The sequence below is a fragment of the Cladophialophora immunda genome (genome assembly GCF_000835495.1).
Source record: "Cladophialophora immunda strain CBS 83496 unplaced genomic scaffold supercont1.7, whole genome shotgun sequence".
NCBI lineage: Eukaryota > Fungi > Ascomycota > Eurotiomycetes > Chaetothyriales > Herpotrichiellaceae > Cladophialophora > Cladophialophora immunda.
Window position 1 is genome coordinate 3892805 of NW_015622547.1, and position 218023 is coordinate 4110827.

At 51.1% G+C, this 218023-nt stretch overlaps 62 protein-coding genes across 69 annotated transcripts; 32 read left to right on the plus strand and 30 right to left on the minus strand.

Moving 5' to 3' along the window:
• Positions 1 to 233: 233 nt before the first annotated feature.
• Positions 234 to 2319, minus strand: PV07_12029 (uncharacterized protein). Its single transcript, XM_016399515.1, has 3 exons — positions 1890 to 2319; positions 1611 to 1687; positions 234 to 1530 (listed from the first exon to the last, which is right to left on the minus strand). The coding sequence occupies exons 2-3, from the start codon at positions 1659 to 1661 to the stop codon at positions 1039 to 1041; spliced, it is 543 nt and encodes a 180-aa protein (XP_016244077.1). The 5' UTR covers positions 1662 to 1687; positions 1890 to 2319; the 3' UTR covers positions 234 to 1038.
• A 2574-nt stretch (positions 2320 to 4893) lies between these two features.
• PV07_12030 (uncharacterized protein) lies at positions 4894 to 8612 on the minus strand (the record flags this gene model as incomplete). The annotated part of the gene is made up of 1 exon (XM_016399516.1): positions 4894 to 8612. One exon carries the CDS (start codon positions 8610 to 8612, stop codon positions 5094 to 5096), a length of 3519 nt encoding a protein of 1172 aa, XP_016244078.1. The 3' UTR covers positions 4894 to 5093.
• A 918-nt stretch (positions 8613 to 9530) lies between these two features.
• PV07_12031 (uncharacterized protein) lies at positions 9531 to 10985 on the plus strand. Its single transcript, XM_016399517.1, has one exon. It carries the CDS (start codon positions 9721 to 9723, stop codon positions 10747 to 10749), a length of 1029 nt encoding a protein of 342 aa, XP_016244079.1. The 5' UTR covers positions 9531 to 9720; the 3' UTR covers positions 10750 to 10985.
• PV07_12032 (uncharacterized protein) lies at positions 10533 to 11661 on the minus strand. The gene is made up of 3 exons (XM_016399518.1): positions 11567 to 11661; positions 11457 to 11512; positions 10533 to 11390 (listed from the first exon to the last, which is right to left on the minus strand). The coding sequence occupies exons 1-3, from the start codon at positions 11571 to 11573 to the stop codon at positions 11046 to 11048; spliced, it is 408 nt and encodes a 135-aa protein (XP_016244080.1). The 5' UTR covers positions 11574 to 11661; the 3' UTR covers positions 10533 to 11045.
• Positions 11662 to 12124: 463 nt separating this feature from the next.
• On the plus strand, positions 12125 to 19058 carry PV07_12033 (uncharacterized protein). Its single transcript, XM_016399519.1, has 2 exons — positions 12125 to 12435; positions 12488 to 19058. The coding sequence occupies exons 1-2, from the start codon at positions 12326 to 12328 to the stop codon at positions 18867 to 18869; spliced, it is 6492 nt and encodes a 2163-aa protein (XP_016244081.1). The 5' UTR covers positions 12125 to 12325; the 3' UTR covers positions 18870 to 19058.
• Positions 19059 to 19222: 164 nt separating this feature from the next.
• On the plus strand, positions 19223 to 21948 carry PV07_12034 (uncharacterized protein). The gene is made up of 3 exons (XM_016399520.1): positions 19223 to 19949; positions 20002 to 21511; positions 21587 to 21948. Exons 1-2 carry the CDS (start codon positions 19464 to 19466, stop codon positions 20671 to 20673), a joined length of 1158 nt encoding a protein of 385 aa, XP_016244082.1. The 5' UTR covers positions 19223 to 19463; the 3' UTR covers positions 20674 to 21511; positions 21587 to 21948.
• A 722-nt stretch (positions 21949 to 22670) lies between these two features.
• Positions 22671 to 24693, plus strand: PV07_12035 (uncharacterized protein). The gene is made up of 4 exons (XM_016399521.1): positions 22671 to 22882; positions 22945 to 23005; positions 23063 to 23556; positions 23627 to 24693. Exons 1-4 carry the CDS (start codon positions 22775 to 22777, stop codon positions 24155 to 24157), a joined length of 1194 nt encoding a protein of 397 aa, XP_016244083.1. The 5' UTR covers positions 22671 to 22774; the 3' UTR covers positions 24158 to 24693.
• Positions 24694 to 24811: 118 nt separating this feature from the next.
• PV07_12036 (uncharacterized protein) lies at positions 24812 to 27332 on the minus strand. Its single transcript, XM_016399522.1, has one exon. It carries the CDS (start codon positions 27199 to 27201, stop codon positions 24931 to 24933), a length of 2271 nt encoding a protein of 756 aa, XP_016244084.1. The 5' UTR covers positions 27202 to 27332; the 3' UTR covers positions 24812 to 24930.
• Positions 27333 to 27550: 218 nt separating this feature from the next.
• PV07_12037 (uncharacterized protein) lies at positions 27551 to 28872 on the plus strand (the record flags this gene model as incomplete). Its single annotated transcript, XM_016399523.1, has 1 exon — positions 27551 to 28872. Exon 1 carries the CDS (start codon positions 27676 to 27678, stop codon positions 28870 to 28872), a length of 1197 nt encoding a protein of 398 aa, XP_016244085.1. The 5' UTR covers positions 27551 to 27675.
• On the minus strand, positions 28799 to 30135 carry PV07_12038. Of its 2 annotated transcripts, none has more exons than XM_016399525.1 (2): positions 29765 to 30135; positions 28799 to 29662 (listed from the first exon to the last, which is right to left on the minus strand). In XM_016399525.1, the coding sequence occupies exon 2, from the start codon at positions 29436 to 29438 to the stop codon at positions 28929 to 28931; it is 510 nt and encodes a 169-aa protein (XP_016244087.1). In that variant the 5' UTR covers positions 29439 to 29662; positions 29765 to 30135; the 3' UTR covers positions 28799 to 28928. The 2 variants fall into 2 exon arrangements, with proteins under 2 accessions (XP_016244087.1, XP_016244086.1); XM_016399524.1 differs by having other exon boundaries at positions 28799 to 29673.
• A 126-nt stretch (positions 30136 to 30261) lies between these two features.
• On the plus strand, positions 30262 to 33737 carry PV07_12039. 2 transcript variants are annotated; one of them, XM_016399527.1, is made up of 4 exons: positions 30262 to 30334; positions 30387 to 31249; positions 31301 to 31364; positions 31431 to 33737. In XM_016399527.1, exon 4 carries the CDS (start codon positions 31660 to 31662, stop codon positions 32752 to 32754), a length of 1095 nt encoding a protein of 364 aa, XP_016244089.1. In that variant the 5' UTR covers positions 30262 to 30334; positions 30387 to 31249; positions 31301 to 31364; positions 31431 to 31659; the 3' UTR covers positions 32755 to 33737. The 2 variants fall into 2 exon arrangements, with proteins under 2 accessions (XP_016244089.1, XP_016244088.1); XM_016399526.1 differs by having other exon boundaries at positions 31301 to 33737.
• Positions 33715 to 37599, plus strand: PV07_12040 (uncharacterized protein). The gene has a single exon (XM_016399528.1). It carries the CDS (start codon positions 33853 to 33855, stop codon positions 37294 to 37296), a length of 3444 nt encoding a protein of 1147 aa, XP_016244090.1. The 5' UTR covers positions 33715 to 33852; the 3' UTR covers positions 37297 to 37599.
• A 121-nt stretch (positions 37600 to 37720) lies between these two features.
• Positions 37721 to 39219, plus strand: PV07_12041 (uncharacterized protein; the record flags this gene model as incomplete). Its single annotated transcript, XM_016399529.1, has 2 exons — positions 37721 to 37951; positions 38008 to 39219. The coding sequence occupies 2 exons, from the start codon at positions 37721 to 37723 to the stop codon at positions 39217 to 39219; spliced, it is 1443 nt and encodes a 480-aa protein (XP_016244091.1).
• A 612-nt stretch (positions 39220 to 39831) lies between these two features.
• Positions 39832 to 41265, plus strand: PV07_12042 (uncharacterized protein; the record flags this gene model as incomplete). The annotated part of the gene is made up of 1 exon (XM_016399530.1): positions 39832 to 41265. One exon carries the CDS (start codon positions 39832 to 39834, stop codon positions 41263 to 41265), a length of 1434 nt encoding a protein of 477 aa, XP_016244092.1.
• Positions 41266 to 41763: 498 nt separating this feature from the next.
• On the minus strand, positions 41764 to 44559 carry PV07_12043 (uncharacterized protein). Its single transcript, XM_016399531.1, has one exon. The coding sequence runs from the start codon at positions 44161 to 44163 to the stop codon at positions 42337 to 42339; it is 1827 nt and encodes a 608-aa protein (XP_016244093.1). The 5' UTR covers positions 44164 to 44559; the 3' UTR covers positions 41764 to 42336.
• A 212-nt stretch (positions 44560 to 44771) lies between these two features.
• On the minus strand, positions 44772 to 48402 carry PV07_12044 (uncharacterized protein). The gene is made up of 2 exons (XM_016399532.1): positions 45522 to 48402; positions 44772 to 45469 (listed from the first exon to the last, which is right to left on the minus strand). The coding sequence occupies exons 1-2, from the start codon at positions 47781 to 47783 to the stop codon at positions 45098 to 45100; spliced, it is 2634 nt and encodes an 877-aa protein (XP_016244094.1). The 5' UTR covers positions 47784 to 48402; the 3' UTR covers positions 44772 to 45097.
• PV07_12045 lies at positions 48347 to 50780 on the plus strand. 2 transcript variants are annotated; one of them, XM_016399534.1, is made up of 2 exons: positions 48347 to 48938; positions 49003 to 50780. In XM_016399534.1, exon 2 carries the CDS (start codon positions 49397 to 49399, stop codon positions 50573 to 50575), a length of 1179 nt encoding a protein of 392 aa, XP_016244096.1. In that variant the 5' UTR covers positions 48347 to 48938; positions 49003 to 49396; the 3' UTR covers positions 50576 to 50780. The 2 variants fall into 2 exon arrangements, with proteins under 2 accessions (XP_016244096.1, XP_016244095.1); XM_016399533.1 differs by having other exon boundaries at positions 48347 to 50780.
• Positions 50781 to 51831: 1051 nt separating this feature from the next.
• Positions 51832 to 56174, minus strand: PV07_12046. Of its 2 annotated transcripts, XM_016399535.1 has the most exons (3): positions 55500 to 56174; positions 55317 to 55444; positions 51832 to 55262 (listed from the first exon to the last, which is right to left on the minus strand). In XM_016399535.1, the coding sequence occupies exons 1-3, from the start codon at positions 55659 to 55661 to the stop codon at positions 53972 to 53974; spliced, it is 1581 nt and encodes a 526-aa protein (XP_016244097.1). In that variant the 5' UTR covers positions 55662 to 56174; the 3' UTR covers positions 51832 to 53971. The 2 variants fall into 2 exon arrangements, with proteins under 2 accessions (XP_016244097.1, XP_016244098.1); XM_016399536.1 differs by having other exon boundaries at positions 51832 to 55444.
• Positions 56175 to 61102: 4928 nt separating this feature from the next.
• On the plus strand, positions 61103 to 64831 carry PV07_12047. Of its 2 annotated transcripts, XM_016399538.1 has the most exons (6): positions 61103 to 61167; positions 61234 to 61631; positions 61738 to 61772; positions 61833 to 61965; positions 62025 to 62531; positions 62588 to 64831. In XM_016399538.1, the coding sequence occupies exons 2-6, from the start codon at positions 61557 to 61559 to the stop codon at positions 64250 to 64252; spliced, it is 2415 nt and encodes an 804-aa protein (XP_016244100.1). In that variant the 5' UTR covers positions 61103 to 61167; positions 61234 to 61556; the 3' UTR covers positions 64253 to 64831. The 2 variants fall into 2 exon arrangements, with proteins under 2 accessions (XP_016244100.1, XP_016244099.1); XM_016399537.1 differs by having other exon boundaries at positions 61103 to 61631.
• A 7810-nt stretch (positions 64832 to 72641) lies between these two features.
• Positions 72642 to 73035, minus strand: PV07_12048 (uncharacterized protein; the record flags this gene model as incomplete). Its single annotated transcript, XM_016399539.1, has 2 exons — positions 72642 to 72954; positions 73007 to 73035. The coding sequence occupies 2 exons, from the start codon at positions 73033 to 73035 to the stop codon at positions 72642 to 72644; spliced, it is 342 nt and encodes a 113-aa protein (XP_016244101.1).
• An 850-nt stretch (positions 73036 to 73885) lies between these two features.
• On the minus strand, positions 73886 to 76051 carry PV07_12049 (uncharacterized protein). The gene is made up of 2 exons (XM_016399540.1): positions 75005 to 76051; positions 73886 to 74952 (listed from the first exon to the last, which is right to left on the minus strand). Exons 1-2 carry the CDS (start codon positions 75289 to 75291, stop codon positions 74388 to 74390), a joined length of 852 nt encoding a protein of 283 aa, XP_016244102.1. The 5' UTR covers positions 75292 to 76051; the 3' UTR covers positions 73886 to 74387.
• PV07_12050 (uncharacterized protein) lies at positions 76039 to 77912 on the minus strand. The gene is made up of 3 exons (XM_016399541.1): positions 77173 to 77912; positions 76821 to 76918; positions 76039 to 76742 (listed from the first exon to the last, which is right to left on the minus strand). The coding sequence occupies exons 1-3, from the start codon at positions 77256 to 77258 to the stop codon at positions 76489 to 76491; spliced, it is 438 nt and encodes a 145-aa protein (XP_016244103.1). The 5' UTR covers positions 77259 to 77912; the 3' UTR covers positions 76039 to 76488.
• Positions 77913 to 78708: 796 nt separating this feature from the next.
• PV07_12051 (uncharacterized protein) lies at positions 78709 to 79646 on the minus strand (the record flags this gene model as incomplete). Its single annotated transcript, XM_016399542.1, has 2 exons — positions 79336 to 79646; positions 78709 to 79274 (listed from the first exon to the last, which is right to left on the minus strand). Exons 1-2 carry the CDS (start codon positions 79595 to 79597, stop codon positions 78709 to 78711), a joined length of 828 nt encoding a protein of 275 aa, XP_016244104.1. The 5' UTR covers positions 79598 to 79646.
• Positions 79647 to 80919: 1273 nt separating this feature from the next.
• Positions 80920 to 81501, plus strand: PV07_12052 (uncharacterized protein; the record flags this gene model as incomplete). The annotated part of the gene is made up of 1 exon (XM_016399543.1): positions 80920 to 81501. The coding sequence occupies one exon, from the start codon at positions 80920 to 80922 to the stop codon at positions 81499 to 81501; it is 582 nt and encodes a 193-aa protein (XP_016244105.1).
• An 822-nt stretch (positions 81502 to 82323) lies between these two features.
• On the plus strand, positions 82324 to 83088 carry PV07_12053 (uncharacterized protein; the record flags this gene model as incomplete). Its single annotated transcript, XM_016399544.1, has 2 exons — positions 82324 to 82455; positions 82537 to 83088. The coding sequence occupies 2 exons, from the start codon at positions 82324 to 82326 to the stop codon at positions 83086 to 83088; spliced, it is 684 nt and encodes a 227-aa protein (XP_016244106.1).
• Positions 83089 to 83729: 641 nt separating this feature from the next.
• On the minus strand, positions 83730 to 84821 carry PV07_12054 (uncharacterized protein). Its single transcript, XM_016399545.1, has one exon. The coding sequence runs from the start codon at positions 84611 to 84613 to the stop codon at positions 83744 to 83746; it is 870 nt and encodes a 289-aa protein (XP_016244107.1). The 5' UTR covers positions 84614 to 84821; the 3' UTR covers positions 83730 to 83743.
• Positions 84822 to 85124: 303 nt separating this feature from the next.
• PV07_12055 (uncharacterized protein) lies at positions 85125 to 86608 on the plus strand. The gene is made up of 2 exons (XM_016399546.1): positions 85125 to 85646; positions 85712 to 86608. Exons 1-2 carry the CDS (start codon positions 85361 to 85363, stop codon positions 86332 to 86334), a joined length of 909 nt encoding a protein of 302 aa, XP_016244108.1. The 5' UTR covers positions 85125 to 85360; the 3' UTR covers positions 86335 to 86608.
• Positions 86609 to 87246: 638 nt separating this feature from the next.
• Positions 87247 to 88377, plus strand: PV07_12056 (uncharacterized protein; the record flags this gene model as incomplete). The annotated part of the gene is made up of 2 exons (XM_016399547.1): positions 87247 to 87391; positions 87443 to 88377. The coding sequence occupies 2 exons, from the start codon at positions 87247 to 87249 to the stop codon at positions 88375 to 88377; spliced, it is 1080 nt and encodes a 359-aa protein (XP_016244109.1).
• A 159-nt stretch (positions 88378 to 88536) lies between these two features.
• PV07_12057 (uncharacterized protein) lies at positions 88537 to 89562 on the plus strand (the record flags this gene model as incomplete). Its single annotated transcript, XM_016399548.1, has 3 exons — positions 88537 to 88701; positions 88756 to 88970; positions 89019 to 89562. Exons 1-3 carry the CDS (start codon positions 88690 to 88692, stop codon positions 89560 to 89562), a joined length of 771 nt encoding a protein of 256 aa, XP_016244110.1. The 5' UTR covers positions 88537 to 88689.
• A 320-nt stretch (positions 89563 to 89882) lies between these two features.
• Positions 89883 to 91317, plus strand: PV07_12058 (signal peptidase complex catalytic subunit sec11). The gene is made up of 2 exons (XM_016399549.1): positions 89883 to 90357; positions 90416 to 91317. The coding sequence occupies exons 1-2, from the start codon at positions 90032 to 90034 to the stop codon at positions 90654 to 90656; spliced, it is 567 nt and encodes a 188-aa protein (XP_016244111.1). The 5' UTR covers positions 89883 to 90031; the 3' UTR covers positions 90657 to 91317.
• Positions 91318 to 91438: 121 nt separating this feature from the next.
• Positions 91439 to 94856, plus strand: PV07_12059 (uncharacterized protein). Its single transcript, XM_016399550.1, has 2 exons — positions 91439 to 93121; positions 93170 to 94856. The coding sequence occupies exons 1-2, from the start codon at positions 92053 to 92055 to the stop codon at positions 94645 to 94647; spliced, it is 2547 nt and encodes an 848-aa protein (XP_016244112.1). The 5' UTR covers positions 91439 to 92052; the 3' UTR covers positions 94648 to 94856.
• A 515-nt stretch (positions 94857 to 95371) lies between these two features.
• On the plus strand, positions 95372 to 97526 carry PV07_12060 (uncharacterized protein; the record flags this gene model as incomplete). Its single annotated transcript, XM_016399551.1, has 2 exons — positions 95372 to 95761; positions 95787 to 97526. 2 exons carry the CDS (start codon positions 95372 to 95374, stop codon positions 97524 to 97526), a joined length of 2130 nt encoding a protein of 709 aa, XP_016244113.1.
• Positions 97527 to 98335: 809 nt separating this feature from the next.
• Positions 98336 to 99688, plus strand: PV07_12061 (uncharacterized protein; the record flags this gene model as incomplete). Its single annotated transcript, XM_016399552.1, has 4 exons — positions 98336 to 98379; positions 98573 to 99200; positions 99277 to 99516; positions 99578 to 99688. 4 exons carry the CDS (start codon positions 98336 to 98338, stop codon positions 99686 to 99688), a joined length of 1023 nt encoding a protein of 340 aa, XP_016244114.1.
• Positions 98765 to 102004, minus strand: PV07_12062. 2 transcript variants are annotated; one of them, XM_016399553.1, is made up of 4 exons: positions 101837 to 102004; positions 101692 to 101765; positions 100390 to 101629; positions 98765 to 100325 (listed from the first exon to the last, which is right to left on the minus strand). In XM_016399553.1, exons 1-4 carry the CDS (start codon positions 101914 to 101916, stop codon positions 99758 to 99760), a joined length of 1962 nt encoding a protein of 653 aa, XP_016244115.1. In that variant the 5' UTR covers positions 101917 to 102004; the 3' UTR covers positions 98765 to 99757. The 2 variants fall into 2 exon arrangements, with proteins under 2 accessions (XP_016244115.1, XP_016244116.1); XM_016399554.1 differs by lacking the exon at positions 101692 to 101765.
• Positions 102005 to 102228: 224 nt separating this feature from the next.
• PV07_12063 (uncharacterized protein) lies at positions 102229 to 103540 on the minus strand. Its single transcript, XM_016399555.1, has 2 exons — positions 103374 to 103540; positions 102229 to 103307 (listed from the first exon to the last, which is right to left on the minus strand). Exons 1-2 carry the CDS (start codon positions 103421 to 103423, stop codon positions 102368 to 102370), a joined length of 990 nt encoding a protein of 329 aa, XP_016244117.1. The 5' UTR covers positions 103424 to 103540; the 3' UTR covers positions 102229 to 102367.
• A 1584-nt stretch (positions 103541 to 105124) lies between these two features.
• On the minus strand, positions 105125 to 106102 carry PV07_12064 (uncharacterized protein; the record flags this gene model as incomplete). Its single annotated transcript, XM_016399556.1, has 1 exon — positions 105125 to 106102. The coding sequence occupies one exon, from the start codon at positions 106100 to 106102 to the stop codon at positions 105176 to 105178; it is 927 nt and encodes a 308-aa protein (XP_016244118.1). The 3' UTR covers positions 105125 to 105175.
• A 3730-nt stretch (positions 106103 to 109832) lies between these two features.
• Positions 109833 to 111791, minus strand: PV07_12065 (uncharacterized protein). Its single transcript, XM_016399557.1, has 2 exons — positions 110573 to 111791; positions 109833 to 110477 (listed from the first exon to the last, which is right to left on the minus strand). Exons 1-2 carry the CDS (start codon positions 111278 to 111280, stop codon positions 110175 to 110177), a joined length of 1011 nt encoding a protein of 336 aa, XP_016244119.1. The 5' UTR covers positions 111281 to 111791; the 3' UTR covers positions 109833 to 110174.
• A 472-nt stretch (positions 111792 to 112263) lies between these two features.
• Positions 112264 to 113483, minus strand: PV07_12066 (uncharacterized protein; the record flags this gene model as incomplete). The annotated part of the gene is made up of 1 exon (XM_016399558.1): positions 112264 to 113483. The coding sequence occupies exon 1, from the start codon at positions 113413 to 113415 to the stop codon at positions 112264 to 112266; it is 1152 nt and encodes a 383-aa protein (XP_016244120.1). The 5' UTR covers positions 113416 to 113483.
• A 302-nt stretch (positions 113484 to 113785) lies between these two features.
• PV07_12067 (uncharacterized protein) lies at positions 113786 to 115058 on the plus strand. Its single transcript, XM_016399559.1, has one exon. The coding sequence runs from the start codon at positions 114008 to 114010 to the stop codon at positions 114992 to 114994; it is 987 nt and encodes a 328-aa protein (XP_016244121.1). The 5' UTR covers positions 113786 to 114007; the 3' UTR covers positions 114995 to 115058.
• Positions 115059 to 115235: 177 nt separating this feature from the next.
• On the minus strand, positions 115236 to 116802 carry PV07_12068 (uncharacterized protein). Its single transcript, XM_016399560.1, has one exon. It carries the CDS (start codon positions 116377 to 116379, stop codon positions 115624 to 115626), a length of 756 nt encoding a protein of 251 aa, XP_016244122.1. The 5' UTR covers positions 116380 to 116802; the 3' UTR covers positions 115236 to 115623.
• Positions 116803 to 116984: 182 nt separating this feature from the next.
• On the minus strand, positions 116985 to 120025 carry PV07_12069 (uncharacterized protein). Its single transcript, XM_016399561.1, has 3 exons — positions 119604 to 120025; positions 119278 to 119550; positions 116985 to 119010 (listed from the first exon to the last, which is right to left on the minus strand). Exons 1-3 carry the CDS (start codon positions 119964 to 119966, stop codon positions 117310 to 117312), a joined length of 2337 nt encoding a protein of 778 aa, XP_016244123.1. The 5' UTR covers positions 119967 to 120025; the 3' UTR covers positions 116985 to 117309.
• A 933-nt stretch (positions 120026 to 120958) lies between these two features.
• PV07_12070 (uncharacterized protein) lies at positions 120959 to 122449 on the plus strand. Its single transcript, XM_016399562.1, has 2 exons — positions 120959 to 121175; positions 121293 to 122449. The coding sequence occupies exon 2, from the start codon at positions 121333 to 121335 to the stop codon at positions 122275 to 122277; it is 945 nt and encodes a 314-aa protein (XP_016244124.1). The 5' UTR covers positions 120959 to 121175; positions 121293 to 121332; the 3' UTR covers positions 122278 to 122449.
• Positions 122400 to 123320, minus strand: PV07_12071 (uncharacterized protein). Its single transcript, XM_016399563.1, has one exon. It carries the CDS (start codon positions 123008 to 123010, stop codon positions 122597 to 122599), a length of 414 nt encoding a protein of 137 aa, XP_016244125.1. The 5' UTR covers positions 123011 to 123320; the 3' UTR covers positions 122400 to 122596.
• A 340-nt stretch (positions 123321 to 123660) lies between these two features.
• Positions 123661 to 126896, plus strand: PV07_12072 (uncharacterized protein). The gene is made up of 2 exons (XM_016399564.1): positions 123661 to 124135; positions 124194 to 126896. Exons 1-2 carry the CDS (start codon positions 123958 to 123960, stop codon positions 124790 to 124792), a joined length of 777 nt encoding a protein of 258 aa, XP_016244126.1. The 5' UTR covers positions 123661 to 123957; the 3' UTR covers positions 124793 to 126896.
• PV07_12073 (uncharacterized protein) lies at positions 124919 to 126595 on the minus strand (the record flags this gene model as incomplete). Its single annotated transcript, XM_016399565.1, has 1 exon — positions 124919 to 126595. The coding sequence occupies one exon, from the start codon at positions 126593 to 126595 to the stop codon at positions 124919 to 124921; it is 1677 nt and encodes a 558-aa protein (XP_016244127.1).
• Positions 126897 to 129694: 2798 nt separating the features above from the next.
• PV07_12074 (uncharacterized protein) lies at positions 129695 to 131699 on the plus strand (the record flags this gene model as incomplete). The annotated part of the gene is made up of 5 exons (XM_016399566.1): positions 129695 to 130008; positions 130080 to 130579; positions 130669 to 130918; positions 130974 to 131517; positions 131568 to 131699. 5 exons carry the CDS (start codon positions 129695 to 129697, stop codon positions 131697 to 131699), a joined length of 1740 nt encoding a protein of 579 aa, XP_016244128.1.
• A 3512-nt stretch (positions 131700 to 135211) lies between these two features.
• PV07_12075 (uncharacterized protein) lies at positions 135212 to 137001 on the minus strand (the record flags this gene model as incomplete). Its single annotated transcript, XM_016399567.1, has 3 exons — positions 135212 to 135516; positions 135603 to 136292; positions 136347 to 137001. 3 exons carry the CDS (start codon positions 136999 to 137001, stop codon positions 135212 to 135214), a joined length of 1650 nt encoding a protein of 549 aa, XP_016244129.1.
• A 1204-nt stretch (positions 137002 to 138205) lies between these two features.
• Positions 138206 to 139972, plus strand: PV07_12076 (uncharacterized protein; the record flags this gene model as incomplete). Its single annotated transcript, XM_016399568.1, has 4 exons — positions 138206 to 138463; positions 138532 to 138634; positions 138694 to 138854; positions 138920 to 139972. The coding sequence occupies 4 exons, from the start codon at positions 138206 to 138208 to the stop codon at positions 139970 to 139972; spliced, it is 1575 nt and encodes a 524-aa protein (XP_016244130.1).
• A 571-nt stretch (positions 139973 to 140543) lies between these two features.
• PV07_12077 (uncharacterized protein) lies at positions 140544 to 143389 on the minus strand (the record flags this gene model as incomplete). The annotated part of the gene is made up of 5 exons (XM_016399569.1): positions 140544 to 141420; positions 141480 to 141815; positions 141893 to 142048; positions 142071 to 142395; positions 142483 to 143389. The coding sequence occupies 5 exons, from the start codon at positions 143387 to 143389 to the stop codon at positions 140544 to 140546; spliced, it is 2601 nt and encodes an 866-aa protein (XP_016244131.1).
• A 2281-nt stretch (positions 143390 to 145670) lies between these two features.
• PV07_12078 (uncharacterized protein) lies at positions 145671 to 147510 on the plus strand (the record flags this gene model as incomplete). Its single annotated transcript, XM_016399570.1, has 5 exons — positions 145671 to 145830; positions 145881 to 145973; positions 146031 to 146419; positions 146477 to 147316; positions 147373 to 147510. The coding sequence occupies 5 exons, from the start codon at positions 145671 to 145673 to the stop codon at positions 147508 to 147510; spliced, it is 1620 nt and encodes a 539-aa protein (XP_016244132.1).
• A 6105-nt stretch (positions 147511 to 153615) lies between these two features.
• On the minus strand, positions 153616 to 154626 carry PV07_12079 (uncharacterized protein; the record flags this gene model as incomplete). Its single annotated transcript, XM_016399571.1, has 5 exons — positions 153616 to 153897; positions 153959 to 154110; positions 154164 to 154257; positions 154307 to 154404; positions 154467 to 154626. The coding sequence occupies 5 exons, from the start codon at positions 154624 to 154626 to the stop codon at positions 153616 to 153618; spliced, it is 786 nt and encodes a 261-aa protein (XP_016244133.1).
• Positions 154627 to 156415: 1789 nt separating this feature from the next.
• PV07_12080 lies at positions 156416 to 158453 on the minus strand. 2 transcript variants are annotated; one of them, XM_016399573.1, is made up of 3 exons: positions 157280 to 158453; positions 157115 to 157168; positions 156416 to 157040 (listed from the first exon to the last, which is right to left on the minus strand). In XM_016399573.1, exon 1 carries the CDS (start codon positions 157773 to 157775, stop codon positions 157305 to 157307), a length of 471 nt encoding a protein of 156 aa, XP_016244135.1. In that variant the 5' UTR covers positions 157776 to 158453; the 3' UTR covers positions 156416 to 157040; positions 157115 to 157168; positions 157280 to 157304. The 2 variants fall into 2 exon arrangements, with proteins under 2 accessions (XP_016244135.1, XP_016244134.1); XM_016399572.1 differs by having other exon boundaries at positions 157115 to 158453.
• A 430-nt stretch (positions 158454 to 158883) lies between these two features.
• PV07_12081 (uncharacterized protein) lies at positions 158884 to 160687 on the plus strand. Its single transcript, XM_016399574.1, has one exon. The coding sequence runs from the start codon at positions 159251 to 159253 to the stop codon at positions 160064 to 160066; it is 816 nt and encodes a 271-aa protein (XP_016244136.1). The 5' UTR covers positions 158884 to 159250; the 3' UTR covers positions 160067 to 160687.
• A 524-nt stretch (positions 160688 to 161211) lies between these two features.
• PV07_12082 (uncharacterized protein) lies at positions 161212 to 163770 on the plus strand. The gene is made up of 3 exons (XM_016399575.1): positions 161212 to 161996; positions 162082 to 162770; positions 163006 to 163770. The coding sequence occupies exons 1-3, from the start codon at positions 161465 to 161467 to the stop codon at positions 163552 to 163554; spliced, it is 1770 nt and encodes a 589-aa protein (XP_016244137.1). The 5' UTR covers positions 161212 to 161464; the 3' UTR covers positions 163555 to 163770.
• Positions 163554 to 166199, minus strand: PV07_12083 (uncharacterized protein). The gene has a single exon (XM_016399576.1). It carries the CDS (start codon positions 165885 to 165887, stop codon positions 163983 to 163985), a length of 1905 nt encoding a protein of 634 aa, XP_016244138.1. The 5' UTR covers positions 165888 to 166199; the 3' UTR covers positions 163554 to 163982.
• Positions 166200 to 166861: 662 nt separating this feature from the next.
• Positions 166862 to 168827, plus strand: PV07_12084 (uncharacterized protein). The gene is made up of 3 exons (XM_016399577.1): positions 166862 to 167641; positions 167718 to 167763; positions 167844 to 168827. The coding sequence occupies exons 1-3, from the start codon at positions 167208 to 167210 to the stop codon at positions 168375 to 168377; spliced, it is 1014 nt and encodes a 337-aa protein (XP_016244139.1). The 5' UTR covers positions 166862 to 167207; the 3' UTR covers positions 168378 to 168827.
• Positions 168828 to 171822: 2995 nt separating this feature from the next.
• On the minus strand, positions 171823 to 173579 carry PV07_12085 (uncharacterized protein; the record flags this gene model as incomplete). Its single annotated transcript, XM_016399578.1, has 6 exons — positions 171823 to 172361; positions 172414 to 172737; positions 172803 to 172937; positions 172994 to 173308; positions 173360 to 173501; positions 173556 to 173579. 6 exons carry the CDS (start codon positions 173577 to 173579, stop codon positions 171823 to 171825), a joined length of 1479 nt encoding a protein of 492 aa, XP_016244140.1.
• A 63-nt stretch (positions 173580 to 173642) lies between these two features.
• On the minus strand, positions 173643 to 174035 carry PV07_12086 (uncharacterized protein; the record flags this gene model as incomplete). Its single annotated transcript, XM_016399579.1, has 2 exons — positions 173643 to 173746; positions 173795 to 174035. 2 exons carry the CDS (start codon positions 174033 to 174035, stop codon positions 173643 to 173645), a joined length of 345 nt encoding a protein of 114 aa, XP_016244141.1.
• Positions 174036 to 183535: 9500 nt separating this feature from the next.
• PV07_12087 (uncharacterized protein) lies at positions 183536 to 183877 on the plus strand (the record flags this gene model as incomplete). The annotated part of the gene is made up of 1 exon (XM_016399580.1): positions 183536 to 183877. The coding sequence occupies one exon, from the start codon at positions 183536 to 183538 to the stop codon at positions 183875 to 183877; it is 342 nt and encodes a 113-aa protein (XP_016244142.1).
• Positions 183878 to 189306: 5429 nt separating this feature from the next.
• PV07_12088 (uncharacterized protein) lies at positions 189307 to 190216 on the minus strand (the record flags this gene model as incomplete). Its single annotated transcript, XM_016399581.1, has 4 exons — positions 189307 to 189317; positions 189371 to 189492; positions 189550 to 189647; positions 189755 to 190216. 4 exons carry the CDS (start codon positions 190214 to 190216, stop codon positions 189307 to 189309), a joined length of 693 nt encoding a protein of 230 aa, XP_016244143.1.
• Positions 190217 to 192189: 1973 nt separating this feature from the next.
• PV07_12089 (uncharacterized protein) lies at positions 192190 to 194469 on the plus strand (the record flags this gene model as incomplete). The annotated part of the gene is made up of 4 exons (XM_016399582.1): positions 192190 to 193135; positions 193192 to 193487; positions 193541 to 193671; positions 193737 to 194469. The coding sequence occupies 4 exons, from the start codon at positions 192190 to 192192 to the stop codon at positions 194467 to 194469; spliced, it is 2106 nt and encodes a 701-aa protein (XP_016244144.1).
• Positions 194470 to 195167: 698 nt separating this feature from the next.
• On the plus strand, positions 195168 to 196680 carry PV07_12090 (uncharacterized protein; the record flags this gene model as incomplete). Its single annotated transcript, XM_016399583.1, has 2 exons — positions 195168 to 195548; positions 196501 to 196680. 2 exons carry the CDS (start codon positions 195168 to 195170, stop codon positions 196678 to 196680), a joined length of 561 nt encoding a protein of 186 aa, XP_016244145.1.
• Between the last annotated feature and the right edge of the window lie 21343 nt (positions 196681 to 218023).

The window sequence follows — 218023 nt, forward strand, 5'->3', positions numbered from 1 at the left end:
CATACTCGTAGAGGGACACTGGTGTAACGAGGTACCAATATTCAGATACACAGGCGTGGGTGTCATTCAAGCAGTCGCGAGACCATCCGTGGCCATCTGTGCAGGAAAGCTCTGGCAGCTGATCCTGATCCTCTCGCGCGGCACAAATTTACCCAGTAGTATTAGTTCCACTTCTCCGTCAAGGACAGCGGGATCCAAACAAGAGACCCGATTTCCCTCAGCGCCGAGCCAGTAGCGGAGAGGATATCCGGGGGAGCAAAGTCTCGTGGACCTGCGTTGTGCCCACGGGAAACCGAGTACGATGGTCGTCCTTTTAGCAGTCAGCAGGACGGAGTCTGGCAGAGACGGCCCAAAACGGGACATGGGTGTCATCGGTGTATATGTTTGTCGCTGTCTGCCTCTTCTACCATGCCCATTTGAAACACTTTCGCCCTCTCGATCGAAATTGTTGAGTTGCCTCAGAAATCCAAGGAGGGGCTGCTAGCTCTCTCGAGGCTCCACCACCGACATCATCGCATGTGAAAATTTCTGATAACGATAAGAAGGGAAAACAGGCACTTTCACATGCTTCTGCCGAAAACCCAGTTTCACAACAGCCGCACTCAACAAAAGATTGCGTTGCTGATCGCCACCCAGGAGAGTATGACATTGGAGTGATTTCATATCATTTCAACAGAAACTACCCGATTCTATGCATTTTCAGACGCGCAGACAACAAACTTCTATCAAGGAGAAATTCAGACGGGACGAAGGAGATCCACAGCAGCGGATGCTGGCGAGAAAGAAAATGGGCCTTGATTATCGCTTGCTCATGTGAGTTCATTCGGGTTGCTGGATTGTGGTGGCGTAGCTGGGAAAGATCCTCAGGGGACTTGGACTCGGCCAAGAGGGGCGATCGAATCTCGTGTAGTTGGCCGGTAGCGATCAGGGTATCAAATGCTTGTGCTGGTATCATTTGTACATGACTTGAGAGGTCGTGCTCTCAACAATCGGGGCGCGGAAACAGAGTGGACGGCGGGCAGTCGAGAAGCCATCCACTTATTTGCTGGTCTTTTCGTTGACGACTTCCTTGGCCTGGTCCTTCTTGGCCTGCAGGAATGAGCTGATCCATTTGAGGACATCGGAGCTCAGAATCAGGGACGTGGTGATGACTGCCTTGCCGCCCGCCACGTAGCCTTCTCCTCCGCACTTCTTGTACTCATCTTGGTATGTACCCAAGGCCCAGTCCTTGGTAGTGTTTGCCGTCTCGAGCGGCCAGTGGATGTAGCTCATAACCTTGTCCTGAATGTCCTTGGTCTCGGCCTTGACAATGGGCACCTGCTCATCAAATTTGGTGAGAAACTTGTCACCGAGCTCATCGGCCTTCGCGACGTAGGGTTTGGCGTAGGAGGCCGGGGTCTGGAAGTAGGGCAGGGTCGGCTTGACAAATTTCGTGTAGCCGGCGTTGGTCAGCTCGATCGATTTGACACCGTAGGGGTTCTCTTGGATGGTCTTGATCGAGTCTGAGACGAGAGGGTAGGATTGGATATGCTGGACAGAACAGGCGATTAGCTGTGTCCAAAACCCGGTCGCTCCGCCAGAACGCAGAGAGCGTCCACGAGCTCACTTACTGAGAGGAAGGCAGAATGCGGCATGTCGCCGTTGACGGTAGCTTCACCCATGGTATGCTGATGGATTTTGAGAGGGGCTGCAATTGATCAGTTATGCCCGTAGTGACACAAACGACAACGAAGGGTTTTGCAAGTGAAGGCAGCCAAGTAAGCAGCAGAAGACAAGGGGAAGGAGAGGCAGTCCAGGTACTCGGGTTTTCCCTTTTGTTGAGGAAGGCGGGCGTAGATCTGCGGTGCTCGGGGAATTTGCTGCAGGAACCCAAAGGCCAGCATACTTACCTAGAGTGTGGAACCAAGTGTAGGTTGATGCAGGTCAATGCAGCTCTGATAGTGACAGCTTTACAAAGGAGTCAGAAGTCAGAAGGACGGGAACTGAAAAGGTAGGGAGGTATGTAGGAGTGAGCGGGAATAATATGGTGCTGGTGCGTGTCTTTAGTAGGCGACTATATGACTATTGCCCTTTGCCCTGCTCCGCTCCCATATGGGTAGGCAATCTTGTTGAGCTGCTGCTGGCGCTTTGCTGGGGGCGGAGCTCCATTAGACCATTAGGCAATTAGACGGATGAAGAGCAACCCGATACAGAGGTGGCCAGGGAGATGATTTCATGGCCTCGATGCCCTCGGTTCAAGGTCGCGCATTGGTTGAGAGGCCCGACAAAGTGGACAGAAGCCTGGCGATGCTGGTTGCAACCCACGCCGCCCGCCGCCAAGAGTGACATGTGAAAGTTGCAGCTCTCGCGCCACTGCCACTGCGTCCCGACTTACCACGGCTCTACTCCTCGTAAGTTTCCATCCTCCCGCTGCTGGTGCTGGTGCTGGTGCCGCCGCAGCCTGCTATCCACTCATCGACTCCCCCGGACACCGGGGGCTGGATACTGACAAGCAAGATGAATCCTAGGGAATAGCAGTTGCGTGGAATGACACACGGCAACATCCCACACAACCCAACCACCGTGCCACCTTCGCTTCTCTCTCGCCTTTTTTCTGCTCCTCTTTCGTCTGTGCCAGGTTTGCTAACCTCCTCCCCGGCAGGCCATTGCTCGTGGAACCTCGTGGTCCTCGCCCCTCCGGCCAATCGCGATAATATTCAACTCCACCACATCCTTTGCGTTCTGCTTGTCTTCACACCACCTCCTTCGAGAATCCGAATCCGGTGCCTGGAACTGCCTCATGGTCTGCGGCAGTGACATCTCTCTCCTGACGCCTGAGACGCCATGTCGACCTTCTGACTTGTGCGACACATGCGCGGCTAGCTGGGACGTGAATGCTTGTTTCGTCGTTATCAGACAAAGCAGAAGGAGGTGGGATGATAATGCGCACCCTCGACAAGTAGCATTCTGCAGGCTACATCCTTGCTGCCGCTGATGCAACAAGGAGCAGCAGGCCTGTTGACCCCTCCGCACAGGCTTTGTCTGACCCATTGCATCAACCATCCTTTTTCCTGGGGTAAGCACCGTATTGAGGAGCAACCCTTGGAAGACGGGGGCATTGGAAAAGTTACACCCGACGTGACTTCCCGTTCTCGAGCCATAATCGATAGCACGTCGAGGGAGACAGCCCAAGCAAACGAAAATGACGCTTCCCATTGTCTGTCAGGGCATCGTCCACGGTGATGGAATCATGCCTGAGAGATTGCGACGTGCATGATTTCACATTTTGGATGTTTTCCTCGCATGTGAAAATGCGCGGGCGGTGGATTCGGCGGGCTCTAATAACGGCCTTGCATATGTGCCTAGCAATACCAAGCACGTTCATGTATGTGCGTATTCCCTCTGTACTTCGCCCAATCCTCGCGTCCACCCCAGACTCGCTCTAGATCGACCTGCATTTTGGAAACCCAACGGTGGAAGTGCCCTCCGTTGGCCAGTCGTCCGTCACCTCACCCCCAACCTCACGCCATTGTAGCATCTCAGGAAACACCAGTTTCCCATCCCATCCCGTCCCATGGGGCTCTATTCTTTCCCATTGCATACGCATAAAGTTTTGGACCTGGTCCTTCATGGCTAATGAGCTGCTGCGAGGACTGATCTGCCCGGCATCTTGCTTTCCCACGGGGAATGTTGGACCGCTGCTTTGCTCGACCCGAGACGAGACCAGCACTGGTCTCCACGACTACCTAGGTAGGTAGACACTCGGATGAGATGAGACGGAGTAGACACAGTGTTCCCATTTGTCATCCAAGGCAGCAGCAAATATCATTGTATCTGTGCGCAACAACCTCTAAAGAAGACCGTGTACTAGCTAGCTGTGCTACACCCGGCACTGTGAACTGTGGACACTTCCGTCCCATTGTCGGATGCATTGTAGATCCTGGATATACGTACTCCGTACAGATACCTACATCGCTACCCACCGACCAACCTATCTACCTACCAGCACTGAGGTCCCTAGTTTGTAGGTACATACTAGTATCAAATAGCGCGAGGGAGGAAGTCTACAAGCACCGGAACCAAAAGTGCCCCGAACGCGCTTCGCTACGCCCTTCACCCGCCCTCCTCGTCTTGTCATGCCTTTGTCATATCATGTCTGACCTGGCATTGTGCATCATCCATCATCTAAGATCCGTCCCCAAACCCCCCCATCACATCATGTCCACACCCACGTCCACGTCTCCCCTGGATGGTCTGCCCAGGCGGGTCGATCGCGAAATCAAAATCGAAAACAAAAAGGCTGCATCCTGTTGTTTAGATCACCCAGGGTAAAATGCCCCAAAGAAGACGCTGGACAGACGGAGAGAAAAACAGCACAGACATGTGGCTCCCCTTTCATGCGTCAAGGGAAACCCCCGTCGGATCGAGGGTGCGGATCGAGGAACGCTAGCATGTGCGTGTTGTTAACTAGTCATTGAGACACACAAGGAGAGAAAATGCCACATGTCAGAGCCTTCGACTGGCCCAGCCACCAGCCACCAGCCACTAGCCTATCCTCTCCTGTCCCTCTTGACATCCTACCTCCTTGGTGACTTCTTCAACCATGTGCCACTCTGACTGTGTACTGATACACGGCGACAGACTAATAGAGTGGGAGTCATCTACTACTCAACAATTCTTCCTGTCATGCGAAAGCTCATTATCTGGGTCAGTCTGATGTTCCACACGGAATGGCGTCTATCTCAATGTCTGATTTACAAGCTTTGCCGTGCCTGTTCCAATTCAATGGTTCCCGTCACCTGCCTCTTTCGATGCCAAAGCCGTGGTCCCTCATTGATCGTCCATTATCCCTGCGCACTCCTTCACGCAATGCAATGCTGTGTTACCATGCCCCAACGTGCAGACTCATACATCCATTGACGAGTCTCTAGCCAAGCGAGACATGCTTGGGACCGTCACATCTTTTGCCCTCTTCGCGAGAATGGCCGAGTCCATTCCTCTGTTCTTATCATTCACCTCATCCACCAGTCGCTTCTCAATGTGAAATTCATCCTCGTCGCGGGCGATATGCCATACCCTTTCCCTCGCAAAACCGCGTGATGACGTCCCAGGCCTCACTCCGGGATCGAGTCAAACCCCGCAGGAACTTTCCAGCCGTGGTTATGGCACGCACGGATGTATGCTGCCTTCGCTTCTCCAATCCCATAAGTAGAGCCGGGGTGACCGGCAAGCCTCGCAGGCCGCTCTGTATCAGAGATTACGAGCCGGACCTGAAGGAGGAGGTTCTCAACTGTAAGGCTGGCCGACCACCCGTTGTTCGTCAATACCTCCATGCACATTGCACCTCCTTCCGTGACGTTCCCGCCTCCACCTTGGTTGAACGGCAGAAAGCGAGGCTTGACCACTCGAATGAATGGGGGGCTGAAAGGGTACTGGCTCGTAAATCGCATCTCCACGACAATTGATGTCACTCCGGCATTTTTCATGTCTTTCGCCAGAGGGAGATGGTTCGGAAAGCTGTGCAGTTCCACAATCCATTGGTACATATTGTTGATCAAGCTGCGGTCGATATACCACCCCAGGGTGGCTGGCGGAGTCTTTTCCTGGGTTTTCAGCGCATCCTTCAGTAGCCGCATGAGTGCCTTGGTGGCGATCTGGTTAGCGTCCTGCGGTGCTTCCATAAACTTGATGTTCGTGACGTCCAATTTGCCAGGTACGAAGTCGGTAGCTGTCACCACTTCTGCGGGCCGCTTCTTGCGATTGACGCACAGATTTTTAGTCTTGGTATCGGATCCAAAAGGCTCAAGATCTTCACATGCCTGGTCACTCTCTTGCAGCGTCGCCAAATCATCCGCATCCGACACAACACTGTCTGCATCGTCCTCTTGCTGCTCGGCCGTCGCCAAGTCTGTTTTCGAAATCGTCTTTGTACGCTTCCCGCGAGGTGTCTCTACTGTGTCGATGGTCCTGCCTGGTCTTCTAGCCTTGGATATGGCGGCTATTGGGATCGTGATTGGCTCGTTCGTTTCGTTGTAAGCCAGTCGACTAGGGTCCTGCCGGTATGTTTGGCCTGCTACATTGTTACGAGTGGATTTATCCTCGGTCTTGACGAATAGGTATCGCGTCTGCACCCAGTCAACCTCGGGGACCACATAGTGTGGCACGATGGAGCTGAATTTGGCGGGGTCGTTGACGACTTCCTGCAAGGAAAGCACCTTTGCAATTTTGAGCTCAGAACCCTGCCAGTTGCCAGCACTAGGAACAAGCTCCTGGGTATACCCCAGGCTTGTAGACGCGTGAGGGCTCATATAGATGCCATGCCCGTATGCTCTGCCATTGATTACTTCATCGTATCGGAGGCCCTGTCGAATGATTGAATGCCAGTTGCCCATTCGACTTCCGTGCCATGCAAAAAGGGTAGCATACTGGGTTCCAGTGGCTCGCACCCGTTGCTTGACGCTGTCATTGAAACGCTTCTCTTTGTCTGGAGCTCCTTGAGCGAAGCGGAATTGGGTCCAAGTCTCCATTCCTCCAACACGGTCTTCTGGCTTTGTGCGAATTGAGGAGTCGTCCTTGCCGCCAATGTCGTCGACCTGCATGATGCAAGACCTATTGGATGTGACAATCCAATGGAGAAGATTCACAGTCGACTCGGAGATCTGATCAGACCATGCTTTCAAGCTAGGCTCTTGACTTTTGCCTTGACTCTCCAAGTAGCGACGCATCTTGATCACAGACGGAAGGGCATCCAGCAACGTCATGATCGCACCTTCTTGGTGTTCTTGATGGAGGCCATCAAAGCTCTTGTCGTACAAATAGCATTCCGCTGTGTTGGAGGCGTCGTCTTGATCAGACTTTTCGGTGAGACTGCTGGGGTTAGGCAAACGACCTGGAAACGGTACAGAGATAGTTGGATCGAGCCAAATTCGAGGCAGTTCCACACTCTTGACGCGGCAATGAGCTGCGGCGTCCTTCAGACTACAGAGCAGAACAATCCAATCGCCAGGTTTGACTTTCTTTATCGATGTGTTCTTTTCATCCTCTTCGACCACCAAGGACCTCGAGCCCATATTCCACGTGCATAAAAAGGACTTCTTGGGCATCAATGGTACGGCCGGTGTACCCGGTGTGGCTGCTTGCACCAATGTATACATTGGAGCAGTGGAACGCAGAATGGTGGGGCGCGGTATGACGGGTACTACCAAGTTCATCCCAATAGGAAACTCTTTGAGTCTGCCACTGGCGGCAGCCGCATAGCAAAAGCTGACCAGAAGGTCGACAACGTATGGCTGGGCCATGATTTCCCACTCCAGGCGAGGGCCGAAACCAAGCGAAATATATTGGTACAGGCAGAGAGGCTTCAAGCAGACGTACGGTTTCAAAGCCTCAAATCCTTCGTCGACTCGGCAATGGCACACAAGGCAGAATTCTGTGCATCGGACAAAATGCCTAAGGGTAAATTGCATAAGGATTAGTGGCAAAGAAGCCGTCGCGAGTCGGTTCTGGCGCATGTGGTCTGCGACAACTACCTGGGGAAGGTGGCTTGCACGGCCGTCATCACCGCAGTGATATGGTGTCATGTCGCCAACAGTCGAAAAGGAAGAAGCTGCTTGCATGTCGATGATTAATTTCTCCGCACCAAGCCAGCTGAGCCGGTACAGTTCCCGAGCTGAGATGATCTTGAAGACCCGTTCTTCGAGTAACTGGTTGATTGCGTTGCCGATGAATAGTGCTTCGAACGCATGATGGGTCGTTGATACAGTGTCAGCATCCTCCGCTGAGGGCCTATTGTCTGGCTTAGTGTATTGATAGAGAGCGAGGACTTCGCGTAGTGAAGGTTTGTAGTGGCCACAAAGGCCCACGCGCATCTCCATGGAGTCTGAGAGATCCTGTTCCATAACAACTCTGGCTGCGTCCACATAGCCTCGCGTGTATCTGATCAGCAACACGAAGTAATGCTTCCGCGGCACATTCCACGCCTGCAGAGCTTCGTCTGAGAGACCGAGTTTGGAAACTCGGATTGAAACGCATAGAATACCGGCAAATGCGATGTTTCCAAAGATTCCCACGCGGAAGCCTGAATGCTTGAGGGCTCTAAGATCTGCACGTATCTTTTCCATCTTCTCTTGGGAATCAGTTGACAAGTCCGCGAAGTCGGCGGTGGTGTTGGGGCTGCGCCCTGCATTGCCGGACTCAGAGGCAACTAGTCCAAAATATTCATTGTCAGAATCGCCTTCAAAAACAAAATCGAATTCGTCATCTTCCATCGAATGGTCGGCCACAATGGTTTCTTGGACACTGTCCTTTGTCATGGCCGTGGTCAATGACTCCGCAACTTCCGTCAACAAGTCGACGAAAGACTTGCCATGGGCATTTTCGTTGACTTTGTCCAATGTTTCTGCAACAATGGGGTTGATTAAGGTGTCCTTAGTGCACAGAACAAATGAGTTGCCATCTGGATATTCTCCTAGATCATTGGCAAGGGCTTCGATGTTGAATTGGTCAACGTTGTTGTTGGGATAAACGTAGGTGAAAGCAACGACACCATCTTTCGGGTTGCGGATGCTGTGGATGTTCTCAATTTTCAAGCGTTTGGCGTCGGCCAGGTGGCTCAGAAAGAGCTTCCGGCCCATTGTGGGCAGAGGAGGGGGGATTGGCAGCGGGAGAGTGCTGCGTTCGCCTAAACCTGAAGTCTGAGAAGGGAAGCGGCTTGGAGAGTCTTGGAGGGGTTAGACCTGAGGCTTCTGCAGCTGATAGATCTCATAAAGAGGGAAACAAGAGCTGCCTCAGCGTTTGGAAGGCCTCATCCCGGTGAGAGAGGCTCTTAGCTTGCGCAGAGGAAGGAGAAAAGGAGAGGGAAGCGTTTGGAGAGGATAGCAGAGGATTGAAGTACGAGTGAGAACGCAAAGATGAAGTACGAGTGAGTGAGAACGCAAAGAGTTGATGAATGCTGGGGGATGTGGCAGGCATGGAAGCAGTGAGGCAGCTGCGCCGTGCAGTTATTGTGGTCGCATGCACACAGCAAGCCAAAGTCAATTAAGGCAGAGCGTGGTGAACGCCAACCGCATTTTCTGGTGTGCAGCGCAAGCACAGAGAACCGCGTCAAGGTGAAAGAGCGCGCAAACATTGGGCCTTGCGTCAGTCTTAGTCTTCCACCGCTGCTCATGCTGCAGGTCCTGGTTCTCTCGGACTTGTTCAAGCTGGCAAGCATGGCAGCCATGTTCAACCGCTGTCCAGCCTGTTGGTAACCTGGGCCTGTGAATGGGCTTCTGTTCCCTTTGTTATCAGTCTCACCATCCAATGTGTCATCTGCATTTCTTCAAGACGACGAACAACGAATCTCACACCTACAAAGCTGCAACAACGCGTGAATGCTAAAGAGAAAGTTGGAAAGGCTGGTTCGGAACAAAAGTCTCGAGAGAAATGAATCGGCCACGCCAAGGGGCCGGACAACGGTATATAGTTGTTCCGAACCGACAGCAAGGGAGAGCGAAAAAGGGCATTGGCGAGGTTGGCTTCGTTTGCCAAGGAATATCCTTTGTCCACCTCCCGCAACATCCACTGTCCCCGGTCAGAGAAGATATTGTGCACAGCATGTCGTGACCATGGACGCTTGTGGAGGAATATTGAACGATCGGCCCAGAAGTCTATGGTGAACGAGGCACAGACGCATACTCGACTCGATACACATGTAGGCTCGACCTTGTTGAGGCTGGCCACGAGCGGAACTCCGAGATCGAGATGCCTTCCCGCATTGACACAGAAGAGCACAGCGGACAGAGTGACGATGGCAGTGGATCGTTGTTCGCGAAACTCCATCAACCTCGATTTGACCCTGTCGACTTTTTGAACGATTCTCTGCCCGGCCTGAATCTGTCATCTCAAACCCAGATCGCAAAACCCACACGGTCGACCCAAATTCAGAGTGCCTCTACCGAGTCACTTGCACTACTTACGTCGCTCAATACAATCAGCATCCGCGCCTCCTCAGAATTGACGTCTCTAACAGACGAAATCATCCGCAGTGGGAATCGGCTTGCCTATGAGGTAGAGGTGCTTCGCGGTGATGTGAATGGATTGCACGAACTGTTGACTGACCCGCTACGGGACGACATTGCCCATTTTGTCAAGAACGAGATTGCTAGCAATGAGCCGCCGATTTTGAATCCGGAGGCTGATGGTGACGACGCCTTGCAGAACGCGGGATCGGAATCTGAGCCTGACTTTATGACTCGACTTCGATTGCTAGGCAAGGTAAAAGCACGTCTCGAGTCTGTCATTACCATTTTCGGGGAAGCAATGAAATGGCCCATACCTCCTTCTGAGCTGTCCATGGCTTCATCTCTCATCTCAGTCTCTTCACCCGAGCTGGGAATACAAAGCACAGTTGAAGATGACAAGGCGCACGAGGCATTGAAAAGTATTCGGGCAGAGATCGACGATCTACTAGGGCCAGAGTCCGCCGGATATGCTGGTCTTGAGAACGCTTCTCAAAGAGTCGAAGAATACAGGCAGCTCGAAATTCTGTGGAAGGGCACGGGCGAGGAAAAGGCCAGAGTCAAATTCGTTGATTCATTGGTTAAAATGGTGGAAGACAGGAGGAAGACACTGGATGCACGAGAGAGGGCTCGAAATTCTAAGGGGGGGAGTTCGGCACGATCAAGCTCCGCCGTGGGCAGGAATCCGAAAAGCTCAAATGAAGGAAGTGGCGGTGCGGCTGGGCTGTTTCGGAATCTGCAGCGCTTGAAAGACGATCTTTATCTTGAATGAGCTCGGAAACCCTCAATCGCACCAATACCGACACATCTTCCGCAATGATATTGAATTGATTTCATTTGGGCCGTACTCTCGTCATCCACTGCAACTTCGCCGGCGCAGGTGTCAAGTCCTCCCCAACAAACATTCACTGCATTTGGCCGACCTCGAGACCGCCTGAAATAGGGTTTAGTTCATTGATGTTGCAATGATTCTCGCCTCCCGCAGACCGCATGTCTAAAGTCCCCATGCCATGCCGCTGCGTTTGACGGCAAAATACTGTCTCAGAGACATAATGCACAGCCTGACACTCAGAATCTCAAAGGAGTGAAGAACCATCTGTTCTTGCCGCTCAGGTATCTCTCCTCCAAGGCCTTTTTGACGTTCTTCTTTGCGTCTTCTCTTTGCGAAACCTCCTTGAATGTATCGTTCGAAATGACACTCTTTAGGCCTTCGAGTTCGAGTGTGTATCGTGTGGGCATGATGTGGTTGTAGTTGATCATTTTGATGAATGGCTTAACCTTTGATCGTTTCTCCATTCGCTTTTTGCCCATGCGGCGGGTGACTTTCGAAGGGTAACGCTCAATGCCTGCGACCAAGGCGTAGGAGAATGGGTGCTGCTTCGTGCCGGAGTCCACTGGCTGGATGATGACAACCTGTAAAGAGACTGTCAGGCCTCTTAATCTTTTTTCATGCGTTGAATCCGTTTCCTCTTGCCATACCTTCTTTCCGGCATACCGGCCTCGAGTGATGATGGCCACGCGGCCGACCTTGAGAACTATCTCATGTGTTAATATTGTCGCAAAGTACAGCGGTGAGTGGTTCTACTCACACTTCATCTTGAGGTCAGACTTTCGCGCTTGAAGACGTTGTTGAATGATTGGGAGAAGTTGAGGCTGCAAAATGCTGAAGTCACTTTGGCCGGTGCTGAATTGCGGGAATTGCTCGAAAATTGGTCTTGGCAGAGTAGGGTTTTCGAAGTCACGTGCTGTGGATTATGTCCAGCCATACGGCCAAGCCGAGGCGTAAATACGGGTCTGACAAAACGAAATCCCCCAGAGCTTGCACCAAGCAACGTGATAAGCAATACTAGACAGCATCGATTCCTTTCAAAGAATGATCTGTCGGAATAGTATTGTAAGATTGTAGTGAATCATGCAATTTTTACCGCAGCAATCTTCAAGTTGAAGCCTCGCTTTATCTAATACCTCGATGACCTCAACTTACTCATTCACAGAAAATCGTTTTGGTCAGACGATATAACGCTTCTCTCCAGTGCTCGCTTTCCCCTCGTACCTCCAGGGGCAGGTTGGCCGATTCGTCAATTAGCTTTGTTTACATCCCGATTTGTCTGGCCAATCACAGGAGCAGTGCTACCCGACGTCAACTTGTGCCAGCAGACCAGCGCCAAAGTTTCTTACTTTCACCGTTATACTAGCATTGTTGAGTTTTATGTGCTATTGTTCCTTGTTTGCTCCCTGAAGTCGTGCTGGCTCATGCTGGAGTAAGCAAAGTGCGTTATGAGTACTTGGGACTTTCAGTTTGATTGACAACATTCCTTGCAATAAATCTCCGCAGCGAGGCATTGACCATGTCGACCTACTCTGCCAGTTCGCGGGATGCTTCGCGGGACCGTGCTGAGTCTCGAATCGTCAAACATCAACATTCATTTTCAGAGTCCGGCAGGAGCTCAGTGCCGATGTGAGTCCTTGTTCTTGCGGGATCGCCTCAGTCAATACTGATTGCTGCACAGGTGGGATAGCTCAGATCCCGACAGAGCGCCTCCACCACTTCCGCTGAACCCTGGAGTTCCAGGAAGTCCTCTGACTAGATCTAACACATCGAAACGGATTGACGAAGCTGCCGCCCTGATTGCTGCCAGAGCACGAGAAAATGCACCCAGTGGCTATACCAGCAACCCTCCTCCGACGTCACCAGACAGGAATGTCATACGAGCGCAAAATAGGCGTATGCAGAACCTGCAGAGCCCCGGCATCAGCAGGCTGAGTGATTCACTGGAAAGACGATCACCGGACAAAGGCCTTCGCACGGCAAAGTTCGTGGATTTCGAGGACTTTCCCAGCAGCAAAACATCAGAGCGCAGTCCAACGAGACCAAGGTCAGAGACTCCAACACCAACTGAAAGGAACTCGGCAAGGTCAAAAGATACAGAGAATACACCGCCTCCATCGACCATGTTAGCCTTGCAGACAATTAGAAATCGGCAGGATGCCACGCCTCTTGGTGACATAACGAATGGGGCATCGCCTTCGGTCCCTACATCCTATTCCTTTGACGCCCTGTCGAATCAGATTCTGAGCCTGACATCAATTATCACAAGCGTTCAAAAAGAGATGTCGAGCCTGAATAAAAGAAGCAAAGATAACTACGGCGACCTCATGAGCCTCAAGGAGGCCACAACGGCGAGAGACGAAGACATCCGCAAAAGCCTCAGAGAGCTCATATCGGGTCTAGAAAGCAAGTTTACAAATCTTGACTCTCGGCTACTTGCTGCTCCTCCAGACGCCAGCAGATCAACTCCCAATCTAGGTTTGTACTTTGACGATAAGGCACATAATGGCTCTCCACGTCCCAAGAGTCTCGGGCTGCCACGCATTGGCAGTCCCTCTAGTTTCTCTGCCGCGCTCGACCGAGACTTGACCGCGTCGCCTTCCATCACATGTGTTGACGGTGCTGCAAGCATTGCTCTCCTCGAGAAAGTGCTCAGGGAGATGGCCACCCGCGAAGGACAAGACAAAATCATGAGCACTCTCGAAGCAGTAAAATCACAAGCTCTTGTTCGATCGCATCCAGATGCCCCTGTTTCAACTGCATTCGACCCTGCGATGATGTCGAAGTTGGAGGATATCCTCGTCTTCATGAAGGACATGAAGGAGGAATCTGGATCACGCGCGCTGGTGCGCTCAAGCGGCCATGATGGTAGCAAGGGCCCCTCAAACCTTGACCTTTATCTTGAAGGGGAATCAAAGGCGGCCAAAGCAAGATCGGGTGTGGAAGGGCGGATTCCGCTATCGGGCTCCGACTTGGCTATCGACGACATTGTTACAATGTTGAAGAGTGTCAAGCAATCATTGGCCCAAGGAGGCGGCCTCACAAATGAAGTCAAAGTCTTGGTTCGGGAACTACGGGGCGAAGTCTTGGGAATGGGACGTGAGATTGCAAAGAAATTGGAGCAAACGACATCGCCAACCAAAAATGCTGGTGCGGAAACACAAGCAGCCATGAGGGACGAGGTCGCCCTTATCGTGCAGCAAGGCCTTGCTGAGCTCAAAGAACACATCCACCACATTGTTCAAGAAGGTACAAGACTATCAGCAGAGCAAAATCGCCCAGCAGTCGATACGCAGGAAGTCGTGCGGGCAGTCCGTGATGTCCTCGCAGAACTACCTCAGCCTCGTGAACAGCCAATTCGAGATCCGGTTGCCGAACGAGAAGAATTACTCCTTGCTGTTAGAGAAGCCTGGGAGGACTGCAAACCAGAAATCGCCCTTGAACATTTCGGGCTGGAACGAGATGAGATCTTGGAGACGTTAAAGGAGGGTCTCAAGTCCTATCAACCACAACAACCTACTGCAAAAGATGCCGGGGCCAGTTATGAAGACGTGCTCGAGGCTGTCAGGAAAGGGCTTGCAGATTTCGACCTTCCACCCATCCCAGCGCCAGCTGGAATCACTCGGGACGATGTCCTTGCAGCTGTCTGTGAGGGCATCAAAGGTATCGAATGGCCAGACATGTCTGCGCCTCGGGGGATAGACATGGAGCTGACCAAAGATGACGTCTTCGAGGCTGTGCGAGAAGGACTAGAGCAACACGACACCGTCACAAGAGATCAAATAAGTGATGCGATCAAAGATGGCCTTTCTCAACACGATCGCGTCGCCAAAGAGGTCGAATTTAACCGCGAGGACCTATTTGACGCCATCAAATCCTGTCTGGAAGGCGAACAGAATCCCTTAGGAGGAATGGGAGAACGGGTCATCGAAGCTATGCATGAGTTCCTCGGCAGCATGAAGAATGAGTTCCAGCAATATTCAGCGGCCAGTGGCAAGGACACGGAACAGGTACTGGATGCTCTCAAGGATGGACTTGAAGACCTAAGAGCCGACATAGAAAGCTATGTTGACCGCGCTGCCGATGTCACTGGCAAAGATGAGATCATCGACACGGTCAAGGCTGGATTTGCTGCAATGCAAGCGGATCTCGACAAAGGGTTTGCAGCACGCGGAAATGGGGCGCCGAACACACCTGAACTGTTGGACGCAATGGAGAAGGAATTCGAACATCTTCGTGAGACCATCAGCAAAAACATGGCTAGGAACAATGCTCTCTCGGAGAAGGACGAGATCCTCGATGCTATTCGTGACATAGCTGACGACCGGCAATCGACCCTCAGCAGCAACAGTGAAGACATTGTGCGCCTGGTCAAGGAGGAATTGGAGCATATGCGCACGACTCTGGCCGGGACCCTCGTCAAAAATGGCTCTTCACTAGATCGTGAGGAAGTTCTCGACGCCGTCCGAGAAGGACTTGCCTCGTCTCGTCCGAAGATCGACGGGAACGAAAGTATTCTGTCCAATACTAGTGAGCTGCTTGACGCTTTTCAGGATGGAGTTGATGGTATTCGAGCCGACATCCAGAAATTGACCGATCGCCCGGTTGACCTCAGCGCAAGCTACGAAATCCTCGATGCGCTCAAAACGGGGATTGAGGATGTCCGAGCAGATATTTCGAGACTTCAAGAGAAACACACTGACGAATCCGACACCGCCACCGCCCGCGGACAGGAGATGGTGATACACGACCAGAGCCGCATCTCTACCGAAATCGAAGGTTTGAAGGTGATGATCACACAGCTGAGAATCAAAGTCGAAGCGCTAGACGGAATGGCTGGACCACCGCCTATGACGGATGCTCGAATACACAAAGACGACATGAATGAGCTCCAAGATGCCATCCAACAAGTCCAGGAGTCTATCGACCGATCCCATTCTACTGAGACTCGAATCCACAAAGATGATCTGGAGGGTTTGTATGCCGCCATCGACCATGTTACCAATGCTGTTAATCATGTTCGAGATGCACCTCAGCCAGAACTGATCATGCCAGAGAATGCTGCATCGAAAGAGGACACCGAAGCCATCGAAACACTCCTGAGAAACATCAAGGCTAGAATCGATGAGACCCTATCGCCGGAATCTGAGCCCCTGGCCAAATCGAGTCAGATCGATGCCTTGGAGTATGCCCTCAAGGAAATGAAGGTAGTGGTCGACGAAGCCAGCGAACGGGCTGCCGAACCAACCAACAGAGAAGATTTCACATTGATCGAGTTGATGTTGAAAGACGTTCAGAGCAGCATAGAAGAGGTCAGGTCCAAGGTAGAGGAACCCAAGACCGAACACGGTGGTCTCGAGAAGTCCGATCTGGAAGTAGTTGAATCACTGTGCCTGGACATCAAGACCCAGATTGAGAGTATCAAACCGCCCGATCTTGGCTCTCTCCCGTGCAAAGGCGATATCGCCGACGTGAAAAATGACCTCAAAGCATTTCGGGAGCAATTAGAGGCCGACAACGGTCTCACTGCGCAAGCATTTGAAGCCAGAAAGATTGAGCACGGAGGCTTGGCCACGAAAATCGACGACGTCAAAAATATCATCGGCGACCTCCGGGACGAACTCATCGGCAAGGTGGAAGGGAGCGCAGAGGGAATTGTGGAACTGAACAAAGTACTTGGAATGCACCATGACGATATGAGCAAATACGCCACTGCAGCAAGTATCGAGGAAATGTCCAGCATGATCAAAGACGAACTCGAACGGCATATGGACCATCACTCTACCATTAAAGCACAGATGGAAGAGCGAGATGCCACGCTGTTCACCAAGCACGAGGAGACGGGTGCGGAACTCAAATCTGTGCTTGAGGATAAATTCAGTGCGCTGATGACCAAGTACGATGACGCTCAGCTCGCCAGCGACGCCAAACTGAGTTCGCTAGAAGACCGAGACAGCGCACATCTGGAAGCCACCAACAGTACGAAAGCGGTTGTGGACGATCTCAAATCACTCATGGACACATTGGGGACAACAGTCGCAGAAACTTGTGAGCGCGTCTCGGAAGACTCGAAAATCGTTTTTGGTTCGATCGAAGAGACCAATTCGAAGGTGGACAACCTCCACACGGCCAATGCCTTCGAACATGGGGTGACTCGGGAAGAAATTGCGAAGACATTGGCCGCAGCAACAAGGCTTGAGGGCAGTCTGTCAGACCACCAACCGGCGGTACTATCTGCAATTCAGGAAGTCCTTGGAGTGGTGACCCAGCACTACGAGCATTCGCAACAGCAAACAGAGAGCTTTGCACGAGCAACGGAAGAGATCAAATCCGGCGTAGACTCCATTCCAGCAGCTATACCACCCTTATTGCCAGCACTGCCCGCTACAGAAATGATCAGGGACATACCTGCCCAAAAAGAATACGACGACAGTGAGCTGCACGATAAGTTGGACACTCTTCTCTCCCATGCCAACTCCACGAAGGACGTCAGCGAGTTACATGACAAGCTAGACACCTTGCTCTCCCAATCGACCTCGTCGACGGCAATTAGTGAGGTCCAGGACAAGCTGGACACCCTGCTATCCCATGCCGACTCGGCGAAGAACACCACTGAGTTGCATGACAAGCTAGATACACTTGTTTCGCATGCGAGCGTGGCGAAGGAGATGTTTGCAGCGCTGGAGGACCATCAGAAGGAGACGCGAGACTCCCTTGGTAACCTTCGGAAGCTTGACGAGATTCACGAACAAGTCATGTCTACCGCGGCCGAGATTGCAGGTATGGTGACCACCCAGGCGAGACTGATGGGGGAGCACCATGACTCCAAAGTTGCCGAGGCGACGGAGGCAGCGATCGCCCTGGAGAAGCGAACGGCTCAAAAGGAGAAGGTTGAGGCTGATATTGTTTCCCTGAACGAAGAGAAGAATTCTCTCTTGGAGTCGATGGCAACGTTGAGGCGAGAGCAAGAGCAGCTCATTGGACAGACAAAGAAATTGACTCGGGACGTGGCCAAGCTGGAGACGGCGCTGCAAATCCGACAAGACGAAATGCGCGAGATGAATGCCAGAGCAGAGATCCTTGAGCGTCGCATCCTTGAAGGACTTGTGAACCAAGCTCGAGCGGTCAAGACATCCTCCAGGACTATCAACAGATCTAGAATCAGCCCGGCCGAACGCGATGCGTCAATGAGTCTCAAGCGTGTCCCAAGCACCACTAGCACAGCAACAGCCAGAACTTCCATCAAAGGCGGGAAGTCGGCCATCGGCAGCGCCGTTGGTACAGCCTTGAAAAAGAGGACGCCACTCACTTCAAATTCCAAGGCGGCATCGACTCCAAGAACATCTACCGTTGATCGGCGCATTCTTAGCACCAGCCATGTCACTGGTAACCGTGGTCGAAACACGCCTGATATGGCTTTGATGCTCGCTCCTGTGCCTAAATCAACAGGGCTTGTCAGTCTCAAACGCAGCCAGTCTGTGAAGAGTAACCCTAGCAGTTACCTCAACGGTCGCAAAGCCAGCTGGAATGGTGCCCCAACGGAGTTGACGGACAAAGAGAACTTTGGCGATGACCACGATGAGAGTGATGATGACGACCACAGCGAAACAAGCACCGAGAGGAGGACCAGCTATGGTACGAGCGTCATGTACACCGACAGCATGACGTATGGCACAGGAAGCACGTTGAGTGGAGACAGTAGGCGGTCGGCAAGCTGTGGTAGCAGCATTGTCGGGACGGTCAATGGGCAGACGGACAGCATCGCCGAGGAGGATGAGGAACAAGAGACGGACGAGAATACCCACACGGCCATGGTCCTCCACAATGGCCAAGCTGCTGACGACCATCAAAACAATGCAATCCAACAGGGCTCGATGGCACTGACCACCATGGACGGATCACACAGTCCCATTCTCGAAGCAGAAACGATGTCTGATCTGCAGCCCCCACCAACCATTACCGAGGAAGGGATGAAGTACCACGGCAGTGACAGCGGACTAGGTACTGAGCCGTTGACAGCAGGCTCGGAAGGCCGTAATGACTACTTTCAGATGACGGCGTAGGATATGAGAAGTGAGAGAGAAAGGAAATGAGAGGCTGGCGTTCTGGAGTTTTTGCTGTCGAAGTGTTTCTTGGCTAGATAGTCCGATGCAGGATAGTGAGCGTTCAGCGAGTAGTGCAACACAGTGCCCGAGACGGGATGATGACGGATTAAGTATCGAGATACTCAATATGGACATTGATTGACCTGGTGTGCTCATGCATGGTTGCTGACATGTACATGGCTTGGTCTGATAGGCGCAGCCTCGTCGCCCGGGCTGGTAGCCAATCAGATATACAGCCTTGGCCCTCGGCGTGCCAACGTGATCACTTTCCCTCCTCAAGGCACCAAACACACCAACGGCGCCTTTTCCCCCAACAATTTCCGCCTGTTTGTGCGTCATTCCTTCCTCATTCGCTGCGTCCGGCACCAGCGAGCCAGATGCGCAATGCCACTTGTTTGATTCCAACCTGGACAAATTGCTGGCTTCCCTCCCTATTCTTCACTTTCATTGAGCTCCCAAGCAACCTACATCATTTCTCCTAGACTCGCCCGACAGGGAATCTTCTTGCGATTGCATAGTCTCCATCGCCCACACCATCCATCTCTCTGAACGATGCTAGATCCTCTACCGCCTCCTCCATCGTGGCTCGTTGACCTGGCGAAACCCTTCAGCGAGGCTCTCCATCTCCCTTCTCTGCCGTATCATATCCACGAAGTCCTGGGCGCCTTTATCCTCTACCAGACGACCCAGTCCATTGTCTCGCCCGTTCTCTCGAACTTCCTCTTCCCCAACATCTATCCGAAGCTCACGCGACGCACTCGCGTTAACTGGGATGTGCACGTGGTGTCTCTGCTCCAGTCGTGCGTGATCAATACTGCGGCGTTATGGGTGATGTTCAAGGATCAAGAGCGGAAGGATATGCAAGGGAGTGCAATTGAGCGGATATATGGGTACACAGGCGCATCTGGGCTCATTCAAGGTCTGGCGACGGGATACTTCGTCTGGGATCTTGTCGTGAGTGCGCGTTACCTCAAGATTTTTGGGCCGGGAATCCTGGCCCATGCTATCACCGCGCTATCGGTGTTTGCCCTAGGATTTGTAAGATGGCTCGAGCGAAAGTAATGATTTCCCGGCTGACCAAGACGTGCAGAGACCATTTTGCAATTATTATGGCCCAGTGTTTATTCTCTACGAGCTGTCGACCCCGTTCCTCAACATCCATTGGTTCTGTGACAAGCTCAACATGACCGGGTCTCAGCTGCAATGGTACAACGGCATGATCCTTCTCTCGGTGTTCTTTGGCTGCCGTTTGATCTGGGGCACCTACCAATCGTTGCGAGTATATCAAGATGTTTGGCACACGATGCACCTGAACATCCAATCGGGTCCAGTTCTTCGAGAGATTCATACTTCTGCACACTCTTCGATATTTGTGCCCCGAGATGGCCAACTCTGTTTGGGTGACAAGAGCTGCATTATAGCTCAATCCGAAGTCATGCAGTTTACAGGGTCGCAGACCGAATCTGTCCCGGTCTGGCTGGCGGGAGTGTATCTGACCTGCAATCTGGTACTGAATTCACTGAACTTTTATTGGTTCGGCAAGATGATTGAGGCTGTGCACAAGCGGTTTGAGGGCAAAACACACGAGGAATTTCCTCGCGAACGCGAACGAAAGCAAAGTATGGTGGAGGCCGCCGCAACGGAGCTCGATTACGAGACTCTCTCTGGACCTAAGACTCCAGATGAGGAGAAGGATGAGCCGACCGTTCTGGGGAAGAGCACTGCGCTTTCAGATGGGTCGGCGGATGCCAGGAAGCGATAGAGGTAGCCGGCACATGTCACAATCGCGAGGCAGGATTCGACTCACATTACGAGGACGAGAGTTCTCTCGGGCCGCAAGGCTCCAAAGAAGTTCCCAAAGATGGGTTGTTTTCATTTGTGGAGGACCGCCTTTCGCCTTATTCTTACATGGTTGGGCTCTTAGCTGTCAATGAGAGGAGTGTTATTGTTAGCCCTTCACCTTCGACGAGACCACGGGATCAAAGACCTACTGTTAGATGATTCACTATGGACACACTTGGAGACATTTGAGTGACTCAGCGACAAGGAATAGGTGCTCGTCTTCACTGTCTGCAGTGCATACCACAGTCGACCTCTTCCTAGAACTGTTCCTATCTCGACCATAACGTCCCTGTGCTGAGGATTTTCCCTACACTACACCAAGATACAAACAATCAGAAGCGTCAGCCAAAATGCGTCCTTTCACGTTTGCAACCACTACTCTACTTATGCTCAGCACCTTCACCGCGTCCCATGTTATCTCCGGCGATTCTACAGAGGGGACTGACGTCGCGATCTCAAGCACTGTCCCATTCGATTCGGTTATGAATGACAAGACCAGGTCAATGTTGGGTGACGCTGCTTTGTTTATCACGACCGACACTAAACCTACCACTACAGCCAACCAGAAATCCCCGGCAGAGTCAGTCCTCAGTGTCAGTTCATCGCTTGCCAACGAGACCACAGTCGCAAATATTACTGGTCCAAACGATCTCATTACGGAGCTTTCAGCAGCAGACTCCTGCACATGTGCCATCCTGCCGGGTTATGACAAGATATGCACTCAATCCTGCGAATGTTGTGCAGGCTGGGGAATAGAAGTATGTCCTACTTTGGCGTTTTCATGGTGTGCCAGATGTGACGAGAGACGACGTTGCTAACGTGAAGTTGACCAGACTTGCTGCTGCTTTCCCCAATACAACCCTTATCCGCCGACCGTCGGAGCCGCGAGCGGTTATTGTTCCTCCGCATGTTGTGGGAAGTAGTCTAGGAAGGAGGATTGAAGATGAGCATTGCGAACTCGGGGTGGAGGTGAAGAGCTGTTTTCAGGGCGTGAATGGTCGCCAACTGGCTTCACGGTGGTGACAAATGAGCGTGACACGGTGCTGCCTTTACTTAAGGCCCTGCGCACCTCGAGTTGTGATGGACCATTCCTCGTCTCTCTACCCTCTATCATAGGAAGTTTCTCTCGCTGCCGCTGCTGCGAGGTCAACAACAGAGCTTACCAAAATGAGGTCTCTTGCCTTGACCGTTTCCCTTTGCCTTCTCATTCTCAGTCCGGCCACTGCCCTAGCCATATCTTCCGACTTCCACGACACGAGTAACGACTCCAGTGGATCGAATGCGCTTGACCACCTTGAATTCGAAGCGAATTCGACAAATCAGAAGATTGCCCAGGCCTCCAAATGTAGCATACTTCCAGGGTACGATAAGGAGTGTTCAAGCGACGGGGATTGCTGTGCAAGCTGGGGCGTGAAGGTAACGACATACATGTCCTCTATCCCCGGACTTGTTATTCTGACTGATGTGCCTCTTGATAGGCATGCTGCTGTAGCGGCAAACTGGCAGGGGTTTTTGACCAAGGCACATCATGCACGGCGGAGTGTTGTCCATAGTAGCACACAGACTGGACGTCGCGGAAGTCAATGACAATGGAGAGCTGCGGGTTCCCATAGGCGAGCTGCATGGCCGAGAAGGCAGAGTATCGACGGGGCAGAGAAGCAGAATCCCTAGGTCTTGATGGCGGAGGTTGACAATGTCTCATCTGGGGTATTTTGGACACGAAGGGCCTTTGGAGTAGAGGCAGGACATTGTTCTCTCCTTAGTATTAATAGTGGTGGTCAAGTCCTTGCAGAGACGAAACTTCGATCTAATCTCATCTGTCGGTGGCGCTGGTTGCCCAATCAACAGATACACAAAAACATGGCGGGTCCCAGTTCAATCCCGCCGCGGCAGCGATCGACCAAGTCACTGCGACCCCCTCGAAGCGCCCGCAGAGTGGTAAACCCGCGTCCATTTCATCTTTGCTCCTGTAACCCCATTCCTCCTCGTCTGTATGCTAGTTCTGTGATCGAGGGTCCACGATGGCCTTTCTCTTTGGAGGAAGAGGGCGACAAAAGCAACCCGCCGAAATTGCCCGGTCGTTGAAAGACCTGCTGGTCAAACTCCACGAGCCCAATCCGAGTCCGAAGGTGTGCAGACCTGTCCTTGACATTGTGGGTGGAAGACAGCGTGTTGACTCCTTGTTCTACAGGTGGAAGAAGATGTCGCGAAACACATGTCGCAGATGAAATTGATTGTTCAAGGCACCCCCGGTTCGAGCCCTCGTCCCAAGCCCTGCGACAACCCTCCGTCTAACCACCAGAGTCTAGAAGTCGAATGCAGCCCCGAACAGGTCCACCAGCTCGTGCACTGCATCATCCAGGAAGACATACTCTTTGAACTGGCAAAGTCTATCCGTCTACTCCCCTTTGAAGCCCGGAAAGATGCCCAGATCATCTTCTCCCATATCCTCCGCTACAAAGCGTCCTCCAACAACTCCTCGTCACAGTCCGGTTCGTCGGAGCCTTCAGCCATCTCCTACCTTGTCCTGCAGCGGCCCGAGATCATTGTCGAACTATGTCGCGGATACGACTACCCTCAGTCCGCCATGCCATGTGGGACAATCCTGCGACAGGCGCTGGCCTACGACACGATTGCGGCGGTGATATTATACGACGAATCTCAACCGGGCGAAAAGGCCGTGCATCTGAAAGATCTGGACGTCAGCCGCAAACAAACCGGCAAGGGCGTGTTCTGGAAGTTTTTCGAATGGATCAATAAAAGCAGCTTTGAGGTGTCTGCCGACGCCTTTACAACGTTTAGGGTATGTCAGATATCAATACGGCTTCTCCGTCGCCCGGTGTTGTTGCATATGTCTTAACCATGGGGTCTAGGAAATCCTCACCAAACACAAACAGCTCGTCTCACAGTACCTGGCGACAAATTATACCCTCTTCTTCACGCAATCCTACAACCCCATCCTCCTCCTGTCCCCTTCGTATGTCACAAAACGCCAATCCATCAAGCTGTTGGGAGAACTGCTTCTCGACCGCAGCAATTACATCATCATGACCCAATACGTCTCCAGCGCCGACCACCTGAAACTGACCATGACCCTGCTCAAGGACGACAGGAAGATGGTCCAGTACGAGGCCTTCCACGTGTTCAAGGTCTTTGTGGCGAACCCCAACAAGAGCGACGAGGTGAAGAGGATCCTGGTCAAGAACCGAGGGCGGCTATTGCGGTTCCTCCCCACCTTTCTGGAGGGGCGGACAGACGATGACCAGTTCTTAGACGAGAAGAGCTTTTTGCTCAGGCAGGTGGAGATGCTGCCGGACGAGGAGTCTCTGGAGAGGGAGAGGCGGGGCAGCAGCCAGAGCGGTGCGGCGGGCGAAGGAAGTGGACAGGTCAGTGTCGGGGCATGAAATGACGAACGAGCCACACCCCCTTCGTTTGAGGACGAAATTTGGGAGACAAGGGACCTCTCCGGCCCTGATTGATATACAGACAGACTGGCGTCGGAGTCGGGGTTCACCAAAAAACATTGCCCGGGTTTTTGGTTTGGTCGTCCACAACTCGTGGCTGCTGCGATGTCGGATAGCATTGGCGTGTTAGTGTTTGCCGCAAGGAGTCCCGGTCGCGATGGGTTCAAGTAAAAGGGAAATGGTCTTCGTTTCTGCGTCCGTCCGTCCGTACATGCGTCAGAATAACTACGACGGCGAGGTCGAGGCTGTCTCATCTCTCCACCTTTCTAGAGCGGAAGGAAAGGAGCCCATGAGGATGATGGGAGAATGACGGGTGTGGAACTGAAGGAATGAGCGAATGAATGAATACATGCATTGAACGAACGCCGATCCATGGAAGACTGTCCCTCGTAATAGTCGAAGCACACATCATTTTGGTCTGCTAGACTTCAGAGCCATTGGCATACTGCAGTTCAGTCCTGCTCAACAAACGATAAACCATGACCGAAAGCCTCACCACGTGGACGGGAGGGTTTGGACTTGATTCCATGCCTAGCGATATGTATGCACCGGGGGGAATCGACCGAGGAAACAAAATCCAGAAAGAAGGCGACATTTTTGGTGACATGCATATCTCATATCCAATTTCCACGTATGTATGGTATTTATCGTTCGTCAAGCAAGATGGAAGAAAAGGAAGCTCCCAGGACGCCGCATAAGACAATACTTCGAAATCAAAACACATCCTCGTCCACCTTGCCACCAATGTGTTCATCCTCCTCCCCCCCATGTTTGTCCTCCAGCCCAAGCTCGCCCATCTCATCACCCAACAACTCCAGCTCGACCTCTTCGCCCACCCAGCCCTCGAACTCCTCTAGGCCCTTTTGCACGTGGACCTTGAATCGGATGACGTCCTCTAGAAGCTTCTCGATTCCACCGTGCAATTCCTCTCGCACCCTGGCGCTTTCCTCGCGCATGCCTTCGTACGCCAGCTGGACCTCCATCTCGCGCTGCTCGAGCTCCAGTGACCCCTTTTCCAACCCTTCTCTCATTCGGCTGAGTTCCTTCTCCAGTTTTTCGATCGCCGAGGTCTGCTGCGTATGCGCCGTTTGGCCATTCTCTTTCAACGTCGAATATTGGCGCGAGGCCTCCTGCACCCGATAGTTCAGATTATCTATCTCTGTGTTCTTCTCGTGCAGAGCCTCCGATATGTTGTCGAGGAAGTCGCGCGCGTTAAGGTCTGATTCCGCCGCGGCTTTCCGGCGCTCGTTGATCTCTTTCCGGAGCGAGATGAATGCGTTGCGCACCATGCCGCGGAGGTCCAGATTGATAAGATGCACGGGCGAGTACCCGACGTTTTGGTCGGCGAGAAGGCGGTCAGATTCGATGGGCGAGGCACGACTTCGCCGTGACTGGGATGTCGAAGAGGAGAAATTCGGCTCCGACAAGTTGAGCGAGAGCTCGTAATCTACACCCTTCGCATTGACCGCCGATGAAGGAATCAGGGACATCTGGTAGCCCAAGGAATTGTACCGTTTGACAATTGCCTCGAGTTCTTCCAGTTTACGGCCCGTTTCGACTTCCTTCTCGAGGACCCTCTTATTGATTTCGTCCAAGGCAACCAGGGCGTCTTCATGGCTCTTCGCCAGTCTTTCCCGCTCCGTGTTCATTCGATCAATGTCTTGGATATTCAATCCCTGTCGATCGACCGAGTGCTGCAAATTCTGTCGTTCTTGCTCCACGACCTCCAGGTCTGCCTCGACCTTTTGCATTTCGGCGTCGAGGATTTTGATCCTTGAATCGTACTTTTCAATCTTTGCCTGGACATTGGCGTTGTATTCCTCGAACTTTTTCTTGTCGTCTTCCAAGATCTTAAAGTGCTTGTCCAGTTTGGCAATGTCGGGCGCGTTACGCTCGAATTCATCGATTTGTGCTTGTAGCGCTTCGTGCTCCGCCTCGTATAGTTTTAGCTCCTCAGCATGTTTGGCATTGATTCGCTCAAACTCATCTGTCATTGCCTGAATATGTGGTTGAAGGGCAGCTTCTTCACTTTCTTCATCATCCTCTGGGCCCATCTGCAGCCAGTCTTGGTAAGCCCCGAACAAGAATCTGAACACAATACGATCGCTGGCGATATCAACACCAGCTTCGGTACACGCATCGTCGTAAGCACCGCGCGTAAAATTGTCCAGCATCTGGGCGAGTTGCATCATCCAGTGCAGCAAACCCAAAAAGCGAGGCCAGTTTTGCCCGCCCACCGCGACCAGGTGTGACTTCGTAATGTCTCTTTCATAAGGATATCTCAGCTGTTTCATGATGGGAGGAACCTCAGTATCGATGCTCTTCTGGAATTTGTAACCTGGATCAATGCGACGATACAGCCATTGAAACATGAATGTAAAGTCCTTTTGTGTCGGTGATTTGACCGAGTTCTGAGTCAATGAATGTTTCATCTCCAGCTCAAAGTTGTTCTGCGTCAGATAGTCGAGTAACTCCTGGCTTAGTCGTGCCCTATACGACGAATCTCTCAATGGCCTTGGGTCTTTGGGTGCACCCGCCGGTACGGGTGGTTGTGAGAACAGCGACTGGTGTGCCGTGGTTCCATGACCGGAAGGACGAGAAAAGATACTACTTCTTCTCTGCAAACCCTGTGATGCCGGTGTCTGGGACCCAAATAGTTGGTTGGGCGCTAGACTCTGTCTCCCTGTGTGTGTGCTCCCAAATATATTGTTCGACACCGATCGCCGAGCCGTTGATATGCCCATATCTGCCAAATTGCCGCCAGACGAGGAACGATGAAATATGGGTTGCGCAGGGCGCTGAATGCTCTGGTTTATCGAGGTGGATCGCACATGAGACGCGGTGTACGGCGCATTTCGCAGTTCGGTGTTCGAAGAGGTGCGCTTGATCGCAGACGCGGGTTGAGGAATTCCTGAGAAGTTCGTGATATTACCCAAGGTCTCCCTAGGTCGACGTACGCTGAACAAGCCCGTGGGTTGCGACATGGTGATTGAATGTCCGGGGTCGTGGATGTTCGAGTGCGCAAGGGATGACACAGCATCTAAGTAGTTGTGTGTTCGGTATCTTGATTTGGCAACGTTTTTCAATGTGGTCGCAGAATGGCGAGGGATGGTCGATCGCAGGGAGTGTTCACGGCCCTCAAAGTTGACGCGCTTGACGAACATGCCCACAAAGCGGGCGTCGGGTACAACAGACTAGGCTAGCCCTCAACACGCCAACTCTAATGTCGGTCACCACAGCGACTGATGACTAAGACGTCGTCACGTGGCCGAGTGCCTCGGTTGAGTTGAGATTAGAGCAGGAATTGAAGATGGCTGGACGGCATCATTGCCTCCCATCTCTCGAGGCTCTTCCGTCAGCTGCGATTCTCTCATCCATGTCACTGTCTTCTGCACGTTGGTATCTCTGCAAGGGCTGGCTTTGAATGACCTAGTTCGAGGGATAACAGCTCGCCGATAATGGCGCCCCGCGAAGACCTCGTTGCATCCGCGGTCACCTTCCTTCAAGATCCATCCGTCGCGTCGGCTCCCCTCGAGAAGCGGATCGAGTTCCTCAAATCCAAAAATCTCACACAAGAGGAGATCTCTGTGTCACTTGCTCGTGCTGGCGGTGATGCAGCTGCCAGCCCAACTCCATCGCCCCAAAATGCGGCGTACTATCCTCCTCCAAATGTCCACAATGCCCGAGGCCCTCCGGGTCCCAGATATCCCTACCCTTACAACCCATATGGAGACTGGCAACCTCCTCCGCCGGAGCCACCCAAACGAGACTGGAGAGACTGGTTCATCATGGCTACCGTTGTCGGTGGTGCGGGATACGGCATGTACGTCCTTGCTCAGAGATACATCAAACCGTTAATTTCGCCGCCCACGCCTCCGCAACTGGAGCAGGATAAAGCCGCCATTGACGAGCAATTCAACAAGGCCTTTGCGCTGCTTGACACATTATCTTCCGATACCGCTACATTGAAACAAGCCGAAGAAGCTCGAACCCAAAGACTAGATAGCGCCATTACAGACATTGAAGAGATTGTCGCGGAGCTCAAAGCGGCGAATCAGAAGCGAGAAGACGATGCGCGACGCATGGAAGCAGAAATCAAGACAATGAAAGATAGCCTGCCTCGCTCTATTGATAATGTGCGAGATGCGAGCGAGAGACAGTTGAAAGAATTGGGCAACGAGTTGAGCAGTTTGAAAGTCTTGATGGGAAATCGCATGGGCAGCGGTTCCGGAGTCTTTGCAATCCCACGCACGCAGCCGGCAACCATGCCAGCGCCAACTTCCGCCTCCACGTCCAACACTGCGGCAGCGACTCCTACGGCCGAGAATACCACTGCTGCTAGCAGTGTGAACACCCCAAGGCCTACACCGCCGTCCACGAACTCGACCCCGCAACTTCCTACTTCCAACCCAACCCCGGCTGCAACATCTTTGGGTAGACCAGCAACTGGCAGTAAAGCTTCCATTCCAGCCTGGCAGATGGCAGCGGCGCTCAAGGCGGCAAATAATACTAGTCCAGCGGCTGCTAGCCACGGGTCTAATGTCCCGGTAGCTAATGGTGCTTCTTCAGGATCATCTTCTCAGCAGCAGCAGCAGCAGCAGCAGCAGCAGCAGCCTGATGGCGCAGAGGCGGTCGCTGCTCTCAACGCAAGTTAGATACCCATACTGCAGCAAAATCCAAAAAAAGTGTTGTCTTTGTTTGTTCCACACGATCATGAGGCCTCTCCTCCACCGAAGCGCTGCCGTGCAATTTCCTTAAAAATACTCATGGTTTTCTCCTCCTTTTCTTTCACGGCTTGTAATTTGATTTCTCGCTCAGCCCGCCTGGCCCGCAATATCTCCTCTCTTCGAAGCTCCCTCTCGTTTTTCTTTCTTTCCTGCTCCTTTTGCAGCTTCTTAAGGTCTGCGAAACCGTCTTCCTCTCCCATGAGATCCGAGTCCATGACTTCCACTTCGCCGGATGCTTCCTTCGAAGCCGCAAAGGTGCGGTTCGCTTCAGCACGCTCCCGCTTTTTCTCTAGTTGGCGCTCGCGACTCCCCGGTTCGGCGCGGGGCACGAGTTCGTCCAGACGCTCTTTTTGAATTTTGCGATCTAGGTGACGCTCGTGACGGAGCTGTTCCGTATGCTCTCGCCGGGCGGCGTGGGCCTCTTCAATTGCCTGATCGTCCCGCGCACGGAGGTCGTCGAGGGAAGGGATGGAGGCGCCTTGACCTCGAGACATGAGGAAGTCGTCATGCTCGGCTCGGGACGTGAGGGACGAGGGAAGGGTAGGACCGAAGTCTGCCTCTTCTTCGGTTTCGCCGTCGCCCTGAGGAGACGGTCGAGCATCGGACGTCCTCGTCTGGTCCGGTCTTGTACTCGTCCTCCGCTGGGGAGAGGGTGAGACTAGGTCCTGGGCTCTTGCCTTCTCCAAAGTCTGCGGATCATACCAGCCCAGCGCGAGTTCTCCACGATTCCTGCCATGTCAGCCTGCGTATTTACCAGGGGCTGCGTCTCCACAGACAGCCTCCCCCGAGCCAACGTGGCAATTCTAGGGTGCGTTCTTACCATTTTCCGAGGAAACTCTTCCATCGCCCCTTCACCTCCGTATCGTCCAGCTCCTCGAGGTTCAGTTGTTTCTGAATGTCTAGATATAGAGCGAATAGGGGACGGTAGCCTGGGAGGTCATGCCGTGAAAGCTCTCGCGCTCCGTAGGGTAGTGGTTTGGCTGGCACAGAAGACTTCTTGGTGTGCTGGCGAGACGCTTCACCAGACCGGGAACGGTAAGAATGGTGGGAAGGTCTATGGCCATGATGATGAGGAGAGCGAGAGCGAGAGTGAGCACGGCGGCGGTGGTGTTCTGGCATTCTGCCTACCTTATGCTTGTAAGAGATAGTTCGAATCGAAACCGAATCCCTAGGGCAATGACATCGTCGCTCTTCGGTCTTTTTGGTTGCTCCGAAGTCGCGCCGCAGTTGATGGCGAGATAGACTGCTTTTGCCAAGCCTGAGCGATATCCGAATCAATTTTTGTCGGCTTCGTTCCGTTCTAGGTTGCCTTTCTCCATAGACTTCTTTGCATTTGCATCATAGACTTTGATGTCTGGTTGATAGACTTGCCCTCAACATGCATATTCTTGTGGGCTACGTCAAAATCTCCCGTGGGAAGACATTGCTGACTCCTCGACCAGGTCGTAAATGACGACGGCCCTCCGTCGAATCAATCATCACCATACGTTCATTCCCTGGTGACCGCTCTTCAAGATGCCGGGCATTTGGTATCAGTGGTCTTGCCCCATGTCCAGAGATCGTGGATAGGAAAAGCACACATGGTTGGTCACACTTTGACCCCGACTTACTATCGTCCCGGCTCCGTCTTGAAGGACGACGGGACCACGTTGGACCGACCATTTAATGATGGCGGAGAGGAGTGGATTTTGATAGACGGGACACCGGCAAGCTGCGTCCAGATTGGCCTTCATCATGTGTTCAAGGACAGAGGCCCAATCGACCTTGTAGTCAGCGGTCCCAACTATGGTCGCAACACCACTGCCGTTTTTGCTCTGTCCAGCGGAACCATTGGTGGCGCGATGGAAGGCGCAATGAGCGGTGTTAAAAGTATTGCATTGTCTTATGCTTTTGATTCAAGAGAGCACGATCTCGAGATCATTTCTGCGGCTTCAAGGCTCAGCACTCGGCTGATGGAAAAGTTAACCAAAGAGTGGCCGGACGACGTACACCTGTACAGCATCAATGTTCCTCTCCGCAAAGGGGTCGAGAACAATAAAATTCTCTATGCTGAAATGATCCAAAACCGATGGATCAGCGGCAGCTCCTTTACCGAATTGGCCGAGGAGGAAGACAACGAAAACCCCAACCTGGAGGAGCAAATCATTCGTGAGACGGGTGAAGCTAACGGAAACAACAACAACAACCGCGTGGTAAGGAGAGCTCATCGCAGATTCAAGTGGTCCCCGAACTTTGCAGACGTCCGGAAGGCAGTTGTCGATGCTGGTAAGGGCGACGGTTGGGAGGTGCTGCAGGGAAACATCACGTACGTCTCCCAAAGTCGGTAGTGTCTGAGGCCGCGCATTGACAACGACAGGGTCACTCCATTAATCGCGAATTTCTGGCACTTACCTCAATACACCGGCGAAATCAAGCTGTGAGTAAGTTCAACTTCGACGAGGTTAGTGGCAGAACCCGGGGACAAATACTGATCAGGGCCTGCGCAGAGATGATACTCGTCCAAGCTCAATAGCCTGCAATATAGACTCGAATTTTCCGCCTGTGTTCGCGCTCATTGACTATCCAGATCTATATGTGCAGCCTCTCATTCTGGCTGCCATTGAGCAGTTAGCTCCCTTGCCTGTCAGGCGCATTTCTAGCCTGCGTGACTTGCCAAATTCTTCAGACCGGGTCTTGCAATTCACCGCGTACGAGAAGATTGACTTCGAGCACGCCATGCAGCATTCGCGAACCTCTCTTGTATGCTCCTATGTCATCCGAAAGGCTCTTATTCGCAAGCACTATCTTTCCAATGCAGTGTCTACCTGGCTAGTCAAACACCCGAGTAGCATCCTGGCAAAACATTTCAAGTCATGTGTGCATTTCGAAGTCGACTATGCAGAGTTCCTGGATGAGGCGCTGGTGGACGCATGGGACTTGAACGAGAGCTTGGCAGAGAATGAGAAGCAAGAGTTGAGCGAACAAAAGCACTGGTGGATATTGAAGCCCGGCATGAGCGATGGTGGTAACGGCATCAGACTATTCTCCACCAGCGGCGAACTTCAAGCCATCTTCGAGGAGTGGGAAGAAGACACGCCCGATGTCGATGCCGAAAGTTCGAGCGAAGAGGACGAGTCTCATGATGCTTCAGGGAGCAAACAAGGCGATCCTCTTGAGGATAACGCAATGACATCTCAACTGAGACATTTCATCGCTCAACCCTACATCGACCCTCCTTTACTGCTCGAATCCTATGGTGGTCGAAAGTTCCACATCCGGGCCTACGTGTTGGCGGTTGGAGCGCTGAAAGTGTATGTGTACAAGGAGATGCTGGCTCTTTTCGCGGCCAAACGCTACCAGCCACCGGCTTCTGCCACAGATTCTGAGATGCTTGACCTAGCACAACACCTGACAAATACCTGCTTTCAAGATGAGGCGACCAAAAGTACTTCTGTCTTTCGGTTCTGGGATCTGGAATCAACTGGGGTGCCCACAGACTGGAAAGATGCCGTATTCCAACAAATCTGCGACATAACTGGTGAAGTGTTCGAGGCCGCAGCTCGTGAACAGATGATCCACTTCCAAGCAGTGCCGAACGCTTTTGAAATCTTTGGCGTGGACTTCCTGATCGACCGGGATTGCAGGGTATGGCTGCTAGAACTAAATGCCTACCCCGACTTCAAGCAGACAGGACAGGATCTCCAGGAAGCCGTGGTTGGTGGGCTTTTCCAAGCGGTCAGCAGGACCGCAATTGCACCATTCTTTGGTCTCACTGAATCTGGAACGACACAGATGCCACTGGTAAGATCGATCAATCTAGGCCGGTGCTGAGAGGGCTCTGCTGCGGCAAGATCAAGCGACCTGCATCCAGTCTATCGATTGTTTGGAGTGCCTGTGATCGGCGACCCTTCCGGCCTTTCTTGGATGATGCTGTGCGACCTTGATGATCCAGCCACAAACTGCCAATAAGATGCATGGTGCTTTGGACGCAGCGGGACATGCAGTCTTCCTGCAACAGACCCTTTCGACCAATGTTGATACCTCGTTCTTTGTCTATGGGCACCTGATCATTGAGTGACTGCCAATCAATGCTGGTGACGCGCTCCCGGGACCCTATCACTATTCTTCGCCATTGGTCTCAGCAGTGGATGCGGATTGAACAAAGCCCATCCCGTCTGCCTCCAGCCGAAGGATGCAAACGGGGCGAAACAGCAAGACAAGCTAGGAGCCTTGTGAGATGGCTCTAGGGAGGAACACGGATCTCAGACCTCCTTGCTGAGGTTACGCAGCGCGCTGTCAGTGCGGACCTGACACCATCCCGCTACCATTCGACGGTAGCCTTGACGAATGACTCTGTTCTGCATCAGCTTTGCCCATCCAGGTTGTAGAAACCTATCTTAGTACTCTCTTGCCTTCCAGACGGGGCAAACTGGTGCTCACGAAGTTGTGTCACCATGTCGCGCGAGGTTCCGAAGCAGGGAGCGAGCCAGAATGCGTTGACCTCCACCAAACCCCATTCGCAATTCACTGCACATGCGATCTCTTCAAGCCTCTTGCGCATGCAGATGTAGATGGTGAAGTCTCAATATGGCTTCAGCCTTCATTTCCAGGCCGGTCGCTCTTGCTGCATGGAAGAAGCAGCGCCTCGAGTCTTGCCCAAGCGCCCAATTCGTGCTCACAGCCACTTCACCACCACCTCTGTTCGCCCATGGTCTGTTTCTGTGCTAAACCTGCACTCCTCTTACTTTCCTGGCACTCTGTTCTGTGGTATCGGACAAAGGTGTATGTATTCTCCATCAGGCCCTGCCTGCCCGCCTTGGTGTCCAGGCAGACACCGCTGCCTTCACTAGCGCTTCACCTACACCTCTGGCCGTTCGAATTTTCTTCCTTCTCTTCCTCTACTACACGACCGCAAGCGAAATAGCAAACATGGTACCTTACGCGCTATCTCCAACTGGAGACCCTCTCGTTTTGAGGGTGTTTCAGGTCCTTACCGTCATCGCGCCCTCTACCTTCTTCGCCGTTGCCACGATCGCCGACTCGGTCTCCGGAACTCAAGAATCGAAATGTGGGAACCTACGCAAGTTTCAGTTGGGCTTAGCTTGTATCGCTACCTCGCTGTCTTCCGCGGAAGCAGTGATCTATCTGAAGAGATCTGACCCGTATCAAATATCAGACCCGGACGCAGTCTACGCGCTCTTCCTTACTTTAGTCTGGATTGTCCTCTTGCTAAGTCTTATTGGGAACTCTACCATCACATCATATCCTCATCTTGGAACTTGGGCAATTCTGCTTGTCTGCCAAGGGACGGTCTTTGCACTCTCGCTCCCTGGAACGTCCTCCGAGGACAAGCAGCTACTCGCACGCTCCCTTCTTCGAGGGTTTCAACTAGCAGTCGAGGTTGGGCTTCTTGGAAACAGTCTCCTTGCTCAATTCATACTACGGAAGGAAAACAAAGGACATGAAGATGAATCCCAACCGCTTCTGGGCAATGAGTCGTCTCCGAACAGCTCAGACTTACAAGGGGCAGCCCAAGAACCAAACGAGGAAGAAACAGACAGACTGCGCATTCGAAACAGACCATTCTGGCTGTATCTTGCCTCTTTCAAGCTCTTTGTACCATACATGTACCCGAGGTCTTCAAAATTGCAGCTTTACTTTGGGGGGATGTGCATCACCAATGCTTTGACAAGGGTTGTCACAATTGCCCTGCCTCTCAGTCTAGGCATTGTCATCAATGGTCTCGGGGAAGTGATACCTTGGAAAGCACTTGCCCTCTACGTGCTGCTCAGATTCTTGTTGTCACACGCGGGCTTCCCGCTCGTTGAAACCTGGCTATCTTGGAGGGTGACCACCGACTTGGTAGTCGCCTTGCAGCGCCATTGTTACGGTCACATCATGAATCTGTCAGCCGACTTCCACGATTCCAAGAGATCCTCGATCATCTGGCAGACGATGCATCAAGGACAAGATGTGATTGACTTGTTGCATGACGTTATGTTTCAATTCTTGCCGACAATAATCGATTTGGCTTCAGCAGCCGTGGTCCTCACATGTCTCTTCGGACTTTACATGACCTTCATCATTGCATCAATGGTTGTCATATTCTACTGGCTGACCTTCAAGGCGCTCGTCCAGAAGAGAGCGATGCGTCGGTCTTGGCTCGATGCATATCACGAGCAGTATTACCAGATGAGCGAATCCACCCTGAACTGGTCGACAGTATGCCAGTTCGGACGCATCCCCTACGAGATTCAGAAGTATCGAGAGAAAGGCGACATTACTCGGAACAGAATGCTCCTTTGGTGGTTCTATGAGTTCTGGACTAGGGGTCTGCGCCACCTGGTACCGTGCATCTGCTTTGTTGCCGCATGCAGTGTGGCCGCCCTGCAGATCGTACACCGCCAGCATAAAATTGGTGATTTCGTGGTCTTGATCACATATTGGGCACAACTTACTGGACCACTAGCCACCCTGGCAGGCGAGTTGTCAAGAGTGGCTGAAAAGCTCGTCAACGCCGAGAAGCTGGTGGTGATACTGGAAAAGCAGCCACGCATCCAGGACTTGCCGGATGCTCGACCCTTCGTGTTCCTTGAGGGGGCTGTCCAATTCGAGAATGTTTCTTTTTCTTATGACGGCAAACGACAAGTGACCAAAGGGACTACCTTCCGGGCCTCCCCCGGGAAGACTGTGGCTTTAGTTGGACAGACCGGGGGCGGCAAGAGTACCATTTTGAAACTCCTTTTCCGGTTCTACGACGTTGACCAAGGCCGCATTCTGATTGATGGCCAAGACATCAGACACATCAAGATGGAAACCTTCCGAAGACACATTGCCATGGTTCCTCAGAATCCTGTGGTATTCAACATGTCGGTGCTGGAAAACGTCAGATACCCTGATATTGACTGTACGGACGAAGAGGCTATTGAAGCGTGTAAGGCAGCAGAACTACACGACAAGATTATGTCGTTTACACATGGTTATGAAGAAAAGGTGGGCGAGCGTGGCACCAAGCTCTCGGGTGGCGAGCTCCAGCGCCTTGCAATTGCACGAGCGATCCTCAAAAAGGCGGACATTCTGCTATTGGATGAAGCCACTAGCAGCGTCGACAGCATCACGGAGAAGAAGATTCACCGCAGTATCCGCCAACTATGTGCAGGCAAGACCGCGTTTGTGATTGCACACCGTCTCTCTACAGTCCTGCATGCCGATCATATTCTCGTCATTGAAGACGGCCACATTGCCGAGTCTGGCACACATGATGCTTTGATCAAGCAGAACGGTGCTTACAACGAACTCTGGCGTAGCCAACTTCGCCTGCAAGCTGAGGAGAGCGAATCGAGGTCCCGGTCTCGCTCCCCACAAAAAACAGATGCACTGGTCCTGATCAACGATATGGGTGCCGGTCAGCAAGAGACCCAAACGCTGGTCAAGAGTATAAGCAGAGGAAGCAAGAGCGAGGGGGCAGAGAGACAAGATGCTGAGCCCACCCGCGAACCATTGAGCATCCAAGAACATCAGCATCGAAGTCATCAAGCATCGCATAATGCTGTAGAGTCGCGAGACAAGACGAACGCCAAATCGCTTGCCCGTGCGCTGGGTAGGAGACTGTCCCGCTCAAAGTCGCCGGGGAAAAGTGGATCGTCAGAGTCCAGTCTGAACCCTGATGCTCAAACGTTCAGACCTCGACGACTCCACGATGGTAACCACAGCACAAGTTTCTCACCTGGCCAGCCCCGGACTGCGACGGAAAATCATCTGGGAAACTCCATCGGCGGGTTCTCCGCCCACAGCAGACTTGAGACGAGTCTTTCCAACCAGGAGAATAATGTCAAGTGGTCTGCAGTGAAAAGTATTCGGGATTCACCGGATGTTGTTCAGGAACGGTGGTCACCATTGCTTTTTCCGCTGAAGCGAAAGTGGGCGGGTCAAGGTCGCGAGGCTTTGGAAAGCAGCGGAGAACACTCCGTCGATAACACAGAAGAGTTACTTAAGATGAGCGACGGTTTCCATGCCGTGAGCCACGACTTCAAGATTGACCGACCAGGACTGGAGGACACCGGAGCACTACCAGGAAGCGCTCGCCGGCGGTTGACTGCAAGCGAGCCCTTTCCGCAGAGCATCGATGCCGAGGAAGACTCGGACGACTCATCAGCAGACGCGCATGTTCTGCAGTCGGCGAAATTTTCGAGGCTGCCACAACCTCCATACCGAAGAAGTGTCTCAGCTGTGGAAAGAAATGCAGGACAGGCCAGGGAAGAGGAAGTGACCGAGGGCAACGAGGCCGCAGTATCGGTTGACACGACAGCGACGAGCCCGGCTATTCTGACTCCAACATCGCATCTGAAGGTTCCTGCCAACTCTCCTGCATAGGAAGACCTTTGGCGGTCCTACGTTCTATTGCCATGGAGGCTTCGACACTGCATTTTTAAGACTCTTGACAGCATCGAGAGCGCTTCATGGCGGACAAGAAGAGGAGGTATTCGATAGCCAATCTTGCAGAGAGAAACATGAAGTACTTCGGGGTCTTTACGACGAACATTGTGGGCCTTATGGCGATGGATAGTTCTATTCAATTACACGTATCAAGACCGTCAACCAGGCAGCAATAAGGCAGTTTCGATACATAGACGTGATTTGACGCCCTGTGGCATCTGGCGGCGTCTTGCATGCGCCGGGAATTGGTCCCGCCCAGCAAATCAACTTCACCTCCGCACTTTTGCTTGCTCTGACCAGCTTTCCTCACAATGTCCGTCTAATTCTTTCACTTCATAGTCATAAACCACCCTCGACGGCGATGTCCCCCTCTCTCAGCCGCCAGGTTGACAGCGATGCAGAGATCTTAGAGCTCGTCGTACCTGACAGCACTCGGAACCATGTTTTCGAGGACTCATCAGTCCATCAACTGGAGGACGATCCACCGCAAGATGCTGTCTCGGCCGAGGACGTGCCTCCAAACGGCGGCTACGGCTGGGTATGCACAGCTTGTGTCTTCTTGATCAACGCCCATACATGGGGACTCAACAGTGTAAGTGCGCCTCGAGGAGAACTGACCCAGGAAGAAGCTCATGGCATGCATGACAGGCATGGGGTATTTTCCTCGCCCACTACCTCAGCGACCCTGCATTTCAACACGCGTCACACCTCGAGTACGCCCTGATTGGCGGTCTCTCGATCTCCCAATCTCTGCTGAGTGCTCCTGTCGTGAACATCTCCACTAGACAAGTGGGCATGAGGGCCACCCTTCTCATCGGTACCGTCTTGCTCTTCGTGGCCCTTTTCGGCGCCTCGTATGCGACCGAGATCTGGCATCTCTTCTTGACGCAGGGGGTTTGTTTTGGCTGGGCCATGGGCTTTCTCTACATCCCGGCGACTGCGGTTCTTCCCCAATGGTTCTCCACCCGCCGGAGCCTGGCCATGGGAATTGCGTCTGCTGGGGCGGGCTTAGGAGGACTGGCATACAACCTTGCGGCGGGTGCCATCGTCCAGAGCTTGGGTATGGACTGGGCTTACCGGATATTGGCATTCTGCGGACTTGCCGTCAACGGAGTGTGTTCGCTGCTGCTCAAAGACCGTAACAAGGCTGTCCAACCTTTGCAGAAAGCTTTCAACTACCGCGAGTACGGCCACATTGAGGTTATTCTGGTGGTTATTTGGGGAGTGCTCACTGAGTTGGGGTACATTGTGTTACTCTACTCTTTACCCAACTATGCGACTTCCATCGGTCTCACGGCAGGACAAGGGTCTGTGGTTGGCGCAGTTCTCAATCTTGGTCTTGGAGTTGGCAGACCTGTAATTGGATACTACTCGGATGCCTTTGGCCGCCTCAACATGGCGACAATCATGACCGCCGTATGCGGAGTTCTCTGCCTCGTTCTTTGGGTGCCGGCCAAATCCTACGGCGTCCTCATAGCCTTTGCCCTCACGGCTGGAAGCGTCTGCGGCATCTTCTGGAACACTGTCACGCCAGTGACTGCCGAGGTGGTAGGGCTCAAACGACTGCCTTCTTCCTTTGGCATCATCTGTCTCTCCTTGGTTGTGCCTACAACTTTCGCGGAGCCGATTGCCCTGGAAATGGTCAGTGCGTCTGGATACCTTAGCTCGCAGATTTTCGTGGGTTGCATGTTCCTCCTCGCTGCGGCAAGTACGTGGGTGCTCCGATCGTGGAAGATCAACCAGGTGGAATTGAAAGCCGCAAGAGAACAGCGAACCAGTGATCCAGGTGCCGGACGAAATTGGACGAACCATGGCCATTGGCTTACGCCGCAAAAACTGCTCTGGCTAGGCAGGGTATGAGCACAGGGAGGACCTCACGAGAGCGGTTGAGCAACAAAAAGATCAAACTTCAGTGTCTCGGACCTACTTGCCCTCCGGACAAGCCTTCAGGTGATTTTCCTTTGTTGAAGACCTGTTGACTCATCGCCTACTGTCTTCTTCAGCCTTTCCCTCATTTCGACCACACCTCAGCCTTGTCTTGAGCACCCGGGATGCATGTCTTGGGCAGACAATGCTTCCGACGACAGCCTCAGAGATGGCTCAAATAATTGTTACAGAAGGCACCGGAAGTCTCAAGGTGTGACAGGAGAAAGTTCCTGAAATGCTACGCTCAGGTCTCTTGATCCGAGACTCGACTTCGCTCAACAATGACCTGATGACGCCTAGGCAGCATGTGTGAGGTCCCCAACAAAAGCACGTTTTCGCAGAGTGAGACGATGACAATGAACAGGACTGCTGCTGAGAATCTTTGTAGCATGTCTGGACGGCTCAGCCAACCCTGTGTATCGATCTTCTCGCGTATATAAGCCCTCTCTTCAGCAGCATTCACATAGCAAAAGACACAACTTCATTCCACACAACAGCACAAGCACACATCAATCTGACAACTGCAACTGCAAAAAAGCAATCACCATGCTACAACTTCCCAGACCAGCCTCTTTCCGAGGTCTCATCTTACTTGTTGCGGCGTACGACCTCCTACTCACGAGCGCAACGACCTATGTCCTTCCGTGGATGGCCGCAGTCATTACCCTGCCTGACAGCTTATGGCTGTGGGTTTGGGGCTCCCGTGAGGCTTTCAACGACCGCTGCTTGCTCTGCCTCAGTCTCAACTCTGCTCTATGGCTCTGTGACGCCCTGGAAAGCGGCAACTTGGTCTCCTGGGCCATGTCACATGCTCAACCCCCTTCCCTCACCATCCCAGCATCGTGGAGTACCATGGCTCTACTCTTCCTGCAAGTCGAATATTTTGCCTCAACTTTGTCGAACATCATAGTCGCCCTACCCTTGTTTGAGCACACGACATCCACAGTCTTGTATCAAGTGGTGCGAGCAAAAGAGCTTGTCCTAGAGTTCTTCCTGTTCTACTTGTATGCAAACATTGCAATTTGGATTGCCTCAAAATGTTGCTGTGATGATCGCGAAATCAGCACGGATCTTACACCCAGAACCTTTCAATCTGCACACCCGAGATCCGTTTATGGTGACGAGAAGGATGCTTTTGAAGTATCTGTTCCTGGGTCCTTCCCAGTCACCAAAAGCCCCAGACCTTCCGAAAGCAACGAATCTGCTTTGAAGAAGTCATTCTTGAACCTCGTTTCCAGTGACGACACCCGGGCTGGGTGCAGTCTACCATTACCCGCCACTTCCGGCAGCTGGGCCACGGAATGTGTTGTTTGCCTCCTGCTTGCAGACTATGTCAATCAAGAAGTCGATGAAGTCTGCTGGACCTGTCGACTGGTTGGTCTTGACTTCTGCCGTGTGGCACACATCCCGATGGTCGTAGGGAATATCGCCGAGACCTTCACCAACCGTGAAATCAACGACGAAGCACGCTTTTACCACGATGACGCAACCTCGAGCGAGAATGATGGTGACGACGAGAAAAAGTATGAAGACGAAGGAGAAGAAGATACAGAGGCCGAGGAGGAAAGTGACGAGGACGATGAGAACGTCTCAGAGACATGTGGCAGCGGTGACAATGACATGGCGAGCACCTTGGACGAGCCTGCAGAGGGAGCATCCGAGCCAGAGAACACTGATACCGACAGCGACTATGACGCCGACACGGAATCCTCTGCTGACGAGCACGACACAGACGCAGGAGAAGATACCGACGATGTCCAGCAGCATGATACGAACGCCGACTCGAACGAAATGCGAAGTCTTCAAGAACGTCCTGGCTACACGTACTTTCGCTCCCATCGGGTCGACAATCGCGGCCGGCGGAACGCCTGGGATTGGACCAACATCCCGACGCTCCACGGCGACTGGGCACCACATTGGGTAGCGGCCGAATTGCGGCGTTTCGCGCCGGGTGACGTGCAGAGGCAGAAGGACGAGTGATTGAGTCAGTGAGTGAGTCAGTGCATGCGTGAGTGAGAGGCAGACGCCGACTAAGTGTGGGAGCCGGGAGTGGACGCGAGAGGCAAGGACCAGGCGCAAGGAAGTTGGGCATTGGAACAAGGAATCTCATGGGAGACAAGGAAACGAGGAGGATATCCTCGTGACCCCACTGGGATGGGACATGCTGGCTTTTCGAACTTTGGACACGGGTTGGGAGTCTGGGTGGAAGAAATAAAAGGGCGTTTGTCGGGCAAGTATTGGTTTGGTTATGCAGCGCGCTTGTCTGGTCACCCTCCCTCTGTACTACAGTGTATCAGGACTGCATCTCAGATCAAGTTTAGGTCGACACAGGTCAGGTCAGGTGAAGTCAGGTTCGTTGTTCTCCTCCTCGTCGTCGATCGTTGTGATCCTGATAACCTACGTATAGGACACGGTGCCTTGGGATAGACTATTCTGGCGATATGCACACAGAAAGCGCAAACGGTAGATAGAATGAATGTAAATCGTCATGATGGGTATCCTAAATGTCCTCAAGTGTCTACATAGGTGCACAACACCTAGCGACTCACGCCGCCTGATGGGGCCTTCTTTTCGTTTCCAATATTGCCATGTCTGTCCGTCTCCTCAAACTATCCTGCCTTGATTTGTACTTCCACTTCGCCAGAATACTGCCCACTCGCTCGACTCGTTCAAACGACAATGCTGAACTAAACCACGACAATCTTAAAATGACATCAACCGTAAATAAAGGAAATTCGTCAATCGTTCATCATGGGGAAATCGTAGGACAAATAGTGGTGAATCGTATCTTTCCCGGACCAAGGACTTGGATTGGGATCATGCATGGTCCTAAAGAGCTGGAAGAATGCCGAGCTTTGTGGACGGATCAGTCGCTTGTAAATGACAACAACAGCGGCCGAAACTCTGTTGGTCGAGGGGTCTGAAAACTGGATCAGACTGTTTGACAGGGCTGGACAGGGCATTCTGTTCCGAGAGATGTTGGCTTTTTGAGCGCCCAGTTAGCTCATTCATCTCTCTCAGCTCCGCACCGTCAGCGTCAATTTGGTTGCGTCAAATCTCCCAAGGCAACTCGTCTTCTTCGCACCTCATACACGTCAAGTACCCCAACCCTCCACCTCCGCCGTCGCTCAAACTCCTCAAATCCAGTTCGAGGCAGTTCCTGGTTAGTGGCTTCACAATATCCCTAGCGACGTTCTTAATCTCGTCAATCTTGCGTTCAAATCTCCGGAGATTTTCGCGAGTGTAAAGAGAGTGAGAAGAACCAGGGGGCGTAAGCTTGAGGAACCGTTTCAACTCTTCGTGAGCGAGAAAAATGTCGGGGTTAGAAGATCCGATCAGGCGAAAGATGCGGCCCGTGTTGATCGGAGAGGGAGGAGGGGCATGAGGCTGATAGGGAGGAGGCGGTGGCATGGAATTTGGAGCGACCGCCCCCTGCGGCAGCGGTCGGCTATGTGGACTCGGCGGAATGCTCGGATTCGCATGTCCGCTGCCAGGCCGCGAGTTCGGACTGTTTTTCAATATCCCTCGAATCTCAGGCGCCGTGTTCTCTGCCAACCACTGGCGCCAGAGACTGACGGCCAACCAGCCGAGATAGTCATTTGCCGGATTGACCCTTTCACCGCGAGTTGTGGTCAGAGTCAACCTGAATAGCTTCGTTTCGACCCTCTGCTTCAACTCTTCAAGCTCGTCAACTTTATCTTCGATCAAATCAATTACTGACTGAGGTACTTCATATCCTGCTCCAGAGTGATTGGGCGGCTTGATGTACGGCAGCGCTGCGGGCCATTGGCCTACTACGTGAGTTAGTGCTTCGGAGAAGATGATTCGACTCCGCGCGAGGTAGCCAAGTTTGAGGTATGATGGCGGGTATTTTGCAATCTGCTTGAAGAGCCGGGATGAGAAACGCAAGAGGTGATGGTCGATTCGAGGTCCGACGACGGAAAGAGCGTCATACATGTCTGCGAGTGAGAGGAGAGCCTTGCATTCTGAATAGGCGGAGGCGATGTTGGAGGAGTTTAAAACTGGCGCGTAGTTGTAGAAAATGCGAAACAGGTTGTCGTAGTCTCTGAGTAGCGGGTTCGTGAGGCATGGATCGGGGACAGCCACTGCGAGTTGAGCGCTGGATTGTGTTGCCGGACCGTGGTGAGAAAGGGCCAGATTGGCCATGGAACGAAAAAAGGACGAGTGAATGGGTTGATGCCTTGGACGTTCTGGTGGAGAAAGCGCCGGCGCCGGCGCCGGCGCTGCTGCAGCACTGAAAAGACACCCCTCGGGGGTCTTTTGGACCAAGATGGGCTCATCGTCCTCCTCAACCTCCTCCCAGTCGAGTTCAAATCTCCATCTCCTTCTTTGGCTCGGGGCGGGTGCTGGTGGTGCTGGAGAAGGGGCTGGAACGGAGGGCCCAGGAGTCGAGCTGATTTGAGAAGACTCCTCTCCAATAACACTCAAGGCCTGGTCAGGTCGCGAAACAGAGGTGACATTGTGGCCACCTTGTTGTTGTGATTGACCACGAGACCATTCTTCGCTTGTGCTGGCTTGAAAGAAACCCGAGAACTGAGCCAACGTAAAACTGTGTAGCAGATACCTCTTCTCTTGTCCGTCGCAGGCAATGACTATCTCGACATCCCCAGTCTGTGAGAAGAAGGGAAATTCGTTTTGCGGCACATGAGAGGAGCCGCCATAATGCGATCGGCCTCGATTGTGATGTCTCGATCGTGAGGTGCGGGATACAACAGAAGACGCGGCTCGAGACTGGGAGAGGGAGCGGGAGTGAGGGTGGTCCACAACCTCCGCGCGTGAAACCATGGGTAAAGCTGAGGTTCGGCTTGCTTGCTGGACGGAGTGAGATGGTGCTTGTAGAGCAAACTGCTGGTTCATGTCATTTCACCCAAAGCTGCTTTCATGAGGAGCGGCTCGCATCCAGGCAAAGCTCATGTGGCAGGTGGTCGCAGTCTGTGTGGCCGCTATATAGGACTCGACTTCGTCACCGCTTTTGCCCGCTTCCTCTGCCTTTAGTGAAGCTGCCTTTTGAATGTCGCTTGGAGGTCGCCCACAGAAGTCGGGCGCAGTCTAGTCTCGAGGGTCACAAGATGTTGTCTCCGCAGACAAGTACTTCGGTGTTGGGCTTGTCGACACGACTCTGCGAGTTGTTGCGCTGCAGCTGATGGCCGGTTGGGTCGCTCCTGGTTTCCAGCGCCGGTCACGACATTCAGCAAAGCTTTCCGACGTCTTCTCCTGTGCGCGCCCTGGAGAGAAGGCGCCTGGGTAGAAGAGGCTACCGCGGGACTGAGGAGTGGCGATGGAGCAGCAGAGCGAAGGCCGCATGGGGAGTAGTTCAGCTGCAGGTCCGCTCGAGTCCAGTTGATGTCAGCCAGTCGTGAGCGAAGCTGAACCAAGGCACAAGCACAACCAAGCCAACGCCACGATCTCATTTGTGGCCATCTCCAGACGCTAAACACCGGCTAGAACAAGACCACTCGAAAAGATCAGAAAGCAGGGCCCGTGGATTATTTGCCAGTCCAGTCAATCATACTGGCACACAGACGCCTTGTTAATAACCCTGACAGGCTCGACAGGGTCCACAAGGCCATGCGGACTATATATCCTCTTCTAGATCTTTCAAAGTCCTTCTTTACAGTTGCACCCCCGAGGACGCTGCGTCGGGCATTTCGTCGGCGCTCTCTTTTCACCCATCCCATCGCCATGCTGATCGCGTCCAACAAGTCGCCATGCTATGCTAATTCAGGGTCAAGAAACGAACAGGGAGACCAGCAACGCCCACAATCGACTCTCCCTTGTTGACGAACGCTTTCTAGAAGACTGCAGTCAGCCCACTTTTAGACTGCCGCTTGCTGAACCGCTTTCTCCCTTTCAGCGACTCTGCGTCGCCACCTGAATGTTGCTTGTGCAGCATTCCTCGCCCAGAATGAGATTGGTTCACATTATGAGGACTTAGATCCGTCGCTTGGTCAATAGTGCTGGCATGGCTCGACAACGCCGAGGACGAAAGATTGAGCGCGTCGTCGTCGTTCGAGTACGTGTTGTTGGCATTCTGCATCTGCAGGGATATCGCAATTTCTCGTGCTCGTCCTAATGCATCGAGCCACTCCTGCGCCGCAACCGCTGTCGACATCAGTTCGCCTGACTGTGGCTTTGGGTCCTCAAAAACGTAGTGTCGATCCTTCTGCTCACTGGGTTAGACCTTGATCTTATCTCGATCCTCACACGGAACTTACAGTATTGACAATCCATTGAGTCACTCCCTTAGAATCTGTCGCGCTGGAGTATTCCGTCCCTGGAGAGAGGAGTGAAATTTCCGACTTGGACTTCTTCTCCTCTCCACCAGCCGCAGCAATGATAATTCTTGCACTCGACGTCACCATGACGAGTCTTTGCCGTTTCTTGTTGTTGCTGCCGCCAAACAATCTGGACAGCTTGCCTCCGCCTTCGTTGCTGTGCGGACTGTGGGGATTCGGTGTCGACAACACGGACAGATTGCCTAATTTTAGGATTCTCTCATTGTTTCTCGTGAGGACGGGAGACCATTCAATATCGAGTTGGCTGGGCGGCGGGAGTTCTGTCACAACTCTCGGCTGCGGCTTTTGATTGTTGGGAGGAAGCATGGTCGGATGTGTGCTGTGGCCAGGCACAATGTCCGGCGGATAGCTGTCTTGCGCACTGCTCCCGTTGAGTTTAATGGGCGGTGCTGCTGGAGGAATAAATGGCTTTAACCGTGGGGCCTTCTGCTTCCACAAGTCACGACCCCACCGAATGCCGCTGAAGAACTGATGATTCTTCGCATGCTCCAGCGATAACCGTCTTTGGGGGTCGAGAACGAGTAATCGCTCAACCAGATCGCGAGCGACTTCAGGAAAGCCCCGGGGGAAGTCGTAGTCCAGCGCGACAATCTTCTGGAAGGTCTGATAGTCATTGACGGCCTTGAAAGGCGGGCGTCCAGCCAGTAGTTGATAAATGATACAGCCGAATGCCCACATGTCACTAGCTTTGCATGCGTTCTTGTCGGTCAATAACTCGGGGCTCACGTACTCTGCCGTTCCCACAAAGGAGTTGGCCCTGTTCTCGGTCGAGGTGGAATCTGGTTCGAAATCGACTCTGCCCTCGGCGTTCCGTCTTTCAGGAAGCAGTTTGGCCGTCCCAAAATCGGTGACCTTGATATGCATGTTTTCGTCCAGCAAAAGGTTTTCAGGCTTCAAGTCGCGATGTATGACGCCCCTACTATGCATGTACTCGATGGTGTCCAGTATTTGCGCACCATAGAATCGGGTACACTCCTCGTCAAAGGTTGACATGCGCTTCAGGACTCCAAGCAACTCTCCACCAGGACACAGATCCAGGACAAAGTATAGGGATCGCTCGTCTTGGAATGTGTAGTAGAGTCTCACTACGCCAGGGTGGTCGGTCAAGCGGTTCAGGGTGTCTTTCTCGATATTAACGTATTTGACCTTCTTCTCTTTGATGATATGCCGCTTGTCCAGTACTTTGATAGCGTACTGTCTTCCACTGGCTCGATCCGTCGCGGCGAGGACTGTGCTGTAAGAACCCTCTCCGAGTGTCTGGCCAAAATTAAAGTCCCTCACGCCCTTCTTGACCGGCTTGTAGGCTACTGTGCCATCTGCCCCGATTTCCTTCTTGAGCCCGACGGCGGCTCCGCGATCCTGCCACTCCTCCGCACTAGTCAAGGGACGATCCTCCATGTTGTACGGGGAACTTGATAGGGGTGTCTGTATGGAAATGGGGGTGGTGGAGAGTGGTGTGTTGCCGGTGGGTGTGCTTCCCATACGGGGGCCTGCCACGCCTCGAGACGTTCTTCGCGGAGGCAAGGGGCCGTTACCCGGCGTGTATTGTCCTTGACCATATGCTCTCTCGGTGTGACTATCGTCTCTTGACGGTACTCCAGCAACATCTCCTAGCCCCGAGCGCTTTGATGATGTCCGTTGCGGAAACCCTGTCGAGCTTGAGCCATCACTGCGAACTCTGTAGGAACCTTGCCGGGAAACCCCATTCGCGGCTGAACCATTGACCGGCAACTGGGTGTAATATGCGGAACCGGGACGTGAGGCTGTCGACCTGGGGTCGTGGAGGTTTTGGGGCATCATGGTAGGGTATTGAGGAAATTGTGCTTGTTGCTGATCTTGATAGCTATAGGGGATATTTTGTCGCTGGGCGAGCCGCTCCGCAGATGCATTCTTTTGGGTGAAGGTGGGCTGAGAAGGCAGAGACGACGGTATTGACGAGAGGGATGAAGAAGCTACCGCGTGGGATGGGAGGTCTTCGGGGCCGGTCTCGGACTCCATTGGGGATACCGGGCTGTGAGAGCGCTGAGGGGTGGCGGAGATGTATTCTGTCCTCCCATCGGCGTCGATCAAGGGCGATACCCGGGGGAATTGAGATGCGGGCGGCTGAGGTTGCAATGGTGTATCCGGCGAAGCATCATCGGGATTCGCAATCCTCAGCGGACCAAGTGAGAGGTCGGCCATTGTGGCACGGCGGATTCAGACTCGTGGACGGTGTGGCTTGGAGAGGAGGAACGAGGTGCCCGATGACGTCTCAGTGGTGAGCGGCTTGATTAGAGTAGAGATAATGGTGTCCTCATCGCTGCGGCAGGAGGACCAGCAGCAGCAATAGTGAGAGTGTGAATCTTTCGTCTAGGTGCGAGGAACCAAGACAGATTGCGAGCCGTTTCAGATTGCGGATTGCGAGTCCCCTGGATCTGATCTGGCACGGAGGAGTATGATCTAGTGTTTCCGGTTTGGGCGGGGGACCTCGAAGGAGGGCACAGAAGAGGACGACGGCGCTGAGGGCAATGAGCTTCTTGTATGGGTAGCGAGCGTGGGGAGGGCGCGTTGGGAAGAATGAAAGAAGAACAGTACTCCGTAGTTGGTAAAGCGAATTGGTGGTTTGCAGGGACCGCAAGGATGATGGAAGTTGGACTCGCAGCGCTGTTCCCTAGAGAGATTAGCCACCAATCAGCCAACGCTGTTCCATAGCCGAGAAGCCTCGACACCGAATCTCTTCGTTCTGATATTGCACTCGAATTGCAGGTAATGGCGGTCCTGCGGTCGGGGAATCGACGTACTCCGTCCCAAGCTCCAGACCACGACCGGCTACTTGGTGATTTTCCCTCGCCAGGTCGGCGCAGATTGACGCAAGATTGCAGTGGAGTTCATGTGACCACTACGGCAGCGAGATGTGGATTTCACGGCATCCACATACGTAAAAAGACTTCCTGAGGGGATGGAGTACGTGATGTGCTATCGACAGCTTCTCGACCTGCTGCAACGAGTATTCCTTGCTCCAAACGCGTGGCAGGATGGCGGGCTGTGGAAGCAGAGTTAACGACGCGGGCACGCAGCGGTTGAGTCTGGATCAGATTTGCAGAGATGTGACCCTATGTCACCCCATCCATGTCAGCCTCAATCCATCATTGCCATCATGTCCACGAACAATGTTGCTATAAATGTCAGAGGGTAAGGGGAAGATGTTTCTGTTTCCGTGGGCAGACATGTCGCTCCTGCCCAGCTGCCTGTTGCGAAGGTGACGTTACTGCCCCCCAGCCCAGCATGCAAACTCTGGCGGTTGTTCACTTGATGGCCTGATGAACACGCATTCCTGGCTCAAACCTATCAAGTCGGGTTCGTATCCGGGATCCTGTCTCATCACTAACTATCGCATCATGATCCGCTTACCGCCCAGCAGCCTGTCCCTCTCCGAACGGGATGTCGATTTCCACGTCCGGCAAACAGAAATCTATCAAGGCTTATTGAGGCAAGGCTTCAAAAAGGAGGACATTATTCGCTATCTGAACGACTATCGCAAGGCTGCGGCAGATGCAGCCTATCCCGGCCTGCAGGAATTCAATCTGTCAATATCGAGTACTGTCGAATTGTCCTACCTGCGCCCCCAACCACTGCCGCAAGAAAGTGACCGAGAAGAACGGAAGAGACAAAATCCTGTTTGTCACGGTTCCTCCGAGTCTATCGATGGATCGATCTCCAGCTTTCCAGATCTTCATGCAGATATTGAAGAGGCCCAAGACCACATCCCAGACGTTCTCGTCCACGAAGATGAGAATTCCCGCACAGGTAGCCCAATGTCGCCAAGGTCCGTGGTGTCGACCATGCACATCATTCAACATGCTCCTCGTAAGAGCTCGCTTCTCCGATTCGCCGAGGCGGCATCACCAGAGCATCCTTCTACCGAACCAGACGAGGGAAGACCTGTTCCTGCGCCGTCGGTCACACCCATACGTAGGAAGTACAAGCGGCGCAGTCATACCTACCCATATCAATCCTCTGAGCGAGACTCTGTTACAGATACACTGACATACGAGCACGTCCTGGACGGAATGAATCGGGTCTCTTTAGATGATTCGCTCGACAGTGCGCCCTTCGAACTGCCACCCGCGATCCAGGCTTCGGCTCGCACAAATTCGGCGGAAGACATCACGTTCGCGAGTCCAGTGACAGGGTCACCCTTGGGGGATGGCTCTGTGGATGTCTCCAGCACCGCCATCGCTTCGCGGACCACAGAATGCCGTCAAAGCAGCGACTCCCTCGGCCAGATGTATACCATAACAGATATGCCAAGCTCTCCCCCTCTTCCCCAGACGCCAGCAGCGGACTACTTCGGGGAGCAACCAGCTTCTCCAGTCTCCACTCGCTTGCCAAGTACACCGACACCAATCCGCAATGCTGCTGACCTCCCGCGCACTGAGCCGCGGCCTTACAGACATCAATATCTCGACGGGAACTCCTACACCGTGTACAATGATTCGCTCCCTGCAGATTCTCAACCACAAACTCCCGCCGAGACGTCAAGGCATCCGTTGATCACTGAGCAAGATGCCGCGTATACTGCACCACCGGGAATGCTCCATATCGGATCGGCTTCTGTTGGATACCATGGTCGACAAGGTTGGGATCAGGGGGCCTCACAGCAGAGTCCAACCGCGCGAGCCATCAATCTGCGTGAACGGCGGAATAGGGAGTTGACGAGAAGTGTGCAGGCTGAAGGCGTTCGGTTGCACAGATTGAGGATGAGGGACGAAAGTCGTTTTACGCAGCACGCTCTCGAGGCTGACGTCGCCGCCACCGGCAGAAACCGCACAGAAGCTTTCTCTCCGACTTCAGATGACCTGTGGAGGGACGAGCTCGAGGCCGACCGTGTGGGCGATGAGAACTTTGAAACAGGCCACGACAGGAGTCATCGAACGATTATGCGAGCGGTGAGTGGAAATGCGAGGTTTGACCTCGGGGGATGGCATGGATGAGGAAGCTTGACCATGGCGAGACTGCTAAGAGCTGGATGATGGGACGAGATCAAGAGGTGTGGCTCTGAAAATGATACTGTCTGCGGTTCAGACTGCAAAGGAGTAAACCATAGGTATTGATAGATGAAGAAGTGCTCCGGGTGTACTGTACTCTTCCGAGGACATAGCTTACTGACTCCACCGCGATAAAGCAGCAATTCACGAGACATGCAGAAAACATTCCCCCAGTCAGCTTCCGGTCTAGATTTGGTCCCATGGACATTATCCACTTTTCCCGGGCCCGTTGAGACCAATGTTTCAGCTCGGGGCCCATGAGAGACGAGGAGGGCGTTGGGATCGACACAGTCTTGGGGATCCGCCTCATCCACCGAGCCACATACACGGATGAAAGTCAGCGTTAGACCAGAAAAGGTCCTTTTTGACGTTGTCTTGTTGTTGCGTTTCAGAGTGTCTGGTGTCTTCACAGTTCCTCGTTATTTCACGTATGATGCCCAGAAGGAACCCGCTGACTATCTTGTTTGTTCCCGCTCTGGTGGATTGATGGGTAGGATAGGGTATCTATCTATCTATTTGTACATAAGCTGGTTTCCATTGCCCTTTTTCCCCCTCGATTTCCGTATCGGCTCTTTGAGGGCGGGCGCTAGATGGTTTGAAGGGGAATGCGAGCGACGATGAGACGCCCCGCGAGAGAAACGCCCGAGATGAAAAGAAGAGAAAGGGGGTTCTTGGTAGGCATGCTCACTTTACCCTCTACACACGAGCAACGACATCGAAAGGGAAGTGAGGTGTTGACTTTGGTGTGTCTGCATCCTCTCCCTTTTTCATCTTGCGTCTTCATCTTCGCCCTCGCCTTCGTCCACCACGTCTTCTAGACTCTCTTCGTCTTCCTCTGATCTGTCCCACTCAAGACACACATGCGTCCCTCCACTGCTAAGACCGCCAATCGACCCTGCGAGGCTGGGCGCACATGATCCCCCGAACATGTATGTATGTGCGATTCACTTTTTTTTGGGAGAAAGGGGGATATAAATCCTGGCATGTCGCCACACAGATATAATCTAGGTTGTAGTGCACGCTGATAGATTGCTTCGATACCCTTGGAAGACGAAGGAGAAAAAAAAAACCCCCCAGACACAGTCAGGGAAGGATATAGTCGAGGTTCACGAGGCTTTTATAGATTTCCGGATCTCATGTTTGAACTAAATGGCTTGAATATTTAGCATATGCTGGCAGGACCTTCATTTCTCGAGCTTCCCTCGCCTTCTTTCTTGTATTTATACTTGATACTTGTCTTGCTATCCTCTTTTCGGGTTACTAGGTACGAAGTCTTTCTCCCCCCTCTCCCCCCGGCCGGCGAATGCCCGTCCTCTCAAATGCCTCGTCTACTCTCCAGCGATGCCCCAGGGCGGGAGCTAGATTTCCAGCATCCAGAGTCCTCAGCCCTTCCTCTCCCCTCTCCCCCCGTCTTTTGCCGCGCATCTCCCTTCCGGCTCCTCGTTGTCTTACCTCACCTCACATTTCCTAACCTCACATGAACTGGGACCGGGTCCTGACACTGACTTTGGACTTGTCCTTTATTGGAAGACACCACCTGCCCAGGTAGGCCAGCCTGCTCTCCACGCAATGCCTGTCCTTCTCGCGTGCTGGCGGGCACGTTTCCCGAAACCTCAAAGTGGAGAGACACCCTCCTACTCGTCCGTCGGGGATAGCCACCAAGAGCGCTTCTCTGTCTGCGTACACTTAGAAAGCGATCTCGATTGGCGGCGCCCTTCCGCTCGGACTCTTCCGAGCTCAAATTTGTCCTGACCAGGTAGCTTCATCTCGCAGTCTAGGGCGCTAACCGGGACCCCACAGAGGTCTTATCACCCACGCCAAAGCTTCGAGGTTCAACCAGGGACTTTCGAGAGCTTCGAGATTCCAAGAACGCGAGAGCGCAAGGCCTCTTGCCGCCGCGGCTATCTCGAACCTCGGAGCGCGGCCATGTTCCGGCAACCCTGCTGCTCGACATTGTAGTAGACAGGGATCTCCACTCTTGTCATGACTCGAGAACTGTCGGCTGTGGCACGTACGAGTAGTATTGTGACACATAATCCTCAGTCCCATTCGGTCTGGTCATGTGAAATTCCCTCGGAGCAATAGCACAGCAACATGGCCATCGACGGTCCGGTATGACATGCCGCCGTGGGCCCAGTTGTCTCAAAGAGACACACCATGTAAAAGTACTCGGTAGGTTAACATTGCCAGATTTCCGGCCGTAGTAGAGAAAATCCGTTTCGTCCTAGGTTGTGGACAAGGAGAAGCCCAAAAGCTCTCAAGGCTGCCCTGTCATCCCCTTCTTTGTTCAATGAGATTGGCAAATCAGAGGTCAAACTCTCGATATTTTGGACTTCAGAGATTGGACTTTTTATGCTTTTTGGTTGCCCATCATCGAAAAAGAGTTTTGCGCGTTTACCAGGTACTTGATGTCGATGTTCTTTGAGAGGCAACACAAAGACCAGGCATCCGAGTCTGCTTGATACATGCTCGATCAACTAGGTCCATGAATGGTCCTGACAACGGGCATACATTCAGAAGCTCGCTGCTTGGCGAGAACAGGGTGATGCATAACATGAGAATCGAGATTCTGCAGGACGTTTCAGGATCTTTATATCGAGAGCTTGCGGGTCTTATGTATCGAAGACAGTTGAGCAGCATCAGGTGGTAGAACCGCCTTCCCTTGCCGTTTTATGCCCGCCCTCTCGCGGACTGCGCCGTTACGACCAAGACTAGCTCAATTGAATGCAGCTGGACGGCACAAGAACAGGTCCAGGCGGAAATAAACGGATATCCCACGGGCGTGCCGCTGCAAGGTTCTTCAGCAGAGCTGATTCTAATCTGTCCGAAGTTTAAACGACGAAAGATAGACTGGTGGTTGGTTGATGATGGGCTCCGGAGTCCCTCCGGGCGGACCATCTTCCACACCTATTGGGGGGTCCCAGCTAAGGGGAGGGGAGGGTGTACCAGCGAAATCTCCGGGATCCAGCAAGAAGCTTGAAGGACACAACCCTCCCACGCAGAACACCCGGCCAGCTGGCGCCATCCTCAGTTCGGGCTTGCACCATCGGGTCCCCCAGATCTGTTAGTGAGATGTCACCTCGTATATGTATATGTACAAGTGACGTGCAGCCCTGAGAGCCGTGATTCCCGCGGGGTCGTGCCGAAGTCGTGCTGCACCTGCCCTGCAGAGATCTGGTGCAAGATTGCAGATGACTTGCATTAGCTGAGGCACTGCTTGACAGGGCTGCTCCCGGTGACATGGGATTTTGGAATCCCCATGCAAGTCTGCCATCACCCTGTGCATTTCATAAGCCATGTCTCGTGCCACATGTCTGGTTCTTATGCCCTGCTCAGGTTGTTTCATCCAGAGACATGATCATGCTGGTCCCCTGTGCCCATCATGTTGTCCAGAACATTGACGCCCACCGGTTTACCAAGTCTCTTTCTCCACTGTTCTCCCTTGAACACAACGAAGAGCATTGGTATGAAGGCCAGGATCCCTCCAATGAGCGCGAACATGAGGAACGTCCACTGGTACCCGATCTTGTTCCCTAGATGGACAACATAGAAGGCGAAAGTGAAACCAATTTCCTGACGGATAAAGTTGAATAGCTGCGCAACCTCACTGCTCTCTGTGCGGTAACAATCAATCGCATAGGTGTACGTCGTCGTCGTGATGATTTGCAGCCCGAAGCATGCGATGCCCATCCCGAGTATGGGCGCAATCCACGCTGTGCGGTATTGCAGGCAAAAGCCATAGATCAAAAGCCCAGCCGGGACGATGACCTCGCCCACCCAGATGGCTTTGAGTCGAACCTCCGGTTCCGGATCGCGGCCTAGTCGCGTTCGCTCTCGCTTGACAATGCGATCAACGACCCAGCCCGAGACACACTCGCCGAGGACTCCTCCGATTGTGAGAGATGCGCCGTAAGTGAGGCCGATAGTCAGGGTGTTCCAATGGAAGAACTCTGTGAAGATTGCGGCGACAGTCACCGCGGGCAGAATGGACGCAAAACCATACATGGTGGCGTAGTAGAGGGCCGGAAATAGCACTGAGGGATATTTGGCCATCTTCAGGGCCGGAAGCACAAACTGACTAGGTCTCAGTCTCAGTTCAGGGAAATTTGAACGAAGTCGCAAGCGGGAGAGGTAGACTTCTTTAGTGAATCGAGGTCGATGTTCGGTGGGCAGCTTGAGCAAGTCCGGCTTCGACACATCGACGCACCTTTTCCTGAGGTATAGTGTCTCTGGAAGACAGAAGAAGGCAGTAATCAACATGATCGCGTCGACGATAGCCACGAATTTGAAGATCCATCGCCAGCCGCAGTATTCGCCCAGTAAACCTCCGACAATGGGAGCGAGGTGGCTCCCGTTCACCATCGTGACAGTGAAGAAGCCCATAGCTCTGCCGCGCTGATGGTAGAAAAACAGATCCGTGACAGTAGCAGCACCCAGGGCAAATGCGACCGGAAAGAACCCATTGAAGACTCTGGCCGCAATGAGTTGGCCAAAAGATTGGGTATAGGCACAGCCCAAGGAGGAAATGAAGCCCAAGAAGGTTGTAGCCAGGTAGACCGGTCTTCTACCATATTTGTTCGAAAGTGGGATCCATAGCCAAGGGGCTATTCCGTTGAGGGCTATACAGACCGTGCTTGGAGCAAGTCAGTTTGTTGGCGGGCGAAGGTGTTGTCAAGATAAGACTCACGTCTGATACGAAGCGGCAACTTTGCTGATCCCAAAGTCTTGGGCCAGCAATACCAATGCGGGGTTGATTGCAGCAGTGTTCAGACCGCCAATTGCGGCAAGAAGGGATGCCTGGGTCAGTATGAGAATCTGTAGAAGGTCAACAGAAGCTCTCAGCGTTCAGTCACAGCATCAGTAGACCAACCTTGAGCCATAGAGGCCAGTTCAGAGGATCCTGCGGATCTTCCGATGGCCGGGGATTCAGACACTCTCGCCCTGTTCCATGGCCGTCGATTGTTCCAATCTCTTCCTCGACCAAGGTCCCCGGGGCACTGTAGTTTCTTTCTATCGCGTCTGGCTTCTTCATCTTGATGTAGATTGTGGGCAGCGGTGACTAGGTTGAGGCAGGAAGATGGGACGGGGCGCAAGAGTAGATATGTCGACTGGACACCCGCCAGCAAGTTCCAAGCATCTCGGCGGCGTGCTAGGGCTTCGACAAGCAGGTCAAAAAAGTTGATCAGCACCAAGTCCTTTTCAGGACTGCGCTACTGCTGGTGAGCAATGTCATGCGTGCCCTGAGACGCAGGTCGCGAGTGCGGGAGCGCGGGCGACCAGGCAGTAGGTGGCAAGAGAGAGCAGACTTTCGGGAGAGGGGGTATCTGGTTCCCATTCTTGCAGGGAGTTCGCGTGCGACGCAGTGAGGCTAGAGAAACTGTGGACATCCCCGTAGTTGCTGCGATGCCCAGTGGGTGAGCATGACCACTGACCAGGACCAAGCAGGGAAAAAGGGAAACCCAACGTGGATGGGCCTCGGATAGGCTCGGCGGGGGGCGCAGTTTCCAGACGAAACCATACCCGTAGGGCTGGCGTACCAACAAAGTTCCATGGCAAGGCGATGGGTGCAACCCCCCTGCCGGTCTGCGAAGTCAGCAGAGAAAAGTGTCTAACGATTAGTAGATAGTGAGGAACACAGGAACTGCAGGTTAAAAAAAGGACATGACCTGGCCAGGACACTGTGACGACTGTCGGTAGACCCCCCGAAGCAGTCCGTTTCTCTTGCTCTTCGTTCCTAGGTGAGAGGATATTACGCGAGATCTGAGCGGAGGACACTCAGAACCCCAATTTGCAGAAACACTCACCCGGTCCCTTCAGAACATGGCAGGCCCTCAGCAGAAACCCAACACGGGCCAAGACATGGAAACAGGAGCCCAAGATGGGGAGAACCAAGAATTCCTTTGCAGGAGTCAAAGGCAAAGCACAATCTGGCTAGAGGTCATTTTCGCATCTCTCTGCTGATTTTGACTTTCTTTGTGAGTATCGCCTCGCCTGGGCTCAGGCCACGGCAGGGAGTCTGGAGCTCTGGAAGTCTCGAGTCTAGAAGCCAGGAGGATCCAGCGGGACTTATGTACCTGGGAGCACATGTCTACAGTCTACTTGGTACCCAGTCTTTCGAGCCCTTTGCCCTGCGAAGAGCACCTGACCGGCCACTCCCCGGCGGGCTAACAGAGGCCTAATCAGCTCCGGCGGCAGCTTTGACTGCAATGCAACGACGATGAGGTGTTCCAGGAGCAACAACATGAGAGGGTATTCTGGGTGAAGACAAATCCCGCGCCTGTGAAGTTTGGAGCAAGAGAAACTGATGCCGTCACCAGACTCCCCTCCACAGGACGAACCTGCAGAGAAGCAACAATACGCTGCCCGACTCACGTCGATATCCTCTCTATTGGCGGGTACTCCATCGTGCTAGGCAGTCCAAACGGGGCATTGAGCCTGGAGGGACACCATCAGTGGTATGAAACGGTCCAGGGGCCGTTGCGCGTGATGCTCGAAGTTTCCTCTCGGTCAGCGGTATAAGAGCCGGGATTTCGATTCGCTCTTGTGGCTGGCGGTGTACGACGCGACAGACCTTTCTTGCTTTGGGGACTCGAGATGCACCACTCTAGGCGAGAATTGCGTCTCACGGGAGAGTGTCCAGCTAGACAATGGCCTAGATCTCATGGATTGTCGAATCTTCAAGACCCTCTCTACGCGGGGTAAATGTGATGGGCCCGACCCTGTGGTGGCAGTCGCTTCTTTTGTGCCGAAAGACCTGGCCACAGAATTCCACAACGGTAACGAAGAGTTGAAAGAGCTCTGCCCTCCTCGCCTTGGAACGGCAGCAGAAATTAGACCTGAGATTGGAGCAACTGGACGACATATCGAGCATTCCAGGCCGGCGTCGAAGTCGGCGTTTCCAGCTGCAAGAATCCGCCGATCAACGGGATGGCCATGAGGAATTGCTTGCTGTGCACGACTCTGATCGGAATACCGGTCTAGGAGGTCCAGTGCAGGAGGCAGCGGAATCGGCTCCAAAGCAAAACAGGATTTCTAGGAAGATTGGGAGTCGAGATAGCACAATCTTTGGACTTCATCGGCGCGTTTTTGATGCAGGAGGCTATTGCATACCCACCAAGATGGATGTAAAGAGCACTTTGGCTCTCGCAGGAACAGCTGCTCTCGACTGCCAAAAGAAAACGTGATCTGTCACTCATTCGGATTTAGAGGCGATAGACCGGTCTGTGAGTGGCTCACAGCACATCCCTTCCTGCACTCGGCACGTACTTTTGGTCACGTCGCTTTGTGCATGAGGAGGGGCAATTTAGCCTCTTTGGCACAACATTCTGCGTTCACTAAAGCCGAATGACTAAGGCCAATGGTGTTAGCTGTATGTGCAGACCGATCCTTCGCAGGACCCCGGATATCGGCTGTGAACTTTGGTGCATGGGCGGTCCGTGTACCCTGGTGGAGAGAGTCGTTGGCTTAGCCTTTTGCAAAAAGTCTCGAAGTCTACAGAGAATAATACCTCGGAGCACTGGTGCGACTCGTCTGACTCTCTCCGAACTGACTCGGATTCGACGTCACTCGCAGAGCAATCACAGGCATCGCAATTGGCCAATATCGGCGTGTCCTCGTTCTTCCCTAAGCAGAAAATCAGGTCAAGCAGTTGGCATTCGCAAGCCAGGAGGCTGAGCACCATTACGGAGAGTGAGTGAGAGAGTTGACGAGCCTGGTAATTGTTGATTTGTAATATTCCGGGAACCATCTTGCGCGTGCCATTCTGCACAATGGTCCATGGGAATGCCAAGTTGGGAATCTAGCGTGCAGAGCTTCGTCAAACGGGGCTCTCAACCAATTTCGAGAGGCGCCAATTTTAGAGATGCAGACGTCGTGTGCTAGGGAAGGGGTGGTCATCCCACAGAGGTCTCCCCGTGGAACGACGGTTCGGAGCGCCTATCAAATAGCTGGTCCTTGGGGATTGACATGAAACAATTGGTTGATGAAGATCGAGACGGAGTGGAAATCTCGAAATGTTTTGTTGACGTCGGAGACTGCAAAAAACGTGCCAGGGTACGTTAGGCTGGTTTCCAGCTCCCCGGTTGTGCCCTTAGTACGTAGGATATCAGCGCCGTTGGTGGCATCTCTACACTGGGTATAGAAGGGTTAGTCAGGCTGGATAATGAATATCCGACATTGCGTTTGAGGCGAAATTTGGCAAATAGTTTTGCCTATAACCCGAAAGTCTATTATCTAACGAGGTCGGAACTGGGGGACAGAGGTGAGGGCGAGAGGCAGGTTTCGTGGTTGCTCGTTGTTGGTGCTATTCCGAGGTCTGGTGGGCTCGAAAATCGACCGGGATTCTCCAGAGCAAAGAACTCCAGAATGGGGTTAGTGGACGACGGGAACACAGTTGCAATGGGCGGGATTAGTTGACTGGATCCCTTCAAGCCAGTGCCTGTCGAATGTGCGTGGTTGGAAAAATCGGCCCCCTCGTGGCAAGCCAGGGAGTTCAACTCACCAGATGTTGGGCTGTCAGGCATGGAGCAAGCGGGAGGCAGATAGTGCTTATGTCGAATAAAGTGCTGACCAGTGCTATACTTGGGATAGAATCCCAGCACCAGCAGGAGTGATTGGACCAGCACTCCGTATTCGTTCACCAGAAGAGAGTATAGCTCAGAGAGATCGACGGTGCGGATCCGCAACACCAGTGGGAAAAAGCAGCAAGCAGTAACCAGCCTTTTTCTCCAAGGCCAGGTTCAGTTTTCTGGAAGTATGGAAAAGGAAGCCCAAGGAAGTTTGATGCAGGCGGATGATCCGGCGTCTGAAGAGTTTTGCGATTACTCCGCTTGCCTTATGCTCGTAAGCCTTCCGAGTTACGAGGTATGAGCGCGCCGACCAGTGGGACCTGAGCAGGCTGTAATACTTGTGACCAGCCCATACAGACCTCGGTGAGCACAAGGCTAAAGAACGATCTTAGAGGTTGGTTCCCCGTCGGTTGAAGGAGGTTGGACCTAACCGAACATGGGTTTTGACCTTGCATGTAGCCTGGCTGCCCTAGCCTATCGCTGACCGACTCGTGTTTCGTGAAACTGATGCTTGCCCAGGGATAATTGTCATGACGACGTGGCAACGAGCCCTACCTGCTGTTTGTCTTTTCTTACCGTCTGAGACGTTGGCCGGACATGACAAAGGTGTTGGATTGTACAGAGTATTGTCTGATGACAAAGGGCCGAAAGGTCATCAATAATCAACCACATTCAGTCTCGAGTTCGTCGTTGGCAGTAAGTAGTGCCTCAGATCTCAACAGCAAGTCGACAGAGGACGTTTTTGATTCATGAGCAGCAGCCTCGGTGGTGATCGCAATCGGCGCCGTGGGATGATCGGTCCGTGTCAAAGCCGTTGACAGCGCCCCAAATCGCAGATGGTTGGTTCGTTCAGGGTTCAATGGGCTGATGGTTAGCGTTTGGAGAAAGAAGAAACTCTCGTTAGGCTTGGATTCACGCCCTGTAGCTTGTAGCCTGTGGCCTGTAGCCTGTAGCCTGTAGCGCACCACCTTCCCTTTGTTGACGTAGTTGTGATTTGATAATAGTGTTGGAGAGAGTTAAGACAGAGTTAGCAAAGGGTTGATCAAAAGGTGTGCCAGAGTTGTTGTTTCTTTGAGGTACACGAGGTACCTTCCTGCTTAACGGTCTCCTAAAGACATTGTTCATAGGGAGGACGCCTTCGAGTAACCAGCACGCAGTACATAGTCAACTAGACAAGTACCAGTAAGGCTTCTCTCTTTAAGCCCCCTTCTCAGTAAGAAAACTTGCTCAATCCAAGCTGCTCTGCTCGTTGCCATTGGCACATTCCCCATGCCCGCTAATGCACCGCATGTCATTGAACCCGATCTATCCCCTGCTCTAATGCCCCCCCTCTGCCCTGGTTATCCCCGTAATCACTCTACTAATGGTTCTAGTGCTCCCTTACATTCCCATGTCCCTATTGATCAGCCCGAGGCTTGTCAAAGCGGCAGGTGAATTGCCCCAAAACCCAGTCCAACGCGTCTAGCGTCCAAGCTCCTCTGACCTTGACGCTTTGGGGAGGTGTGTTGCTCGGCGCTGGGCGCATCTTGCGACACGGCTCGGGCTTCCCTCAGATCCTGATCATCATCCCTGCTCACCTGCTTCCTCGTTGCCCCCCTGCTGGTGGACTTGTGGGCTGGTGCCCGGCCGGAAGGTTGCGTGTTCGCTGTGGCTTCGGCTATGTCGACGCAGCTCCAGCATTGGATGCTTCCCCGTTTTGACTGGTCCATCACCTTCTGCCCTTTCTAGTGTCCAGCAGCTACGAAGCGTTTTGGAGAGAGAGCGAGAGGCAGACCGAACTCGTCATCCCACCACAGCCCTGCGTCGTCCATCACCCACTAACCCCCGACCTACGACTAGCTATCCGTTCCCCTAAGCTTCCAACCCACCATTTCCACCCCCCTGGTCGCTCTGAACTCATTTTCGAGAAAAATGTGGCATCCGCTTGCCATGTCTGCAGTTCCAGAAAGAGCAGTAACTCAGCATCAGATGGTACTTTCCCTTCCCAGCACAGGCCTTTGCTAGTATCATCCTAAGTGCTCATCCGCCATGCCGCAGAGTTTTTGACCCTTGTCTATCCAGACTCGTTTGGTCTGCTGCCCCGACAATCGCCCTCGCATGACGCTAAGCCAGACCTTGCCTCCCATGCCCGCCCTCTGTATGAAAAAATATCCTAGCTCTCCAGACACCGGACAGGGGTGGCACTTTTGCTGACGGACCTCTCTCCAATTCTGATTCTGATCTCGTGAGGAGAAAGCCATTCAAAGTCCCTCATCGCCCTACGAGGCTTTGATCATGAACTCAACTTGATTCTTGGACCGTTTCTCTGCCCTCCAACTCTCACAAACCCCATCGAATTTCCTGTCCGTCTACATCCAAACATGCCTACCGAAGTCGAGCAAAAACCAAAATCCAAACACCGCAAGTCCACGTGCGCTGGCTGCCGTAGAAGAAAGGTATTGATCGTCCACCTCCCCCTTGGTCAATCTCCAGCCCGTCAAGGGAGCGGACAATTGCTGTTTCTCCGGAAGCATTTCGCATGAGTCGCTAACTTGTGAAAAGTCGAAATGCGACGGGAAAACACCCAAATGCACCACGTGAGTTGCTCCAAGACCATAGTGCATCACATCGATCAATCATTCTGATACACTTTGCAGGTGTATCGCATACAAGGACGACTGTCACTACGACAAGCCGCCCTCACTCGCATACGTGCGATCGTTAGAGGAGGAAATCCAGGAACTAAAAGCGCAACTGCGACAAGCCAAGACCCAAGTTTGGCTAAGTAGGGTACGAAATAGCCTCTCTGTTGTCTTCTGCTACCAGGGGTATCTGACGGATGGGGCCAGGCCGGGTCTCACGATGACAAGAAGCTCCCCTCAGCATCACCCGCCAGCGAAACAGCCGGATCTCAAAGTTCAGGTCAAGCTCTGGCACATCGAAATCGACATGTCAAGTGGGAAGCCGACATTAGCGTGGACGACACCGGAAGTGTAACATTCCACAACTCAACATCTCCCATCCATGAGCCACCCTCAAGTCAGCGCCATCACCCGCCGATAACAGCCCATCTCAATTACAGCGGGAATCTTCACGAAGACCAGCGTGTGAAGCGCGATCTGATTCTAAATGCTACTCACCAGAGACAGATTGAACCTTTCGCAATCGCAAATGGCGCCGCAAAGACAAATGTCCCCAAGGAAATTTCACATGAATTGCTCAAGTACCATTGGTGCTGGCAACATCCTTTGTTTCTGTTTGTGTACAGGCCGGCATTTACGAGAGGAATGGCAATGGTGGATCTAAATACTCCAGGTGCTCAAGATCCACCGTACTTTTCAGAATCCCTGCTGAAGGTATGGCGAAAACCTCTCGACGACTTGGTTCGGGCGAATTAATGATGGGATTTTAGGTCATACACGCTCATTGTGCCAGATTTCTGAATCACGACGTCTACCAGGACCAATATCACAGTGTACTGAGCCAGCACAGCCCCATGGGAAGCTCGATGAGCGCCGGAGAGTTCATGCAAAAAATGACAGACGAAGCGCGATTCGGTTTGGGCATGGACATGCTGAGGAACAGCTCTATTCCAACCATTCAGGCCCTCCTGCAACAGTCCGCCAGAGAAGTCATGTTTGGGAGATCTTCGCAAGCATGGACATTCTCAGGTGTGGCGTTTCGCATGGCCTTGGACATGGGCATTCATCTCCCCAGCGATAAACTTCAGGCATTCGTGAAAAGCCTGACACCGGAAGACATCGAAATTCGAAAGCGGTTGTTCTGGAGTTGCTACACCTGGGATAAAATTCTGTCGCTGTATCTTGGGCGGATGCCCGGTTTCACCCCAGCGACCGAGGAAATTCCCCTCACATTCATGGACGACTACAGTGATAGTGATCTCTGGGCCCCGTACTACGGAGAGACGCCCACGCCTGAGCTCGCGAATGCCCCCAATTACCCCCCTTGTCCTGGCTATGTGGTCTCATGCTTCCGGCAGCTGTGCAAGATTTGCGTCATTCTCAACGATCTGATGCACAGCATCTATTCCTCTGAGGCGGCCGCTCGTCGTGAGATGGAAGAGGAAGATCATTCAGCAGAGGCCAAGGCAGCTAGCGAAGCACCTTTTGTGAGAATTTCGCGCGATCTACGGGACTGGCTTATCTCTTTGCCTCCTCATCTACGAATCAACCCCGACCAAATGCCATCTCTAGCACCGCCAGTGCATATCATGTCACTGAATCTGCTTTACCATACCACGGTGATCCTTCTACACCGCCCGGTTGTGCTTGGTGCACGAGACATGAGCGCACCAGGACCCGCGCGCTCATGGCAAATGTGCATCCAAGCAACAGGTGCTATCCATGATTTGATCATGCTGCAAGCAAATACTTTCGGTCTTAATCACGTCTCCTACCTCAATGCCTACAGCGTTTACATTGCCGCAACAATCGCCGTCCTGCGTTTTGAAAGAGAATACCAACCGGGCGAGGATCCCACGGTAGCAGCACAGAAGAATGGATTGAGCTTCCTCTTGGAGGTCTTGCAAAAGACCTCAAGTACCATGCCCGCTTTGGAGCGCAGCAACGCCATCATCCGAAAGAGAATGAAGGCCGCCTTGGATCGCCAGAAGGCCCAGCAAAGTCAGGTTAGGAGGACTTATTCGAATGGATCAACCCCGCCCAACGCTAAATTCAGTATTCCAACCCCGACGAGTCATCAAATGGATCTCGCGCAGCCGACTGCATTCCAAGCACTTTCAAATCCGGCTTTGGTGCATGGAGCCTACTCACAACCTGACACACCCGGCTCTTTCGTCGCGCCCATGCAATGGCAATCAGGGATGAGAAGCAGCCTCTACTCCGAACCCGCTCACGGATCGGAAGACTTCTTGCCAGCTTTTCCTGGACAACAGTTTCCGGTAGGCTCTGAGCACAGCTTTGGCAGCAACGAAGTCGACCCTCATGCAAGGACTGCACTGTTAGGTTACAATCTCGATCCACATCCCAGGTTGAGTACGGGAGATATTGATTGGAATTTTATGGACACTTTTGAAGGCCAGTCAGTCCATATGTGACTAGCCGGTCAACATCAAAGGATCCAATACGAGTTCTCAACAGATTTTTACGCAGAATGGACAGATTATTGAGGGAGGCAAAGCTTTTGGCGTCGTTATTTCGACAATTCTTCCAGCGAACACACTTTGTGCAGACAATTCGGCTGCTCCCCCATTACGCATATTGGGCAACGACAGGCGACGATGAAACGACAGTTTGGATTTTTGAGCCTTTACGAGCAGTTCTTTTTGGCGGGTTCTAGACAGTTGCTGGGAAAAGCTTGGGAAGGACATGGTGAGAGGGAAAAAGTCTATTGCTATCCCTGTGACTATTCAAGAATCCGTCTACAGTTCACGCAGCGGGAGGGAAGGGTTGCAATTTGCGAGGGGCATCGCATCATGAAGGCTTCGTTTGGAATGGGAATTTTGCTCAGCATTGACACGGTCGTTTCTCTTATGATGCCCCGGGACTGATTCCAACCACGTTCAGTTGTTGTTTTTGTTCACACGCAGTACATACATAGATTCCGTTAATTGTTCAAGTCTTTGCGCTTCCTGAAAGTTGAGGCATAGCGACAGGAGCTGAGCAGCAAACTACACGTGATGGCCTGCTGTTCTATCTTCCCATTTCTTCCATCTCATCCGTTCTCCCTCGATCCAACCGCTATCCTCAGTCCCTCCCCTCGAATCCGAAAACTGTGAGAGAGAGGGAGGGAGAGCAAAAAATAGAAACCGTGAGAAACGCGTCACCTATTCCCCTGCATGCTGAAACTTTGTCATTCCCAGAGCCTTGCATTGCTGCATGTGCATCCTCCGCTCCCTGTCGTCCGTCCACCTCTCGCTTGCATACAGGAATCGTGGTGGCCAAGAGGAGGGTCTGCCTCATCGCGTGGTTTGTCGTGGAAATTGAGTGCGAATGTGTAGAGTTCTAATTTTAGGACCCCCTCCACTGGATACGAGGTCGAGATAGACACGCACACACGCATGCACGCCCGGCGCTCGGTCTCTTATCCGATCTGGTCGTGGTACGGTCGAGCCTATGCTGACCAGGGTCTGCGTTCCTAATCAAACACGAGAGCTCCTTTACAAGTGTGGAGCCACCTTTGTGGATGTGGAGGAAAGGGTTGGGAAAGGAAAGGCTCAAGGGGTGCAGATAGGGAAATATAGCGCGCTGCAATGGTTGTGCATCCTGTCGGCAATGACCCTGGTTCACATGGGCGCAGTGGGGATCTTCTCCGACCGTTCAGCCTCGTCAGGCAAGGCTTGCGTTAGCAGCAGGAATCGCTGAGAGCGGGTTGACGAGCGGCCAGCTGCGGGAGGGGCTCACCTTGCATTAGAACGTGCAGGGCAAGGTTTACGATCGTGTGGCGATTTTGCACGATGGCGCTGGATGATGCCTTGGGCTGCACTCTTTTTCGCCACCGGTGCACAAGTGGAGTACGGGACTACTTGTACGTTACAAGCTACCAGACGAGGGCTGATATGGAAAGAGATTGCAGGAGGTGTGAGATGCCCTTTCATTCCCGTCGGGAAGACTAGAAAGACGGAAGAAAAAGGAATTCCCCGAACTCAGCCACGAGGAGACGACGTACGCAGAAGAGCGTGAATGGGGCTCTATCAGCATTCCGATGATAGGTAAGCAAGCATCATTACTCTGTCTGACAGAATGGCCGAAGGGGTAAAGGCGATATCTACGTTTCTAGTATTTCATTGGCGTAGGACCGTTCGACGAGGTCCAAGAAAAAGGCTGCTAGAAGAAGTGATGGAAGAAGGTAAACAGTCACGCTAACCCATGCATGAACTCGCTAACAAGGCTTTAGGGGGGGGGGGGGGGATGAGGGATAGAGCGGCGCGATATATTCATGCATATTCGTGCCGTCCACCTATATATGGCAGCCTTTGTGGGACGTTAGACGGTAGCCCACCTCTGTCACCGGTGGTGCGTTCCAGCACACTGGCACATATCATGATTGGTTGGGCCAGCCCTTTTGCCGTGTTGCCTTACCGTTCCGCGTGGGTTGAACCCTGGCTAGTAGCTCCATGCAATGCACAATGCAAAATGCAGAGGCATAACGCGATTCGAACGGCAGGTCATGTGGGGGGGGGGGGGGAAGGGAAGACGGAAAAGGGGGGAAGGCAAGGGACCGGGGGGAAACAGGAATTCGACGCACGAAGTACAAACAGACCTCGGTAAGCGTTTATTAGGCAGAGGGAATGGGAGGTGTATTCTTTTATTATTAGCAACAAAAAGCCATAAGCAGGGGTGGATATGGATGTGGATGGGGGAGGCTTGCAGGCTGGATTGCTCGCGGCCATTGTCCGGACCAAAGGGGCTGCACTGGTCGTTGGGGAGAGAGAGAGGTGGAATGGAGGCTCCAGTTTCGGGAGTGGTGACGATGACTGCCTACGACTGTGATGATGGATAGAGGAGGAGTGTTCGTGTGAATGTTTTCCCTATTTAGATACATACCGACTTGAAGCGAGGCAGGACGGCAATAATGGCTGACGACAATAATGGCTCACGAATACGAACCGAATGACGGGAGATTTTTGTTCGAGAACGAAGGAGCGTCAGGGCGAAAGGCCTCGACTCACCCTCAACCACTCCAGTACATACGAGCACAATAACTAAACACCCTGTAAGTGAGGGTAGGGTACTCCGTAATTGTCGCAGCCTCGTTGGCTAGGGGATATCTCGTATTGGATGCCGCCACGGCCATGACAGTTGACACCTTACCGTACTTGGGGAGCCAATCCCCGTGCCGACCCATTGCGGGCATGACGTCTACTTGTAGGTAATATTGTAAGGGCCGCTGCTCTCTCCTCTTTTTCCCTGCTATCGGATCGGGAAATCCAAGGCAAGGCCATCCGAGGTCCAGGGTCATGGGTGGAGGGTCAGATTTAGTGTGAGATCCCAGTCCCCCCTGCGTTGGAAGCGGTTTAGCTCCCAAGAACATAGACCTACCTATCAAATAGAGGTGGGGTGGGGTAAAAAGGAAAATGCTATATTTGGGTGGTTTGGATCGTTATTCCAAATGGCTGGTCTTCCCGATGCGGAAGGTGCGAATAGGTACTTACCTAGTACTCCGTACTTGGCGCACTGCGTCTGTGGTGTGCATTCCTCCCCTCCCCTTTTGTAATTTATCCTGGAACCGTTGGGCCACGTCTCTTCTTTCGGGGAACACGGGACCCTCTTCCCTTAGGTAGAGGCAGGGGGGAAGTAGGAAGATAGGTCAACGGGAGTTGAAATGGACAGGCAAGCTACGAGTAGGTACATAACGTAGCTAGCTTGGCCGGGGATATGCATGCCACTTTCGACTCCACGGCAGGGAGGATGCCAGGCGGGAAATAGGAGGGAAGGCAAGGGGCGGAGACCCGCTTCAACGGGTGGCAGGATAGTCAACAACGAAACCGTGGATGGCCGGCAGGTGTTTTCGCTGGAAGATGACCAGTTTACGCGTCCTCAATCAACCTGGGTGCAATCAAAGCCAGTAGGATAGGGAATTTTCATAGAGGAGAATGGGGGCCCCACGACTCGAAAGAGGACATGTTACTCTTGCTCAATGCGGAATAGAATACGGGGTCCTGTCATTGGGATCAATCGCTGAAACGCAAGTTTGACGCACGGACGGGATTCCCCACGGTGGAGACCAAGTTCGAGCAACCTCTTAAGCAGGTAGAGTGAGCGGACCAGGGGTGGGAGGGGGAGTTCAACAAACGGGGCATTCTCTGGCCAAGGACGGAGACGCTACTCGTTACAGGCAGCTAGGTATTACAACCAGGCCAGGTTAAAGGGGGCCAAAGAATACGTAGTTCGGGGACTCGTAGGATCGAGCCTTTTCGTGTGGGATTTGCTTTGGTTGGGGGAGCCCGAGGTTTTATTTTTATCACCGCTGTGCGCGTGAGGTCAGATGTGGTAAGCGTGTAGAGAGGATCGGGGACCAGGCCCCGCCTTATGCAGGGTATGAAAGTGATGGAAACGTTTGGGGTCGATGAAATGATGTAGGCTAACTAGCGGAGGGAAAGGCCATGTTCGTGTCATGTCATGTCATGCCCGAGCCACTTCTGTGATTTTACTTTCCCACGGGTTCTGGTCGGGATTGGACTAATCCGAGTGGGAGGGAGTGGTGCAAATTGAGATTGAGGCCATGACAAAGATGCAGGGCCTCGAGGATGTGCCACCGAAGACGAGAAGACAGCGCTGCTGAAGGCATGGTCTGAGCTAGGCGGCCGTTTCGTAGACGAAACCCCGTGAGGAACTCGACAACGTCAACAACTGTGCAATAGACTCCTCAATCAAGGGACCGTCGCTACTGCCCTGATACACACCCGAATGAAAGATACCACTGGACGTATATGCGGGAAGAATATGATAGCGTGCCTCTCACTTGAATGGTTCCCGGCGGTGACTGTCCAACTCGTTCTTAGCCAAATCTATTGTCGCCGCCGGCTTCATCAACTGAGACCAGATGGCCTGCGTTAAATGAGGCTGCGTCGAACAAGTATAGGCGCAAGTCTGGAGAACACACCCAATTCCAATCCCATCTGATCTGTGACTGGCACATGTCGTCGTGAGATGATTGAGACTAGCGATGGTGAGGTCGTCGGAAGCTTTCTGCGCCGTCATGCACACAGGGCCACCACGTTTTGTATTTCTCTCTCGCTTGTACTATCAACGTCCACATCACCCTCTCCCCAACCCTTGATCAGATCTCTCCATGTGGATCCAAGATGCGACGAGGCCGTAACACTCGACACCGGGCACAAGTCGTCTGCACCCAATGCCATGCTCGGAAAGTAGATCTTGCCTTCTGCGTTACTGCTCCAAGCTCTATGCCTGGTTCGAAGCAGGTTCCGTCATCTCAAACCGACTGGACCGATGGGAAGCAGCGAGCACCTGTACATCAAAAGTGAAAGCTTTGCTCAATACCGGTTGCGAGAAGGATAATTTGGTCAAGCTCAAAGCTCTGTGCCTAGTTACACATTGGCATGTCACGTCGCCGCTCGACTGCGGTTTTGATTGTACGTGGTACTGGATCGAGATCGCTGTTCGTCCCTTGTTCCAATTGGGACTTCACAGAGATTCTACCTGCACCAAGATTCAGGATGCAGGGATTTTTCGCCGGATACCCTGGCACCTGTTTGTGAGTATCCCGCCGAGATGTATCTGCCGCTGTCGAAACACCTTTGCTCCAGGCCCAAGACAAGCTCGACGCTGCATGCTATGGACGACCGATGTGCGTTACGACAACGGACTTCGACATGCGGCCACTTGAACTTGCCGACTATGAGATTTCCGACGCTCTGCGTCTATCCGGCTTGCAACTATCCTGGCAGAATGCTAGACCTGCGAGGCCAAACACATCCCAACCCCGTTCAACAGATACGGCTTGCTGCATATCAGGTACGGATCTTGGTCTTCCCTTTGCTAATCCGAAGTCGCTAGCGAGGGTCTTTTGCATACCTCAGATCCGTTATGAGGGAAGTTCGTACGACGAGAACAGTCTCTGCGGAGAAGAACTGGACATCCTGATCTCTATCCTGAGAGAGCAGCTTAAATGACCCCAGACCGCTGTCCTCCTATGCACGCTTGATCAGGTGAAAACAGCCAAGAAGTCAGGAACGCGGACTCCTCAGTCGTCCATGCCTCAAAACGGGTTCTTCGACGATCGATCTCTTATATATTGCCATTGTGCACAAGCTCTTTCCATTCCCAGACTCTTTGTGCCCCAGAATGCGACTTTTCGACGAGTCCATGATCGAAAAGGGCTCCAACGCCACGCGTATGCTCCCCTTCATTGTCGATGACTTCGAATGGATGTATACTGAGCGTGGACAATTATCATGTGGACCGAGATTCTAGCCGACAAAAGGCGACCAGAAAGCTTCTATATGTCATATCTAATACTCATGACTACTGCTTGGAGCAGATGACTTCTACAGGTGGCTTGTCGCCGCGCCATGAGAGATCGGCACCGACGACAGCGCCAAAACTCTCTGTAGCAACTTCAAATCGCCAGTCCTCTGGCGAATCGATCGGAGGTCCCCTCGCAAGACGTCGTACAATTCCTTCTTCGTCTGGCTCATGCTAAGGTCTGCCGCGTTAAGGAAGGATTGGCCCTGGGGCCTGCTGCGGTTTGTGAGAGCGCCGTTATTCAATGTGAGTCGCCAAGTCCGTCCTTCATCGCGGACTTGAAAATCTATCACAATGTTCTCGTTCGCCGCCGCGGCGCCGTCAAGCTGGACAGAAAGACAGTCAAACCACTGCTCGATGGACAAAGCAGAGTTGATGGCTGGAATACGGGACATGGCTCCCCCTCCATCTCTCACGACGCTCCGGAGGTCCTGGGCCCGGGTCAAGTAGAAATTCCGCCACGTTGCGTTTTCCGCACCATGGCCGAGCTTCTCGAAAACTGTCGCCAGGGCATCTTTGACATTGGGCGTCGGATCGGCAAACAACGCATGGTCGAGGAGGGTGGCAGCAAAACGCAAATCGCCCTCGCTCGCGTATTCTTGGGCTTTGCGGACCAGCGCCTCTGTACCGCCGAAGCACTTAATGTATCTCTTGGCTTCCTCTTCTGGAGGAAGCTGCCACAGATGTGCCGGATTTCCATCAAACCAAGTCAGGTACCGTTGATAGATGGCCTTGACGTTGTGGCTTACCGAGCCATAAAACCCTTGAATATGCCATGCCTTTTGTAAAGATGCGGGTAGCTTAATCTTCTCGGCGATCTGGATGCCAGTGAGACCGGTGTTCATCATCCTGACCGTTTGATCGTGGAGATACGAGTACAAGTCTCGTTGCTCGGAGACCATCTTCACAATATTCTCGCGACCCCACGTCGGCCAATGATGTCCAGCGAAGAGGACATCGGACTGCTCACAGAAGATCGAGATAGTTTCGTCGAGATACTTAGACCACGCCTTTGCGTCGCGAACGAGGGCGCCCCGCAAGGTGATAATGTTATGCATAACGTGGGTGGCGCATTCCGAGATACACACGGCTTTCTGGTCTGGGAAGTAGAAGTTGATCTCCGCAGGTGCTTCTGTTTCCGGAACGAGCTGGAAGACGATTCTCACCCCGTCAATAACATGCTCCTCTCCAGTCTCTTGAATCAAGACCGTCGGAGTTACCAGCACACTCAATCCACTCGAGGTCGTCATGCCCAGGCCGGTACCAATTTGTCCTTCCGGGCCTTTGACCAGATGAGAACCGAACATATACCCAGCACGCATACGCATTGCTGGACCCGCATAGATATTTTCTGACATGGCTTCTTCCATGAAACCAACGGGTGCAATGATGGGAATGGCGCAGGGCTCGTCTGCTGGGAGCACTCCCGGTGCTCCACCAAAGTGATCTATATGAGAATGCGAGTAAATCACCCCTTTGACCTCCCGATGACCACGGTATCTCCGGTACAGGTCGAGAGCGGCTGCTGCACATTCCACCGAGACGAGAGGATCGATGATAACGACTCCGGTCTTGCCTTCCACCAAGGTCATGTTGGAGATATCAAAGCCTCTGACTTGGTAAATGCCGTCGGTCACTTTGAACAAGCCCTGTTTGGAGCAGAGCTGTCCCTGACGCCAAAGCTTCGGATTGGCCGTCGGCGGGCACTCTCCCTGCAAGAAGTCATACTGGTCGTTGTCCCAAACCACGCGACCGGCGCTGTTCTTGATCACACAGGGATGCAGCTTGCCAATGAAGCCACGGTCGGCGTTTTCAAAGTCGGTCCTGTCGTCGAACGAGGGCGAAACGTCGCCTGTCGCCATGGTGATGAGGTTGATTAGAATCTGCAGCGGATAAATGGACAGGAACAGGGAAGGGGTGTCGCGAACACTCGGACTGAGAGGCGGAGGTAGTCTACCAGTTTATATGATGGCAGATGGCAGAGTCAATAGTTGGTCTTGCAGTCTGCACCGCGAGCGAAGGATGCTCGCGGGGCCACAGCTGAGCCCGAAGAGTTTAGATTGTTGCATCTGAGTTTAACCTGGGCGATAGAACAGCTTAAAGGCGTGGCGAGTTGTGACTCTTTCCGTCCGACTCGACTATCAGGGCCATGGGACGGGTGCAGATTGGATCGGAATGCTTGGTCGGCAGCCTTGTTGCTCTCGACCCACTTACCGAACCCAGGATTCGCGGGAACCAACAGGATTTCTCCTGTGCCCCCACATCTGGGGTAGTCCAGCATCCGAGGCCAACGGGGTCGCCTACGAGTACCGAGTATATCGTCGTGCACAGCTTTCCACAGCGAGGAGCTGGAAATTCGGGAAATCCTCTCAGACTACCAGCACAGGTCACTCGAGCTCTGAGCAGTGATGCGGGCTTTCGTCCACTCACTGCGGAAATATTGTTGATCGTCTGCACGAGGTCCTACCGAGGACTCCCCTTAGCTTGCTCGCCTCGTCAGAGGTACACACACTTCCAGTCATCGTAGTCTTGCTTAGCACCGCGAAAGCAAAGGGTGCCGTTGACCCCAGACGAGCCCCCTAGAAACCTTCCACCGCTCAGCTTGACTTGACGGTTGTTGACCCCTTCCATAGGTGTGGTGACTAAGTTACAGTCGGTCTCGCTGTCGAAGTTCTCGGACCAGCCACCGACCATGTGGACGTTTTCGAGGTGTTCCTTCTGCGGACCTGCCTCGACTAGGGGAGTCTTCGGGCTGCCGTCCGCTTCGGCGCGCCGTCCTGCGATCACACAGCCAGAGGTGCTGCCACCACTGGGGCAATGTCAGAGTTGTTTAGCAAATTCTTGGGATCGGTCAACCTTACCAGACAAGGAAGTCGTATTCGTCACGCATTTTCGGGTGCTGTCAATGTGTCTTGGTGTCGAAGATGTGGCAGGTCCACAATACTTTGTAGGCCACCAAACCCTGTACCATGACCTGCATGCTCAAGGCACACGTGAAAGACGGGTACACCCACACCGAAGGAGGGTTGACCTTCTGTTCCGGAAGGATTTCCTTCCTACATTCCGCCTGATAACGTGGCTAGACACTACGGGCGACAATTCCGCGTGCTGCTATTCTGTAGCCAGAGGAGACGCCGGAGAAGTGCCTCGCTCCCTCGCATCCAGATTGTAGAACTAACTTCATGAATTGATTGATTGTTCTATCTAGTGGGAACGGTCGCACGGCAGTTTGACTTGCCGGCGTGTAAAAACTAGCCGGATAACCTTCCTAATCAGGTTAGGGCAATACAGATCAGTCCCAATTGTGCTGCTCGTGGACCCTTGACGGTCACGGGGACATACGCCGTATTCGAATCTTCGCGAAGATCAGGAGGAGTGTGACTTTGAGCCATGCCGAGCACCGTCCCCTGTGTTAATCGATGTCCTGCCGAAGCCCACGTAGCCCCCTACCGAGACCCACTTGCCGACCCCGGCATGTTTTCAGCGAATCTGATGTTAGCATGATATTGCTGTGAGCTCACTGATTCTGAGCGAGGCTGCCAGTTGCGATGGCTACAGCGCTTACACGGGCACAACATTCGTTCATGCTGCATGGCGGTTATATTCAACCCGGGCACGTCACGTTGATATGCGGAAGCAAATGAAGGCAATTATAAACGCGAGGTCTCGGTCAATGAAAAGTCGCAGTTTACATGCCAAAGGAATTTTGTGAAGCACATGGCCTGACGCTTGAGAGCAAGAGACATTCTAGCTGGTGACCACGTGTGAACTTGAGGGTGACATGTACCTAGGGATTGACCACATGGCCAACAGCAGAGGCTCGAGAGAGGTCGACATGGGGGTCAGTGATCCAACAGGCCCAAGACAGGAACGGAAGAGTAACCGACTCCCAACGAAGACCTCTCTTGCATAAACTCGTCGTTTGACACGATGGCAAGATGATCTCGTATTTGGTTCTGCTTCTGTGCTTGATGAAAGGACGACTGCACCCGCAAACCATGGGCTTCCAGCTAGAAATCCACCATCCGGCTCAGCAGACGCCCGATGTCAATGAACAAAGCGATCAAGATTGCAGGTAAACGAACTTCAGCAGCCATTGTTGCGGACAGATTTGTGAGATGGAGGGGTTGGTGTGGTGAGTAAGCCAACTGCTCCAATCAAGCATTGGCCTTTACCCGTCACTCAATAATATCCAAGGAAGAGTCGAAGTGATAGCTGGACACCCGGGTTGGACCTGGTCCTTTACTTCTCATCCAGATCGGTCGAGCAAGTCAGCTCTTTCCATTCGTCCAGACCTTTGATGGTCTCCTCGCACTTGGCCCTGATCGTTCCGTACGCATCTGGTCCGAGTACCAACCTCATGGGGATGTCCCTACCAGTCTCGCCGGTCAGGACATCGATGAGGACCTTGACTCCCTTCTTGATGTCGCCTGGCTGTTTGTTGTCATATTCATCCATCAACTGCTCTCCCTTCCGCACCGCTGTTCCTTCGTAGTCCGCAATCTCATTCTCTCGTTTCAGCTTATTGCCAGCGTTGAGAAAGTTGGAACGGAAATATCCAGGTTCGACGGTGCAGACTTTGATGTTGAAGTCTGCCAGCTCAAAGTAAAGAGTTTCCGAGATACCACTGACGGCCCACTTGGAAGCACAGTATAGCCCAACTCCCGCAACACCGCGCCAGGCACCGACACTGGAGAAGTTGGCCACAACTCCGGACCGTTGTGCTCGCATATACGGAACAATGGCCCGGGTAGTGTTCAATAGCCCAAACACATTGGTGGCGAATTGTGCTTGAGTTTGTTCCGGTCTTCACCGGGTCAGTATTCCTGTCGAAGCAACAGAACCAAGGAAAGACTTACGTGAGTTCCTCCAATCCGCCGACTTGGCTATAGCCCGCATTGTTGATTAGATAGTCGAATCTTCCGTAAACTTGATGCGCTTGTTCAGCTGCCTTCTTGAGATCCTCCAAGGGCGCAGTAACATCCCAACTCATCGTCGTAGCGCCGGCAGTCTTGATGTCATCAAGCTTGCTGGCATTGCGAGCGGTTGCGATGACTTTATCACCCCGTCTCAATGCACCAAGTGCGAGTTCCCGACCGAATCCACTGCTGCACCCGGTGATGAACCAGACTTTGGAGTTTGTCATTGTCCTCGAGATGCTTTTGAGTCTCGATTGAGGTCACACGGAGTTGTAGTTAGCAATAGGCTGATGGAGGCTGGATTGACGCGTCGTTGATTGTTATCGCACGATTCTTAGATGTTGCATATTCTCACAAGTTGACCTTGTGAAGACCTTTATACCATAGAGCTGGCGCCCAGGCGTGTCTCGGCTTTTAGAGCCCATTCTTCGCCCACACACGGCCAAGAGAAAAGCGGCCGATGGAGGCAGCTGAGAATGTGCTCGATGAAGTAATCTTGCGCTGTGCGGCATCATCTGAACATCTCGACTCAACCTGATGGAAGCTTCGCGGGTAGACAAGTCCACGCGGGCAGACGTCCGTGCTCGTTGTGTCGGCCAAGGCCATCAAGTTTCTCAGCCATCCATCCAAAGGCCGAAACACGGTGCAGGATGCGTGTCGAATGCAACTCGAGGATGACAAAGGCTACACCCCCGACAATCTTTGCTTGGTTGGTGGTATTATCCTTATACTCTTGGCTGGCATGTGTTGCGAGGGGAGAATCCTCGAGCGATTCGCGTGCGGCCGCTACGCCCGCTCATCACCGTGCTTTGCAACCGGCACCACCAGCAGCACCGGCTGGTTATTCCCGAGGGAGGGCCTTTCGAACAGGGTGCACCTGCGAGAAACTGCCGCCAAGCGTCCCAGATCGGCACTCGTTTACACAGGGGTGGCCACACATAGAAAGAGAGAGGGCAATCCTTGGGAGAAGCAACTTCGGCCTGCAAGTCGAAAGAGCTTGGAGCTTTCATGGTATTCGGGCGAGCCGGATGGACTGAGCCGAGACAGGAAGGCAGAAGCAAGCTGGTGGCTCTCAATGGCTGGCGATTCGTTATTGCTGAAGTCGTTGTCAACCTCTAGTTGAAGCCGCCAACGATTTCGCAGTCTGCAAAGCCGAGAAAACCCATGGCGACAGGAGAATTTACGCTTAACATCACAAGAGTCATTTGTAGGGACGACTTGAACACAGACGAGGGGAAATTTTACAGGCGAGACAGCGAGTAGGTCGAGCAGATGGCTTGCAACACGGGCAGTTTCCCCGCGGCAGTGGGTGCTGGAGATACTGTCCCTTTTACATTGGAGAAATTTTCGCCGTGTTCTATCCATCTTGCCAACGTCCACTTCAGCTTTGCCAGAGGAAGCCACCCACCAAGAACCGTCGGTGACTATTCTTCGTCGTCGAGCTCCTCAGTTTCGGCAGTGGCCGCGGCCTGTTTGCCCTCGGAGCCCGAAATAACTTTGGTCTTGACCGCAGGCTCATCCTCTTCTTGGTCTTGCTCGTCGGCGTCGTCCTCGGGAGCATCCTCGCCATCTTCCTCCTCCTCATCGTCCTCCTCCTCTTCCGGGGCGGCAGGCTTGGACTTCTTGGGTGCAGGTTCGGCAGGTTCGGCTTCGGCCTTTCGCTTTTTGGGAGGGGGGGCTGTGTCAACGGTGAATTAGCCATCGAGTTTGGACGGTAGCAGAGACTACTTGAAAACAAGGTGAGGTCAGGGCTTACCTTGTTCCTCCTCCTCCTCCTCTTCGCCCTCTACATCTTCTTCTTCCTCTTCCTCCTCATCTCCATCTTCATCATCCTCGTCGTCGTCGTCTTCATATCTGCGCAGGACGGAAGATATCAGTACTCAATGATTATCCGGGCCGATGCCAGCAAAATGTGTGACACAAGTGTAGGGGAAGAGCAAGGATGAGGAGATGATGCATGCTGGGCTGTGCCATGGCCCGCGCACAATGATCAGGCCGGACACGGTATTCAGAGAGGGAAGGATGCTTCAGACGGTCGGTTCCACCTCGAGTGGTGGGTGTTCAAGCAGAAACGATCAAGAAACGAGGACAGACAAGATGAAACTTACTCTTCTTCTTCTTCTTCCTCGTCGTCCTCGGGGAGCTCGAGCTCTTCTTCTTCTTCGTCGCCTGGTCGGCTTCTGGTGGGCGCCATGTTGTAGAGGATGTTTGGATGTGACGTGTAGGTGAGGCAAGATTGAAGGAGGTCTAGGAGAGACGGAAAAAGGATAGAAATACAAGTGAAAGCAAGCTATGGGGGGAACAAAGAAAGGGAGAAGAGATGCGTGGTCGAGGTAGGGGGTGAGCGAGCGGAATACGGCTGAGAAACTTGGGAGGGCGCTGGGGGGGAGAGCTGGGGGGGGAGAGCTGTGGGCAAACGTCAGGGCCCAGAGTCCATGTCCCAGGTTTGCACTAGTCAGCAGCTCAGGGGAGCGAACAGAGGGGAGAGGAGAGCAATCGGGGGACGCAAGAGGCGGGCTTCAGGGCAGTCGGGGGGTGGGAAAAGACAGAGCCCGAGGTGTGCGCATCATAGTGCATAGAGCAGTTGGCCAGTGGTTGGCGTGCCGCTTGACCTTGCTTGACCAGGAGGGAAGCTCCAGAGGGCTGGAGGAGAGGAGAAGAGGAGAAGCAGATTTTGGCTGAAGTGCCAGGAGTGCAAGCAGCACAAGAGAAAAGTGGGAGGGAGAAGAGCTGGGAAGTGCGCGAGAGCCAGAGAGCGAGGGGCGAAGGGCGAGGGGCGACAGGCGAGGGCGAGGGGAGGAGAGGAGGTGGGCAAGAGAGCTTCTGTGGGTAATTGGGAGGTCCGAGCAGGCAGGGAGGTTGGGGAAGTGCACAATCAGCATGCTGGTGATGGCAGAGGAGTTGCCCCGTGCGGCTGCGGCTGCGGCTCTCTTCTCAGTGCTCACCCTCTGGCTGTGACCCTCTTGAGTAGGGCTCACTAGGCCTCCCCTGGGCTTCCGAAGTTCCTGATGGGCAAAGGCTCGCTACTACTGCTCCCTAATTGGACCCCGTCTCCCTGTCCCGAGCTCCATCAATGGCGCCAAGGCTGACCAGGACCCCATCTCCCGGAACAAAGAAACTGCGATACCGAGGGGCCCCATGGCCATCGCCTTGGCGCCCTCTGGGTTCTTCCTGCAACTCTCCTTTTTGGTCTCTCGGGCTCTTGTCTCGCTTCACTTCCTCAACCTTCAGCTCAACGTCATTTTGCCTCACCGGACAGACCGAATCATCAGCGCCCCGTTCTCTCTCCCGTCTCCAGTGCTTGTGCTTGCGCGGAAGCGTTTTCCGGTTGATTGCCATTCACATTATCGTACTCCGTACTTCCCTACCTGAAGCTGCTGGCGCTGACTTGTGTGCTTTGCGAGGGAAAAACTGAAGAGAAGGGCCCAGCTCAATATGACCTGTCGTCCTTTTGCCCGTCCTGCACCCCAACAATTGCATTTGAGCCCGCGCAACTGCATTGTCCAGCTCCCACAACAGCCCCAGTGTGACAGTGGTCGATAATAACATGGCCAGAACCAAGCCGTGGCCAGGGTCAAAGGTGTCACTGTGCAACGGCTCGGGGGTTTTCTGCCTCTCCCTTGTATACCTCTTTCAATCCACCTTCAACCGCCCATCACGTTTGCTGAGCCTACAAACACCACCAGCACTGCCGCAAATGCTGTGGTTGACATGAAGACGTCGGCCCGTCTCTGAGCAATCACGTTCATCACCAATGAAAACACCAGGCTCATCATGCTGATTGCAACCAGGCGTGCAGCCATGCTCTTCACACTGAACAACACCAGGATTGACAGTGCCGGAATCACGGCTGACAACAGCATACATATCGTATTCCCAACCTGCACCAACGTTTCTGGCCTGTACTCCCAAGTCCGCTCAAACGCTTTCTCTGCCATAGACCGGTGAAGCTTATATCCTACTACCCGGTGATATAGCGGCACCACCTTTTCGCTCAGAAAGTTGGCAAGAGCGTCTTTGCTTCCAATATTCTCGTTTAGCGTCAACAGGTCTTCGTCGATGCTCGCATCTCGGAAGATGCCCGCTTCCACACCGTACAGGAACTGGTCGCCACCGCTTTCTTCGTCATACCACTGCCTGCGGAGCTCGAGGTTGTCTTTTCGCGGTTGCTGCAAGGCGTTGATTCTTGCCGTTCTCAATAGAGCTCGATCTGGCCCCACTGTGTCAGCGACCCTATCCTCAATCATTGGTTCTAGAGCCATGCTTCCTACAATACTGGTCCAGCAGGGTTCTTGACCGCTCAAAGATCCGGTGTATGTCCTCTTCGGACATGCTCTCGGGGTTATCGATCCATATCCGGTCGAAGCTATTAAGCCCTGGTATCTTCCTCACCTCGTTGATCACCACTTCGAGATGTTGCAGCTCCGCTTGCATGTGCAGAATATTCTCTAGGTTCATGCTGGAGAATTTTCTGAAAGCTTCGATGTTTTGATGGCTAGCCATCATTGATGCCAAAGCCCCGTACCCCGTCATGGTCGTAACGCAGCGATCTTGTCGGCGGCTTCCGAGAAGATGATGAAGATCAGGGGTATGTCTTCTGTGGGAGGACAGCGGGCGGATGTCTGCTTATAATGAGGACTCACAGACTAACTTGTCCAACGCAGCTGCGTCTCCTCCTCTGTGGGGCGCTCGTCGAAGGGCTTCCACCTGCATCGCTGCCCAAGAGGAATTGGCAGGCTCCGAGCTCTCGCCTTCCAGCGTTCACCAACGGGAGGCTTCCAATAGGAGAATGGGCGGACAATGCCACTCTGCAGAAGCTCTCCATTTGGTTGATTTCCTGGCAACTGCTGCATATTGAGAGCCTGGCTGTCCCTGCGTTCGGAAACTACGCGAAGATCGCCCATATTACCAATCTCACCTACGTGGCAATGGCGTTCAAAGCACGTGCTTGTTTCTTACGACACACCTACCATGAGTTACCGGCTTGGTTTACGATGTATCTCATGATGTACCCAGGAACCACTCCATCTTGGTCCACAGACCAGAAGTCCCTGAATATTTGGCCATTTGTAAATTTGAGACAAAGTTTGCACCGCAATAGTTGCCCGTCAGAAGTCTGACAAGGTCTCGGGCTCCCTCAGTGCGGCAAAATCCAATGCTGCAACTTCCCTTACCGAATGTGGTCCCGAAATAGTTGCTGGTGCTTTCGTTGGCAATCGTCGATTCAGTCTCTACCATTCTCCAGACCACGGTGCTACTGTTGCAAAGACACGCCTCCTGTCGTGACACTGATCCACGATATTGGGAGGTACTCCCGAACTCTCCAAAACCGTTTTGCTTTGCACATGGAATCGCCTGTTTTTTGTCAAGAAGTCGACATGTCTCAGGGATTCGGAGGCCCACAGCTGCAGCCCTGTATGCCGGCTAAGGGTTCTCATCGTGTTTGGAGGAGTTTGTCACATGTTGCCATATTGCAGCTCGCCCGAAGGACGGGCCCGACCCTGTACAACGACACGATCCAAGCGGAGATCATGCCATTCCCAAACTGGCTTGACTGTCACTTGGTAGTATTTAAGATGGCGGACTTGTCTGTCTCTGTTGCTGCTCTTTTCCGTGCTGGTGGCTTCGGACCTATCCATTTGCAACGTGAATGAACCGCGGAGTTTGAGACGGCGGGCTAGAGCGAGAGGGAAAAGCCGTGACGGGACCTACCAGTAAGAGGAGACCACCATTTGCCCCAGTTGAACAAGAGAATTACTGACCTTGTGAAAGACAGGATGGCCCGAGTCAGCTGGAGGAAGCATTCATCCAAAAGGGCTTCCAATTTACTTCGGGCTTTTCCGGACTCAAAAGCCATGGCCAAAAAGCCCATTCTTGACCGGCCGCGAGATTCTATCATCAAGCGCCCGCTCCAAACAGAGGCCGAAGAGCCGAGCAGGACAGAAGATTATGACGGTAGTGGTCTTCCAAAATACCTTGGAGAAGTCATGTTGGTGGAAGAAAGAAGGAGGCGTCTCAATCTCTTTGTGGTCCTTATGTTCATCCACCTGGAGCCGAAGAAGAATCCACGGCTAGGTCATCGTCAATCGGCGACCACCCCGCGGCGAGTACTGTTGGATACTGGTGCCGATTTCAATCTGATTTCTGACGAGGCCCACACTGAATTGGACCTGAACAAACAGCCATACAATGGCCGTGTGCATTCAATTGGTGGATACACCGACCTCAGCAGTACTGTCGTCCTTCAGTGGCATTTTCGGAGTTACAGATCCGAAGCGGACCAGAGTTCGCCATCATATCGAGCGCCGTTTTATGTTTTGCCACCAGAATCCGAAGCAAAATTCGACTGCATCCTTGGTCGACCATGGATCGAGGAGAACTGGGATGAGTTCATCGCTTTGGTCGAGCTCAACCGAAGAAAAGAGAGCTCACAGTAGGGAAATCCGAAAAAGTACGGTGGTTTTCGTGAAGGGTTTTGCAGTTGAAGCATCACGGCACCGGGGCATCGAATCAATCTTCACACGACAAAAGCACACCAACCGGATCAAGCACGAGCGCAGACGTTCTACTTATGAAGAGAATAATCCCATGGATGTACCACCAAAAGATGAGACACAGACCTTAATTTCTGGGAAAGGACTCCCTCCTCACGGACTTCTGAAGCGAGGTCGTATGACAAAATCCCCCCCGAAATCTGGATTCGGACCGAGGGAGGTGTTTGGGTGACGGGCTACTGAAGACGGATTTGTTACACAGCTGGTTGAGTAAAGTCCCCAGTCAACAAAACATTGCCAAATGGCCAACGACGTTAATTTTGTACGGATATGGTCATCTGGACATCGCGGAAGCCGCCACAGCGGATCCGAGAATGGACTATTCAGTTTGGTATCTTCAGAAGTCTTGTTCAACCTGTCAATTGTTCTTGTGGCTTGTTCTCAACCTCCGCATTCTAAAGTGACAAATCTAGCGTTCATGGTCACCCCCGACAGTCCCAGGTGACTAGCAAGCCCGAGTGCAGCAAAATGTCATCACTCGAAAGCTGCAGTCGACAAGGATGTACCGTTGGCACAAGATGTACATGAGCACATCTTCTCCCGGGTATATGAAAGACGAAGCATCCTCCAATACCAAGTTGCCAACACATGGGCATTTCAATCCGGGCTTGGGCACGAAGTTTGTCTAGTTGTTTCGCGGTTTCAGCTACCGGCTTGTTTGCCCTGTACTCGCCTCACTGTTCGGCCACCCGCCCATTTTGAGGCATGGCGACAGGGCACAATCGCCCGATCTCGAACGCTCTTATGCAAGATTCCCATCAGCTCGAGACTTCATATCGCTCGTGGCAAGCTCGTCGTCCGCAGTTGTTTCGTCCATCTGACAGGACTTCACCAATGGTACGATTTCAATTCGTCCTTTCTGCTCCTAACCAAAGCACATCTTATGCTATTCGCACGCTCGCTGACACTTGAGAGTAGGCTTTGAATTCGAAAGTGTGCATTTTCGTCATCGCGGAGGGCCAGGAGCATCCCGTCAAGCTGTGTCATGCGCTTCACGATAGCACATTGTCGAAGAGCATCATTTCAAAGAGCAAGGCGGTTGCCACCCGCGGTACCATTCGCCCGAATGCACCGACCACCTTGACCGATCATACTGGAACGAGTCATATCTCCACTTCTAACATTTCTTTGCGATGGTACTACGATGATGGCACGCAGACCTTCCCTGAGACATTCTACATTGTGGATCAAATTCCGGCCACTGAAACGGACAGCAATCGAGGAGAAGTCAGAGACCACCACTGGGACGCGATCCTCCGCAGTACCGTCGAACCCCCATCCACTGCCCTTAGCCCTCAGGTCAACCCGATATGCGCTGCGCCACCCGGGGTCGATCCCCGGCGGGAGCGCGAGAGAAAAGAGCGGGCGGAGACGAACCAGCAGAAATTTGAGAGGGAGAAGGAATTGCAGGCCAAGAGGATTCGAGACGCTTTTGCACTGAAGCAGGCTGGCTCAGGAAAGCGAGGATGAACTTGACACGGTATTGTTTCGGGCGATCGGAATCGGCAGTGGTTACGACTGGGTATGACTGAATGAGAGAATGAGCATCTTCCATGCGGGCCGGCCCCTGGTGCGCATTGGGCGAAGCCGTCAACGATCTTGTGGGATTCAAATGGTGATTAGCGTATGATCCTAATTATAGCCATTTCAATTTCTTTTTCCTTGAACAGAGCTGCGAGTATCACATGCCCATCGCGCTCGCATGTTTTCAGCGTCTACAGCATATCTCCAACACGCCACCCTGTCCGTCTGCCCTTCGTCGTGGTCTACCATTGCTGTGACTCTAGATTGACTGGGCGGCAGGCAGGCCACTCCAGACTGCAGCCTATCGTTTGTCCAGCCCCATGTTGGTATGAGAAACAAAGAGCTCTTGTCCGAGCCGCAGCCTTGGGGGCTTTACCGGTGCCGCCTGCAACGAAGAACTTCCGTGGGACCTTGACCAAATTGAGATGGAGGAATCTATTCATGAACATATCAAACGAAATATAGATCCAGGGATAATGCCATTGCCGCTTCCATTTTGCTTGCCTTGTAGCCGATGAATCTCAACATTTGCCCAGTCCGCTCTTTTGACTCTTCTAGCGACTTCCTGCTTTATACACTAAGAAAATGTCCTCCAAAGCATCTAAGCCATACCGCCGTTCACCCTGATAGTCTGTCCGCTCACCCACTCGGCGCCCTGGCCGCAGAGGAATGCGATCGCTTGGGCGATCTCCTCGGGCTTGCCGATCCGGTTGGCCGGGTGGAAGCCCGCCAGCACCTTGAGCACCTGTTCGCTCTTGCCCTCGAGGAAGAGGTCGGTGGCCGTGGGACCCGGCGCGATCGCGTTGACCCGGATGCCTTTCCGGGCGAGCAGGTCCTTGGAGAGGAGGCGGGTCAGCTGTTCGATGGCACCCTTGGTCGAGCAGTAGAGTGTGTAGGGTCCGTTGACGGTGGAGGCGTGGCACAGCGTCGTGGAGATGAGCACGATGCTGCTGCCGGGCGCCATGTGCGGCAGGGCCTTTTGCACGAGGAAGAAGGGGCCTTTGACGTTGAGGTTGAAGGTCCGGTCAAAGTCCTCTTCCGTGCACGACTCGACCGTCTTCATGGGCAGGATTCCCGCGTTGGGGATCAGGATGTCGATCTGCCCGAATTTGTCGACCGTCGCTTTCACCAAGTGTTCGACGCCCGCGACCGTCCCGGCGTCGGCTTGTACGGCGTATGCCTTGTCGCTGCCGAGTTGCGAGACGATTTTCTCCGCCGCGGCACTGTCGCGGCCGTAGTTGACCACGACTTTGGCTCCGAGTTGGACTAGGAGTGTAGCTGTGCTGGCGCCAATGCCTTTTGTGCCACCCGTGATCACGGCGACCTTGCCTGAGAGAGGAGCGGAGGACATGGTGGTGGGTTTGGTTGTGGCTGGTGGGTGAGTCGCGGGTGTCGTGCTTGGAGTGGCTTGCTGGGAAGATGACGTCTTGTTGGATTTGTGTTTGGAGATGATTGCTCTAAACTGTCTCATGGAGTTTTGTTGTTGATATGGATAGAAATCAGAACTGCTCGAGATTGGGGTTCTCCCACCCCCTTGATATAGACATTGGTCCTTGCCGGGCCATGACTATCGCCGAGTTTTCGTAAGTCCAGGTTCGAGACGACATTGTGCCATTTTCGCAGAATGTCCTGATCAACCATGGCGATAGGTATCGAAAGACGTCTCCGGCCGACGTCGTGTGAAGCGACTTGTTTCTTCCCTCCTGTTTCGACGGTCGCCTTTAGCATTCCCGGATGCTTAGCGCCGTGGCATAAGGCCAGCGACGCGGACAAAGCGTTTCCAATTGAGGAAAAGGTGCTGTTTTGGGAAACTCATTTCTCCGCAATCACCGACAGGTTGTTGGAGGCAGAATGAGGACATACGACCTTCTCCGGGTATGCGTCGGACCAGCCAATCTTCTGCTGAGAAAGTCGCCACTGATGTAATTGTCCTCTGGAAATATACCGCACGCCTCGGCGCTGTTTGTCTTCGATTGAGCGCTCACTCTATTCCGTTCGTACATGAGACTCGCTCAGAGAGGTGATCTAGATCTCCGAAGGCCGCGTTGGTAAGTCCAGAAAATGTTTGGAGTCGACATGCAAGGACATTTCGCAGTATGAACGGTCCATGTTGTAGATATCTCAGATATAAGAAACATGTTTCACGGTGTTCAGTTTCTCCCACGTCCAGACAAATTTGCCTTGCCAAATCCGAGACCTCAAACACACATACTAGAAAATGGCTGCGCGGCCCCTTGTGAGCTTGGTTACCGGGGCAGGCTCCGGTTTTGGAGCCTTGACGGCTCGAGCACTGGCAAGATCGGGCCACACGGTTTATGCTGGCTTTCTGCAGTCTAATGACGACAAAACTCCGGTGTATAGGGATGCCGCAAACTTCGCGAGAGAGAACAGCTGTCAGCTCCGAGGCATACAGCTCAATGTGGTCAAGGATGACTCGATCAGGAGGGCGGTCGACAAGATCATGGCCGACGAGGGAAGGATAGACGTTGTTGTACACAACGCTGGTAAGTGGCAGGTAGATACCTTGAGAGGAGCGACTCGCGGAAGACCAGTTCTGACAGCTGTTCAGGACACATGAATTTTGGACCAGCTGAGGCATACACGCCAGAACAATTTATGGAGATGTACGAAGTCAACTGCCTTTCTTGTCAGCGCATCAATCGAATCGTCCTGCCGCATATGAGACGGGCTGGAACCGGGCTGCTTGTGTGGGTGTCGTCCAGCAGCGCTCACGGGCCGAGTTCCCCGTTCCTGGCACCATATTTTGCGGCCAAGGCTGCCCAGGACTCCCTCGCACAGACCTATGCCGTGGAGCTGACTCAGTTCGGCATTGAAACGTCCATAATCGTGCCCGGCGTTTTCACAAAAGGCACCAATCACTTCGCCACTGCGATGAAGGCGGGGGATACAGCAGTCGAAAAAGAGTATATGGAAGGCGCTCTGAGAGGGTGGGATCAGATCAGCGCCCAAGGTCATGACAAGATTGTTTCCCCGGATGCTGATCCTGGAGCCGTTGCAGAAGCGGTTCGGCGCGTGGTTGATACAGAACATGGCAAACGGCCATTCAGGGTGCATGTTGAGTACGACGGAGGGGGCGCAACCATCGTCAACGGCGTCCGCGACTTGGTGAGGGAGACCTTTCTCAGCAAACTGGGCCTGGCAGACCTACTCAAGGTCAAGATATTCAAGTGACATTTCGGGTAGGGCCTCGGAACCCACGACATTTAAGATCACGTGTACGCCATTCAGACCTGTGGCTGTACCTAGGTTGTTTTGGAAGAATATCCCTCTCTGTGAGCTTGAGAGATTTGGCAGGTTGTTCATCCCGCAGGAACTGATGGAAGAAACTGAAGAGTGTTCGAAGTCTACTCGATTATTTAGTTCCAGTTGTCATTCTCTGTCATTTGAAAGCGCCCGCAGGAGGCGCCGACAGGAGTCTCCAAATCAATGCCGTCGATTGAGCCAACTTCTCCTGACAAGATGAAAAAGTTCTCAATTTGTTCCTGTCCTCTTCACGTTGCTCAAAACACGATTCCCAAGGTCTTCGACTTATCTGACCCGTATCCGCCTAAGTCCAAAAGAGCCATGATTCCGTTCACGAGACAGTCTCATCACTAGCTACCGTCAAGAGTTCTCGGGATTACGTCTCGTCTTACGTCCTGGACTCTGACTCCTCTGACCCTCAGAACCTGCGCTCAGCCCACGATGATGCTACGAGGGTTCAAACGGTGGTGACAGGGCCTGCCTACAGTATCAAACCCCAGACTTGGAGTGCCCCCCCGGCTATATGTGACCAATATTGATGCGTCAGCGTATTTTCGCCATGCGTTCCTCCGCGGCCACTCGTGTCAGCCAATCGATTGAATAGTAATCAGTAAACTTGGCAGATATACCATCCACTACGACCTGAAGTTCGTCCTCCGTCCATCGTTCAAGATCTTGCCTTGTCTCCCGAGTGATGGAAATTTACAGATAAACCAAGCGCTCTTTACAAGATAGAAAGCCCCCCTTTGCCGGAAAAGTTCCATTCGACTGCCTCGATAACCGTCCTGCGGACGCCTACATTTGGCAAAATAGCGGAGAGGGTGTGAGGAGGTGACAGCTATGGACCACATAAATGATCACGGCATCTTTGATGTCACCCTAATGGGCCACCCGGAGGCACGAAACGTAGATGAGTTGTGGGCTGGCAAGACGGATATCAAAGAACGACGCCGATTACAAAACCGATTAAACAGACGGGCCTACAGTTTGTTACCTGAGTCCGGTGTGGACTTCTTGGGCTAATGAAAGCGCGCAGGGAAACGCCAGACTGAACAGAAGCTACTTCGGAAGAGAACCATGACTGAGGCCGGCATTGAACAAGAAAACAGCCGTCATCGATGGTCCAGACTACCTGGTGTCGGCGTCTTTACCCTCGAAGCGAAAGACAGCGTGATGTCAAATGGACCCATCACTTTGAGCTCCCTGGTATCTGCTGCTGGGAAGCTCTCTACACGACACAACATCACCGTGTCTTTCGGGTCGGTAAAGACGTCGAGTGAACATCTTAACCTCAAGCCCGTGCAGTCGTGGTGTCGAAGATTCGAGGAGACGATGCTGCATATCGGTCCTGTAGGCACGGAAGTTCTTGATGAGGACATCTCGGCGAGAGATTCAGACCCGGTCGTTTTCGAAGAAAGCATCATTCACGCTGTTGGCATACGCTATCACACTTTCATACCTAGCCCGGAAGATCAGCTCCTCAACCTGATGTATTACAATGTCTTCCGCGGACTTGCAAAGAACATCAGGGCATTGAACATGGAAATGCACTTCATGGCCTCTTGGGCCTCTGATAGTCCTTTTATCACTGGGAAAATTGACACTTCTACCTTGGCACCGGACTTTCAGCCGACATACCTACAACAAACGGTGTCGCACCACCCATGCTTTGATATCTTTCCAGACTCCGTTGTGAGAGACAATGCCATAGATCATTGGTATGTCCAGAAACACCCACTAGAGGGGAGATTATGTATGGCGCTTGCCGGCAGGCATACCTGGCATGAGATTGACCTTGCTCTGAAACATGGGTGTGTGCTTTGGGGTGAACCGGATGTCACGGAGAGTTGGGAGGTCACCCAGGGCTTTGCAGATGACTGGCCGTTTCTTGTCAAAGGTGCTGTTCGATTGGAGGCTGCAACAAACCGATATAGGGCGTTGCGAGGTGAGCAACCAATTTTCTTTGCCTGAGGTTGGCAGGTTGTAGGAACATTAGATGCTACCACGGCGGTCGCAACATTGGACTGACATCCACCATGAATTCGCACACCTCGGTAAAGCTGTTGGGAGAAGGGTGTGCTGATATCCGGGGCGGAGACGTTGCGTGGCATTGAAACTTGCGAGCCTTCAGAGGACAAATGTTGGGTTTGGTTGTATCATCAACTTTGCAACCACCGAGCTTCCGCGAAGAACAGGAGGTGACTGCACCAAAGAAAGCATCGAGCACTATTCCCGTGTCTTCTGTTTGTGGTTGGCAAGTAAGAGTCAAAGCGGTCTGCAACAATGTACCTGAATGTGAGCTGAGCAGTTCTCAGAAGGCCTTTTGCTTCCAGCTGACGCATTTTGCAGCTTCTGTGCGCAGCCACCCTGCTCGGTGTTGTCCATCCTACTCCTGTCTTCCCTCGTGCATCAAACCAAGTGTTTGCTTTGGGCGCTGCCAACAGTCCAGCCGATGTCTACGATGGCGCTGGTGCAGGCAGCGACGCCTACCGAACCTATTCTGGCGACGGCTCAGCATCATCTGGCTGGCCGGAGATGGCGCAGTGGATCTCGTTTGAGGATATGTGAGGATAAGAGAACATACCGTCTCGGCTCGACTGATATCCGAACAGGTTTGTTGCGAACGAAAACTTTATGCGGGTGTCGTGTGTCAATCTAGGATCAGATAATGGGCCCGACAACAGCGACGAAGAAATCACCCAGATCTGGGACGCAATCCAGTCTGCATCTTCTCAAACCAACGTCGACCACCGCTTCATCCTGGCAATCCTCCTTCAAGAATCCAATGGCTGCGTTCGAGTCCGAACGACCGATAACGGCGTGCCCAACCCGGGGTTGATGCAGGCTCATGATGGCGAGTTCTCTTGCAATGCAAATGGGAACATTCAGACACCGTGTCCCGCTTCTGAGATCACCGGCATGGTCCTTGATGGTGTGGCTGGGACTTTGAGTGGGGATGGCCTCGCTGGCATACTGAATCAAGTCGGCGGACAGGACGCGGAAGCATACTATCGGGCTGCCCGACAATACAACACTGGGTCAATCGCAGAGGACGGTAACCTGGACGAGGGGGGATACTCTACGAATTGCTACGCCAGTGACATTGCGAACCGATTGATGGGCTGGGTTTGGGCAAAATCGAGTTGCTCCCTTTGAGCACAGTATCGAGTTTGTTATTGAGTTGCAATTTTGGCTCATTGTGATGACTGTGAGGACTGGGTTGCAGAATCTGGTACTCCGCACTCTGCCCTTACCATCTGAAGGTTGCTAGAGTATGACCGCAATCTGGGGGTCGCTCGCGACCAGTTGTAGAATTTGTCTTGTCATTATCGGCCAGACGCAATATGTCCAAGAGGTGATACCTGCACGCACCTACTGCGGGCTCGCATATTCAGTGTTTGGGATTTTGGGCTACGGGTCAACCCCGGAGGGATTAATGCCCGAACTTCTGCCACCTGGTCTTTGAGCCGCAGTCACCAGTCAGTTCCAGTTTCCTGTACCTGCGCACGAAGATACCATTGTCCCGTTGAACTCGTTCATTGGAAACCACCTGTCTACGTAACTAGATGTTGACCCTCTCGTTCTGAACCTCCCTCCTAGACTTGACATCGAGCACTCCGCCACCATGCTACCCTTTCTCGCTCCATACCTTTCCAACCCTCGGCAATCACTGTCGCAGGTACTGAATTTCGCCCTGGTTCTGTCGACTGCTTTCATGCTATGGAAGTCTCTGTCCGTTATTGCAGACTCGCCCTCGCCCATTGTGGTGGTACTGAGTGGATCAATGGAGCCTGCATTTCAAAGAGGTGATTTACTGTTCCTTTGGAACCGAGACAAAACGGCCGAGGTGGGAGAAATCGTCGTCTACAACGTGAAGGGCAAGGACATTCCTATTGTTCATCGCGTCGTCCGAAGCCACGCAGCTGCAGCGCCCGTCGAGGCGGACAAAAGGTACACACATCTGTTTTGGCTCCGAAGTCGAGTTCTTTCAACTAACGCGTGGTCTCAGCAGTAACCTCTCGAAAGCGTCCCCGAAACTCCTCACCAAAGGCGACAACAACGTGGCCGACGACACGGAGCTCTACGCGCGGGGCCAGAGTTATCTGGACAGGAAAGAGGATATCATTGGGAGCGTTCGCGGATACGTGCCAGCGGTGGGATACGTGACCATCATGCTGAGCGAGCACCCTTGGTTGAAGACGGTCATGCTGGGAATCATGGGCTTGATGGTGATTTTGCAAAGAGAATGAAGGATGATACCATTTAACCAATGAAGACGCGCCAACCCACGGACAATCCTGAACGACCTCCTTTTTGAAGGATGAAACATCGCCAAACAACGAGTGAAAACGGCACTCTGCAACCCTTTTCCCGCTTGTGTAGGGGTTCTGCCGCCACAGGTCTCGGCTCTGTCAGATATACTAAGACACTTGTTGGCAAGACCAGGAAATATACCGGACAAGGAGGATCGCTTTGCCATCAGCGAAGGGATACTGTCGGATTGTGGCCGATGTATAGGGATCGGAGGCTTTTGGACCCCAACTCCCGCAGTCAGGAAACGTGGACCTGTCAAGTGCGGCTCTAGGGTTAATAAGGCCTCTTGATGGGAGTAACAAACACATGCAGACAGCTACAGCTCCGGATAGGGTGCAGGCTGTGCTGACGGTGCTGGCGGTTGTCGGACAATTAGATGCCTCCCAGTCCGGAAGCTCCCTGGTGTGTTCAACGCCGTTGGATGTGACAAATAAGGACGGGTCGAGCAGGACATGGGCCTTACAGGGCGAACCCTCTTGGGGAACATCTCCTAACGACCCGTCCAACGGGCGTCGAGCATGGCGCCATATGCAAAATCTGGACCCCAACCGTGGCGCCCAGAAAGTCAATGGCCAAATCCCAGTGTCCCCCTGGTCCTTTTGCTGCTCTTCACCCCGTCGAGCCCGCGTAGCGCCGCGTGGTTCGTTCCACGACGACCAGAATCATGCATCCTCCAAGACGAGCTGAAAACGCTCGCCTCCTTATCGCTGGGACGTCTCACAATCCTGATCATTTTCCTTTTCTCCGTCTTTCGTGGTTGTCGGAACAATTGTGCATCTTGCGCCATGCGCTGCTGATCCTTTTGATGGGTAAGTGAGGTGGCTTCCCACCCATTCTCGTCGTGAGGCGTTCTACTCTTGCATACGCCCAACGCCAGCCTTACGGGACCAAGTCTAGCTCGTGCTGCAACAGGCGCGTCCCAATTTCCCCGACTCCAGTTGCTTATCTGCGCCTAGTCGACGATTGATAATAGCAACATCTTCTGGGTCGCTAAAAGGATCAACGCCGCAGAAAGTACTGCTGACACCTGGGCTTTCACTACGGGTTTTGATACCGCCATCACTTGGCTGTCCAGATAATCTCCTGCCAAACGAGCCTGTGTGACTGTCGCATCAGGGAGTGCCCTAGACTTGGGTCGGGATACTTTGTCAACACCGAACAATCAGCTACAGATCTATACCAAAGGATCTGTGTTGCGACTTTTACGAGGAATTGAACCGAGATATCCAAGCATGTCCTCATCAATGTCGTTCATCGAAACAATTTTGGACCACAGCTGACCACAGTCCATTCTACACACCGCATCACAGCTGAGGTTTCACAATCGTCAGAATGGACCACGAACAGTATGATCTAGGCTCAATGCCTTTGCAACACACGTCAATCCAGGACAATGTTGAGCTGCTTAGCGGGAAAGGTTCGCCTGGAATCAGCGTCACCATTGGTAAGACGCAATCCGCTCCTTACTATCGACGCCATTCACGGGGCCATTCTGGAGACGAGCGATTGAAGTCGATAGACGAGACGGAAAGCATGCGAGATGAATCGTACGACATGGTAGAACCAGCCACGCCCATCAAGGCTCATCGATTTAGCGCAGGGCAATCCGCTGCTTCGTCAGTGCTTCGGCGATTGACCACCAAAATCAATCCCATGTCACGAGGCACATTCCGATCTACCAAACGTTCTCAAGGGCGGGAGTATGCGACGTTGGACGATGGTGAGGATGCTCAAGCAGCGATAGTAGATCTCTCGTCGTTGGAGGGCATGGGCTGGGAGCTGACCGACTTATCAAACCCCGACACCGCGCGACTCCAAGACGAGGAAACCGAGTACGTGAGCGCGTCGAAAAGTAGTGGGAAACCGGATTTTCGCTCGTTCGTTCAAAAGCGTGCGTCGGTCGGTGACGGAATGAAAGGCGTGGGCGTGCAACTCAGACGCGATCCGACGCAGATAGTGCGAAGAGGAACGGGAGGAATGCGCAACGCTGACAGCTCGGGCATCGATCGGAGTAAGACCGTGCGCGACTTGGGCCAGGACCTTGCACACAGGAAGAACATGATCGTCGAGGTCGAAGAAATGGTTGATTTGAGTACCCTGGACGGTGGAAACCCGGAGAACCGTCAGAGTCGCACGTTCGAGACCATGTCCATGAGGCAAAGCGTCTTGCCTCAGGAGACCAAGAGTTATTTCTTCCCCGATGACCCGGACATCCCCAACTGGAAACCATGGTCAATGCGGAGCTGGTACATTTGGTCCTTGATAGGCCTTGCGTTGGGGCTAGCGGGGTTTCAGGAATACTTGTGCCAGAGATCCTTCAAGTCTGTCCGAGAACATAGTGGTATCCTTGCCTTCAATGCTGTGGCTGAGATCTCTACTTGGGACTTCTTTGCGTGGAAGTGTGAGTGAACAGGGCCAATGAACATGCTCCTCTACTAACAAGCCGCAGATCTTCCCACGATGATCACCATTGTCTACGCCGTCCTGTTCTCAATCATGGATTTCGACATCCGCCGTCTCGAACCATTCTATCAGCTATCCCGACCTCGAGGTGCCCCAGCAGCTGCCTCCCTGAATCTGGATCATCTGACCATGTTCCAATATTTCGTGCCTTTCAAGGCGTTCAGACTCCGGCAATGGGCTGTGTTCTTCTCAACCACGGGCAACATAGTGGCCTCGATGGTCTCACCTGCCCTACAAAACCCCTCCATCACATTTGCCACGAATCATGATCCAGGATGTAATGAAAACGGGTGTCCTGGTGGCGAGAAGCATTATTGGGTACGGATCTCGCCTGCCTGGTCTCGGGCCTTGTCGGCGAGCTATGTGTTTGTGGCAATCGTGCTCATCATTCTGTTCATCCAGTTGCGGCGCAAGTCTGGACTACTCAGCGATCCGAAAGGCGTCGCTGGAATTGCCTCCATGGCCACCAAGTCGCATATTCTGCAGGATTTCGCCGGACTGGACGAAGCCAACTGCGCCAAGATCCACAAACGATTGGCGCATCGACGATACGTGCTCTATAAGTCTTCCATCTGGCAGGGTGAATGGAGCTCGAAGAGTGAGCCGCCGCAGGACAGCGAGAGAAAGCTCACCAGCCCACATCCGTTGATGCTGCAGATGAGAGCGGGCATTCCGTTCCTTGCCTTTATGGTCTTCTGTCTTGTATCGATCCCCATCATCACGTTGACCAAGGCCAGGGTGGTGCCGAACGCTGCACCGTGGCTTCCGATTCTCATCGCCACAGGCTTGAAGTTGTTCTTCAGCACGTTTGAATCTGATGTTCGACTCATGGAACCCTTCTATCAGCTTTCCCGCGGAAACGCCCGACCTGAAAACAGCCTGACCCTGGATTACCAAGCGACTGTGTATGGGATCATGCCTTTCAAAGCTCTCTTGAATCGCCACTATCTCTTGGCACTGGTGGGAGTGGCCTCGGTGCTTTTGGATATTTTGACGGTGACTGTGAGTTCTTTCTCGGTCAATTCGGAGGACTTTATGCACGTGGGAAGTCATGGCGAAGACCGATCCAACGGCGACGAGACGTTCGTTTCCTTCTGGACCTCGCTCATTCTCTCCGTGTTTATCTTGCTTTTTGTTATTTTCACGACCTCGCTGGTATATCTTCGACGGCGACACCCTTTCCTGCCTCGAGAGCCGTCCACGATTGCGGCGGTGTTGGCCTTCATCTACGCCAGTAACATGCTTACGGATTTCGTGGATACCGAGAGGCTGAACAACAAGGCGATGGAAAAGAGGCTGAAAAACATCAACAAAAGATATGGACTGGGATGGTTTAGAGGAAGAGACGGGCAGATTCACTGTGCGATTGACGAGGAACCGATGAGGAGTAAATACGTGCATGGCAAACCATATACGATGGCACAGGCAGGGCCGTTACACGAAACATATTATTCAGTTGCATAAAAAGGCCGACAAAGTCTGGGATGAATGGCGAGGATTTGGGACTGGGCAGGACATAGTGGGCGGTGCCATTGGCGTTGGTAAAGAGCTTGGATATGAGATACGAGGCAACAGGGACATATACACCCCGGGCATCTTACACGATATGGACCCAGGACGTCATCGGGCTGTGATATGCTCGAGCTCAAGATAGTACAATGAGGATCTTTGATAAACGGAACAAGGACATAATAATGGTATATCTGACATGCTGTACAGGAGCGTCGTCATTAGCGTCCTTCTCTTTCCGTGTCCAAATATCTGTCTAGGTGGGTATCTAAGCTCGTTCTAGTAAAGAGCATGACAAGGAACAAGGAAGAGAGACCTGAAAGCGGGGCTGGTGGCCATCCGTAGTTACCGCTCATGGTCAAGTACAACCTCTCGTTGGGCCAAGTGAGCCGACGACGACTAGACCAGACGATTGGCGATGGGAATCGATTGGTGGCCACGGCGGGGAAGAAGGTTGCCATGGGCTGGAGGATGGGAAAAGTACAAAGTATGCAACTTGGTAAGAGGCGCGTCCAGCGCCCATCACCCATGACGTATGACCGAACCTGAGCATTCATCACCACTGCGTTCGTCTACTCTTGGTTCTGCTCGATGGCCCAAGATCGCTCTCCTTCTTCACACCGAGTCTCCTTGTCCCAACTGCTCCCTTCGTGTCCTGCTCTCCAAACCCACCTGCAACATGCCCACCCCAGGGTATGTCTTCCGCGATGGCGGCGACACTCCTCCAGCAGAGGAGAAGCCTGATTCAGAGTTCCGCCAGAGAATCACCCAAGCCACGAAACCTCCTGCAGTGACTTCGAACGCTCCCCTGGCTCAGAACACCACCACAAGCCACCAACTAGCCACGGGAGCCACGGGAGATCATGAAGTCCAGGGCGCTGTCCAGAGGGCCGGTAAGGAGGACAGAACAACGAATCTGGGATGGCAAGCCAACGCTGTGGGTGTAGATAACTTGGTCGGAGGCCTTCCCAATGACGAGCTGTGGACGCTGATCAGGAGATTCAACAAGGCAAGTATCTCAAAGCCTCCCAATTTTGTGGAACATACGCTTACCGCACTGCTAGCAAATGTACCATGTCAAAGCCATCCCTCAGGCACCTCCCGGAGGATTGGACCTCAACTCTGCCGACGACGAGGAATTCTCCCCCGACAAACTCCGCTCAAACATTGAACGTCTGTACATGACCGTCATTGTCGGGCTGATTGCCTTTGGGAAGCACATTGCAAGATTGAGATCATGGCGCGAACCCCGTCGGACCGCTTGCTTCGCCGCTGTTTACTTTGTGGCTTGGATATTCGACTTCATCGTGCCCACTCTGGTCGCCATGGTTATCGTCCTCATCACTGTCCCGCGGTCTCGGAGTATCTTGTTCCCTCCTGCACCTCTTGCACTGGTCAGCCATAAGTCAGGTGGAGTCCAGAAACCAAAGGCCGGTGTGTTGGGCAGCCATGACAGTGTCACTGGAGCACCCGAGAAATACAAGGGCGAGGCTGTTGAGCAGGAGGCTAGTAACTTGGTCTCCGGCATTGCCTCTGTAGCCATCTCGAGCGCTGCTGGCCGGCATGACCAAGCAAGCCCGGATGAACAGGGCGGTAGCAAGACCTTGGATAAAGGAATGCCCGACCCAACCAAGATCGCTACAGCCGCGGCAGATGCTTCTTCGTCTGCTCAAGGCGGCGACCCGGATGCTGTCCAGGACAAGACCAAGAAACCCATGGAGGATGCTGTGTGGAAACAAGTCCGCCCGATCATGCGTGGCATCGGAGAGGCCTCTGACATGTGGGAGCGTCTCGCCAACGCCTTGTCGCCCACTCCGCCCTTTTCCCAGAAGAATCGTCTCCAGCTGGGCGCAATCTTCGTGCCAATTCTTCTGATCTCTCTGATCACTCCTGCCCAGTGGGTTATGAAAGGATCGACATTCTTCGCCGGGTTTGGCTTTTTCTCCGACCCCTTGATTAGACAAGGCATTCAATTGTTGAACGAGAAGATCCCAGACTGGCCGAAATACCTCGAGATCCGCAACACTCTCCTCAAGGGCGTACCAACCAATGCCCAGCTTACCGTCACTTTACTGCGCATTGGCGAGGCCAACCGCGCTCCATTACCGCCACCACCAAAGTCCTCTGAACCGCCACCAGACAAGCCAGCCGAGATCGACAAAGATGCTATTACTGAGGGAGGCTTAGATGCGTCGCACTCGGAGATCGAAGATGTCATTACCGTTGACCAACCCAGCGGCACCGAAGCTACGGAAATGCAAGAACCTAAGAAGAAGAAGGGCGGTTTCGGCGCCAAGATACTGTCTGCATTTAAGACTAGCACGGCCGGCGCAGTAGAGACCAAGCTGACTACAGACGCTGTTCGAGCTACCATGGGTTCCGGCAATGCGAAGGAGAAGTTGGGCGTGCTTCCATCACGGGCAGAGATGAAACGCAAGCCGAGGGAGGGGCCTGTGGCATTCCGGGCGAGATACCACGGTCGGAAGGGTGCCGTGTACATTGACAGCTCCGTTTCGCCGCCGAGTGGCAGGAGACCGGCCTCACCGTGCGTATATTTCACGACACATCTTGACGACGACGAAACTGTGGAGAGTATGCCTCGCGACCCCGATTGGGCAGTGTCCATCACGGATATCGCGGAGGTGAAGAAAGTCGGTGGGCTCGGGTGGAAGGGTAAGATCGTGGTCGGGTGGGCGACGGAGAGGGAGGTGAAGGATGGAATTGAGATCGTGGCCAAGGATGGGTCGGTGTACCGTGCGATGGCTATCAAGGAAAGGGACGAGCTGTTCAATCGGTTGATCTCCATGGGCCAGCAAGTGTGGGAAAGCCATTAGATGCCATCGGTTTTTGGGTGTGCTGTAACGAGAAACGATCATGTACGAGTAGAAGGGAATGCTTGCGATGTTTTGATGTTCATGCCGTGAAGGGTGTCGGCGCGCTGTGTACGGAGGAGACCAGTTCCCTGCCTTCATGAACAGTAATGAGCTCTTACGAGGCGCTCTGTACATGCTGTTTTTGGGGTCCCGACAATGTTCAGGTCTCGGGGCGAGAAGGGGCTCTGAGCCTTGGTCTCACTACGACTACAATATTCCTTACTCCCTACGCGTGTCCAGGATTCAAACACACTTCCCTGCAGCGGCTCTACTGTTTCATGATGTACTCTGGTGGGTTTCTGCGGGCCAGTAGAGGTCCCCGGGGGAAGGAAGTGCGGAGGTCCATATGTGTGCAGGTACTTACCTAGATAGTGTTCGTGGGAACTGCCCATGTCTGCATCGCTGGCTGGACATTGGGGGGATACGCTCTGGGGGAAAAGAACCCGTTGCGGGCCAACAATGCGCCGGAAGATGGCTGTATTACTACACGGCCTTTCAACGAGCCGGCTCCGGGCACCGGCATCGGGGCGCCTTTTTTTGTTTGGCGAGAGACTTGATTTCGAAAAGACGACTCAGGCAAGGCCGGCCAACTTCATACAATACCTAGCTAGGTACCCTTTGATATCACACAGGTGCCTGCCTAGGTATCTACAGAGGCATAGGGAGGCAAAGTCCCATACATACCATACATACATACCTAGTACCTATATCTATCAGTACCCACAGCCCACATACACACACAGATCGATTGATCGCGTCCTGAGCCAGCCATGGGGACCAAGCCCAAGGCCTTGTTGCTGGGCAAGCTTGACCAGTAGGTTCAACCCCTTGACCCCATGCCCTATGCCTTACGCAACCTGGTCTGCCAGTCTGGCAGCACTTCCCCTCCTTCCCCGAATTGATCCAAGTGAATGCCTAGCTTGCTTTGTAAAGTGATTTTTTTTGGCTTCAGCAAAGCGCTCCCAAGGCTCGATCTGGTGCTGACCCCGGCACACCCCCTCGCACAGCGCTCAGGAGACGTGGAACGGCCTCTCCCCGATCGCCGAGCTGGTCACCTCGCGCGCCCGCAGCCGGGCCGAGTTCATCGACGAGTGCATTCGCGGCGCGCACGACGGGGTGGTGGCGATCTGCGACCGCGCGCCGTCCAGCTTCGCCGCCACGGGGCGGTATGACGCGGAGCTGATCGCGGCGCTGCCCAGCACCGTCCGCTTCATCTGCCACAACGGCGCGGGCTACGACAGCATCGACGTCCCCGCCTGCACGGCGCGCGGCATCCTCGTGTCCCATTGCCCTAAGGTCGTCGACGACGCCACCGCCGACACGGCCATGTTCCTCATCCTCGCCGCCCTGCGCGGCTTCAACAACGGCATCCTCGCCATCCGCGCCGGAGTATGGAAGTCCCCCGTCCCGCCCCCGCCGCTCGGCCACGACCCGCAGGGCAAGACCCTGGGCATCCTGGGCCTAGGCGGCATCGGCCGCAATCTCAAGCGCAAGGCCGAGGTCTTTGGCATGAAGATCCTCTACCACAACCGGACCAAGCCGGGCGATGAAACGATGGCCGATGGCGCCGAGTATGTCGGCTTCGACGACCTACTCGCTCGCAGCGACGTGTTGAGTCTGAATCTTCCCCTGAATGTACGTCTTGAATTGGCAAATCCGCATGCCCCCCCATCTGGCACCAGTTCCATGCTGATTTCTGACCCCCTTCTAGCCAAAGACACGAAACATCATCTCGACCAACGAGTTCAACAAGATGAAGAAAGGTATCATCATCGTCAACACCGCGAGAGGTGGCGTCATGGACGAAGAGGCACTGGTCGAGGCGATCAATTCCGGCCGCGTCCTCTCGGTCGGGTTGGACGTGTACCAACAGGAGCCCAACATCCATCCGGGGCTGGTGTCCAACCCGCATGTCTGCCTGCTCCCCCACATGGGCACATCCACCGTCGAGGTAGGTCTTCTTCTGCATTTCATCGTGACCCATTCGACCTGTCTGCTGACTAGTCCGGCAGACCAAGACAAAGATGGAAGAATGCACGATTGGCAATGTGCGGGCGGCGCTGGAGAAAGGGACTCTGAACACCGTGGTCCCCGAACAGGCGCACCTGGCTGCCAATCTATGACACTGCTGCCGAGTGAAAGGGTCGGTCAGAATCGTAGGAGAAAATTAGTGGCGCTGTGGTCGTCCCCTGTCACAACCACTCGCCGTCGTTTTCGGCACCAAACACTCCCATCCTGGGAGCCGTCAAGTCGCCCACGTCGAGGAGGGGAATGTCAAGAAAGTCAAAGGGATTGGGAAACACATCGGGCACCCGGTGGACCACCAGCGTCCCCAGCAGGTTTTGGAGTCCGTAGGAGGTGCGGCGCGTGTCGTTGAAGATCTCGAGCCCTGTGGGTCCGCCGGGGTTGTTCTTTGTGTCCAGGATCAGCTGGATGATGTCGGCGTATCGCTGGGCGCACAGCCAGCGGGTGGCCATCTGTCGCAGCACGTTGAGGAGGGGCTCAAGGTCCGTCGGCGTGGAGCCGTATGCGTTTTCATAGCCCGTCGTCCAGAGAATGATGAGACTCCTTGCGGCCACCCAGACCACGAAGGCAAACATCGGGTGCAGCCGGTCGAGTTCTTGTGCCTGTAGCGAGCTGGCCAGTGACGCCACCGTTCTGATAGCCTGGCGGCAACGCCCGCGCGCTGAAGAAGACGGTCGCAGATAGGGTGACGTGGTAGACGGAAATGCAGCGACCGTATACATTCGAATGTTGATGCTAAATACAAGAGTTTTAGAGTCGAAGGCATATAGGATGAGATTGGACAACGGCAAGAACTTACAGGTGAAAGGTGGCATGCAGCATGAACCACATGGGATCAAACGCGGCTGGTCGCTCGCGGACCTCCTTGGGTAGATTCTCAAACCACGTCGACATGGTAATGTCCAGCCGCCGAAAGATGCTCTGCCATTCCTGGCAGTGAGCCGGAAGCGACAGGTTGACCGGCTGGATGAGGAGCTGGTTTGAGCGATCCAGCAAGGCGAGCAAATCGATGTTGTGGTGCCAGAGACTGGCAGGGCAGTGGCCATGGGCGGGCTTCGCCTGCACTCCGGCTTGGAACCACTCTGGGGTCATCGTCTGGCCCCAGTCCTCGTCACTGGACGGGTAGGGCATCTTGACGGTCTTCGTGTCGATGCCGCCGGACTGTCCGTGGGAGACGCTGGAGAAGCGGTCCAGACTGTAGATGGTCCAGAACAGGCGCCGCTTCTCCTCCACTGCGATGCTCGACGAGTCCATCCCATCGTCGGGGTCTTCATTCCTGACCAGCGGAGTGTTCGTCTCTGGCGTCGTCGGGGAAGCACTCTTGCCCAGGCCCAGCTGGTGCGCCGCGGTCACCAACATGGCTGTCAAGTTCAACGTTCTTGGGCCAGGGCCTTGGCCGATGGCATCCAATGCCAAGAGAGCGAGTGCTTGAGTGGAAACCAAGGTACAGTTGTCGATGGTCTTCAGCAACACCTGCTCGCGAGACGTCTTCACGTAACTGTCTCGCTCTTCGGCAGAGGGAACCTGTTTCCTCCAAAACCGAAAGGACGCCACCACGATGCCGTGCAGAAGGATCTGGCGCTCTGGCGTGAACATGTTGGCTGTAAAGTTCTGCTTGCAGAACAGGGGAATGTATGGATGGACGAGTTCGAAGAACAGCTCCACGAGTTCCTGCAGCACTGGTCCAGGCGGCAGGCCCCTCTCGGCTAGATCCAGGGGCGGCAGACTCAACGGAGCAGGGAGACGTTCCATCAGCGGACTGGCCGGGAAGTAAGGCATTTCGGGGAGTTGCTGTGACGGCTGCCACATTTGCGCGTCAGGACCATTGTTTCTTCCTGATGGTCCTGCATCACGAGCGGGAGCTTCGAGCACAGTAGACTGGGCGGCGATGTCGGGGCGGACGTGATTCAGCACGTCTTGGATCGACTGATTTATCTTCTCCATGTTGTTTTCCAGGAGGCTGAGGCGCTGCTCGATAGCCTTGCCATAGCCGGGACGCAGGCCAGGTTGTCCTTTCTCTCGGTAGATGCAAGCGGTTCCTATAGCACAAAGATCAGTGCTCCAGTTCAAGCGAGCGTCGTACGCGGGGGGTTGGTCTTACCCGTTCGGCGACATGTGCCACAGTGCGGACGAGAGCTGTCGCATCTTGTCTTTTTCTGCTTGCAGGTCTCGCAGCTATTGGGCGCGAATATCAGCCGACACCCGGCACAACTAGTAGAAAACGTGGGAAGCAATATACAACGTACGCTTTGGACAAGGTCCTGGGGCGTTTGCTGGGCGACCCGAGTATGTCGCCATCCGCCGTGTCTTGCCCATCCGTGGACATGATCGAACTACATTCCTTTTGACTGGGGCGAGGGAAAAGCAGCAACTGACGGGCCGAGTGTGAGAAACCAGAGGTGCGAGTTCGCGTGTCGCGAGAATCAAGACGGAAAAATGCCGCTGGTTGGTGTTTGCTGGAGGTGCAAGAATTGATCAGATCTGCTGATGCCCCGAAACTTGGCACCCAAAGCCACACAATAGTTAATGCTACGTTCACCAACCGCCACCGACATCAACAAACTAGATGCTGCTTGGAGTGAGTAGGCATTCGGTGCCTTGAAGCTATCTCGTGCGAAGTACTTTCGCTACTTTAATGAACGTGAGTGGACTAGTTTTTTTATGATACAGATTACTCCAGGTGAGAAAACTATTCGACACAGACTGGCTACCAGATGCTCGTTAAAAGCTACCCAAATGTACTTGTGGGCTTTGACTCGACTCGGGAGCTCTGACAATCAGTACGCTTTCACTCCTGCCAGTCGTAGCACCTTGTCCGTGACCTCGGGCTTTTCTAGCGGCTCAGAACGGTGTCGAGGATCCGGCGTCCCATCTGGCAGCCTCGCTTGGAGGTCTCTCAACTTGATATTGTCATGCGGCCAGTGCGTAGTGGCTCCCCAAGCGCTGAAGACACGCTCCTTCTCCTCAAGGGCGTCCTTGGATGCCAGCTTAGCCGGGGCGTAGGCAGCGTAGATAACTGCTCTAGTAGTGTTGCTCTTCTCCGTAGGCTCCCCGCCCCAGTGGATGGTGCGCGAGTCCCAGAGGATGAGATCGCCGGGCTCTGCGAGAACCTTCATTGGCTTCAGCCCGCGGCTGGTAAAGAATTCCATGTCCTTGTCGTCGAAATAGCGGTTGTCCCTCCATTCCCAAGTGGAGGGGTCGGTCTTTGTGTCGAAGAACTCCTCAACGAGCTTGGATGAGCCGGGGATAACAACCAGAGAGCCGTCTTCGGGACCGGCGTGGCTCAGGTTGATGATGCCCTGGATGCAATGGAGCCCACGCTTGCGAGGGGCCTGGTCAATATGCGGCCACGGGGCACGGGGTGTCTTGAGGTTGGGCAGGGTGACGTTCAGAGAATCAAACGAGACCAGCAGTTCGTGCGTGCCCCAGATCCTAGCGAAGGCATCGACAACACCAGGCTCCTGGCGAGCCTCCCACATGAACTTCTCGTGGACGACGGAATAGTGCTCGTAGGTATTTCTCTCAGTCTGCACCGGAAGCTTCTCCTTCTTCCACGTCGACGGGTCGTTCGGGTCCAGAGCCGGATCAAAGGTCTGGAGCCATTCGATGGCTTTCTGCTGATAATACTGGGCGCGCTCAGGGGGAACAGCACCTTTCACGACAGCATAGCCTTGAGATTCTAGCTGGTCGAGCCAGTCTCCCTCAGAAGCGATCAATCTATCGATGTTGCTTAGCACTATGGGGGGAACATTAGGGATGGATAGGGAGTGCCTCGAAGCTTACCTGAATGGGCTGTAGACCCGAGTAGAAGCAGTAACGGTTTCAGTAGCCATGGTGGTGGGATGTACGCTTGGACGACGAAAAGATACTCAGCGGTAATGGATTCGATGCCAACTATCCACCCTTAAACTCGCACGTTTGTACTCCGTATATAAATCGGCGAAGAGGCCCTGGGAAGCCTGTTGACGGCCTCATCCAGGGTATTTTGGGTGGCTTTTTGCCCCCGGCGCATGTTTGTCCCGCGTAAGTTCGATTGTATCTCGCCACCCTTCCTCTTCGCTCCGCGCGGGATATCATCGTCGCGGATGTCAGCAACTAAAGGGATTGACAGCCTCGGCCTTTCCCCGGAAGCCACTAATGGACCAAACAGGGGGCAGTGATCTTCGGCAGATGGAGAGGCAGAGCACCTCTGTGTAACATGCGACAATCCTGGACTTGCTGAGGAGACCATATTCCGTCAAGCTGCGCTACTGCGGAGGGTGTTCGAGAGGTCCAGCGCGAGAGCAAGCTAGGTTCGAGATAGCACGGCGCCACAGGTAGCGTAGGTAAAGCCGACGGAGGGCTTGTTCCCCTGGCAAGATGTTATGGACCTTAAGTAACGCGTCCAGATTGGAGTATGTCTCATAGACTTTGTTGAATCTCCCTTTTTCCCATCAGAAGAACAGACATTTGCCACAGCAAACACATTGACAAAATGCGCATTTTCATATCCGGGGCAGGAGGGTATATCGGGCAGATTGTGTCCAAGGCACTCCTCGAGGATGAAGCGAACGAACTCGTCCTCGTCGACATTTTTGAGCCGCCAGTGCCTCGCGGTGCCAAATATCCGCAGCATGCAAGGACGCTGAAAGCAGACCTGGCGGACGCGTCTGCCAACATCGTCCCCGACAGTCTCGACGCTGCCATTCTTCTGCACGGTGTCATGTCCTCGGCCGCGGAAGCCGACTTTGAGCTCGGATACCGCGCCAACGTCGATGCGACGCGCTCGATACTGCTCAGCCTGGCGAGGAAGTGTCCCGGGGTGCGAGTCATCTACGCATCCAGCGAGGCCGTCTATGGCAGCCCCGTGCCCAAGAAGGGCGTCACCGAGGCCGACATCCCCACCCCCGAGATGTCCTACGGCTGTCAAAAGGTCATCTGCGAGACGCTCATCAACGACTTCACACGCCGGGGCATGATCAACGGCTTCTCGCTGCGCTTCCCTACCATCTCTGTGCGGCCCGGCAAACCGAGTCCCGCCGTCTCAGCGTTCTTGTCAGGCATCATTCGAGAACCGTTGAATGGCCAGGTGTGTAAGATACCCCTCAAAGACCGCGCCTGGCGGCATTGGATGTGCTCGCCCAAGACACTGGTGTACAACGTCCTGGTCACTCTGCGGCTGCCTCGCGACGCGCTCGCACCGCATCGAAGAGCAGTCAACGTCCCAGGCTTTGCGGTCACAGTGCAAGACATGTTGGATGCTCTGGAAGAAGTTGGGGGAAGGGACAAGTTGGCTTTCGTGCATGAAGAAGAGGTGCCTGAGCTGCAGTCGCTGTTGTACTCCTGGGCGGACGACTTTGACAATAGCCTGGGTCTGTCGTTGGGGATGAAGCAGGATACGTCCTTTGTGCAGTCTGTTCAGGACTATGTAGAGACCATGAAAGAAGAGTCTGCGAGTACGGTCTAATACAAGATTGAACACTTCAAAAGGGCGTCTAGACAACTTGATTCCCTGAAAGTCTATTAACAGGTCGGCCCTGCTCGATCCTGAACCCTTGGCCGCTCTATCTTTTGAGATGGACACAAAGTAAGAACCCAGCTACTACCTAAGCCTTGCCCGTGGACATCAACCAGTCCATGTGGTACTCTACCACGGCCTGCATGGCGTTCGTCTGCTCCTCTATGATCTTTGTGATGGGCACTTTGCCCGTCAGCTCTCCCTGAACCTTTAACCACGCAGCGGCGACGGGCCCGTTGATGTTGACCTTGGCCATGCCATAGGAGATGCACTTGCGCAGGAGGTCCTCGCCGAAGTAGTCTTCGTGGGCGCCGTGGAGGACCAGGCGGACGCGGTCGCCGACCTGCTTGTGGATGCGCTCGAGGCGAGGGAAGTCGAGCAGGGGGCCCTTGGGTCCGTAGGGGCCATGGACGTTGCCAAAGGCTGGGGCCAGCCAGTCAATGCCCAGAGCGACGAACTCCTCGGCCTGCTCGGGCGTGGTCAGGATCTCCTCCATGCCCTCGGTGTCCGCGATGCCGTCCTCGCTGCCGTTGATCCGGCCGGGCTCGCACTCGGTGATGATCCCGCGCGCGTTGCAGTACTCGACCAGCTCGCGGCTGAGGCGCATGTTGTCCTTCTTGTCGTAGTGGCTCATGTCCACCATGATGCCGTCGTAGCCTCCCAGGTCCGCCGACCGCCGAATCACCTCTGGTGACTGCGCGTGGTCCATGTGCACGCCGATGGGCACCGTCGCCTTGTCCGCTGCCTCAGCCGCCGCGTGCAGCAACAGGCCGTCCGCGAACTCGATCGACCAGGGGAACAGCTGGATCAGCGCCGGCGACCGCTTCGCCTCCGCCGCCCGTACCGTCGCCAGCACCGCCTCCAGATTGTAGCAGCACACGGCGGGGATGGCGTATTTGCCCGCGTACGCCGCATCCACGATGGCCTTCGCGCGGTTTGCCTTCAGTTTGGCTGCGCCAGAAGTGGGAGCCGGGCCGTGCGTGCCGTTGACACCGTTCGTCGTCGTCATCGTCATGTTGCTTTTCCTTGGAAGTCGAAGAAGGGGGGTTTAGATGCGTAGGTCTAGGGCCTGAGGTTTGTCAGAGATGGAAGATATGCAGGTTTTTTGAAATGCTTCAAAGCCCTCATGATAACAATCACGTCCAGGCTCCCCCGAAGTCGGATGGGCGCGTCGTGTTATCCGTTGCCGACGCCCATAGATCCCCCTGCTTGTGATCGGTGTATCATTCACGAGGTCGTGGAAAAGGAAAATGCCGGGCTGTGGGCCGCTGCGGAGGCAAAGGCAGTTGACTCGCCCGGATTTTCTCCTGATGCACCGGAGGTACTCAGGCTGGCAATGCTGGATTGACCATTTACAGTGAAGGAGAACATAAGCAGACCAGACCGATCTCTGTTCACTGGATAGTGCCGAGACCTAGAGCCTTCGCACGAAGCATTTGTTCCGTTCAGTCTCCTTTCTCCAGGCTCCACGTCGGCGCGGCACTATGACTATGTACTCCAGACCCTAACAAAGCGCTTTCCACTTTGATCAATACTTGTGCTCCAGCTCAACCATCAGACAGCACTACGCTTTGATCTCAACATGCGCTGTGCTGCTAGATTTGGCTTCCTCAACCTTGGCCGCCAACGCTGCCTCTTCGGCCAGGGCGTCGCGTTCCTCGACCTGAACAACATGGTCTCCAAATGCCGCTGCGATCTCTTCGAGAGTCTTCTGCTTGGTTTCCCTGGATATTCGTCAGCAAGGCTGCCTCTGCTGGCGCAATCTGGCATGTTACTTACGGGAACCAGAGGTAAATGATGCCCAGGTACACAGTACAGCAACCCACAAACACATAGTAATAGTTCTCCCGGATGTTCTTGAAGGCGCTAGGTCCAGCCTCCGTCACTGTATCGTATATGTCAGCGCAGAACAATCGCTCTAGGGGAGGTACAGACCAGCAACGTTGACGACATAGTGCGCCGTCGCAGCAACACCCATGAACTTATTGCGTAGAGAAACAGGAAGCACTTCAGCGCCGTAGATCCACGTTACTGGGTTGATCAAGCTGTCTGATCCCGAAGTTAGTAGACATTGTGTTATTTGGGAAGCATCAGGGCAGAGTCTTACAGTAGCCAACTGTAAACACGTAGATGCCGAGAATGGCGAAGCCCTTGCCGACACGGTTGTTTGTGTCTTGGAATTCGCGCTGCATGACAGCGGCATAGATCTCGGTGACGATTGTCCAGGCGACACCGATAAGAAGCATCCTAATGAGATTTAGCCGACGAACTGACCTGAGTTCGTCGAGGAGGATACTCACCTCCGCCGGCCCAATCTGTCCGGAAGAAACCCAATGGAGATGGCGCTCGACAGGAAGGCGCATGTTCCCCAGACCGCGGTCAGTGCCAGGACAGTCTGGCTTTGAATACCCAGAGATTTGTAAAGGGTCGCTATACGCATGTAAGTCTACGTGCTGAGTATCGAGCTGGTGGCTGCTTACTTTGATAGTACTAGACCCCTGAGTCAGTAACTGAGTCTAAACCAGCACGACTATGAGAAGAAACATACCTGGATGACATTGACACCGGTCACGGCTGTCAGGACCTGGACCGCGATGGACCTAACCGTTCAATCAGTGCCTGTACGAAAACTCGTGCTGCAGGAGGCAACATACACAAGAACGCGACGGCGATAGAGCTTGAATGCTTGCCCAAAAGAAGGGAGTTGTCGCTCCATCTCGAACTCGATTTGAGATCTCATGAGGCCGAACTCCTGAACAACCTCGTGGGAATGCAAGTCACTGCGGATCTTGATAAACGCCATGCGTGCTTCCTCAACTTTACCCCTTCGAAGCAGGTAACGAGGCGAGTTTGGCATAAAGGTCACCAGGCCGATAAACATGATGATTCCCCATGGGATCTGGAGGCCCAAAGGAAGCCGCCACTGCAGGGAACCGTAGGGGGCATAGTTGCATGCGAATCCAACCCAGTTGGACACCATGATACCGCAGGATAGACCGACGCCGGAGAGACCACCGATTAAACCGCGCGACTTGGGACTGCTGATTTCGGACAGATAGATTGGGACGGTGGCACAAAGGGCGCTGTTGGAGAAGCAAAGTGTCAGTTTCCGGTTGAACAGCCCGGCTGAGTATCACAGATTTCTCCTTACCCAACTGCAATGCCTGTCAAAATGCGTCCAGCAAGCAGCATCCCAATGTTGACAGCTGCTGTTTGGATAATGCACCCAATAGTGACAATCACACACAGCAGCTCCATGAAACCGATTCGACCCAACTTGTCGGCGATAAGAATTTGCATGACCGCACCAAATGCCTCGCCAGCGATGTAGATCGCGCCGACCTGAAGCCCGTCAGCATGTATTCGACAGCGCCCCTCTGCTGGGCTTGGTGCTCGTTCCTTACAGCTCCAACAAGACCAGGATCTGGATGGTTCATGTAGTCAACCCAGCTCTGGTGAGCAATTGCTGCGTTCTCTGTCAGTCATCATGGAGTGTCTAAGGGTATCGAGTTCACTTACTGGTCGACACGATGCCGGTGTCATAGCCCTGTCGTCACAATCCCCGTTAGCTGGTTGGCGACGAACTGGAGAATAGTGGCATACGTATAAAAATGTGCCAATGGAGGCAAACAGGGCGATGCCCAAGGTGTACCGACTGTCAGCCATGATGATGGGTTCACGTCTATCGAGAGAAGCAGTGATTCTGAAGGACGAGAATCTCCAAGGGCATTCACCACAGTAATATCTTGGAAACCCACCACCGCCTGGCTAGACCACTGTGTAGGGCAGCTGGTCTGACTAGCGTTTGTAAGATGCATTTTTTTGCGGGGCGTTATTACCCCGGGTTTTGCGGGGAAGAGATGGGCGCATGCGATATCGCGGCTCATTGTCGACCCGGAACGAGGCTAGGGATTCAAGCGACGATTTTTCTCCCGGCGAGCATGTTTGACCATGGCAATGGGTCTAGACAGACTCATGTCAGTGGTCTGAGGTCCGGGGTCGCAGGTGACAGAGCTCGTCCTTTGCTTTCAATTCGGAATGCAACCTTTTGCCGTGCCTCCCTAGGCGAGCGATAGTCAGGGTGAAGTGTAACCCTGCGTCAAGATTTTTGGGCTCTCACTTCAAAAGCTCGCCGGCTGACATCGGTGGAGATGCGTCATGTCGGTCCTCGTTTTCGGTCCAGCGGTGTTTGTCCACCAGGGTACGGGTGGTCGGCACTTGCCCATGGCAACGACATATTCTTCCAAAGCCTGTAGTGATAGCCAGCCTGCATGACTTCCTAGTCCTTTTCGAGCGGCGTGAGTATTGGGCTCGAAACATGCATCTTATATCCCGAGGCTATTCAGCTTTAGACGTAGTTAGGACAGGGTCTCGTTATCGTGAAGATTGGCGGGCTGAACAGTAGTTCCAAGCCACGTCCCGCGAAATCCGGTACCGACAGGAGGGAGTTTCTGTCTTTTTTTCTCGTCGCCGCTCACTCATTAGTTGTTACTCAAGTAAGAAAGCAATATCAATGCGAGACAGGCTGCCTGAAAGAAGAAAGAGAGGCAGGAGGACCGAGCCTCAAGGTGGCAGACAAGGCAGCCAAGGTTTGTAATGACCAAATTTTCTCAGTTTGCGTGTTGCGCGAGGCTGAGATACTAGGTAGTCATGGGAGGATCTTCCTGATGCTGCTTCTATTGTTAGTAGCGCTGCAATCTCCTTCCCCGAAAAGACTCCAGAAGCATCGTCTGAGAGTCTGAGAAGGCTGTGAATTAAGTTCAATTATACGATGTGTAATTGCCAATGAATCAACAAACAAGATATATTGCCGTGCCCATATTTTCCTCCTCAACAGTTGCAAAACAACCCCGTCCAAAGTCCAACTCCACACGCTGACACCTGAACTTACTTGTCAGTGCGAACGATAGAGGCAGCACCCCATGCCTTGTGTCCAGAACCTCTCTCTCCGATGCACCGGATCCTCAAACAGCCATCGAAACCTCTCTGTCCCACTCAGAACAGCTAGACATGTCCAGAAAGGGTGCGTCTCTTGTTCTGTGAGGCACTTCCCAAGGCAAGGAAGACCACGAGAGCACCGAGTTGACCTATGCAAACTCTTTCGTCACCTCGTCACACCAGTCAAACAGCTTCTTGGCCTCTCCGTTCTCCTTCGTCGCCTCCGCAATCAAATCCGAGCGGACCGAGCCTCTGCGACCCCAGGGAATGATATAACCGCCTTGATCTTTGTCCAAAGTCAAGTCCGGGGATAGACCGGCATAGATCTCGGTATATGCGCCGAAGATTACGGGGTTCAGGAGCAATTTTTGCAGAAGCCATCGCGCCCAGGCGGGGTATTGGTCGTTGGCGTGTCGTTGGAGGTCGGATGCAAGGTTGCCAGGGTTGTATGACTGCAGCCGGACTGGTAAGTCCTTGTCTGCAGATATATCGAGGTAACGATACTGACAGGCAACAAAGGGCAGGAAGGAAGCAAGTGGTTACTCACACTGTGAAGAACTCCATCTTTGACACCATATCGTTTCCCAAACTCGGTCCCGAAGAAATAATTTGCGGCTTTGCTCACGCCATATGTAAATGTATTGCTGTTCGCATCATCCAATGTCTCTTTCCCATCTGCACCCTTCTTCCAGCGCACCCCGTTCGTGGGACTCTGTAGAACTACAGCTAGGCTGCCCGCCCAGCTGACCCTCACGGTGCCCTTGGGTTCGTCCGCTGCGGTGCGCTTGAGGATGGGGAGGAGTAGTTTCGTGAATAGGAACGGGCCAAGGATGTTTGTTTGGTATGTCAGATCCATGCCCTGGGCGCCCTTGGACCCCTGCGGAGGGATCATCACGCCAGCATTGTTATCCAGCCAATGCAGCTTGTCTTCGCGAGACAGAAAATCCTCGGCACTGGCTTTGATAGTGCTCAAGTCGGACAAGTCCAGATGCAAGTATTCGAGCTTGCCTTGGGACTTAGGATGTTGTTCCTTGATGGAGTCGATGGCGGCTAGAGCCTTTGACTCTGTGCGCGCGGCGACGTAGACTTTGGCGTTGTGAGCGTAGAGGATGCTGGCAACTTGATATCCAACCCCAGTATTGCTTCCAGTGATAAGATAGACCTTGCCTGTTTGATCGGGGAGGTTCTTCTCTGTGAGAGTTGGCGCGGGCAGTCCAAAAGATTGGGACCACAGGGCGCGCAGTTTGTACAGCATTTCGGCGACGAGGTTAGAGGGATAAGGACTGTTGGGTATTGACCGTCTGGTGAAGAGAGATGCCAATCACTACTCTGGAGGCGGGGTTTGATGAAGTAGATGTGCGGTGTCGCCGAGGAAGACGCAGGAAGAAATGCAGAATGGGCGGGCAGATTGCAAAATGTCCTTGCAGTTCAAGGGCGCTTCGTGCTTATATGTCAAAGACTTTGCAGGTGTGTGGGACATGATCCTGGATGACGGATTCCTCATACTTCGTATTCTGGTGACAGGTAATGCGCGTCGCCGGAGATAGAACACATCAGGAGATCGACCCTGCATTGACTTTAGGAGAAACCCCCTTGCACCCATGCTTCTGTTTGGTTCCGGGGTGACTCCGTGCCAGGGTTTTGATATGTCGCAGGACACCGAATGCGCAGGCACCGATCATCCTGGCGCATCGGGGCTGGATCCATCGTCGCCTCGTCAACAGGGCATAGAGATGCAAAGGCGCATGATATGATGCGCTCTCACATGAACTATGAGTAAGGATGATGGAAAGGACTCAGGCGAAAAAACTGGCAGCCAATCCACGCCGACTTGTCAGTATCGTGCATTAGCGTTGAGCTTGATTCCCAGCATCGGCGGGGGCTTTGTCACCGAGGCCATCACTGCTTACGGCAATGGCACCAATACTTTTCGCTGGGGGGCGACAGGGGGCTCAATGCGAGTGGCGGGCGGAGGGTGGGCACCACTGCTGCAAGCCCCCGGCGTTAAAGCTGGGGCAATGCAGGAAGCAGCGGCCACTCCGGCTGAAACAGTGGATAGAGCTGATCTCAGGGCGTCGCTTGGTGGTAGTATAGAAGATTGCTCTTGTTCGTTGCAAAAAATACTGTTGCCTAGACGAACATTCTCTTTAGTGAGAGACACTAGGTAATTTCCTACAGTCGCTGCCATTGAATGGAACATGGTCGAAACACTCCTCGAGAGAGCAGAAGACTGACGGCTCAGTCCAACACCAACGTCTCCCCAATGTCCAAAACACCAATCTCCTCTCCCCATTTCAAGCCCGCCTCTTCAGCAGCCATCTTCCAGTGCTTCATCGGCGTGCGGACATCTTCGTAATACTGAGACAGGCCGCCACGAACTGTCCCCCAGTGCATCCCGATCGATCTCCTGCTTTTCACATCTTGATGTATTCGGATCGAGTCCCACGAGTTGGCATGGACGTTGGACATGAAGTCCCTTGGTTCACACAGCCCAATGGGCAAGAGGGACAGGTCGAACGGGCCCAGCAGATCACCAATCTGCTTGAAAGCTGGACACGCAGGCTGTGCGTCTTCTTCCTCGCGGGACAAGTTCATGGAATGGATGGATCGATAGGCGGTGTCGCCAGCAAAGTAGATCCTTTTGCCGGAGCCCTGCAGGTCTTGAATCGCATACGAACACCACAGATCGTGGTTTGAGTCCCATATGCTTCGTCGCGAGAAGTGCTGTGTGGGCGTACATGTGATCCGAGCCTTTCCAATCCCATTGACCTCAATGTCGACTCCCTCCCACCAATCCAGCTCGGTAATGGACGAGCGATCGATCCCGATTGCCGTCAGCCAACGCGAATTGTGCAGTCCCACCAGAAAATGGACTTTTGATCTTCTCCGGGCCCAAATCGCCTTTAGAGTCTCTGCGTCGGCGTGATCGTAATGGTTGTGGCTGATGACGACCAGGTCGATCTCGACAGCATCAAGCAACTCCTCCAAAGTACACGGGGTGGGTGTATATCTTTTAGGGCCAAACCATGTGAATGGAGAGGTCCTCTCCGAAAACACCGGGTCACAGAGGATGTTGATGCCCCGTAGCGCGGAATCCTCCTTGCCGGTCTGCACCAGAAAACTAGCATGGCCGATCCAGGTCACCTTGGGCCCTGGGTGAGGCGTGGAAAAGTCGACTCGCTGAACAGGTACCAGCTCCGAGCGGTCATTGGGAACTGGCACAAACGTTGGGCGATCTTTGCCAAAGCGAACTTTGACGATGTTCCCCAGACTGTGGTGGCTGGGATTGAATGACGGCCACGGGTTTCGGAAGGCTTTGGGTGGGTTGCCGATGTGATGGTCTTTAGGCTCGTCTGGAAGCAGCGAGGGCAGCTTTTGGATCGACACCATCTTGAGCCTCCTGAGTCTCTGAAGCCCGATGAACTTGATGTGCCACGGAGCAGAGATCTGGCAGACCGGTGCCTGGAGATGGAGAGCTCACTGGACTTGTCGGACTCGGATTCATCCGCCCGCCACACGGCGCAGTCGTGATCCCGCGGCGCGTTCTGCTGTCCAGCTGTTGTTAGGTTTGGTGTGGCTGGCCATCTTGGTTTTTGGGACGGACGTCCGCCGCATCCATCCCGTTCATTATGGCTATACTGATATCTACCGGGTACCATCCTTTGATTCAAGATTCGCGCCAAAAGGCCAGCCGACACGGAAAAGAGAACGCAGTCATATGCAAACCAAGGCCAGCTACTCGTTTTGGCATCTTCGCCTCTCTCCAGACCCCGCGTCTGACTCCATCGGCCTCAGGCCAACTCCGACATGATCGACCATGATCCGGCATATAATCCACGGTGAGTTCATCCATCTCCTTCGAAGGCTTGTTGGAGATCTTCACAGCACCTGCTTGCACTCGATTTGAAGAAACATCCGCTGTGTGCGTCTCCGACTTCACATCTCGCACTTACTCTCCCGTGGGAGGGCAGCGACATCAGCCATGGTCCCTCCACTGATTGCTCTGGAAGAGCATTTCTTCTCCCAAGCTGTCCTGGCGGGTTCCGCGGATTCCTACTCAGAACAGCTCAAGCATATCCCCGGCTTGATCGACAAACTCGCCGATGTAGGCGATCTCCGTCTGAAGTCCATGGATGTCGGGAAGGTGTCGTTGCAGATTGTCTCCCACGCCCCTGGCACCATGTCGGCGTCCCAATGCCGGTCTGCCAACGACCAGCTCGCCGAGGCAGTGAAGAACAACCCAGACCGCTTCGCGGGCTTTGCGGTCCTGCCAGTCTCGCAGCCCGCAGAATGTGCCGCTGAACTGACCCGCTGCGTCAAGGAGCTCGACTTCGTCGGCGCCCTAATTGAAAACCACGCTGCGGATGGCACGTACTTTGATGGGTCAGCCTATTTGCCCATGTTCCAAGCCGCCCAAGACCTCGACGTGCCCATCTACTTACACCCGACGTGGCCCACCCAGGACCTGATGTCGCTGCTTTATACGGGAGACAACATCCCCCGCGCTGCATCGATCTCTCTCTCCTCGTCGGCATTCGGATGGCATTCCGACGTGGCCGTGCACGTGCTGCGCCTTTTCGCGGCGGGCCTGTTCGACCGGCTGCCCCGGCTCAAAATCATCATCGGCCACATGGGCGAGATGCTGCCCTTCATGCTCGAGCGCATCATGCAGCTGTCGCCGCGCTGGGGTACGCGCCAGAGGGACTTCAAGACCGTGTGGGACGAGAACATCTGGATCACCACGAGCGGCGACTGGAGCGTCAACCCCATGGCCTGCATTCTGAAAAACACCAAGCTCGACCACGTGCTGTACAGCGTGGACTATCCTTTCGCCCGCAACGAGGACGGCTTGAAGTTTATGGAGGAGCTGGAACAGAGCGGCCTGGTTTCGGTAGAGCAGTTGGAAATGATTGCGCACGGGAATGCAGAGAGGTTGCTGCGTGTTAAGCACAAGAAGCGCTGGGATTGAGGAAAGAAGCTCGTCCGGGCAACAAAACATTCCGGAATTGATCATCTACTTCCACAAAGTTACAATACATAACCCGGTAGACTGTGCATGATTAGATGTGTATTTCCATGCTCCGGTCGGTTCGCAAGCCCTCAGAGCAAGTGAATTGCTGCTGCGACGGTGGCCAAAACATGCTCCCTCGTTTGACGGCCACTCACCAGACATCTATACTCTGTAGACTCAATGCATTCCTGCTCCAAAGGGGGCATATTGAACGTGGATACGTGACACCGACCGGACATGGCTCAGCGGAGGCCACCGCCTTCATTGGAAAGTGTATAAAAGTGCGTAGAGGACTGAAGGGGAGGGACCAACCCGCTTCATTGACACAGAAAGGATGGCAAGATATGATTGGCTAGATGATTCGATCCGATATCGAGGTCGTAGTCTTGTTCACAGTCCAGACAACTTGTTCTCTAGCAATCCCAGGCCTGTCCTTCGGCCGTGATGCTCGCCAGGTACAGATAGATACTCCATTCCCGTAGGAGCGACAATTCCGCACATACCAACCAACTCCATCGCTTCATTATAGGTAGGTCAGACAGCAATAAAAGGTCTCGCAACAAACAGCATATCTCTGCACTCTTTCATTATCGTCTTGAAACCTTCCTCATCGGCCTTCCTCCTCCTCCAAACTCCGCTGGATCCACAGTCCTAAAGCCACTTCTGCGACTGCCTTTCCTAGGCGGCGAGCGTTCGGGCGAGTGCTCTTCAATGACCTCAACAATGTCCTCCTCGACACTGGACGGGCCAAAATGTTCCTCAACCACCACCGTCTCTTCTACCACCCTACTCGACCTGTGGTTGCTGACGTGGCTCATGGGCTGGCTATGGCTTCTGCTGCTCGGACTGCTTCGGGAGGGCCTTCTTCGGTGATGCCGGATGACTTCCTCTGTCACGACCTCACGGCCGCCTCCCCAACCTGACAGGCGAAATAGTGAGAGAATTATATATAATATAAGGATGAAGCCACCGACAGAGCCGAGGACAATGCCGACCAAGGCGCCGGGGGCGGGGCCGGAGTTGAGGCCTGCATAAGTGGTGGGAATTGCGAGGACGGCATTCTGTCGTTTCTCGAGACCGGTGGAGGGTTGAAGGAAGATAGGCTGCACGAGCTCGCGGCGGGACGGTTTGGATGGCGACGTCGAGGTGAGGAGCGTGCGTCTTGAGAATTGCAGCACCTCTCTAAGGACAAGTGCGAAGAAGGACGCGATGGAAGTTCTGGAAGTGGTGACCGACTGCTTTGGGGAGACCGTCTCGAAGGTCGAGGACACGGAGCGGGAAACCACGGATCGTAAGTGTTCACTCGAGGCGCTGACACTGCGGATGTAGGACGTCGGCGCCATTGATTGAGCTCGGCCCCTCCGCTGGGGGAGATCGAGAATGAATTGCGAGTGCTCTCAACACCAACCGCAAAATCCTGTCCTCCTCTTTTGCGGTTTTTGTTGCTGCTTATATATTTTCTTTCTCTTGCCTGCCTGTCTCGTGCGTGCTGCCCAACCTGCACGGGCGTCTCACGAAGGCTGTGGGAGGTGGAAATTCAGCTGATTGCGGGCACCAATGGAGACTCGCGGAATAAGTGCGGTGAAGGATAGAAATCCGTATCGGATGTCGAAAGAAGAGCAGGAGTCTGGAACCAGAACGAGCGACTATTGCAGGAATACAAGCCAAAGCAAGCAGGAAGCCACAGAAAGTTGCTTGGTTCAGAAAAGAAACGGGAGAAGAAGGCAGAGGTTGGTGCTGGGTGTGGTGCGGTGCGCTCACTCTTTTTTCTAACGTGATGGAAGATTGAGATCCCAGCCACGTCTGTCCACTTGGTTTAGCTTCGCGGCCTGCGACCTTGAACCTTGCACCGCGCCCCGCTGCGGCCCGCGAGGTGCCTAAACCACTACTAAGACTCGGTACTACGACATCATAAGGCTCGCTCCAAGATATAATCCGGGTGGTTGGTGTTTGACCATCTCCCGTTCCACTTCTCATCTGCCTTCCTCATCTCACGCGCGCCTCACGCTCGAGTAGTTTTCCTGTTGGCGAAATAAGCCCAATCCGCTTCTTGAGACTTCTGACACTTTCTATGCCTCTGACGCCCATTTGTCTCATGTGCGGTGTACGCACTGGCTCTAAAGTCGCCAAAATGACTGAGTGCCATGCTGGGGGGTGACAAAGGCGTGGACGAATATTACACCACTCTCCAATACTGAGTAACACAACTCGATAGCGTCTTGAGCTATTCTGTCAAGCGCCTAATGGACATGAATGCCCCCGTGGTATCTAATTCAAATGTCATCCGGATCACCGAGATCCCACTTGCGCGTCGTCAATTTGCGCTGCTTCTTGACAGCTGGAACTGCAGGTTGTGAGTCTTCCAGCACTGAGACCCTGGTTGCACTTGAGCTCCTCAACGATAGCTTCCGTGGCGAAACATCACATATGTCCAGCCCATCGTCGCTCTTCCTGGGCTTGAGTGTCGCCTCGCTGTCTCGATCTTTGGTTGACGCCCTTAGTGAAGCTAGAAAAGGGTTGGTCGCAATGTTGGCGTTGGACGACTCTTGCAAAACCAAGCCCTTGACAGGGGACCGGGACGTGGCCGCGCTTCGAGACTTCTTTGTCGGACTTTTTGTTTGGAGCTCTTGTTGCACAGCTCGCAACTTGGCACGGAGGCATTCGTTTTCTCGCTCAAGCTCTTCGATCCTCCCATCACTGGAAGCATCCTCGTGAATCGTGATCTTTGCCGTTTTCTCGAGAATTTCGAGCTTGCCGTCCACGTACGCCTCTCCTCGCAGTCTCTCTTGCTCCCATGCAGTTCTCCATCTTTCTCTCTCTTCATCCAGCCGTTCTTCCATCTCTGCCCAGCATTCCTCGCGAACTTCTTGCTCCTTGACAGCGAGCTTCTCTTCCGCTGCCTGCAGCTTCAGTTCTGCCTCCGTGCGTTTGATTTCTTCCTCCGCGAGTTTGACAGCCAGGAAATCGCATTCTTCAGCCAGTCTTGCCGCCTCATGGGTTGCCTGATCCAGTTCTTTCGTGATAAAATACGCATTTGCAACATCGTTCGGAGTGCACCGACCCGTTTGTGATATCTTGCTCTGAGTCCCAGCCAAAATCGTGCTAGTCACACTAGGAACCCTTGGAACGGTGACCTCTCGAGCCATAGCCGCATATCTCAGAATCTGACTCGTGGCATTGAAGTCTCCCAAAGGATCAGCAGTGACAATCATCACGCCCTTTTGTGGTGGTCTGCATATGGCGGCATGGTTTGAGGACGGAAAGGAATTGGAAAAGAGAAGCTCCGTGAGCTTGCACTGTCGAAAGGGAACGATGGGCTTGCTTCCTTCCTGTTGGCAGTCATTGATGACCTGAAGACACTGCCCGAGGTACATCAAGCTTTCGTTAATCTTTCCTGCTTCCGCCAGCGTCGATCCGGTGGTTTTGGCATTGCGAGCGCGTTCGGACCCGGCCAGATCACAGATGGTCATGGTTCCGCCGGTCCAGGGAGGTTGGGAGGCCATCAGATACCCATCATTGTAATTTGGTCTCATTCGCTTTTTCACTTCGATGCAAAAGAAGCCATGACTCCTGGAGCTGACACTGTTGCTTCCAGTTCCTGCCACTCTTCTTTCGGTAAGGCCCGTTTCCAAGACCATCATTGCTTCATCATAGCTTCCGCACACAACTTTCCGGAGCCCAGCAACCACTTTCATTTCTGGCGACATTTCGGTATTCTTGAACAGTAATGGACGCCGCAGTAAGCCCTTCTGCAAAGCTGCTCCTTGCCGTGTCGACGTGGGTGGTGCATTAGGCGACGTGGGATTCGACAGCAGGTCAAAAATACGATCGTTGTATACTTCGTACATTGATACAAGGACAACGTACTCGGCTTGCTGTTCGATGTCCACTGTATAGGCTCCTACATCAGGATTCTGTGGGAATGTGGACGGTCGAGGCGGAGGAGGCCTTCGGACGGGGTGGCCGATAGATTCCTTAAATGCCATAGATTTAGCAGGGGACTTCAAGCTTTTCAAACGACTTAAAAATGGAACTTTGGATGGCGGGCGCCAGGGTTCCTTCTCGAGCAAAGAAACCGTGTCTGGGATACTCGACAGCAACTGCACGGTTGACAGAGCACTACCTGTGAAGTGGTCTGGTATAAATGCCAACGGCAATGGGTTTTGAACAGTGCTGGTATTTGTGCGGGTTCGGGAAGGTGCGGGAAATGAGCCGGGAAGCCCATTCTTGTCAATGCCTACCATCATGGGAGTTTGAGCGCGTGACATAGGTGTCTGGGCTCGTGATAATCTGGCTCGGTCGCCGTCGCCGTAGATTGACTCGAGGAAGGTGGTTGCCGACCAGATCTGGGCTTCAGTGGGATCAGACGCTTGAAGAGATGAGAGGAGACTGGTATCCGTGGGGAGATCTGGGTGATGCGGTCGACGTATATTCTCGCCAATTGATCTGAAGAGAACGTCGAGAGTCATCTGCGTGAGTCCCCGCTGAGACTTGGATCCAAGGATTGTGTGGCTCTATTATCGGTCAGTGGCGACGGAGAACTGGTCTCGACACAAGGCGCTCTCACCTTCCCACTACCAGTAACTCCCAGTGTGGCAACAAGACCATCTCTTCCGGTCTGCAGCACACTCTTTATCGTGTCTGCCACCCCAGACTCGTCGAATATGTCTAACTGTGCCGCCTCTTCTTGGAATACCTTCGTGAATCCAAATCTCTCGATCGCGCGCTTTCTCGAGTCGTTTGGAGGTTGTAGGGTGATGTGGCTCGAGAATGAATTGCCCACATTTTCGTCGCGTTCGGCTACCGCGCTCGGTGGCTCCACGATGAGCCACGGTTCAGGCCTTGACTGCGAGAGTTGGAATGGTGGGCGAAGGCGCAAATAGACCTGGAACAGAGAGGTTTGTGGTGCCATCTTGGTCGAGTTGTCCATGATGACGAGCGAGAGTCGGTATTGCGGCAGCTGGGTTTACTTTTGCAGGTCAACTTTACGGTCGCTGGAGTCAATCATGCCGCAGTGCTGATGCAGAGTGACTTTGAGGTTGTCGCTCACCTCTTGGCGTTGTTGTGGGTCGCCCGATTTGGAAAACTGGGTTGTTGCTACGGCAGCCACTATCTTGGGATTCGGCGGACAGCTCCCCTCCAGAAACACAGGCTTCATTTGACAAACCTAATGGTATGAAAACAGTCAGTCCTTTTGCCTTTCATCCGAAGTCCAAGCCAAGAATCAAGTTTCTGGTTCTCAAGCACTCAGTTAGCACCCAGTCTTCGGTCTAAATAATAAGGTCTTATTACGGAATATCTAATTAGATAGAGGCATAACATGAGGATTCTAGAGAAGGTGTTCCCCGTAATGTGAACATAGGTCTATTTGTCGGACTCGTCCTTTGCCGTGTCGTCGTGCGGAAAAGTCTCTTCGGAGAAAAGCATGGTCGTTATAGGCAAACTGGGACCTCGCCGATTGCTTGACTGTGTACATCAAAGATATGCATGTTCCATCCAAGACTCCTATCAAGAAAACCCCTCGCCAGTCGAGGTCAATGCCAGGGCCTGTGTTGGTGATCAGATTGATCAGCGGGGTTCGGAATCGGCGTGAGTGCAACCGGTCGAGGGGCTTGAATGCAAGACAAAGCGATGATCGGATGAACAAGTGACGGGGAAGATGTTCTTGAAGCTGGAAAGGCCTCCAAGCGCAGTTGCGTCATCAGCCAAGGCGCAGAAAGTGCAGGTAGACATGCTTCGGCTTAGCCAGAAGCCGACATGAACAACCATGTCTAAGGAATTGGTCAGCTCTGCCACAAGCTGATCAGCTTCCTCGTGCTCCTTGTCCGGTAGCGTCACAAAGCCCCAGGTGCGAGGGTCCTCGAACCACATGCAATTCTTGCGATTCTCTTGTGGCGGACGAATCGGTTTGCTCACAGTCTCGGCTACCGACCAGATCGACCCCTCCAACCTGCCCTCTTTCCTGATCGTCAGCGAAGGCCGAAGCGCGAGGACATGACTAACACTCACTCCTCAGACCCTCCCTTGACGCCCGAAAATGGCAAAGACATGGTTACCTAATGTAACGAAGTGGTCGGGACCGTTGAAAGAAAAGCTTTTGCATGAATTCTTTCCAAGGGATTTGCCTATATAAGAGCAGGTTGGTTTGCCCAGGCAAGACTCTTTGTCCAAGGAACACAAACATCACTCCAGACAATCTCTCGGTTCATTCGATAGCATAATACATCTGTCAGAGGAACTAAAACGTCATCTACAGCGTGTAAAACCCGAAACTGGCTTTCAAGAATACCTTCAAAATGGCCCAGAAAATCATTACTGTCTTTGGAGCTACGGGCAACCAAGGTGGCAGCACGGCCTCTGCTATTTTCAATAACCCTAGCTTGTCTTCCAAGTACAAGGTTCGCGCCATTACTCGCGACACATCCAAGCCAGCAGCGCAAGCTCTTGCGTCCAAGGGCGCCGAACTAGCCAAAGCCGACATCAACGATATCGAAAGCGTTAAAGCTGCTGTCGCTGGTTCATATGGTGTGTTTGCTGTCACAAATTATTGGGAGACGCAGTCCAAAGATGCCGAGATTAAGCAAGGCAAGAATATCGTCGATGCGTGCAAGGCCGCCGGCGTCAAGCACTTGGTTTGGTCGACCTTGCCACATGTGACTAAGTTGACTCACGGCGAGCTTACCAAAGTCGAGCACTTCGAATCCAAGGCTGAAGTGGCAGAATATGCGGAGCAGGTCAAAGGCGACATGATGGTTTCGTACTACATGCCGGGGTATTTCATGTCCAACCTCAAGACTCAAATCAAGCCAGATGAACAGACTGGGGTGCTCACGCTTACTCTACCGTGGAATCCTCAGAATACATGGGTGCCTTTGATCGACATTCAGAGCGACACGGGGTTGTTCACGGTGGGCCTCCTCGAAGCTGGGTCGGCGGCCAATGGAGTCTATGTCCATGGTGTCGGCGAGTGGGTGCACCCTCAGGAAATTGTGGACACGCTCTCGAAGCTCAAGGGCAAAGAGATCAAATTTGTCGAACAACCCGCTACTGTCGAGTCCGCTGCGAAAATCGGGAACAAGATTGCAGAGGAGTTGGCACAAAATATGATGCTGATCCGAGACTGGAGCTACTACGGCAAAGGAACCGAGAAGACCCAGGCTGAGAGCGACAAATACTTGGTTCCTGGCTCGAAAAAGGTTTCGTGGAGGGAATTTGCTGAGCAAGCTAAGTGGCCGTTCTAGGCTGAAGAGGATCTTAATCCAAGTGTGTCGTCCAGCCGGAATCAAGGTAAACGGCCAATTGCATGGACTATGGAAAGCATGGAGGGAAAAAAGGATCCTTTACAAGCCCTGAAAAGGCATTTCAAGAAAATCATCAACTATTGATCATGTGGCTCTGTCTTCGCCTTTGACTTGTCCGTCTTGCCGTCCCTTTCCACCTGCTGATGCTTGCATGCATCCAAAACTGTTGGCAAAGCCCTGAATAGAATGACCATGGGCAAGTCTGCGTGCCGCCCATCAATGATACATGTACTATCCAGGTCTGCATAGTCGTGTAGACTCAAGCTCCGTCTGATATCGGTTTGATCTGACCAAGGGAACCCCAATGCTCAATCAGCTTCCCATCCTGCACACGCACAAAATCCATGACCCGAAACTCAATCATCTGATCTGATGCGGGCTGGCCGAAAAGCTCGCCAACCTGCCTTCCACGGATGATTTTGTTGGTGGCCACGACATCGCCGGTGCAGACACAGTGAATGATGTCCACTTTGATGTCCAAGAGAGCTTTGTGCAGACCACGCATGATGTTTTTTACAGCCTCGCGATCTCCAGCAGTACCAGGGCGGTGGGTGTGGTCTATCCAGTCTGGATGGATGGATTCGTCAATGATGTCGAAGTTACCGTTCTGTTGGACTTCGGTGACCATGCGACGCACGAGGGCGATGTTTTCTGATTCGGTTTTGGTGCTCATTGTGAACGATCCTGCTGGGGTAGAGACTTGGAGAGGGGCAAGGGATCGACTTGCAAGGTGAATACACCGTCAATGCGAGACCTGTGGCTGCAAAGTAGCGAGTAAGGCGCGCCAGGCGCCCTCCTTCACCTACCTTTATATGTGCTCATGGTGCTCTCGGTTGCCCTGTTTGACGGAGAATGATTTTGATCTTTAGAATTGGGATCGGGCCCTCGACACAGCTAGATTCTGCAGCCATTGTCGGGAGGTGTTGAGGTGGTGCGGCACGCATACGAGTACGAGGAAGTTGGTAGACCGCAGTTGACAAGTGTGAGGGAGTTGGGTGAACAAGTTGGGCGTCATAGGCGGACACGGAGATTTTCCGACTCGACAGGTTACTTGAAGTTAGCGGCCGAAACATACAGCGAGTGAGCACGGTTGAATTGGCATTGGCGCCGGGGGCCTGGGAGCGCAATCAAAGCCCGACGCCCCGGAGACCGTTTGACGAGTACCTCGGAGCGTTAGCGAAACCCCGTCGCCCGTTGGTGGGCGCTCATTGGTGCCTCACCAGCCCAGCCTGTGTCTGTGCTCAGTGGCCAGGGCTGCCTAACGCGCTGGATCCTCCATCCCAGCCTTCCCCTTTTCGATATTTCATCAACACTCATCACAAACGAGAACACCACAGAAGGCTGGTCATCTCTGCAATATCCCTTGATTGGCCGTTACACCAGGAGGATCTAGCTTACCTGTCTTGAGGCTATTGGTGCTGTCGAAATCGGAAACACCTACAGCCATCGCTTGGGCTCCGACACTTCATCCAATTTGAGCTTTACCTGCCACTCCCCAAGTTCACTAATAATGCCGACGGAGCCTTGCTTGGAAAATGTCTGGCTCTCGCATCTCAACTCGCAGTCCTGTTGCGCATTCGCTCTTGGGCAGCATCGTCAACGAGACCTTCGCTGTTCACAATGGACCCAAAGATTCCTGCGACAATAGATGAGAAAGGAGAGCCTAGCCAAGTACCGTCACCAACTGCGCCTCGCCCACCTCCTGCTGGGGATCACACTGTAACGATACCACCGCCCAGTAATCAGCTTCCTCAGCACCCAATCGTGCCTACGTTCTTTGGAGAGCTCGCCGGCACAGGTACGCCCGAGGACACAGGGTCCATCCCTTTTATGAAGCTGTACTGACTGCCTACTAGATGGCCAAGCATATACGTCCTTGCGAAAACGCGTGACAGACGCGTACCGCTGGCATACCTACCAATACTGGTTTGTTGCCGTGACGTCGAACTCGCTCCTTTTCTTCCAGATCCTCATTGCGGCTTCCCTTACCGTGCTGGGCGCCTTCAACGACAGGAGGGCTCGGACCGCCACCATCTTCCTCGGCGCCACCAACACCGTGATCGCAGGTCTGATGACCTATTTCAAGAGTCGCAACCAGCCGAATCGTGCCCGACAATTCCGCAACGATCTCGCAAAGATCGTAGATCAACTCGACGACGCTGAAGCGAACTTCCGGAACCCAAATCGCCATGATGACGTTTATACAGTCATGGAACAGATCAGGGTGGCTTATAACCAAGCACGAACTGATGCCGAAATCAATTATCCTGACCTGTGGGTCAGGGGTTCAACCCCTTCCAATCCGAACACTACGCCGCGAACATCAACGAGCCCGCCAACAACAGTCCCACCGCCTCCAGCGGCACAGTCACCGGCGCTAGGTGCGACGAGCCGTCCCACATCGGATTTTGCCCCCGGGGGACCAATATCAGAGTCCACAGTGAGAGCAATCTGAACTATGTGCTCGGTACTCTTGAGATCCATTGTTCATCTGCTGTTCTAAAGCCAGTGGATTAAGAGCCTGAGAATCCACGAGCCAAGCGTAAATCATGGCCTTCTCTCCCGTATCGTTCAGGAAGTTCTATTGATCCCCCTGACTGATCCAATCCGCAACCCTCTCAGCCGTCACATAAACCACAGACTGAGGATGACACGCCATGGGGATCGGAAAAACACTGGCATCGACAACCCTCAAGGATTTGACGCCCATCACACGACAATGGCTGTCTACAGCTTTCCCCATCGCACAGCTACCCATCGGGTGATCGAAACTATATCCAAAGTCGGCAATGCGCTTGTCTATTTCCTCGTCCATCGTATCTTTGGTGATACATGCATACCCTTCTGGGGTAACTTCATGGGACACGAAGGATTTCCCAGCCTCGGTGTCAAGGTGGACTGATGCCGCTTTCCGGAGCGCCTCTCGGAGACCAACCTTATCCGCATCCGTATCGAAGAAATTCATGTCGATCGCCGGAGCATCCTCGATGCTCGCTGACCTCAGGGTGACGGAACCTCTAGATGTGGGCGTCAGATAGCCAGCGATGGTGCTAATATAGTTCCCGTCAAGTGGCGCGTCAATACCCGTGAGTCTCTTCCCCAGGGCCACGTAGAGTGTGACAATTTCCATATGCGATGCATCTGGTCTGAGAACCAAAGCTCTCTCTTCTGGAGTGTTGATCCAAGGTTCCAGTTTTGCCGGTTCGTCTAATGGTCCGAACTCGATGAAATCCATTGGCCAGCCGGAGAAATATGACGGGTCGATGAACAGAGGCGATCCGATGGACAAACCCTTTTCAGGATGTTTTAGTTTCCAGGTGATCCCCACGGCCAAGTGATCTGTAAGGTTTCTGCCAACCTCGAGATTCGAGGTTATGGTCTCTATGCCGTGCTTTGCCAACTCAGCAGGGTCACCTATCCCGGAGAGCATGAGGACTTGGGGTGTATGGTATGCCCCGGCGCAGACAATGACCTCCTTATTCGCGACGAAATGCTGCCCGCCCACCAGATCAACGCCATTAGCAACGGGTTGGTCTTGTCCTTCGATTGTGCCAAAAGTGACTCGCTGCACCGTACTCATGGTCCGAACATCCACCTTTGTCAAATCGAATATCTTGCTCGGCAGCTGTCTAGCGCTGTTGACCCAGACCTCGACAAATTCAACCAGTCCATTCTGGTGACCCGAATTGCCATCAGGGATGTACTTGACCCCGGCTTCCTCCCACATCTTCTGGACAGACTCCCTGAGTGGATACTTCCTTGCTGGCCACAGTGATCGTATCGGGGTGAGCTTCAAGGGCCCATCGTATCCATGCTGGATTTCATCCTTCTCAATATTCTCTGGCAGAACCATACTCTCGACCCTCCTCATGTAGGGCAATAGCGCATCATACCCCCAGCTGCCGTCGCCCACCATCTTAGCCCAAAGGTCATAGTCGCTCTTGGGTCCCCTTGTCCATGCACCTCCGTTGATCGCAGCACTTCCGCCTAGCGCTTTGCCGACCGGCACAGTTGCGCCACGTCCATTGAGGTGCCGATTGGGCGAGATGGAGAGTTGATACGAATGAACAGACTCGCGAGCGAGATGCGCGGCTTGGCTTGTGAGGATGGAATCGGTGGCCGAAGGATCGGTACCTGCTTCGAGGACGAGTATCTGCTTCATGTCGGATGGCGGTAGGAGTTTCGAGAGTCGAGACGCCAGGACAAGGCCGGCGACCCCGCCTCCGACGATGATATAGTCGTATGAAGACGAAGCCATATTGTTGTCGCGTTCTCCTCAGAATTCCATCGACGATGACGGTACGAGATACAGGTGATAATAGTGTTGGTCGAGGGAGAAGTATGTTTATCAACAACCTAGCGATGAAGAAGTTGGCGTCAGGTTGACATTGATCTTTATAAGCCAATGAATTCGTCCAATGGACAGATTACAGCCCAACGTCCAAATGTGACTGTCCGACTTGTCCTCTTGGAACCCTTCGCTCCCGGTGTGAGGGGAATTCCGACACGATGTATCGAGCAAAGGAACTAGTCTCAGCTTACATACATACTTATTCGTCTTTACCCGTACCCAGACTACTCGAGAACGAAAATACTTAATTGCAGAGTGAGCGAAGCCCGCCTTAACGTAATCTCCAACCCAGCCATTGACTAGGCACTACTGAAGTTCTCCCTGAGCACACTCCCCGAGCGACACGCCGCGGGCCTGACCTGGGTCTCTCGAAATCGGGGTAATGCAAGAAGGTTGAAATAGGTGCAAAGATACGGAGATACGGAGTAACCAAGTGCCGTTGACTTGTATGATCTTCGGCCTGATGCACGTGACAGACTGGAGAGGATAAATGGTACCAGAACCTCGGTTTTGGAAAAGGTCCTTGTCTTCTCAAGCATTAAGTCGTCTGTATGATGCAGAGAACCATTCGACTACGTCTAATTCATGGGGCTGCAGGATAAAGCAAGGTGAGGAAGGGTAAGGGGTATATTGAATCACTGCGAATAGCTAGACTTTGGAGTGATTATATCTTGCACTATTTCTACAATGGCGCTTGTGTGACCCATGTTATAAACGCGGATATATATTTAAAGACTAGATCTTTGAGGCTCGTGCTTTGCCGCGAAGGAGCACGAGATCGACCTCCTCTGTTGCGGGAACTCGAACAGCCATAGCCACACTGCCGGATCCATCCGTTACATCTTCAACCCTCTGAAGATGGCCATTAATGTAGAGTCCCCAAGTCCCTTGAGAGAGATTGTTGAATGTGGGTGTGATCTTATGATCCTGGCCATCCCATGACTTGAGAGTAACCACCAACGCGGCATCCTCCGGTGACCATTGGCCTCTCAAGAAATCCACACCCTGTGAGAGGTCGACATTATCGACGTAGGGTCTCCGGGCAAGTATCTCCTTGGTCCATGGGCGCTCAAACATCTCCTTCTGACCATTGTGGACGTTGAGGCGGCCATAGGCAATTCCAGCATTACTAGAGTATGGGTCCATGCATATGGCGGTGGCCGGCTGAAAGTCATTGCGCCTCTCATAGAACAAGCCGCCATCTTCCCACCTCGGGTGCATTTCCCGGTCGATATACTCCAGCAAGGGGAACAGATATTCTTCTTTTCCCAGTTCGCTGAGCCACTGCAAGACCATACCCACGCCGGGAGCTTTGGCGACGTTGTGATCCACTTTGGGGTTTTTCTCCTTCACAATTCGGGTAGCTTCGGTGACCGTGGTAGCATTGTCCGGGTGGTGTTTGGCCGGGTCCCGCGTAGAAAGCTTCAGGATCTCCTTGGCCACCCAGAAACTTTGCAGGCGCACCTGGCCATTGATTTTGGTGAGGTGTCCTTGCCTCTGCTTTTCGAAAAGGTCATAGACAAAATCCGAGTGCCAGGCATTCATGTATGCTCCGCACCAGGCAGACCCGACGACGCTGGAAGCGGCCACGATGTCATCCTGCTGCACCATCCACATATGGATGATCTGGCCGTTTGGTCCCAACATGCCCTTTTTCTTTGCCCAGGCGGCGAGAAACTTGGGCTTGATGTCGTCAAAGATATAGGTTCCGTTTCGCACGTCATTGTATCGGATCGCAACCAAAGGGAACTGGTTGCAGATGACAAAAACCACATTCGGCTCGCAGCAGACTCCGAGCCATTGGTTCTTTTCCATTTCGGCGATAATGACGTCTTGCAACGACTTGGTGGAGTATTCATACCTCTTCGGAGTTCCCCAGAACTGCGGATCCCATTCAAAAGCGATAGAGCCGGGTCTCTCGTATTCGTCGTCGTCGAACAGCATGGCGTATAAGCTGACCATAAGCAGAAGATGCCCGCTGTACATGATGTTCTCGCGCACCACAGGGTCCGCCCACTGTGCGCGAGGGCTGACTTGGTCAGGGTTCAAAACTTTGCCGCCCTGAGAGGTGTTCCACCAGTAGCCCCATACGTCTCGCAAGAGCATTTTCTGGATGAAACGGCGCAAGAGAGGTTTGAAGACCGAGCGCAGTGCCGGCAGGCGGTGGAAATGGGCGACCCCAGCTCCATAGACGAGGGTAGCAAGCTGGTATCGGTATGCATCCATAGACTCTTGAAGGTAGTCCTCCGACCACATGTGGTTCCAGCAGTTGTCCGGCATGCTGGCCAGGTTGTGGTAGTGCCGAATATGGCCTGCTTGCTCTTTGTTGAGCTTCGGGAGTGCGCTAACATCAAAAGGAAGAGATGATGGCATGGAATTGGCAGAATTGGCCAAGCTCCCCGAGCTGACGGGTACTTTTTGTGTCGACATTGTGGAAATGGGCCCAGAGTCACTGGTCCTCAATGATCAGACGGCAATGTGCAAAGGTGAATAACATAGAGTGGTCGGCATACAGCAACCTGCGCTTTTTTATTTTCAAGTTCTGCTGAGTATCGTGGATTGTCATTCACACGCAGATGTTGACGGAAGGCACCCTTTTTCCCGGCCCAAGGGGTGCGTGCGCAACCCTTCACCAAGTGATCGGAGGTGGTTGGCACTCTTCATGCCCGGGACACGGAGGTGATTGGGCTCTTGCATACTCCAGTGCTGGTCAGCCTCGCACAGCCAATCTTCGACAGGGACTCGGTGCTCACGCCTTGGATCTCTAGGGTTCCAGCTTCAAATCGGACAAAAAGGAGTACCAAGTAACGAGACTTGCTCCCTAACTAGGTCAAGTCCAGAGCACAAGTGGGCCCGGAGATCGGGGTGCTATGTGCTGATGGAGGCCTCGACATGCCACAGCCAGCCTCGGCTCTCAAAGGCTCGAGATACGATTGGTAGAGGTTCTCTCTAGCACCAGCAGCCCCAGACTCCCCCAGACTCCCCAGACTCCGCAGGTCCTCCTCCATGGTCGGTGTGGGGGGTTCTTTGAGAAGACCACACATCAAGACAGAAGAAGCCATAAATATTACATCGCAGGCGCATCCCACTGATACATATCCGAGAAATTCCCACTTCGGAGAAGGAACTATAGCAAGCAACACCTCGCAGCACCAAGGCTTCCATCGTGGTTCCAACTCGGTCTTCATGGATGAGGTAAATTCAAACCGGTATAAACGCAGCAATGCGAGACTCATACGGTATTGCCTTGTTCCTGCGACATTGGCGGTCATCTATGGCATGGGAGTTGCCCAGACTTCAGGATTCCTGGCCATGACCGAGTATGAACACCCTGGAACTGCTGGGCACAAGAGCCAATAAGTTCCCATTTCCGGCTGACATGATGTTATAGATATAACCAGGACTTCGGAGAATACAACTCGGCGACCGGAACCAAGGCCCTGACGGCGCCCCAGATCTCTGGCCTCACAGGCACGACACTAGGCGCGGCTTGTGTTTCTGCCATTTTCGCTGGGACTGTAGGCACCCGTTATGGTCGCAAAATCGGCCTTACATTGGCGGCGTTGCTGTATGTTATCGGACTCATACTTAACTCTGCGGCGACAAGTTACGCCTTTGTCATCGTGGGCAAAGTCATTCTTGGGTTGGCAGTGGGATTGGCTGCGAATTTTGTCATCGCATACTGGGCGGAAACGTCGCCTGTCAAAATGCGGGGCCTGATCACTCTCTTATACGGGGCCATCACCAATCTTGCCCAATTTGTTGGTGCTTGTATCGTTAAAGGCACGAGTGAGTTGACGACCAGCTGGGCCTGGAGAGGCTCTTTGATGACGGAGTTTATCCCGCCGCTTATCCTGCTTATCTTTATTTATTGGATTCCCGAGACACCCAGTAAGTCTGAATCTTCCGCCTTTGCCCTGATTCTCATCTGCCTGAGGTCCCTGGTGGCCAAGAATCTCGACAGTCTGACCGAGTCAAAGGATGGTACGCTTCGCATGGCAAGAATGCACAGGCCCGCAAGTCAATGTGCCAAGTGAGAGGGCCAACCTGGCCTGAAGAAGATATCGACGCTGAAGTCGACGATATTGTCGGCATGTTAGAGATCGAGAGACAACTGGAAGGCTCCTCCAGCTGGATCCACTGCTTCCAAGGGACTGACTTGCGGAGGACTCTGTTGGCCATAGCTGCTCTTCTGGGTCAAGAGTTTTCCGGTGTCGCCTTCATCGCTGGGTCAGTATCGCTTTTCTCCATTCGTGAATCCGCCCAGCTGACACACCTTTGACAGATATGGAACTCTATTCTTCTCTCTCTCCGGTGTAACAGATCCGTTCACCACGAATGTGATTTCCTCCATGTGTGGTATTGCCGGCTCCCTGACCTCTTTCGTACTGATAAAGTACGTGGGACGCCGAAAGATCCTCATTGTCGGCACAGTCGTACAGACTTTCTGCATGTTCGCCTTCGCCATCATCGGCGTTGCCACGCCAGGCACTCATGCGGCTGCCAAGTCCTTGGTCGCCTTTGTGTGCATCTTCAATTTTTCCTATGGTGCGTCCTGGGGCCCTGTGGCGTTTGTTCTCATCGGAGAATTGCCGTCGACCAAGCTAAGGTCCAAGACCTTGGCCCTGGCCACTTCTGTCGGTTGGAGCTTCAACGTACTCATCTCGGTCGGTATGCCTTACTTGCTGAGTGACGCCTACGTGATGCTGGGAACCAAGGTTGGATTCATCTTTGGTGGAACCGAGCTATTGGCCTTCATCTTTGCTTTCTTCTTCCTCCCAGAAACCAAAGACCGGACTCTTGAGGAGATTGACGAGATGTTCATGAATGTGAGCGATTTTCCCAATGGGCAAGGTTCAGCGCTGACACCCTTATACAGAAAGTACCGGCTTGGGAATTCAAGAACTATGTCACGACAAAGACTGTGCGAGGCATCTCGGTAGGGAGTGAAATGGTAAACGTCATTGGACAGGACAAAGGTGCCATCTCTCATGTTGACCGAGCGGCTTAGTTTGAGTGTGCCTTGGTATCGAATCTCGTTGTCGAACAAGAAATAGCCGTGGGCCCAGGCACATATATTCTCCTTGCCTGGGTGTCGCTGGAAGCGGGATATCAGGATGGATGTACACAAAATTCTGGCTGATATATTCACTTATTCCAGCTTCGAATCATAGGTGGCGGTGTTTTTTTATCCGAGTGAAGCACATTGATCCTCTCGCAAATGACCCTCGTGACCGCATCTCGTTGATAAAGAATCCAGGGGGTCGACTTGTGTTTCCCCACCTTCTCTCAACCGTGCAATAGCCCCCGTACGGCGTTCAGGAGGATGTGCTTAATGCCCCAGACGGACACGTTGCTGAGCACATCCGCTGTTTGTTGCAAGATTTGCCTCGGGCCCGGTACTGAGAATACTTCCGGAACTCCATGCATGCGCACCCGAGAGGGGGTGCCATTCTCGATCCAGTCTCGAATTGCCAATACTTCTGGTCCATCTGGAGCGCCTTGCCAATCGAGCTTGCAGACAGGCAATGTACCACCAGGAGTTTCGCGGTTCGACATCGTCTGATAATCCGCTAATAGTAATGTCGACACCACGAAACAAATGAGCCCACAGTGGAAGATATTGTAAGCCTCTTGTGGATGATTGCATGGATATAACCTGGTGATCGTGAGCCCCTGTGCGCACGTGTACAAGAGAGCGCGGGGGTTTCTTGGGTTCTCCCTGCACCACCGCAAGATCCGGTTCCGTGCAGGAATCGCACGGGACTCGTCCTGCCAAAGCATGATGCCGAACAAGTCACAAATAACGACCCCTTCAGCGAGCCCATGAGCGATACCGACTTGTAGCCAATGCTGGACTGTGAACTCGTTGCTAGGCTCGGTAGTAGCACTGGGATAATAGCCAGTTGTCGGCGACGCAAAGTCGTCGAGAATCTGGAGGAGCTCGGCCCTTCCCTTGAGAAGAGCGTCATATGTGCTGAGGTGCATCGCCGCCTGATGGGTAGTAGCTTCTTTGTTGTCCCAAACCATTCGTGTCAAAACTGTTAGGATGATGAATCGAACATAATTGTCATCGTACGCGGAATGTGCGCTGGCTGGGTGCTCGACGACACGAGAGATACAACTCTGAAACGAGTCTGTTCGGGGGCATTGCTCTCTCCATGGATGAATCGCAGCCCAAGCTTGTTTCGAAGCTGCCTTCCAATGTTGCGTAAGGCAGGGGAGGTCCAACTTGAGTTCATTCAGGAGAATGTAAGGTCGGGCATTGCGCATCCCGGCTGAAGAAGCGTCATAAGTCTGTGATGGTCCTGCGTCAGAGACATTCCACAAGTAGATCACTTCGACCGAGACCTACAAAAACAGCCCAGCCTATTCTCGAAGCTCGCTCTGCACAGATCCAGCTCTCCCATCGACTTTGGGTGTCAGAATGGTCGTTGCCTTTCTGGGGAGCATGATGTGGATCGAACAACCCCATGCATCGAGCATGGTTGACAAGAGCACCACGACTTGACTCGGCAAGTTCATATAGACGTTGGCTGCCACTGGCAAACCCAAAAATGGAATTCAGCAGCTGCGCAGAGATATAATACTCGGTTCTCACGAATCGAGGGTCATGCTCAGCCTGATATGAAGGACCTCAGCTTCGCCCTGTATAATGGGCCTGATACTGACCATGAAGACAAGCAGTCTTCGAATAAATTCTGAAAGGGCGATCGAGAATGCTGATGCCCCTTCAAAGTCCGTGTAGCATGCTCCAATCATGATCAGAACGAGTGTAAGCACCGGTTCTTTGGCGGGGTCGAATGACGGCTGATGAATTATCGGTAACCACTATTCAGCCTGTGCGTCAGACACGGCAAAAGAATACTTTTCACCAGGATTACCTTGTCAAAATGTGCAAAATAAAGATCAATACAGTGATCGAGCTGTTGGGGTGCGGGAAAAGAAGGAATTGAGGCAGCTGGCCAGATGGATTGCTCAAAAGGAGCTTTCAAGATATCTTGCAGTATGGAGGCACCACGGGAGCCGATGCTAGGCAATCCGATATAACTGGAAAGAGAGTTCGAGCTCTTTGAAGGACCGAGACGCAGTAGGGTTAGATGCTTAGGCTGGGTTGCAGGCCATAACATAGGATAATGCTCCTCTTCATCCGGGTTTCGAGAACCTCCTGGAATTCGTAGATGCTTGTGTAGTGGATCGTCTTTCGGAGATGCGATAGCTTCGACTGGCTGTGGTTGCGAAACAGATCGGCCCGAAGGAGATAGGTCGCCGAAATGAAAATTTGGAGGCTCGGTCGGAGGAAACCATCCAGTACCTGGCCAACAGGTCATATTGAAATCATCGAAGCTGTCGGGATAATTCCAGTCTAGAAGAGAGAGCATGTCCGGGCCAGAGCACGGCTCTAACTGGGAAAGGTCGGGAAACACCTCAGGGAATACATAAGAGCCACTGGAGCCAGCCTCGTCTTCTTGGATTGCAGCAGAAAGCATCTCTGGCATGGTTGCCTCTTGCGATATTGGCGGGACATTTGACTGGGTGTCTGCAATATGACTCCACGTCGCATCAGGGCTGTTACGGCTCGCTCTTGAAACAACGTCTGCTTCATACGAACAAGGGACACGTCGCCGGAGGCATGAGGAACAGGTTGGATATTCTCCCAAGCACCGAATCTTCAGCCTAGAACGAGAAGCCTTAGTAAGTCATCGCATCTGATAGGGAATCGCTCCAACTACGGACCTTCGGCAGACGAGACAAGCCTTCTTTCTTGGTGGGGGAGGAGGTCGGTGGCTGTCGTGTGTTTGCGCATGTCGGCGAAGAGTGTAACTGCAATCAGGGTGGCTTGTGAGTTGCCTTCTCAGCGACCAAGCAGGTGTTCATACAAGCGACCAAACCGTTTCCCACACACTGAGCATTGTTTCTCGCGAGGCGAAGATTGTTTCGGTGTATGCGGGCTCGGCTCATCTTGGAGGGATCCAGCGCTGTCAATGTGGCTTACGGACCCAGCGACTTCGAATGAGGCACCAGCCTCCATTGCCAGCATTAATGGAGATTCAGCTGCTTTGTCGTCAAAACAGAAAGTAATGTGACTGAGGGGGTTGCCAAGGAGATGTAACAGCTATCCCGCAAAGCCCTTAGCCGAAGGCCTCGGAAGTACTTTAGTGGCCCTTTCGATAATTACTTCATATTATATTCCAGGCAAGTTAGAGTCTCACTAGGACTCTATAGAATTCACTGTATATATCTCTTAAGCCATATCAACCAGTGACGCTCTGGATAGTCCTCACTCTGCCTAGATGGAGCCCCCCTTAAGACTCTATCGCTTTAAACAGTCAGATAGTCCCAGATCTACCGAAAGATCAATTTCCAAAAAAAAAGCCTCAGTGCGTGGGAAATGACGTTCGTGAGGCCGTCAAAGTCAAGCAGATACTGTAACAGCATCTCTCGCGCACCTATCCCTGCCGAGGACTCATATTGCGAGTGCTCTATTGGACCGAACACCAGAGCCTCGTTGAAGGACTATTTTCATCTCTCTCGCGCGACCGACTTTCTTCGGCTCAATATCATATTGATCGGCTTCAAGCCGATGGTGAAATGGTCCACAGAGTTCAAAAGAGCTGTACCATCCTCGCTCGGTGCCAGGGCTACATCGAATTTTGTGATCAGCTGAGCAGCTAGCAACCTGATCTCCATGTATGCTAGATTCTTGCCTATGCAGGCATATGGACCAATCGAAAATGGGGCAAATGCGTCTTTGTTCTTGACAAGCTCTGGCCTGGAGGTAAACCTCTCTGGAATGAACTGCTCCGCCATTGCAAAATTGGACTCGTCTGGAGCAAAAATATAGTCAGTCAACCTTTCAATCTTTACCCTGTCGTGGAGAATTTGAAAGGGTGAAGTTATTAGAAAAGCTTACCACGGGCCATGGAATACAGGTGTATTTGAATCGTTGTGTTTCCAGGAATCCACTCGTCACCAATGTAGACCCCCTCAGGAGGAGTTTTCCGATAGAGCCCACTTGGGACAGGAGGATGTAGCCTGAGGGTTTCGTTGATACAAGCATTAAGAAGTGGTGCAGACTGAACGTGCTGATGTTCGATGTTGCTAGCGTCGCGACAAAACGGCTCCAACTCTTCCCTGAGGCGAGAGACTATACCTGGTTCGATCGCAAGGTGATAGAATAAGAATGTCAATGTTGCGGCTGTTGTGTCACTTCCGGCAACAATGATTAGCTTGCTGTCGAGATAGAGCAGTGGCAGGGCAGCCTTTTGTCCTTCAGCATCTTTGGCATTTAAGTCTTCGATGAGATAATGTGTGATGTCTGGATCTCCTTGTTTCCCCTGTAAAAGGATGCGGTCTTCTATCTCGGAGGCACAGAATTTGTGAAATCGATCATATGTTGATCTCAGCGGAGCAATGTGCCAGCATAGGCGACCAATCCAGGGCGGCAAAGCAAGCCCAATGCCATCTTGGGAGCTGTTCAAAAGTTTGATCGCCCAATGTTCTCCTGCGGATTCCATCATGTTGAATGATCTTCCAAATGCCAGATCTCCCATGACATCGAAGCTCCAGTAGTTGAACCACTTGGACATATCGACCGGTTGTCCTGCAAGTTTGCATAAGTACACATTGATGAGGGATCAAAGGTGCATACACTTACCAGAGAATGAGTCAATCTGTAGTATAAGGCATTCATTATATCTGTGAACTCTCTTCTCATACCCTCGCAGAGCCTTGTCGCTGAATGCAGGACTCCAGATTCGGCGACGCCTGTCATGCTGCGACCGCACTCGCGTCGAATGTAAAGAGTATGCTGGCGATTCAACTTCGTACCACGCCGCCTTTCCGCAAACCGCCTGAGTCGACAATGCCACACGGACGACATCTGGATGCGTGACAGATAGGTCGTGTGGACCCGTCCGTACAAACTTGCCTAATTCTGTGTGAGATTGATATAGTTTTAGGAACATGTCTTTGTCTTTGCCGATGCGGAAGCTGTGATCAAGTGCACTGAGCCTTGAAAGAGGACGACCCGGAAATTTGTTTAGAGGGTTCAAGAGAAGTCTGAAAATAATCAAGCTGAGGTAGATCCCAGCAATGTACGAGCCCAAAATCTTTCCCGTCTCTTGCACGGCAACTGCCATTGTAGAATTATCTCTGACATGCTTTACGGCGGCTATGCCCACGAGGAAGAGGATGAAACAGGCTTGCAGGTACCTCTGGGGATGAAGATGGCGTTCACGGCGATGAAAGTGGAAGATATGAGTCGCAACACCGGAGACCCAAGCAATTAGGATAATCGGAATGGTTTGCATGTTTGAGCGTAACTATTGCTCAATCAAATGCTATTGAAACTTGACAAAACCACGAGAATCCGCAACGTTTGGCTCAGATGGTACTCCTTGACCTCGTCGCATTGAATTTAGTGTATTTGCGACATGCCTCGGACATGAGGGTGCAGCAATGGCTACTAATTTAAATTGTGGCCGTACTGGTCTACAGAGTGCGCTAGATCAGAGGATGTTGAATCGAGATACCTGACAATAAATGCCTGATTTAGCCCGTGGAGGATGATACAAACCCAAGGTTGCGATCCGGGGACCGGGGGGCACCGGGGCTCCGGGGGCGCTGTGTGGTGGCCGGGTTCTCCAGACAACTATTTCCACGAGAGTTTCAACTTATGAATCGCTCAGGTGGAAGCCTGTCAGAAGACACGAGTTCCCTACGGAGGATAGCGACAGGGGTAACAATGGACGAGAGTGCTGAATACGGAGAAGGTCAATGTACTGGGGTGGAACTTATCAACATACAAAAGTGTATGATTAAGAACTCAGTTGACTGCACAGGAAGCCCAACAGAGTGAGGGCATCTATATCCTAGGTATCCGCGAAATGTTGTTGTGATACAATGGTGATATGCCTAACCTTGCTGCAGTCTGCCCTGTCGCCAAATCACCTCTTGCCTTTTCGGGTCGTAACGTGCCCGTGTCCTCAGCCTTGCTGATTGCCCCGAGCTGATTGCAACGAACATAAGTAAGGCTGAGCAGGCTTTGCACGTGGCCCTGGCCCTGTCATCCAGTTTCTTGGGAACGTTTTTAATGACCAAAACTTTCTTCGCCATCCTCTGCTCCTAGAACATGACCTTGTCGGTTGGCATAACGAGCAGATTCGGTACTGCGGAAAAGCAACGGAAAATCGTCGGAAAAGCGAGACCTGGCTGGGCGTTGAGCGCCAATGCCTAGGCCCCAGAAACCCCAGGACGACCCCAAGCCGCCTCCGCCTTTGACTGTCAAGTTAAGTTAAGGCTAGCCTTGCGTTGTTGTAGTAAGGGGGTGTCGAGCCACGCTGGGGAATAAGAGCAAGCACATCGTATGGTGTATATAGCTTCGGTGGGCCACCCCAGAAATCTTGCATCTTCCAGCACTTGTATAACGCAGGCTGCCCTTTGACTAGATATTCGCCTGCAAAGAAAAGATATCTCCCCTAAACTCGATCTCCTCCTTGGTTTATCCCGAACATTATGCTCGGCATTGAACGCCTCCGTGGCCGCCCTCTGCGGCTGATGGTCACAGTCATCTGTGGCTGCTCATTCTCACTCTTCGGCTATGACCAAGCCCTCTACGGCGGTGTAGCTAGCGGTGATGCATTTCTTGAACAATTTCATCACCCTAGTGCAACTATGACCGGCCAGACAGCCGCTTTGTACGATATTGGATGTTTAGTCGGTGCCGTTGGCGCATTTCTGGTAGCCTCGAAGCTGGGGCACAGGAACACATTGGTACTTTCTGCCACTCCTTGATTTGTTCTTCTCAGTCCGGAGAGGCATCACTGATACTGTTTCGCCAGCTCCTCGGCTCTTCGATCATTATTATTGGTGCCACAATCCAAACTGCGTCAGTGAATCTGGGCATGCTTATCGCCGGAAGGATTATCGGTGGCGTTGGCAACGGTAGACACCGGCATGATTCTCGATGACGTCCCAGTGTTGACCATGATATTGCGTTCTAGGATTGAACACCTCAGTGTCGCCCGTCTACCACGCAGAAACGAGCCGACCGCAGTCCCGTGGTCGGGCTCTGTTGGGTGAGCTCTTCATCCTTGATGTGGGCTGGTTGGTGGCGCAGTTCGTCACTTTCGGTTTTAGCTTCACCAAGGGTGGAATCCAATGGGTTTGTGGATTTGATATTCTACATCTCCTGTATGCTTGAATGGGATAAGGCTGACGCCGATACAGAGATTTCCCACCGCCTTCCAGATGTTCTATCTCGTTCCAATTTTCATCTGCCTACCGTGGCTTCCGGACAGTCCACGTTGGCTTGCAAGCAAAGGTAGACTCTCTGAAGCCCAGGACGTTCTATGTCAACTCATGGACGAGCAACCCGACTCTCCCCAACTTCTGGCCCAATTTGAGGAGATCAAGGAAGTGGTTCGCCTGGAACGAGCCGCTGAACGGACCAAGCTATCTGATCTGTGGAATGGGGAAGGACAGAACCTCTATAGGCTCATCTTGGGATGTTCCAGCCAGCTTATGCAGCAGCTCGGAGGAATCAACATCATCGCGTACTATGTCGTCATCATATTCGAAAACCTAGGACTGGGTAGTGTCATCGCCCGTATCCTGGCAGCCTGCTTAGGCTTCGGATGGCTTTTCGCGAACCTGGCATCGATGCTGGTCATTGAGAAATGGGGCCGCCGCAAGCTCTTAATCATCGGCGGAATCGGCCAATTCCTGACCTTCCTCGTCGCTGGCATTGCTCTCGGGACTGGCGGCGATGCCAAATGGGCTGGAATCCTCGTGGTGACAATGGTTTACCTCTACTTCATGGTATTTGCATTCGCCTGGCAGTCCATCCCGTTCTTATACCCCGCCGAGATATCAAGTCTCAAATATCGAGCCAGATTTTTCCCTCTATCCATCTGTACGAACTGGTCCCTCAACTACGTCGTTGTCCTGATCACGCCGATCGGCCTCAAAAACATCGGCTTCTGGCTGTACATTATTTTCGCCATCTTCAACTTCGTCAATGTGGTCATGGTCTGGTTCTTTTACGTCGAGACTGCGGGCAAGACTCTCGAACAGGTTGACATGATGTTCGTGGGTGACCATCAAATGGAAAGAAAATCGATGCCTCCGTACCTACGATTGAGAAAGACCAGATTTCAAGCTCTCCCTGAAACATCTATCGGCGAGACTCAAGTTGTTGGAAATATCAACGACGGAGAAAAGGCGTCAGCCCACACTTCTCATGTCAGCTACACTGGGGAGATGGGCGGTTTGCATCCATAGATTTTGGGAACGGAGATTGACTGGCGAGACTGAACTCAACCTGAAGGATGAAGCAGATATTCTTCGCAAATCCTTCACTACCCTGGCAAAGTTCTACACGCTCCCTCCTGAGATTGAATGATGTAAGGAAGATATGAGGTCAATTTTGTTTCTCACTCTATGCGGCCGTTTCTTGATTGCAGCCGGGTTAAACCTCCCAGAACGCAAGTCGGGTAATGTCACTCAACAGAGAAAAATAGTTCCCCATCTGCATATGATGCCTTACACTAACGATGTGCAAGCTCACGGTCTATATTACACTACCAAATAGCCAACGAAGCAAAGCGGAAGACACGGAAATGGTGCAATTTTGGCCGCAATCGCTCACTGATTCGCTCACTGGCTATCTGTTGTTGCTATGAGTCGTGTCTTGCAGAAGACAGCGGGATAGAAGGGCGGCATAATTCTGCCCAGGAGCCGTGAATGAAAGTCATGGTTATGTACCAATATATTTTAGAAATTAAGCTCGCCCATTGGCACGTGACGTGCTCCAAATTCCCAGAGTCCTGCCGCATATCGTCCGTTCATTGTGCTAGTAGTTCAACCCAAACGATGTGCCGTAAAAATTATCAAAGAAGGTTGCACTGGGCAAAGTGTCGTGGTTGTTGGTAGCGGGAAAGACGGTCGTAAATGGAGGCCTAGTTATCGATGCGCCATTTCCGCCCATGATGTTGGTTGGGTCAGATGCATATCCAAACTGCGATGGAAACGTGGTAGTGGCGCCTCCGGAGTAGTCAAAGGCCTCAACGTCAAAAATACTCAGATTCGTAGGCAGCGTGATCGGGGAGTTGTAGGTTGACCAGTCAAAGTTTCGGGGCTCGCCGGCCGTCGCAAAAGACATGTCCAGGCCCGATGATGATGGATTTATAAGAGGCGGGGAGGTATCATAGAGGCCACTGTCCGTCGTCCTCCCTGCTGGTGCCGTTGTAGGATCAAGAGGTCGTGTAATCCCCTTACCAGAGCCCTGTACAGGAGGTTCCGACGACGTGTCATTATTCGTTGATCTATCAAGTCCCTCAGCGACTGGACCGTGGGGCTGCAGTCGACCTGCGAGCTCTTGTAAGACAGCAGCCGCTTTGTGACTCATGGGGTAAGCGCTGCCGATTTCCAACAAGCTGGCCAGACAGCCTTGAAAGAGATAGTCGTGGTTGTTTCCCGGTGAGATTTTATGATTGATCATGTGTATCGTGGCTGCAATAAAGATGAAGTGGATTGCCGGGCTAGCGATCTGGCTTAATGAGTAGAACAACGAGTAATCTCGGGCGAGTTTCGCGATATTGGTGGCCGCAAGAGTGCATATTGTTGTTGCACTCGGCTGTCCCTCGGAGAGATGAGGAATGGTGGCAACGACTTCGTCTAGATCAATGAATGGCCGATGTAAGAGCAACATGGTGAAGTAGAACTGCATGCTGCAGAGTGACGGGTAAGCTTGCCTATTTTGCTTGTGTCAGAGATCTCGAATACTTACTACATGACGAGGACATGAGGCGAGGTCGGTGTTCCGTCGTCGTTTGGCCACTTCAATGTTTCCGGCAAATCCTTGTGCCATGTGAGCAAGTCCAAGTGGATTTCACTGGCAGCTTTTCGTAGATTTTCGGGATCGCACTCGTTTTTGCGTGAATAGAGCTCGGTGAGGATGGCGGAACATTTTCTGGTAAGGAGAAGGATCTGGCGGTGCACCGCCTCCTGAACGTCTTGTGAATGAGGGCCGGCACCACGAAGCCGCGAATCTTCCTCAGGTAGTGCGACGGTAATGTTCCAGTCCATGATGAATGATGGGCGGCCGGTGTATGCACTCCAAAGCCTAGTTCAGAGAAGTCAAATCCAATCCAGAATGTCAGATTGGGCGTTTGATCGTCATGGATTTCATGACCTGCTTACTTGTCTTGAATATAGCAGCCCCAGAAGACCAACTTCCGCACTTCTGCAATTTCAGGGGACATCTGTTTGCAAGCAACATTCTTTTGGCAGTCGATGTGGAGGCCAATTTGGATAGCCATTCGGATGGCGATGCCTAATATCCACATTAGATGTGATCTCAACCTCATTTACTCTTGACTTGCCGCTGTATATCCACCCAAGCGCGCTGTGTCCCTTTGAGCCGTATCGGGACCCTAATGCGAGCGCCGTTTGCACGGTTGTGATGGTTGGCTCCGCCATCTCCTGATCGAACAGCTTCCGAGCCTTCTCAAAGTAAATGTCTCCAGCTACTCCGCCGACCTTGGTACTCTGGTACTTGACACCTCTGTCTGGACTCATCATTGCTCCTAGTGCCATGATAGCATAAAGGAGCGAAGGGCTGAAGAAGACATATCTTCTCCGAGGTCTTTCCGTGTCAAACAACTTCTTTTCGGCAAGAAACAATTCTCGATGGAAGACTTGAACTGTAAATAGGTCAAAGACTGCGTCGTTACAACAACCATGACTCCCATAAAATCGAGGATGCCATGGGACAGCTTTTGCGAACTCACGATGGATTGCTTGCCAGTTCCAGAAAAGATCAAGGAGGTGAGAGACAATCAGCTCCGGTTCATTGCTCGGGTCCAATTCTGGTTCATCCTCAAAAGCCCAGGACCTTTTCTCTTCCCCGACTGCCAGAGGCAAGCCACCAGAAATGCAGCTTGTTTGGGAAGCACTGGACAGGTGATATATGCTCGTTGATCCGAAGAACTCCGAACCTTGGTTTTCTTGACCGTCTAACTCACTCTCCCTTGCAATTACTCTCCCCATTAATGTGCTTGACGTGTCCAAGTTGCTACTTCCGCTGGGGGTTGGTGCAGCCGCACTTGGAGAGGTATCTGGATGTCCTTTGGACTGCAGAAAAGGGTTCATTGTCTGCAGCTGTGCCTCCATGGGGAAATGTTCACCTCTGGACTGTGGCGGCGAATAGGCCTTATTTGCACAAGATTCAACACTTCTCCCAGTAGGCAAGTCTTCTGCAGATCGCAATTTCAACGATTCCGCACGAGTATCATCACTCTGGATGCCATGATTGCGTAGAATAGATAGAGGCGGAAGGGTCTGAAGCCCTGATTGTCCGCTTGAGACCGGACTGATAGGCTTCTCTGGAGATTGTCGACATTGCGTAACAGCTCCAGCTTGCATAGCAAAGAGCTTTTCTAGGACATCGACACGACTGATGATATCTCCATTGCCAGGGGCGGCTCGTCGGCGTCTTTTGTCTTCGCCAAAACGCACTTCGCAAGGCTCCCCTCGCCCCTGGCAGTTCGTGCAGGCATCGGATTCGAGGAATTGCTGCTCGATATCGCACCTGCGCTTCGAGCGTTTGCAAGCGGTACAGGCGAGACTGGAACGTTTGGTATTTCGACTTCGCTTTCTTGTTTCAGCTGGTAGTTCTGCGCCACTTTCAGCTGCCATCGCAGAGCCTAGGTCCGGCGTCAGATCTTGTTCCTGCAGGTGCCTCGAGGCCAGAAATAGACAGCGCGCTCGAACAATGGCCAAGGGTCAAGGGTGGAAACCCAGCGATAACACAAAGAGGATTCTTAGGAGGTACTTGTGTTCTCTATCACGAAGTCCAGGCCCTGCAATTAAACGACAACGATACTCCAACAACGCCTGGGGCCCCGTGGCCGGGATCGTACCCTTGGCAAGAGCCAGCTTGAACCGGCCATTGCATTGCGGGGTGATAGCTCGCTTGCTGCGTGACGGTAAAGGACGGCATTGGATGCCGACACTCCGATTTACTCGGTACCGAGTACAAGCAGCTGGACCCCGCCTCGTTAGGCACGCCAGGCCAATTCAGGAATACCTCAGACCACTATGTCGGAAAACCGGAAAAACGGCAAAAAGGCTTCGAAATAGAACGGACACACCAGATTGCTCTGTTGGAGTAATTGAACGAGAAGAGGTGAATTCTCGCATTGCTCCCGAGAGCACAACACTAGTCCCAGCTCTCTGCCCAACCCAACCTGCGTTTTCAAAGGTCAAGCGATTGGCTCTTGTCGACTCGGACCAGGATTTTGATGTGCTTGTCCTTGAAATTGATAAGTTCTTGAATGCCCTTCTCAACAAAGTCCTCCATGTCAATCTTCGCCGTAATCAGAAGCTCAAGATGTGCCCTCGATATCTCTCCGGTAGAGATCGCCTTGATGACAGACTCGTAGTCTCCACGAGCGTAGGATAAATCAGATTTGATTGTTTTGCCATTGAAGAGAAGCTCGTTTACATCGATTGTTGCCTGTTTTCGCTTGTCAGCATCCCATGGACCAAAGCCAGACGAACACTCACAGGTTTTCCCCATAATGCAATATTATAATAGGTCCCGTATTTCCGTACGGCTTTGATGCCGTCCGTGATGGTTGCTTGGACGCCAGAGGCGTCAAATGCAAAATCTGGGCCAATACTGACTTACAATCAGGTTCCGCGCCCCTTTCAGTAGGCAGTGACAGATTCAAGCTTGACATACCTCTCACAAAAGGCTTTGGCTTCTGCGACAACATCCACAGATGTGGGATTAATTGTGCGGATCGCACCAAGAGTGGCGGCATTCTCGTATCTCGCCTCACAAGGCTCCGAGGCAAGAATCTTGCTGACTCCTTTGGCCTTCAAACAAAGAATTACGGCTAGACCAATGGGGCCCGCCCCAAGGACCAACGCCGACTGTCCCGGTTTGATTCCAGAGTTCGAGACTGCGTGCCAGGCAACAGACAAGGGCTCGACGAGTGCGCCAAACTCCAACGAAATATCATTTGGAAGTTTATGGCAAGCTGATGCAGGAATCGCAATGCTTTCGCAAAGGCCGCCAGGGTTGGCCGAGAGGCCAAGGAAAGCTGACTTGTCACAGATGTTGCGCTTGTGAATAGAGCAGGCGTAGCAGGTATCGTCGGTGAGAAGGCCCTCAACCGCGACTTTGTCCCCGGCCTTCAAGGACTTGACCGATGGATGCACCTGTGTCACTGTGCCCGAGAACTCGTGCCCTAATGTGATGGGCAATGTGTCTCCCGTAAGGGGAGTGGGAGCATCCGCCGTCGGTGGGAACACAGGACCATTTAGATACTCGTGCACGTCGGTGCCACAGATACCGCACCAGGCAGGCGACAGACGGATCTGTCCCTCTCGGAGTTGATTCTCTAACGGCATTTTCTCGACCCGAACATCCTTGTTTCCGTGATATCGGACGGCGAGAGGCGAACCCTGTTTCGACACGTGGGCTTCAACTGTGTGACCGTTCATATTTCTTCCGGTAGTTTGTACCCTGGAGCAGAGATTTCTCGTGGGAGTAAAAGCGGAGTCCAGAAGGAAGGTACTGCCTGGTAGATCTAACGTACGTGTTCAGATTTTGCAACAGAAAATCTATTATTTCTATTCCCAAGTTCGGGTGATATGACGTAGACTCGCCTGGCAGCGGGACACTGGTAGCCACAGCGTGATTTGACGTTCTCTGCGGTCGAAAGACATCTAATCGAGTATCGGTGGACACTGGCATGAATTTTGCGGGCCCAGGAGACACGCGTTGCGGGAAAGCGGCTGATTCGGAAAAGCGTTTGATACTGGGGCGCAAGGCTGAGCCCATATCTGATACTAAGTTACGGGCAAGCGTATATAGATATTTAGACGGGCAAGACTTTCAAGCCCTTTCTTTGCGAAAAGTTCATGAGAAAGTATCTGCTGCGTTCAGGAGAAATCAGCACAGTCCGTTATGGAAGCACCTACTGCCGCCTGCATCATTGGCGCAGGCCCTGGCGGAATCGCCATGGCATATAACCTGAAGCACAAAGTGAAGTGTGATGATTTCGTGATAGTTGATGAGAATGCTGGAGCGGGTGGCACCTGGTTTCGAAACTCCTACCCTGGGTGTGGTATGTTTATTGCAAACTATGCGTGACTGCGAGTGTTAATTTTCGTCCAGGTTGCGACGTTCCAAGCCATTTCTATTCCTTTTCATTCGCGTTGAATCCGGACTGGTCGAGACCTCTATGCGAGCAAGGAGAAATCTTGGAGTGTAAGAGCAATCAGCCCTGCCGATAATATTGATGATTCTGATAACCGGTACAAATAGACCTGAATAACGTGATCGATAGGTTTAGCCTTCGAGGACATTTGACACTCTCCACGGCTGTTGTCGGCGCAGTCTGGATAGAGAAGCTGGGCTTGTGGGAGGTTGAATTCAAAAATGAGACAGGGTATCAATATAAACGACGATTCAACTTGGTCATTTCAGCCTGCGGTATATTCAGCAGACCAAAGTACCCAGACATTCCAGGAATGGACACGTTCAAAGGCAGATCCTGGCATTCGGGAGCTTGGGACTGGAATGTGAGCCTTGCCGACAAGAGAGTTGCTGTGGTTGGGAATGGCTGCAGCGGTTGCCAAATTATACCAGCGATTGCACCACGGGCTAAACAAGTTACGCACTTTGCACGCAGCAAGCAGTGGCTGTTCGATCGTGTAAGGAAGAACTGACCTTGTAGGGACTTTGATGGTATATGCTGACATGGCCAACAGCCAAATCAACCATATTCTGCATTTTCAAAGTGGCTCTACAGGACCATTCCCGGATGGATGCGGTGGAATCGATTCAGAACCTATTTGGCCGTTGACGCTTTATTCTTGGAATACGTAAAGAACCCGAGATCTGAGTTCCTTCGAGCTTCAAGCGAAAAGGAGGCTCGGGAGTATATGATCAAGAAGACGCCGAAACGATACCTCGACGTTATCATGCCAGATTATCCTGTTGGCTGCAAGCGACGCGTACTGGATCCGGGCTATCTAGATTCGCTGCACAGGGACAATGTGGCTCTCTGGTCGGAGAATATCAGCGCCATTGACGAAACAGGTATCCTGACAGAAGATGGCACACACCAGCCTTTTGATGTGATTGTCTACGCGACCGGGTTTTACACACAGCAATATCTTTCGCCAATGACCGTCATCGGTCAAGACAACAAGACACTGACGGAGCACTGGAAAGAGACCAAAGGCTGCCAGGCATATATGGGAACCACCGTTTCTGGATTCCCCAACTTCGCTATATTATTCGGGCCAAATGCCAGCCCAGCACATAACTCGGTCATCTATACGCTCGAGGTACAAGCCGAGTACGTATGCAAGACTTTCATGGAACCCATCCTCACCGGACAAGCCCAAACTGTTGTGGTCAAGAGGAGTGCAGAAGACTATGACTGTAACGGGATCCAGCAGAAGCTCAAAGACAGTGTTTGGCACGCCGGATGCACAAACTGGACCTTGGACGAAAATGGACGAAACTGCACCAGCTTCCCAGGCTACGTCCGCTCTTTCTGGTGGAAGCTCTACTCTCCAAGGTTCCAGGACTATATTTTGAAGGTAGGGCTTGTTGCCGAAATTCAGCCAGATTCAGAACAGGCTGACCATGAATACAGGGCAGCCAGCCACAATGGCGATGGAGGTATCTATTGATGAAAGCAGAGCAGCACAAAGCTTTGATTGCAACACTAATTTCCTCAGGCATCCTGGCTACTGCAACTTTGGGCTCGGGTGTGCTCGCGAAACAAAAATGATCAATAGAATGGATATGCTATAATGTAGATTTTCTATCTGGCTTATTAATTCAGTGTCCACATAGACTCCATGGAATCTGGGATTCAAGAAGTCTAGGAACACTCAGTCCTTTCATAGTGCAACCCATTCTTCGCATTTGAAGTGACCAAGCCGATGATCATTTCTGGGTTAGTACCAAGCATGCCAACACTTTCAAGCGCATTTTCCGAATAACATTACGAACGCTGATGACTCGAGCCACCAAATATCTTATCATGTATGGTTCCAATGGGCGTAGAATAATCCGTCGTGTGAACAAGTTGCTGCCGCGGTCATTCCCACTGGTCGGTTCAATCGAACAACATCCCACTCGGTGAGTAGGCGTACGACTAGGGATTTATATTGAGATAATGATTGAAGATGGTAATAGGACTGTCATATTCTTAACTCGCTGGAGTTTCAAGCTATCTGCCCGAGACTTTTCGAAAAAGACCCGTTTCAATATCTAACTCCATCGAATCTCGCAATCTCTACACTCCAATTGGGTCCTTCACGTCTCCCGCATTCTCAATCTGCACAGTTTCTCCAACCTTGGCTTCTTGAAGCTCAATAATCCTTGAATCAAGATGAGAGTGGCCCACCTTTGTCTTCCAAGGTGCAGTCGCTCCTTTCTGGAAGAGCTCTTCAACTTCCTCAATGGTCTTCTTTCCTGTCTCGGGATATGTGAAGAACATGTGAATAGCTCCCGCAAAGCACAATGTCCCAAATACAATGAAGGTTTTCCAGGTAATATTGGCAAAGGCAGGGGGCACGAACAGGCCAATTGCAAAGTTGAAAGCCCAATTCGCGACCACTGCCAACGCCATCCCTATCGCACGCGTCTCGAGAGACCATACCTCGGCGGCATAAACCCAGCAGACTGGAGCGAGTGTCAATGCATAAATGATGATCATAAGGTATGAAAATGCAATCACTGCGTGACTTGCCGCCCCGGAGACGGAGATTTTGACACTCAAATTCCCGTCGAGACCGTTGGGGAGATATGTGCCATAGGTGCCCAGGACTCCTCCGACCACAAAATGACATATTCCCATACCAAGGGCACCGAGAACCAACAGAGGGCGTCTTCCGATTTTGTCCACTGTAAAGAAGGTGACGGCTGTGAAGATGACCAGCAGCGCATACTGGACTCCGGAGGATATGAGGTTGATGTTTCCAGTGAGATTGGCCATTTGAAAGACATAGACAACGTAGTATACCAAAACATTGGCCCCGCTCAGTTGTTGCCATGCTTGTGCTGAGATGCCTGCCACTGACCGACGCCACATGCCGTTTTTAATGAACTTGCGCCAACCCCTAAGCGCTTCACGCTCAGCATTGAGGGTAGTAGTGATTTCCTGCCATTCGGCGAGAACCAAAGGATCTTGAGGGTTGCCGTTTGCTTGTATCTTAGCCAGTACGTCGATTGCTTCCTCGAGACGACCAACTTTCGCCAGCCATCTAGGGGATCTGGGAAGGAAAGGCAGCCCGGCGAGTAAAACAGCGGCGGGGAGAAGCTGAAGACCCCAAGCCACGCGGAATGAGGTTGCACCTTTGATATGAGAGGCTCCATAACCAATGAAGTACATGACTAATACTCCAACTTCGATGGCAAGCTGTTGTATAATGATGATGGAGCCCCGTTTGTCTTTCTTCGCAATTTCGGCCAAGTAGACTGGCACCTGAGAGGAGGTGACACCCACACAGACGCCGTTCAGTATACGGCCAGAGATCAGCATCCCCACGCCGTTTACGGAGGCTTGAACAGTTGTTCCAACAAGCCAGAACAGACAGGAATAGAGAATCGAGTCGCGACGGCCGACTTTGTCTGACAAAGGCCCAGCGATGACAGCACCAACGATCGACCCAGCTGCCAAGGAGCTTCCGATCGCTCCTTGCAGGACACTGTGAGGATTGTTGAAGTAGTTCACGTACTGTGTGGTGCCGATGATGGCCGACATTGACGAAATATCAAATCCGAATCTATTTCGACGGTCAGGAAGCTAGGCAATAGAAGATCAATGCATGCCACACTTACAGCATGCCTCCAAAGGTGGCGATCACCGCCACAAAGTACGTGTTGTACGTCTTTGGCAGTCTCATTATGTAGTTGATGCTTGGGGAATATTCTTCTGAAAGCGTGAAGGGAACTAAACTGGCCTGTGGGGAAAATCTGGGGAAGGACGCATCCCGCCGGACAGGTAGAAACCTTATAAACAATTCTTCGTCCAAATTGTGGATCCATTTCTGCTCGCCGCCTATAACCAATGGCCAATCGACCGCTTTACCGCAACCGCTACGACTTCCAGACACATTTTCCGCACTGCCGCGTAGCCGGTAGAGAGGCACAACAGAGCTTGAGGGGAAAAAAGGAGTGGCATAATTCTCAGAACGGAGTTGACAGCATCCAAGACCGACAGAGGCACCGACAAAGCAAATATCTACGTTGTGTGAAGAACCAAGTCTCTTCCTCGACAATCACCTTGTTTCAGGACTGACTGCCACCATGGGCTCTATAGCACTCAACCAAGCAGGAGCCACTTTCACCAAGGTTGCTTTCATTTCAGGGGCAGCTGGAGGCATAGGGAAGGCCATTTCTTTGAGGCTTGCTCGAGATGGCTTCAATATTGCCTTGAGCGACAGGAAGAGTGCAGAGAATGCTATTGAAGAGGTTGCAAAGGCTGTGCGAGAACTTGGTATGCTCAAGTTTTGCGGAGGCAGTCCGTGATCAGTGCAATACTTACAATCGTCTCAGGTCGAGAAGCGCTTGTTGTGCCAGTAGATGTGACAGTTCAGAAGGAGGTGGATGAGGCAGTACAGACGACTGCTTCGTCTTTAGGGAGCCTTGATGTATTCTTTCCGCTTCTGCCATCCAAAACCACTTGCGTCTTCAGCAAATTGATCTTTCCCCTTTGATTCCAGGTTATGGTGGCCAATGCTGGCATGGTTCAAGTCAAGCCACTCACAGAGCTCACCTCTGAAGAGTGGACTCGAGAAGTCAACGTCAACTTGACAGGTTTGGGCTGCAATACCCCGAAAGCCATTAACCTCAACTCATGAGTTTTCAGGAGTTTTCCATCAGTATGCAGCTGCAGCAAGACAAATGATCAAACAAGGTGAGAAGACTCGCTTTCAGAATACATTAATCATTACAACAACTGATATTGCCATAGGAAAGGGTGGCAAGATTCTTGGAACCGCCTCTATGGCTGCTCATCGCGGAATACCTTTGATGTCAGGATACTCTGCATCGAAGTTTGGAGTGCGAGGCTTAACGGTATGTAACCCTAGTTCTGATATGGACTGGATTCTTACTGCCTCCCAGCAATCAGCGGCGCGGGAACTGGCCAAGTACGGCATCATTGTCAACGCCTATTGTCCGGGGTACGTAGACACTAATATGTGGGGATCCATGGACAGTCTGTTCCAGAAATATTATGGAGGGGCACCTGGAGAGAACCGCAAGAAATTCGAAAGCGAGGTGGCACTAGGAAGGCCAAGTTATCCAGAAGATGTGGCCAAGTTTGTCTCATACCTAGCGAGTAATGAGTCGGATTATATGACCGGTCAGAGTATTTTGATAGACGGCGGCTGTATCATGATATAGACCACCGGCGTACCCCAATAGCAGACTTGTAAGTTGAGTTACCGAGATCCAATTGCATCTTATCGACCGCTTTTGCTCTCTCACAAAGAGTCCGAAAAATTCGAAGTCATCTCGGTCCTGGAATTTAACTTTTACCCAGTGTGTGAAAGTCGTGACGAGGAATCGCCGGCTTCTATAAAGATCTCCCAATTTTCAATTTCGTCGTGGATATGATTGGAGGTCGTGAAATGGGTATCAAATGGCGTGGTCGAAATGCAAGAGGAGAGAGGGGATGGCCTGCAACTCCGGCCCTTTTCCCTTCAGATGTTTACATACAATCTTCTCCGACTCCGGGTGAGCTTGCTGCAAATCCACTTCCTGGAAGTAGGCAGAGTCATATGGGCTATCTTCTGCGACCATAGGGTCAGATACTGGCCTGGGTGGTAGCGGAATAGCAAAGGGAGGGCTCTCAGGAGTTATCTTGCCGAGTGTGGCACAATACTACTCTTACGGCGTATCGAACAGACCAGACCAAACTTACAGTCATCTGTTTGTCGTCGGCTGTGTTTTCCGCGGGTTTCCGACTGCCTTACACACAGCTATATCAGTCAAGAAAAATGGCCTATTGCTTTACTGGCCCAAAGACAACGACATAGTGGCAGCCAGACACTGCATTCCAATGTCTCACATTCACGTTTCAGCCGTCATCAACAACCCGATAGGGACGCTGCGTGCGCTCTTCGAGATATGTTGGCGTCTGCCACTGCGCGTGCTTCTCGCATGCGTCAAGAAGAGCACACCTTACTATGATCCCACACCGACAACTTCCATATGGCTCGCAATGGCAACTGCGGTTTTTGCACCGTTATTGGCTCATAACTGGCACTTGCTACTTGCTCGACCGAGAAACATAGACCCACGTACCGCAATACTTTTCCCACCCGATGTCGCAGCAACTGAAACGCAGAAAGATCGGAAGCATGGCTTCCACGGATTTTTGTACACGAGCCAGATGTCCCCAGTCTTTGGAAAATCGACTTTAAAGGGTGCTGATGCTGTCTGGCTTCATGCTCATGGAGGGGGGTTTTATGCCGGGGAGGCTCGTCAGTACCACGACACTTACCTGCGCTGGGTGAACAAGGCATATGAGGAGATGTCCCTTGATCTAAGGATCCTGGCAGTTGAGTACCGTGAGTCCCATCATCCACTCAAGTCGGTGATCTGGGATAACTAAATGTAATGCAAGCATTGTCGACCACTAAACCTTATCCAGGCGCGCTCGAAGCCATGTGCGCTGCGTACCTTTACTTAATAAAGGATGGATTGCAGCCTTCGCAGATCATCATCGCAGGAGATTCTGCTGGAGGTATGCAATCCATCAGCCTCGTGGATCGGGGAAGCTGATTGCCCACAGGGAACCTGGCCATCACGACGTGCTATGAACTGATTCAACGCGGCCATCCTTCACCAAGTGGATTGATAATGTTTTCTCCCTGGCTCGATCTAACGCGCTCAACATCCGGAAATTCACCTAACCAACCGACTGACTGGCTTACCACGTTTGACAGCGAAGAATGTCGGATTGGGGCAATAGAGATGTACATGGGGACCACCATCAAAACAGCTGCTGATCCAAGAGTGTCTCCCCTGTGGCGAGATCCAATTCCAGACCTGCCTAAGCAATTCCTATCCGCCGGACGTGCCGAGGTGCTGTTTGCTGACTCTGAGAAGTGGGCAAAGGCTGTCAAAAAGAGGCTCGGGGATGAAGCTATTGAGTGTTATTTTGCTCCCGGGCAGGTCCACACATTTGCAATTGGCGGCTGGTTAGCTGATGCCGGAGTGGTAGGGCTCAGCGACTGGCGTGTTCTATCTTTTGTGCGTGAACAGACAAGGTTGCCAGGGCACTAAAGCGAGATATTTCAGTCAGTTGTCGATAGAACGGTTGAGCTTTAAGGGGGAATTCAATTGTACTAGACATGATGCTACAGGTTCTCTTCTTGATTTCCTCAAGCTACAAATTACGAAGTGATACAAAGGGGATTTTATCAGCCCTGCCCACAGGACCCCCTTTGGCGCGGCACATTGTATTGTCCACCTCAACCTCCACTCCAATCACCTTGTCGCACTAGACAACTGCTTGGTATACATGATACACTTTTCCTTTGAATAGGAGGTGCTCCAAAACCACCAGGCACCTATTCAACCTGCGTCACTTCAGGTTTGGCCTGGTCGGCTCTCCTTCAAACGAACACGAGCACGTACAGCCTGGAAATTGTATGGCGGATACCCATGCGGAAAAGTGGATAATCTATTTGACCACAAAACTTCAGATTGGCGTGTAAACAACTCCAAAGCTATCCACCCCTGCCAAGGGCGTCAGTTTACTTTGACAGTGTTTTCAATGCGTCGAAGTGCACAGTCGTTTTCGCTCCAACCTTGAAAGACTGACCGAGTTTCCTGAACCTGACAACAATCATGGACCATAAAAACCTAGATTAGGTCATGTAAGGTAGCAACCGCCGTCTATCAACATACTCTGGCCTGTGATGTAGTCACAGTCCTTGCTTGCCAGATAAGAAACAAATTTGGCAATGTCGTCTGGTTGGCTCAATCTTCCAACCAAGATTGACGATTCAAATTTCCGTTTATGTTCACCTGGCTCTCCCCCGTAATACTTTCTCAGTGCTCCGTCAACCGAGGCCCACATTGGAGTGTCCACCATTCCAGGGCAGTAGTTGTTCACAGATATCCCATAAGGAGCCAGCTCCTGTGCTGCTGCTTGCTATATACCTTTTAGCTACCCGTTCGGGCATCGCCAGAGAGTAATTGGGTCTTTCACTTACAGAGAGGCCTCTGACGCCCCATTTGGAAGCCGAGTACCCACCCATCAAAGGAACAGACTTGTGTGCTACCATTGAAGCGGCGGCGATGATTTTGCCGCCAGTGCCTTGCCTGATCATCTGTCTAGCAGCCAGCTGGAATTGATGAAACATGCCTGCAAATGTTGGCACTCGCACGAATGTCTCAATGCTAAACCTCGTGTCTTACCTGTAAGGTTGATGGCCATTTCATCCTCCCATTCCTCGGTCGAGACATCTACCAGTGGCTTAATCTTGCAGACACCGGCGTTGGCGACAAGAACCTGGAATTCGCATGAGCTGGGCCACCCAGTAAATGATTGTGCCACGGACATTCAGCTGACCAAGGTCCCTGGCCGACTTTTCAAACGCCTCGGTAACTTCAGTCCTTTTGGAAACATCTGCTGGTGTCACAGAGCTTTCGCGTCCTGCTTGCGGAGTTAGTTGAGAATTGTGTTCGTAGTGAAGAAAATATCCACTTGTGTTCTCGTACCTAAAGCTCGGATCTCTGCCGCTGTAGCCTCCAAAGCAGTGATATTCTTCTTGATATCGTTAACGGCAACATTGAATCCATCTCGAGCGAGCCGTAGGGCAATCGCCTTACCGATACCACGGGCAGCACCGGACACAAAAACCACCTGACGTAAACCCATTCCGTCAGCGATGGCTGGTTGCCCGAAGGTCTCGAGTTACATGGATTATTGCTTCATCATCCTCAGCAATAAAGTAACATATTCATCCTGCCTTTGATGAGGTATGGAACCTGGGCCATTTGTGAATGGATTCCACGGGTGGAAATGCGGCAAACGAGCGGAAGAACAACAGCAGACGGCTTCAGCTCCTACTCGGATGAGAATCGGCGAACGAGATCTGGTCTGAATGAAGTTCATAAGAAAGTTGTGACGCGGACTAATACTGGGCTTGTGCGTGTTCGTGGGTGCTTGACACTTTTCAAAGAACCTCCGGAAAACATGGCTCAACACCACATTCATACTAGATGGGGAATCCTAGGTAGGCCACGCTGCCAGAAAACAGAGTAAACCCGGTTTAACCCTCGTCTAGGTACAGGGGTTATTGCCAAGCAGTTCGCCCAGGTACGTGGAGCCAAGAACAGAGACTTGAGCGTATTCTGACGACAGATATAGGATATGTGCATTGGTCCAGTCACAAGGGGCGTTAGCGATGTCACTCATCAAATTGTTGCCGTTGGTAGCCAGACATCGATCCAGAAAGCACAAGATTTTGTGAATGTCACCGGCCTGAAAAATGCTCATTGCTATGGTACATATGAAGATTTCCTCCGCGATGAGACAATAGATGTCGTTTACATTACAACGTCAGCTGCCCCTGAAGATCCATCAAAATTGAAATAAATGAATAGTGTATTAGTGTTACTAACTGCCTACGTTTTCATCTAGCCCACACTCACATCACTACCGGCATGTCAAACAGTGCCTGCTGGCGGGGAAACATGTCTTGTGCGAAAAGCCTTTCACCATGAATGCCGCACAAGCAAGGGCCCTCGCTCAGCTTGCGAGCGAGAAGAGCAGATATCTGATGGAAGGTTCATGGACTCGATTCTTTCCGCTCGTTGATAAGCTGCGCCAAATCGTCACCAGCGGCCAGATCGGAAGTGTTCAGCGTGTATTTTCAGACCATGGCCGAGATCTTATCGATGCATCTACGCCAGCTACAAGCCGTTTCGTTGACCCATATCAAGGAGCTGGCGGGTTCCTTGATCTGGGTAAGTTGAAAAACTTCCTGGCTAATCCTTACTGTAATCATGCAGAGCTGATCAGATCGGCGCATCCTTTCTACAGGTCACTACTCCCTGTTATGGTGCTTCCTCCCACTCTACAACTGGAAAGGCGGTAGCGAAAAACTGGCACCGGCAGTTTCTGGCAATATGATACTTGACAAACGTGGGTTTGATATCCATTCCACAGCGGTTCTAACATGGCCTGATGGTAAGTCGACTCTCAGATGATTGACCAGCGCTAAATCCTAAATCCTCTAGCAATCGCTGTGGCTTCGACATCCTTGACTAGCAACACGGACCGTCGGGAAGATGGTGCTGTTGGTCCTGCCACCAAAATCATGGGCACCCAGGGAACGATCACCATTCCGGCTCCGTGCTATCGGCCAACCGAGTTCACAGTTCACCAAGATAACCTCAAAACTACATACACATTCCCAATCACTGTAAGAGGCATTTCTCAAGAGTAATGCTCTGTATTCAAGCTGACTGTAAATTCTAGGGCTATGGGATGGGGTGGGAAGTAGACAATGTCGCTCGTGATATTGCTGGAGGGAAGTTGGAAAGTTCTACAATGCCACTGGAAGAAACCATCCAAGTCATGACAGTCATGGACACACTACGCGAAATGTCAGGCTTGAAATACCCCGAAGAGAGTGAGCTCATTTTCTAGAGTCGTATTATACCGTATAAGGAGAAATGATACGCAAAAAGGAGTTGGTTGTTTGGAATGTCTCACTGGCAACACGAGTACCAATTGAAACCCGGCCAGATGTAGGACTGTAAGTTTGCAGGCCTTGAGCCGATTGATCAGGGTTCTATTAGGTTGTTGGCCCCTGTGCTCCTAACCCATCTAGTACCTAATGATGGTTTGTAGATAAGGCATGAGCCATCTTCCCATACATGATTCAAGTTCGTTGCTTCATTGCCCTCTATATCGAGAGGTTGGCCTTGTTGGTCTGGTTTCCTTGGTTCTCTAACCCTCCTTGTGTGTTCAGCTTGCCTGAGCACGGGAGAACGGAAGAACAAACCGTCGTCAAATTTCGTAATACCAAATGTAAAATTTGACTGAATGGATGACCCCCAATTTGCGAAGAACTAATATTCGCATTGGAACCCAACAAAGTGGTATCACATTCGGACCTGACAGAAACTCCGCAACACCAAGCTATTCCAATGTCATGGATATCCCGCAAGCACCAACAAATCTGACATAGCCGCCTGAATCTCATCAAATCTCGTCTTGCCGACAGCCTATAGTATCAGCCGAATTGGCAACATCCTTGTTTGTTCGTGTTGAAATTGAGGCACCTGGTGTTCGATGGTTAGTACGTGCTGGCTGGAGGTCGCCTGTGAAGACGGGTCTTGCAAGGACAATCGCTCACCCCCCGCCAGTTGCCTTCCATAACAAACATCCATCTCTTGACTTGTAGTTTAGACTGTGAGGAAGATGTCAGCGTTTTGTGCATCGAATCACGCAAACATTTCGCGCCAATGGCTTGCGGCACGTCCACGGAAGCCGAACGAATCGAAGTCACCGGGCTTCGTACCATCCACTGGTGTCATCGCCGTAATTTAAACATCCTTCAGCATGGTCTCCAACAACCATACATCCAGAGGCACCATTTCCAAATGTGCAACAGCCTTCCTCGACCTCTCTTTTTTGACTGGGCTCATTTGCCGCGGACACAGCCTGTTGCTGGTCTGGCTGCGGTTGTGGCGCCTCTTGTTGAGCTTGAGTTTGCGACTGAGGAGGTTCGTCCCGCTGTAGTCGGTCGTTGCTATGCGCTGAGGAGGAACGAGAGGACTCTTCGTAGGGAGGTGGAGGATCCATGCGTGGGAATGTGCTCGATGCGCCGCCATTAGGGGGAGACGTCGGAGTCCTGAGTTTTCCCATGGTATGATCTTGTCAGTAGCTAGCAAGACACAGAGAATTTGTACGGCGCGTTGACTTGAGGACAAAGCGGAGGTTGTCAAGGTGGCAAGCGCAAAGGTTGCGAAGCTATTCGCTGTAGCGGCACTGTATGAGTACTCTAGGATTAGCATAGCTGGAGAGCATTTTCAAGGCCGGAATCACGAAACATATATGCTTCGCGACGACCGCGAGCAAGGCATTGATGCCTCAGCCATCAACTGATGGACGCATTGCAAAGATCGCATGATTGGTTGAGGCTACGAATACGATTGGCCTTTTTGGTTTCTGCCTGCGGATTGGACTGTGCGAATGGGGACTAGCGGGGTTGCAAACTGAGGCTTAAACAAGCTGTGGCCAGAATCTATACTCGAATCATGCCCATTTGCCGAGTCGGTGGGAAGGGAATTGTGCAGCCTAATGACGAGGAGCAAAAGTACAGGAGGAACAGGCGGATCGGGAGAAGGAAATGTTGGATGCCTGGATTCTAGAAGGTATGTACTTGGTAGGTATGTACACATCAGAGGAAGATGAAGATATGCTCCAGTTGGATTGGAAGTGAGGGTTGGGGTGGCATTGTTCTCACACTCTCTCCTTTTTATGAGGTAATATGGTAGTAAAGAAGAGAGGGATAATTAGTACGCAGTAAATAGGGACTTGGCTCTTGTACGGAGTACTTGTCTGAGCAGAATATGACGCCAACCAGTTGGCGACAGGCGACGGGAGACTCGGTTAGTGAGCAAGTTGGGCAATCTCTGTGATTCCAGTCTTGATAGGTCAGGTTTGAGGCTGAGTTGATTTTTCGCTCTGTGTGTGAGAACTGCATCAGCACTCTACAAGTACGCTGACGGGTAGGATGATGTTAGAATACCACCCATCGAGTTGTCTTGCACAGAGACGATTCAGAGACACGGTCAGGTGAGAGTGGATGAAGACCAGAGCAAGGAAAGTGGGAATTTTAATCGATACAGCAATTTCGATCTCGTGATTTTCCCCGTGTGAGCACAGAACAAGCGAGTGTGGCGGATTAGAGCCCATTATTAGCCAGGCTCTTGTGGGCTGTTGCGTGCTATTGCACCATTGCCAATGGTCGTTTTGGGGGCGGCCAACAGGGCCACTTCCCCCTTAGACTTGGGGACCTCGGGAGGTTGCCACCCTCCAGTGCCTCACGCCATCACCTGGATTTTATTACTTGTTAGTTAAACTTTGGAGATGGTGGCTCGGCGTTGTTGCCCCTGATTTCCTGATTCTCAGGTCGACCTGATGCAATGCTCCGTCTTGGGATCGAGATGGGCTCCCGTTGAACCCTCAGCTCGTGGCTCCCTCTACGCGACTAGAGTATGAAAACACTTGCCCTCCCCTCCAACCCAACGTCCTCAAAGTACATCCTCTTCCCTTGGCCCCTCTGGTTAATTTGTCACTGACAATCTTCTTCTGTATCACGTTGCATCAGCAGCATTCACATTCGTTTTTCTTTCTTTATCTCCTTTTTGTTTTCATTTCCATCCCTTTGAACTGGCCATTCCCCCGACCTCTCGCAATCTCACCGGCGCCGATCAGCAGAACCCTGCACTCGAAGGACTTCCGGCAACTGGCCTGCGTCGCAACAATGGGCCTCAACAACCACTACCGCTCTGTTTCCACCAACGACGAATCCTTCCCGCTCTCCGAAAAGAGTCAGTCAAGAGCAGGCTGGGGCAAGCAGTCCCTCTGTCTTTCTGTTGCGACCGGCACTCTTTTCATCGCCATCATAGTCGCCATCTTCTCCCTGATTTCTTCTGTATTTGTTTCACACTCCTCTACCTCCACATCCGACGCTCTCTCGGCGTCTACCACCAGCGCAACCGCAGTTGTCGCCAGTACCTCCGCTGCTTCAACACCCACCCCTCTCGTCGGTGACGACTCGATAAAATCCACCGAGGGTTCTGATGACTCGACCTCGTCAAAGGATGAAATCCAAAACTGCGGATATACCCCCGAAGAGGCCAGAGAACATGGCTGCGTCTTTGACGTGATGATGCAACTCTGGACCCCAGCGGCGTGTTTCGACGAATCTCTTTCAAACCGCTTCCTCGAGGTTGGCAATTGGACCTGGTATGCTGATCCTTCTGCGAGCTACGCCTACACTTTGGAGGAAATGAGAAAAGGCGAACATGATGCAGTCTATGTCGCGCAAGACTACCATGTGACCCACTGCATCTACGCCTGGGAAAAGCTGGTCCGGTCGATGAGGAATCAACAGCCCCTCATTACTGAGTTGATTTCTTATGACCATGTCATCCACTGCAGGCACAAAACCCTTCAGAGAGCCGATGGAGGTAGCTCCATCCGTGGTGTCCGAGCACCTACTGGGTATACCCAATGCGCACCATATGACACATGGAAAAATCATCTACCTCCGAACGAGCATTCCTCAACGGACTGAAGAGGATTAAAGAATTTCGTGGGCCGACCTTGACGTGAGCGTTTAGCAGTTGAATTTCGGTTACGGTCAGTTCATATAGGCACATAATCATCCCTCAATTATCAACGTTTCAGAAATGGGGAAGTTTTCAGTTGCGCCGGAAAACAAAACTTCACGCAAAGTCTGGAGTGATTCTCAACCTTGAAAGACACCTCGAATGCCTCCAAGGCTTCACAGAATCGCCAATGGAGATCTGTGCTACTTTTCAAGCTTCGGAGGAAAGTTTATTCTGCACAGGCTTTGATCGAGTCACGACGCACCTCCAGACCTCTGGATTTTGAGATCCCGCCACCCGAACGAGCGGCTGCACTGGAGCGAAGTGATTGTGATATGGCGGCGACCGGACCATGGTTAGGAATACACCACTCAAAGCTGTGGCTTTTTCAAGATTTGTCAATATTAGAGGGATGATATGAATGACTTTCCCCTTCCACCAAACAATATACTGTACTTTTTAGCAGGCCAACGCGCAGGGTATTTGTTTCGATCTAGTTTTTCCAATCTTCTCTGTCCCAGGCAAAAATGCCCATAAAACCTGAGGTTGCCTAGCTTTGTGACAGACGAATTATTTGATGATTCTAATCTTCGTCCCATTTCTGTCTTCCATCTAAACGGCCCAACCATGCCTCTAACATTTAAATGCATTGACACAGAAAGGGCCCTTGATGGAAGGCTTTGTCTCAATGTATACGAGGTAGATTAAGAAAGGTATCGTGGCATTGGTGCAGAGGACTGCTATCAGGCGCAATTTAATTCTCTGCCAACACCTTCCATTTGAGGCCGACGTGTGTGATCGGCATGACTTTCGACTGTCGACCAAGCTTCGGTGATGGCACCAAGCCTACTGGGGCACTATCAACCATTAGCCCAAAACTCTCCGTCCTCGCCCGCTGCTTCAGGCTCCTGTCCAAGGACACCAATGATGGCCTAGAACAACGGTTGTGCATGGTGCAACTGCTCGTTACTGCTTCCTTGCCGCATTGATTGGCCCGACTGCTACGCGATAGCAAGAAGCTGAACAACTGAGAACAATGTGGCCGTGACGCTGTTGCCCCGCGGGCCAGGGTCTCGTTTGTGGCTTGCGTCGAGCAACTCTGGACCAGCTGAGACTGGGCTTTTCAGGCGCAAATTTGATTTTGGCGGCGAAGCCGTCTCAAGGTGGTGCAGCTAGGGTATTAGGAGGAGGCTTTTAAAGGATGATCTCACCGTCTCTCCTCTCGAGACGGACGTTCTCTGCAGTGATACTCGGCCGCTGATGAGCCCCGCACCGCGGACGCTCTCTTTCAGATGAAAAAGGTTCACTTATTGCTGCATCTGGCTTCAGTCGCCGGCTTCGATTAAACCGGCCAGATAGGAAAGATGAGCGAGTCAACGGAGCCCGTCCACGACGGCGTGGACGAGTTCGTAGTGGACCCCATTCGCGTGTCTCTCCTCGCGACCATCGACGACGAGAACACTGCCTACAAGGACCCAAACAAGACGGATCGCTACTCCTTCTTCGAGGCCAAGACAGTTGACATATGGGAAACGGCCGGTCGAGGCGCGCAGATTGTGGATCGAAGCTACCCAGTGTCGCGGCGACTACCCCAGGATCTGTTTGAGGCGTATCACCCAGCGATACCTCGCGGGAGTCGTCTTGCTCTTCGACTCTTGTGCACGCGCCCGGCGCTTGGAGGCAATCAGACGGCCAAGCACGATGACACGGGACCCCCGGGCGATCGACAGATCAATTATCTCCCGTTCCTGGCCGCAGATGTGCAGGAGCTGGTCCGTCAATGGGATCTCAATCGCGAATACACCTGGATGAGGCTAAATGCGCGCGAAGTGGGCAATTTTCAGCGCAAGACGGTATGGAACTTTGACATAGAGCCACCCAGGGCAGTTCGAATGGGTATGTACGCGCGCTTCAGGTCAAGAAACTCACCCCAGTTTTGTATAAAATGACAACAGAAAAGGCTGAAATCAACCGTGTTCAGGAGTGGTGATCCATTTTCCGTTCGTCCTCCGCCCAGCTCGACGAGCAAAATACCTGACAAATACAAAGGGCGGGGGCACCGCATCCCGGCGGTCGCTGAAGTCGACGTACAACCCGCGACGCGACGACCCATTCCTGTGGTCCTTTGCCATGTCGCACTCCCTACGTGACGGGAAAAGTCGCTGCCTGCTCGACGGGCTCACAGACTGGGCAATCGGGGACGTCTCGCGCCGGCTCTTGAAGGCGTCGCAGCACTGGTACCTGCACCCGCTCCACGTGCCAGTGATCCTGCTCAACATCTTCTTTGACCACGCGGCTTGGGAGGTCAACCGGCTGTGCGTCGAAGTTGGGCATTTTGAGTTCCTGTCGCGCGACGCTCAAATCGGCTCGCTCCAGCACTTCGACATCATCACCACCCAGCTGCAGTATATCCGCCGTGACCTTGAATTCCTGCAGTCGCTGGCAAAGTTCCTGCTCGAGACCATGGAGTTTCTCGAGCAGAAGATTTTCCTGCGTGAGTGGGACAGCAGGGTAGGCAGAGACGACGGCACCGTGACTTCGTACAGGGCCTATGTACACCAGACGAATCCACATATGGAGGAGAAGCTGATGAACATTTCGCATTTGATCGACAACAACATATCGACGTGCCAGTACTTGCAAGCGAGGACAAGGGATGCATTAGATTTTGTAAGCATTTATTCTTTGCTGTCTGTCTTTTGTTTTCCCCACCATCTTGACCAGACGTTCCCGCCAGTCTAGCCCTTGGTTAGTGCTCCATGTTCTTTTCTTTCGGGGCTTCTCTACGTGCCATTACCTACACCATTACATCATGCAAGCGGCAGCCCTGAGCTGCTCTACTTTGCAGCAATTTCAAATTCGCTAATTTCTTCCCACGTACGTGCGTACTGCGTGGGAGAGATAGATCAAGGGCAAAATTTCGCTGCGCGACAACGAATCGAATCGCGAGGATGCCGACTCCAACAAGACCATGTCGTTCCTGCAGATGATCTTCCTTCCCGCTACATTCGTGGCTGCCATTGTGTCCATGAACTTTTTCGACCTGACGACGTCCCCGCCCCGAGTGAGCAGCTACATCTGGATCTTCTGGCTTGTCAGCCTCGGGCTTACGGCCGTCGTACTGGCCATTTATTTCTTCTGGCGGTGGAAGGGTAAGGTCAAGGCGGCGGAGGAGCGCAAGGAGGCCAGGAGACGGGAGAAGATGTTGGGGTGGGAGGAGGGTGGAGGTGATCAGAGTCCCTACGACACTGGGACCGGCAGCGATCCGGATAGTGATGGGGGCGAGGGTGGGAGGAAAGGGCGTAAGAGCCGGAGGAGGAGTCGGCGGACACGCGAAAGAGGAAATAAGAAAGGGAGAAGAAGTACTAGCGAGGAGAGCGCGGAAGATGGCAGGGCCGCAGGCACCACGACCGGGCAGATAAAGAGGAAAGAAAAGCCCGAGTTGGTCATGTAGTTGGCTTGTTCGTGGCTGGATGTCGTTGCGCTCGAGTCGATAAATGGCCCCTCCCCCTAGGCATTGGACTGACGGCAAGCCAGCTCACGGGCTATACATCTGGAGGGAGATGGAGGAGATGCAGGTTACCCAACGACGAGATAGATCGCCGTTTCTTAATGCACTCTGTTCCAATCCATATGTCCCCGCAGAAAGTGGATGGGGAACATGCAACGCATCGCAATCAGACGGTACTCGTAATGCTAGCAACCGGACCGATCCACCTTTTATTGCATAGACCACTATGCCTTTTCCCATGTAGTTCCGTTTCTCTTGAGGCACTTGTAGAACCAGACGACGAGCTAACAAAAGCTAGTAAACGCACGGACAGCACTGCCACTAATGTCAGATCTGACAACAACTACTTACGCTCTCAGGACCTTCTCGGATCAGACCATATCCAGGATCCACGTACTCTGTCCGTCCAGGCTCAACCCAGCCATGCTGCGATTCAGAGCCTCGGCGGGCTTCTGACCAAGCCAGATGGCCTCACTGCGGCTCATGCCCTCTTGGACGTCCCAGCCCTCGGTGCCCACGGCATAGATGACCCTGCCGTGGAGGTACTTCTCGCGCATTCCCCTCTCGTGGCCTTTTTCGTACCACACGCCGCCGCCGCTGGCAATGCCGCTCCCGCTCGAGGAGTCTCCGCCGTTAATGTCCGGCGTGGACGCGTTCGTGGCGACCACGCCGACGACCACACGCGCAATGTCCTCGGGCCGATCGGGCGGGAGCTGCACGGACATGCTCCGACCGCCTGACTGGGCGACGGCGCGCGGCACCATGACGTTCGTGACGACCGCGTTGATGCGCACGCCATCGCGCTCGGGGTCCGGGTCGATATTTGTCCAGAGACTGCGCACGAGCCCCAGGATCGAATGCTGCGTCACTTGATAAATGGGCAGCTGCGGAGTTTCCTTGAACGCAGCCGCGGACGTGAGGAAGGTCAGACTGCGGTCGTTCATACCCGGCGAGGCAGGGGCTTCTGGCTGCGGTCTCGAATAAGGATTCACAATGCCCTTCTTGCTGCTGCTCTTGGACTTGGGCGAATATTTCAGATATGCCAGTGCAATTCGCGCAAATCGAATGCTCGCCGTGATGATATCTCCCAAACCGGTGGGCTCTGTTGCTACCTCGTCGTAAGCCATCTTGGCCGTCTTGTTGATCCCGGGGCGATCTTCAAACCAGCCCTTTTCGCCCGCACCCACGGTGCATGCTTGCCCCCCGTCGTCACCCACCCCGAAGATGGCGTGGTCGACACGTCCATACATAGTGATCGCGAGCTTAAACAGGTCCAGCATGTCAGAGTACTTAGTCAGGTCGCATTTGTTGAAGTGAACTACGTGCGGCGGGCCAAGCGAGGAGATAAACTTGCGAGCCTGGTCGCTATTCGTGTCGCCAAAAATCACCCGACAGCCAGCCGTGTGGAATTGGCGTATCAGAGACTGACCTGTTTGACTGGCGCCATTGGAGAGGACGATCACTTTGCCATGAAAGGATTCTTTCGGCAGGGGTGGCGGTGTAAAACGGCACGGATTAGACGCGAAGACTTGAGGGACAGAGGACATAGACTGGGATTTCTTAGTTCGTGTCGTGAATGGGTTTACGGGCGCGATTGTTGATGAGGCATTTGGTTTGAGAGACGAAGAAGTCGTGGCTGAGGGAGCTGGGGCCTGGTTCGAGGTGGATACAGGCACAACGGAGGAAGGCGATTTTGGTGATGATAGGGGAGTCGCAGCATCAGTGGACGGTACTGAATTGACCATGACGGTAGGATTGGGCGTGGCGTCCGGAGGCGCGACTTGCGACACTCGTTTCTTCTTTTTGGGTGCGGGCGTTTGAACGTCCGATTTGGGTGGAGGCTGCTCTGCTGCAGAGGCAGGCATCTGTTCTTTTTGTTTAACAGGAGTTAGATCAGCCTCGAGCTCGAATGTGTGAGGAGTTTTGGTGACGGTCTTTCTTCGGCGAGTGGGTTTGCCAGAATCGTCAAGGGCAGCGGTGTCGCCAGCGGCAGGAATATCCAGTCGCTGGATGGAAGCAGGGGGCGATCCAGATTCTTCTTCCTTGGTGGTAGTAGACATGATGCTCCGTATGGGAGACGTGGTGTCCGGAGTCCTAGAAGCCTTGGATATCTGGCGGGAAATGTCTTCACCGTTCAGGGTGGAAGAGGCCTCACTAGCCCATGGATTTGGCGAGACGGATTCACTGGACTGAGAGGTGACATCCAGCTGCGAAGCCACGTCGAACTCGCTGCCTGAACTGGTTTTGGCGGCCTTCTTGCGCAGAGTGTCTTTCATGGCTAGAGGTGGGCGTTATCGACGGGAGGACAGCGAGCTGTCGGAGGCACAAGAAAGTTGCATCCGGGAGGTCAATGAGGATCAGATCAGGGTCAGGGTCAGGGTCAGGATCAGGATCAGGACCCAGATGCCGTAGCGTGGCAACGGATTGTGGGGTTGTACAGCTGGGTCGCAGCTTTGTGGCAACTGATAGCGATGGGGATGTCGATCAACTTGAGGGGAGCGAGTGTGGCATCATGGGGGTTTGGGCTCTCGATTGAGTTGTATGTACAAGAACATGGCCTGATCAGAGATGACTGAGCAGGAACAAGGTGACGAAGGACAAGAGTAATAGTGGGCAACGATGGCTGTTCTGGAATTCATCTCTTTAGAAGCGAGAAACAGGCTAATTGGAGGGGTGCATGCGGCGGCCATGCCACCCACGAGGCACCCATCAAGGGCCACCAGCACCACCGGGCCAGTTCATCGATCAACTGCTGAGAAGGAGCTGAGAAAGATGAAATGGAAGAGCCCGATTTGTTCGCTTGGTGTCTCGCCTCTCTTGGGTCCTGCACTACTCCCTTACAAGCACGGTGCGTGTTTGTACATGTTTCCTCTTTCAAGAAGACGAAGGAATAAATGAGACTGGTGCCGAAATTTCTCATCGACGACGAGTTTTACTGTCCCGGATGTGATGTTTCATCTCTCAGGCTCCATATTCTAGAGGTATTCGGCAGGCGCAATACTCAGCATCCACTTGTACACATTTATGCATTCCTCTCACTTCTCTCTCACTTCCAGCTCGTCGGCCACTGCCAGCCACCTTGTTGCCAAAGATTATCGCTGGTGTCCTTCTACACCCGGGATACGGAACTCTCACCCTCCAGCAGCCCCTCCTTCTCCAATCACCCCTCTACGCAGACTAGTCGGGACAAAATCCATCTCCGTACAAGCTACGGTCAACGGCTCAAATTCCATGATAAATCGCAATCGTACATCTCCGCGCGTATCGAATTCGCTTACAACCACACTGCCCATCATCGCTGCTTATAGTTCGTCAATCATGGCACCGATAGGGTCGGTTCGATCTCTCCCCCTTTCATATCTTTCATTGTCGACAGGCCTAGCTCCCAGTGAGACAAATTGCCCATTTTGGTATTCAACTTGGTCTTCTTTTGCTACATAACCTGCGACCTGCGACGCTGACCTTCCTATAACCGCGCGAGGGGATATTTACGCTCGACAGGAGAAGAATAGGGCTATAATCGTTGCCGAGGTTCCGATACTTACCGCAGACCAAGCCCAAAGTGCAGAAACACGAACTACTAGAGAACAGGCACCATGGGTGAAGACGCAACAACAGGCCTTGAGACCGCCTCCCTTTCGTCATCTCGGCCAACCTACACCCGCGAACAACTCGCCACATACGTATCGAAATGGATCGCCCCATCAAAGGACTACACGCTTGCGACGCTCGAGTCTGAGATCAAGGAAGATCCCCTCGCGGCACTTTCAACCCTGCAGCTTCGCCAGATGGCCTTTAATCCATGGGGGAACATCGCGCTGCATTACTCTTGGCACCGCGCCCTGTCGCTCGACCATGAAGCGTTATATCACAAGCTCGTCGAGCGAGGGTTGGGCGGCTATTGTATGGAAAACAACGCCTTTTTCAGCACCATCCTAAGATCCTTGGGCTTTCGGCTGTATGTCACTGGCGCAAGGGTCAGCCTCGCCTTAAGCGGGGACTCGGTCGATCCTGACGGGTTTGCCGGATGGTATGTGTGTCACATCGCTCTCTCGCCGCTGGTCTTTAGGGTGCTGGAAGTCTAACGGATATTATCGTGTCAACAGGCAACACGAGGTCATTATCGTGATAATTGAAAATCAGAAATATCTGGTAATATTATTCATTGCCCTTCCACCCAACAGCCATGCTGGCGGATAATGCACGAGGAGCCTCCTAACACCCCAATGCAGGTCGACGTCGGCTTTGGCAGTACCTCGCCCGTCCATCCGATCCCACTTGATCACGCCAAACCGAAACCTTATAACTCTGTCCCCGGTGCAGAGGTCCGCCTTGTGCACCGCCCCATTGCCTCAAACACAGATCAGTCCCAAAAGCTCTGGGTCCTCGAAACGCGCAATAAGACCCACCAAGAATGGCAAAGCGGCTACTGCTTTGCTGACCTGGAATGGCTTCCCATGGACTTCGAAATCATTAACTACCGCACAAGCCAGGACCCAGCCAGCTGGTTTACCCACCGTCTCGTCCTGGTGCGGATTCTTGTGGACGAGGAAACAAGGACGAAAGCCACAGGGACAGTGATCCTCTCGGGAACGGTCTTTGAGAGGAGACTTGGAGAAGGGCTAAAGGAAGTTGTACTAGATGCGAAGTCGGAGAAGGAACGGGTTCAAGGCCTCAAGGCTTGGTTCGGGATTGAACTCAACCCGGACGAGCAGAGGGGCATTGCCGGCACCGCAGCCGAGATCAAGAAGCCGTTCAGTGTATAGAGTTGTCAATGACTGTGACTGGCTTTGGGTCGAGCCGCTCACTACCACAGTCTCGGGAACGCCACCCACAACAAGGTCTTTCTGTGCTGGTAGACACCGAGGTCGGTGCATATGTCTGCAAGGAAAGTATGGGAGTCTTTCGCGTCCCTGGAAAAGATAGCCTGGGTGAGGATAATTGTCCCGTGCGTGAGACTGGTTGGTTGATGAGAACCACTGTCTTACTAGTGTTCGATCCGGGTCGATCAAGCATTAGTCGACGGTTCCTTGTTGTTGGTGCTTGTGCGCATGGAAGCTGGTCCTCTAGCCACCACCCGGGCGTGACAGCGACAGACTTATGGCCGGCCATTCTCCATGCCACGCAGTAGCGCGCTTTTCTCGCGCTCCTTGGTGCAATCGAACAGGTTAGTGTTGAACTAGCAACGCTTGAGCAATGGCATGGTCTTCTCCACCTATCTGTGTCCGTTCTCAAGAAGTACCCCGATCGTTTATATACAAATAGCAATGGCACCAGAAGGCATCTCCGGAACCCTGCCACGCAGATTACCTCCTGGCACTAGGCGCGCTGCCGTTCGATCGGACGCTCTTTAGCGAGCTATAGCTAAAAATTTATAGGCAGATCGTCAACAATTGGTACGATATGACAACGTTTCTTGGGTCGCCGAGAGCAAAATGCGATTTTATGACCATATGGTATGAATATAGTCTTCCTGTCGCGGCATTTGAGCCATCGATGCGAGGCATAGCCTATTGTGCTCGACATGATCGGACATGATCTAGGGCCACAGTACTGCAGTCTTTCTGGCGTGGTTGAATGGTCTGCGATGCGCCCTTCGTCGAGTCCTATGCCACACTCTTCTTTAAGGACGGTATCACGACTTCACGGCTGTGGCCTTGGTGCTAGAACAGACTTCTTATCTGTCCTTTTTTGCTGCTGTTACTATATGTGAGCAGAGATAGTCGGGCGTCTCCACGTCTATCGTCCAGTCCAACATACTGTTCCACGGCGCGGTTCATTGAACAATCACTCAAGTCACTTGTTGCCCTCTCGTAACCCTCGCGATTACTGCTGTCCACCAAAATCGAACCTTCTCCGATCTGTTAGCTCAAGACGAATAGTAGTATTTGTAGCTTTCATGACGATCCCCTAGTGTCTGGAGTTGCTCCAATTCATCGAAGTCTTGTATCATATATCTGCCACTTTCTCAGACTTCCTCTTGTTGTTATTTTTGAACAAGCAAATCAATACTACGATCAGCGTCTGCACTACCACCTCCAAAAAGACTGCTAATTCTTGTAACTTGGGCCGAAACAGTGCGACCCCTGAAAAGGATACAGATCCTGCAAACGAGGCTTTTGGAGTTCTTTCGGATCGTTTCGAAAAGAGTCACAAGAAACCGACGATGTCCGACTGGGGCCGATCTGGGAAGGAGAATGGGTAGATCATATCATTTACAAGACCCTTCAGGATCAGAAGTGAAGATTCAAAGATCGACCAACTTGACCGAGAGTCTTACAGAATTGCGCAGGAGACCTGCGAATGGGTCTAGGAAACGACCACAAATTTCGGACAATCCGCTATCCACCAACGAGATCCCTTTCCTCCCAGATGAACCTGCGTCTGCGAGATCATGGTGATGCGGGGCTTGAATGAGACAAGGAAATGTTCGAAAGCTAAAATGCGTTACACCGTTCTTCCATCGCTTTTGGTTTAATGGGCGTCTACTGCCTAAGTTGACCATAAACACTCCAATATTGAACCCTACTTGAACCAAATAAGGAAGGGAACTCATTGAAAGTTAGAAGTTTATTGGATATCTACTACCGAGAGTTCGATGACCATTTTACCTGACTCCCTGAACTGCAAAGTACTGCAAAGAAACTTACGAGGATCCGCTCAAGCCGATAGCAGATCCCTCCGCGGTCATCTCTGCTGTGGCGACCCTTCTGACTCCTCACACCACCAGTTCAGCTTATCATCCCCCCATCGCAGCTAAGAACAGTCCCTGTGATATTCGAAGCGGTGTCACCGAGAAGAAATACCACACTGTCAGCCATCTCGGCGGGTGTGCCCATCCTTCCCATGGGGACACTGGCCATCATGGCTTTTGCGACATCACCATGGTTATCAATTAGTCCCCGCGTGATTGCTGATTCGGTGAGTCCTGAGGAGATGAGGCATCAGCTTTTCCGTATCATCAATACCGCTAAACGAGCGGTAGTGTCCATGAAAATGGAAATGAAAAAGCGATCGTACCTGGAGCAAGTGCATTCACCCTGATGCTCACCGGAGCCCAATCCAACGCCCAGCTTCTGGTCATGCCCACTACTGCGTGCTTAGCACTGCAGTACACAGCCATATTTCTTACCCCTCGTAAACCCGCGGCGCTGGCGGTATTGACAATTGCACCACCGCCTCCTTGTTTCTGAAACTGCCAATACGCTTCCGTGCCACAATTCCACACGCCTGAGACGCAAACATCCATGATCGAGCGATAGATCTGGTCGCTGGCGACGCCGACCTCGATTGGACAGATTCCCGCGTTGGCACACATGCCGTCCAACCTCCCGAATCGGCCCACGATCTCCTGGATCCAGTCGTGAACCTGCTGTCGAGAAGTCACATCGACCATTGTGAACAGAACATCGGGATTGCCGTCGAGTTCTTGTGGCTTTGGCGACAGATCTGCCACAGCGACCTTGGCTTTGAGTAGGAGCAATTTCAGAACGATGCCCAAACCTATGCCTGAGGACCCTCCTGTCACTGCGATCACTTTGCCTTGTAATGAGATGCGTTCCATGTTTATTTGTCTTTGCTGCCGGTTTTAGACTTACTCTGCCTTTTTCTTCTGGAGCATGTGCGAAGGGGGTTCGTAAATAGTCCATAACGCCCAGCCCATGGTCCCCAAGCCTACTCTGTAAAAGGATCATACCTGCTTGGCGGTCATACTTTTCTGACTGTTAGCTTTGCAGCGAACCCTTGTGAGTTAAGTCTCCCACCATGCTGGTCCCGTCTCTGTAGGTACCGTCTCAAAAAACTCTGACTCATGCTGGTGCTGTTCGCGATATTCGTCACCCGTACTCGTCTGCGAGAGTTGAGCGCAAGTCCCGGCTATGAACTTCAATCACTACCCTGCCGGAGTCCTCAGGTCGGAATCGAGGTATGGGATATTGCAGGATAAAATCTCCGTATCATGATGGTCCATTCAAGCGACTCTACTTGAATCGCATGCACGGACTCTGTCTTTCATTTACATGGTTTGGGCCTTTCATTAGCGCTTTTAATCTACAGGGTCTGTAGTTGAAGCGAAGACTTGAGAAATCACTACATTGCTTGTGCTCGAAATTGCGTCCAGGATACCTGCAAATGACCCCCAACCCCGAAACACACATCTTCCATCCACCGCGGCCCGCATTCTTCCAAAGTCCGACCACCTTGGGGCGTTGATCAATTCTTTGTCTCACGCATGTCACTCGCAGGATGGGCAGGTGCAGCAGCCGCGTCATCAATTTCCACCGTCTGACTTTTCTCCCCATCCCGCTCTCCTGAGCTATCCTCGATGTCGATAGTCCCCTTTTCCTGAGACTTTTTGACGCCTTCACCATGTGCGTAGATCTGCCGTGGAACATGCGAGCTGAGCAGTGGATCGTAGTCCTTGATAAAGAAAGCAGCAACCACTGCGCAGAAATTGATGGGAATCGATGCAAGATAGATAAACTTGTAGGACCACACTCTTGCCTCCACTAGCGCGTCCATTATCTGAGTAGCAATGGCTGGGTTCATCCCGGGGACTTTGTCCAACGCAGCAGCCGTCCCTACACTCGCAGCGGTCAAGACATCCTTTAGAGATGAAGCTGGCAATCCCGCAGCTTCAGCGGCGGCCGGAACGCGCTGAGCAATCGCAAATAAGAGTTTGTTCTGTAGGATGGCCAGATAAATTGTGGTGAATATGCTGCCACAAACTGTCCTGAAAAGGAAAACGATTCCTAGTGAGATGTCAGTGTAAGGTTCACTTCTAGGACATGTTTCTAATTATACCAAAAACAGTCCCAAGGTCAGCGTCATTGGCGTCCATTTGTGCAAGCGCAACCGGCATAAGTTCCATGATACCATCTGGCAGTGTGGCCAAGAAAGAAAACGCTGCACTCTGTTGCTTGTTATCCCGGTTGCTGGATGCAAGGGCACCGTTGAAGGCACACGTCATCGTAGCCAGGACGAGTAATTGGATGCGAACATGTTTGACCACAGAAACCATGGGTCCCCAGAACCAAATTCCACCAATAATGCCAAAAGAAACGGTTGTGTTCAACCAGGCGTTTTCCTGCCAATTAGTAGTCCTGACGCCGTACACGGCCGCAACTTCTGTAAAACGAGGGGCAGTTAGCAAAAATGTCAGGCGCAACTCACTGTGAAAAGAAAATACTCACGCGACGGCCAGACGACAGTCGGCGCAACATATGAGGCCCCAGAGACCGAACAGATGATTACCAAACAGGTAAATCCTCTGAGATCTCGAAAGAAGTACATGGGGACGAGTGGATTCGGCGTGGTAGAATATATTTCTGTTCAGAGCCGTCAGTTCCACGTGCTTTGTGTTTCTTCAGGAAAAGAGTCTGACCCCAAAAAACAAACGCAACAATCAGCACTGCGCCAATGACAATGAGGCACAGGATGCGTGGTGATGTCCAAGGAATTGGTTGACCACCCCATGAAATACCCAGCAAGAACATCACGAGTCCAGCGGTGAGAAGAAAACCGCCGACAAAGTCAATTCGCCGAAATTCTTCCTTGAGTGTCCGCCTCCCACCATGTAGCTGTTTGAACGATGGAGGCTTGTAGAAGTGATACTGCATGATTGCTGCGCAGCTCATCATCATGAGATACGAGTAGTAGCACCACCTCCACCCAGCGCCTGTGTGGGCCAGTCTCGAGGCTGCGAGGAATCAACATGGGCCAAGATCGTCGAAGAACATGGGGAGCTCACATATGTAGGCGCCAAAGCCCGTGCTCAGAATACACGGAATAGTGACAAAAGCACTGCCCGCCAACTTGAATTTGTTTGGACAAATCTCGCCCACAGTCAGGGCGTAGCAGGTGTGGACGCCGCCAGAAAGGCCAAGGAAAACCTGCCAAAGTCAACGTACAAGACTTCGATCACTGACCGTGTTGCAATCCCTCACATTTGCGGCGACAAGTGTATCCATATTCCGAGCCAGGCAGGCTATTATCCCCCCGACACACCCAATCAGCGAGGCACCGATCATGAATCATCTTCGGCCGAATTTGTCGGAGAAACGACCGAAAAAAATGATAGAAATGCCACAGGCAAGTGTCCAGATGATCGGAAATAGGCTCGCATTGTCACTAGGTCCTGCCTCCGAATTAGATTCATCACGTTTGGTCGTTGTCCTAAACCAACCAATATCCTCGTTGATGTAGGTGAGAATTGCTGCAGGGGGACTAAAGCCCCAGTATGCAGCATTCGTACCCATCCCAATTGAGGCGATGGCGGCCAGCATTCTCAATACATAGCCTCTGGAGAACTCTGACTGGTCGGTGGTGAGGGCGTTGGAATTTTCGATGTCCTCTAGCGCGCCAGCATCGCGCTGGGCGTGCTCGAGCTCGAGCCGCTGGAAACTGGTTTGCTGACGATGATCCATTCTGGCTAACACGAAACTCCTGGAGTTCTGATGGCGGTGGTCGCGTATTCTAATATTCCAGAGGTTTACCGGAGTCCTTGCTGATGTAGCCCTTTATCTATAGAAGCCTGGCCGTTCAGGGCCCAAAGGCGCCGATACTTGCATTTTGCTCCTCCGGATAAAATGCCAAACGAATAGGGGAGCTATAAGGGTGGGACGCTTATTTGGTCTGGGGTATAGAAAGACCCACAAGTATTCAGTCATGCTTTCATTACTAAATGCTTGGCTAGTGACCTAACTGACTGTGCTGCCACCTCAACAGACACTGTGAGATTAAACTTCTTTGGCATCCCTTCATTAATCAAACTTATACGGGAAGTATCTCGAGCTTGAATTGAGTCGGATCATTTTAGGATCCGGGGCCGCAGCCGAAAATCGAGGGCAATTCAATTAATCTGTCAGAAACGAAACGGTCTGTCAACCGAGCTTCGTATGCGACCGGTTCCTATTGCAAGATTGCTTGCTCAGGAGCCCGTCGAGGCTGTTTGCCACTACGATAGCTTCTAGTTTTCAAGACAGACAGACATTCAACAGTTGTCCACTCCTCCCCGTGTGGTACTTTGAATGATGACCAAGAGTTCGGAGGCCCATAGGTCTCGCTTCCGGGACAAAGCGCTCGACTGCATGAGTACATATGAGCATGACCCGTATACCAGGACACAGAAAAGGACTCAACTTAAGGTTCTCTTAAATTGGTAGGGTCTAGCAACGTCTGGACTCCTTTGGATATATATGACACTGTCCTCTGCAAGAACTTGTACACTTCCGAGTCACGAATGGGGGAATGCCCACTAACGATGCTGAACAAAGGTTAGGAGAATTCTTTTACAGATACCAGGTACGTGCAGACTGGCTTCCTGATAGCGTGCCTATCACAAAACATCAATTCCACCCTTTGGATTCCACACCTTGTATGGTTTAGCTTCCATGAGCCCCCACATTTGGCGAGATCCCTCGAGATGTTCATGAATTTTGTTGATGTCCAAGAAGTATGGATATGAATTATCCTAGCCAAGCCGTGTCTGTTTGGGGACAGGACCGCGGGTGTGGATTCAACGTCCACGATGTCACTTCTCTGTATCGAGCCAAGATGCTGTTATCTAACGGTTGGGGATGTGCCAGCGACCAGCGACGACCAGGATGGAGAAACACGCCGGCGGCCATGATGTTCGCACTGGGCTCGTAGAGTTCGGGGTGCCTTGCAAAGAAAGCGGGTCCTAGCTTGTATTGATGGGGTCCATTGTCCATTCCCAACAGCTTGAAAGCCTGGAAGGCGAGCCCCTTTGATTCGAACAGAGCCCTTGTGCTGGAGGCAGGAAGTGAGCTTTCGAGTGTTGTTGGCTCGTTGGTCTCGTCACGAGACTCATTCCAAGCCTTGTTAGCGGACGCACCGTCGTGTATCGAACACTCCCACTCCGAGCAACTCGCAAGAGCCGGTAAAGCGGCACATATAGTTTCAGGGGAGATCGCCTGCACTAAGTCCCAGACAGAGACATAACCCGGCGTTGGTGGAAAGCCTGCCACCAACTTAGACAAGTCTATCTCCATAACGTAACTAGACGCTATCTCGAAAATGAGATCATCCAATCTTGGATTCGCGGAATGGTAAGTTATGAGTGCATCACGGATTGATGGCCACGGCATCCAGTCGATTACCGCAGGGTAGTTGACCGAAAGTTGCAACTGTGTTGGCCGGTAATAGGGTGGTATCTTAGAAAGGGTGTCTGGGTTAGGATTGACCCGCCATTCCATGAGGCCAGTCAGATCAGGCTGCACTCTTAAATAGGCGTGCCAGGCTGTCATGGTTTGCCACGACATGGTTACGAAAGTCGAAAATATCAGCGATACTGCGGCTGTTAGATGACTACTTGAGGCATGGGTCAGCTCTGGCGTCTGTTGCCTGGAGATGAGATTATAATCTCATCACTCACCCATCAAGATGCGAGGGAGCCCCTCGATTGGTTGGCAGGCGAAAATTTGACATGTTCAATTTGAGGAAAAACTCCATTGAATTGATATGGTTTGACAGCATTGAACTAGTGGCGTGCAGCTGGCCTTGCGGGGAAGTGAACAGGATAGGGCCGCTTTGAGACGTGCCAGCATAAGACGTCGGGGAGAATTGCGCTATGGTGAAGGATAGAGGAAGCTGAGAGAGAGGGTCGTTCAAGGGATTCTGCTTCGGAATCGTAGCCTTCCCACTGGGAAGCACGAGTGAAGTTTGAAGTTGATCTCTTGTATTCGACGGTCCACTCGCCTGTTGATTAGCGGAAATATCTGAGTCTTGCCGAGACTCGAGGAAACTTCCATTGAAGTATACCGAGTTGTTAAGCCAATCTGTATCGATCTCATGGGTCTGGGCGAAGCCGTGGTCTAGGTCGAACAGGTTCTGGCATGCAAAGTTTTCCGCAGTCGTTGGGCATTGCACTGCGCTCATGGCGGCAGGCTCATGATAGTGGAACATGCGATCTTGTGGCGTTGGTGAAGATGCATTGTTTGAGGTTGAGATGTCCTCCAGGGAAGAAGAAGTATCCTCATTAATCTGTGATGCAAATTGGTCAGTCGCGGACAAAGGGAGAATTTTTATGCCGTCGCTGGCCCATCTTCCACGTTTTGCTGTCCCTGTGGCTTACCATCAAATCAAGGTATTTGGCCGTAGAGTCGATAAGAGCCTGGAGAGAGACCTGTAGGCTTTCCATCTTCTTGTGATTGTCAAACAGCCGCTCCCGCAGAAGTTTGTTGCACTCCTCCAGTTTTGAAACACGCTCGCTTTCCGAGCCCGGGCGACTTTCGAGTCTCTGCTCCAATTCTTTGATCCGCATTGCCTGTCGCGCTCGAAATGCTTTCTGCGACAGGCGATTTCGGACTCTTTTGTCTTCTCGATTCATTTTGGTATTTGGACGATGATGATGATGATGATGATGATGATGATGATGATGATGATGCAGCTCTCTAAATCGAATAGCAAGCCCTGCGAAAAGCGGCCAACACTCATATAGGTAGTTTTTCTGTCATTTATTCGCAGACCAGCTGGACTGCGTATAGTAGAGATAAGCAGCGTGTGCAAGCACAAGAAATTAGTAGCCTGGAGAATGAGGGGAAAACCCCACAAAGTCATCTTAAGCGGGGATTGTACAGCAAAAATACGATTCGGAGCAGATCCGCATAGGGGCCTTCAGATGAAGTTGGCCACGATTGGGTGAGCCTTTGCTGTCTCTGGGTCAGGGTAGGCCGGGAGAATATTGGTGCGCCGACCCTCTAGATTAAGCGGAGATGATGACGGGTGCCATGGTCGCCGCTGAGGCCTGCAAGTATTTCACACCGTTTGTGGCAAAAGCTGCAACGGTAGTTCATCAGATGTACCGACAAGATGCCATGGCGACATTCAAGCTCGAGTTGATTATGGGAAATGACACTCGACATCTACGACGGCCAACTTGCGAATGGTTCACGGAAGCGACACATATCAACGTCAGCTTTGAAGGATTGAGGAGGCCACAGCGGTTTCCGCTTCCGAAATCTTAAACTCGCCGCTTCCGGAATCTGGAGCTCTTCGCTTCCGATATCCTGCGGATCCTTTGATTGATAATATGATTCAAAATGGCCAAAGATCAGCCACGCCGAAGCCATAAGTCGTAGTTACGACCGCGGTCACGGTGGTGTGCTGAGACTTGGCGCTGTCTCTTTCGTTACAGTCCGGGGGCAAGAACGAGGAACGGACGTCACAATTCAAATAGCATGGAGGTCAGTAGGTGGGTAAAGCTAAGTGGCGAGGCTGAATATTGGAACACAGTCCCATAAAACTGGCGGCTGTGAGATCGTTTGGGAAAGGCTAGACGAACCCCAGGGGTTGATATTATACGGAATATAGTGCACAGTATGGTACGCACAGACATTCTCGAGTTAGTCAACTATCTCTGACTGTCCATGACCTTGAGTATGTCAAGTGTCATTCTCCGACTAATTCTCTTCTCGAAAAGGTACAGATATGTACTTGAAGGGTTAATTACTAAGGCTTTTCTGACCGTTCTCTTCCTGGCTAGCTACTGGTCTCGCAATAGTGTGACATTTCATACGATCAGCTTAGGCTACATCTGACCGCAGCGGCGGCCTACTGGTCGAAATAGGCGGCTTTGGTCTCCTCTGGAGGTTTATACTTTATGTCCGGTTTCTAGCTCACGTTAACCTTGATTATGCGGGCGGGAGGACTGGGGGGTACGGAACCACCCCCCCCCCCCCCCGGGGGAGCCTTGTCGCGGTAGCTTAACCAGAATTGGCATACTAGAACAGAAAGGGTATTCAAAGATATTGAACGATTCATGCTGTGAACATATGGTATATATAATGTGTTATCTCAGCCCTCGGGCAGAGTGTCAAGGACTGCACTCAACGAGCCACTAAGTGTCTATGCACAAGTCACCACGTGCCACTATGAAACAATCACATCTCGAAGCCCTGGTGGTAGGCGCTGGCTTCGGGGGCATCTACCAACTTTACAGACTTGTCAGGCTTGGGCTCAGCACGAAGCTCATTGACATGGCAGAGGACGTAGGGGGTACGTGGTGGTGGAATCAGTATCCTGGAGCCATGTCAGACTCTTATTCAATGGGTATGTTTGGGCCAACCCGTAACCATAATCTTTTCCAAGGGCGCACAAAACTGATACAACGTCAATCTCAGTCTATCGATATAGCTGGGACAAGGAGGACCTGACGACATACCCCTGGAAGAATCACTATGTCCATCAGCCAGAAGTGCTGAAATATCTGCAGCATGTGGTCGAGCGCCACGATCTACGCAAGCACATGCAGTTCAACACCGAGCTTAAACGCGCCCAGTACTACGAGGACGGCAATCATTGGGTAGTCCAGACCTCGACTGGAGATATCTACACTGTTCGCTACTTAGTCACAGCTTTAGGTATCCTATCCAGAATCAATTATCCAGACATTCCCGGCTTAGAATCGTTCAAGGGAGAAATGTATCATACTGGGTAAGCCTCATATCTCCCTTTATGACCCACCTTGTCAACTGAAAGTCTGATTTCTATCTTCTCTCCTAGAAAATGGCCACAGACTCATGACTTCACGGATAAACGCGTCGGCGTGATAGGAAACGGATCGACTGGCGTCCAAGTGATTACCGCTCTTGGTCCAGAGGTGAAGTCCCTCACCTCTTTCCAAAGACGGCCGCAATATAGTGTCCCCAGCGGCAATGGGCCCTTGACCAAAGAAGAACGAGCCGATATCAACACTCGGTACGACGAGATCTGGGAATGTGTGCGCAATAGTGCTATGGGTGTTGGCCTTCCAGAAAGCACGCGCTTGACTATGAGTGTGTCTCCAGAGGAGAGAGAACGAATCTTCGAAGACGCGTGGCAAAAGGGCAACGGCTTCCGCTTCATGTTTGGAACATTTAGCGACATTATTATCTCTGAGGAGGCGAACGAGGAAGCCTGCAAATTCCTCCGCAAGAAGATCAAAGAGACTGTCAAAGACCCAGAGAAAGCGAGGAAGCTAACTCCGACCGAAATTTTTGCCCGTCGCCCGATCTGCGACAGTGGATACTTTGAACAGTTCAACAGGCCGAACGTTGATATCGTTCTCTTGTCAGAGAATCCAGTAAAGGCCATCACTGATAAAGGCATCCTCATGCAGGATGGCACACACCACGATCTGGATGTCCTCATCTTCGCCACTGGCTTCGACGCCGTGGACGGAAACTGGACCCGGACCACTATCAAGGGACGTGGTGGTAAAAGTCTAAAGGAACACTGGGATAAGAACGGGAGTCCAACGTCACTTCTAGGGATCTTTGTACCCGACTTTCCCAATATGTTTATGCTCTTCGGTCCCAGCAGTCCCTTTGGCAACGGCCCTCCCGTCCTCGAAGCTCAGATCGAATTCGTTATCGACGTTATACAGCAGGCCGAGAAGAGTAACAAAGAGCACGCTAGCAACTCAGCAAACGGCGCTGTCGCTGCAATCACCTCGCGCGGGCCCGTGATCGAGGTATTGCCGTCAGCGGTGGACGCATGGGTCCGGAAGTGTGACTCGGCAGCCAACGCCACCCTCTTCCCTAAGCTCGATAACTGGATATTGGGTAAGAATGTGCCTGGCAAGACACCTTCAGTCTTGGTTTGGTTAGGAGGGATCGGGCCGTTCAGGAAGTATTTGCAAGAGATTGCGGCGAATGGGTATCAAATATTCAAACCCTTTTCGTAGGACGATGGATTCCAAAAGAAGTTATCATTCGCACATAGATAATGATATTATGCTTGATAACACCATACTCACAGAATCAATAGAATCCACAAAGAGCTTCGCAATAATTGGACTAGCAAATATATTTTTGAGTTCTCGACCTCTATATGGTTAAGGATAAAAGTCGCTGGAGCTAGCTCGGGCCATTCCCGCCAACCATGCAATACTACCGAGAGAGGCCATCCACACAAGAGGACGCATCCCGCTCATACAATTTGTTCGATATGTATATACAGATGACCATCGGTGAGCTGGATGTCACAATGAGGCAGCGACTTTTGAATAAGTTAGATGCTGTTAATATATAGACCAACCATGGGATAGACAGTCGACCCACTCAATAGATTAGCGGCAAGAACTTATTCTATTCCACGCCCATACCTGGAACTGATCAGACAGGTTCGGTCAGCTTTTGGGCAAGGTCTAGATCATTTCAACCAGCCTGCAGAAGAAGGCTCCAATGAAAAAAGCGGATAACCTTGGGCGTTCTATACACCATGATTGCACGAATCGGTTTCCATCAGCTCGGCCACCGTCAAGCCCAAGTCAATAGCGAGCGTCTCCAAACTCCGCTGTTGCACCCGGAAGTACAGTGCATAGTGGTCCAATACTTGGCTTCCCAGCGAATCTTCGAATCCTTTCAGGTCTGGAGAAGACTGCTTGAAATCTGATGAGTTATCCCCTTCATTCTTCGCCCGGAGGTTTGATTGAAAAATACCGGCAGCAGAGAAGGGGAGGAAGTCTTCGTATATCACAGGAAGAACCTCCACGACCTTATCCGTGATCAACTGCTGCAACAACGGTGGCCTTTTTTGCCTGTTAGATTGATGACGGACTGGGTCACCGTTACTCTGTCGCTGGAACTCGCAGTAAATCAAGTTCTGCTCCCTAAGTTCTGCCCACGTATCAGGATAAGCCTCGAATATCTCTGCAGTTATCTCATCAGCTTTTTGGGGATCTGCGCCAGCAGTCTTTTCCATGCTTTCACGCAAAAGCCTGTCATAGAGCGCCTGACCTTTCCGAGTCACAGCAGCACCCCTCTGCTCGATCTCACCGAAGCGAGCTGCGTGGCTGCCCTCGATCAAGATTGGATCCCCGTTGCAAGCTATCTGTGCATCTGGGTCTGCCTGCCTGAACTTGACAGGCTCTTCCAGAGCAAGAAAACTCGTCTGCCGCAACAGAATGGGACATTTTCGCAAAGGTGGGCCTTCAATGCGTGCCTTGGTCCTTATGCCAGCCGTCTTCATTGCCAACTGAACGGCGGAGATGTCGAGTGTTCGGGGCGTGAGGTGATTAATATGAGCGCTCTGGAAGGAGGCAATGTCCGCCAAGATAGGATGTTGAGATTTCAACAATTGATATTCATCCAACGTGGCTGCTGCGACCGACTGCCAGCTGAACGGCTCCAACCCTTCTGACAGAAAGACAATTGCTTGGTCCTCTGTGACTCTGCCTCCTTGGGCGTCAGCAGTGTCTAGGAGTTCGAGAAGCCTATCGGGAAAGATATTTCTCTTGTTGAGCAGGGAAAGCGAGAGCAGACGTGTCTTCTCTGATTCCAGCAGCTCGGGCCGTAACAGAGTGGTGAAGACGCGGAAGGCATTGCGGTCAAGGCTTGAGACTTCTGTGGGTCGAAAGCATGTGGCATGCATAGGCAAGCCACATACCGATAAATCATAATATCCGACGGGGTGCATCCCCAAAATATTGAACATCCTCCGTACCGTCCGAAGCTCGAACGGGGTACCGAGACGGATGGCACCGTGTCGCTCAAGTAACAATCTGTCAGGGTCTGTCCTGAAGGCTGCCGAATCAACATCTCCCTCACTGAGAGAGCCGCTCTGAAGCACGTGGGTATTGATACGTCGCACGATCTCAATCAGATCGCCGTACAGAGGGACTTCTTTTCGGTACATCGACGACATCGCCTGAACAAATCTCGTTCTTAAAGTGTCAACATCGATGAAGGCGGTAGGGCCGCTAGCTTCAGCTCCGGTTGATCCCATATCGAGGCTAGGGCTTTGGGTGTACAAAATCGCGAGTGCCGTAGGGTCGAAACTAAGAGTCAAATAAAGATCGAGGTGTGTGGTCTCGCGGGTGATGACTTGGAGGGTCTGGAGTGTCCCAGTCTTGGTAATGAACCTGAGCCCGGTTTTATATATCCGCTCACAATTTAAGGTGCTTAGAGTCCGAATGTCATAGTCTAGAAGTGGATTTCAATGGCCAGAACCCTCAAAATTCAATTTTAATATTATGGTTTCTGAGAATGTGTTCCGTTTCGTAATCCCCAATGCTAAAGTGATTATAGTCTCCATAACCCCAATGTGTTATCGTACCTTCGGCGATGTTGTATTATGCCAGTGGCAATATTGCTGTCTTTCAATAAGTCGACTTAACAATTTTGTGTCAGAGCAGGCGAGCAACTTTAGATACCTCGTCTTCGGTTTGCCAGGTGTATCCCTCGGCCAAGATGAAGGTTGAAAGCGTTCCATTGTCATTATCCTGTTCGTTTGTCACGGTTGGTTGTCAGCGTTGACCGAGTTAGCCAGAAATGGACGACAAGCCTGAAGGGCGCGGAGGAGCCGTCGCGGCCGTAATAGCTAAACACCCAATCAGAAATTGGTGATCCAACATCTTCGCCGACTACCCAAATGGACACCTAGGGATCGCTTAAGGGGTGAGTTTGGGGCACTTTTGGTCCGTTAAGTCGCTGGAAAAGTCGTGTGACCGTCGCCTGGGGTTGCCCTTCCCTCGCTCCCTCTTCCCATTCCCCTCCCCTGCTCTGTGCAGCCATTGTCTCCAGTTTTGGCATGCATCAACTAGATGCCTGGATTACTCTAACGGAAAGTCACAGCGTGATTACTGGGTGTGAACTTATTCCTGGGAAGAGAAGGCGGGATGCTTACAACTGTGAGCGTAGAATGCAGGTACCTCGGTTGCCGTGCAATGAAAGTCAAGTGCTCGGGGGTATAGCCATGTCAGAACTACAAGAAGCCGATACAAGAACCGTTTTCACATATCCAAAGTGATTGAAAGGTCGGTGAGTTCGGCCGAAGCCAACCTTGACTACCGCAAGAAGGACTAAAGCTCTTTGGCTTCATTGGTGGTTTGTGCGATTAGATCAAGAGGCACAAGATAGCCTATCATCCAACATTCTCCGTCTCCAACACCTCGCCGGTAACTACTGAGCATGAAAACCGCGAGATGAATTCCTCCTTGGATAACACTCCTTGGTTTGACGACAACAAACTGATTTCTCAGTCTCCCATCCTTATTGGTGAAGCGGCAGACGAGCATTCACGACTCAGTTTCGTCAAATCATCGGATCCGCAAACACCCGTGCCATCATATTTTGCGCCTAAGCTATACCACCAACGAAACATTAGCTGGCCCTGGTGGAGTCTTTCTCGAGCGAGTTTCCTCGCCGAGGCATCGTTGAAATCCACCAATCGCCGCTACTACATTGTCGGCCAGGATACGGTGATGGGGACTCTGGACCATGACGTTGTCGACCCTGAATCTGGACCACGGTCCTCCGAGTTCTAAGTATTGGGCACCGTTTGCCATTGGAGGACTCTACGTGAGAAATTCGGGGGTTCAAGCCTGTCCGAGCATGGCAAGCTGCGCCAAAGCGTCTAAAATCCTCGGTCACATGGGGAACGCCCTGAGACAAATCACGCTGAGATTCTACTACTTCTCATAGTTAACTCCAGCGACGGGGAGCCTTCTGTCACCTGTTAACATTCGTAACTCAGTATTTCTGTTCATTGGAGGTCAATCGCCACCATAGTGCCTATATGTTTGCCAGAATGGCGATGCGCTCGGTGATCGTGACAGGTCTGCGTCTGAGTAGAACAGGTACTCATCTCTCAGAACCAGCCACAGGTGAACACAAGTAGAAGCTGTTCTAGACTGCGTACAGCCTTGACCGGATGTGGGCAGCGTTGTTGAGCCATCCGGCCGCCGTACAAGACGACGAGATCGAGGTCGACCCACATTCGCATGATGGGTCGAGTGACTCGCTAGTGCGTCACGCATTGACAAATAACATTTTTGCTAGCAACGACCAGGAGGCAAGCGTTGCCTTAGCACATCATGAAATCGCGTGATTCGGTCAGTGTATTGTTTGCATCGAGATGATCAGTATCTGAGCCTCTTGACTCGAGTCTACTAAGTCCTGAAAGATCTCCCAGAGTGGCGGGCACAGTTACCACCATATCTGTAACTCCAGACGATATCCAAGAGAATAGCCCCCAGAACAAATTTAGTCTTGACATACTTATCCTTTCTTTAGGCTAGTGTCTCTCTATACATCTTCACCCCTTTAAGGCTAAGCCACCCCCGAAGAATTCTTTATTATATTATTGGCCGCTTTACAACACGTGAGGTGTCAACGAGCAAAACCGAGGTTGTTTACTTAATAATATAGTAGTAGGATAGATATAGCTAAGACGGAAAACCAAAATGGTAGTATATAGATCTTTACGTAAAGCGTATTACCAGAGGAATTCGACTACTGGGCGAACCAAGTTGACTACGAAGGAAACTATAGAAGTTCAAGGGCTTATGTGGGAGACTCGTTACATGTTCAACATATAACGGCGTTGTTTTTTCCTTCTGGGGCTGGCCCTTGGCTGCCAATGAAGTTTTGTTCGTAACACTCTCCTTCTTTTATAGGTGTACTCATGGTTGCCTATGGGGTCGTGTTCGTAACACATATGTCGATGGCGATATCTCCAGGGGGAGAGGAGATATCGGGATGAGGTGATTGAGAGGGCTTGAGGGGTCAGACAGACCTCTAGGAAGGAAAGAGAGACCATTAGAAGGAAAGGTTCTCTATCCCTAAAGCGAAAGTTCTGAGTATCCTCAATCACCTTTGACAGACTTCTGGCCATATTCCTTGCTCGATTTGTCCAGCTCGACACCAACAACGGCCGCCTGCTCCTCATGACTTCGGTGATGGAGGATTTCATGGTGAATAGTGTTCTGGAGCTGAACATTGACTTTAGGACCCGTATACACATCGCGTTGCCACAAATACCAAGCAATGAGAACATATGCTGTGATGCCAACGATCACGACACTGTTCAACTCATCAGAAACACGGTAGTTCATGTTTCGGGGAATCAAGAGTCTACGGGTATGGCTTCACTTACCTCGCCCAGTTCATGTTCGTGACTGTTTTTGGACTTGTGATAGGTATGCAAGCCATTACGTCCAAGAAAATACGCCATGCACACGCTACTGCGTTGACGACCGCTCCCCATTTCCCCAAATTGAGATGCCTTTCGGGGAGGACTCCTCGACCCCGCCATACGAATATTTCTTGAGGAATTACATAGGAAGTCATCATGAAGACAATATTGGCACCAACCATGGATGCAAAGGTGGTAGACGATCCGAGGAAAATCAGGCCATACATCTGGAAGGGACACAGAATTCGTCAGCGTTGAAACATAGTCAGTCATTCCAGACCTTGGTTGAACCTACCATTGGTACCAACCCCGAGAGAACCGCCACATTCAGAGGCATCTGGAAACGAGGAGACACTTGAGACCACCAAAGAGAACCTGGGAATGTGTTATCTCTCGAAGCTGCCCAGATCTGACGACTCGATCCAGCAACATTGGCAGTGGCACAGCCAAGCATGCAGAATGCGAAAGCTGCCAAGAGCACTATCGTTGCAGCTTTACTGCCTGTTGCTTGATAGAATATCTCTATCAATGGGAGGCCACTCGGCGGAGCAATAACTCGTTCGACATCCACAATGACGAACAAACAAGCAAGAGCAAATGGCCATGCTACGTAGTATACTGTAAGCACTCTATGGCTCGCGGCATGAGACAAGCTGGGAAAACTTACTCGTAATCAACCCGATTATCACCGGCATAACTATAGCCTTGGGGACATTGACCATGGGGTTTGGAATCTCCCCTGACAGGTGTGCACCAGCATCAGTACCCATGAACCCATGTGCATTATTCAAGAGACACAGCAGGAACAGGAGCCCCTTGGTATCCCATCCTGAAGCATCGGTGATATCTCCAAATACCCAGGAAGCCTTTTGGAAATTGGGGGCTGCGCAGACCAAGATGGTGATAATAGTTGCGGTAAGAGACGTGAGCGAAAAGTACACTGCACTCATGCCACAGTCAAAATCCTCACCGAGACGCCCGGGTATCCAAAGCGAACAGCAAACTCACGTATAAATTTGGAGAACAACGGGACAAACCGGCTTCCGAAGACATTGATCGCCACGGCGAGCCAGAGTATCACAGCGTAAAGGAGCCACTGATGCCATGGGTGAATGACATAGTCTGGAATGGATATCTTCACCATTGCCAATATCATCGCCGCAATGAAATTGGCTACACTGGCGTTCCCAAGCCACCAGCCAGCCGTGCTGACGCAAGCAGGGCTAAAGCGAAAGGTGTGAGCAGTGAACAGCTATCGATACATCATGTGCGAAGGGGAACCTTACATATAAGACGCAAAACGAGCCCATGCTGGTGTCGCAACTCGAAAAGACCAGTAGTACTGCGCTCCCGAGTTGGGATAAGCAGACGCCAGCTCTGCCATGCCCAGCGACACGATCCAGCCCATAGCGGCTGCAATGAGGAGCGTCCACAGGACCCCGGCAGACCCAAATTCCCCGAGACCCGTACCAATAGCGCTTCCGAAACCATTCCAGCTCGCAGTGAGGGCGAAGGAAAGTGATAGAAGTGACAACAAAGAGAATTTTCGCGGCATCGCACATTGATACCCCTGAGCCTCGAGCTCGCGGTCATCAGCATTGTTATACACGCTCGCTTTACTTTCAACGTCCATTCTACCCCAGGTGGTATTATGATACCTGAGTCAGAGTGGACAGTCGTTAGTAGCAGCTGTGTGTACGCCAACGTGGGAGAGGGGCCTTGGGCCGCCTTTGGGAGGGTGAATTCTCTTTGACACAACATCCATCTGAGATATCTGTGCTAGGGGGCCGCTTTGAAATACTAGTCCATGGCGAGCCGCATCGCTCAAAGCTAAGGGTCTGAAGGCCCTCGAACAATCAGCCTCGTCCGTGCAATATCTGTGCGCACTTTATTATTTAGCTTCCCTAAAGCGGTAATTACCTAAAGTGGTAAGGTTCTAGATACGGTATGGGCTTCAGGGTTAAGCTTCGATCGATCGGGTCGTCGAAGTTTGTTTCTCCTGAGTCTACGAGCAGATTCACTGTTGGATTCTCCTCGCAAATGTATCTTTGTTGTATACGTATATGATGGTAAAATTGGACCAGTGTATTGGTCGTGGTTGGCGCCCATTTACCTTCCCGGCGCCAGCTCTACAGTTTGGATGCGCAAGTGAAGAAGCGCCGACGTATGCTAACGAGGACACGTGTGAGCGGTACCAGGAGGCTGGAGACACCGGTTGCCTATCATGGAGTCCAACAGAATTCTTTCCGGTCTCATTTTTCCAATTGAACTGGGTTCGAACCAGTCATTGGACCGCTATAGTCTGCACAGCACCAGACGTTTTCAAACATATGATCTCTCGATGATAAGACCAATTCGAAGTGTCTCGAGGACGTCGAGTCTCCGAATATTGTTCATCAAGATATTCTGTATCGTGGCCGTTGTGGATGTCGGGCCTGATCATACTCAACCAAATATCCTTGATAACGATCCAGTCCTGACTGAAATAGTCGGCACCGCTATTCATTTTCCACGGTCGGAAACACGCTACCCACAGCAAAATGTATAGTACCGCACGACCTTAGGAAGCCACTCGTTCAATATGTAATCATGATCGATGGGGGAAGTACCAGAAGCCGGATTCATGTCTACAGATTCAACAACTGCGGCCAAAAACCCGAATTGGAAGACGAACACTTCCAAATGACGGAGATAAGACTGGAAGGATCAGGATCGAGTTCTTATGACCACCCTGAAGAGGCCGCGGCAAGTCTCGACGACCTCATGCAGTTCGCACAATCAGGTGTAGCCCGAGAGTTCCATTCACGTACACCTGTTGCCGTAAAGTCAACGGCAGGACTTCGACTTCTTGGTTGTCGAGTAGTATCGGCAATACTGGGAGTTGTCCAAGCACGGCTTGAAGAGCGTGGGAAGCATAATTTCCGTTAGCCTCTGTCCAAGCGCCTACTGCCGGCATAGTCATATCCTGTCACCGCCCCCGATAGTTAGTTTTCCGAAATGATATCCCTAACCATATGGCCATGTCAGGGTTACAAACCAGGCTCATCTTTAGCACCTTGTAGGCACTACGCCGCACTTGAAGCGGAGCTATAGGTAGGATGGATTCTTTTGCTACCCTTTATATCCTTTCCGTTTACTCTGCCCTCTTGCCACGCACGACAAGGAAACACTTAGACTTATCCTAGCCCACCTTCGGGTCAGTATATTTATAGGCAAGACAAAGACGTACTATCACCCATGATACCGGCACTTTCGCCTCGTGTGGCGCTTCGAGAATGCATGGCTATATATCACCTCTATGCCATACACTCATTATCCAAACTATCGGCCATCGCACTGAGGCCATACTTCTCTTCAGGAGGTTAAAGATGCAATGAGGGAACGCTCAATGAATTACTACTGTTTGCTGGCTGCGATAGAGGCTATGAGATTATACAGACTATCTTACTCGTCCCTCAGCTCTTCAACGATATTCAGTCGAGTATAATAGAATCCCACCGTCCACAGTTAGCATTCCCAACACCATATGCAGGTGTAGTGTGGGTCGGGTCACGGCTAAATTCAATGGTGTTTCCTACACCGTTCGAGCCCTGGCCTTCAGTACAAGTGCCAATAGCTATGAGACACGTTTGAGTGTCAAAGGACCACGCCCAGAGGGCCCCATCGGGATTGATGATGGCTGAGACGCAACAGTCATACTCGTTGGTAGCATCTGTCTCCTGACCTGAGCCATTCCCAAAGAAACCGCTGACCGCGCGAGAATTGACGGAGTTGGCCTGGTTATTGGTTGCCTGTTGAAGATATTAATGGTAATGCTTTCATATATGTGCTAGCTATATCTTACACAAGCGGCATAGGCCGAAGTGGTCGAAGTGAAAGATGTAACGATAGTGACTGTAGTAGACGTTTCTGTACTGATCGAGGTAGTTGTCGTAGTATCGGTACTCGTAACTGTGGTGCTTACTCCTATAAAGATGACGATTAGCTCGGATGAGGGCTACCTGTATAATCAATACTACTCACCCGGTGTTGTCGTAAATGTCGACGTGCTCGTGATTGTTGTGCTGAACTTTCTTGTCGAAGCTGTTGTCGTGAAGGTTGTTGTGGTGGTAGAGCAACTGCTATGATATTCATAGCACGACACATCACCACGGCCGCCAGGATTGGCAGGGTTAAAACCACGCTTCGGTACAGCGATATTCGCACTGATATCGACACCAAAACTCACATCTCTCTTAATCGAGCCACTGTCTTGGTCAAAAGATGCACCCGGGACCGTTATTTCAACTGGCAAGAAACTAAGTGACGTTGTAATAAGTGATGTCGAGACGGTCTCCGTAGTTGAGGTGGAAGTTGAGACCGAGGTAGTCACGGAAGTGTCAGTTAACGTTGAGGTTATTGTTTCAGTCGCGGTAAAGGTAGACGTTGATGCCGTCGAAGTCACAGTGGTAGTGTCCGTGATCGTTGAGGTCGTGCTGGGAGTGATGGTGCTAGTCACTGTATTGGTCGAGATGCAAGAGGTAGTCAATGCTGACCATTTAGTCTGAGGGCCTCGGGACGGCTTCATGACGATCGATGTGAAGCATTTCGTGGGGTATTTGGGAGGCAAGCCTGGTCCGGGTGCGGCAACGGCAGCAACAATGAAAGCGAGCAGGATAGGAAGGTAGTTGACAAACGAGTGTGAATGCATAATCGCAAATAAACCTCAAAATACTTCAAACGAATGGACGGAGATACACTCCTTTGACAATGATGCAATGGACGAAGAAAAGCACTTCGCAAGCATATGTTGGACAATCTTCCAGTTATAGTCGATTTCTGGGGAAAACCCCCAGTTACTGGAATGCAGATAATTTAGTGAAGGGATAACAGGAACTTTTGGGCGCATGTCGATGAGGAATGAGCGTAATTCAAGCTGCTACAAAACTTCTCACATCTACCGCTTAACTAGGTTATGGTCGTATGGCTAGCTCAATTGAGGTCGCATGTCTAGCTCAGTTGAGGAATAAGCATCTCGGTACAGTTTTAGCTAAAGTTGGATCGCTGTGAGCATGCACAACGCAAGGGGCAGATCACCTAACACACTCGCAAGGCTAGCGGAGGCACCTCACGCTTAAAGTATGGAGGCCTGACGAGCAGTGGTAGAGTGTCTTTCATTTTCAGATATCGCTAGAACTGCTTTTGCGGTTGTCCAGAACATGCACCGTATCTCACTAGTCCCTCCACAAGAAAGATTTGAAAGGACGGTGTCGAAACGCCTTGCTGTTGCTCACCTAGCGAAGATGGGAAGATGATTGCCATTGATGAACCAGCTTCCATCACGGTTACGACGGCATCACTAAAGGGCCAAAGTGGAACTACGGTACTCGATTTTGCGAGGCAGACGGCGGTGCCTGGACAACGCTAGGCTTGTCAATGTAATGTGTCCCTACCTACTCACGTACACAGTCTAATTGGCGTTGATATGGGAGATACATAAATGTAGCTAGATCGACTGGGCGAAGAGATCTTTTTAAGTAAAGTACTCATTAAAGTACGGAGCACAATCTCTAGATTGTTTCCAGGGCGGGGAGTAGCGCGATGTGTCACAGACAGGCCGTCAAGGTACCCTCGACAACAACCCCAGGCACAATTGAGCTACCAATAGGCACTAGATAGGCGACCATTAGATTAGTGCTAGTGTAGCCTCGTTCTGGGTGCACTCTCCGGCTCAGTCCTCGCCTCTAGGCTCGTCCTTCTCGCTCTCTAGCTTAATCTTTTCGTATAGTGCAATCCATAGACTTTTGGAGCACCCTCCATACCGCCTCCGTGCCGTGCCGTCATACCATTACTCGTTTGGCCAGATTCTCGAGAGTAGATCATTACTGTAATCCTCCTTAGCATTCTGTCCATGAAGTGCGGTAGCGGATTAGGTAGTTCATTCTGATATGGAGCATCAGCAATGTGCAGATCGAAGGACAAGGTCAGTCTACTCGAGCAAAAGTCGGAGGTAGTTCGCGATGTCCTCGACACAGACGTATTCAGTGGCTGAATTCGATTGTCGCTCTCTAGCTTGTGGTAGATGGTGTACACGATGGGCACGGTGCGTCCTGTCCAGTCTGACAAAATGTTGAAATATTATAATATCGTACAGATGAAAACAAATTTTGCTAAGAATGTGTTTCGCCGTGATGCGTTACTCTAATCAAGTAGCTACTCGTAGACAATTAGAGCCTCAGTGGGCCAATTACAGCTGTTACTATGAATCTCCACCAAAGATAAGCGAGGTCGGCTTTGCACAGCCCGTGCCGAGGCACCAAACATTCTTAGCCCCCACGACCGGTGAGACATGGGTGAGCTCAGGGCGGCATTACCCCTCTCCGAATCGGGGGTGAGGCGCGAGCAGATTTCCCGGCCCTTGGCAACCCTATCAGTCACAGTGCGCAGACAAGGAGTCCGAGGACGTGCTTGCCCGCGCCCTAGTTAAATGTTCAATAAACACTATCTACTCTACAGACTCAAAGCCTTTCAACGGCGAAGGCCTAGACCCTTGTTGATATTCGGACGGAGAAAGGTGCCTAGACTCTCTACCTATGTATTCCTGCCCCTTACCGCGCTCGAGGCTCGATGAGTTGTCCTACCACCCGATGATCGTAACCTCTCGGTTCCTTGTCCTGCGTTGCAATGGAACCTCAGCCCTCCGCACCTCGCAGAGGTCGTCCACCAAAATCTGCAAGGAATGATTGTCATACCTGTGTGGCCCGTCGGTGGAAATGCGACCGTGCCAGTCCGCGCTGTGGGAACTGTGAGAAGTCGGGCAACACCTGCGGTGGATTTGCAGTACAACTCTCCTGGCAGCCAGGATTCTCCCTCCAAAAGAAGCCAGTCAAGAGGCAAATTGCACGCAGGTCTAGATGGAGGGGTTATGACGGCGCTTCGGGCCCGCGTCAATTGGAATTCATCAGTGAGCATCTCGTGGAATCATCTCAAGAGTATGGCGAAACTCGCGTGCGGCAAGCCCTTCGAAGACTCTCACAAGCAACCAGCAGGCCACAGCAAAGTCCGTCGTCCAATGATAAACCTACTGCTAGCAATTCTCGTCTTCCAGAGGTGGGTATGCCTGGTAGCGAATCGAATATGATGAACGCTCGAGCAGACCCAGGTGCAGAAGCCATTTACATGTACAGAGAAGACACCAGTATGGCGGAGCCCTACGACCTCGGTGAGGAAGGTGCAGAAGAAACCTATTTAGACAATGAGATACCTATTGTGGCAGCGCCTTTGGACCTCGATGAGCTAACGTCATTCAACACGACCATCCTGCCTTCCTACCCGAACTCACCAATCAACGAACCAGAGTTCCATCTCGATCCCAATCACGTTGAAAATCAGAGCCAAGTTGGAATACCTTCTGACTTAGTGTTCGACTGCGAGTCAACGGTCGACGAGCTCGCCGATTGTCAAGATGGATTTGAGACCGTCACAGGCCTAGAGCTCTATGATTCACATCGACCTTTTGCTGCGGCTTCCAAGGATATACGGACTTTGTCGTACCATTTTCTCCAAACAATTCCCCCTCGTCCTCTATATACCGGGCAGTTTGAGTGGCTGGAACCTATTTTCGAGAGATGTAATGTTTCCCAACTATTTGAACCTTTCGGGACTAATCATGTTGAATATCGCCAGACAACAATGAGTTCTGCCTTATCCCGTTGACTTTGGACATGCCGGCGAACCCCTTTCGGTCTCGTATGAACGCCTTACAAAAGTCTGGATATCTCCTACACGCCGTGCTCGCATTGGCATGTCACCACACGGACCATTCGTCGCTCAGCAGCAGCGGCCGACATCAGCTTTCAGAGACGGTACTAAATCACGGTCAAATTGCCCTTCAGTTGTTCCGTCAAGCCCTCAATAATGATAACGTCAACCAAATCGCAGCCTCATTGCTTGACACGATTATTACTTTATTCTCTCTGGATGTAAGCTGCCTTCCCCCACGCTCTCATCGCAAATTAGCTCAGGAGCACCTCAGGAAGCATATTCTCTACTCGGCAGCTGGACGACACACCTCACTGGCGCTTATAATGTCGTGCAATTAAGTGGTGGCGTGGAAGCCTGGACGAGAAACCCTCGTGCTGCGGTTCAAGTTGCACTTCTTACCTGGTGGGTTGACTAAAACAGCTATATCACCGCTCCGAGTATATCCAAACTAAAAACTCAATTTCTAGGTGGGATGCAGTGCTCAGCTTAGTCAACAGAACCCCATGCATCTTTCCCTACGAATATTTTGAATCAGTTCTCGCCTGCGCGGACGACCGATTTTTTACGTATTTTGGACTATGTGGCTGCCCACGCAGCCTCGTGGTCCCACTGGTTCAGCTAGCACATCTGGCAGAAGAAAAGCAGAAGTCCTCGTCTATGCGCTGGGTTTCCTTCGACGACAGCCTCGTCTTAGAGATCGAACAGTCCCTTGAAACCTGGAGTCATAATCCCTCTGACACAGCGTTCGACGATGAAGAGAACGTGCATAAAGATATGGATCAAATACACTGTTCTGAGGCATGGCGCAACGGGCTCCTCCTCTACATCTACCGCGTCTTCCGGTGGAAGCCCGGCGATAGAACTCCTGGCCGGGTGATTCACCGCGCCAGGACTATTTTGGATCATGCCTGCGCATGCCGTGACGATCAGTTCGTTGCTAGGCAGGCCTTGCTTCCTTTATTCTTCGCAGGTTGCGAGATGCATGATCCCGACGCGCGGAATACTATCAGAGAACTCTGTTCCGCCTGGCACGATCGAACTGGATACTATATGTTTGGTGGCATGATTCCCCTACTGGAAGAAGTGTGGACGGCTCAAGCTACTCATGGCCCTGAGCAAGTATGGTGGGGTCAGGTCGTGGACGAAAAGAGTCGCAAAGAATCTCAGAACTCGCTCCAGGTCCGAATTTGTTTTGGCTGATTGCCATCCTGGCCCATGATCCTTAGGACTCATTTCAGATATTGGGTACTGAGATTTCCAGCCTCTCTCCCGCCGGGCAACGCTGCGGACGCACTCATTTCGAATATGCCTAACGCGAGAGTTTCAACTCCGACCGCCGCCCATGCAGGGCGATGGGCCCCCATGTACTCTTTGGCCACGGAAACCAGCAGATCCGTGACACTTTCATCCACGCCGCCAACGTGATAAGATGTCACTTGGTAGACTGAGCCCAGATCTGGTCAGCGGTCAAACTTGGATCGCATGCGTGGATCGACCGTTCCACGTTCTAGATCTTGACCGGTGTCACTATCTCCGTGGAAAACTTTTCCGGGAGACGTACCTTGAACGCGAGCAAATGTTGCTCGCGGAGGTTGACCTTCATATTCATATCATCGTTCAGGCCAACATGGCCTGAGGTTACGACCAGCCAAGCTCCAGCCGGGATACAGACCTCCGCCGAAAGGCTGTATTTCTCTGCTACAGTCTCGTATCCCGGAAAGTTAACGCAACGAATGTGAGACATCCTGTCTTTATAACGCTCGGAGAACCTCGAGGTCGACGACTCTATACGAATATGATCCGTTCAGACACCAGTCCAGAGTTCGTTCAAGATGACCGGTCATCGTCTCCGTTGCCAAGTTGAGCAGGGAAAGATAGCGCCTCCAATGTTTGCAGCAATGGATGCGAGGTCTGCGAGTGACTCGACTCCCGAAATATGTGCGTTCTTTAACGGCAACATTGCCAACTCGGCAATCCGGGATTCCTCCGGTGATGACGGCGCTGGGGAGATGGTCACTATCCAGTACGACTTTGCGCGTGACGTCCACTCAAATACCATATTTGACACCAGTGGTAGGAGCGCACTCGGATGCGCGGTCAATAGTCCGACACGAGCATTGACGGACCCTGAATGGGATGGGAGCGAGGGAGATTGGACCAAGGCTTGCTACGGCTATGGAGCCGTTCATTTCCACGGGAACGATTTTGACGATGCCGGCTGGCAGACGGATTTTCGCATCCAGATTCCCTCTGTAGCCAGTCGGGAGCGTACTCCGTCCGTGTCGAGGTAGTCAACGGCCTGGCGAGGGATGATGTTATCTTCTTTGTGCACCCCTCCCGAGCGCCACCTAATGGAGTGAGGCGACCGAGGACTGGGTTTGTCCTGCCCACCTTTACCTACCTCGCGTATGCAAATGAGCGTATGTACGACCAGTCGAAATCCTCCAAGCTGGAGCATCCAAGCCACGAATTTGCTGTACGAAAGGATTGACAATTTGATCGCATGGTGAGACGTACTGATCTCGGCTTGTCTATGTACGACGTCCACCGCGATGGGTCCGGTGTCGTTAATTCATCACCTCGACGGCCATTACTGGACATGGGGGACGATTACATCCACTGGGCCCCCCACCGCCCACGCGAGTTCAACGCCTACCTTCTTATGATCGGTCTCCTGGAGCGTTTAGGAATACCCTTCGATGTCCTCACGGATCACGATCTCCACATCTCGCAGCTTGAGAACGCGGATGATAGGCTCTGTCTCGACCAGTATGATGTGCTGATCACGGGATGTCACCCTGAGCATCCGACGCTTGAATCGTTTATCCCCGACACGTCTCACCTTCGCCGGGGCGGAAGTCTTTTCTAAGCCGGAGGGAATGGATTCTACTCGGCGTGCGCACTGGGGGTAGCCACCAGCGAAAATAATGCAAGTCCACAGGATCTATTTCAAGGGAGTCTGGAAGTCCGTCGAGGAGCCCAAGGGATCCGCACATGCACACTCCCTGGAGGAGAGCGGCACTTCAGCACTAATGGCCAGCGGGGCACGCTGTGGCGTTCGCGTGGACGAGCAGCGAACGTGCTCGTCGACGTAGGCAGTGCCGGCGAAGGCCTCGGCCCAGGCGTACCATATTGCCGTACAGCCGCCAGCAAAAACAAAGCCTACGCTTGGATCTTCGACGGTGTAGTTGCCGATCTGATCGGCATCGCCGGCTTCGGAGGCGGCGCCAGCGGGATGAATTCGACAAGTACGACGTCGCCAATGGCACTCCCGCTGGCACGGTGGTCCTGGCGACTTCGACGGGCCATTCGGATGACTTTGGTATCTTCATCGAGGATGTGGGCTTTCCGATCCGGAATACTCTAGGTAGTCAGACGCGTGAGATTAGATCAGATATGGTCTTAATTTGAAGCTGTGGGCGGTGGAGGTGTGTTCTCTGTCGGGAGTATTGATTGGTGATCTTGTGTGGGCTGGAATGATTATGATAATGATGCTGCGAAGGTGACGGGGAACGTGTGGAGCAGGCTTTTGAACAGGAAGATGCAAAGGGGGATGAGGATGCGTTCCCGTATTTGAGATGTGGATATGATGCGGTAGGCAAGGGGGATTCTATTGAGCTGGATGCATGGAGAACCGAACTGAAGTGGGCGAGAATTGGCCAAATTTCGATAGAGATGAATCTATAGTTGAACCATGTCATGCTGTCAACGGCATAATGGAAATGCCACATTACACAACTCCTTAAGGCATTGAACGCGATAATGACGGCGAAGATTAGTCCACAATTTCACAGGGCGGATTGCAATCTGGCCCCCGCTGCAGACTGAAGATCCCGAATCACTTCAGCGGCGCCCCGCTCTCCGGCACGGACTGCGCCCTCCATATATCCCTTCCACTCGATAGCCGTCTCCGTTCCAATGAAATACAGGCTGCCCCAAGGTCGACGTAGAGCATTTCCCAGCCGAGGCCAGATTCCACCAGGCGCTGGCATAGGACAAGGCACGCCCTCAATAAAAGATTCCTTCGCCCAAGCCTTTTCAATGGTCTGGATGGTATCGTAGACCTTTGGGGCGTGTTCAGGACCCACCATGGTCGCTAGTTGCTCCTTAACCGCCCGGACGCGTCGAGAGACTGGTAGCCGAGACCACTCGTTGGCGTACCGACCACCGATGAGGCATGAAATGGCGAACATACCGTCAGCATCGGATGACACATCTCGTGAAAACACTACAGGTCCGGACAAGTCGATGAAAGAACCGTTGAATCCTACTGCACGCCACCAGGGGTCGGCGTAGATCAAGACGCATTTACAGTAGGGACCGAGATGCACCGAGTCCACGTACTCTTGCTTGTCGGCCGGTAGTTGCGGAGAGAATCGAATGTGGCGGTACAGTGGCGTCGGGACTGAGATCAGAACTTTGCGCGCTCGAAAGACCCTACCGGGTAACGTCTCAACGATTGCTCCTGTACTGGTCTGAGTGATACCGTTAACGGGACAGTTTAGATAGACGCTGGCTGGTTTGAGGTTCGCTGCTAGACACTTCGATACGGTTTGGTTTCCTGTGCACGTCCGCGAAGCTCGTCAGTGGCCGATAGGAGATAGGACCTAATGTTGGGGAGAAGCAATCTTACCATGTCGGTTTGTCATATACTGAGCCCCGTCAGGCCCATCACTCAATAGACTCTCGATCCCACCCGCGCTTTTCACAAAATCCAGCCAGTACACCAACCCAATATCATCGGGATCAGTTCCAGTCAAATCATGGATCCAAGCAGTCCAGAATCCCAGCGCAAACCCGTGCGCTCCTTTAGACCGGAAATACTCCCCAAGCGAAATGTCTTCGATGTGGCCATTCGCTGTCGAGTCGTGGAGGTTGACTGACTGACAATTTGCGTCCATATCCGCGCCGAGCTCCTCAAACATAGCCCGCTGCGTCTCCTCCACCGCCGGCAGCGCAGGCCACCGCGTATGGTAGGAACGGTCTTTAGAGCTCATTCGGAAAACTTCGTTCCCTTCCATCCGCTGGATGATAGGCTCGCAGCCAAACTTGTTGAAGAGCGCATACATCCGGTCGTGCGTTTTGTCGTTGATCCACGCCGCGCCGAGATCCAGCGATCCTGGTCCATTCTCGACTGTGGTGGTGAATGTTTTGCCGCCGACGCGGTCTTTAGCCTCGAGAACGACGCAGGAAAATCCAGTGGCCTGGACGTCAGTCGCGGCCTGGAGTCCGCTAAGTCCCGCGCCAACCACGACCACATCGGTGTCTAATACGGATCCGTAGCGTTCAGAGGGGACGTATGCGGATGAGTAGAGGGAAGGTGAGGAACCATTATGTTGGGTGGTTTTCGACATCGTAATGAAGGGATGCTAATCTCGAGGGTCGAGATTATCGGCTTAGTAGTCGAAGTGATAGGCGTATACTAGAATCTCTGATTTTTTTAATCGGCCGTTCTCAAGACAAGGGAACCTCACTGCCTGAGGTTAGAGGATGAGAAGTATTCTATCGCCCGGTATTAATATGAACGAATATGAGATGTCCACTCCGAAAAACCGTGAGAATCCACGCCTAGAGGCCAATTTGGTGGAGAACGCTTTAGTGTTTCTCCAGAAGAGCAAGGTTAGCCCTTTATACGCCACGACCTACCTGTGCTACGGCCACACGTACTGGGAGATATCTCCGGTCCTTCTTCAAAGATTATAGGCGAAACACTATTCCCCCGTTTTGAATTTCCTCTCCGCTTGAAGGCTCTTGCCATCGCTGGATCGCCTATACTCTAGCTATGAAATCCCAGGTGGGCCAGTATCAGGCCGTAAGCTACTCATCGCAGCCAGGGATGAGCCTGTGAGAAGCTTCTCCCACGCAAAAATTCTTGGTAAGAGCGAGAACACCTTTCAAGCACTTTACCTTTCTGGGTAACTGTCCGAAACGGGTATTCAAATCAAATAGGTAACACGCTATCTCCGGAGTGCCCACCCGGTTCTCCTCTTGCAATTTAAGGATACTTGCCTTGCTTACCTCGAACGATATGGGTGTTTGCCCCGTCTGGGTCAAGGTATCTGAATCAAGTCCGACCCAACGATTACCACACGGCCTTGGCGCCTTCCGCCATCGCTATCTGCGTTCTCTGCCTCCAGGACATTGAATGGCTCAGACCAGTAGTCGTTTGAACGGGTTGGTTTGAATTCGAGGCAGGAAACTAGCTGTGGAACCTTAGAGTCCTACCGGGTTGGCTTTCGAATTCTTGTCGCCTGTTCAAGCCACTTTCCAGATTTAGACCGAATAACCACTTAGAAAGGTAAAGAGACACAATATTTCTACCCAAAAAAGATCAGCACTCGACACTACTCCATCTGACGTACTCCCATAGAGACCCTCGACCTTGAACTTAGCCTGATTGTGATCGCGATATCTCACAGAGACCACCTCCCGGTACCTAATTCAGATAGCCCACGGTACGATACGCCTACTAAATTATGGCAGCTATGGAGAGCTGAGCCTGACGAAGAATCTGATCGATGATACACTAAGTTATGGTTATACTTTTCCATACCCGGAGCCCGGGAGGAGTCCAGCCTACTTTCAACAGCGACAAGAAATACGGTAGGGCGGCAATGATCTAGGTTGTAGCCTACGTTCCTCAACGATCACAAAGTGGAGCCTCACCACGCGACTTTCGTCCCTAGAAAGGGGTACATAAGACCCTAGAGCTCCTAAGCCAGTAGGGCACCGGACTCATTCAGTATACGTAGATACGGCGATGGCCTAACGTTATTTCAGTCTAGAGTGACCGTCATTCTATATATAAATAGGGTCTTAGCGCGGAATATAAACTTTTATTCTACGAACTTCTATTCCACTAATAAACTATCTTAGACTACTATATTATGAGAGTTTGGAAAGAGTTCTATAACTAGCTAGCAAACTGTTAGAGAACGGCCTTACATACGACCAGAGTGTTACGAACCGACCATATGGGAGGCCAAGGGGAAAGACAAGGAGGAAGGTCGACCGAGGAGAACATGTCAGACGCCAGTATCTTAGCAAACATGTTAGCATAACCCAGCGGGGCAATAGAGTAATATACCTAGATAGGCTCAGAAACATGTTGACATATTTAACATATCTAATAGAGTAACATATTAAATATATATCCTAAGTAGTATATAGCTATACTTAGCTATATAGTTCTCCTCGTAGTTAATAATAGTTATATAGAATTAAGTTCCTCACGATCATCTACTATACGTATAGGTCTACATACTATACACTTAGTTTCCAGTCTTAGCTATAGCGTCCCTCCCTACTATATCACTAAGTAAATTACTATAGGTTTACCTATGAACACCTTACGTATTATATAGTAGCTCATAATACATTAACTACCTACTTAGATAGTAGCGGACTTAATAATGATATCTAGTAGCTCTAACCCTAAGTCGCCCGAGCCTAGACTCACTTAATAACCTAATACCTCTACTATAAGTATTACTACTTTAACTATTAATAATATGGAGGCCGGAAAGATAAAGGACGACCTTAAGGTTAAATAGTACTATAGAGATAGAAGTAAACTTAGTATATATCTTATATAGTTAAAGGTAGTATTTACCTTATAACGTACTAAATACTCCACCTACGTAGAAAAAGTTTTATTTATAGGACTCTAGCTCCGTAGGTTAGCGTTCGAGTAGTTTAAACTCATTATAGGGGATTACCTTAGCTCTACACTAGCGTAGTGAAGCCTAGAGATAAATGAAATCTTTAGAAACTTCTTAGTTTTTGAAGAAAGAATCAGATAGATCTTTAGGATACTAGGAGAGGAATAGTTAATAGCCTAGAGGATCTATTAACTTAAGTAGATAGGATCCGCTACGCGATATTACGCTATATTCTAACGCTATGCTTCGAAACTAGATTAGGAAGATAAAGCTTTCGCCTTAGCCTATTATTAGGGGCTAAAGGATTCAGTTAAAGATAGGATAGGGATAGATTATCCTAACGAGTATAAATCGCTTATTAAACTCTCTATCGAGACTAATAACTAGTTATATAAACGCTAGATGGAAAGAAAAGGGACTTTTATAGGGGGTACGACTTATAAGAATAAATAATACTACGGAGAACTAATAGACTTAGATATGATCTAATGCGGTAGTTCTACTCACTAGAAAGTATGAGGAGGATAACCTAAGGTTAGGAACGATAGGTCTCGTAGATTACTATAGTCAGAGCGAGAGAAACGTAAGAAAAACAATCTATACTATGGATATGGAAAATCTAGATATCGTATAAAAAATTATAAGAACGGTCTAACGCTATATATAATAGACGACGATATAGTCGGTTATGAAGAAATAAAGGCCGATACTTCATAGGGAGCTCAGAAGGTAGCTAATAGCTAGAGTAATATAGCATAGGGAGACTACCTAAGTATGGAATCTCAAAAGGAGATAGGTAGATCTAAATAAGATATAAAACCTAAGGAGGAAGCTACCTTAGAAGAACGGGAACGATAAGAAGAATTATAATATTAGCTCTTATTATAGATAGTATACTATAACGATAGATATATAACTTACTACTTAGAAAAGATTAAGAGTGGATAGTTTCTAAAACGATAAAGAAGAGTAGTAAGATAAGCTAATAAGCTAAAGCGTTAGAAAGCATTTAGGGCTAACTATAAGGATACTAATAATGAATAAGGATTCTAGATAATACGTATACTAGAACTAGAAGAACTTACTATATTTATCGTGATTAAATATAACGATAAGGAAATAATAATAATCATACCCTACTAGAGATTATTAAAATACTAATATAAAGATAATTACGGACTAAAAGTAGAGTACCTCTACCCTATATTTAATCTAAGGTAACTAGCTAATAAACTAGTTTTAATTATAATAGAAATCTACTAGGCTATAGAGGCGGAATATACTGTTCTAGGGATGCATTTATATATGGGAAAAGGTGATAAAGCGTTTACAATACTAATTGTACCGCCATAAGAATAGAGCCTTAATATGATAATAGTACTAGAAGGCACTAGAATAGTATAACTAGTCTATACCTATAAAAGATACTAAGACTACTAGGTGGTCGCGTATATTAGAGAGGCGTAGACTAATATAGGAGAATTATACGACGATATCGACCCACTTATAGGTTATTAACTAATATATACACTTTATAACGATTATATAAATAATAACGTTATTATCTAAGAACTAAATGAGAACCTTATACTAGGGGAGGATACTATATACCGATAGTATATAGTACTAGAAAGTGATAAGTATAATGTTGAGATTACTACTAACTTCTAGAAGGTAGATAACTACGAAACTAAGTATTACCTTAATATACTATACTAATACGTAGTTTATAACCCTTTTAGGTTACTATAGTTATTACTTAAGAAAATCAATATAAAATAATATTAAGACTAAGAGTGCGAACATAAAGAAGAGATATATATCTATTAACTAGTAGAACTAGTAATAGTTAAAATAAGACTTCTGGAGGGGACTATAAAGAGAATTATTACTAAAAGAAACAAACTTAAAGAAGTATAGTAAGAAAAAGGAGTTATTCTTAAGCTAATTCTATCGATATTAGGACCCTTAAGGAATAGAAAGGTAATTAACGAACGCGAAGATCTAGACTATTACTATAAAAGACTTTTATACGAAGATAAAGACTACTAATAGTAATACGGAGATCATTTACACTACTAGAACGTCAATCTAAGATAGCCTATATACTAATACTTAGAGGAGTCTACGCTAACCTTATAGAGATAGGCTAAATATGCGATAAATAAGAATACTAATAGAGGAGAGAATTATACCTATATTACTAAGAAGGTATACTAAACATAATGTTTACTAATAGTAATGACGGTGGAGGAGATCCATATAGGCTATTTATTATTGAAGAAATAGTCGATAATAGAGTAGACGGAGATTTTATAGTGGATAATTTCTACTATCTAAATAAGGAAAAGTATGACATAAAGATAAAGTATCGATATGTCTATAATATTAACCTAGACGTCGAAAATGTCCTAGTATACCCCGAGATATTTGAGATGTTAGAGGAGTGTTTCAACACTAAGTACTAATAGGATAGAGAGCGATATATATACTAACTAAAAAACTTATAAGTGATAACTTAATAAGGTAGAGGAGTCATAATAATAACCTAAGGGTTAGAAAGCCTTAGGAGTTGAGAGAAATAACTATATTAGATAATCGTTACGTAGCCCTTATAGTAGAATTAGCGAATATTTAGATTACTATCATAATTAACTTAGGAGCTAACCGGAGCTATATAAGTACGACTATAGTTAGGAAACTATGATAGGTTGAACCCAGGAGAAGGCTCGGTTCTGGCGAACCAGCGCCAAGACCAACGCTAGGAAATACTGCCTCCTAATTAGTTAAGATTTGCCTATATAATGTATAGGCGAAATACTACCTCCTGATTAGTTAAGACACATACGGTATAAGGGATATAAAGTCCTGATAGCTAAGACACTATACGTAAGGGAAGGTAAGGAGTTAGAATAAGTACGTAAGGGAAGGTAAGGAGCTAGAATAAGTACGTAAGGAAAGGAGTAAGGAGATGAGGATAATAGTTACCTCCTTACGGCGCGTTGAAGGATATAAGGAGAAAGGAAGGATAGTCATTCCTTCCTTCTCTCTCCTCAGATTTATCCTCCTTATTATTAGGTTAGCTAGCTAGTTATAGAACTCTTTCTAAACCCTTATATTAGGATAAATCTCCTATTTCTCGTACCTCCCTCGTACGTATCGATAATAGAAATGGATTTATCGTCTACATTAGGTCTAACTCCACCCCTGGAGTAGGTAGCGTAGTTATATCAGATAGTTCAGATATAGAACTAGTGAATAGAAGGTCTAGAGTAGCTACTCTAGAACTAGTAGAATGGCGGTAGTACCTCTACTCCTAAGTTAATATCATAGGAGAATAGTAACGTACGGGAACTAATGGTCGTACGTAAATTATTAGATTAGAAATATCGGAAACTCCCTGAACTCCCTGAGTTTAGCGGAAAGCGGATAGAATTTCGACTATAGCTTACGTAGGTAAAGGCGAAGCTTAGTATCAATAAGGATAAGAATACTGAGATTGTACGATTTTAGTATGTATATAGTAGACTACGAGGAGAAGCCCTTACGTAAGTTAGCGCCTAGGTAGACATAGTCACTTTAATAGACTAGATAACGGTTTAAGGTCTTTTTACGTAACTATAGGCGGCGTATAAAGACTACGAAGCCGCTAAGCGAGTATCTCGGAAACTTAGCTTTATGTAGTAAGGGATAAAGATATTTAGTACGTTCCTCACTAAATTTGACCGTATAATACTAGACGCTAGTAGTCTTAGCTGGGATAACTAGGTTAAGAAGACCTTCCTAGCTAACTATCTATTATACGAGCTATAGAATACGATTATAGTAACCCCTATCCTTAGGTCCTATAAGGAGTACTATACGTTACTTTATACCGTTAGTACTAACTTAGAGAACCTCTAACGAAAGAAGGGACGGGATAAGCCCTATGCGATAAAGGGCTCGTTAACGCTGATTGAGGTTACTCTAGCGGAAGATATAATGGAGTGGGAGCTGTCGGACGCTACTACTATAGCCGTCGTACGTACGTAGCGTACTTAATAGGTGTCTAAGGAAATATTAGATAAGCAAAAGGAAGTAGGACGCTATCTTCGATATGGATCAGGAGAACACTTTATACGCTAATGCTCCCTACTCCTAGTAATATGTCCTTAAGCAGGACGTATAGTAACTACGACTATAACTATAGAAGAAGAGGGTGAAGAGGATCTGAAAAACGAGTAGCTCCTAATAAAAGTCGCCATTAGGAGTATACGAAGATTTAGGAAGCCTAGCGAGGATTTCGAGACTCGATAGATGAGTTACCTTTCTTAGTACCTTTAATAGTGAATAAAGAGTATTCTATATCTATACTTATGGATTCTAAGTGTTCGTTATACGGCCTTATTAATACTCGTTTTACTTCTCGATAGAATCTTTAGCGTATATAGATTCCCCCTCGACCTATTATAGGATTTAACGAATTAACGAACTTATTAATCTTAGAAATGGCTAAATTAGAGATTAATATTAACGGATATAAGGAAACTACCTTCCTATATATCGTCCTAAGCTTAGCCTCGTACAATATTATATTAGGACTTCCTTAGATAAAACGGAATAATGTACGGCTTTACCTAAAGGAGTCCTACCTATATCTAGGACTATAGAGAATACGCGTATAAAACGAATTAAAGGTAACCTCCCTAAAGGTCGACTATAGCCTTATAAGCGTAGTAGCTTTCTCTCTACTTACATAACGATAATATAAGTAGAAGGGTATATAAGTATTCGCTACTAGTCTAGCTAATATTAATAAAGCCCTAGCGGTCAAAAAGATAATAGACCCCCGTACGAAGCTACCGGAATACCTACACCCCTTCCTTAACGTGTTTAATAGGACGATAGTGGATAAACTACCGCCGCTCTAAGGGAAGGGGGTGGACTATATAATAGACCTCGTATAGGACGATAGGAGGACCCCTAAAGTACCTTAGGGCCTACTATATAGTATATTAAGAGAAGAACTACTTATTCTACGGAAGATACTTATAGAGCTACTTAATAAGGGGTTTATCCAGATAAGTAACTCGCTAGCGGTAGCGCCCGTCCTCTTCGTACGGAAGCTAGGGGGAGGACTACGATTCTATATAGACTACCGTAGATTGAATAAGATTATAAGGAAGGATCGGTACCCTCTATCGTTAATCTACGAAATACTATAGAATATTGGATAAGCTAAATAGTATATAAAGCTTAATGTTATCGCGGTATTCCACTAGATTTACATTATAGAAGGAGATAAATAGAAGACGGTATTCTATACGAGATACGGACTATACGAATAGCTTATTACCCCTTTTAGATTAGCGAACGCGCCTAGTATATTCCAGAAATACATCAATTAGACCTTATACGACTATCTCGACGTCTTCTACTTAGCCTATATTAACGATATCCTAATCTATTTATATAGGTTATTAGAAGAGCACCGGAGTTATATCCGGAAGGTCCTTAAACGCCTATATAAGGTAGGACTACGGATTAATATCGATAAGTATGAATTCAAGGTCAAGTCGACGAAATACCTAGGGTTCATTATTAAAGTAGAGAAAGGCGTATAAATAGATCCGGAGAAGGTAAAGGCGATCCTTAACTAGAAAGCTCCTAAATCGGTGAAGGGGGTATAAAGCTTTATTAGATTTACGAACTTCTATAGGAAGTTTATACAAGACTTCTCTAAGATCATACTTCCTATTATGACTCTTATACGGAAGGATACGACGTTTCAATAGATAACGGAGGCGGACTAAGCCTTCGTACGACTAAAAAGAATATTTACAACGACCCTAATATTAATCCTATTCGATCATAAGAGAGAGACTATTATAGAAGTCGACGCGTTGAAATAGTGTGTTAGGGGGACGCTCTTCTAAGTTGACGATAAGGGAGTTATATACCCCTATATCTTCTTCTTAAAGAAGAATTACCCGGCTAAATATAACTACGAGATCTACGATAAGGAAATACTCGCTATTATATAATGCCTAGAGGAATAGGATGCCGAACTACGGAGCGTTAAGAAATTCGAGATTCAGTCCGACTATAAGAACCTCAAATACTTTATGTCCGTATAAAAACTCACTAAGAGATAAATACATTAGTCCCTTATCCTATCGAGATATAACTTTACGATCTCGTACGTCTCTAGAAGGCAAAATATTCGAGTGGACGCCCTCTCCTAGAGGGAGTAGGATATACCTTAGGACTAAGAGGATAAAAGACTTCAGTATCGTATAGCGCACCTTATTAAGCCAGAGATACTAGATAGAACGGGATCTAAGGCGCTATAAGTGAATACGATATTGACAGAAGGACCGTCGATTAAAGAACAATAGAGATCAGCTTAATAGAACGACTAGATATATCGGGAGACTATTAAGTCTATATAAAGAGGGGCCCGTACGTTCCCCTCTAGCCTAGGTCTAAAAGTATCAATTATAGAATATACCCTTAACGAGGAAGGGTAACTACTATTTCGGGGACGGCGCTAGGTGCCGGAATCGGAGGCTCTCCGTACGGTAATTATTCAATAGGTACATAACTTGAAGGTCACTAGTTACCTAGGTCGAGAAGGGACGGCGGCCTTAATAGTAAGGCAGTTCTTCTAGCTAAATATGCTATAAGATATTCGAAGGTTTATACGGAACTACGACATCTATAGACGGATAAAGGCCTAGAAGGAACGGAAATAGGGGTTTCTAAAGCCTCTCCTAATCCCTAATTAACTATAGAAGGAAGTATTAGTCGATTTCATTACGGAACTCCTAGAAAGTTAGGGCTATACGAACCTAATGGTTATCATAGATCGACTAGGGAAAGGAGTCTTACTCGAACCGTTACATACGATTAAGTTAAAAGACGTAGTAGGAGTCTTCCTACGGACGTTCTATCGGTAATATAGACTACTATCGATAATTATGTCAGATCACGGCCCCTAATTCGTAAGTATACTATGGAAAAGGATCTATTAACTCTTAGGTATTATATAGTGACTATCTATAGCTTACCACCCGGAGACAGACGGATCTACTAAGCGAATAAACTAAACGGTCGAAACGTACCTTTATACGTTTATAAATAGAAAATAGGATAACTAGGTAGAACTCCTACTTATAGCGGAACTAGCAATTAATAATCGCGACGTATACTCTATAGGAGTGAGCCCGTTCTTCCTACTATACGGATATCATATTGAGCTACTTTAGATGTAAGAACCCCCCCGTACGGCGGAGACTCCTCGAGAACCTATATAATAAGTAGACTTCATCGTACGGCGACTCTAAGAGGCGAGAGAATAAGCGTAGTCTTTAATAGCTATCGCGTAGTAGGAGTAGGAGGAGAGAACGAATTAAACGCGATAATAGGCACCGTAATTCTAAGTTAGCGATAAGGTATAGCTTAACTTAAGAAACGTACGAATAACGTATACTAGTAAGAAACTAGACTAGAAGAATACGAAGTATACCGTTACGGAGGTAGTAGGATCTTATAGCTACTGCCTGAATACCCCGCTAGGTATTCATAATATCTTCCACTCAGACCTCCTTTATACGGCCTTAATAGACCCTCTCGACTCGTAGAGAATAGACGATAACTAGCCTACGCCGATAATAGTTAGAGACGATGAAGAATACGAGGTGGAGGCGATCCTAGAAGATAGGGTTGTATAAAGAGGAAGAGGATCCTAGAAGTAATACCTAGTGAAATAGACTGGATACGCCGAACTAATGTAGGAACCGGCTGACGCGCTATAAGACTCCGCCGCGCTAGATACGTATAAGGCTTCCTAGGTAAGTATAGAAGGAGGGGGGGGTGATGTGATAGGTTGAACCTAGGAGAAGGCTCGGTTCTGGCGAACTAGCGCTAAGACTAACGTTAGGAAATACTACCTCCTAATTAGTCAAGATTTACCTATATAATGTATAGGCGAAATGCTACCTCCTAATTAGTTAAGACGCATACGGTATAAGGGATATAAAGTCCTAATAGCTAAGATACCGTACGTAAGGGAAGGTAAGGAGTTAGAATAAGTACGTAAGGGAAGGTAAGGAGCTGGAATAAGTACGTAAGGAAAGGAGTAAGGAGGTGAGGATAATAGTTACCTCCTTATAGCGCGTTAGAGGATATAAGGAGAAAGGAAGGATAGCTATTCCTTCCTTCTCTCTCCTCAGATTTATCCTCCTTATTACTAGGTTAGCTAGCTAGTTGTAGAACTCTTTCTAAACCCTCACAGAAACTATATGAATATAAAGTAAAGAAAAGACTTTTATACCCCTTAAAGATAGTAGATAGATAACTATTAAGATAGGTAACGATAGAAATGAAAAACGTTCCGTTAATGATTACGAAATATGAGGAAATAATAAACCTAGATATAATAGATATCCTAGGATATAACGTGATTTTAGGAATAGACTAACTTTAAAGATATAACCTAACTATTAACTAGTAAACGAGGATAGTAACATTTACGAAATATAGTATCGTATAAAGGGAGGACTAATTATCCTTAAAGGCTCTAAAAAGAACGATTTTAGTATAACTAATGGAACGTATATTAATTAGCTCTAGTATTAGGGAGATACTACCGGAATATAAAGACTTTAAAGACCTCGCTAAAGAAAGAGAAGGTAACGTAGCCTTACTAGAATATAAACTATAGGATTATGAGATACTCTTAGAAGAAGAAAATAATCTAGAATACTATATATAACTAATTCTAATATCTAAAAAAGAAGAGGACTTCCTTAAAGAGTATATTAATAAATACTTTATAAAAGAGTTTATTAGACCTTTAAAGTCAAAAGTAACTTATATAGTACTCTTTATACTAAAAAAGGATAGGGGATTAAGACTATATATTAACTATAGACGCCTTAACGTAATAATAAAGAAAAATCGATATCTAATACTAAGAATTAATAAATTATAGGACTAACTCTTAAGAGCTAAATAGTTCTTAGTAATTAACGTTAGAGATACCTACTATAGGGTAAGGATAAAGGAAGGAGAAGAGTAGAAGACGGCGTTTAGGACTAGATAGGGCCTATATAAGTATCAGATAATGCCCTTCGGACTAACTAATGCACTAGCTACCTTCTAAGAACTTATTAATAACACCCTAAGGGAATACTTAGATAAGTTTATTATCGCCTACTTAGATAATATCCTTATATTTTCCAAAATATACGATAAGTATATCTAATACGTATAGAAAGTCCTATAAGTACTGAGAGAAAAGGACTTACTAATTAAATTAAGTAAATATGAATTCTATATATATACGATAGTATTCCTAGGCTATATCGTATTATTATAAGGACTAGCGCTAAACCCTAATAAAGTTTAGACTATTAATAACTAGTCTATACTAATAAGTATAAAAGAAGTATAATAGTTCTTAGGTCTTATTAACTACTATAGGAGGTTTATCTAAGGATTTTTGAGAATCGTAGTACTCCTAATAAATTTAATAAAGAAAGACTATATCTTCAACTAGGACGATAAATATAAATACGCCTTTAAGAGACTAAAGGGATAGATAACCTCTATACCTATCCTTATATTATTTAATCTAGAAAAAGAGTTAATACTTAAAACTAATATATTAGACGAGATAATAGGGATATATCTTATATAGAAAGATAAGAATAGCCGATTATAACCTATAGCTTACTACTTAAGATGAATAACTTAACTAGAATTAAACTATAATATCTATAATAAAGAATTACTCGCTATTATAGAAGTATTATAATAATGGAGAGTATATCTAGAAGGGGTAAAGTATCTAGTATAGATATTCACTAACTATAAGAACCTTACTTACTAGATAACGATAAAGGATCTAAATAGACGATAAGTGAGATAGGTAGAAACTTTAGTAAGATACGACTTTAGAATCTACTATATTAAAGGAACTGAAAATGATTAAGTAGATACATTAAGTAGAAGACTAGACTATATAGGGGTAGTAGGACCTAAACCTAATACGTTACTTAAGACTAATAAGTAGATACTATAATATAGAGGATATAACTATAATTTAGTAATTATAGATATAGAGCTAACTAAAGAGTAAAAACGGGATATTATAAAAGAAAGATATAATAGCTAACTTATAGAGTACCCTAGAATTATAAAAACGATTAAGTTAATTATAAGAGACTTTACATAGAAAGGACTTAGAAAAGATATCGAAGAATACATTAGAAAATGCGATATCTATAAGAAAATAAAGAAAGAACGATATAGACTATATAGGTTACTTATAGTACTATAAATACTAAATAGACTATAGGACTCTATTATAATTAACTTTATTATAAAACTACTAATATCTTAAGAACCCCTTACGAGTAAAGAGTATAATAATATTATAATAGTTATCGAAAGACTAACGAAATACGTATATATACTACTATTTACTAAAAAGGTAATAGTAAGAGATTTAGCCTACTTATTCGTTAGAATAGTTATATTATAATACGAGATACTAAATAAGATAATCTTAGATAGAGATAAACTATTTATATTATAGTTTTAGTAATCCTTAATAGATCTCTTAGGGACGGATATAAAGTTATTAATAGTATACTACCTATAGATAGATGATTAAATAGAAAGAATAAACTAAATACTAGAATAATATTTACGATACTACGTTAACTATTAGTAAGATAATTAGGTATAACTACTACTAATAGTATAAATAGTATTTAATAATAGTACCGCCGTAATAGGAATATCACTATTTTACGTAACTTATAGATACTATCTAAATATATTTAAGATACTAAAATTTAAGAAACTAATATTAGAAGAAGTAAGGATTAAGGTTAATAAGATAAAAGAGCTACATAATATAATGTAAAAGGAATTATAAAAAATATCAGAAAAAATAGTAAAAAGAGAAAATAAAAGAAGATCTAAGGGATTAGACCTTAAAGAGGAAGGGATAATCTATATAAGAAGAAAAAATATCAAAATAAAACGACTAAGCGATAAACTAGATTATACTAAAATTAGACTATATCGTATTAAAAAGAAACTAGAACTAATTATATACGAACTAGATCTCCTAAAGATACTAGAAATATACTTAGTATTCTATAAATCTCTACTAGAACTATATAAGGATCTAAATGCGAAACTAGGACTAGTAGAGATTAATAAGGAAATAGGAGAACTAAAGTATAAGATTAAGAGATTAGTTAACTTTAGCCCTAGATTAGAAGCTATTAAGTACGTCGATATATATCTAGTTAAGTAGTTAGGATACGATAATTTAGAGAACACTTAGGAATATAGCGATAACTTACTATCTAGAGTAAAGAAGGAATACTATTAAAGGATAGGTACGCGACCTATTATTCTAAAAGAACTAAAATCAGAAAATAAGACTAATACTAAACGCTAGTAAGGAATAACTAATGTAGGACTCTACGGGATGTAAGAAATAAAGCTAGAAAAGATATTAGCCTATTAAGGGTTTCTAATACTAACGTAATATCTAGTACATTAGTTAATAATGGAACCTAATACCTAGGAACTAAGGGAAAACGTACCTAAGACGCTTATTATTAAATACTACTAGTACTACATTAGATTATCTAGAATTGAGCCTAGAGACCGGGATAAAGAATAATAGTACTAAAGAATTATTAACTAGATAACTTAGAGAGCTATCCTATATTCCTAAACTTAGGAAAAGAGAGGGATAGATCAGAAAAAATAACTACATCAAAAGCTAGATTATCCTAGATAAAGGGATCTATATCTATTACCGCTATATCCGTATTATCACTATCATTAAGTAAACCTAAGGCTACCGCCTCACGATCCGCTATATCCTCCTAACGCTTCGTTAGGATATCTACTCTTTTATTTATATTAGCAATACGCTACTAAGTTTCTAATAATTACTTAGCTAAGGCTAATATTAAATTTTAAGCCTCCTAACCTTACTAAATTAACTCCTACTTCTTATTTTTAAGTCAATTAAACTTAGCCTTAGAAAAGTGACTATAATAGGTTATATTCTTTTTAGTATAAGGACTATACTTCGAATAACTATAACGAATAATATAGATAGAGTGCGATTTAGTATACTCTAGGTAGGGATTAGGAGCGTAAGAGCTGAGCTTTATAATAGTATTACCTAAGTTACGGTATTATTAGGATCGAGAGGGTTTCGGAACCTTTAGTATAATTAGCTATAAGGAAGAAGTAAAAGGTAGAAGGGAAGGGATATACTTACCTTAAGTACGTTAGGAGTAATATATACGTTAAAGGAGGGGGAGATATTATGAACTAACTATATAGGAGGCTAAGGGGAAAGATAAGGAGGAAGGTCGACCGAGGAGAATATATTAGACGTTAGTATCTTAGTAAATATATTAGTATAACCTAGCGGAGTAATAGAGTAATATACCTAGATAGGCTCAGAAATATGTTAATATATTTAATATGTCTAATAGAGTAATATATTAAATATATATCCTAAGTAGTATATAGCTATACTTAGCTATATAGTTCTCCTCGTAGTTAATAATAGTTATATAGAATCGAGTTCCTCACGATCATCTACTATACGTATAGGTCTATATACTATACACTTGGTTTCCAGTCTCAGCTATAGCGTCCCTCCCTACTATATCACTAAGTAAACCACCGCGGGTTTGCCTGTGGACACCTCACGTGTCATATAGCAGCTCGTAACATAGAGGGCGGGATGCCTAGGGGAAGGTCTACCGACTGCGGCTGCCTAACAAAAGTATAGGCTAGAGACAAGGCTAGGTCACGTGCGGCATATAGCTACTAGGAAAGGAAACACACAATATATTAGTATATTAGTATAGACTATATCGATATACTAATATACTAACGTAGGTGTATAGCGAGCGACGTAGTATAGCGAGCGACGCACTATCAAGGATGCCTTATTGAAGATAGGCAGTACTCAGCGATAGATAGATTCCGTAGTAATAAGTATCCTTTTATATCCAGTAGTGACAAAAACTCATAGTATGAGGAGAGGATGCTTCTCGGATGCGAGAAGCATGCTTTTCCCTGCGGACCATGTGCGGCCTAAAGTGGCTTAGCGCGGTCCGGCTTGGCGCGATCTCGATTGTGCTCAGCTTCCCGGTCCTGTTTGTGATACGCACTTTCCGCCCTATTTATCACCTTTATCTTCTTCCCACTACTACTCTACTATAAAATATAGAATCTACTTAGAGAGAAGTAAGAATACTCCTTACTCTTTAAGCTCTTAAATATAATCTAAAATAGAGTATATAATCTATTACTAAAGCCTATAATATCCTAAAGTAACCCTTCGCTACTAAAGTAAAGATTAACCTTCCTAACGCGATTAACTAGCGAATTCTTAAAATTTAACTAACCTTAAAGAATTAGTCCTTATACGAGAGGTCCTTAACCTATATTTATAAGGATTTCCTCTATAACTTAGTAGTGTAGGAGATATAGCTAATAAACTATATATAATATATAGCGCGTTATATATTAGACCTCACTAGATATTAAACTTTATTAAATAATATTACGAGCTACGAACGCGATTTATATATAGATATAACTACTAGAGAGTCTACTACGAAGATTTAGTAATTATTTAAGTCTAGTTTAATCTTATAACTAACGTAATACTATAGCTAATACTAGAAAACGATATTAAATTACTCTATCTTAATAGATATTATAAAATCTCGATACTAATTAGTTATCTACTAAACTATTAGTCTCAATATAGAGTAAGTATAAGTTACTAATATCTATAAGTAGCTTACATATTAGTCTACATGAACCCTTAAATTGTATTATCAGCGCGATTACGTAATACTCTATTAGATTTCGATACTTACTTCTAATCTTCTACCTTATTATAATAGTATAAATAGAAGCGAATCAGATAACGTAGATATATTTAGTTTCCTTAGTTTACTATTCTTATAAAATTTTTCTACAAGGTTTAAAGGGGAATAGTAAAGAATCTACCTATGGTGGTTTTAAAGAACCTATCTCGGATATAGGTCTAACCATAATTCTCCGATTAGTCTATTTAAAGAACCTACCACTCGTTCTTCCTGCCAGATAAGATAGACTCCTAACTTTAAAGCTATATTCTAATAATAATACTGGGAATATCGCAAAATAATTAATATCAGCGTGATGAGGTCGACGGGAGCTATCGATTAATGCGCAGAATATATAGATAAACTGAAAGTTCTTGCGTGGCGTTGGGTTCGCAGATTGCCCTATAGAACTCGAGATCGCCGGAAAAATTTTTGCCATCAATGTTTACTCTTTTCTTTGGATAGATCTGGTGTTTGACAAGCCTAGGATTGGTGTATTTAAATCGTCGGGACTGCCGTGAGCCTCTTCGGAGTGTGATAGCAGATGGCCACAAGAGGATGTTTTCGGCTTGACCTACAAAATATAACAGATGCCTTGGAGATGAAGCTTGGCGGCAGTCATTGAACTGCCATGGTGGGTATGAGCAAGATGCCACGAGCAAAGGTGGATCTTCAAGGCCCATCTGGGTAGCGACACAGCCAGAGTTGCCTTAGACTTGGTGTCCATGTTGCTTCAAGCCAAGTTACCCGGTTGGATTCCATTCAACAAATCCTCCTCAAAAGGTTCGAAGATTCCCCACATCGGACCAGTAATTGCTCTTTCATCACTATTGCCAGCTGAGAAGTCCATCCAAGTGTCACTAGGCCTGTCGGCTTCTCCCTCAGCTGAAAATGCAAATTGTTCGAGCACGCTGGGATCGTACAATTGCGCCAAGCTGGCAGTCTTGTCCCAGCCGGGTAATGACTGATTCAAAATGGTCGAAAGAGAGTCATCGCTCCAGAGATCATGATCAGGCGGAGGCAGGTTCGTGGCTTCCACCGCGTCGCGACGCACCTCTTGTCTTTTCTGCAGTTCATGCTGATGTCTCTTTGCCACAGTGAGCATCTCCTTGGTCAGCTCGGCACATCTTCGAGCTACGACGACTTGTTTCATGGCGTTGTAGATTTTCAGACTCATTTCGACATCCGCAATGAGCTCCTCTGCGCACACCGAAGGGAATTCGATCAGCACGAGGTAAAGAATTATCATGTTCGCGTAGAGCGTGTAGGTTGCACAATACCACCTAGATGCATCGTCAATGGTGCGAGAATATGCCGAAGGAAACGACTGGACACTTACCACGTTCGCAGATATATCCTGTTGACAAACGCACTGTGGATCAGCAGGATTGTTTTTCGGGCCGCATCAAGGCATATGTCGACGTGACAGGAGAATCCGGCCAAATCATGAGCTGGCGCTGAAGCCACAACGAAGGGCCGGTTAACAAGAATGCGAGCATTGTAGAAACCTGATAGGTCAGTCAACAGTGCGACATGGTGCTGCAGAGACGCACGCATTTTTAGCACCACTTTCTGCTTGTGCGCCCAGACTGGATCGTCCAACGATTCCAAGTCGAAGTTTAAGAAAGGAGGTAAATTAGCCTTCCACTGATCAATATCTTTGTTGAGGTCAAGCCCTATCTGTGACATTTCGTTCATCGAGCATTGTCCAGAGTTCGAATAAAGGTCTGTGGAAGCCTTCTTGAGTATACGAGCAAGATCGACCATCGCAGGGATGATGGCGATTTCAGGGTTCTTTGCAGCCTCTCTCTGGTCAAGGTTAGTCTGCAACACGACGTAGGTCTCGATATAGCTGACATTCTTGCCTGGTATTGGTAGAGAATAATGCTCAGGTGTCATTAGAGAATCAAGCCGCCCGGACGAGCAACACATCTCGCTAAAAGAAAGTCAGCACGTGTCACTTGGTGGCCGTAATTTGCTGGGACGCGATACATTTCATGCGAATAGATGCACCTGTTTCCTTGGTAAGCCGATCAAGCCCTCGAAAAACCACTCGAACTTGTGATAGGCAATATCGTGCGGCGGGACTCACCACCACGTGCGCTTAATCTCTTCTGCGTGGGTATATCGTGAATTATTGGTCAGGCCTATCGCTATTGCCGTCCGTACAGCGTTTCCACTGTACATGTAGCAGGCGTGCGGCTTGAGCGCGTTTTGGCAGAACACAGTCTGCGACCAACTGTTAGCACTTGCAAATCTATAGCCAACCTCTTGACACACCATCATGAACAAGGTTTGGCAAGTTTCAAGTGAGGACATCTCCATGATATCCCCCAAGGCTTGCTTTGCGAGATCAAAGTAATGACTCGCCCATTCCAAGGCAGATCGCATCGGCTTCCTTACACGTCCATGACAGAAGGCGACATCTTGATATTGCTTTGCCAGGGACGTAGCCTCATCGGGGCCGCTGTTGATGGCTCCCAACGCCACTACAGCATAGTACAATGCCATGAACTGTGGTCGACGATCTTTACGACTTGCAGTTGGCTGATTGATCCACACCTGCCTCTGGCACTCTTGTTCGAAGGATTCTTCTATGAGCATTGGGTGAATGTAGTGGATGTTGTTGAAGTAAGCCGCAATGAAGATCTTCTCCACCTCTATTATACCCAGCTCTGTGTCTAGAGACGCCGCAGCCGCAGACGAAGTCATCGGAGTCCGCGCTAGTGGGCCAGCTGGCGCGAAGCTGTCGTTGGTCAACTGGTTGGCAGTGTCGTCTGGCGAGGTTTGATTTGCGGTTCTCGTACTGGGACTTGCAACGGGCGCGTTCGGCGTCCCCATGTGCCCTTCGTTCGGTGGTTTCGGACCATGCAATGCAGGCGAGTGATAGTCAACACTGTACATGAGGTCAACAAGTGAGGACCTGTTGTTGTTAAGGTGTTGCAGCTGAGAAGTGGATTCCTCTGCCGGTGTAAGAGAGGTTGCTGCCCCTGAAGGGACCTCCCTCTGAGACAGCGCAGTTGCTCGCTTGCGGGCTTTCGAAAACAGTTTCGCGAGGAAGGCCAAGTTTGAAGAGCCGCCATAAAACTCGGTTCCGTTAGGGTTAGGGTTAGGGTTAGGGTTAGGGTTAGGGTTAGGGTTAGGGTTAGGGTTAGGGTTAGGGTTAGGGTTAGGGTT

What these genes read in the sequence shown, in the direction of transcription:
- PV07_12029 (XM_016399515.1), bottom strand. Translation starts at nt 1,661, where the DNA reads ATGGGTGAAGCTACCGTCAACGGCGACATGCCGCATTCTGCCTTCCTC. An exon ending in CGCATTCTGCCTTCCTCTCA is followed by an intron (nt 1,531 to 1,610) that starts GTAAGTGAGCTC and finishes TGTTCTGTCCAG; the next exon opens with CATATCCAATCCTACCCTCT.
- PV07_12031 (XM_016399517.1), top strand. Translation starts at nt 9,721, where the DNA reads ATGCCTTCCCGCATTGACACAGAAGAGCACAGCGGACAGAGTGACGAT.
- PV07_12032 (XM_016399518.1), bottom strand. An exon ending in GCCGGTATGCCGGAAAGAAG is followed by an intron (nt 11,391 to 11,456) that starts GTATGGCAAGAG and finishes GTCTCTTTACAG; the next exon opens with GTTGTCATCATCCAGCCAGT.
- PV07_12033 (XM_016399519.1), top strand. Translation starts at nt 12,326, where the DNA reads ATGTCGACCTACTCTGCCAGTTCGCGGGATGCTTCGCGGGACCGTGCT. An exon ending in GGCAGGAGCTCAGTGCCGAT is followed by an intron (nt 12,436 to 12,487) that starts GTGAGTCCTTGT and finishes ATTGCTGCACAG; the next exon opens with GTGGGATAGCTCAGATCCCG.
- PV07_12034 (XM_016399520.1), top strand. Translation starts at nt 19,464, where the DNA reads ATGCTAGATCCTCTACCGCCTCCTCCATCGTGGCTCGTTGACCTGGCG. An exon ending in CGGTGTTTGCCCTAGGATTT is followed by an intron (nt 19,950 to 20,001) that starts GTAAGATGGCTC and finishes CAAGACGTGCAG; the next exon opens with AGACCATTTTGCAATTATTA.
- PV07_12035 (XM_016399521.1), top strand. Translation starts at nt 22,775, where the DNA reads ATGGCCTTTCTCTTTGGAGGAAGAGGGCGACAAAAGCAACCCGCCGAA. An exon ending in AGCCCAATCCGAGTCCGAAG is followed by an intron (nt 22,883 to 22,944) that starts GTGTGCAGACCT and finishes CTTGTTCTACAG; the next exon opens with GTGGAAGAAGATGTCGCGAA. An exon ending in ACGCCTTTACAACGTTTAGG is followed by an intron (nt 23,557 to 23,626) that starts GTATGTCAGATA and finishes CATGGGGTCTAG; the next exon opens with GAAATCCTCACCAAACACAA.
- PV07_12036 (XM_016399522.1), bottom strand. Translation starts at nt 27,201, where the DNA reads ATGTCGCAACCCACGGGCTTGTTCAGCGTACGTCGACCTAGGGAGACC.
- PV07_12038 (XM_016399524.1), bottom strand. Translation starts at nt 30,063, where the DNA reads ATGCCAGAACACCACCGCCGCCGTGCTCACTCTCGCTCTCGCTCTCCT. An exon ending in AAGAGTTTCCTCGGAAAATG is followed by an intron (nt 29,674 to 29,764) that starts GTAAGAACGCAC and finishes CTGACATGGCAG; the next exon opens with GAATCGTGGAGAACTCGCGC.
- PV07_12039 (XM_016399526.1), top strand. Translation starts at nt 31,660, where the DNA reads ATGCAGCATTCGCGAACCTCTCTTGTATGCTCCTATGTCATCCGAAAG.
- PV07_12040 (XM_016399528.1), top strand. Translation starts at nt 33,853, where the DNA reads ATGGTACCTTACGCGCTATCTCCAACTGGAGACCCTCTCGTTTTGAGG.
- PV07_12043 (XM_016399531.1), bottom strand. Translation starts at nt 44,163, where the DNA reads ATGAACCAGCAGTTTGCTCTACAAGCACCATCTCACTCCGTCCAGCAA.
- PV07_12044 (XM_016399532.1), bottom strand. Translation starts at nt 47,783, where the DNA reads ATGGCCGACCTCTCACTTGGTCCGCTGAGGATTGCGAATCCCGATGAT. An exon ending in CTCAATGGATTGTCAATACT is followed by an intron (nt 45,470 to 45,521) that starts GTAAGTTCCGTG and finishes CCCAGTGAGCAG; the next exon opens with AAGGATCGACACTACGTTTT.
- PV07_12045 (XM_016399533.1), top strand. Translation starts at nt 48,902, where the DNA reads ATGAACACGCATTCCTGGCTCAAACCTATCAAGTCGGGTTCGTATCCG.
- PV07_12046 (XM_016399535.1), bottom strand. Translation starts at nt 55,661, where the DNA reads ATGAAGAAGCCAGACGCGATAGAAAGAAACTACAGTGCCCCGGGGACC. An exon ending in ACTGGCCTCTATGGCTCAAG is followed by an intron (nt 55,445 to 55,499) that starts GTTGGTCTACTG and finishes GACCTTCTACAG; the next exon opens with ATTCTCATACTGACCCAGGC. An exon ending in GTTGCCGCTTCGTATCAGAC is followed by an intron (nt 55,263 to 55,316) that starts GTGAGTCTTATC and finishes ACTTGCTCCAAG; the next exon opens with CACGGTCTGTATAGCCCTCA.
- PV07_12047 (XM_016399537.1), top strand. Translation starts at nt 61,557, where the DNA reads ATGCCTACCGAAGTCGAGCAAAAACCAAAATCCAAACACCGCAAGTCC. An exon ending in CTGGCTGCCGTAGAAGAAAG is followed by an intron (nt 61,632 to 61,737) that starts GTATTGATCGTC and finishes ACTTGTGAAAAG; the next exon opens with TCGAAATGCGACGGGAAAAC. An exon ending in TTTCAGAATCCCTGCTGAAG is followed by an intron (nt 62,532 to 62,587) that starts GTATGGCGAAAA and finishes ATGGGATTTTAG; the next exon opens with GTCATACACGCTCATTGTGC.
- PV07_12049 (XM_016399540.1), bottom strand. Translation starts at nt 75,291, where the DNA reads ATGACAAACTCCAAAGTCTGGTTCATCACCGGGTGCAGCAGTGGATTC. An exon ending in GGCGGATTGGAGGAACTCAC is followed by an intron (nt 74,953 to 75,004) that starts GTAAGTCTTTCC and finishes GACCCGGTGAAG; the next exon opens with ACCGGAACAAACTCAAGCAC.
- PV07_12050 (XM_016399541.1), bottom strand. Translation starts at nt 77,258, where the DNA reads ATGGCGCCCACCAGAAGCCGACCAGGCGACGAAGAAGAAGAAGAGCTC. An exon ending in GAGGAAGAAGAAGAAGAAGA is followed by an intron (nt 76,919 to 77,172) that starts GTAAGTTTCATC and finishes CGTCCTGCGCAG; the next exon opens with ATATGAAGACGACGACGACG. An exon ending in GGAGGAGGAGGAGGAACAAG is followed by an intron (nt 76,743 to 76,820) that starts GTAAGCCCTGAC and finishes CCGTTGACACAG; the next exon opens with CCCCCCCTCCCAAAAAGCGA.
- PV07_12054 (XM_016399545.1), bottom strand. Translation starts at nt 84,613, where the DNA reads ATGAGACAGTTTAGAGCAATCATCTCCAAACACAAATCCAACAAGACG.
- PV07_12055 (XM_016399546.1), top strand. Translation starts at nt 85,361, where the DNA reads ATGGCTGCGCGGCCCCTTGTGAGCTTGGTTACCGGGGCAGGCTCCGGT. An exon ending in CGTTGTTGTACACAACGCTG is followed by an intron (nt 85,647 to 85,711) that starts GTAAGTGGCAGG and finishes ACAGCTGTTCAG; the next exon opens with GACACATGAATTTTGGACCA.
- PV07_12058 (XM_016399549.1), top strand. Translation starts at nt 90,032, where the DNA reads ATGCTACCCTTTCTCGCTCCATACCTTTCCAACCCTCGGCAATCACTG. An exon ending in CCCGTCGAGGCGGACAAAAG is followed by an intron (nt 90,358 to 90,415) that starts GTACACACATCT and finishes GCGTGGTCTCAG; the next exon opens with CAGTAACCTCTCGAAAGCGT.
- PV07_12059 (XM_016399550.1), top strand. Translation starts at nt 92,053, where the DNA reads ATGGACCACGAACAGTATGATCTAGGCTCAATGCCTTTGCAACACACG. An exon ending in GGACTTCTTTGCGTGGAAGT is followed by an intron (nt 93,122 to 93,169) that starts GTGAGTGAACAG and finishes AACAAGCCGCAG; the next exon opens with ATCTTCCCACGATGATCACC.
- PV07_12062 (XM_016399553.1), bottom strand. Translation starts at nt 101,916, where the DNA reads ATGTCCACGGATGGGCAAGACACGGCGGATGGCGACATACTCGGGTCG. An exon ending in CCCAGGACCTTGTCCAAAGC is followed by an intron (nt 101,766 to 101,836) that starts GTACGTTGTATA and finishes CGCGCCCAATAG; the next exon opens with CTGCGAGACCTGCAAGCAGA. An exon ending in TGGCACATGTCGCCGAACGG is followed by an intron (nt 101,630 to 101,691) that starts GTAAGACCAACC and finishes TTTGTGCTATAG; the next exon opens with GAACCGCTTGCATCTACCGA.
- PV07_12063 (XM_016399555.1), bottom strand. Translation starts at nt 103,423, where the DNA reads ATGGCTACTGAAACCGTTACTGCTTCTACTCGGGTCTACAGCCCATTC. An exon ending in CGGGTCTACAGCCCATTCAG is followed by an intron (nt 103,308 to 103,373) that starts GTAAGCTTCGAG and finishes CAACATCGATAG; the next exon opens with ATTGATCGCTTCTGAGGGAG.
- PV07_12065 (XM_016399557.1), bottom strand. Translation starts at nt 111,280, where the DNA reads ATGCTGTACAAACTGCGCGCCCTGTGGTCCCAATCTTTTGGACTGCCC. An exon ending in AAGATGGAGTTCTTCACAGT is followed by an intron (nt 110,478 to 110,572) that starts GTGAGTAACCAC and finishes GTCCGGCTGCAG; the next exon opens with TCATACAACCCTGGCAACCT.
- PV07_12067 (XM_016399559.1), top strand. Translation starts at nt 114,008, where the DNA reads ATGGTCCCTCCACTGATTGCTCTGGAAGAGCATTTCTTCTCCCAAGCT.
- PV07_12068 (XM_016399560.1), bottom strand. Translation starts at nt 116,379, where the DNA reads ATGGCGCCGACGTCCTACATCCGCAGTGTCAGCGCCTCGAGTGAACAC.
- PV07_12069 (XM_016399561.1), bottom strand. Translation starts at nt 119,966, where the DNA reads ATGGACAACTCGACCAAGATGGCACCACAAACCTCTCTGTTCCAGGTC. An exon ending in GAGTTACTGGTAGTGGGAAG is followed by an intron (nt 119,551 to 119,603) that starts GTGAGAGCGCCT and finishes GACCGATAATAG; the next exon opens with AGCCACACAATCCTTGGATC. An exon ending in GCGCTCAAACTCCCATGATG is followed by an intron (nt 119,011 to 119,277) that starts GTAGGCATTGAC and finishes ATGGCATTTAAG; the next exon opens with GAATCTATCGGCCACCCCGT.
- PV07_12070 (XM_016399562.1), top strand. Translation starts at nt 121,333, where the DNA reads ATGGCCCAGAAAATCATTACTGTCTTTGGAGCTACGGGCAACCAAGGT.
- PV07_12071 (XM_016399563.1), bottom strand. Translation starts at nt 123,010, where the DNA reads ATGAGCACCAAAACCGAATCAGAAAACATCGCCCTCGTGCGTCGCATG.
- PV07_12072 (XM_016399564.1), top strand. Translation starts at nt 123,958, where the DNA reads ATGGACCCAAAGATTCCTGCGACAATAGATGAGAAAGGAGAGCCTAGC. An exon ending in TGGAGAGCTCGCCGGCACAG is followed by an intron (nt 124,136 to 124,193) that starts GTACGCCCGAGG and finishes ACTGCCTACTAG; the next exon opens with ATGGCCAAGCATATACGTCC.
- PV07_12080 (XM_016399573.1), bottom strand. Translation starts at nt 157,775, where the DNA reads ATGCTAATCCTAGAGTACTCATACAGTGCCGCTACAGCGAATAGCTTC.
- PV07_12081 (XM_016399574.1), top strand. Translation starts at nt 159,251, where the DNA reads ATGGGCCTCAACAACCACTACCGCTCTGTTTCCACCAACGACGAATCC.
- PV07_12082 (XM_016399575.1), top strand. Translation starts at nt 161,465, where the DNA reads ATGAGCGAGTCAACGGAGCCCGTCCACGACGGCGTGGACGAGTTCGTA. An exon ending in ACCCAGGGCAGTTCGAATGG is followed by an intron (nt 161,997 to 162,081) that starts GTATGTACGCGC and finishes AACCGTGTTCAG; the next exon opens with GAGTGGTGATCCATTTTCCG. An exon ending in CAAGGGATGCATTAGATTTT is followed by an intron (nt 162,771 to 163,005) that starts GTAAGCATTTAT and finishes TGGGAGAGATAG; the next exon opens with ATCAAGGGCAAAATTTCGCT.
- PV07_12083 (XM_016399576.1), bottom strand. Translation starts at nt 165,887, where the DNA reads ATGAAAGACACTCTGCGCAAGAAGGCCGCCAAAACCAGTTCAGGCAGC.
- PV07_12084 (XM_016399577.1), top strand. Translation starts at nt 167,208, where the DNA reads ATGGGTGAAGACGCAACAACAGGCCTTGAGACCGCCTCCCTTTCGTCA. An exon ending in CCTGACGGGTTTGCCGGATG is followed by an intron (nt 167,642 to 167,717) that starts GTATGTGTGTCA and finishes TCGTGTCAACAG; the next exon opens with GCAACACGAGGTCATTATCG. An exon ending in TTGAAAATCAGAAATATCTG is followed by an intron (nt 167,764 to 167,843) that starts GTAATATTATTC and finishes ACCCCAATGCAG; the next exon opens with GTCGACGTCGGCTTTGGCAG.